Below are 288,358 nucleotides of genomic sequence, written 5' to 3'. Positions count from 1 at the left end.
CATGTGCACGGGGTGTACAGCGCCTGCACGACACTCCACTGAGCAGCTGGAATGTCGTGGGTAGTGGGTACGCATGCATGTGCTGCACGCGTGCACATGGTGGACGCCCGGCCCCGTTGCAGTTTACTGGTTGCAACAGGAGCCGGAACCCACCACTGCACTGGAGTGCTGCAGCAGACTTGCACCAAATCATGAGAATTAAATTTTCTGAAATTTGCAAGCCATTTGACATCAGAGGTGAGCCTTGATGCCTAGCAGACTAATTAGATGTTCTGCAGCTAGCAGCATGTCCCAGCATGGCAATGGAGCCAACAGAATCAGTTCTTAAACAGTTAGTAGCGCACCACTACATGCCACTGACCAGTTAGTAAACAAGCAAAAGGCTCCATGAGTTTTTAGAGCATGAGCTAACTTGGAGATACACTATTTGGGTACATTTGAAGAAGAGTACAAACTAATAAAGTATTTTAATACTGAATAGCTGAGCTGGTCTAAAAGGCAGATTTTCTGACTTTCATTGTAGTGTATTTAAAGTGAAGAATGACGAAGGAGATTGAGGATGACAAAAAGTATGAAGTAGGCAAAACACTAATGGATACTAATGAAGAAGCAGAGTTACTTGGCTTCTATTTTGGCTCCGTGTTCTCGGAGAAACAAATACATGTTTTCCTAGACTACTGTAAAGAGCTGGTTGGAAGTACTGCAGCAGCAGTAGAATTTTTGGGCAGGACTCCACTTCAATCTTGATAGAAACACATATAGGACAAGACATATCAACTGGTCTTGGATGAAGTCCATTCTCCGGATCCAATTAGACTGTACACTCAAAGGGCTAGATAATTGTGGAGTAAATGTTCCCTCTTCGGTAGTACAGAACCCTCTGTAGAATATGTTTATAACTGCATACTGGGATTTTTAGTATATTTGATATTTCATCTATTCAAATACACGGTTGTGTTTTAAAAATAATCTTCAGAATCAAGAGCTATTATGTCTTTTTCCTACACCACCTCATTCCCTGCTTTCAGCTGTCTTCTCCATCTTAAAGGATGGGACTTGACTGTTTTGTTCTGATGGTTGTAATGGCTTTCATTATTCTTCAGCCAGGCCACTACAACCCAGTGTGCAAATTGTGTGCCCCACAACAGCATTGCATGAGATGAGGTGCCAGTTACAAATAAAAATCACAGAGAAGATACAACATACATACTTGGCTGCCAAGTCAGGAGCAGAACCTATACCCATAACCAAACACGCTATATAATTATATTTTTTAAAATTTCAAATATTAAAAAAATACTTTGCAGAGGGATATGCTGTGGAATTCCACACAAGGGCAACTGGTATGCTAACAGAAAACCTGACTTCAAGTATCATTCATTGCATTAATATGTCCATTTGGGGTGTGGAGGGCACAAATATAACTCTAAAGTAAATATGGGTTTACAAACAAAATTGTAACATATGAAGGTAAAATTACACATTTTAGAAACTTAAAGGCTTTTATCAGATGGTAAATTGATTTAATTTTTTAAGTGGTAGGCACTATTGAAGATACCCTTAGGGTTATTCTATCTTTTCTCTCATAACCATGTTATTCCAATTCATGCATCGCCTAACTAGACTTTTTCCTTTTCTCAGCTATGATATCACAGAGCATTCATTCTTGGAAATTGCAAAGCCCAAATGCAAGAGAGGCATTACCTTTGGGTTAGCATTGGGTGAACTCTCCTTAATGGAAATATGGAAATTATGCTGCTCTTGTCTTGCCAATGCTGAAAAGCAACAGCTCCGGGTCTTCAAGTAAGAGGGTTCTCAGTCCTGCTTGAAGACACTAGAGCAGTAATTCTCAGCCTTGGCAACTTGAAAATATGTGGACTTCAACTCCCAGAATTTCCCAGCTAGGCTGCCTGCCAAAGTTGAGAAACACTGCACTAGAGGCTGAATGAGAGATGTTTTGCAAAGATAGCTCGAATGAGCTAGCCCCTCCCATCATATAAAGAATGGATCATTGATATCAGCTTATATTGATATTGGGTCATCAACATAATCTTTGGCTTCAATTGCACTTGGTCCTCACCCTGCTTTCATAGCAAAATCCCCTCCCCTGCCCCCTTTATTTCCATAGCTAGTGATGTTCAAGATTTCTGTCATTTCTTTGGACTGCCAAAGTGAATGGAGACATCTGCCATGATGACAACAAGATTCTCCTCTTGGTTACATCACTAGAAATGATTGACCTTTGAAGGAAAAAGTATATACAAGATCTCAACTTGTGAATAAGAAATGTTGCATTTGTCTGGCTAGCCTAGTTAATTTAATAATGGAATCAAAGACCTGGAATGTAGAAGAACACAAAAGTAGAATGGTGATGCCTGGAGTAGCTATGCAAAGATGAATGTAAAGGAAAGAAGGACAAAATAATTATTAATTATACTAGCTGTACCCAGCCACGTGTTGCTGTGGCCCAGTCTGGTTAAATGGAAAAGAAAGAAAAGAGAAAGTGCAAGTTTCTAATATGTTTAATTTCACAATACTTGTGGGTATACAATTTTTTTTTTGTTCCATTGTCTGTGCAGATATAGAGATTGTCTGGTTTGTCAACTCTAGAACACGCAACATATAATTGTCCATGTGAGAAACAATTTTCAATTGTTGGAAAGAGGTTGGACCGGGCACATTTACCAACAGCATGCGAAGAAAGAAACATTCCCAGGGTGGTTCCCTCCAGGCAGGGTCATGCCGTTGCCAGCAGCGGCAAGGTTTGTGAGGGTCTTGTCCCCTGGGGGGCCCTGCCACTCACTGCACCAGCCACAGCTCTCCTGGTAGAGGCGGCCCCCGCATGGAAGTGAGCCACATGGCCCCTGCAACCTCGGCTCCCCTTGACGGAAATGGCTGAAGCTCGTCGGAGGAGGTGCCCAGTCACACATATAAAGGGACCGTCGGGATGAAGCTGGACAGAGGCCGAACTGTTCTGAATATACTATACTCACGAAATGAACACTATGGTAAATGACACAGCTCAATTCCAATGCAATGTCACATGAAATAATTAAATCAAAATGAAAATAAATTAAAATGTATGAAAATTCAATATAACAATGCAATCGGAAACATTGAAATGGAATTGTGAAATATTTAGTATAGCGTGTGTTGCTTTTACGTCCAACAGATAGCGCTGGTTTTCAAAAAAGCATGTTTTTACCTGTCACAAGTGTGACATCTCTATATTATAGGTATATAAAAACACGTGCGTATTCCAATGCAACATTGTGTCAAAATTTCAAAAAAGAACTTTCAGAGATTTAAGATTTTGAACAAATGAACATTTACATTTTTATTTATATAGATTATATAGAATATCATGGTCCCTCAAGGAGATTATGGGAAGGGGGGGGAGAGATGATAGATTATTGCAATAGAGATAGATAGATGATAGATAGATAGATAGATAGATAGATAGATAGATAGATAGATGGATGGATGGATGGATGGATGGATGGATGGATGGATGGATGGATGGATGGATGGATGGATGGATGGATGGATGGATGGATGGATGGATGGATGGATGGATGGATAGATAGATAGATAGATAGATAGATAGATAGATAGATAGATAGATAGATAGATGAGAGAGAGAGAGAGAATTAAATGCAGTTTTTATATTATTGGTAGTGTGAATGAACAAGCAGAGAACCAGCCATATCTTTTCTTACCAAGAAGAAAGATCCAACATGGTAGGAATTTCCCCACCCCTCATCTATGACATTTTTATTAAGGTTATGTATATGACCATTCATTTTCATTCAGCTGGTGCTAATTGCTGTCTCTTGGTCTTGGCTACTGTGTACAGGGAACATATGCTCTTCCCGACATTGCCATGCCTGTGGGTGCTCTGGGTTGCTCTGCTGTCTAGCGACAAGAACCTGCTGCTGCTGTTATAGAAGGCTAGTCATGCAACAGCTGGGAATATTTGGCTGCTTCCAAAAGCTTATCTCCTTAATAGCAACCACATCTTGGAACAAACGAGCAGCAGAAGGAAAACTTTCCTGTGATCCTTGAATATTTCTGTAATCTTCCAATAGATGGGTGGCATGTTTAGCATAGGTACTTCCTGTTCAGAAGATGTGATTATAGGACAAAAGCAGCAGCAAGCTGAAAAGAAACGCAGGGACCAATCTGAAGTTTCTTACAGTGACTTTTCCCTACTCACATGCAAACGAGTTGCACTGAGATTATAGCTCCCAGTGTGGCCATCGTCAAGAATGCTATGAATTATAGGTTGTCCTTGACGTGCGGCCATAATTGAGCCTGGGTATTGCATTTTTCTGTGGTGATTGTTTAAGTGAACAAACCCGTTGTCCACAATGGGTGTCTTTTTCGCCAGAAACTGGAAATAAATGCTAGTTTCCAGCAAAAAAAATGTTGTAAATCATTGGGACACTGCAAATGGTCATAAATACAGGCTGGTTGCCAAGCCCTCAAATGCAATCACATGACCATGAAGGGGTGGCCCAGGTTGTAAGTATCTTTTTGGGGGTCTGTCATAACTTTGAATGGTTACCAAGCAACTGGTACCAAGTAAAAAGGACAACCTATATAATATCAATCATCCTAAACATAGCAGCCCAAGGATGCTATCATAGTGTCTAGCTGGCTGTTACATGAAACATGCATGCCACATTTGTAGGAATAGCTAAGACGTCTGGTAGTTTTCTAGCTACAGAGCAGTTGTCTACTCTATAGTGATTGATCCACATCAATTAAACTAGGGAAACCAGATAGGGGAAGAAAGTGACACATGAGCACAACTGCTTCTCTTATAGGTAATAATATAGGTCATTCCTTGCTAGCAGGATTCCCCCATTCCTTCATATACTTTTGAAATATATTAAAACAAGAAAAGGCATTCTTTTTTCTTGATTTTAGAATGAGAGGAGATCATCTGTGAAACATTTCAGAGTAACAAAGGTTGCTCAAGGTTGCCATGATTCAACCTTTAGATACCTTTGGGCTGGATAATAGAGTCTTCATTGACATATTGCAGGCCATTTTGGGGAGAACCCCTGAAGTTGGTGTGGCAAGAGTTGCTACATCCCAACAATTTTCTGCCTAACTAATTTTGCTCTGACTGATTAAGTTTCTTGGATGAGCATCGAAACGTCTCAGATGAACAAAGGTGGGCCCAATTGCCATGATTTAACCTTTAGACATCTGTGTCAATGATTTCAAAAGGAATAAAAAACAAACTTGTTTGTGTCTGATATAACCTCAGGCACAAGAGCAAGTACTTCTAATGATTTAATTGCAACAATCCAAATTATGCAGGATAGGTGTATGCCAGGATATGTCAACTAGCATGCTTTTGTTTTAATTTGCGCAGATACATTTTGTGTGCAGCTTTGGCCCAGATTTTGATAGGAGAATATGTATGGAAGGTACAGGGAGAGTCTAAAGCTCTGCCATTCGTTCTATTACCCTACACTCATTCCCTTCAACCTGATACCTCCAGGTGTTTGGGGAAACGAACGATAACTCAGAGCCATTCCAGCCATCTAGTGCCCGCCTGATGTGTTGACAAAGGCTAGTCTCTGCATTCATTGATGCCAAATTTTACCAGATGAAGAAAAGTGGACATGGAAATGTCCCTCCCTCCCTCCCTCCCTGTGTGTGTGTGTAATTCCTAACTTTAAAATGTGTGTTACCATTCTCTCTTAATGTGCTTCTTTCCTTTCTTCTATTGGAAAGGCATTCGGCCAGTGTCCAGTATCTTTTCAACAGTATTCTTGCAGACAGTCATTTATCAGGTGTATGCCACATGGCAGAGTGATGTTTAGAAATTCCATTTGCCATGTGTTATTCATGATCCTTGCACATTTCCTTCATTTGTCAGGGGATTTAGATCTCAGCTGTGTTTAGTTTTGGGGGCTTGAGAACAAGTCAGCCCATAGGCAGACACCTAATGATATAATTTTGAGCCATGCCAAAGATTTGATTGCCCTCTATCAACTTTCATGCAGGCAGCTCCTTTGAATACAGTAATGGATGACAATATCAGGACGATCAATCTCGGACAAGCTTCAAGATTTATTGAAACACACTATTCTTAAGCTTCTTGCTCATAGGTATTTGGCACCATGTCAGAAACGCAGTGGGGAGGGGCTGTTCATTTATCCCACACTAGCAAAAAAATAAACCCAAATCCCTTATGTGCCTGTTGATATGTTATGAAATAGATTCAGAAGGGCAAGGAACATCAAGTATTAGCAGCTGGTAATTGAAAAATGAAACTTCTATTTTTTTTAAAAAAAAATACCACATTCACTCACCTCCACTTTCTTTTCATCTTATTTTATGCCGTGCTAAGCAAGTTGCAATGTATTCTTTTGTAAAGTATTACCTTGGATTTAATAAACAGCATGTGAATGGAAAGCAGATTAGGCTTGAAATTTAGGTCCTTGTTGCTAACTTGCTGGAAAAAAGGGAGTGGTGTCATAGCTCAGAGGAAGAGTATATGTTTTTCATTTGATACTTCAGGCTTGACAAAGTCAGTCCAGTCGTGAGATTCCAAATCTTTTCCTACTGGTTCTGTGAGAGCGCACTTCATGCGCGTGCATGCGCAGCACTCAAAGACCGCCCTCAGTGTCAGCGCTGGTGAGCTGAGCTGTTTTTTAGCTCAGATGAGGTGCGGAAATCCACTCTGCCACACAAATCAGCTGAGTTAAAAAACAAGGGACTATAGGAAAGGGAATGATGGGGATGGGAGAGAGGGTCCAACCAGAGATGGTATTTTCCGGTTCTCCAAACTACTCAAAATTTCCACTACTGGTTCTCTGGAACCAGCCCGAATACCACCTCTGAATCAGTCCTAGGACAGCCAAAGCAACACTCAATACAAGGCAGCTTAATGTATTAACACAGACAGTGTTATTTACTCTGAAAGGAAAAGTAACTCTAGCCCAGCAATGTAGAAAGTTTTTTAAACATGAGGGTGGAGTGTCGGGTGCCTTTCCAATTTTAATTCCTACCATGTCCAGCCAACTTGGTCAATGGTGAGAGACATTGTCCAGTACTATCTGGAAAGCTATGCTTTGGACTTCCTTGCAAAAAGCAATGCAACAACAGGCTCCCTCTGGACATAGTTGAAAATAAGATGACGTCAACATGGAATATTAAAAATAAGAGGGAGTAGGCGGTTGATCCCTTGCAGTTAACCTCAGCTGTTACATGTTGACATTGGGCTTTTGCAAATTCTAGATCAAAAACCAGGCCATATCTATGAAAACATCATTCAGTTCCCAATAATGACTTCATATTTTTTTTAGAAAGTACTCTGGAACTTTCTCGTTTAAACTGTAGACTATAAAGAGATTCATGATTTAAATTATTTTGTATTAAGTAATTAAAGATATCCTTTCTCAGTCAATCCTCATGGTGTTATTGTTATGGGGACAAAAAAGAGGAGCTCTCCATGAAAGCTGCCTTAAGGTGCCAGGGGAAAGATGGGATATAAAGGTAACAGAAACATAACACAACACACGACTAAAATAGCTCCATTAAAAAAATCTATTTAAAAAAGTGACTGATTTTAAAATCCCCTTTGATGCTTCTTAATAATATCATGGAAGTTAATTTGGTGTAATGGTTAAGTGCACAAGGCTAGAAAACCAGGAGTCTGTAAATTGAAGCCCCATCTTAAGCATGAAAGCAGCTGGATTACTTTGGGCCAGTCACTCTCTCTCAGCCCTAGGAAACAAGCAATTCCCAAAAGGTTGCTAACAAAATTTAAGAAATCTGTCCAGTCCAGGCAGTTGCCAGGAGTCATCATTGGCTCCAGTGCAAATGAACACATAATAGTATAGTTAATGATGCAAAAAAAAAGGCTCTGTTTATCCTGTTTGTCATCCTCATATCTACCTCTTCATTCCACTCATGCATTAAGTTTTGTGTTTTCTGCCCTAAGCTGCTAAAATTGATTCCTTCACCTTGCAGAAAACATTTTGTCCTGATTTTCAATCAAAGATCACAGACATAACACATTCTGAATATCCAGGCAGGTGACTACCCAGACAGCCTATGAGGTCAATGCTAAGGGCATACCCAAGCGTTCTTGGATGAGATAGCCAGAAGGACTGGATCAGAGCTTCTAGCCAAATCAGCCGTAAAGCCTTAAGAACACTGTCATGAATAATTTCATATTAAACTTTGTTGTGGTTTTGCTGAAAGTCCTTAGGTGAATGTCAACTATTGGACAAAGCTTCTTGCTGATGGTAGTCCTTCTATGCAATCACTGCCCTCAGATATTCATCCTTCTCCATTTAATAGGCCTTCCAAATGGCGTAAAAATTCTAGTTCTAGTTTTGCATCATGTTGGTGGTTGTTAACAACTCAGAGCCTACAGGAACTGAGCAGCATAGAAATTTCCATGAATGAATGAATAAATAAATAAATAAATAAATAAATAAATACATACATACATACATACATACAACCTATCAGTGGTGGGATTCAATTTTTTTTACTACCGGTTCTATGGGTGGGCTTGGCAGATGTGACATGGCTTGGTGGGCGTGGCTTGGTGGGCATGGCAGGGGAAGGATATTGTAAAATCTCCATTTCCTCCCGATCAGCTGGGACTCGGGAGGCAGAGAATAGATGGGGTGGGGCCAGCCAGAGGTGGTATTTACTGATTCTCTGAACTACTCAAAAATTCTGCTATCAGTTCTTCAGAACTGGTCAGAACCTGCTGAATACCACCTCCAAAACATACATACTTACATACATACTTTCTTCCATTGACATTTTGTATTTAAGATGAGATTTCAGATTTTAAAGGACACTAATTAATGTCATGGCACTCTTTTGGTTTTTTGTGAGAAAGGGTCTGAATTTCAAGATGTTAAGAAGAAATAAAACACACCTTTGGTCTCCCTTTTCTCCAAAGAGAACAAAATGTAGTTATACGTGGTACCACCCACAACTTTGGATCATGAAGCTGAAAGTAGCAGCCCAATGACAGAGCAGAGATTTGACTAGTATTTGTTTACTTAAGTAAAATGCCTTTGTAGACAAGAATTGTTTTTGCAGAGAAACAAATAACACGGACGTAGCTAGAAAACAACCCAGTGTTTTTTCAAGGCTGGAAATCTCAAATGGGAATTTAAGAGGCAGAGTCCTGGACACTTCATCAATCTGAACTTCCCAACATTGTAAAAGTACATATTAGGATGTTTTCTGCCCGTTTCCTTTCATCTACTTTTTTAGGAACAAAGTTAGAAGAATGTAACATAATAGGAAGGTCCAAGGGAAAAAACTAAATCTAAGACCAAGACAAATTTCTGTTTTATTTGGGGGGATGTCAGAAAATCTGATAATACAATACTAAACAACGAGGAAAACCAAAAGAGTGAAATATGTTTGTCTTTTGTAAAATCCCTCGGAGGAAATAAATTTGAGGAAAAGCTGTTTAAGGGGACTATGTCAAGGCTCAGATCAGCTTTAAAAAAAACTTTAAAAGTTAGAAATTGCTGTTGAAGAGTTGGATGCTGGAGATTGTTTTCACAACATTTTGTTTTATTTAATCAACTTGGAGTAGTAAGGTATTGTTTTTGTTTTAAATCAGCTTCTAACTATTTTAAGCTCTTCCTCTAGCTGTTTGAGATACTAACAATTTTAATTTAACTTTAATTAAAATTATAGAAATTAAAAGTATCCTTTTAATCTATAGGCATAAAAATTGCATCAGTAAAAAATAGCTTAGCACTCAAATGTATCTTTTAAAAAAAACAAAGAAGTGTGAAAAATACAAATTGAAATTATCAGGAATGCAGATGAGGTCTACTGAAACCCCTAGGGTTTGTCAGAATTTATGGAGCATATCCAACCAGCACACAAATGAATGAATTTGTCCAGGATTCAATTGCATAAGAAACTTCTTTATATTCAATACCATACAGCAGAAGTCAGCATTCAAAATCAGGAACACAGAAGCAATATTCATACAAGCAAGTCATTACAGAGTAGAGAGATACAGAGGGCATATATTGTACAGATGCTGCAAAATTACAGAGACCAAACCAACTCTTATATACAGTTCAGCAAGTCTAAGCCATGCCCAGACTCCAAACTGTCTCTTAAGGCCCCATACAAACAAATACTACATTTCAGTTTCCAAACAGTCCCCATTGGCTGACCTGTTGCCATGTCTATTCCAGTCTATGAACTGACATGGTTTTACATTTCTTTAGAGTGGGGCAGATAGGACAGGGGTAGGTTTCTACCAGCATTACTACCGGTTTGGTGCGCATGTGCATTTACACCTAAAAAGGTCTGTGCATGCACAGAACATAAGAAAAGGGGGGGGAATTACATTTCTGCGATGAAGATTGTTCTGGGCATGCACAGAAGCAAAAATAAAGATGGCGCCACCGAAAATAGAACCAGTTCAAGTGCGTGGGCGGCCGAGTTACTACCTATTTGGCCAAACCGGGCCAAACCGGTAGGAACCCACCTCTGAGATGGGATCCTTCTCATTTGGGGTTTAAAAGAATGATCTGATCTGCTTCTCAAGGATTTTGGAAACTCCTGCGGGATTAAAAAAAAGAGTTAATAATAAAACTGACTTCAAACCTGACAGAAAGTTAGATACCTGTGCCCAAGGAAGTGATTCTTCCAATCAGCTTCCCACTTAGATACAGATTAACAGAGTTGGTCAGATTAATGTTGTAGGTCATCTAGTCCAACCCTCCGCCCAGCAGACCCTACTTCTTATGGAAGAATAGTAAGAACTCATGGGAATGGGAATAAATTTTTTTTTACTGCTGATTATTTCTTTATAAATTTCGAAAGGCATTTTAAAACACCAGTATTCAATCATTTAAAAAATTAGAAAAAAATGACAAATCCTCCTACACGGAGGAGAGCCTTTTCAGTAGTAGCTCCGACCCTTTGGAACGATCTCCCCGTGGAGATTCGTACCCTCACCACCGTCCAGACCTTCCGCACAGCCCTTAAGACCTGGCTAGCCCGTCAGGCCTGGGGATAAAGATAATTTGTCCCCACCCGAATGATGAATGAATGTTGCTTACTATTTTACTTCTATGTATTGTTTGTGTCTATTGTCTGTACCCTCCCTTCCTTATTTTATGTAAGCCGCCCTGAGTCCCCTTAGGGAAAAGGGCGGCCTATAAATATTAATAAACATAAACATAAACATAAACAAATACCAAAGACAGCTTGGAATGAAGCAGGAGGAAATGCCTCCAAATAACCTTGGCAACTTTAAACATGGCTGACTGGGAAATTCTGTGAAATTCATGAGTCTTAATACACCTTGTAGCCCATGGAGTAGAAAAAAATAGTGCTGCCCCACCCAGAGATCAGAAATTGAGTTCTACTTTTAAAGAGGAAGGAGCCTTATGGAAAACTGATTATAGGACAGATCTAAGCACAAGTTAACTAGAAAGGTAAAGGTTCCCCTCGCACATATGTGCTAGTCATTCCCAATTCTAGGGGGCAGTGTTCATCTCTGTTTCAAAGATGAAGAGCCAGCGCTGTCCAAAGATGTCTCTCTGGTGTGGCCGGCATGACTAAATGCCGAAGACACCTGGAACGCTGTTATCTTCCCACCAAAGGTGGTCCCTATATTTCTACTTGAATTTTACATGCTTTCGAACTGCTAGGTTGACTGCAGCTGGGACAAGTAACGGGAGCTCACTCCATTATGCAGCGCTAGGGATTTGAACTGCCGAACTGCCGACCTTTCTGATCGACAAGCTCAGCATCTTAGCCACTGAATCACCACATCCCTCAACAAGTTAACTACATATTAATTAATGTTTGTAGCTAATATATATACATATATACAACACAACTATTTTCTACTATATGATAATCCAGATTTTCCCAATGTACAGTCTTCCAGAACGTTGGGAGGTTTCTGAGGCCATAGCTACAGAGTTTCTTTCCTTTCCTTACCTGGAAAAGAAACTTTCCAGTCAGCCTGGAAAGTCAGCCTGGCCATATCCCCCTTAGTATAATTTACATCTCTTTTAATCCAAATTCTTTAAAAGAACCTCTGAAAATAGCCAAAAACATGGACTAAGTATTGTTCAGTTAAACTTTACAAGTCAGCCATTTTCTGTAAGGCAACAAAGGAAGATTTCTGGATTGGGGAGGAAGTAATGTTTAACAGTTTCGAAGGAAGAAAAGTTGGAAAGGAAAGTTCTTTGGAAAGTTGAATCTAAAGATCATGAACTATGAATCATGAGCTAATGATACAGCCAAAGTTTGGAAATAAAACAAAGCACTTAATAATTAATTAATTGATGACTTTTATTGCCAATGCTGAAGAGGTGCCAAATATTCTAAAGGCAAAGTCAGATATATAATGACTTTATACTATGTTGCATATAAAACTCATATGCAATTGGGGAACAGACTCTTCTTGAAATATGGGAAATAAATTAGTTGAACAAGATACATGAATGGTCTTTAAAGTCTTTTTTAAAAAGACTTTAATTGGAAAGGATTTGATGTGTCATTTTCATACTTTTTGGAATACAACCTTTCCCACCTCATTGCAGTATACTTCATTTCCACACATTGGATTTAGCTTTATCCTTTGTAAATATTTATACATATTCTGAAATGATACATGGGCAGAGTTGCATTTTTTCCAGATTATTCAATATATGTATTGAATGTATATATTCTCACATTTTGCATTAAAACGGACTCTGGAAAGACAAAACTTGAAAAACTATGATAAATGATCTGCTAATACAGGAATAAAACTTTTTAGAACATAAGACTTAAGCATGTTACAGAAAATTTACCATATATTTTATAGCTGTACTCAACAGTTGTTTTATTATAAAAAGCATGCATTCATTGGAGTTGTGACAGTTCTGTTTGAGTGTTTCATAAGAATGGGGTGAGATATAGGCTGGATTAAGGCCAATTATTTGCTGAAGTTCTGAATTTAGAACTTCTTGAAGTTAGAATTCCCTGACATTTCCTTTTACCCTTTCTCCATATTATTTCCCTGATCAGATCAACTAACACTATAGATATCTATGACATGTCCAATGTGTGAAGCGGCAACTTCAAGGCATTGAATTCATTCATTCAAACCAGGCTTGCTTAGTCCTCAGTTTGCTTGGGTAGATGAGAAGTGATTCAAGGATCCCTTAAGAAAACAGAGATGCGTAATAGTGACAGCTGTAATTGGTCCTTCATTGATGTCCTGAGAGAAGGCAGCAAAGCCAGTTCAGTATGAGCAAGTTCTTGTCCTAAGAAATAGAACCAGAATCAGAGGTGGTATTCAGCAGGTTCTTGCCAGTTCTGGAGAACCGGTAGTGGAAATTTTGAGTAGTTCAGAGAACTGGTAAATATCACCTCTGATTGGCCCCGCCCCCATCTATTCTCTGCCTCCCAAGTCCCAGCTGATCGGGAGGAATTGGAGATTTTACAGTATCCCTCCCCTGCCATGCCTGCCAAGCCATGCCCACCAAGCCATGCCATGCCCACTAAGGCACTCCCACAGAATCGGTAGTAAAAACATTTGAATCCCACCAGTATGCTGAAAACATTGTAAGAAAGAATTGCTGAAGGTAAGGGAGAATTTGCTGTTGATGTTTCTCTCTCCGGAAGGCTCATTATCCAGAAAATGAAGTGAAATATCTTGAAATAAGAAGCAGGGATGCAGGTTATTGTTATGTAATTCTCTTACTAGATTTTTTTTTAAGCTAAAGGGGAATTCTTTGTAATTCTCCCATATTTTCTCATTCTTTTTTCTTATTAAATAAAAGGGAAACAAAGAATGCACCACATATTGTTTTTATTAGAAGCACTAGAACTAGAATCTGTCAACTGGTACCCATTCACTAGGTCTTTCTCTGGAGAATGCTGCCATCTCTCTCTGGGAAGCTGTGGTGCTATTGCCAACTCCTTTTCCAGCTGCACAACCCATCATAATGTCTAAATCTCAAGGACATCTGAGTGGGCTAATGTCTGATAGGGTTAAGAGTATTGTCAGAACAGGACCTAAGAGCAGAGAGCTGTCTTCTCCTTGATGGAAAATTCTTTCAACAGAGAGACAAAATAACAAGACAATAAGATAAACTATAGTGGGACATGGTGGCTCAGTGGCTAAGATGCTGAGCTTGTTGATCAGAAAGGTCAGCAGTTCAAATCCCTAGTCCCACGTAACAGAGTGAGTTCCCGTTACTTGTCCCAGCTTCCGCCAACTTAGCAATTCGAAAGCATGTAAAAATGCAAGTAAAAAATATAGGGACCACTTTGGTGGGAAGCTAACAGTGCTCCATGCGCCTTCAGCGTTTAGTCATGCTGGCTATATGACCATGGAGATGTCTTCAGACAGCCCTGGCTCTTCAGGTTTGAAACAGAGATGAGCACCGCTCCCTAGAGTCGAGAATGACTAGCACATATGTGCGAGGGGAACCTTTACCTTTACCTTAAGGTCTGCTTGTGAAACCTCTGGTTGCAGATTGATTGATTAATTAATTAATTAATTAATTAGATACAGAACAGAGGTATAGGTTAGGTATTGTAGATTAATCTTTAAAATATGTTGCCCCACCTGTACGAATACAATTTACGAAGTGAATCTACTGAATAATTCATTGCTCTACTAATTATCCATTATTTCTAAACTGTTGAAACCTCAATGGCTGCCAGTACAATGTTTGTGAATGCACATGACCTCAGGGACATGTTTTGGTAATGATTTGTAGTTCTATCTAATCTTTCCAAGCTCCCTATCTGTCCAATCTTTCTTAATTCTAAGCCTCATTCTTCTTCCTTCCTCCTACTCAGTTTCCATTTGGAGAGATACTGGATACTTGGGATGAAATATTTTCATCACATGGCCAACCTCCTTTGTCAATATGTATGACATAAGGCCCTGTTTTCTTTTGCCTGGTCCTCCTGTCTCACAGCTTGTGCTTAAGAAAGTTTCCTTCATCACAAAAATCAGATCATTTCCCCTTTCCTTCTTTTATATCAGGGCAGTTGTTTTGCTTCATTTTTTAGGAAAAAAAACACATCCCAGAATAGTTATTTGCATGGGAAAGCCAGATTACTTCTTTCTTTTGGGATTTTGCATTATCTCAGAAGGAAAAGCATATTATTGTGAGAGACAAAAAATATTTCTTCTACTGCTCTTTTTATTATGAATGCAATTGCAACAAGGAATGAGGTTATACAAGTCATTTGTAATATGTAAGAACAATGTATTGTGAGGACATACAATAAGGGATCTAATCTAAATTATGTAATAACTGGTTGCAATGAACTTTGTTTTTTTACATACTAAGGTGCAAATATCAATATAATCCTGCAAGAGCTGTTGATTATACCAATTTTCAGGTGCCAGATGTTGCTACTGTAAAGCAAAGAAGTAATATTATTTCTTTCCTTCCTCCCACCCTCCCTCTCTCCCTCCCTCTCTCCCCTTTCTTCTTTCTCTCCCCCAACCACAAAGTTTTGTAACTCCTTCCTTCCTTCCCTTCCATATCAATCCAATTATATAACTGCAACTACACTCAATGTTTGCAAAGTTTGCTCTGGAATCATTTCAATGCAGGTGCTTGGCAGTACACCAAATATTTTATCAAAAGAGTTGGAGGTCTCATTAATGGAGGGCTCTGCTCATCTAACTCATTTACTCCCTTAAATTCTGAAAAACTTTGCTGACTGATACCTCCTCTACCTTTCAAAAAACCACATTGCATGTTCACAATGTACTATAGATTATTTGTGACTTCTGCCCAGGACTTTGTTTATCCTATAGACTCTCCAGCCTAATCTAAAAATGCCTCTACCTTGTACAGGCAGTCTCCTGATTAGCAAATTCTCTCTCATGCCACTTCATGGGATGCTGCCTTCCCTGGCTTCAGTAGGTTCCCTTGTTGATGGATAACCACGTTCATTGTGTAAAGGACCAAGACAGACTTCCACAATTGTAAAACAAGCAGAGATATGTCACTTACTCATTATCATCTTTTTGTTCAGAATAACATATGTATCAGAGCTTTTGTCACATCACAGCTTCAGCTGGCGTGCCTTGACACACTTTAAACTGTGGAACAATCAATGGATAAGGAGAGTTGAAATAATGCCCCTGAAAATGCAACCATTTTCCTAGAAGCAACCCTTAATACAAGGTTCTTTGTTTTTCTATTTCTTTCTTTCTTTCTTTCTTTCTTTCTTTCTTTCTTTCTTTCTTTCTACCATGGATTGTTTCTTGCTAGCTGTTACAATGCCATCTTTCAAGCTATGCTAATGTCACTGTAACATTGCAATAATTTTTTAAAAATGTAATCAGATCACAGAGGCAATATTAATAAGCAGCAGTGAAATCATAATACTGACTGAGGATCTCAGTTATATTATAGAATTACATTGGTAGAGAAGACCAAGGATGCACTTTCCTGTACACCAGGCAGTTTTGCAAAAATGTGCCTGACTTAATGAAGTTCCCAACCATTTTTCATTTTCATATTCACCCATAATTAGTTCTAACAACCAGTTAATTCTGGTAAGACAGAACACCAACATTTTGGTAACAGAGCTGAGCCAAAAACACAATGACCAGTGCTATTTTCTTGGAATCATTACTGGCTTTGAACTCTTAGAAAACAGCACTTAGAAATCCTTGCCTATGCTGTTGTACTATAAGGGCTGAGGTGGTGCAGTGGTTAGAGTGCAATACTGCAGGCTACTTCTGCTGACTGCTGGCTGCCTGCTATTTGGCAGTTTAAATCTCACCAGGCTCAAGGTTGACTCAGCCTTCCATCCTTCTGAGGTGGGTAAAATGAGGACCCAGATTTTGGGGGGGCAATATGCTGACTCTGTAAACCACTTAGAGAGGGCTGTATTAGCACTATGAAGCGATATATAAGTCTAAGTGCTATTGCTATAACCAATAAAATATCCAGTATACTGAGAGGATGGGAGAGAACTTCATTGGGAAATACCAGCATCTCATCTCAAGGGAGGGGCTGTTTTCCAGAAAGGACAGCATGACAGCCAATAAATAAATAATAAATATATGCCCAACATCCTCATTTACTTCAGAAGCTAAGAACACCACCAAAAAGACTTGCAGAACATAGGCTAAATAAGGATTTATTTATTTCATTTATATGCCGCCCTTTTCCCCGAAGGGGACTCAATAAGAAGAAACTGTTGTGAAGAAAATCAAACATCAATTACTTATACACTTTTAATATCTACATGACAACTGCCCTATTGGAACTTAGAGCTGTGCACCACAGAAAAGGGTGAAAATATCACCAACAAACCAGTTTGGGACTGTACTGGCAATACAACATGTGTAGAAGATAGAAAATGATACAAGGCTAGCAAAATATAGATAGTCTGCAAAGCCTCCATTCATCGGAGAAAGGCCCCTAGTGTAAGTGTGGGTGTGCACCTTGGCAAATTAATGCCACTTGAATATTCGATCTCAGGCAATAAAATAATTTCATTGAGTTCATCCTTTGCATGTGAATGAACAAAGAAAAAAGGTACAGAACAGATAACTGAGTTTGACTCCTTATCTCCTTATCACAGTATCTGCCTTTGATCAGAACAAATTATTTCAGTGGCTCTAGGTATTTCTAGGGATGCGGTGGTTCAGTGGTTAAGACAGAGTTTGTCAATCAGAAAATTGGCAATTCGGTGGTTCGAATCCCTAGTGGCGCTTAATGGAGTGAGCTCCCATTACTTGTCCCAGCCTCTGCCAACCTAGCAGTTCGAAAGCATGTAAAAATGCAAGTAGAAAAATAGGAACCACCTTTGGTGGGAAAGTAACAATGTTCCGTGCACCTTCGGCATTTAGTCATGCCAGCCACATGACAACGGAGACGTCTTTGAACAGTGCTGGCTATTCGGCTTTAAAACGGAGATGAGCACTGCCTTCTAGAGTCAGGAACGACTTGCACATATGTGCGAGGGGAACCTTTACCTTTATCTTTAGGTATTTTTACTTTGAAGAACAACTATTATCTAAGGTAATAACAAGTGGTTCCAGGTAGGATTTTTCTTTCTTTGAGCTTTCTGGCCAGAGGAGCAAGTAATTTGCTTTGCTACAGCACTAATAACTAGTACAATATTGTATTATTTTTTCTAGAATTTCAATGCTATAAATGAACGAATGAACAAATGAACAAATAAATGAATAAAACAAGGGAATGTAATGCAAAATGCTTCCAGATTTCATCTATTTGTCAGGCATTCTAAAGGTCTGGAATACATAAGACTCGCAGATCCCACATTACTTAAAGTATTTAGCAAATTAGACTCCTCATCATGGAAGTTGATCTGAGCCTTTGAGCTTTTAATGTAATTTAAAAGAATTGTCCCAGTGGGGAGGTCTAAACTCTGACTGCTTGCAGTTTTTAATGTTTAAACAGCCTGAGAAAAACTCCTTCTGATTATAAAAATCCAGGAGTAAAACCTCACCACAAAATCATTCCTGGAAATGATAATGGTCTAGAATTCATATTTATTAATACAACTATATTTGGGGCAGACTCCCACAGGAAATGCTGAGGCGTGAATGTCTCTCTCTGGCATGTTTAATCTGAGATAGTTCCGTCCTTGTGGTACTGTGGGCTGATAGCAAGACAGATGAGTCCCTCTAAAAATCTCTGGTCTTTATAGAAGCTGAGGATGACAACAAACAGGGCCTTCAACACTCTGTAAAGTCGATCCATCTACTTTCCCTTGTTATCATTAAAATGTCTTTTAGACATAGGTCATACTGGGAACCTATAAATGATGTCTGAGAGTTGGGCACCTCCCACAAAGCTGGATCCTGCTTTGATTACAATTTATCATAGGATTCTTATGGTTACAAATTCTCTGGAAATGTGTCATGGCTTGAGATTGCTGCTCGGAATAGCTTTTTGACTACAATCCAAACTGCTTTGTGCTCTCGGTTTCCCATACAAGTCACCAAACTTCTTTTAAAAAAGAAAAAAGAAAATGTGTTATTTGCTTGGATACATTTGCATTTGATCTATGTCAGTGATTTCATCCTCTGATTAACCATTTGCTCTCATTTGGTGAAGCATATTATGAGGGGAAGGATTTCATTTCCCACTTGGCTTCCGAAATATGACAAAAATGATTTTTGGTATATAAACATGTATACCAGCATTGTCTTACAAGATTACAGATACTTTAGTTCCTAAAAAGTCCAGGAGAAAATTAGATGTTTGCATATCATCTATAATTATTATGAGTCACAGTGGTGCAGTGGTTAGAGTGCAGTACTGCAGGCTACTTCTGCTAATGGCTGGCTGCCTGCAATTTGGCAGTTCAGATCTCACCAGGCTCCAGGTTGACTCAGCCTTCCATCCTTCCAAGATGGGTAAAATGAGGACTCAGATTGTTGAGGGCAATATGCTGACTCTGTAAACCGCTTAGAGAAGACTGTAAAGCACTGTGAAGCAGTATGTACATCTAAGTGCTATTGCTGCAAGGGAAATAGAATCACAGGAAGTAAACTTGTTCCAATTTTATTTTCCACTTAGCAATGGTTCCAATTATGTAGTTTCAGTCTTCAGGCTGTTGTCTTCAGACAGTGTTGTCTTATACCATCTAGCCTAGTTTTCACTTATTTCTTGATTGAGAGCTCTCTTGATGACACTTTGACAGCCTTCCCCCACCCCTTCTTTTTTAATTTTATTTTTAAAACTGGAGATGCAAGGGGCAGCAACTTAGAATCTCTGGTTTCAAACATTGATTCTTCCACTGAATTATTATTTCCCAATCTATGTATTATTGTTATCCAAATAATATCTTAATTGCTTTACACACTGTTAAATTGTTTTAAAGATAAAGGCTTTTAAATGAAATGGTGACAAAGATACATTCCAATATAGGCCAAGAGTAAAATAGTAGTGTACTATGAGAAGTAAATTCTGTGTAATTACTATTTATAATGTTAAGCATCCAGGTAAGCCAAATTGTATCAAAGTAGTAATGCCACCAGTCATTAGTTAAAAATAAAATCTTCCAGTAGTATCACAATTTTCCCCTCTAAATTTTAAAATGGTACATAGTGGACTAGAGAAAATTGGTAGGGAAGGGTTAAATTCTCCCCGAACACTATAGTGAAATGAAGTTTATTTGGTGTGTGTATGTGTGTGTGGTGTGTGTGTGTGTGTGTGTGTCAGCCTCTGTTTTGCTGCTTGCTTTTCGGCTGCCATTGAAACAGGGAGGGAGGGCATGGTATTTGGGTGAGGGAAATAATCTGTACAGGAGGACTGTTAATTGGGGGTTGTTCACACCATTCGTTTGCGCATGTGGAAGGAGGGGAGTTTCCCGCCAAGGCCAACTGTCCGGCATACCAACCTGATGATGATTTTTGAAGATGTCTCCCACCTGACAGTTGTGGTGATATACGATTGGCCTATGGACTGGGGTACCAAGGGGAGGGGATTGAATCATGTATTGATATCTAATGCTTTCATGCACTTTTGCTCAGATCCAGCTTTGCCTAGCTTCTGTTTACTTATAATCAGTAAAAGTACTCTTAATTCTGCAAAATGGAGTTGAGTGGTTTCTTTCTTGATTATTAAGTGAAGTAGCAATTGACATTAAGCTGGATCTCATCTCGCACACACCTTCCAAGGGGGGTGCACCCAAAACCTGAAAGATGTCCCACCAAGGCAGTGATCAAGAAGAAGATATGGGAGCAGCAGCATGCCCTTCAGAGACGGAGCGGATGGCTGGCCTGCACTTGGAAGAATGATCTGTTCGACCCAGGTGGACTTGGGGAGTGGAACGGAAAGAGGACCCTGAAGAAGCTTTGACTGGGATGACAGAGAAAAGATATATCTTGCCTGACTTGAGAGAAACTCGAGTGGCTGAAGGGGGAGCTGAACAAGATGGTTCCACCACAAATCTGCGGTAGAGTAAAGCGCGCTCAACGAAAGCGCGTACGTGACATCATCACAGCGTGACGAAAACGGCACGCTGTGAGCGGTAAATTTAAAATTAACGCGAAAACCTTACCCTAACCCCCCCAAACCTAACCCTAAACCTAACCCTAACCCTAACCCTTAACCTAACCCTAAACCTAACCCTAAACCTGACCCTTAACCTAACGCTAAACCTAACGCTAACCCTTAACCTAACCCTAACCCTAACGCTTAACATAACCCTAAACCTAACCCTAACCCTTAACCTAACCCTAAACCTAACCCTTACCTTTATGTGAATCGGCTTGCTTTAATTTATTTTTAATTTTAATTTAATTTATTTTTAATTTTATTTGTCGCACTGCTGATGACGTCACGTACGCGCTTTGATCGGGCGTGCTTTAGTGGACCACGGTTTTGATGGGTCACGGAACAAGATGACCCAGCGCCGACCCTGATCACAGCGGTTAGAAACATTCCAAGAAGCGGGGGACCCCCGCAGATGCCGGATGGCTAAGGTTCCTCCCTTAAGTGTAAAATATGGAGGAGAACCGAAAGATCTAGGGTTCTTCCTTGTTCAAGCCTGGAACTATATGCAAATGTATGGCGATGGATTGATTTCTGATGAAGAAAAGGTAAGAGTGATTATGATGGCTTTGGGGAAAAAAGCGGCAGATTGGATGGTGGGTTTGCACAACGCTGATTCCCCACTATTAAGAGACCTTAATGGCTTTATGGCCACTTTGAGAAAACGCTTTGATGATCCCCTCACAGAGCGAAGAGCCAGAATTAAGTTTAAAACTCTTACCCAGGGGAAATGGCCAGTAGCTGATTATGTACAAGAATTTCGGGACCTATCAGCTTTTATGAGGGGTTGGTCTGAAGAAGCATTGTTAGACCATTTCACTGATGGGTTAAACAAAGAGATTTACCAGCAGTGTGTGAACAGGAGACCTCCTCGTAGATTGCCGCCCTGGTATGAAGTGGCCGCTGATGTAGAAATTGACCTGTCCAGGCTGAATTACCAAGGGGAAAGTGAGGGCGAAAAATCCCCCGCTACCAAACCCCCCCCCCCCAGGAGTCCCAAAAGGAGGGAAAGGTGGATCTTCTGCAAGCAAGCCAAAACCCTTCGTGTGTTTCCGCTGTGGGAAGGAGGGGCATCATGCAGTTAATTGTCGAGTCAAGATGACCCAAAAGGCCCCCCCTTGGAGAGAGAAGAGGCTGGAAAAACCTCCCAGCAAGAGGAAAGAACCTGTCCTGAAAGGGGAGGAACCTCCTCAGCATTTCAACTCTGGTGAAGAGAGGGAGGACACTCCCAGCTCTTCTGAAGGAAGTGACTCTGATGATGGACGCTGGGTAAGTTCCTGGTCGGGACCCATGACTATTCCAGTTGAGCTTAGGGTGCCCTCTTCTGGCGCACGAAAGAAAATTCTAGCTCTTTTAGATTCTGGATGCACATGATGCATTATGAGCCCAGAAATAGTAGAAAAATTGGGATTGAAGCTAAAAACTTTGAAAATCCCAATCGCTTTTTGCCAATTGGATGGCTCTATTGCCAGAGGGAGCCCTGCTCATTTTGTTACTGAGCCAATTGAGATGTGGATGGGAACCCACCAAGAGACAATAAGTTTTATTGTAGCCCCAGGAATGGACCGGATCCTTATATTAGGATTGCCCTGGCTGTGTAAGTGGAACCCACACATAAATTGGAGGAAAGGTTGGTTACGCATCCGATCTACCACACCCCCTGAAAAGGAAGAAGGGGTCCCTGAACCGAATAAGTCAGACCCCAATCTAGTGGCCAGAGGACAAGAAAAAATTGAAGGGAAGAAAAAATCCCCAAAGAATACTGGCACCTTTTCAGTGAAAAATCTTCAGATAAGTTACCCTCCCACAGACCCACTGATTGCAGCATAGACATTCTCCCTGGAGTAAAGCTCCCTAAGCCTCAGATTTATTCAATGACCCCTAGGGAAATGGACAAATTGAGGAAATTCATTGACAAAAATTTGGAGAGGGGATTCATTGAACCCGCTAGACCCCGGGTTGCTGCTCCAGTCTTGTTTAGAGAAAAGAAAGATGGTTCCTTCCGTTTATGTGTGAATTTTAAAAACCTGAACGGTGTTTGTGTCCAAAATCTCTATCCTTTGCCATTGATGAAGGACATGCTGGCCCAGCTGGGTAAAGGGAGGAATTTCACCAAGTTAGACCTATGGGAGGCCTACTACCAAGTCAGAATTAAAGAAGGGGATGAATGGAAAACTGCCCACTTGGTTGTTTTCAATTTCGTGTTATGCCATTTGGACTACAGGGGGCGCCAGCAGTTTTCATGCAGTTAATTAATGAAGTTTTACATAACCACCTTTACAAAGGCGTGATGGTCTATCTTGATGATATCCTTATTTACACGGAAACACGTGAGGAACATGTGAAACCTGTTCGCACAGTACTAAAAAAGCTTCGTGCAGCAGAACTGTATGCTAAATTGTCTAAATGCGAATTTCACCAGGAGAAGGTGGATTACCTGGGATATCGCATCTCCCATGAAGGAATAGAAATGGACCCAGTAAAGGTCCAAGCCATCACTGAATGGGAGGCACCCTGCACACGGAAACAGTTGCAGAGTTTCTTAGGTTTTGCTAATTTCTATCGTCAATTTATTCCTTCCTTTGCCAAGATTGCCCTGCCAATCACAAACCTCCTAAAATCAAAGGGGGAGGCAAAACCCAGGCCGGGTAAACCCTTAAACTGGACTATGGAATGTCAAGCAGCATTTGAGAAACTAAAACGGCTTTTTGCAGCTGAACCAGTTTTGAAACACCCGGACATGGATTCACCTTTTGTGGTCCAGGCAGATGCTAGTGATGTGGCAGTAGGGACAGTGCTACTTCAGGCGGATGCAAATGGGAACTTGCAACCCTGCGCTTATACCTCTCGAAAGCTAATAGAGACTGAGAGACATTGGGCTATTTGTGAAAAGGAGGCTTTTGCGGTCAGGTGGGCTTTGATGATCTGGCATCATTTTTTGGAGTGGGCTAAACACCCTTTTGAGGTGTGGACTGATCACAAAAATTTAGAGGCATTGATGACCCCCCAAAATTTAGAGATTTAGAGATTTATTAATATTTGTAGGCCGCCCTTTTCCCTGAGGGGACTCAGGGCGGCTCACATAAAACCAGGGGGGGGGGGGGAAATACAGACATTGACATAGAAACATATAATAAAATAGTAAGCAACATACATTCATCATTCGGGAGGGGCGGCTATCCTTGTCCCCAGGCCTGACGGGCTAGCCAGTTCTTAAGGGCTGTGCGGAAGGCCTGGACGGTGGAGAGGGTACGAATCTCCACGGGGAGCTCGTTCCAAAGGGTCGGGGCTACTGCTGAGAAGGCCCTCCTCCTTGTAGTTGCCAGCCGGCATTGGCTGGCCGATGGAATACGGAGGAGGCCTAATCTATGTGATCTTATTGGTCGCAGGGAGGTAATTGGCAGAAGGCGGTCTCTCAAGTATCCAGATCCACTACCATGGAGGGCTTTATGGGTGACTAATAACACCTTGAAGCGCATCCGGAGCTCGACAGGTAGCCAGCGCAGCTCGCGGAGGATAGGTGTTATGTGGGTGAACCGAGGTGCACCCACAATCACTCGCGCGGCCGCGTTCTGTACTAGCTGAAGTCGCCGGATGCTCTTCAAGGGCAGCCCCATGTAGAGCACATTGCAGTATTCCAGCCTAGAGGTCACAAGGGCCCGGGTGACTGTTGTGAGAGCCTCCCGATTCAGGTAGGGTCGCAACTGGCGCACCAGGCGAACCTGGGCAAATGCCCCCCTGGTCACAGCCGTCAAGTGGTGGTCAAACGATAGCTGTGGATCCAGGAGGACTCCCAAGTTGCGACCCCTCTCTGAGGGGTATAGAATTTGACCCCCCAGCCTGAGAGATGGAATATTGGTGGAATCTTTGGGAGGGAAACACAACAGCCACTCGGTCTTTTCTGGGTTGAGCACAAGCTTGTTAACCCTCATCCAGTCCATAACGGCTTCAAGGCCTCGGTTCATCACGTCTGCCGCTTCATTGAGTTGGCACGGGGCGGACAGATACAGTTGAGTATCGTCCGCATATTGATGGTATCTGATCCCGTGCCTGCGTATGATCTCTCCCAGCGGTTTCATGTAGATGTTGAATAGTAGGGGGGATAGGACCGAGCCCTGAGGCACCCCATAAGTTAGGGGCCTAGGGGACGATCTCTGCCCCCCCACTAACACCGACTGCGACCTGTCCGAGAGGTAGGAGGAGAACCACCGCAACACGGTGCCTCCCACTCCCACCTCCCGCAGTCGTCGCAGAAGGATACCATGGTCTATGGTATCGAAAGCCGCTGAGAGGTCAAGGAGGACCAGGATGGAGGAGTGTCCTCCATCTCTGGCCCTCCAGAGATCATCGGTCAATGCGACCAAAGCGGTTTCTGTGCTGTAACCGGGTCTGAAGCCTGACTGGAAGGGGTCGAGATAGTTTGCTTCCTCCAAGGACCGTTGGAGCTGGAAGGCCACCACCTTCTCAACAACCTTCCCAAGGAAGGGAAAAACTGTCCCCCAAACAAATGAGATGGGCACAACACTTCAATAGATTCAATTTCACTTTGAAGTACATCCCAGGAGGGAAGAATTTTATGGCTGACGCTTTGTCCAGACTTCCTCAATATAATAGTTCAAAGCTTAGTGTGCTCCAACCAGTGATGCCAGCGAGAAGCCTCGCTGCTCCGGTCGTCACCAGGAGCCAAACCACTTCCAACTTGGAGGTTACACAAGATCTCGTTACAAAGCTCAAGGAGGCCTTTGAAGTTGATGAATGGTTTCGCCAACATAGATGAGTGCACTATGAAGGATGGCTGGCTTGGATTGGAGCTAAATTGTATGTTCCCGTGACTATTCAGGCCCTAGTTCTTCAACGTGCTCACGACTAATGCATGGCTGGACATTTTGGGTTTGTAAAAACCCTGCATCTCATTAAAAGACAATTTGAGTGGCCCTCACTGAAAAAAGACATTGAATCTTATGTAGCTAGCTGCCCCACTTGTGCTGCAGCAAAGCAGCCACTGGGTAAACCCCAAGGATTGCTCCAGGTGGTGGCCCGTCCTGAGGCACTATGGAAGGAGATCTCTATGGATTTCATTGTTGAATTGTCGGAAAGTCAAGGCAATACGGTGATTTGGGTAGTTACCGACTTGTTTTCCATGCAGGTTCATTTTATTCCTTGTTTCAAGATCCCATCCGCTAAATCCTTAGCTAAGTTGCTCATTACCCTTGTGTATCGTCTACATGGACTGCATCATCTCGGATAGGGTGGTCCAAATTACCTCCTTGTTTTGGAAAGAGTTTTTGAAGTTAATAGGCTCTGCCCAGGGCTTAAGCTCCGCCCACCACTCTCAGACTAAAGGGGCCTGTGAGAGGACTAATTCTGTGCTGGAACAGTATCTCTGATGTTTCATCAATTACCAGCAGGATAATTGGGTGGAATTATTGCCTCATGCTGAGGTGGCATATAACAACTCGGTACACAGCAGCACAGGATTTACGCCCTTCAAAATAGTGTACAGACATGATTTTGTGCCTAACCCCGAGGTACCTCGAGAAAAACCACAAGTGCTGCCCCTTTCCGAGTGGAGTGACCAACTCCGAGAGACGTGGCCATTGGCTTACTGGGCGCTGGATACGGCGCATCGAGTACATAAGAAGCAAGTGGATAAAAAGAGAACGAAGCCAAAGGACTATAAAGTTGGTGATCGTGTAAATTTATCTACCAAATTTCTCCAGACCACTCAAAAGTCTAAGAAATTGGGTCCCAAGTATGTTGGCCCATTCCCAATTATCAAGGTCATCAACCCTGTGTCCGTATGCCTGGAACTGCCTAAATATCTCAACCGTGTCTACCCGGTATTTCATGTCAATTTCCTAAAGCCTGAACGTACTTCTTCGTTGCGGGGCCCTTTGGTGGCTCCACCTGCCTCGCTCCTGATTGAGGATGAACAGCATTTGAGATTAAAGAAATTTTGGACTCTAGGAAGCATAGGAACCGTGTTCAATATCTTGTGGCGTGGAAGCATTTCCCTCCCTCGCATGCTGAATGGGTTGATAAGACCCATGTGAGGGCTCCTCGACTTCTCTGTAAATTCTACTCTGCCTACCCAGACAAGCCTTGACCTCGATTGATTTCTCTTTTGATTCCCTTTCCCTTTTTCTTCCATGTTATGTTGTTTGTCTGTTTTATTTCGTTTCTTCTTCTTTTTTCTGGAGGAGGGCGGGATGTCAGCATCTGTTTTGCTGCTTGCTTTTCGGCTGCCATTGAAACAGGGAGGGAGGGCATGGTATTTGGGTGGGGGAAATAATATGTACAGGAGGACTATTAATTGGGAGTTGTTCACACCATTCATTTGCGCATGTGGAAGGAGGGAGTTTCCGCCAAGGCCAACTGTCCGGCATACCAACCTGATGATGATTTTTGAAGATGTCTCCCACCTGACAGCTGGGTAGATATACGATTGGCCTATAGAGTGGGCTACCAAGGGGAGGGGATTGAATCATGTATTGATATCTAATGCTTTCATGCGCTTTTGCTCAGATCCAGCTTTGCCTAGCTTCTGTTTACTTATAATCAGTAAAAGTACTCTTAATTCTGCAAAATGGAGTTAAATAGTTTCTTTCTTGATTATTAAGTGAAGTAGCAATTGACATTGTGTGTGTGTGTGAGAGAGAGAAAGAGGGACCTTTAATTAATGATGCACTAAATACCATTTGAAGTTTTATCCTGAGATGCAGTACTAAAATTAACCATCTTTTCCTTGCCAAAGAATATGTGTACAGGATAGTGGTGAGATACTAACATATTACTCAATTCCATTATAAATCAAATGAAACCAAGAAAGCTAATTCATACATAAATTTCAAAGTGAGAAGAAACTGAAATGACACTGATCATTTTAAATCAGCCAATCATATTCATCCATTTATAACACAGCTGGTTTCCCATGTAGGTGTATGTGTATATATAATCACACGTCAAGCCGACACTCACATTCTAAAAGGGGCAACCAATGAGTGGTGCCTTGAATAAAAGGCTTCATTTGCATTGTGATGTTTTTAAGTAAACTATAAAATGATGGCCACAAACTTCAAAGTCGTTTCCAATTTTGAAATTGTCTGATGTAAAAGGTGCTGGTTTTGGGGGGGGGGAGGCTAATGGAAGAGTTACCACTCAAAGAGAGCTCTCAAAGAGCCACCACACAAAGAGGTCAAATGCTGGGCAGCTAGTAGGGCTTTTTTCCTCCCGTTGCAAAGCATTTTATATAAACCAAACATCATGTAAAGATGCAAAAGCTTTCAAAAAATGTTATCTCATAGACATTGGCTTGGATGCAGTCCATAGCTATGAGAAAACATTTACTTTGGGGATCTGAAAACTGAAAATTGTGTGAGTGTTTCTATACATTTGGTCTTCTTGGGAATATTACTACTGAGGCAGGAGTTGTGAGAAGCATTTTGATGGAAATCACAATTGCACAGATAAGTGGATTTTGAGACGGATAGCAATTACTTTTATTTTGCACAAATAGATTTTGAATCAACTTGTTCTACTCCGTCCTCAATTGCACAGCTCTTAAGACATGTGTAAAGAAGAGACTTAGGGGACCTGAACATAGCTGGGCTAAGTCACTACTGTACTACAAATAAGTACTGTATTGAAATGTCCATTTAATTGTGCATTGTATATTGCAAGCTAGGCAGTATATATCCATATTCTTCAACAAATAAATAAATTGGCAGAAGGAAAGATGCTATGATAAAAGACTAGAAAATGAATTTTCCAGGAACTTTTAACAGAGTCTTCATATTCACCCCAATCCTACCTCCATCCAACTTTCTCCATTTGCATGAAACACAATGTGTCAGACCTGGAAGCCATCTTTTACATTGGGCTTTCAGGCCTGCCACATTTTCTGCTATAAGAAAATGGTAGGGGGTTTATATAGCAATAGCAGTAGACTTATATACCGCTTCATAGGCCTTTCAGGCCTCTCTAAGTGGTTTACAGAGAGTCAGCATATTGCCCCCAACAATCTGGGTCCTCATTTTACCCACCTCAGAAGGATGGAAGGCTGAGTCAACCCTGAGCCGGTGAGATTTGAACCGCTGACCTGCTGATCTAGCAGTAGCCTGCAGTGCTGCATTTTAACCACTGCGCCACCTTGGCTCTTGGCTCTATATGAAGATACCGTATTTTTTGGAGTATAAGACGCACCTTTTTCCCTCAAAAAAGAGGCTGAAAATCTGAGTGTGTCTTGTACACTGAATACAGCATTTTTTGCCTCCCGAAACTCACCCCCTTCAACAAAATGGCCGTGCATAGCTTTTAGAAGGCTTTCAGAGAGCTCCTGGGGGCTGGGAAGGGCAGAAATAAGCAAAAAACCCAGGCATTTTTGCCCCCCCAAACCCCCAGCATCACTCTATAAACTTCCTAAAAGCTATCCATGCCCTTTTTTTTGACAAAAAGGACCCATTTTTGTGAAAAAAGGGCTGTTTTTTGCTCATTTCCCCCCCCCCACGACCACTCTACAAGCCTCCTAAGGGCTATTCATGCCTTTTTCTTTTTTTTTTTTGAAAAAAAAGTTCATTTTTGCAAAAAAAAAACCTGGGCCATTTTTGAAAGGTTTGCAGAGTGCAAAAACTTTTGTAAAAAAATTTCCTCTTCAAAACCTTGCTGTCTTATATTCCAAAAAATATGGTATAGAGTCTAAATAGCACTCCTTTCTCAGAGAGTCAATGACAACTTGCCCTGCAGCTGCAATGGTGTGACTGGGAAGCATCTCCATTTGAGACAGTGCTTGATTGGGCCATGTGATGGACATATGGGTGCTGGGCAGGGACTTGAACTTTCACTTGGGTGGGGAAAACCTGGAAGCTTTTAGATTCGGGTTTTCCCAGATGTGCCAATATGACATCGCTAATAAAATGGAACTTTCTCAAGCCTTGGAGTCTTCTTTCATTAGGGGATGTTACTTGGAACCCTGACACAACGATTAGAACACTTAAAGTACTGATTCTCAGTTCTAGTGGAGTTGCAAAAACTAGAAAGAACCTGGGTCCTTGTCACCTAGAGCAGAGGATGCCAGAATGATAGGGGTCGTACCAGAAGTAGCACAAATATTTATGTGTGGTACTAACACAATGGGATCGTGTTTTCTGCATAGGTTTCCATCAGGGTGAGAGAGAATGTTTTTAAAAAGTCAAGAGGAATGGATAAGCATAGCTGATGCAAATCAGCAAATCAAAGATTCAATGGTAAAGCATGCAATTGGTGTGGGGAAAAATCTAAAGTTCAAATTCCAAGTTAAAAATTCAGAATAATACAAAAAAACAAAAACAGAACAAGTGTAGAATAAAGAAGGGTAAACTGGCAAAGGGCTCCTCCTGATATTCTGCACAGCACCTGCTAAGCACTATTTTCTTTCCTGTATTTGTGCCAATAGCTTTGTCTTATCCTTAGCTTAAAGGGGTATCTTAAAGGACTTAAAGGACGACAAAACTGCGGTCCACTAAAGCGCGCCCGATTAAAGCGCGTCGCTGACGTCAGCAGCAGCGCGACAACAACGACCGCGGAGAAAAAAGGGCGCTTTAAAAAGCGCTTTTAAAGCAAGCCGATTCACGTAAAGGTAAGGGTTAGGTTTAGGGTTAGGGTTAGGGTTAGGGTTAGGCTAAGGGTTAGGGTTAGGGTTAGGGTTACGTTAAGTGTTAAGGTTAGGTTTAGGGTTAGGTTAAGGGTTAGCGTCAGGTTTAGCGTTAGGTTAAGGGTTAGGGTTAGGGTTAGGGTTAGGGTTAGGGTTAGGGTTAGGTTAAGGGTTAGGTTTAGGGTTAGGTTTAGGGTTAGGTTTGGGGGGTTAGGTTTAGGTTTATGCGTTAATTTTAGCTTTACCGCTCACAGCGTGCTTTTTCCGTCGCGCTGTGATGACGTCAGGTACGCGGTTTCGTCGAGCGCACTTTAGTCGACCGCGGTTTTGTGGTGGAACCCTTCATAGCGCATCCGATTTTAAAGTTGTGTTTTCCTTCTTCTCCTGACACAAGATGATTTCCTAAATAATTATAGGTTGGGACCTGTCTAGCTCCTATTAACCACTTTGGGTCTCTCCACGTTTCTCTCTTCGACCTGTCACTGGGAAGGTTTAATCTTCAGGAAGGTCTTCTGCAAAAGCCCCTGCCAGCATAAGGCCAGTCCAACGGGTTGGAAAGTGATGGTCAGTTATTACATGATACCATGTAAAAAAGGGATTAATTAACCCATAACCACAGACCTGCAGTCATAGTGACTGCAACAGTTTCCAAAATGTTCAGAACACCCTATTTTTAGAAATGGACTGTTCCAGTTGCGAATAGTTTTTGTTTTCCCACCAATAAGAGTGCAGCACCACGGTTGCATCACTTATTTGGGGTTTTCTGTAGTGGCATTTGAATTTGAGTTTCAGTCATTTTGACCATAGATCTTTGTTAATGTATTTTTTTTATAATGTCGGGGCCAAGTTTTCTGCCAAAAAGTGTGCAATTTGGTGGCCAAACTTCAAAGAAACTGTCTAAAATGGTATGGAGAAGCAGAGAGTGATCTGATTGAAGTGGAATCAGATTGTGATGAAAATTTTGTAATGGATGGTGAGGAACCCGCCACTGCTGCTGAATGAAAATGATGACTAGCTACAATCTATGTTGTGCAATAATTGATATGGCAAGAACAAATTCAAATGGTCTTCTGCACCGTTTGGAAACAATAGATCCAGAACCGCTAGTCACAATCTTGTGCAATTAGCTGGACTATGGCCAGCAGCCAGAAATCTCGGAAATTCACTTGCTCCCCTAGAGATTTGGAAATTATTATTTTCTAAATAAATTATTATCGCCACCTTTCAGTGGACCAATGTAAAAATTAGAGAAGAAAGATTGACGTTCAAAGATGGAGAAACAAAAAGTGACCTGCGCGATGTGGATTTGATAGAGATCAGTACATTTTTTGCTTTACTGCTCTATACATAAATTTTTAGATTCAACCATGAAAACATCTAATGTCCTCGGCTTCCAAACCGAGTCTTCTGGCAGTGGCCGCTCTGGGCATACGTTCTATGGTTGTGGGCCAGCTGCCGGCAGAGCATACTCCCAGAGTGTACAACCATAGAGCGTACGCCCAGAGCGGCCACTGGCAGAAGACTCTGTTTGGAACCTGCCGAAAAAGCCTTGCTGGGATGGCAGTGGTGGCGGCAGCAGCAGCAGAGGTGCTTTGGCTCTGCAATCAGAGCTGGGCCAGGGCATCATGAGGCTGGGAGGTGCACAAGCAGGAGCGGAACAGCCACTCATGCAAACCCCCTCTCCAGCCAATGCCATTCACTGGCATTTCGAAGGCGCCAAGCCGTGAGAGCCGGGTGGTGGCAAACAGGCGCTCACGTGACTTGGCGATACCCCTAGGTCAGTGAATGGCACTGTGCCCGACTGGAAAGGGGGTTTGCTGGGTGGCTGTTTGTGAGTGTGGTCACTTCATGGCTGCTGTGCTGCGTTGCTGTGATAGCCCCTGAGGCTGTGCCTGGCTCTTTGGGAGCCCGCTTGCAAGAGAACAGCCGCCCGGCAACCCCCCTCTTCAGCTGAGCACCAACCTAGGGTATCCTGAAGGTGCCAAGCAACGCGATCACCTTCAATCTCCCCCTCCGGTTCCCGTGGCTTGGCACCTTCGAATACCACTAGGTTGAGTGGTGTTCTGCCAGGCAGGAGGTGGTGGGTTGTCCAGGGGGCTTATTTGCAGGGGAGGGCTTATATTTTTGCCCACCAGAAAAATGTGGCAAGGCCTTAGTTTCAGGACAGGTCATATTTTTGGGGAATCATGGTACTAGCACTGATTTTTGAGAGAGATTTAGTCCTGGAATGCACATAAAGTTGATTGAAATTGGGAAAGAAGAATGGGTTCCATCAACAGTGTTCCTTCTTTCTTTCCAAAAGAAAAGAAAAAATATCCCTGCTTAAAGAGCAGTAATAAAATACCAGCTGTGTATTTCTGGTTCTTTGGGTGTGATATTTCCTGCTGACAAGGAACTTTGCATGGCCACTTTGTAATTATTTTTATTCCTTTCCTGGGGATGGAGGAGTGATACCATTTTGTTCACTCTGTTCCATCTTAATAAACGTCATGGTGAAATTTTTGCTAGGGCAATCATAACTGCATTTTCTTTATGATCATTCACAAGTTATTTCCCAATACTTCCAGCCATCAAGGTCAGAACTGGGCTGTTTATTGTTTACTGGGAGAAGTGTCATTATCTTGAAGAACTAGTTGAAGATGGAGCACATTTATTATTGATCATTTCTTTCCCACTTCAACCTATGCCATTTCTCCGCATCTTTTACCTGGCAGCCAGGTTATCTTTGATCATGGGTTTGGTATTCTTTCAAAAGAGTGCTACACCTGTGATCAGAAATAGCTTGGCTAATAGATTATCTTGCATTGCAATTGAGTCAATGTCTATGGATGCCATCTCAAGTTTCCACTTACAATTGCCCAATCCATTGGAAATGTTTGGTAAAAGTGGAAATGAAACCAAAGGAGCCATGAATCAGATTATTTAACTTATCACCCATTTAATTAGTGAGTAGAATAAGTGGATGTAAGGGCAGTAGAGTTTATTTCAATATGCTTTCCTCCTGGTTCTATGCCTGGAAGACAGCACTCCACTGAAACCATCCTATTATACCCAAAGAGTCTGAAAAGAATAAAGATCTTACTTATGCTTTGGAGGGCTGGGAGGATGGGGGCAACACACTGGTAAGTGGCACAGGACAGAACAATTGGAGATGAAATTAGAGAGGGAATAGAGCCAGATCTGTGATTTCTCAGATGCTTCCATGAGAGAAAGGAAAACAGTTGCAGAGATGTTTGCAGCTTCATGTTCGATGAAATGTGGAGCATCAAACTTCTCTGTCAGTCCCAGTTATGAAGAATGCATGGATCTTTCTGATCCATGTCATTTTTCCATCTATAAGAAGGAAGACGAGATCAGATTTGCAAGATTATATTATTATAGTCCAGTGATGGCTAACGTTTTCATTGTTGCATGCTGAAAGTGCGCACCCGCACCTATAATTCAATGCATGTGAGATGCCCCCTGTGTGTCCTGCCCTCTGTGCATGCGAGAGCAACTCCACACGCTCCAATACCCCCCCCCCATGCATATGCCTGCGATCCCATCCCTTGCACCCTGTTTTGGGCCTAGTAGGCCTCCCTGCAGCCTCCTGGGACCAAAATGGGCTGTGGGGATGCAGTGCACTCCCCTCTCCCCAGATGCACACGTGACACCCCCCTCCCCCATGCATGCACACATGTCTCCCACATGGGCCTCGCTCCCATGCATGCATGGCAGAGACCTAAAATCAGCTGGCCAGCGGGAGGTGTGCACGCATGCAGGGTGGAGCTGAGCTGGGGTGAAGGCTCGCATGCCCGCAGAGAGGGTTCTGTGTGGCATCTGTGGCACCTGTGCCATCATGGTTATAGTCTCTCTTTAAAAAAATAGCTTCAATCTTCATGAAGAATTAGTTTTCTGATCTGGTCTACCTAGAAGGGCTGACATTGAATTTGCCCAATGTAAATTAGGCTGCTCACTTGACATGCAAATTAAATGAATCTGCCCCCCTAACCTGTGTCAAATCACACAAAACATTACAAGTCTCTAAAGGTCTGGCAACACTACTTGGAGGGTGAAAATGGGTCCTAACTACAGTACATCCCAGAATCCTCTGCAATATAGTGAGAATTCTTGGGTCTTCATACTACAGTAGGGATTATTCGTAAATATTAGCTAGTGTATTAATTTGGATGATTAAAGAATCTCCCCCCCCCTTCCAACTCATGCATAATATTAGCTTATGTTCAAATTTGATCTCTTTCATAATTTAACGTGAGAAATGTCCCTTATAAGTGGAAGAGCCTTGTTTGACTTTTCGTATGTTGAACATTACAGTCCCTGTTATCTTTCTGATGTTTTCCTTGGAACTGAGAGCAGCTTTCTAATGGCAGAAGAACCAAAAAGACCAATATTAACTGCAGTTTTGGCTTCAGTTTTTGCTGGCTGCTTTAGAAAAAGAGAGCCTCTGTTCAAGTGAGACCTCTAGCTGTCTCTAAGTGTCATTAAATTTTGAAAACAAGGGGGGGGAAGTCAGAAGTTGAAAACTAAAAAAAAACATTTTGAAATGCTAGTTTGCAAGTAGCAGTATATTATGACTAAAATCTTTGCAATATAGATTAGACATCATAGGAAAGCCTATTTTAGCAAGGCAAAAGAGGGCTGTATTGTGTATGGTGTGTTGTTGTTCCGTTGCTAAGTCGTGTCTGACTCTTCATGACCCATGGACCACAGCAAGCCAGGCCTCCCTGTACTCCACTGTCTCCTGGAGTTTGCCCAAATTCATGTTCATTGTGTCAATGACACCATCAAACTATCTCATTCTCTACTATCCTCTTCTCCTTTTACCTTCAATCTTTCCCAATATCGGGGTCTCTTCCAATGAATCCTCTTTTCTCATTAGGTGGCCAAAATATTGCAGCTTCAGCTTCAGTATCTATCCTCCCAAAGATCAACCAGAGTTGATTTCCTTTAAAGGTAAAGGTTCCCCTCATACATATGTGCTAGTCGTTCCTGACTCTAAGGGGCGATGCTCATCTCCTTTTCAAAGCCGAAGAGCCAGCACTGTCCGAAGACATCTCCGTGAACATGTGGCCGGCATGACTAAACACCAGAGGTACATGGAACGCTGCACCTTCCCACCAGAGGTGGTTCCTATTTTTCTATGTGCATATTTTATGTGCTTTCGAACTGCTAGGTTGTATTCAGGTCTTTTCCCATGTAAGATTGAAATTGTCTTGGCAACATTTTGGCAAGGTCCCACTCACCATCTTCAGGCTGGTGTTTTCGGCTTCGTGCTTCTATGAGTAAAGTGTTGTCGGAGCTGCCATCTCTCTATAAATCTTGGTGAGGGTGTGTGGAGTGCTGGCTTTGTTGCTGTAAGTGGATTGATTGGCATCCTGATTGGTAGATGGAGTTGATGTTTGTAGATTTGTCGGCTGTTTTTTATCATCCTGTGTGGCTGAGGTGCTGGCTGTGTGTCCGTTGTTCTTTTGTGATGAACCACCTGGGTGGTGGGTGGGGCTCATTTGTTGACTAGGACTGGTCTGGTAGGTGGGAGGTGTCATCACGTTTATTCATGTTGTGAGGGTGTTTCTCTATTTCGATGGCTTCCATAATTATTCTCTTGTTGAAGTGTTCAGTTTTGGAGATTAATTTGGTTCGTTCAAAATCAATTTCATGTCCTGTTGTTAAGGTGCTGGAAAAGGGAGGAAGTTTTTTTCTTTTTTTCTGACTGCGTTCTTGTGTACTGTGATGTGTGCATTTATTCTCCTATTAATTTGTCCAATGTATGTGGCAGGGCAGATTTTGCATGGTATTTCGTAGACTCGTTTTCTAGCTGGATTTTGTCTTTGGGGTTTCTTAAGATGTTGGCTATTTTTTGGTCAGTGCTGAAGGTTGTCTTGATATTGTGCTTACGGAGAATTTTGCTGATTTTATCCATGGTGCCTTTGATATAAGGGTGGAGGGCGATGCCATTGTCCTGTTCTGTGTCTTGGTTCTTGGGGGGTGTCTCCTTTTGGATTAGGTTGGTAATTGTTTTTTTTTGGAATCCGTTGGAGATTAATACGTTTGTGAGAGTGTGTAATTCAGTTTTCAGGTGGTCTTTGTCATCTAGGCGTTTGGTTCTAGAGATGAGGGTCTTGGCTACAGAGTTGATCTGTGATGGGATTGTGCGTTTAAGTAGCGGTTGGTGTGTGTTTTTTTTCCGGTAGATGGTTTGTCTTAGGGAGCCATTGGGTTTTTTGTAGATTAGGACATCGAGAAAGGGAAGTTGGTTGTTTGCTTCTATTTCCATACTGAACTGTGTTTTGGGGTGTAGGCTGTTGAGATGTGTGAGGAAGTTGTCCAGTTTTTCTTTCCCGTGTGGCCAAATCATGAAAATGTCATCAACATATCTAAGCCAGAGTTTGGGTTTGTGTTCAGATTTATCTAAGGCGTTAGTTTCAAAATGTTTCATGTATAAGTTTGTGATGACAGGCGATAGGGGTGATCCCATGGGTGCTCCTTCTATCTGTTTGTATCTTTGTCCATTATGGATGAAGTATGTGTTGGTTAGGCAGTGGTTGGTCAGGTCCAGGATGTGTTTAGGAGGGTTGTGTTTGTTCCTCCCACCTACCAGTCATCTGGAACCAGCCCTAGTCAACAAATGAGCCCCACCCACCACCCAGGCCATTACAAAGACCTGAATACAACAAGACCAGCATACATACACACACACACACACACACACACACACACACACAGTATATATGCACATGTAGTGACATGACTACAAATGTGTGTGTGTGTGTGTGTGTGTGTGTGTGTATGTATATATATATATATATATATATATATATATATATATATATATATATATATATATATATATATATATACACACATACATACATACATACATACATACATACATACATATATATATATATATATATATATATATATATACACACATACATACACACACACACACACACACACACACACACACACACATATCTGTGAACAGAGAAAATGAATTTAATATTTAGGCTTCTTTCCACTTCTGATTTTTCTTATCTTAACTTCTTGCTATTTCTGCCTTGGTCTGTAGCAGGTATTTTTTGCTTATGGTTTGTTTTTTTTAGTACTAAGGAGTTAGACAAGGATTAGACTCTCTCCTTATTTATTCAACCTCTATGCTGAGCATATATTGAGGGAGGATGGATTGGAAGAAGGTAAGTGTAGTTTTAAAACTGGAGGAAGAAACATCAATAATCTGTGCTATGCTGATGACATGATTTTGATAGCTGAAATTACAAATTACCTAGGAACTCTAGTAATGAAAGTCAAGCAGCTTAGTGGAAGAAAAGGGCCTCAATTAAACATAAAAATCATCAGCCAAATGGCAATGGTACAGCAACCACCCTTAGAATTTACAATCAAGATAATGAATGTTGAATAGTTTCTATCCACCCTTCAAGGTGGGGCAGGTCAAGAAACTGACCCTACAAGAACAATAATTTTTGTTATAGAGATAATAACAGAATCTTGTCAGAGTTTCTGCCTGTTGTACCTTATACCAAAGAGCATCTTTCCTAGCGCGCAGTTGCCATTTCACCTCTCTTAATGATTCTTACATTCTTTTACAGTTTATATCCTTTGGGATTGTTTGTAGTCTAGAAATAAATAAATAAATGTATTTCAGCATAACTCTGGAACGCCTCGAGCAATCTCAACCAAATTTGATACACAGATGACTTACTCTCTGGAAACAAATACTGTGGAGGTAAAACACCCCTAAAAACCCTCAGGGTGTGTGTTCTGTTAAGATACAGGTTGTTGTGCCTTAAAATGGCTTCTACTGTACTGCTGTAAAATGGCTTCTACTGTGCAGTGCAGTGGAGTTGCCATGGTAACAACTTCACAGTACTCCTCAAGGGGGCTCCCTCTAGTAAGGGGGAAAATCCAACATTAGAAATTACATTTGTTCCGGACATTTTCCCCCTATTAATAAATACCCAGGCAATGCCAGGTTATCGGCTAGTATGTCATAAACTACTACTTGGAGGGGTAGCAATGAAGGCCTTGGAAAAGATATGACTTGTCTATACCTACAAAGGTCAGAATCAGGCAGGCAATAGTTTTGTTTGTGACACTGTATATGAGTGCCTTGGTGTTCTGTCTAAGTAGAGAGGGTGATCTAAGAGTGGTAGGACTCTATGTCATTTCATTGTGATAGGTATATTATTCTATTGTCAGCCTTAGGCTGATTGCTGATCTGAATCTCCATAGGAACTGAGGTCTGGTTAAACTGGCAAGCCAGGTGGCTGATAGATGCAAATGGATTCCTGAGTGCACTTTTGGAGAGGTGCTCTACTTCCTCTGTCTGCTTCTTGTCTCAACACTCTAGCCCAGGGGTGTCAAACTCGTGTCATCACGGCAGCATCACATATCGGGACTTTTTCCCCATTTGCTAAACCGAGCATGGGTGTGGCGCATGACGCATCCGGCCCACAGGCCTCAAGTTTGACAGCCCTGCTCTAACCAATCTGTGAAATATGAAAAAGTATATAGTGTTGCTTCCAAGTGTCTCTGTGATCCACATTGGGGGTGGGGGGGGGACATAACAGTTCTTCCACTTGTTTGACTGCAGGTCGTGGAAATTCCAAGGTGCATTTCATTGAATGTAGAGAAAATCCCATTTGGAGTACTCTACTGTTTGCAGTGGAGGTTTTAAATAATGCCTCTTTCTATACTATTGTGTTTATACACCAGTATTATTTTTTTCACACTGTATGTCACTTAGTTTATTGGGAAGTGGGAGTCAGAGCAATTAGTGGCTTGTTTTGAGAAGTTTGCCACATTCTTTGTAGATATAAATTTGCTCAAACTCATCTCAACTTAAACTCCAATGTTAGAGCAGGCTACACTATTATGTTCTAACCTAAGCAACTGTTTGTCCTGTTCTATTGGATTCTTTTCAGCAAAAAAGTGGCCAAAGTATGGCAAGGAAAAGCATCAAGGGCCTTCATCAAACCATGTACCTCCTAAGGACTGGAGTCATAGTTTAGAGCAGTGTTTTTCAAATGTGGACTTCAAGTCCTAGAATTCTTAAGTTGTTGAGTTCAAAAACCACTGATATAGAGGACAGGATTAATACTTCCTCCATCCCACCCTATCAAAAGGACATGGAGACAAATGAATATAATAACTGAGAAAAGTTTTGGTTAGCATATATATAATACATCAGACTTTTTTTTTTGCTAAATTATTCAAAAGTGAAAAATCATCAGAGTTAATCATCTTGACAGATGGTCTATACTAAGAACTGCATGAGGTTCTCACCCTACTGATCCTATTACTCCTAGCCATGCATCTTTCTGGATCTTCTATTAGGAATGGACTACGAGGAAATTATTTTACTGTAAAGATGAGTCTACAACATGATATTTCATGATTATTACTTGGCAGCTAATCCAGTAGCCTGTAACATTCCACACATTCAAAATGTACTTGTAACTCTTGAAAATGATCCCTGGGAATATATGCATGAGGTACTATCAGGAAACTGATGATATTGACTTGTATCTTATCTCTTTTATTCATTAAACATGAAACTCAGTCAACTGAACATTTAAAAATGTATCACAAATATCATTCACTGGCTGATGGTTGATATGGGTTGCTTCCAGCATCCTAGGTATCAACCAAGTATCTTCTTAAAATACTTTGTTGTTGTTGATATATACATCACAATGTGAAATTAGATCTGCCAGATCTTTAAATGGTGTTGGCCTTCATATCCATTGAGTTCTTCCCAAGAAATTATAATATAATGTATCAGCGTAATATATGTGCAGATCCAAACAGTGTGGCCTTTTGTAATTGACAGACAGAAATTTGACAGATGGAAATTTTGTCATTGCATAGATTTTTTTAAGAGCTTTCCAAGATTTTTTGGGTAGGGCACTCATTGTGCCGATAACCACTGCGACAACCTTAGCCATAATCCTTCAATTTCGATTTTACATCTTAGTACTTTGTGATCTTCTCCATTTTTTTGTCTTCGGTTCCACTATCCTCTGATAGTAGAGATAACTCATGAGTTACATATTTTCTTCTTTTCAACCAGTTAAATCTGGTATGCTATGTGCCAAGACTTTTATTAGTTTGAATTTAGAAATTCCACAATATTTTAACCTGCTCGTTTTCAACTACTATTATTCAGTATTCACAGGCAGATAACTTGCCTTTTCTTAATATATACAATTATTTGGGTTCAATTTCTATTAAGTTTAATTGGTCTTATTTTCAGCGTACAGGAAGTTTTAGATTGTAGTCTTAAATAGTTTTTTTACTTCCAACTGTGCCTCGGTAGTATGGCTTCTGCTGTATTCTCATGCCAGAAATCAGCAATCACAAAAAAAAGACAACCTGGTGAAGCTATTTTTTTCTATTGTGGTTGGTTTGGGGGAAAGTTAACCATAACATGAAAAACAACAATCAGTTATTGAACACAAGAGAACTTCAATGTGATTTTGGATTATATTTGAGTAGGTTCTGGCTTATATGGACAACTGAACTGACATTCAAGCAAAACGGAATGTCTGGAAGTTGGAAAGGGGGAAGATGCAAGACTGCATGTGGAGACCCAGCCTCTTTTCACATTGAGATCACTATGCATTTATGACAATATCTGAACAGATCTAGTGTAGAAAGTTCATTTACATCTCATCTATTTATTATAATGTTTATATTTAAAAGTATAATCTTTTTTTAAAAAAAAATTAAAAAATATTTGTAAAGACTTTGACATGGTTTGATTCCTTAGAGAAAGGTGTTGAAGATTACATTGAATTTAGCTTGACATAAACTTTTCTAAGGAACATGGAAAACATGATCATAAAGTATTCATTTGAAAGATTAGGTCAAAGTGAGATGCTGCATATACTTGAGAGCTTGTTCCATTGACATAGTTGTGGCACGGCTGAAATAAACCAGTAATTCTGGATGAATTGGCTATATCTTAGCTAATATGAAGAAAGAGAATCTTTGATTAGAAAGCTTTATGAATCATTGTAAATGGAGAAAAATGTCAACTAACAAAAAGAAAATGTTGATGCTTTGAAGCTATTTTATGTGAAAGAATGACAAATATGGATGGCGGTTGTTTATAGACTTGCTTTGCCTCTGCTAAAACAGTATGATAAACTTGTTTATTCTGTTGGCCACATTTATATTTCTGAACTTCATCATCTCGCTTATCTCCCTTTCAATAAGTAAGCCTGGCTCAAGAAGAGTACACATACTCAGAAAAGGGGGGTGGGGAAGATGACCTTTTTCTCTTTCAAAACTCTGCTAATATGCTAATCTAGAGCTAAAATTAAAGTGAAATAAATCGTTCAACATATGCAGAATCCTTCTGCAAGTGCCATAAAGCCTCCCTTCCCAACTGCAGCTTGGCTTCTGGGCCTGTTGGGGATACAGCGAGCACTGGCAGAGAGTCTGTATTGGGATTAAAGCAGAGAAAGTGAGTTTATTTTGGTTTTGGATCTGCTACAACTTCCCATTAGCTTTCTGTCCTGTTGCCCGTAGAATACTCCTGGATTATTTTGAGTAGATGGGCATAATGATAGCAACTTACAATGGTGCCAGTCCTTTCTTATGAGCTGATGCCAGAAGGTTCACTTTGGCTATTAAGGTATATGTTCCCCTCGCATATATGTGCTAGTTGTTCCCGAGCAGTGCTCATCTCCATTTCAAAGCCAAAGAGCCAGCACTGTCTGAAGACATCTCCATGGTCATGTGGCCAACATGACTAAACACTGAAGGCACATGGAACACTGTTACCTTCCCACCAAGGTGGTCCCTATTTTTCTACTTGCATTTTACATGCTTTTGAACTGCTATAGATTGGCAGAAGCTAGGACAAGTAAAGGGAGCTCTCTCTGTTACGCGGCACTAGGGATTCGAACCACCGAACTGGTAACCTTTCTGATCAACAAGCTCAGCATCTTAGCCATTGAGCCACCGCGTCCCTCACTTTGGCTATTAGGATGTGTTATATGCTATATGCTATATAAAGTAAAACATTTGTAAATCATTGGACGTATACAATGTACATTTCATAGTGTCCATGTTATTTAATGGTCCATGTGAGGCCATTAAGAGAAATGAGATTAGGAATGCAAGAAGGTGAATCTATTGAGAGAACCTATTCTAGTTCTCTTTTTTCCTTTGACACCTAGGAAGCTCCTGATGCTTTCAATCAGAGCCTGTAGTAATTAGTGTGAGATAAATTCTGGGGAGAGCTACTTTCACATTCAGTCATTAAATGATTTTGACCATGTATTATTTCTTGGTGCAATCTCTCTCATAGTCTTCAGAAAAGGAAAAAGAAGAGGGTGCTATGTGTAGGATGTCTTGAGCTTCTGGAGAAAAAGGGGGATATAAATCTGACATATATATAAATAATAAACTGAAACAGTCGAGAAATGGGAAAATTCTGAAAGAATCAACCAGCTTTAGGTAAGGAAATCTGCAATTGGAGATTTTCCTGGAGAAATTCTCACAGCTAAATAAACAACGGTGACCCAAAATACTCTCCCCCAGTTAATACCCTATTTCCCCAAAAATAAGACCTCCACAGATAATAAGCCCAATTGGGCTTTTGAGTGAATGAGCCCTCTTCCAAAAATAAGCCCTCCCCAAAAATATTGCAACACAGCAGCAGCCATGAGGTGACCACGCTCGCCGCCTCTTGCATTTCAAAAATAATAAGACACAACCCCCCATGAAAATAAGGCCAAGCACTTATTTTGGGGGTCAAAGGAAAATAAGATCCTGCCTTATTTTCAGAAAAACATGGTACTTACTGTATATGTACAGTAGATCAGTAATACAACCTATATGGCTTTACACTAGAATAAATTTGCCTTGGAATCCGATGTTAATTTGTCTCTTCCACTTTGCTTCTTCAGAACCAACATAGGTAGAACTTTTCCTTCCCCAACCTGACCCTTCGTGTCTTTCAACAATTCATCCAAAACCTCTGTGACTGAATCCATCCACATTGTCATTGATTATCCTCTTCTTTTTTCTTTCACCTTTCCCAGCAATATAGACTTCTCAAGAAATCTGGGTCTTTGCATAATGTGCCCAAAATATTATTTTGAGCTTATTCATGTAAAACATGTTTATTGTGTTATTATGGTGGAGTGTATTGAGAATAGGACACAACAATGCTGCTTTCATTAACATTCCTGTGGCCAGAACATTACTTTCTCTGGCTCTGACCAAGAACAGGCTTACTCATTTTCAATTTTAGAGACAGATATAATGTGTCTCACACATACATATACAAAGACAATATCAATATACAAATATCAGTAGTTCATAACTGAGTAATAACATAGGTGATAAGCTTCATATCAACCTTTTTTTAAAAAAATAATTGTGAGACTGTTTCACATGAACTGCTTTTATCAAGAAAGAAGAGATAGCTAGCATGTAAAAATGTGTATTATTCTGTACTAATTTGAAGTCACACCTTGTAGTCTCGCATCCAGAACGGGACAGCATTTTAAGAAAGAGATTAAAGAAGCCATATTTAATGGAGGAACCAACAACAGTGTCTAGAAACAAATATTTGAGATGTACCAAAATACATCTCATGCAAAAAAAAATACTTTATGGTTCTTGAAGGCAGAGCTATGATTAAAGATGTTGAATCTACATGAAAATATATTTTAGTTGAACAGTGGAATCCATGGAGTTCACAGCAAACTGCTACACTGCTGAAATAATGTTGCACAAATTATGCTGACTTCTGACACCAATGCGTAAGTTGCATCATTTGGTCCCCATGCATGTTTTGTGGTTTGTCCCATTGCCTCCACCCCATCCCATGTCCATGGGGTGGAACAAATCTCAATGGATACTATCGGTCTTAAAAGTTTTGAAGCAAAGGTTGAATAAATTTTCATACAATATGCTGTTTCAGCAGCTTTCCTTGCAGTTTCTGCACTGAAGAGGGGTTGGATAAATAACCTCCAAAGAAGCTGATTCTGGGAAACTAAGATCCACCTTAGAATGGACCTTAAAATCTGCAGTCCTATACAAACACACCATTTCATTCTATCCATTTAATTGTGTGTGTCTGTGTGTGTTTATCTGTGTGTATGGCAAGATTTAAAGCTGAAAAAGCCATCATCCCTCTGTTCAAGAGACAAACTGCAAAGAAATGCTAAGGTATGAATGTACCATTGCAGAAACTGGGAAAATCCAAGATACAAGAGGAAAGGTGAGACAAGATGTCCCATCGATTAGATATTAATCAGCTTAAACTTCACAAAGCACCAGTAGTTCTGCTGAAAAGTTGGCTTTCGTTTATTTCCTATTGAACTGCAAGCAAGCCAAAAATAGATTGGCTCACTTGCTCATTTGCTGAACAAAGATAATATCATGGAATCACATAGGTGAGGAGTTTCACCAGGGTTACATTTGGAGTTCTGCTTAAAATGAATCATGACTTAGCAGTTGATTTATGTAACTATAACAACAAATGGTTTACTTTATTTTGCTTTAGCATGGAATAGTTCAACAGCAGAGGAAAATAGAAAAATCCCAGAAAGTTTTTACTGCTTGATGAAACCGGGAAGCCTTATCATGTTTGGGGGGGAAAAGGCTCAGAAACCCAGAAAATGAGAAATTATTTAAAGTGGAAGTGCCAATTTGAAGCATTCATTTGTTGTTGATGTTGTTGTTGTTCAAATCAGCAAAAGATCAGCACTCATTTTCTAAAGTTATCCTGTAAAGCAGCACAGGACAAAAGTCCTTGACAAGATGGATAGCTATAGAGATATTTCTGACAAATATAACATTCCTAGAAAATCCAGGACAAAACAGAACTGCTCTGATATTATGGCTAGCGTGTTTACCCTGGGGTCATTTCTGGCTTTTTTCTCATTTCACCATGTATAATCTTCCAGGAGCAGCGGCAGGAAGTTAGAGAGAAAACATTGAAACAATTTAAATGAGTAAATATATCCTCAGTATGCTGATTGTACACTTCGCCCAATTGCCTTAAATATTTTTTTAAAAACAATTTTTCTCCAAAAACCTCTGAAATGTAATAATAAGCATTCAATAGAAATGCATAACGCAGCAAGATGGCTGCCATAATATGCCCATCAGCAGCATTCTTGAGTTGCAGGGTGGATCTCGTTGTACTGATGAACAATGATGCTCCAGCAATATACACCAAGCTCAAGGCCGAAAATCTGGCTTTGAAGAAAAATAATTCTTTGGTTAATTGAGTATTGTCTCTCAAGGGACAAAATGCTTCTGGTCCATAAATAGTTTTGTACATAAAGCAACCAAAGGCAACTGAGTCCACAGAATTGGTGATTTTGCTCTCCTCACACTTTGCATTTTGGTCTGGATGATCTTGCAGCTTGGTGTAGATATATCTCCTCCATGGTACCAGTGGCAATCCTGGTGGGCATGGAATTTCATTTGAGAAGGAGTGAAAGCATAATTGTAAGAAAATACTCCTGTAGACAACAGCTGCAGTCTGTTTTCACTAATATTTGACATATTCCTTTGGATAGCAGCCAATTCAAGCTTCACCCAATAGTTTCCATGCTTCCTGTAGCTCCAGAATCCTTTGTAGCTGCTACTTGAAATTTAGATTTAGGGCAAACTAAGCCTCTTTCCTCCCCTGAATGTGCAGTCATCCCACCCCAATTAATTAACCCAACAGTGATTTCATCTTCATGTGCTTGCATCTTCCCACACTTTGCCCCTCATTTGGCTCAAGGACATCAGCACATTCCTTACTTCATCACTTGTCAACTCCCTTCTGTGAAAGGCCACTGTTTCCTTCCCGTGACCTAGTGCTTGGCTTGATCTTAATCAAAACTATCTTATTATTGCAAAATGACCAAGCTTTGCATGTGGATCCTCAAAACTTTGCATAGAGGTGCAGTGATTGCTAGGTATTTTGGTGTGCATGGAAAAAGAACCTCTTTTGAGATTCTTGGAATGGCTTTCAAATGCCTTAACTTGGCCAATTAATCCATATGCAGAGCTGACGGGCAACGATCAAATTAGAATTTTGTGAATAAATTCAGTATGTCTGGTATTGAAATTGGGAATTGCAATTCTTAATCCTTATACTGAGTCCCCTTCGGGGGAAAAGGGCAACATATAAATATAATAAAATGAATCCTTCTACTTCCAAACAAGAGTGAACACATCTATTTTATGTTTGCAGTTTGCATTTTTATTTTTATTTACAATTACCTTTAATATACTTTTTCATTTTCCATGATTAATGGACTCATGTACGAAATGTTTACAAATACATACTTTTAAATGGAATTTTCCCTGCTGCATTTCTCATTGGTAATTTGTTTGCAAAATACTGATGCACTGCGAGAGTAAACTAAATTTCAGTCCATAAATTAATCCCCAGAATGTAAACTAATGAATCTTCCTCCCATCTGTACTTTTAAGAATAAATTTAGGAATTTGTCCTCACCCAGGAACCCTTTGAGATCTTAACGTCCTAAGAATTAATCGTTTTGGTTGGGTTCTGAAATGCATCTGCCAACATCCCAGAGGATATTTCCGAAGCAACAGCTGCTTTTTGCACTCCTGTGCAGGGGCTGGCAAGATGAGCTTAACTTCTGTGGTGAGTGGATAAGGAGGAATTAATTGGTGTGTTCTTATCTTGTAGTAGTCAAATTCCCTTGACCACCCTTTCCTTCATTTCATTCTTCATTCTTAGTTTCTAGATCAGATGGTGCAGATCTTCAGCAGAAATAGTAATTGTCTGAAACTGGTTGGGCTAAAGGGAACTCTTATAGGCATAAGAATATGAAATTGGCAGGCAACATTGGATAGCTGAAAATACCATTTTATTTCCTTGATCAAATTATTTACAGTAGATTTTTCCCCACAGCCATTTATTGTGGGGAAATTATTGATAAAACTTAAGCAGGTACAGTATTTGGATTAGGTCTTTTTCTTCCTCTCTCTCTCTCCCCCCCTCTCTCTTTCTCTCTTCTCTTTACTGGGTATCCTTACTGGTATCTGAATAGGCCAATATTTTTTCAGGGATCAGGATCTTCCATTTGTAACTTGTTTCCATCCTATTTTAATCAATCTTTTTTCACTATAGAAGCTCTGTATTGCTACAGGCAAGCTGGAATAACTGTGTTAATGCCTTTTGATCAATTATACAAATAGCAGTTGTAATTAAAGAATAGTCTTTGTTAATACGCACTTTCAGAAAGTGCCCTGGGTTACCAGATGAAAATATATTTAACCATTTATTATCTGGGCTAGTTGACAACTATGTTTATCCAATCAGATATGAAGGATGGATAATCACCAAACGGTAATCCTCCCATGTCTATAAATTATCCTGTAAAAGGATTTAAATCCCATTCATGTAGGCCACTTTATTTAATAATGAGAAGTGCTATGCAAATTAGATCAGTAAGTATTGTACTCCTACCATTCACAACTCATTAAACATAATGGAGAGATTGCAGTATATTTACTTCTCCATCATGGACTCTATATCTATATCTTTAAACAGTTTCGTGCATTAAATTGTTCCACAGGGAATCACAAATCAATGCCTTTGGTTTCCTCAGTGTCTAAAGGATAGCAGAAATGACCCAGTCAATTTGACCCAGGTTGTTTTGGCTTTCCAATAGCTCCATAGAGCAGGCATATATTTGTTAGTGGGAGGGGAAAGGTGGGGGAGATGAAGCCCTGAATAAATAAAGCAACATGCAACTATTGTATTTCACTAGCAAAACTTTAGGATGCTACTGCATTCCTAAGGCTTTTATTAAAGCTGGTTTTAAATGATCCCTGAGACTAAAAAGCAGATTCAGAGTGGAGCATTTATTTTAATGAAGAGCATCAACAAAGGATGTGAAAATAATAATAAAGAATTGTTGCTAAATGTCAGCAAGAGAAACTCATTCATGCCTTAAACAAACAAAAAAAAACTACTAATACTTCTGTTTTCAGTCAAAATAGAATTATGACAGAAATCACAAGGATAAATCCTACTGTATAGTACAAAGCCCAACAGTTACTTTAATAACATAAGAGAAATCAAACTCTGTGGAGTACAAAATTGAAAGACAATTGCGTAGGCAAGGTTCGGCCTTCTGTTAGCAGCATAAACACTGGAAGCAACAATTGTGTTATGCTGTAGACAAGCCGAAGCCTACCCCTTCTTCTAAAATCACCACTGATTATTGGCCTCCACAAATATATCCAAATTGATGGATGAAACAAACAACTTACTTTGTCCTTGCAGCTGGCTTCCTGCAACATTTTTATAATCTCATCTATTATTTTGAGAGTAGTGGCCAGCTTTATAACATCCCACAATTAACAGGAAAAATATTTTGACAAAGAATGAGAGAAATTATTGGTTGGATCCCGTCTGTTTTCTGAGAGAGTGGGAAAGGGTGAACAATGTAATCATTTAGCAATGTGTCTAAGGATGTATTTCAGTAGAAGACATTTCCTTCAGGCCCAAAGAGCTGTTCCAAAGATCAGGAACAACATAATGCTATTTATTCCATTGTTTAAATCACGGGTGTCAAACTTGATCGTGTTGTGTGACATATCCCAACGTATTCTGACATTTTTTGCCTTTGCAAAGCCTGGGTGGGCATGGCCTGTGCATGACGCAATCAGCCTGTGGGTCGCCAGTTTGACACCCCTGGTTTAAATATGTGGTACATAGATAGTCCTCAACTTATGGCCGTAATGGAGCCTGCCCATTATGGTTGTAAGTCATGACAGTTGCAAAGTGTTGGTCTCCATGTACCCAAACCAATTTTGTGACCTTTTTATTAGACATTAAGTGGACATGACAGTCATTAAGTGAACACCATAATCCTTAAGCAAACCTATTGTTTGCTATGGGCCGATTTTGCTGAAAACTGGAAGTAAATGTCGGGTTTTAGTAAAAAAAAATCATAAAATGTGTTTATGTGACAGAGTGACACTGCAAATGGAAGCTGGTTGCCAAGCATCCAAAATGTCGTTACATGACTGGGAAGCAGCTGTTAGAACTTTGGAAATGGGCTGTAAATACACATAGGGAGGTCCATTGTATCTTTGACTGCTCACTAAGAGACCTGTCATAAGTCAAGGACAGCCTGTGTGTTTTATCTGATTCTTTGTGATTCCAATGCTTGATATTCATCTACGTAAGCAAGAGAAGGCAGCCATCTGAAAAATTAGCTGTGGTCAAACCCAAATACAATTGGTCAACTAAGTTACAATATACCAGGGTTAACTAAGTTTCTCTTGGCTGAGATTTCAAGGAAAGAATGCATTCAGATTTTTTTCTTATCACAAACATATATTTGCACTTAATTATACGAACACCTTCCTGAAGCTTAAAAAAATACTATAATCAAGTTATCATGAAATGGAAAGTCTTCTGCTGGAACAGTGCATTTTACTGTGTGGATCCTTCTCATTTCTGGGATTTTGAAGCCTTTTGCTTCTGAAAAAAAGGCAAGATATCTCCTGGAACAATGAGTTGAGAAAAATAGAGTACAACCCTCGATCCCATTATTTGAAAGTTCATAATAAGCTGAAAACAGTATGAAATGGCCCAGCACCTACAGAGCATTATATCATGTCTGTGACCAAATGTGGTGATGATCTGTTTTGTCTTGAGGGAACCTACTTGGCAGCAGTAAAGAAAAATAAACAACTGGAACTCCTGATAACTATAATGCTCGTTTAATGAATCAGAACAAATTATATTGTCCTATCAGAAAGCAAGCTTCTTCTGTACATTAATCAAATCATTCTCGGTTCTCTTTATCTAATTTCAAATGTCTCCCACTGGGGAAAATGCTATTTTATGAAGACTTTAAACTGTACATCAATTGGAGTTGTGGCTTCGATTAAGTATTTCAGTATCTGCATTATTTTTTTATTTGATTTCCATAGGGACCAATCTCAGCAAATGATTCTGGGTGGCATACTTCATAAAACATAAAAACAAATTAATATTCTTTGTGTAGAGGGTCCTTTGTGCCCTCTGGTTTTTTTTTTTGCAGATGTATCATTAGTCCATCACTAGCACTGATGATGTTACCTAGTTTGGTAATGAAATGTTTGCAAGAAAACAGCAAGCTCAGAGAGCACCAAGAACCACTCATTTCAACTCTGAATTACAAATATTCTCCTTTATTGGTATAAATTAACTATCCCATAATTGTGCAAATGTTGAAGCATTGCCTGTTCTCAATTAGCATATGTATGTTTATTCAATAGCCAACTGAACTGTTGCAGGAGAGAAATCCCAGCATGGTAGCTGTCAATCCTTTAAAGTAGATTAGGTCAAGAAATAGGAATGCTACTTTATCCTTGTAACTTTTATTAACCGAATCTTATGTATTTAAACCAGGGGTAGTCAACCTTTTTATACCTACCGCCCACTTTTGTATCTCTGTTAGTAGTAAAATTTTCTGACTGCCCACTGGTTCCACAGTAATGGTGATTTATAAAGTAGGGAAGTAACTTTACTTTATAAAATTTACAAAGCAGAGTTACAGCAACCCCCCACCGCCCACCATGAAAGCTGGAACGCCCACTAGTGGGCGGTAGAGACCAGGTTGACTACCACTGATTTAAACAAAACTTTCACTGCTCTTCTAAGGACAACAAGATCAAGGTAGGGCTACTTTGAATTTCTTCCTCACATATTCTACTTTCTAAGGACTCAGCAACCATTTTGTCTTACTCATTTCCTTTTCAAGGCTAGAACTAAGTTCCTCCACAATAATCTAGGTGCAATGCCACAAGCCTCAGAGCCAGAGGTGGTATTTAGCCAGTTCTGCCAGGTTCTGGGGAACCAGTAGCAGAAATTTTGAGAACTGGCAAATAGTCTGGCTCTGCCCGTTGCCTCCCAGTCTCCCAGCTGATCTTCTTTTGTTGCCCTGAACAGGAGAACAGAGCTGGAAAGCAGGTTAGTGGGGTGGGGAGGGAATGGGGATTTTGCAGTAACCTTCCCCTGCCACGCCCACAAAGCCACACCCACAAAGCCACATCCACAAAGCCATGCCCCCAGAACCGGTAGTAAAAAAAATTGAATCCCACCACTGCTCAGAGCATTGCCAGTGTCTCTTACTCAGCATAGACTATTAGAGGGATAAAATGAGAAGTATCTACCATGTGTTCTCTCTTGAGTTTCCAAGGAAGATGTGACAGATGTGTATTCATTAATTCATGCACAGTGCAATAGAACAGCTGAAGAAAATTGCAAAACAGTTTTTATGTTAGGACAGATTTGTTGTCTATTTTTGTCAGATTCTATAAAGTTCAAAACAAGGACATTAAAATGTTCTTAACTGACAATACTGTATAATGCAAATACATCACTTGTTGCATTTATTACATTTAAAGGTATACACAACAGTCTTAGCTTTAAAATTAACATGACAGAAATGAATCTGGAATAGTCAATTAAAGATTCTTTAATGTAGTTTCTAGTTCTACTACCAAAGTGACTCCTAATAGGTTGCCTGTACTAATATAAATATATTTTTCTATAGTAGTTCTGAATTTGGATATTTAATATTTTGTATTTCTTTTAAAGCTCAAATATATTTTACATTTTTAATGTTATTTCCAAACCATGTATATGCGTTTGTTTCAGAATAACAGTTGTAAGAGACCTTGGAGGTTTTTTTAGTCCAACCAACTGCTCAAGCAGGAGAACCTATACCAGAGATCCTCAAACTTGGCCTTGTGGACTTCAACTCCCAGAATTCAACTCCCAGCTCTGCTGGCTGGAGAATTCTGGGAGTTGAAGTCCACAAGTCTTAAAGGGGCCAAGTTTGAAGACCTCTGCCCTATACCATTTCGGACAAGTGGTTGTTCAATCTCTTCATAAAAATCTCCACTGACGGATCACCCACAACTTCTGGAGGCCAGCTGTTCCACTGGTTAATTGCTATGTCGGGAAATTTTTCTTTAGTTCTGGATTGGTTCAACTTTTCTCCTTGATTATATTTTATCCATCACTTCTTGTCCTGCCTTTAGGTACTTTGGAGAATAGATTTCATTTGTTTTGATCCTGTGATTGGGTTGGCTTGGCTTGAATGGGGGAGTTCTGTTGTTTGTGAGGTTTTTAAATGTTAATTTAAAAATAATGTTTTTAATTTCAATATTTATTTAAACAGTGTAAATTTAAATAAATTTTGTAAAAATGTTTTTGATGAAGGGTTGGGGGGATTTTTTTTTTTTGAAACCTTCAAATCAATTTTAACTCCTTGAAATTACCTAAACAAGTCCCTGCAATTTTCTTAGCAAATTTTGGAAGTGATTTGCTGTTTTCTTCTTCCTGGGGCTGAGAAGGAGTAACTAGCCCAAGATCGGCCATCTGACTTTGTGCAGGACTAGAACTCATGGTCTCCCAGTTTCTAGACTGTTGTCATCATCATTACAGCAAACTGGCTTTTGATACAAAACTATCCCTCACTTTACTGAGGTTATCAAAAGTTTTATTTTAACCTCCCTATTATACAAATGCATTGAAAACATCTAACTTTAAACAGAAAATGTAATTCAAGCATAGGGGGCTCTATGTTTTTTAATACATTTAAGTGAGCCAGGTAATTATTACATAATTTTAGAATTAAAAGTTAGGTGTCCTTTGTAGATTAAGCAGTTATTGAAAGTTGTTAGAGCACAACTGTTTGACTTCAGATATTCTAGGAAAAGCAGAAAAAAAAAAAAAAGAAACTCCCCTCCAATACAACTGTACAATGTTGAAAGGGGGTAAGTGGATTGAATCTCATCCTTGAACCACAATTTGCTGTTACAGATGCTTTTAATGGTTACAAATTAACCCATTATTTTAAAAGAATCTATTGAGACAATTTGTTATCTGTGACAAGCCACTCTCCAGATTACTTATAGTAACCTAACATGGGGGAAGGGTAGATGAGTGTGTGGATTGCTTTTAGGCAGTCTAAACTTCCTTCTCTGTAATTTCCTTAGAAAGCGATACCTCTTTTTGTGCTGTAGATTGTATTACAAGATATATATTCTCTTTATTGAGTCAGCAATACACACACTCACACACATATTCATATTATATATGTATATACACATCTACACATACAGTAAATAAATGTGCTCAGAGATTGCACTTATTGGCGAAAGGAAAAACTAGGGGAAATGTTGACTCTTGTATGTTGGTGGCCCCTTGAGCTGAACTTACTTTATTCCTCCTTCTCACTTTTCAACACTAATCTGTGTTCAATTATTTACCCTTTAAGGCTATCCAAAGTGATTTATTCTCAGGATAAATGTCAAGCCCAACACATTGCTATGCTCTGTCACCCACTAGAACAAGCCAAAGGCTAGAAGGGGGTAACAGAGGGAGAGGGTCCTGCAGATTCAGCCTGCCTTCCCCGTTTCTCATGAACATCTGACAAATGACTAAACCACCATTTCAGTAATCTAAGATGGTTATTATAAACAACTCCCTTCCACTTTTAAATAATAAGGGTATGATAGGACAATTACAACCTTAGTGCCCAGCTCTTATTTCCATAGCTAATTATTCTCTAAGCTTAATTTCAAGTTTTTTATAACACAGGTGTGTGTGTGTGTGTATGTATGTGTGCGCTCAGCAATGTTTTACATTGCTGAAGAAATTAACCCAAGGTTTTTGAATTTTTCTGTCTACAGAGATCAAGGCCTTAATTGTTAGCCTTTTCCAGAAATAACTGAGGACTTTTTTATTTTTGTTTTGAGTGTGCAACTTAACATATTGATAAAGTGTATGGAATAATGTTTGTAACCACAAAGCCCTTGAACGTTTTCCTTATGTTCAATGTGCCTTTGGTAGAATATGGCAGAACCATAGCAATTATGAGTGAGCAATGTTGTTCAATCCAGATATTCATTCAACTAGATTTTCTTTAACTAAATTTATGCAGCACTATATTCAGACCAGAATCATTTGCAGCTTAGGAACTTAAAAAATAAAATATGAGCACTGGAACAATGATTTGTATCAGGTGGTTGTTGTTTTTTTCCAGAATTTTTATTTATTTATTTTTTCTTACGTAGCATTTTAAGTATACATTCACATAATTGTTATTCTTCTTTACATTTATCATTCTTATACATTTGTTATTTCATTTAATAGGTTATAATACACAGTTTGGGTTGCTTTATTTACCATCCCTTCCTCCTGTTGTAACACCACCTTATTTTCCCTTTCTTTTCTCCCTCCCTCCCTTCTCTACTTTCTTCCTTCTTCCTCTCCTTCCCCTTCCTTCTTCCCTTACTTTTCTCCTACTTCTCTTCCCCTTCCTACCCTCTCTCCTTCTCTTCCTCTCCCTTCAATCCTCCTCTCCTCACCTCTTTCTTCTTTCCCTGTGGATGTTTTTTGTGATATCAAGCCACCCAACTTCCAAAGCAATACATTTTGAAGTTGGACTTCAATCTTTGGCATACTCCAGTCGGCTTTTAGTTTTTTCTATGCCTTGTTATCGTATTCATATAGACAATTGGCAATGTAGAAAATATGACCTATTTCTGAGAGTTTAGGCATTGGAATTTACTAGGTTTATGCCAGCGAAGATATAATATTAAATTCTTGACTAATTGTATCAGGTGGGGGCCAATGACTGTTGCTGACACTAGTCATTCTTCTCCATAAGTCACCATTTTAGCAGTTCATTCTGCTGATTGGCTCCTTTCCTATGAACTGATCTATATCTTTAATTGCTGACTTTTCTTGTGGTTGCATGTGCGTTCTGACTTTGGATCACGCTATACTTTGGAAGGAAAAGTTCCCAGAGAAGACAGTAACAGTGAAATCTTGAACAGTGGGGCAGTAACTACATAGATTTCATAGATCTAGAGCAGGTATGTCAAACTCAATTTCATTGAGGGCCGCATTAGGATTGTATTTGACCTTGGGGGGCTAGGGTGGGCATGGCCAGCTCAACATCACTTGTGTCAGGGGCACCTTTTTCAGCCACGATGGCCTCCTGCAACCCTCTGCCAGTGAAAATGGAGCTCCAGTTTCACTGGCAAAGGCACCACGGGCCAGTCCTTCATTGTTTCCAGGGTGCCCCACAGGCTAGATCTAAGCAGCCAGCGGGCCTTGAGTTTGACATCTAGAGGATTAATATATAATGTATTTTGGTGATTGCACATGATTTTGTGAAATGTGAAGCCCTCCATAAAAACTCTTGTAGTACAAAGATTCTGTACTGCAGTTTTAAGAAAGGATTAATTGAGGTGATATATAGAAGTAAGTGTTTTATAATATCTTCTGCGTTTGTTTTAGTGTTTTCTCTCATTCTTGCATACAGGTAGTTCTCCACTTACAACTTCATTTAATGACCACTCGAAGTTACAACAGCACTGAAAAAATGACATGATCAGTTTTCACACTTACGACCATTGCTATGGTTACACGCTCAAAATTTTGACACTTGGCAAATGGCAGGCATTTATCCCAGAGTCGTTTCTCAGCTGGCTTCCAACAACCAAAGTCAGTGTGGGAAGCCCGATTCGCTTAATGATTCACTTAACAACTATGACAAAAATGGTTATCAAATGGGCAAAACTCATTTAACAACTGTCTTGCTCAGCAACAGAAATTCTGGGCTCAATTGTGATTGTAAATCAAGGATTACCTGTATGTGTGGTATGGGATACAATAATCTATACTTGTTTGGCTGGCCTAGAGACAACCTAGATCCTATAGTATCCATCACTTAAATGGAGTGGAATGTGTATTCATTTCTAGGACTACTTATTCAGGGTCTTTCCCTCCTCCTCAGTATTCAATTCAATTTGATGAAAGAGAATCTTACAAAGAAGAAAAATTCAATTTTCCTGTGTGTTACATGTAAATTTACTGTGCAATAGGCTGTGAAATTGCTAAGAATACACATTCCTCTTAATTCATCTTTAAAGAATGCACATCAGATAAAGTTCAAATTCTGTCATAATTGTTTTGGTCTCTCTCTTTTTCTGGAATATATGATATGGAGCAAGGATTACAAGAAATTAATTGAGAAGTTATGTGGTAATCCGTGAGTCAGCCACCATTCAGCTTATTAAACTCTCTCCTTTAGGACTGATAATAACTTCTGATGTTTTGGCTTGGTAAAAAAGCAAGTTGGGGAGACTGAACAAAAAAAGGAAATCACTTTAAAAACAAAATATTGGTTTTACACCATAGGGTATCTATTACAAGAGAATTTCCTGTGGCGCCATTAGGTATTTGAGTCGGCTTCTATATGAATCCCACTGGGGAGAAATCTAAGATAGAATTTAGAGTCTGTAGGGAATCAGGGCATTAAGACTTGGATACACCAGAGCAAAGCATTCATTAAAAGACTAAAAGTAAACGAATCTGCAAAAGCTGGGGGAGGGGAAATATTGGAAACAAACAATGATCCACATCCTGATCTCCCATGTGTCAAACATTCTGACCTATACAATTTTTTTACTATTATCAACTTGGTAAAGTAGCATTGCAAACATTCAAAATGGGTTTGAATTTAGAACGTGGAATTCAAAGATGAAATCTTAATTTTGAGTGAGAAAATTAAATCAAAATGTAACTGCTTTGGAATTGTACCTGCCTTTTTCACTCCTTGGATCATGACACCCATCATCCAATGTCATGGCAGCAGTGATAACCTCTGTCCTTAGCTTTCGGATCAGAAGTTCACTTAATCTAATAGGAGCTATAGCAGAGAATGAAGATTTGATCTACCAATGGTATTTATTATACTGCTACAGCAATATAATCAAGGTTATCACATCTTGATAATTGCTTTTTAAGAGTTAACTGTAATTTTTAAGCACTATTGCACGCCAGTTTTCACACTTTTCCAGATACTCTTAGGTACATCCATCCAAACTTTCATGTACTCAATATTATTTGCATGTCAAATGTACTAGTGAAAACCTGCCAAATGTAAATGAGACATTAAACATCTTTTAATATCAAATGAAATTTCAAACAGTATTTAGTACCTCTTGAGCAAGGAGAATATATAGTGGTCCAAATATACCATATATTTCTACAAGAGAATTCTAGAAGGTTAATTTTTTTTTGTCATTGTATAAAAGAAGATTTGGAAACACTTTTTCGGTCAAAACTGACAGCAATAATTTGTTGAGTGAAAGGAAGCATAATAATTAAAGTAATTATGCAAATGCACATAAATATAAACATAAAGATGAAAATTAGTTAATAACCATGCAACTGCTTTGTGGACAAATTACTTAATCAATTAGGCATTCATTAAATAGGATAGATGTGCTACAGATTAAATTGGTTTCCCTATAAAATGTTTCATTTAGCCAGAATTTACTCCTTACAGGATGGGTGGGAAACAACTTCACTGGAGGTCTGAAGGCCAATACATTAGGCTAGAGCTGTCTGCTGATGTGCTTAGCAAAAATGTGTCTCTGATTTATTTGCGTTTGCCACTATAAAGGCTTCAAATGACGGATATTTATCTGATAGTATTCTTGACAAATTGGTCCAAGTAGGTTGAGTAGAGCATGGAGAGAGTCATCTCACAGAGCACACATAGACGCTTAGAAGAAACTAGGATAGAGAATCCCTCCTACTCAGGAAGAAAAGGAAAGGAAAGGAAAGACCAATTCTGTTTCTTAGAAGTTAGCTACTACAAAGATATTTCCAAATGTTCAATATATATTCATTTGCCAAACAGAATTGCTAAATGTTCTAACTGTTAAATGTTCAGGGGCAATTAATGCTGGCATATAACAAATGTAAACTTTTTCTTTTTCTCATTAGTTATTCATTGGAAGCTTTCTTACTGATGTGGACTTTGAAGAAGCAAGATGGGAAAACTATTGATGCTTTTGAAGTTGGGTGTTGGGGAAGACTCCTGGGAATACCATGGACAACCAAGAAAACAAATGGACCATCAAACAAATCAACTCAGACTTCTCATTCAAGGCACAAATGACCTGTTAGATCGGGTAAAGGAGACACAAAGGCTTCAGTAAACAACAGCTCTTTATTGCAAGTCAAGTAAACATCAGTCTGGAGAATGGTCGGGCAGCATCCCCTTTTAAAGGGATCTGTCAGACCTCTTGACCAATGAGATTCAACCTCTCTTCCCACCAGAACAGAGGACCTTGGTGGAAACCTCTTTCAGTCTGCCAGCAGGGATGGATATCTAACACCCCTCCCCTCTAGGATGGAACAATCTAACTAGTGACGTAGTCACGCAACCTCCTGGAACCTTTCCCAGGCCGCGGCTGGATCTTCTGGTGTTGACTCGCTCGGAGCTCGCTGTGGGCCTGCATCGAAGTCAGATAAGTCTTCCGATATTCTCGGGCTTTGCTCGGGTTTGGAGGAACTATTGTTTTTCATGTTGCTTCTTTCGCTTTGTGCAGGAGTTATATTTGGTTGTCTAAGCACTGAGTTAGACAAGCGGCTACAGAGTTGGTCTATATGCCTTCTCCAATTTCTACCATCCTCAAGTTTTATGATGTACGACCGAGGACCGGTAATTCCAATTATAGTTGCGGGAATCCATAATGTTCCCCCGGTGTAGTTGTGTGCATATACCGAATCTCCTATGGTGAAAGACCTGACTTTGCTCATGGAGTCAGGAGGTGTTGAGGTGGAATAATTTGGGTGTAGCTGATCTAAGTGAGACCTTAGGCAGCGGCCCACGAGGAGTTCAGCGGGGCTTCTTCCAGTGGTAGCACTGGGTGTGATGTGTTGTATGAGTAAGTAGTGATCAATTCATGTTTGCCCATCGCCTGGGCCCATCCTATTGAGGGCTTACTTTGCGGATCTTACCATCCATTCTGCCTGACCATTGGAGGCCGGATGGAACGGCACAACCAGGGCATGTCTGATTCCCTGAGCTGCTAAGAATGTTTCGAATGGCATGGCTGTGAATTGGGGCCCGTTGTCAGAGACTAGTACATCAGGGAGGCCGTGCGTGGAGAATAGTCTCCATAGTACCTTGATGACTGATTCCTCTGTAGTGGAATTCATCAGGACTACTTCTAACCATTTTGAATATGCGTCCACAACTATGAAGAAAGTTTGGCCGTGGACTGGTCCAGCGAAGTCTATGTGTATTCTGGACCATGCTGCTTGTGGGTGCTCCCATTCCTTGATGACCACTTCTGGGGGAGCCGGTCTGGACTCCTGACAGGGCATGCATGTAGTCACCCATTCTTGTAAGTCCCTGTCCATGTTAGGCCACCAAACATAACTCCTTGCTAGCGACTTCATTCTAACAATCCCAGGATGACCTACGTGCAGCGCTTCAAGGACTGCTGTGCGCAATTGTTTGGGAATGACTACCTTGTCCCCCCACAATAAACAACAGTTAATAACCGACAATTCATCCCACTTGGAAAGTACATTTTGAATTCAGCTCCAACAGGCCCCTTGGGCCACCCCCTCCACATCCAGTTCAAAATTTGCTTTATTATGGGGTCCTTTGCAGAGTGGCATGCCACGTCACTGGATGAGACAGGTCCGGTGTCCAGGCAGTCAATGAGGAGGACCAATGTCTCAGGGGTGGGGTCAGTGAGAACTTCGGGCAATGGGCAGTGACTCAAAGCATCCGCGTGCCCTAATGTGGTGCCCAGTCGGTGGACGAGGTGGTAGGAGTAGGCTGCTAGAAAAATTGTCCATCTGATCATTCGGGGAGGTAGTGATACCAGGGTGGGGTGATCCCCAGCCAACAACCCTAACAAAGGCTTGTGGTCTGTGACCAGTTCGAAATCCCGGCCATAGAGATACTCGTGGAATCCATCCTAATGTGGTGCCCAGTCGGTGGACGAGGTGGTAGGAGTAGGCTGCTAGAAAAATTGTCCATCTGATCATTCGGGGAGGTAGTGATACCAGGGTGGGGTGATCCCCAGCCAATAACCCTAACAAAGGCTTGTGGTCTGTGACCAGTTCGAAATCCCGGCCATAGAGATACTCATGGAATCTCTTTACTTCGGCTACTGCAGTGAAAGTCTCATGGTCCAGTTGGCTGTAGTTCCGCTCTGCCGCGGATAATGTCCTGGAGTAAAATGCAATGGGGGCTTCGGTACCACTTGGCATGCAGTGGCTAAGAACTGGCAGAAGTGAGATTGGTGATTCTATCATCTCCCTCTGAACCCCTTCTTCCAAGCCCCTGATTTGGGTCACTGTTTGCGGTTTTGGCCCCCCTTGGGGTGTCCTGCGGTCACAGGAAAATCGCTGCAGCACATCTTGGCAATGTGTCCTTTCCACTCACATCGGTGGCAAATGGCTTCGCAGAAACGGCAGGATGATCGGACATGGTCTCCTCCACAGCTGGTGCAGGGCAGAGTTTGTTAATTGAATTTTTGCGCCAGCTTTGTTTGGCTACTGCGCATGTGGTAGCTGTCTTCCTCCTCGCTCTCAGAGCTCTCGGGCTGTGTGGTCTCGCGGTGGATGCAGGTACTTTTCCGCGCATCCAGAGGTACGCTATGGTGCTGGAGGGTCACCACTGATTGGGTTGTTGATTCAGATGCTCTAACTTCATGTAGTGCAATCTGCAGAAAGAGGTTGGATCTAGCCAGAAGCCTTCTCTGCAGATTGAGATCTCGCATTCCCAAAATTATGTGATCCAGAGTCAGGTTGTCCAGTTCACGGAACTTACAGTGGGCTGTGGCTTTCCAGAGAGCCGCCACGTATTTGTTGATCGATTCTCCCTCCTTCTGGTTCTGTATATTGAACTGGTACCGGTGAACATATTTAGATGGCTTTGGCGCATAGTGGGTCTTCAGCATTTGTTGTAATGCAGACCAGGATACTGCTTGTAGAGGGGTCAGTTCTGAGAGGTTTTTTGCCATCTTGAATACTTCCCAGCTGCAGTACCCTAGGAACAGGTTCTTTTTCCGGGCTTCTGGAACTCCCGTGAGATCATTCACTTCCAGGAAACACTCGAATCGTAGCATGTATGATTCCCAGTGTTCTGTAGCTGGATTGTATGGAGTTGGTGGGGTGTGCTTGGCCATTATGGTTCTCTCTGGTTGTTCAGCCTCACGGGATGCACCGGCATTGAAGATAGCGGTGGTGAGACCCCTCCTGAAGAAGCCATCGCTGGATCCAGCCAGTTTGAACAACTACCGTCCAGTCTCCAACCTCCCCTTCATTGGGAAGGTTGTTGAGAAAGTGGTAGCCTCTCAACTCCAACAGTCCTTGGATGAAGCCGATTATCTAGACTCCTTTCAGTCTGGATTCAGGCCTGGCTACAGCACGGAAACCGCTTTGGTCGCACTGACCGATGATCTCTGGAGAGCCAGGGATGGAGGTCATCCCTCCATCCTAGTGCTTCTCGACCTCTCAGCGGCCTTCGATACCATTGACCATGGTATCCTTCTGCGACAGTTATGAGAGGTGGGGGTGGGAGGCACCATTTTTTGGTGGTTCTCCTCCTACCTCTCGGACAGGTCGCAGTCGGTGTTGGTTGGGGGGGAGAGGTCGACCACTAGGCCCCTGAAATATGGGGTTCCTCAGGGTTCGGTCCTATCCCCCTTCCTGTTTAATATCTACATGAAGCCACTGGGTGAGATCATTCGACGGCACGGGATAAAATACCATCAATACGTGGACGATACACAGTTGTATCTGTCCGCCCCGTGCCAACTCAGTGAAGCGGTTGACATGATGTGCCAGTGCCTGGAGGCTGTCAGGGTCTGGATGGGGGTTAACAAGCTTGTGCTCAATCCAGACAAGACCGAGTGGCTGTTGTGTTTCCCTCCCAAGAATTTGGTTAATATTCCATCACTCAGGCTGGGGGGTGAAAATTTACGCCCCTCAGACAGGGCTCGCAACTTGGGAGTCCTCCTGGACCCACAGCTGACCTTAGAACATCATTTGTCGGCTGTGACCAGGGGGGCATTTGCCCAGGTTCGCCTGGTGCACCAGTTGCGTCCCTACCTGAACCGGGAGGCACTCGCAACAGTCACTCATGCTCTTGTGACCTCAAGACTGGACTACTGCAATGCGCTCTACATGGGGCAGCCCTTGAAGAGTACTCGGAGACTTCAACTCGTCCAGAACACAGCCGCGCGAGCGATTGTGGGTGAACCTCGGTACACCCACGTTACACCTATCCTCCGCGAGCTGCACTGGCTACCGATCAGTCTCCGGATATGCTTCAAAGTGCTAGTCGTAACTTATAAAGCCCTTCATGGTATTGGACCTGGGTACTTGAGAGACCGCCTGCTGCCAATTACCTCCCAAAGACCCATTAGATCACACAGGGTCGGCCTCCTCCGAGTTCCGTCTACCAGCCAATGCCACCTGGCTACTATCCGGGGGAGGGCCTTCTCTGTGGCAGCTCCGGCCATCTGGAATGAACTCCCCGCAGAGATTCGGACCCTCACCTCTCTCCAGGCCTTCCGAAAAGCCGTCAAAACCTGGCTTTGCCGGCAGGCCTGGGGTTGATGAGTTCCCCTCCCCTCTCGACCTGTGTGGTTGTTGATTCTTGGCTATTTTAACTACTTGTATTGTGTTCTATGTTTCCCGTTTCCCCCTTGAGTTGTTCACCGCCCTGAGTCCCTCCCGGAGAAGGGCGGCATACAAATAAAATAAATCTAAATCTAATCTAAATCTAGATGTACTTGCAAGGCTTCGCTCTTTTTGTTTGCCTAGTTGCCTTCCTATCCCACTTCGTCGCCAGTGTTAGATTGGGTAAAGGAGGCACAAAGGCTTCAGTAAACAACAGCTCTTTATTGCAAGTCAAGTAAACATCCAGCTGGAGAATGTGTGGGCAGCATCCCCTTTTAAAGGGATCTGTCAGACCTCTTGACCAATGAGATTGACCAATGAGACTTTGGTGGAAACCTCTTTCAGTCTGTCAGCGGGGGGGGGGGGGGATATCTAACATGACCAGTTTCAAATTATTCTGCTTTGAACACTTATGTGAAGACCTAGCCTTCTGGAAAAGGCTATAATGCTGGGAAAGATGGAAAGGAAAGAGAGCAGTCAGCAAGAAGATGGATGGATTCAATTACAGTGGAAATAAATATACCATTGGAAGATCTGAAAGACTAGATTGAGGACAGATAATCATGAGAAAATTGAAGAATTAATAGCAACCTGATGGCATGTAATCAAGTCACTCCTTACTGATGCAAAATTGCAGTATTGGGAATCTAACAATAAGTAATAAAAGATTAGAATCACCTCTACTGGCACTGTCTAGATATCTGCTAAGATTAGACTGCCCATTCCTACTTTTACAAAAGAGGGTGGTGATAATCATGTTGATCAGAGATGGGTTCCTAACAGTTCACACCTATTCGGTAAAACCAGTTCGTCAAATCTACCAAACCGGTTAGAAGAGGTTCCACCAATGAACCCGGAAAGCAGGCCACACCTACAGAAGAGGTTCCAAACAATTTTGAAACCCACCACTGCCACACGCACACACACACACACAGAGACAGACTGACACAGAGAGAGAGAGAAAGAGAAAGAAAGGAAGAAATAAATAAATAAAGAAAGAAAAAAGAAAGAAAAGAGTGAGAGAGAGATGTAAGAAAAAAAGAAAAAAGGGACAGAGAGACAAAAGGAAGGAAGGAAAGAGAGAGGGAGAGGGGGGGAGAAAAAACACATGGTCGGTAAGCCACTCCCACCAGGTCACATGGCTGGCAAGCCACTCCCACAAAGGAGGCCACACCCACAGAGTAGGTTCCAAAAATTTTTGAAACCCACCACTGATGTTGATGCAATTGTTAAATGAAAATGTTACATTTAGATAGCCCTTAAATTAAAGTACATGGCTTAAAAATTATGGAAATTATCTTTCTTTCTTTCTTTCTATCTTTCTTTCTTTCTCTTTCTTTCTTTGACTTGGAAAAGGAAAACTGGTTACTCTCCCGAGCCATCTTAGGAAATAGCATATAACCTAGCTGAGAATTCGGATGAAATTGTCTCTATATATGAGGTCTGTATTTTATATATATTTTCAGTATTTGCTCACTTTTTATACTACATCGTGATTTCATTTGATTGCTGCCTTATCTTGCTTCTTCCATTTCTTCAGGCAATTCATTGAATAAAGACCGTTCTTTTTAGGAATGGAGTGGTAGCTCAATCTGTCTAGGTGAATTTCCAAAAAACTCCCCAAAGGCAGGATTTTAATGAATGCATGACATATGAAGTAGTCGAGTCCAACTTCATACCCCTTTTGAGCTTGGACTTACTTTTATGGTTATCCTTTCAGGCACATCATTTTATATTCATTTTATATTCATGTTCATGCATTCATTCATTTCTTTTTGCTAAATGCATACAGTGACATTTGATGATGTTCAAAGGACAGACACAAATGCACATGTCAAGTCCTACCACTTTTCAACCGGTGTTATATTCATTGCGCACATATCAAAGGGGGAAGGTGCAACCATACACATGCATTTTGATATTGTTGATCCCACCCCTTCAGTGCTTCTACCATGCTCTTACATAGGCATATATTCAATCATTCTTAATTTTCTTTCATCTATACTACTTGCTGCAATCCATGTTAAAAAAAAACAAACCAGATGATTATAACCCTCTGGAATTAGGGAAATTGCAATTTAAAGATAGGCTGATGATTAGGTACTGTTTCAGGAAATGATTAATTAAGCAGCCAATCTCAACATTAGGAAACGCAAGCCATTTATTGACTAAAGACTGAAAATGAAAGATCATTCCCAGTGAGCAGAACAGAATTTTCTTGTGAATAAAGATGCCTGCTAGGTAATTACAGCCTACTAATTAATTCATTCCCTAGAATACATCCCACTTATTCTACAGTAATTTATTTCCCTACTTAGTACTACATCGAGAGATAGCTGGGAGTGGGAAAATGCCAAATAAAATATAGCACAAAGACATTGTTGCAGTTTTATTTGGGTATCGGTTGTCAGAAATAATGCTAACGGCTCTGCTGTGGGTACAATTTTGGTTAGTCTGACCCACATTTGTGTGGCACACCAAGACCATACTCCGGTTCTCTGTCCCCCGAATATAGAATTATAGCCTTTAACTGCTGATTTCCAGAGCTGCATAAACCTTTACAAAGTAATATTCTAACAACATTCCTTGGGAGATGTTTAAAAGTGAGCTCTTATTTATTGTACTGAAGGATGTCAGTGCTGCACTTAAGAAAAAAATGTTAAATTGACATTAAGAAGAATAGGTGAAGTTATTTATAGTCTAAGCAGAGGAATATGTAGGGCTGTTTTAAAGAAAGCATTCACTTTTATATGCTGTAGCCTGTTTTACAGATGCCAGAATAAAGTTTTTATTCATTCACTTTCTGCAATACTCACAAAATGCCTAGCTATTACCAAAATTGTCAAGAATATGTATTATTTGTTATATTAATGTTATATTAAATTAGCAAAATAATCTTCACATTAATGATTATTTGCATACATTATTTATCTCACTGATAATTAAATACCGTCATCTTCTTTAGTTACTAAGCCAGCTTTATGAAGTAAACAAACGGACGCTGTTCATATGACATGATTAGGCAGACCACAGGGTAAATAGGATGTCATGAAACTATAATAACCAATCCCCCCCCCCCCCCAAAAAAGCATTGTAAGGTAACTTCTACAGGCAACTTATAATGTTCAAAACAAGGTTGAGAGAGTTAATGGAACATTAATATTCACTCCCTTGTTTCTGGAACAGAGAAAGTCTGAGAGAAAGAACCACAAAACAGAAATGTTCTAGTATCTCCTCTCTCTCTTCTCTCCTCTCCTCCCCCCACCTCTATCTCTCCTACCCTCAAGGTATGTAAAAAATGGCCAAGAAAGAGAGGAGATGAGAAGCCATGATAGAAAAATGTTAGAATGCTTGTACCTTTAATTGTTGCGCAAGGGTGTGTGTCTGTTTCAGTATTCTGCTCTGATACCATTATAAAAGATGAAAAAGTTTTACATCTTTTGCATGAAGTCATCTTAATTTGCAGCACAGAAATACCATCTTCCATCCCACTGCTATCCTATCCCACTGCCCCAGTTTTAATATGTTCATTTTTTTATTTCCTAAAAGATAAAGGCCATAAAACAGGGGTCCCCAATCCCTGGTTGTGGACCAGCACCAGGCCATGGCATACCAAAAACTGGACTGTGCAAACAAGAGAAGGGCCATCCATGGGATGAAGGCAGCAGGCCAAACCACACCCCCTCCCGTCTGTGGAAAAACCTCTCTCCATGGAACAGGTCCCTGATTTGAAAGGTTAAAGAGTGTCAATCCTTGTTAGTATTTCTATGCTAGATAAGCAAGAAATGCAAAAAAAAAAAAGACAAACTGAGAAAACATCCCTAAGGGCATTCCAGAAGACATCAATAGCAAATTAATCTATAATTTCTAACGGCTAATGGTGCACCATTTCAGTTTCTAGTTTAGGGTAAATCACAGATGACCAGTAAATGGTGAAACAGGACACCCTTGGACTCGGAAAAAAAGCACAGGAAAAAGTAGCGTGCATAGACTAATAATTTTCTATTTGGAAGGCAGGAATTATAACCATTGTCATTATAAGAGGCATTTTTCAAAAGTATTACTAAGGACTGACTCCATCAATGGGTGTTTTTCAATATGGAAATGAATTATTGGGGTTAACTTGCAACAAATTGAAACAGGTTATTCAAAACAGACAGAAGCACTAGAGATGACACTACATGGAAAAATGTACATTGGAAGTGGAGAATGAACATATACATGCTGAGGTCATTTTGACAATGTGCCCAGAATTAATACAGGGTCCCATTATTTTGAACAAGATTTCAATGAAAATCCATGCTTAGCTATGGAAACTTTGGGACAGGATTATTGTTGCTAGGAGTAACAGGAGGGAAGACTGGAAGAAAAAGTTTTGTGCATGCCCTCTTGACCTCGGAGGAAAAACAAGATATAGATCTAATGACTAAATCAATCAATAATTTTATAATTTGTGAGCCTTTGGTGGCAAGACAGATTCAAAATTCTAATAAACCAATACAATAAGAAGGTGATCTACAAACAAGCCCCTCAAGTATCTGAAGTACTTTACTCTTCATAGTTCGATTGTAAAGATCTACTTTTCGTTCATCTCCTTATTTTCTGATATTAAACAAAATGCTTTATTTTCTATACAACTTCATTGTATTAATTCTATAATCTTTATCGAGATAACGCAGCCAAGATAAACATGTCCACATAATGGATTTCCAGCAGAATTCTGGAAATTGCTAACTGGCTTCAAAGCCATTACATTATTTGGCACCAACTGAATATCTATTTTATTTCTTTACAAAATAAAGATAGAAACAATTTCAATATGAGGGGAGGGAAGGTTGGAATTGTGAGAAGCAGTCATGAAACTGTGGTGAAATTTTGTAACTGTGTAGGATCTGAGTGAGAAGGATAGCTGTGTTGCATAATTATATGTGCTGATGGGCATAAGTCTTAAACTATCATTTTTAAGGTAACTGATCATTTTCTGGTGCATCCAGCCCTTGTGGTGTGTGTCAGCTGTCTAACTGCTTCTTTGATACTGTGAAAAAATGTGCTGCTCTGCTTCCCAACACCTATAGTACATCTCCAGAGGATATCATAAAAGTCAGGATTTTATGTGCCAGTTACAAACATGTAGTTGATATGAATATGAAATTCCCAATTTGCAATTTGTGTAATTGATTTGTGAAGAATTAAACAGATTTCCTATCATTAAAGGCAATGTGTCAAATAACAGAGGAACTTAGAGGATGTTCTGCTTGGTTAATTATTAATTATTTGATCAATGCCTAGAGATTTCTTATCAGCCACATTTGTTAAGTGAATGACTGCAGTTGCTAAATTAATAACATGGTTGTTAAGTGAATCTGGCTTCCGTGTTGACTCTGTTTGTCAGAAGGTCATCATAAATGTGAGTCAGTTGTCAAGCATCCAAATGTAAATCATGTGACCATGGAGATGCTGCAATGGTCATAAGTGTGAAAAAATGGTCATAAGTCACTTTTTTCAGTGCTGTTGTAACTTCAAACAATCACTAAGTGAACTGTTGTAAGTTGAGGTCTACCTGTAATAAGTTAACTTAACTAGGGTATACAAATCAGCCAGGGGTGGGATTCACTTAACTTCCTTACCGGTTCACAAATGCGAGTGCACGCGCCTTCCATGCATGCACTATTGGTGAAAAAAGGGCTTAAAAGGGATGCCTCAGAGCTGGGGCGAGTGGTTAGGGCCACCCATGATTTCTGCTACCAATCAGGCGACCCAGTCTGAACCAGTAGATTATAGCCACTGAAGTCAGCCCTTAGTATTGTGATAGTAAATCTGTAGTCCAGAAAAGATTGAAAGATACAGAGAGAGAGAAATGGGTTCTGAGTAGCCTCACAGAAATTTTGATTTAGTAACATTTTCCAAAAAATAAATTTTTGGAAATTTTATGTTGAAGTTTTCACTGATACATTTATCTCTTGGGAGATACAGTTTTACCTTTACTGGATTAGTGCTTAGAGGTAAACTTACATTTACTTAAAGATAAATCTAGAAGTTAACAATTGTGTACATAAATCCTGAATTACACTAGCTGAGGCATAGGACAGCATTTGATTAGTAGTTTTATAAAGGAGACATGACCATCCCAAAGTGTAAGAAAACACTCTAGGCTGTGACAGATCTCCTCTGAGATTCCAGTGTTACCCTACTGTAAGCATTACAGGAAACTTTTAAGTAGCACTTTATTTTCCTTCCTTGAGAGGCCAAGGGATTTCTAAGTAATTTAAGATAAGGTCATTTTGCAGAATTTAATCTGGGTTGGTCTTTGGGACCAGGGGTTTTATTTTATGAGTTTTCGGACTTGTGCTGGAGCCCATCTTCAGGGAACTTCTTTCTAGCTGAGTGTGTGCTGTTCTGTGTGTGGCATTTATAGTGCCTGTTGTAAGTGGCTTTTTAGATGTTGATTGGGGTGTGTTGATGGCTGGCTTTTAAGTCATTAGCTATCATTTGTTCTGGTCCTGATGACTGACCCTGATTGGATCCTGCAACATTATCCTGAAATACCTATATAAGCATCTTTATTCGTAAGGTCATTTTATACATATATTATGTTACAACTCTGACGTCATCTCCATGAAATACCATCCAGTTTAAATTTAACATTCTAACTAACTTGGTTTATGGAGAATTCTTTATTTCCTGCTGAGAATATTTAGAATGTTTTGGAATGTTTAATCTTTGCCAAACTGAGGTTGGCTTATTATCCAGATGTGGAATGAATTATTTGTAAGGTAAAATAGACCAGGCATGGGAGCCTTCCTGTTGTTTGGACTTCAACTCCAAGAATTCAGAACAATGGCTGAGCAGACTGGAAATTCTGAGAGTTGACTTCCACACATTTGGAAGGATGTAGGTTAAAGAAGGTTGAAATAATTTGTACTTGCCCAGGTAGAAATGGTTTCAGAAATCCTCAAGCAGATGGATTATTAATCTCTAAGATGATTCATTACTCCATTTTATCTTTATAACAATGGTATCAAAAGTGACCCATTTAACTTTATAACTGAGTGTGAATTAGAATCTGTTTTTATGTTTTAGATTTAGTTCAATATTCAAATTGCTATATCGGGCTGGTTTGTTGAGATCCATATAGACAAGAGTTGAATTCCATATAGACAGGAATTGTCTTGAGTTTCCTAGAGAGAAAAATTTAGGATGCCCATTAGAAATCTTGTTGGGGGTGGCATTTGCCTAAGGGAAAGTATAAATATATATAAGTTCTGTCCACCAATGTATGCAGAATCATATATTACTTCAATTCTAAATTTGATCAGAACTGCATATATGCAGAGTTTGCATCTCATATATTAACAATAAGCATACATACTATAGTACTTCACTGCAACAGGAGTCCAATCTACTGTAAAGAGCAATCATTTACAGCTTATTTGTGGTGGCCCAGAGATATCTGGCACATTACTGTGGAAAATAAGTTGCACAGCTGTGCCCCAAGAAGTCCTCAACTGATTTAATACTTAACCCATGTTCACATTAAGCTAGAGGTTTGTCATTCCACATTTATGAAAAGCTGGAATTGTTTTTCAGACTTACATTCTAATTACTGGAAAGTAAATTCAACAAATTATTCCTTATCAACCAGTTTCATCATGTTCTGAAACCACAAAAATGTGAAGGATTAGCCAACATAGAAACAGCATAAAAAGATATCTCAGAACCAAAACAATTTAATCTTTTGGTTATAAGATGTCATAAAACACTGGGAAGGGAACTTTCCCCCTTAATTGTTCTTCAGAATATTTGGAAGAAAGAATTGCAACATTCAGTGTCTATTGTTAGAACCTTCAATAAATATTTGATGCATTACTTGTCATTAATGCCATATTGGGTTAAATATCCTTCAGAGTAGAACAACTAACATCAGTACAATTGAGTTGGTTCAGAAGTACTTCACGAGAAAAGTCTTGCACTCTTCTGTACAAAGTAGAATTCCTTATGTTACTAGACTTGAAATTCTTGGTTTGGATAACTTACAACGGTTCCACCACAAAACCGCGTTCGACTAAAGCGCGCTCGACGAAACCGCGTAGCTGACGTTATCACAGCGCGATGAAAAAAGCACGCTGCAAACGCTAAAGCTAAAATTAACCCCTAAACCTAAACCTAACCCCCCTAAACCTAATCCTAAACCTAACCCTAAACCTAACCCTTAACCTAACCCTAAACCTAACCCTAACCCTAACCCTTAACCTAACGCTAAACCTAACGCTAACCCTTAACCTAACCCTAAACCTAACCCTAACGCTTAACCTAACCCTAACCCTTAACTTAACCCTAAACCTAACCATTACCTTAACGTGAATCGGCTTGCTTTCAAAGCGCTATTTAAAGCGCCTTTTTTTCTCTGCGGTCGCTGTTGTCGCCCTGCTGATGACGTCAGCGACGTGGTTTAATCGGGCGCGCTTTAGTGAAGCGTGGTTTTGTCGTGCCACGCTTACAACTGCATTGCTTGTGGTCAGACCTAGATATTGCATACAAAATTATACGTAATGTTTTACCTGTAAATGACTTTTTCTGTTTTAATCGCAATAATACATACACAAACAACTGCTTTAAACTCAATGTAAATCATTCTAAACTTGACTGTAAAAAATATGATTTCTGTAATAGAGTTGTCAAAGTCTGGAATGCCCTACCTGATTCAGTTGTCTCAGCTACACATTTTCACAGTTTCAGTCACAAATTGACTTCCGTGGACCTTAAGTGGTCAGTAGAGGGGGCATGCATAAGTGCACTAAAGTGCCTATCATCTCTGTCATTGCATTTTTATTCTCTTATTCTTATTATTATTTTTGTTTGACAAATTCAAATATTTCCCTTGTACAAGACATTTAGCAAAGATTATCATCTTTTTTAGGTATGGTGAAACTGAACTTATAGCCTGGTCAGCTGTAAAACCAATGATATTGCACAGTATGTTTCATGCCCAATTTCATTTTGATTTTAGCTGGTCAGAAAAAGACAATCTAAATCTTTTTATATCAGGGAAACTTCATAATTATAAAAGTGGAATATTTTATGATTCCTGAACTTCCCTTGCATTCTCATACAAAAAAGGATTCTTCAGAATGGAAGCTATTGCTATTATGCAGAATGTTGATATATTTTACCTATTCTGGGAATGAAAAAGTAGGTGATAGAATCCATGTCCAATAAACATAACTATTCACAAAGTATATAAATGGATTTAGCTATGCATTTAAAAGGACTGCAGTTGTTTTCTGGTTCAAGGAATCATTCCACACATAAAATCTACTTACAATATGCTATTTTTTTAAAAAAAATCTCTACTTGATTCAACATTTCCTGCCCTGCTCCCTGTCTTATAGCAGCAAACACTATTCTGTTCCTTAGAAAAATAAAACTTTTATTTTCTAAGATTAAACTCGTTTTACGCATACCTCTAAAACTGGGGTCTCCAACCTTGGCAACTTTAAGCCTGGAGGACTTCAAGTCCCAGAATGATTCCCCAGCCAGCTTTGCTAAAGCAACCTTATCTTCAGTGTCACTCTAAGTGGGATCTCTAATCTCCCCAGTAGGGGCAGTCACTGGTTACAGCTTGCAGATGTTCTGCTCCATTCTATACTACACAGAAGTAGCAGGAAAGCATAAAGAGAGGAAGTTTGGAGCAGTGACACCTCTGTGATACAAGATTCTATCCAGAGAACTTCTTGGGGGGATGTTGGGTGCTTTAGGACAGCTTAAGATTCTTCTAATGCTGTTAGCCACTGATCTTTAATGCTTTTTTCATTTTTATTGATTTTGCTGTTAATATTTAATTCCTGCTGATTTATATTATAATATATAGTGCTATTTTAGTGGTTCTCTTCTATTATAACTGCTGCTAATGTTGAGCTTTTAACCATGGGTGGCCACTATTATATGCAATACAACCCAACACCCCATTTATTGTCCCCAGCGCCTCCCCAGACTATGTGGGGCCAAATATTTTGATATTTTTTTCCTGCGGCCAAGGAGGTTTAAAAGATTAAAGAGTGAAATAAGTATCTTAAGCCTCACAGAGGCTTAAGGTATCCATACCAACTTTTTTGAAAAAAACGTCCACATTGCTCTGATTCAGATTGATCTGAAGGGATGTCACACTGCAAAGTTTAATGTACCATGTTTTCTCCTTGAATCTACTCCCCAAAGTTTTAAAATAGCAAAAGGATCCAAAATTTTCAATTGCATCATTTGGGTGAAATCCTAATGCTGTAAAAATATGATTTTTTTAAATAAAAAAAGAACAATTCCTCCCAAAGAACCCAAACAAAAAAAAAAACACAAACCCACTACAGACTAAGAAAGGTTGACAACCCTGTTCTAAAAGAACTGTATATATTTAAATAATTAGAGTTTAAACATCTGGTGCATACATACATGCATGCATGCATGCATACATACATACATACCAGGGACATGCAGTCACTAGAGGCAGGGGAGGCATGGCCTCACCAGTCATGAGGAAAAGGAAAGCATTTTAAAGAATTTTTTAAAAATAATTAAAGACAAGGTAGTTGCTGCCAGATTCCAAGTCACAGTGACTTGGAACAGTGCTTAGTGTTAACTATAGGAGGAGGCGAGAGAACTAGGGGCCTCCTATGCATAAGCAATTTTTTTGCCTTTTAAGAGTTAAGCAAGGGTTAAAAAGCGAAAAATTTTGTATGCAAAGGAGGCACGTGTTCTCTCGCCTCCTGTAGAGGGCATTTTTAGAGGCTTTTTAGAGTTCTCTGGGAGCAACTAGCTCAGTCTGACTCAGAGCTCTGGCAGAACCACGTTGCCTTTTCAAACACACACACACATACACACACAAACACACACACACACAGCTGGATTAAAGTATATAAGCCCAGCTTCACTGATTACAAGTTTGAAAAGGCAACGTGATTCACAATCAAAGGCTCCAATCAGAAGCAGGGGAAGGGGGGGTATGGCAGAGGAGCTGCTTTCAAGTCTTTGGAAAATATATCCAATCCAACTTCTGTGTTTGTGTTTGTTTGAGAGTGAGTGAGTGAGAGAGGGATCCAACTTCTCTGTGTGCGTGTGTGTGTTTAAGAGAGGGGAGAGGGAGGAAGAAGGGGGAGGGAGAAGAAAAAGAATGGGAAAACTTATTTTGCAAGGGGGGAAAATGCTGTCGCTTTAAATCGGAACTGAGCCTGCCTGGCTGTGGAATTCTGGGAGTTGAAGTCCACAAGTCTAAAAAGCTGCCTCACCAGCCATAAAGCTCACCGCACGTCACTGATACATGTATGTATGTATGTATGTATGTATGTAGGTAGGTAGGTAGGTAGGTAGGTAGGTAGGTAGGTAGGTAGGTAGCAGAATTGAAGATAGTTGAATTTCTTTAAAATTCTGCATGTTCACAGAACTTGAAAAACATCTATTTACAAGAGGGTCTGAACTAAATTACAAACTTTCTACATACTTATTATTACATTCAAAATTCTAAGTGTTGGGTTTGTTAAGTTTGGTTTAAGAAACAAATGGTATAATCAATCTAAGCCAGAGGTCCCCAATCCCCGGTCCACAGACTAGTACCAATCCGCAGTCCATTGGGTACCGGTCCGCGCAAAGAGGGGCGAGTGGGCACAAAGCTTTATTTGTGCATGTGTGGGATTAGGTTGCATATGTGCAACTATCCCTTCCCCCAACCACTGCCACTGCCGCCACCACTGCTGGTCCATGGACCACAAAGGTTGGGGACCACTGATCTAACCAATACTTAAAGCACATTTACAGTAAGATTGGGATAGCCATTCATTACATCAGTTTATTTCTTTATATTTGACTGTTGCCTACTTTAGCTGCTATAGGAACTGTTCTCAGTAGAAAAAGTTGGGTCTCTACCACCCAAAAGTTTGGCTTCTTCAATTGTCTCCCCCTTCTTTTGCTTGAGCATCTCAAAAATACAGGAAGTAGAAAATCTTTTGCCTATTTTTGTGTCTAATCAGGATTCTAATGTATCTGCCCGAGCCTCAGTGAGTCCATTTTCTCTTAATCCTGTACTATATAACTAATTTTGTGCACAATTTCAGTTGTCTGGATTTTCTTTTCATATGAGCAACTTCAATTTGATATTTCTCTTATCTTAAAGCTGGAAGAGACTCCTTGCAGAAGTTTATAGTATCAATCACTTATGCAATAAATCATGGCTGGGGAAACCAACCATGTAGGGGATCCACCTGCACAAACAATGATCAGGAACATAAAACAAAAAAGACCATAAATCTCAGACCTGCTGATGAGTAATTTTTGAAATCAGTAAGAATGCATGTCTAAAACAACTAGCTACAATAATCAATTAAGCTGACAGTGTGTTTAGTTAATAGTTCATTAAAAACAATACTCACCCAGTGTTAGCTTACATGAAAGTAAGGGTACGGAATTCCCAGATGAAGCAGAGTGTTTAAACTGATATGCTATTATTATGATTGTATGGTTGTATCTATTAGTTTGCATATAAATAGCAATAGGTAGTTCTATTTAATTCTTGCATTTTCATATCTGATACAAAAATGTATACACACAGAGAGAGAGAGAGAGAGAGAGAGTATATGATTATGATTAAGATGGTTTTTGTTTTTTATTAGTTGTGAAGCAGGATCATTATGCAGTGATCCTTTTCCAGGATTAAATTAAGGTTGAACCACCCTATTACCCTGTTTCCCTGAAAATAAGACCTCCCCAGATAATAAGTCCAATCGGGCCATCCCCCCAAAATATGCCCTCCCCAAAAAATAAGCCCTCCCCAAAAATATTGCAATACAGCAGCAGCCATGAGGCCACCACACTTGCTGTCTCCTGCACCTCAAAAATAATAAGACTGCCCCCAAAATAAGGCCAAGTGCTTATTTCGGGGGTCAAAAGAAAATAATACCATGTCTTATTTTCAGGGGAAAATTGTATAAGTTAAATGGAACTGAATGTTGGCACCATCCAAACTCAATTGGCAAGGTGTGTCTTTTCCCCCTAAGGACTGGTTACGAGGCCTAAGTTTAAACCCAAATGAGCATGACAGATCCATACAATAAGCAATAACTTTATTCAATGGCAGCCACATGTGACAACTCCCAATAGTAGTGTTAGCCCTTCTAATAAGGCTCCTTCACTTTATAACCAGCCTTGGAGCAAAAGACAAATATAAGTCTACTTTTATATGTAAATATATATAAGTTTAAACCTGGCATGACCATTCTCTTAAGAGGATCATCTCCCTACTTCTCTGTGTGGAAATTAGTTGCTCTTAATTTGGCTTCTTCCAATTAATATCACTTGAAGAAATATCTCTGCAGTGGATATGATTTAATCATTTGGTCATTCATAAAGTGCTGTTGATTTTAAGTTCTGCACAATTTTAAGATTCTTCATAGGACTTTCTGCAGGAATCACTCAGAGAATGATTTTTTTCTTTTCCAACATGAATGTTGTAAAACAATGAGCTTATCCAAGTGTAACCTTTGAGCTGAAAATGGTGGAAATTTGCTGCCTTCCAGTTGGGTTGGAAATGTAGCTCTCATAATTCTCACTTATAACTTGGGTTCATGGAGAAAGTTACTCAAAACATCCTTAATAAAACAGAAAGTCCATTTTGGAATGTAGAAAGGCAAAGATGCCATTCCAAGATTCTTAGGAGCTGTTGAGGTAGAATTCAATTGCAGCCCTCCCAAAGGTCACATCAGCTGAGCTGACTTCAGCATATTTGATGGATATTGGATTGGGGGAGCAGTCTGTAAAGTAGCTAATTTCAAGATAAATGAAAACAATGAGTCCATGTAAAGATCTAGTCATTAGATAATCTAGTCTTGCCTAGTCCCAGCATAAAATCCATCTGGGAGACTTTGGGCCAGTCACTCGCTCTCTCTCAGCCCAGCCCATAGGAGAGTAGTATGTAAGTTTGCCACCTTGGATTACTTATAAAAATAATAAAGGCTGGATTTTTAAAATGTAAAAATAAGCCCACAGGGCATATTGGACACCAACTGATAGTTTGCTGAGCCAGAGTCAAGATGCTGGCGTTGCAGAACCTTGGAGAGCTCCAAACAGGCCATTTTCTCCAATGAAGTTTGGCTTCAACTTGGATCATTCCTTTGGGATTAGTCCATTCTCTTCCTGGAAAAAAGAAAGACATTTTAGGATGGTCCTTTGGTTCAGAGTCTGGCATTGTATCGCTTCCTAAGCACCTCCCAACTTGTGCATTGCCTCCACTGAAGAATAGGCAGAAGATAAAGTGAAAACCTAGGGGTAAATCAATATTTATCTGGGACAGTCCAAATTACTCTTGACTCAAGAGTCTGAATTCCAGCTCAGCGTTGAAGCCCGGATTTATCATCCCTGCAAACAATCAGAAGTCAGGTCCCCTGCTATAAGGATAGGAGCCCAGCCAGTCCTTGCTCAATTTCCTGAGTTGCACAGAAGACCACCATGTTTCTGAAGATGCTAGCCAGAGTTGCTGGTGAAACATCAGGAAATCTGTTGTTTAGACCATGGTCATTAAACCTTGAAACTCATCAACTGTCAAAGCCTATACAAGTATAGTTGTTTTAAAAGTTGTCTAAAGCATGGGTGTTCCACATGTCTTTTGGTTGGTGTGTCACAGAATAGATTCTAATCCAGGTTTTTATGTTTTATGTTCCTCTTGGTTTCTAGCTGCTTGCTAAGAAAGGATTTTTCAAAATGATCATCATCAGTAATTAACACGCTTTGTTGCTAAGAAGTTCTACTCCCCCTCCCCACCTGAAAAGAACTCTTTTCCAAATGCCAGTTGTCTCACATTCCTCACAGACATACCACTTCATCACTCAGAGGTAGTATGGGGCTCCTTACACTAAACATTGGGACCTCACCAAAATGTCTACGCCTTCCACCCATGGGACTGCTTCCAGACTTAAGGCAATGGGAGCAATATTCGCATATGTGTTTCAATCACCAACCACCACTGAGCCAACAGATTGAACCAGAGTGTACCGGATTTCTCCTGCATTGCCCAATCACATAGTTTCATCATGGGTATACAGCTAGTAATTATATATATTTACTTAAAATGTTCCTACAGAATTATTGCAATATTTCACAGTTCATAAAAAATACTGCACTGGTTTCTTATAATAAATCATGTTAATTCACTTGTACATGCTATTCATTAACAGAGTTGGCTATTCAGAAAAACTGCCAATTATGAACCTTTTACCAAGAGGTGGAAATCTTGATCAATATTTCTAAATATGTACTTTGCACTCTTTAAATCATTTTAGAGGATGTACAACTGAAGTTTATATTGAGATTGAAAAGGCTTTGAATTCATGTTGTGGAATATTGGGGCACCATCTTGCCATTTGATCTCCTCATCGAGTGAATCAAGATTATCATTGGGAAATAAATAGTTCTACAGCTTCAGCTGATCCATTGATGAAATTCAGGCTAGATCCTCTAAGATCCAGTTTACGATATCTACCAAGAACATATATAGGAATAAAGAGTGGTTGAACAAAATAGAAATAAAACATAAGACAGAACAAGTCTGAACCTGGTAGCACTTTATTTGGTATCTTGTTCAGGTCAATAAGGAACCATTGATGAGTGTGTCCCGAAGATGCTTTTTGAAAAGGCAATTGGACTTTGTGTTTTTCTCTTGAAGATGTTTCATCATGACAACCATAATCCTGGATGACTGAGAATTCCAAAGACATTTAACCATTGATGAACACTCTGAATACAATGTTTCAGCTCCTTTGATATCCATTTAATCATCATGCCATTCAACCCCTACTCAACTGTAATGCTAAATTGAATGTCATGGGTTTGTTGGAATCAATATATGTTACATCTACAGCATTCCCACAAGAAGCAGGAAATGGCAAACCACTTCCGAATCCTTTCCAAGAAAACTGCAGAGATTTGGCCAGACAGTCACCAGGTGTTAAAACTGACCCAAAGGTATCAGAAGCAAAAATAAATAAATACTATATCCTAAAACAAATTATTCTGACATATAGCAGAAAATCCCATAAGCACCTCTTCCCAACCTTGGCAGCAAAGACACAATAAACAACAAATAAAATAGCAGCTTGTTGCCTTTTCATAACCGCCAGAATCAGCTGCTGAGATGGCTGCCCTTCTCTGCCTAACAGGAAAGATGGTCCAGCCTGGTGAGATGAAGTCTATGCAAACTCTGACAGGCTTAAGATAGTCAGCTCTGTCAAGAACTTAGAGGTCTCAGACACAGACGTCATTGACCAGCCTATTCAAATTCCAGGAATTCAGGAGTAAATGCCTAGTGTTCTGCAATTTGGAGGGGGGGGGGGTGAGGCAGCATTTAAGACTTCACAGGAAAAATATCATCAGTAATAGCAATCGGAAGGAAGGAAGGAAGGAAGGAAGGAAGGAAGGAAGGAAGGAAGGAAGGAAGGAAGGAAGGAAGGAAGATAGAAAGACAAGGCCTAGTTCTGAACAACTAGGAAAAGCAAATCCCATTCGATCATCTGAGCAGGGATGTCCCAGAGGTTCCTAAACCCAGGCAATCTTTGGGGCGAACCCAGGGAAGGAGACCCATCTCTGGAGACATCCTACTCTAAAAGGCTCAGCAGCAAGAAGGGAAGCAGATACATCAGGACGGAGGAGAAAAAAAGAAAACGAAGAAGGCAGATCTCCCCGTTTCAAGGAAAGCCCAGATCCTCGACTGATCCTCTCCCCCGACTGTCCCGGGGTGAGCGCGGCAGTCCACGCAGTGCGGCTACCCTTCGAAGAAAAGCCCCTCCCACGGGCTGCCCCGGACCGCCTATTCATTCCTCCCCCCCCCCCGATAAATGCCTCCCGGGCGCTCCGCACAACTTGCGCTTCTCCTTCCCTCTCGCCGAGTCGGGCGAAGAAGACTGAGCGGGGGTCCCCAGGCGGCGGGCTCCCTTTCCCTGCCCCCCGGCCCGAGGCCATGTCCACGGGCTCACTGAGCGATGCCGAAGACCTTCCCGAGGCGGAGATACTGGACTGCTCCGGCAGCCTGAAAATGGACCACTGCGGTTCGCCGTCCGCTCCCCGCCAGAGTCCCGCCGAAGGCTCGGCCTGCGAGCGGCGCTCCCCTGGCAAAGGCCGGGGCGCGGCGGCGGCGGGCAAGGCGCGTAAGAAAACGCCGGGCAAGAAGAGCCCTCCGGCGGGCCAGGAGGGCAAGCAGGTCCAGCGGAACGCGGCCAACGCCCGCGAGCGGGCTCGCATGAGAGTACTGAGCAAAGCCTTCTCCCGCCTCAAGACCACCCTGCCCTGGGTGCCGCCGGACACCAAGCTCTCCAAGCTCGACACGCTCCGCCTGGCCTCCAGCTACATCGCCCACCTGAGGCAGATCCTGGCCAGCGACAAGTACGAGAACGGCTACCTTCACCCCGTCAATTTGGTGAGTGAGCCGTTCGGGAGGCGGGAAACGCGCGGCCGGGGGTGTGTGTGCGACGGCTGAAAGGACACGCGCGCCGCGACGTTCACACCTGGCTCCGCGCCTTCCTGGCGCCTTCAGCTCCCCTTCGCTTCCCCCCACCCCTAAATTCCCTGGCCAGCAAAGTCGTCGTACTTAGCCGGGTGGGTGGCGTCTCCCGGGCTGGCGATGAAGTCGGTTTTCGAAGTGGTGCGAGGCAACTGTGTGAGCTGTGGAAAAGTCTTCGCCCGCCTGGCGCGCTCGGCGCTTCCCCGCGCGCTCAGACCACTCGGCGCTCGGTTTGTCCCGAAAAGGCGCAGGGAGCGACGGGCAGAATAATAAATATAATAATAACGCCAAAACGATAATCACTTATCGTTTAAAGGAAGCCCCCCCCCTTCTGTGGATTGCGCCACAGAACTTTTTTTCAGGCGTCCCGGCCGCTTCGTACTAATAACTGAGGGGAGCCGTCCGATCCTTCGCTCACTAAGTCCACTAATTGATTAAGGGTGGTGGTGGGAATAGTCCGATTTGTCACTTGGCGAGATCTGGTTTCGGCGTGTTTTATCTGGAGGGTTGGAGATTATTACGAGTAGTACTATCGCAACCACTAACGACTGCGACTGTTAACGTTATTTAAATCGCCATCCAAAACCGCTTTTCCGAAACGCCGAATAACAACAACGGAGTTTAAACGAAAAGAGGTGCCTTCCCCCTTGCCTCCTTTCTCACGCCCGTCGTCAGGATCCTTCCACCACCACCCCTCTTTAAATTATGGGCTTTTCGGGAGTCGAAGGGTTATGTGTGGACCGTACACCTTCAGATTTACAACCAACTTCTCGACTTCCGTCACGAAAGGAGCCACAATCCGTTTGTAGGTCACGAAGGAGGAAGAAAGAAGACGGGGTGGGCCTGATAGGAAGTGGCTTCGAATACTTACTTATAAGCTTCTCCATTTATATATATGTCGATTCCGATATTTGGAGATTCCCGTTATTTATAGCAACAGAATTGATCATAAAGAGGGAAACTTTTAGCCCCAGTTTATGGCTGAAACGAAGGCAAGAGTTTCTAAAGGGAGGAACTCGCTTTAAAAAAAAAACTTCCATTCTGGATTTTATCGATTGAACCTTCCTTATTGGAAGGGAATGTGGCAGGGGGGCATTACATTCCTTCTCTGTGTTTTTTTTAATTTATCTGATTGATAGTTTACTTTTATTGTGGTCCTATATGTAAAACAATTATTTTCATACTCGTATTAATGGTTAATTAGTTCGTAATAAAGGGATGAGGCTTTATTTATTACTCTGGTTAGCAACAGTAAACATATAAAAAAGTTACTCAAAGCGAAACAAACCCAGAACCTCAAACTATTTTGACTGATGGATTTGGGAGAAGGGATGAGACATGGTTGACCTTGTTAGTTTTGCTGATATCATTATTGCATGCATACGTTTACTTCATTTTTAAAAGACATTTAGATTAGTTACTACAATAGCATGACAATGATGAATAATTTCCCACCACCACAATACAGATAATCTACACAGATTTTATTTTGCTAGCAATTTTGCATTCATGACATTTAAAAAACAAGGTGATTTGTGGCTATTGTCTTTGCCCATAAGAAACAGATAGGACTGTAATTTTACAGTTCTAGCATTATATTTTCCTTATGAGGTTTCTGACCTCAACAGAACTTTGGCAGCTGCAAACCAAAGGATACAGTCAAGAAGAAACCCCCATCTCCAACTTTAAAATGCTTTTAGAGGAGATAGTACTCTTATCTTTTTCAAAACAAAGCAAAAGTGAAGTGGGAGCCGTGCCTTGACATTACCCAGTCAAGAATAGACAGGGGCTTAAAAAAAAGATGCCTGCCCCAATATGCTTTTTTGGGTTGCATTCATTATATATCTATTTGAGAGAAATATCATTTCTATCAAATATAACAAATGTTGGTATTTAGGATCAATAAAGCACGACCTTTCGCTCTAAACAAGATTTCAGAGAGTTATGAGAAACTTAAAGAGTAAAAAAAACATATTTATGGTGCAAAACATGACTGCAGCTGCATGGGGCAATACGGTGGAGCCATCTTAAGAACCTAGTTACACTCAGTAGCTTGTGTAGCTACTTCTTCCTATTGTTTGGAAAGAACACCTGGGTTATCTATGTAAGACTTTGTTTATTACAGTTCAAGAACTGCACCATTTAAAATACACTGATCTCTCTTTCTCTCTCTTCCTTTCTTCTTCCTTTCTTTTTCTTTCTCGCCTTTGCCCCCACCCCTTTTTGCTCCTTGGCTGCAGACATGGCCTTTTATGATTGCTGGCAAACCAGAGAATGAGCTGAAAGAAGCAGTAAACACAACTCGGTTGTGTGGCCCTACTGCCTCCTGACCCAGGATTTTTGAGCATAAGAAAAGCACTCTTCTCTGTGGATGAATGCAATTGTGCATTGTGTATACGAACGGGTGGAGGAAGCATTTCAAGGAGACAACAAACTGTTTTCTCATGGAACAAACAAATCCTAAAACTGAAAAGAAGACCAAATGTACTATGCCAAAGGAAAGTGAAACAATCACAAAGAACATATATTTAACTTTATTAACTTGTATATATATATATATATATAAACATATATATATTTTGAATATCCTGCAGCAACACCTTGCTGGTCCAAGTGCTGTTCTCTGGATCCAACTAAAATTTGCAACTTTCTATCTTTGTGTACTCCACTTTGTGAAAGACGGCGATTCCTAGAATCAATTATTCTGAACTCACATCTCTAAAAAGAATACACATTAAAGATATTCTATGAATATATTTTCTTCAAACAAATTTTGCTATAATTTGTTTAATTTTTTTAAAAAAATATCCTCAACGGGAAAACGAAAATAGCGCACTGTGGTATGTGGGGTTTTTCTTCCATTTGTTTCCAAAGAAAAGAGAAAGAGAGAGGATTACTATTTATTTTATTTTGGCTGAGGAGATTTTACAAATCTTAAAGTGACACAATCCAAAAACCATTTGACCTCAGATTATGAAATGTTTACTTTCCTAATTAAGAAGAGGTAGACCGTATCCTTTGGGGGGAGGTTTAGATGGCTAGAAAAACAGCATGTAATGGCTGTCTCACTCAAGAAGGAAGGAACCTGTTTGTCACATTTCCAATAATTTAACTTAAGAATTAGGGAGATTGTGAAATTAGCAACAAAGTTTAATGCAAAATTTGTAGCTCAAACCATACATTTGTATTATCATTACTATTCATGTCTTAATTTAGAATGGGTTGTTTGCAAAGCTGATAAGGATGGAAAACAGACAGTTATTATCTTTGCATACCAAGCCATCTAAGTTTTATAGAATTTTTTACAAGTCATGCAAATGAAGTGTTACCATGGAATGTGTCTTTTCTAAACATTTCTAATGTAAGGCTGAAAACAGAAAAATGCTCATTGAAGGTAGGTACAATTTCTTTGAATAGAATAAATCTGAAGCAGGGTGCTTGAAGGATTAAAGTGATTTGATTTATACTTGGAAATAAATCCCAGGTAAGTTCAGAAGGTTTTCCTGTTAACCTCATTTTTTCCAAGGGATTTATATGATGACCCTAAATAACTTTTTGGAAATTAGCATCAGCTCTAAATTATACATTCCTAAATAACAGACACAACATGAGAAAAAATACTTCCAGATTACATCCCAGCATATTTGTTTTTAGTTAAGCGACTTGAAGATCTGCTGTATATAGTTTGGGTTTTTTCGTTAAAAATGGTAGAAAGGAATTATTTGAAAAGTATCAAGCAGGTCAAACATTTTTTTTCTGAATGTCACAAGGATGCAGTTAATAATTTAAATTATATATGAATTAGAGTAAATGTAAAAAGCATTTTTACCATAAAATATTTGAACTTTTGCTTTGTTCTGCCATTCAGACTGTGTCATCCATAACCTTTCAAATAAACCAAACAAAGCAAAAGCTGAAATATTTTGCTTTAAGATTTTTTCATTCTTGTTTGCATATCTCTAATACAGTGATAGAGGGATAGGCAGACCCAAGCTACCAACAGCAATGTTGGGGGCAATTACTTGTTTGAGTCGGACAGCTATAGAAATCGAATAAATATATAAAGTTAATTAATGCTTTCATAAAGAAAGGCAACACATTATCTTCAATATCCTATGCTTATTAAGAAACTTGGTAACTCAAAATACTCTTTAAATGATATCACCTTTATCTTCAATATCAAGTAAACCTTTATATATCCAGAAATGAATCAGAATCGAGCTGGAAGGGATCTTGGAGGTCTTCTAGTCCAGGCCCCTGCTCAAGCAGGAGATCCTATACTATTTCAGACAAGTAACTGTCCAATCTCTGCTTAAAAACCTCCAATGATGAAGAAGCACCCACAATGTCTGAAGGCAAGCTTTTTCCACTGGTTAATGTCCTCACTGTTAGGAAATTTCTCCTTAATTCCAGGTTGCTTCTCTCCTTGATTAATTTTCATCCATTGTTTCTTGTCCTGCCCACTGGTGTTTTGGAAAATAAATTGATCCGCTCCTCTTTGTGGAAGCCTCTCAAATACTGGAATACTGCTATCATGCCACCCCCTCATCCTTCTTTTCTTTAGATTAGCCATACCCAGTTCCTACAACCATTCTTTATATGTTTTAGTTTCTGGATCTTTAAAGTACTAATACTTCACATGATTTTGATTCTATGCCTTTGTTTATACAACCAAGGATTGTATTAACTTTTTGGGGTGCTGCCACACACTGCTGACTCATGTTTAAGTGGTCATCCACTAGGACTGCAAGGTCCTTCTCACAGTTACTGTTTTGGGGTCAGGTTTCCCCGTAATCTGTACTTGTACCTTTGTTTTTTTCTGACCAGGTGTAAAACCTTACTTTTCTCCACATTAAATTTCATTTTGTTGGCTAGGGCTCATTGTTCAAGTCTGTCAAGATCCTTTTGGATCCTGAGCTTGTCTTCTGTGGTATTAACTATTCTTGCCAGCTTAGTGTCATTGCAAATTTGATGAGTTCTTCTATTCCCTCATCTAAGTCATTTATGATCACATGGAAGTGTTCTGGGCCTAAGACAGAATCTTGTGGTACCCCACTGTAGCTGTAGTACCATTAGGGACTATTTGTTGAGTACAGTTTGTCAGCCAGTTACAAATCCATCTGGGGATGATGGATTCCACATTTTTCTATCTTACCAAGAAGTAGGTTGTGGTCTACTTTGTCAAATCCCTTACTGAAGTCTAAATATACCATGTACTCAGCATTTTGTTAGTTACTTGTCAAACAATGAAATAAGATTGGTTTGGCATGATCTGTTTTTAACAAACCCATGTTGGCTACTAGTTATAACTTTTATTTGTTTCTAGATGTTCACAGATTATTTTTTTGATTATTTTTTCCAGTATCTTTCTAGGTATTGATGTTAGGCTGATTAGCCTGTAGTTTCCGGGGTCTATCTCCCCCCCCTTTTTTTTTGAAGATGGGAACCATATCAGCTCTTTTCCAGTTCTCTGGTAGTTCCCTGGTGGTCCAAGATTTTTTAAAGATATATCATACAATGATTACAATGAGATAACACCTACCAGCTCCTTCAGAACTCTGAGATGTAATCCATCAGATCCCAGTGATTTATATCCATCAAGGTCAGACAGGTGTTGTCTTACCATTTTCTTGCTTATTTTAATTTTTATTTCTAGCCTGTATCTTGCAAATATGATTTCTTGGTAAATCAGAATACTCTTTAGATGAAACTACCTTTATATTTAACTGGTTTAACCAAGCAGTCAAGACAAGATGATTTCTTTGTAGGACACACATTCAACTTTTACCTCAGGTCTACTCTACATCTTTTAAACTGAAGGACAGGGAAGTCCACACTTCTGTTTTACTAAAAAGAACGTATTGTCTTTGTTAACCATCTGATTTGGGCTGGCTGGGCTATGTTGACAATCTTTACAGCCACATGTGCATGCATCCGTACAAACCATGGGACATTACAAACTCATGGTAACCCACTACCAACCCTTCTCTCTCCAATTTCTGGATTGCTGAAGTCTATAAGGAGAACATCTGGTGCCTTTGCATTCTGTCTTAGTGGTTTCTCAACTTGTCATCTGCTAGAATGCTGAATAAAATTATAAGGTATGCCATATTTCCAAATATTTTTTATCAACGGATGGTGCAAGGCTGTATGTATGTATGTATGTATGTATGTATGTATGTATGTATGTATGTATGTATGTATTTATTTATTTATTTATTTATTTATTTATTTATGAGATTTATATTGCTGCCTATTCACACATGGTGACTCAAGGCAGCTTACAAAAATATAAAAACATTATATAAAAAACAAACTAATAAAAGAATCATAAATAATAAAATATGCCCCCCCGCCCTGGTGATAACATATCATATGAGCCATTTAATGGGTCCATCCTGCTCCCCATTCCCCAGGCCCTCTGTATACATTTTATATTGCTATTGCTATTGCTATTATATAGTATTATGGAAGCACTTGTTATGCATGTACATTATACTTTTGCATAGGATAGGATAATCTTTAACGGCTCATCCCTTTTGGATAACAACTTGCCTGGAATTTATTATTAATCATCAAACAATAATTTATATTACTGGAAGATAAAAGAATATTTTCAAAGAAGTTCCTTTCTTTAGTGTGGGGTACCTAACTTTAAAAACAGCCTTGTTGCAAAGATAATTACCCTTTTCATCAAACTCCCAGAGCCTCCCAATAGGTAAGACCCAGGGGAGTATGTTAAGGAACATTAAAAAATACTGATAGAATAATTTGGATGGGACGATCCTCTTGCCTTGTACAGTCTCATGGTGCCCTGGCTTTAATTTAAACATCATTCTTTCTATTGATCTGATCTGTTACTCTCTGAGAGATTACGCGAAGAGATAAACAGAAGTGCTGGGCTCTTTCCTCTGAGGCAGCTCAGTCCAGAGGCAGCTGATGCGCCAGATCCCAGAGAACTGTTTAACGTTTCAAGGTTATGACCGCACTGTTTACAAAATGTCTTCAGTTATTTATACTGTTATTCCCAGCAGAGGAGCTTTAAATTTCCACAGTTTCGTTCATATATGTGTAATATTGTTTAATTTGATACCTAGATTCCTTTTGGGAACAGTAACATTCCCATGGGGGAAAGTTTCACTAAACTCAAACCTAACCTTTTGCAAAATTTGCAAAAAAAAACACCACAAAAACCTCTAACTAAAAGGTATATAAAGAAGTAGAAGGAACACGGCATCGGGAAGATGTGATTAAGACCCCTTATCCAAGATGTAACTGTCTTGCATAAGCTTAAAAATCATGTTTATTGTAGAAGTTTTAATGGACCATCTTATCACATGCATGAAATAGTTTTATTAATGGCATGATATAAAGATAGCTTAAGACAGGCGACAGTTGACAAATTTTCCAGATTTTTGTTTACAAAACTCCAGGCAACACACAATACATCTATTGGGATATTGTGCAAATCTCACATATATATCAGACACAAGAAAATAAATATTTTTCCTATTAGCATGAGTGTGTGATCCACAAGAGTACTAATTTCTGAATAGCAGGCTGAATTAAAAAAAAGTATACATATAAAGGCAGATAATGAATGCTCTTTTGCAATAAGCTAGAAATCCCCAGGATTTTTCTGCAACCAAATTTCACAGACACAGATTTGATTGTTAATTTATCTGTGACATCATCCCATCAGAATTAATTAGGTTCCAATATCCATGCTTCATAATTATAAGGGGTATTGTGGCTTGGTATATTAAGATAATTATCTAAATTATTCTTACATAGATTATGACTGTAAAATGTATATAAGAAACATACATCTTAAAACAACATTAATATACACTTGGTTTTAATTAACCAAAAATAATTTCAGAATCCTCTTATAATATTAAAATAATTAAGCATACTCACTTCACCTCAATGAGTAAGTAGTTTTTTCAGGAGAGAGCTGCCATTAGGTTTTTATGGCAAACGGCTAGCACCAGATTCCAAAATATGGCTAGAATCAGGTCAAGAATGTGGGCAGATTCAACATAATCGAATGTGCACCAAATAATTAAATGCAGTATCAATAACTCTCCGTGTATTTTGTATTTTTTTGTCTGTCACATTATTAATATTCAGCAGCATTTTAACTGAATTTAACTAGATTATATTAACTAGAATATATCTCCCTCTTTATGTATTTAATGATTCTCCTTCCAGCTTGTTAAAAATAATTCAGCATCATCCCAATTAAACTGAATTTAAACCAAAATAATTAAAACTCTTCCTATATTTACTTCTCCAATTTTGTTAACACTACAGCTCAGCAGCTACTTTTGGAGAATCCCTGAGGCCCATTTGGTTCTGGGTGAGCCATATGGGACCTAACCTAAGGCTTCAGTCGTCATCCCCTATATTTTATACGTATAAAGAGGCAGAATAAGACAGCATTAAAGACTGCCAAGAGGTAATTAGTTTATCTGAAGTATGTGCAAGATGTATGTTAAAGACGCAGTGTCATTCTTTCCCCATCTTCAATTAAATTTAAACAAAGAATTGCATAGGCCCCACATTCATTTATATAAGGTACATGACATTTCATCTGTATAAAATCTGCAACATGAAGATATTTAGTCTTAAATTTTAAAAAAATGTACTGAGGCATCTCTCTGCAGTCTTAGGGCCTAATTACTCGGTTAATGCCATTTTAATCTATTATGTTGTAAATAATAACAACCCTGGACCTTACTAGAATTGGGACCAAGGCATATTGGAAGAGAATTAACCTAAAGTATCTTTACTGTTACCCAAACCTTTTGTGTCAGGAAGGAGGCTCTTGTAAATAACATATGTAATTTGATTCTTAGAATTCTGGCCTGAGAAATGTTTGTCTCTCGCTTATGTTTATATGATGTTCTCTAAATATGCTAAATATGCTCTAAATAAGGTAAGACAAGAGACAACAAATTTATAGCAAAGGACAGTTGTACACATTTCTGATTTTTTTCCTTTAATACTAATTGGCTGCTGCCTGCAATATAATATAATACAATATAATAAATCTAGCCCTCTCTCTAGTTTTGCCACTATAAAAAATGTTTTTTTTTAAAAAAAATTAGGCAATGAATTAAGAAATATACATTGAATAAACAAATGTGTAGAAAGCCTATTCAAATTTTGGGGAAGACAAGAACTATGATTGAATTAATCATTGGAATGGACTATCTTTTTTATATCAAATAAAGCAAAAGGCTGGTCTTCTTATTGGTTAGGTTTGAACCCATCTAACATTGTGCTGAGTTGCTCTAAAGCAGTGTTTTTCATATGTGGCAAGTTTAAGATATGTAGAAATCAACTTTAAGAATTCCCTGAAACAGTTGGGGAATTCTTGTAGTAGAAATCCCCAAATCTTAAAGTTACCAAGTTTGAAAAAACCCTGACCAAAATGAAATAATATTCAGAGCTTAATCGTTGAGTGATATATGAATACCTCTTCAACAAAGTTGATACCCAGTTCAGATGTGTGGGTATGTATGATTTTATTGACCTAAAAGACATCTACAGGGTTGGTTCAAGGCATTTCATTCCTATGGCTAAGAAGCAAACAGTACACAGTATTAGAATTTCATATTTTAAGGGCACTGATGCCTCTCCTATAACCTGACAATACAAGAGCATAACAATGAATGAATAATTATCCCTTTGCTGTCTTTTTGTGATGTCTAAACTTCTGATGCTTGTTATCCTTAAAAAAAGGACTGTCCCTCGAGAACTATAATTCTTAGCAAAGTTAGCAAAGTGCTCATATGTTTCCTCTTCAGGATTACTTACTCTGAATCATACATACATACGTATATGTATGTGTATATAAATTGGAATATTTTATGTTCTAGATTCTGAGAATAACATACATTTATCCATGGCTAGTATTTCACCTGAAGTAAATCAAACAAACCTAAATAAAAAAGTTCCCGAGTCTACAGAATTGTCCATTTTCTATACCATACCTATGGAATTCTGCTGAATCCAAGAATTTCTTTTAATTTCTTTCCTGTTAGTGTCTTATCTATTCTATTCTCATCTCTTCTGAAAGTATCATGACTCTGCCCATGTTTAAAGTACCTGAAGCTTAAGGTACATGAATATATGGCCATTCTTTGTAATACAGTCTCAGGAGATGCACCCAGCATGTTATCAGCTTGTGGCTCTATCAACTCCCTGTGGGAGAGCTTCATTGATTGTTACTAAAAGGGCTAATACAACATGAACATACCTTAAAGATGTTTCACTGAGTGACTAATGAACTTCACAGAATTTTCTGTGTTAAGTAGAACAAAATTGGAAATTAGAATTCTGGGAGTTGAAGTCTACACATCTTAAAGTTGCCAAATTAGAACAACCTGACTTGTCAGGGAGAGTAGAAAAATAGGAGTTTGGTTTGAGCTCCAGTGTGAATATTTAAGAACCAGTTCTCGTGAATTGGGTCAAATCAGTGGAATAATATATCTGACTGAATGGCCACCTGGCCGTGGACTCCCTCCAAGTGTCTTTTAGGAAAGCCCTCCTTAACAGGCTTGCTTAGCACCTAGTTTATTATCTTTTTAGTGCCAATTAAGCAGAGATATTTTTATTCCCTGGAAATCATTACTCTTTATATGGTATGTATTTTAAAATACTATATTTTAAGAGATACTGGCTCAAAAACTTTAAAAAAAAATCTCTGAACCTGATGAAATGGAATGGTGTGCATCCTATTACTTGAAAATTCATTAATAAAAGACTAATAAGAATGTCACCTTCTGTATTAGTACATTAGCCCTAATTTTCTTTGTACCCAATAAGCCCTGCAACAGCTGGCAGAATGGCTCTAACAGCCATGATGAGAAGAATATTGCTTGGATGCTACCATAATCAGAGGCACAGGCCTTCAAATAAAAAAACATCAACCCATGGCTTGCATTTGTCACCAACTGATCTCTCCCTTCTTTCATTGCATCTCATTATGGTTGAGATAATTTAAGAGTTCATTTTGTGAACAGAGTATTAGAGATCAATACCTATCCCCCAATACATCAAAAAGTGCCTATAGCATTCTATTACTCTTTGCGCCTCCTTTTATCTGCTTTATAACTGATCCCAAAAGACTCCCCATCTATCTGCACACAAATACATAAACACCACACTCATACATGGCACTAAATCATGAGCTTTCCTTGGTTCTAGCTTAACACACTGCAGGAACCTAGCCTCTGATATGATAAGCCACAATATTTAATTCAATAGTTTAGTTTAATACCATAATAGTAGCCAGTGTTGCTTTATAGAAATTTACGTTGATTAAGCAAATTGTGTTTGTCTTGATGTAGGTGTCTTCATACAAAAAAATGAACGCTATAAAAATGGCTCTCAAACACATTTTAAACATTAGAAATTGTTGAGAATATTCATAGTTTGGGTTGTAGGTTTGAGCAGAGGTCTGTTCTCTGAGCTTCCTGTTTAGCTCCCAGACTTTTCATTACCAAACTTCAGCAGGGTTTTGGGTGAAGTATCTTATTTGTTTATATAGAGACACTTCACCCCAAAATCCCGCTGAAGATGTTACCTGGTTTGATAATGAAATGCCCGGGAGCTAAACAGTAAAGTTGGAGAATAGACCTCTGCCAAAACATTTTAAACTTCCTTTCAACATTGCTATCTTGTAGAAAGCATGCCTTTTCCTTGGCAGCCCCTACTCCATGGAACATCCTTCTAACACCACCACCCCCCCCATAAAAAAAATTGTCAGGCCTCTACCATCCTCAACATCCATAAAGTGTTGAAGATCTGACTTCACCAGGCGCTCTGATAAGATGAAGTGATTGCACAAAGGAAGCTTAATTTACACCAGATTTTTGTTTTTATGTAGTTGATTTTAACACTTTTAATATGGTTCTTGTGTTATTTTAATTTTTAATTTAGAGCTGCCCAGAATTTGTTGTAAGATGGGTGGCTATATAAATGTTTTAAATTAATAAACTTTGAGTACACAGCAAGATCTTTATGTTAGAATTTTCCTCCAAGTCCCAATCAGTCCTATCTAACAGTTAGTGATAAGGGCTAGCTACTAAGAGTTGCAATCTAATAATTCCAGAAGCGTGTGCATTGTCTCTCCATGTTCACTGGCTAGGATTTTGATAGTCGAAATTCAATAAGATAGAAGTAGAAGTCACAGTATTACAATCTTTATAGCTATAGCTGAAATGGAGTAGGAAACTGGACTTTCAATTTATTGGGGGTTGGCCGGTGAGATGGAAGCAGAGGAGGGGGGAATTAAAAGGCAGGCAGAATGATGGATGGGTTGGGAAAATTGTCTGGTAGTGTTTGTTTCAAACTTTTGGCAAGAGTATACTTTCCCCCAAAGTCTCTTGCATAGAAGAAAAAGTAGAAAAAAAGAAAGAGGGGAAAGACAACTTATCTAATTTTGGGATAGGCTTTACCATCCTCTCCCAAGAGTATACAACTTCAACAGAAAAATAATTTTCCCTCTCTGCTTTAGGGTCAGGCTACAGTAGGGCACAAGAAAGAAAACATGCAAGTTCTAAAGGGCATCAGAAGCATTTCAAATCACGTGGCTGACCTGCAGAAATCCTTGTAAATTTCACAGCTGAAACAGGAAGCCAGTCTTCACCCTTTAAAGGCTTGTTTGTCTAACAACTGCCGAGTTAGAAATGAAGCAACATGCAAACATTACTACTAATTATACTTTTTCCACAGAGACATTTAAGAGACACAATTTTATCTGCAGAAACTCCACCGACAAATGCAACAAAGCTTTTTTCATATGAATTGTATATAGTTTTCTTTTTATACTCACTGCTATAATTGAATATTTACCAGAATATCTAAAAGGAATTTTCTTTTATGAAAAAGATGTGGTTGTATTGCTAATATCTCTGTCTTAAAAGGAAGCCAGAGGTCACCTTTGTTAAATTTGTTTTATATATGTGTGTGTGTGTGTATAAAATCACTTTTAATATGTTTTGCCATTCCTTTTCCTTTTATGTTAGTATTTCAATATATGATATCAAAACCTAATAGAGGTATTATAAATAAAAATGCAAAAAAATATTCTAACTTGTTTGGGGAAAAATTCAAAAGTAAATTGTACCAACTTTAGGATCTATAGTATGTGGTGTCTTATATCCAAGAATTTAAAAAGATAAACATTTAAACATTTCCTCAATTTTTTTCTTTTTATATGCCACAGGGTGGCACTCATGCTTTGTATATTTTTCTACCACATAAACAAACAAACAAACCTATGGAGGGAAATTAAAATTGGTTTTCTCAAATATTGTATTTTATAAATTTATACACACACGTTTTCAATCAGATCTCCAATCATATTAGGTAGAAAATGCTTGCTTTTTTAGAATGAAAAACTAGTCTCCAGATACTCTATTTAGTACAATGCAATCCACAATACACTTTAATAAATGCATCAGTTTTACGTTCTCGTCATAATTAAAATCCATGAGGGACAACTAAACTCTCATCTAGCATTAGGTTACTGGTTTTTTCTTGGTTTAGCTGGTGCTATGTTCTGAAACAAAATTATTATGAACAGATGTAAAAAAAATAAATCACTTTTTGAAAACTTTTAAGTACCCATATCCATGTTCTTAGAAAGTAATGTTTCTAGATGAGGCAGTTACAGTTCTCCATACAGAGAACATTTGGAGGAAAGTAAATATTCAAATGACAATATCTGCTGCTTGCAAATCATGTTTCATGGATAACTCCTAATGCTGACACTGTCCAGTTTCTTTAAGATATCGATATTATTATCATAATTATTAATGAAATGAGGAAGGAAGGAAAAAGAAAAGAGAAATATTACTCCCTATTTCCAGAAGGGGAATAGTATATTAAATACTTGGATAAGTGCTAGACGACAGACAGCATACCTAAAACTCTGAATTCTGCTGTCATCTAGCGACAGCCAGTTGTTACATTACTATTAGCCTTTAGCCTTCTGAAGAAATCAGCCGGAAAGCCCCGAGGGCGAGAGGGGGGGAGAGAACGCGATTGCTCTTCTCTGGCCACGCCCTCCCCGTCCCGATTTGCATTGGAAGCTTTCGGACACTCGAAGAAAGTAAGCCGGATCGAACAAACTATAGAAGCGACCTTAAACCGGAAGGACCGTGCACGCGGAGAACATCCGGTTGCCGCTCTAGGCAGCGGAGATGGGGGCGCCGTCTATGGTGTTCGCGCGCTTTGTGATGTTTTATTGTGTCGCGGAGATTCGGCGGCCTGGAAACCCGGAACCGTCAGGAGACGCGGCGGCGGCAGCGGCAGCGATTGCCGAACGTCTGTGGGTCGCCTAGCGGCCGCTTTTCTCATCGAAAGCCATTGAGGCCAGAGGAGAGGCGGAAAGGCCATCGGGGCTGTACGTCAGTAACGGTCTTCGTGCCGCGCGAACCGTTGCACGCGAGCCTACGGGGAAGCGGGGTCAGAAGTGCCGGGGTGGGTCCCCCCCTCCCTTTCCGTCTGGTATTTTGAGATGGAGGAAGAGCTGAAGGGTGGGGGGAGGGAGGAAGGTTTCTGCGCCCAGGAAGGGCCGAAGAGTTGGTTTGAGTGCAAAACCGGAGGTTGCTACGTTTCTTCTTCTCCCTCCTCCCCCTCCTCCCTCCGCATCTGCTCCAGAGCTTTCTCCCATCTTCCTTCCCGTTTCGGCTGCGGGGGGAAACGCCATAAGCCAGCCTTCCCTCAACGCCGGGTGTCCTTTTGTGGGGGGGGGGGGGAAGAAAAGAACAGCCATGCTGGCAAGGGCGATGAGGAGAGAGAGCTCTCTAGCCCAAGAAATCTGGACGCTTAACGGGGTTGGGAATGGCTGCCTTATTCGTCCTCTCTGGGAAACAGCCAGCAGGAGGAGGAGGAAACAGCGTCCTCCGCAGGCACTTCTCCGTTCCCTGGCAACCTCAGTGACTCACGTTCATAAAAAGTAAATAAGCTGAAGAAGGAAGGCCCTCCTCTTTCTCAGGGCTCCGCTCTGTGACCTCTCCTGGAGGCAGAAAGTGAAATGGATCCGCGCAGAGATCCACTTCGGTTCTTCATAGTGTTGCCTGTACAGAAGCCCAGATTTATATCTTGTTACTTGTGGGGTGGGGGGAGGTGTTCCATAATGCTATGCATCCTATTTCTACCGGAAGCTTTTTAAAAATAACGCCCTTAAATAGAGCCTGGGTATAGCTATCCTCGTTGCAGTAACTTCTCTAGACGGCTGTCTGTTGTAATGTGACATGCAGGAGTTCTTCTAAAGAAACTCCAGTTTATAGAAAGTGCAGCTGTTAGGTAACCAGGCTTGATAGAAACCATCTTATCGTTTAAGCGGCTACATTTATTCTATACCAACAAAATCTTCAATAGTTAGTATTTCTTGCTTTCATAATTTTCCTCCCTTTTGAGTCCTTTTGCCATTTGAAGATACATGAATGGTAATCTGAGACAGCCTTTTTGGCTGAGAAACCAGATATTTGTTGCATTTTGAATTTTTTTCCTGTTTGCTGCACCATTTCAGAAGTTTGAATAGTGAATTTAAATTCCTGTTTTGTACTTTAGCCATGTTTAGTAGGTCACTGTAGCTATCTCCCTGCCCAGTTTTATTGTTTACTTGTTTTCAACTCCTTTGTTTCTGAGAAAGTATATTGAAAAGTAGATTATTAATTGCATTATAAATAATACTCAAATAATCTCTCAGAAAAGTATAATTGAAATTAAGTGCTGAAGAGCATCCCCCCCCCCATCTCAGAAAACCCACTAACAATTGAATCTGGAGTCCATAGAACAGGATGGCAAAAATAGAATGAATTAAAATGAGTTTCAGGTTGAAAAATGTTGTCATAGTCTAGAAGACACAGACCTATTTACTCCCTTTCACAAATCTAGGATTCCCTTTTTAGGAGCTCTATTTTCTTCATTATTGGGATCTCTCTTAGAATGCAAGAAACCTTTTCTCCAATCAATGTCAGTCACCTTCCCTTATATACTTTCTATTGTAAAAGAGCAAAGCTTGAGATATTCTGGAATTGAGATTTGTGCATTCAAGTTTATATCTTTCATTTAAATAACTTCTCCCTCAAATAACATTGTAAACTTAAAATAAATGCCTCTCATTAGGTGACTTGCATTTTATTCACCTTGTCTTGAACTCTTGTTATCATCTCTGTACAGCAATTAAACTGTAATGCTATATTAAAATTTAGAGCTAGATGGGGTGAATAAACAACCACATTTTGCTAGCCTTGAGCTATTGTACTATGTGGAGGAGAGTTTGCACAATTGCTTCTCTCCTGTACTTGAGTATTGGCCCTTGCAGCGATGACTATAGGACAAAACAAGTGAATTCTATTTTGCCACTATCAACCCATTTGAAACACTCCAATGGAGTGAAACAGAGTCAGTTCTTAAGCTGAAATGCATGCCACACATCAAAAGAAGGAATTGGTTCCTTTATAATATAGAAGTAATACACAAGCCTTGAAAATTATTAAAGAGTAACTCTGATGAATATTCTTAATTGGAAGATGGGGGTAATATTGTAGATGAACTTTGAGTGTATTCCAGAGCATTTAGCCCTTTGAATATTACTGGATATTATTACGTGCTTTTTCCATCCACAGTTCTGAAAGTTATAATAGCATCCTAGAGAAAAAAATCTAGAAGTATTTTTATGAATCAGTGAATGTATAATTAAGAAGAAAATTGTGTATATGTTCACACATCTGAGCTCAGGAATAAATCACTGTATTTGGTGGGAAATGAAATATTTTTAGTGGACAGCTGCTAGCTAACTTGTAGAAAGCACTTTCAGGAAATGGTATCCAGAACTTGTGTAAGTTTCCTGTATTATCCTTTCTTCCAATAAAAGATTTATATATTTTTTTCTCAGTTCCCCAGCTGCTATCTTGAACTACCAGATGTCTGTTTCTTAGTTTTGAATTTTGAAATATTTTTTTTGAGCCAAAAGACAGGTGTGAAGTGTGAGAACCATCAGTTGTTACTGAATTACCTGTTCTTAATATTGGCTAAGGGTGATACGTATTGGATTTCAAAAATTCATATAACCATTTTTCACTTCATTCTTGTTTGTAATTTAAGGTCAGCTAGTTAAGGAATAGTTAAAGATTTCCCTAATTCAGATACTTCAGACTTCATTTAGACAGATCTTAATGGCTGAAAAATAATTATCAGAAATTCAATTGAAGTAGGATAACTTTAAAGAATGCAGATTACAATGTTAATTTGTGTTCATTTTGGAATGCTTTTAGATTTTTTGATGATAATTACAGATAACTTCTTGATCAGTAAATCTCACCCATTTCTGGAAGAAGAAGATAATGCAATTCCAATTTCCATTCTTTACATGTGTATTGTTGCTATGCTGTAAATTTGGGCATGATGCTGTCCAGTATGAACAAGCTACAATTAAGTCCAAATGCAGTGGTATAATTTATGCTGTATAAAATAACAAAAATATACATTTTACACTTTCATATAATATATTTCATAATCTAAAAGATCATATTGCATAGAAAAACTGATCTTCAGAATATTTCTCTCTGCCATCATGTTCACAGGAGGCAGAAAACATTAACAATTCAGTTAGGTTTCTGTCTCTCAGATTCTTATGATATGAAAACAGTATAAATTCAGGATTGTAATTATGCTGGGAAAGTTTTTTAAGACTGGTCATGATACACCCTGAAAAAAATTGTATGAATATAAGTGTATGAAAGTGAATCTGAAGCAAACAAAACTTTTCCCCCAGAATGTTGAAAATAGATTTACGGCTAACTAATACAGAAAATGATTTATTCTGAACATTTATGTTTAGCAATGTCTGACTAAGTATAAATTGGTTTAAATTAGTTTAATACATTGTTTTCAAAAATGTATTAAAGTAATTAATGAAAGGAAAAGTACTAGTGAAGCAATAATAATTTCAAACAATTATAATAACAAAAAGATTGAAAAAGAAAAAGCTCTGGAAAATTCAATCAATCAATAATAAATAAATAAAACAATTCCAGGGCTAACCTTGTTGTTTGAAAGTATTCTGCATACTGTATTCTGCAGATGATGGTATGCTTAACGGTTTTGGTTGGCTAAAAAATCAATCACATTAATATCTTTACATTAAATGGATATTGGTGTCCTTAGATCAAACTGTTGTAAAAAAAATTCTAATCAAATCATGTAACTTAAACGTTCACACACATACACACACACGCACCATTTGTCTATTGGGAAGATGCTGTTTTTCAAATTAGGACTTCATTTTGGGAGTTAAAACATACTGTTATACGTTTTGATATCTGTTTAATGTATCTTACCCTCAGGATGTGATCTTTCATGGTATGGTGCTGGCAATCTGTGTTTTAAATCACCCCAATGGATGCAGAGAGTGATGTTGCATTGGATATTTTAATTACAAATGTGGTCTGTGTCTTCCGAACAAGATGTCATTTAAATTTGCGAAAGATTGCTTTGGAGGGAGCAAATGTGATATACAAGCGTGACGTTGGGGTAAGTAACATTTTAATTTTAGAATATTGGAAACTCTAAACAGTTCTATATAACAAAACATTTTAGATAATTTATTTGGTAATATGGATGAATGTTTTTTACAGTGTGCCAGTAGTAAAGACATGAATTGTAAAAGGGTTTCCTAAAGACATGCTAAGTGTCCAAAATTCAATGGTCAGGCACTCGGGTCTTTCATTTAGATTGAGTTAGTTTATCGTGATATGGGTTCTCAGATTTTAATTGTTGCATTGCATGCATAGTAAGCGTACAAAAATGATTATGTAACATTTCAAGCTCAAAAGCCAGTCTTACCAAAAGTGTTCCAACAGCCATAATCAGAAGAGTATTAGAATACTTTTATAAGCTGGGATGGTGGTTTTTAATTCAATCAGCAGTATATTAAACTTGAGCAAACTTGTTTCAGATTTGAGCTGTTTTGTACACTTTTGTATATATAGTAAAAACAGCACCATTAGTGGGAGCTTTCTGAAAAGCTAATAGATGCATTTATTCAAACCTTGAAATGGTCTTGCTGCTTTTCTAGTTGAAACAGATGTTGATTTTAATATTATGAAATGTGTTTTTTAACTTTTTAATTGTGTTGCTGTTTTAAAGTGAGCAGCTGAAAAACGAATTGTCAGCATGGGGAAAAGAACAGGGATTTGAACCATGATTTGTTTATATTGGCCTCAGAATTGAATTTCTGAAATATAGTCATTTCTGCAGTTTAAAAAATTCAGGTTGATGAATATTAGACATTTATATATCTGATACTTTGTTCACATGAGTTGCTTATATAATTAGAATTCTGTCCACAAGTAACCCATAATGTGTAACTTGTTTGCAAATAAATATTGTTTTGTTGGTAAAACATCATGCCTGAACAACTATAGTAATAAGAATTAATTGCAGGAGATTCCAGGGCTGAAACAATTTTAATTAAAATACTTAGAGAAAGGAAGAAAATGTTTTATTATGTTCATGTTCAGACTTTTCTTGGTTTTTACTGTGGTATAGTACTGCCTATCCAAAGTTGAAAATAAAGATAACACTTTATCATAGACTTCCTTAGCCTAGTATCCTTTTGATGCATTAGATTTCAGCAGTTATCTTCTTGTCAGCTGTAATGTAAAATAAATACTTAAAATCTTGCTTTTTTATTGGAGTTAATTGCTTCAAAAACAACAAAATTATGTGCTAGGTAGAAACATTTTAGTTTCTCCCCCAGTATAGAGTACCGTATTTTTCAGACTATAAGATGCACCGGTATATAAGACACACCAAGATTTCGAAGAGGTAAGTAAGAAAAAAAGGTTTTTGTCCTCCCTGGCCCTCGGGAGCACTCTGCAGGCTTCAGCAGGACTGTGGGAAGGCAGAAATGCCCTGTTTTTTTGAGAAAAATGGGTGGAAAAATGGGCTGTTTTTCGCAAAAATTGAGGCGTTTCTGCAAACAGCTTCAGGAGCCCAAAAATGGCTGTATGTGGTGTATAAGACGCACCAACATTTTCACACTTTTTTTGGGGGGGGGAGGTGTGTCTTATACTCCAAAAAATACGGTACTTCAGAAGTGAAGAAACCTCTAATTGAATATTTCTAAATGATAGCGTTTAGATCTTTTTTTAGGTTTTTCAACTTATTTTTCCCTGATTGATTTCAGAAAGTATTAATGAAGCTTAGGAAACCCAGGATTACAGCAACAATTTGGTCCTCAGGGAAAGTAATTTGCACAGGAGCTACAAGGTATACTTAATTTATATTTTATTGCTTTTTAATGAAATCATTTATGAATTAGTAATGCTTAATTGCATAATCCCTTAACTGGTTGTTTGTTTGTTTTGAACTTTAGTGAAGAAGAAGCAAAATTTGGTGCCAGACGACTAGCCCGTAGTCTGCAGAAACTAGGTTTTCAGGTAATTTTCTAGTGAAATAAATATATTTTGATTTATTAGTCAATTGTAATACCTCTCTTCTTGTTCTCATTCAGAGATTTTTGTTATTGGTTCAGTTTCTAGAAAGTTAGCTGACTATACTCAATGACTGAACAGATTTCATTAATCTGCTCACTAGCAATTAAAACCCTTTTCCTCTCTGATGAATCCTTTGTGTTGCAGGCAAAACACCACAAAACAAAATGGGTCAAAAAACAGTTTTTTCCTTCTTTTCATCAATTTCTTTGAAAAGAAAAGTTTCTCTCATTAGCTGAGTCATTGCAAAAATGCTTAGATCCTTTACTATAAAAAGAAACCAGGTTCTTTTGTAAGGAACAATGCAAAAAGAATTGAAGGAACATCACGGCTCTACACGCATTCCCTGCAAAAACTCAGTGCTAACAGCAAGTCTTCTCCCACCTCTATGTTCCCTGTCTGTGTTCATTTTGTCTCTGTTGGTTTGTATGTTATTACTTGACTAAATGTCTATAGAGCCTGCATCCTGAGCACACTCTTGTACTGCAGTGAGTCTTGGACCCTTTATGCATGGCAGGAGAGAAAGTTGAACACCTTTCATGTGTGCTGTCTCCGACATATTCTTGGCATCACCTGGCATGACAAAGTTCCAAATAGCGCAGTCCTGGAATGTGCTGGAATCTCTAGCATGTATACACTATTGAAACAGCAATGTCTACGCTGGCTTGGGCATGTCATGAGAATGGCTGATGGTCGGATTCCGAAATATCTCCTGTATGGAGAATTAGTGCAGGGAAAGCGCCCCAGAGAGAGACCACAGCTGCAATATAAGGATATCTCCAAGAGGGATCTAAAGGCTGTGGGAATGGACATTAACAGTTGGGAAACCTTGACCTCTGATCGTTCAGCTTGGAGGCTAAAGGTGCAGCATGGCCTGCCCTCAGTGTGGAAGGGATTGCCACTCCCGAATTGGACTTTTTAGCCACACCAGATGCTGCCACTCCTCTTTCCAGAGCACAATACCAAAGTCTTTTGAGATTGAAGGATGCCAATGGATATGTCAATAATAAAATGTTTTCTCAGCTACCAATTCTGACTTTACCAATTATAAATCCAAATATATATAAGTAGTTTATTAAAAGGAAAGAGGGGGTGTATACTTTATTTGCAGTAAAATAACAATATGTTCAATTTGACATTATATATAATTCAAAGGTGAAGGCCTGGCTAGTAAATAGAATTTAATCATAGTATTCAGACATCAGTTGCACTGTATGTGTAGATGCAGGAGTATGTGTGTGTGTATATATGTTTTAAGAAGCAAAATGCATTATTTCACAAAGTGCAGTAGGGTGGCACTTCTGACAATATAACTTGTCTTAAAAATAATCTAAATCAGTGTTTCTCAATCTCATCAACTTTTAAGATGTGTGGATTTCAACTCCCAGGCTAGTTGAGAGTAGAATCCCACACAGTTTAAGGTTACTGAGATTGAGAAACATTGATATAAATGATACTCTTTGCAGATGTAGTATCTCATACATGTGATGTTGCCCCACCCTATCCCAATAATTGGTTAGTGGTGGTTTATATATTGTCATGTTCTTATATATAGGAATAAACAAATAGGCGTTATATTTTGTGTTAATTATTAGAAGAACTAATACATGTGGATTTTAGGGATTTGTTTAATGTCACTTTACTCCATATGGCTGCTGCCAAAAATCGCTTCCAAGTGATGCAGCTACCTTTTAAAAAGCTTGGTTTCTTAATTCTTTTAGCCAAGGTAAATTAAATCCTGTTAAAAGCAAAATGGGAAAATAGAATCACTCTTTTTTAAAAGATAGCTGCAAGTTCAGTACTATCTAATGAATATTTGTTTACTGTGAAACAGGAATATGATTATCACAGAATATTTCTCAGTTTTCAGGAACATTAGTAATTCTTGATTGCCATTGCAGCAACTTAATCGAATTATACGAAGTTGATTACTGAAATAATTTTCTGTTGACTAAAATATGTTAAATTCTTTTCTCAAAAAGGTCTTATGCTAAAAAATACATTCTAGCCATAGTTACAGGAAACAACTGGTGGTTTCTTTAAAATGAGACAAAAATGTATATAGCCCCTTTATTTAAGTTTTAAAAGTGTTCTAACACGTGTATCTCCACATGTTCTTTCTCCTTCAAAAAGGTGATTTTTACAGATTTTAAAGTTGTCAATGTTTTAGCAGTATGCAACATGCCGTTTGAAGTCAGATTGCCAGAATTTACAAAAAACAACCGACCCCATGCCAGGTATAGTCCAATTTAACAGTATTATTATATAATACAAATTGAAATTGTTTTAATTTGAATAGAATAAATTAAAATTATTTTATATTTTTATATTGGGATTTATTTTTGAAATATGTTTCATTTATTTATTTCCTAGTTATGAACCAGAGCTTCATCCTGCTGTGTGCTACAGAATAAAAACACTTAGAGCTACTTTACAGATTTTTTCCACAGGAAGTATCACAGTTACAGGTACTCATTCATTTTTGTGAATAAATACCTTCCTTAGCAATGGGACCTCAGGTAATTAAAGATAGATGTATAAACATGAAAACAATAACAAAAAATTACCTTTATTAAGACAAAACAATGTGTTACAAAAGAGTTTTTCAAAAATCTGAATTTAATAGAATTCTTTGCTTGGCAAAATGTTAAACATAGCTGTGTTGGAATGGAGATGTGGGAATGACAGCTAAAAACAGGCCCAACATTTTTATGAATGCTACCTGTAATTCCCAGGCAGTAGTTTGTAGATTGGATTAATCCCCATTACTTATTTCTTACCTTCTCTGACAATAAAGCTAAAATTAAGATATCTTGCATTGAGTAAAACATAGTTTATACTTAGGTAGAGATAATGATGATATACTAGATTCCTCAATACCTCATATAGCATTAATAGATGCAGAAATAGCTGTTCTAATCTGCAAGACTATATGAAAATCCATAGAAGGCAATATTTCTTTTGGGATTGGCCCCAGTACTAAATAAGAGTGCCATATTTTTGTTTTTAAACAAATTATCTTTGTGTAGATCCTGTATGATCATTTTTGTAGATCACATAACACCTTGTTTTTTCCATTAAAATGGTGCCATCAATCTTGTGTGACAAGTGACATTTGAATGAAATTAGTCAAATTAAATTTTAGGTTGAAAGTCTAATAAATTGAAATTTGAAAATCTAACAGATAAAAACAGGAACATAATTGAGTGGGATCAGTTAATGTGTTACGATTAGATGTTCCAGGTATTAAATTCAGTAGTCCAACCATAAGTCAATATAACTGACAGGAACTGGTTTCTTATATCATAAGAAGTAGTTTAGTTACACGTCCAATTTAATTATGAGCACATGGAAAAATATTGTTTTTTAATCAGGAATATAGCATACGATGGAAGAAGGCTTACATCTCCCTTTCTGCTTGTGACTTATACACTTTAAGAATAAATATCCCATTGTACCAATGGGAACATTCTTTTTTTTATACTTTAGCAACTCTGGGGAAGTAACAATTTTGTTCAGTCTTGCTGAAGAGAGAAGAAATAAGACTTTGATTCCTACATGTTGGGATCCCAATGAAGATTTTCTGGACTTATAATTGAAGAAAAACAAGATAAATAGTTATATTAAGGTCTAATTTGAGTTGGAATGTTGGGTGGCCGTTGATAACAGGTAATTTATAACAGTATAAAGTGCAAGTAGCAAATATGGTGAAATCAGTTGCTGAATTTGCACTTTTTTCTTTTGAGTTTATGGTACAGCTAGTCTTCAATGTGAGAAGAGAGGAGATCCATCTAGGAGGTATATGGATGTGTGTGATGTATAATTTAATTAATGTTTTCAGGCTAGTTTTATTTTCTGCTTCAGTAATGTTGGAATTGTTCACTTTTAGAATATTGGAGAAAACACCAGTTGTAAGTATTAAGTTCCACTAATAAAGTTCTGATCCTTTTTTTTTCTCATTTATTCTTAGGGCCAAATGTAAAAGCTGTTGCCACTGCAGTGGAACAGATCTACCCGTATGTGTTTGAGAGCAGGAAAGAAATTTTATAATTTGCCACTTCACGGTTAGGTGAACTAACCAAGCACCTTTTATAAGACTGCTGCATATTGGACTTAAAGCAAAAAAAAAAGGGTAAAGAAAAAAGGATTAACTGGACCAAGACAGCTGAGAAGGTACAAACTCTTGGCCACAGTGATAAACTCCAGTCCTTTTGGGATTTTATTTTGAACAGTGCTGTATTGTAAAAACAAAAGTTTACAAAAAGATGAAATTGCTGCTTTTTACAAGACATTCTATTTATTTCTGCAGTGATTTCTGTGTTCATAAGCAGAATTGTCATGATATGCACTAACCTTGGAAATATTTCTTTAGGTTGAGCTTGTGTTTTTATTTGTTAATAGTCTTTTACATTTTTGTATGCTGACTGTTGGGCACCAAAGAAGCTGTAGACATTACCTTTTTCACCTGACAAACATGCACAAATAAAAGTCTGCAAAACCTTCCTTCATACCTGTTCTGTTACATTCCTTTTCCCTTTTCAATTAACAATTGTATATTGGCAAAGTAACTAGAGCATTATTAGTGTAATCTTTTGTTCATTTTTTTTCTTCCAGTTTTAGTGTGCGTATGTAAAGTGGTCAATAGCAGACTAGGTTCAAGTGAATGACAGATACTTATGTATACAAAGGACAGACTCTGTTTTTTCTGCAATGTATTTGTAAGTAAATGCAGAGGTTGGCTGATCTTTTTCTGCTTTGCTCAGTAAGAGCACATTCTGGATCATAACAGATTTTAATGAACATTGTATTCAGTAAAGATAGAAGTACCATGATAGCACTTGATGTTAGTAAAATCAGCTTACTGTGTCCATAATTCAGATACAGTTTTGGTTGGTTTTTTAAAAACTGCTGTGAATTCCTTCCATTGACTAGTGTTATTTTTCAGGAAAAAAGTTTAATTGATGTAGACCTTTAGCTACTTCTAAAAAATTGTCCACATTTGCCAAATACTGCTATAGTACTTCATTTTTGTTTTTGTTTTTTATTCTAACATGTAAGAAAGCTTGGTTTTGACATGTAATCTTGGGACTTCAAAAGCCACTATTGAGTCTCTCAGTACATGTGCATTGGTACAGATGAGTGGTATTACTAAATTTTAATTGGAATGGAGATGCTACTCTCATCATATACAATAAATATGTAAAAATGCAGATGTCTCTTTTTCATATCTAAGCCTCAAAAATGAATAAATGTTGATATGAATATTGCAAATACCATGTATTCAGTTCTCAGCTTCCACTTCAAACTGAAATAAATTCAGCAGAGTTCTGCAGATAAACATCCCATTGGCATATTTTTTCAAACTATTTTTAAAATACTGTTCAAATGTCATGAGAGAACTTTGGAGGTCTGCTGGAAAAATGATATATAAATTGTGCTTTGCGAGAGGATACAAATGGACTAGATATAAATAGACATTGTGTTATTCCAACCAGAAAGTATGCTAAATATATCTTCCTAAAGCATTTTCATCAAAGAAGCAGGCTCACCTTTTGAGAGGCATCTACTCACATAGATTACAACATTGAAGCAATGATTATGCTAATAATAATTACAGTGGCTCTAGGAAGAGCACCTCCATAACTACAAGCTAATGTTGATTATCATCTTTTTGTTATGCGTGTGCCATCAAATCATGTGTGACTCATGGTGACTGCCTGGACAAGTTTCCTTGGCAAGATTTTGGAAATGGTTTGCCATTGCTTGCTTCCTAGGGGCGAAAGGGTAGGACTCACCCCAAATTAGCCAGCTGCTTTTGTGTCTAAAGCAGAAGTAGAAGTCATGGTCTCCTAACCGCTCACCAAGCTCTCATCCCAAATCATCTAGTGTTCAGAATTTGTTAATTGCTTCTTTGGAAACTTATGTAAGATAATTGCATAGTGTGTAGGGAAAAGTATGGAGATAAATAAGAATGATAGGGAGAATGATTGCACCCTCTACATTAACTTTTAATTAGTCATCATTTACATTTCAAAAAGGTATCGCTTATAAAAGTGACATTTCCTAGACTGATGAGTTGGAGTGCAATTGTGCCAAATTTCAAGTTGATCTGATAGAAGTTGCAATGAGTCCAGAAAGTTAAAATGCACTAAATATTAACAAATTTATCCTTTGTATTCAGACATACTGTATATAAGGTGTAAACTATTGGTGCACTTTATTAATCAATGAACTCATTTCTATGTGGTGGTCAAACTTTTCTGAGGTTTTTCTGCCCCATTAAAGGAGAGCAGCAACTGTTGAAATAGGTGTATTGTATAAACTAGATGTTTTGCAATGTTTTTTCCCTTCACGGAGCTGGGGTAGGCGTGGCCTGCACATGATGCATCCAGCCTGCAGGGGCTGCCAGTTTGACATCCCTGGAAGTATGCAATCTGGAGAATTCTGGAAGTTGAAGTTCACACATTTTAAAATTGTCAAGATTGAGAACTGGCCTAGAGGAAACAGGAATAAAGTGCAGGAAAGAGATGTACCCAAATATTTTCATACTAATCTAGCAACACCACTTAATCTACTATCTCAAAATGTTAGCTTTCTAAATTTTTACTCTACCTTTAATGTTTGTATTCCAATTAAGAAACATTGTTTTACATGCATATAGTAAATTGCATAAAATGATTAGTATTCTGTTTCATATGAAAAGTGACTCATATAGTAGTGAGACAGTGGGACTCTGCTGTTCAAAATTGTCAATGATGTATTTTGCTAAGTTGTTACATGTGAGCAACATAATTATATGGAAAGAAACTCAGAAAAGTAGAGAAAACATTCCCATACAAATAAAGTCCAGATCAATATAGCTGGTATTTAGCAATCAGGAGTTTGAAGAGAACACTTAAAGGCTTTTAAAATGAGGTGGAAATTGTTTTGGGCCAATAATTACAGAAGACCAGGAAAGTTTCTCTGTTGATTGGACTTCCACATTATACTGAGCAATGATTTGTTTTAATCTTTTTTTAAAAATCAGCCTGGTTTACACAACTCTAAGCCATAAACTATGGCTTACAGACCACAGTTGTTCAATACCAAGCAAAAATTAAGATAGACTACATTATAATTTTATAGTGAAATATGTGATTGCAGTGATTTGAAAAGGCTTATTAGTTTAGTAGGGGACAAAGATGATGAGCAGCAGTAATAGTCTACGAGGTGCTTTATGTTACAAGTAGCTGATTCATAGTTCCTACATACTAATGTTAAAATATCAGTCTTTTCCAGTCCAAAATTAAAAGAAACCAGGTGTTTTAAGCCTAGTATAGCCATAATTTCATTTCTCAATCTGAAATCTAATAGGAAAAAAAAAGATTCAGCCTTCATGGACTCAACACAAAAGTGGGAAACTCACCAGCCTTGTAGGTACTTTTAGGTAGTCTAATGTAAGTCTTGAAACCCCGTCCTCCCATCATATTGCCACTTGCCATATCTAGAAATGCTTCCACCTTAACCCTAACCCATTGAACAGTAAGGATTGCCATTTATAAACAATTAAGGGTAACCTAAACCAAGATATGGAAAAATGGAGAGGGAACATGAAATATATTTACAATGGGAAACTATTGAGATTTAAAGACCCGTAAGGATGCCTAATTATATAAATACAATGATGAAAATAGCTGGGAATTGTAAACAGGTCTATATCTCGGCCAAAATGAGGCTGGGGGGGAGGGGCTTGGATTTAAAAGCACAATGACTATGTATACTTTTTTCTCTCTTAAAAAAAAGAAGATATGTTAAAATTAAATATGTATATTGAAAAGGAATTATAAACATCAACATAAAATGGAGCTCGCTCAGAAGCTGAAATACACCAAGTAAATGAGATGAAGGAGAGAGGTAAGGGAAGAAGAGAGGGATAGGAGAGAGGGAAGAGGGGAGAGAAGGAGTGGAAAGAGGAGAGGGAGAGAGGAAGGGGAAGTAGAGAAAGGAAGGATGACAGAGGGAAGAAAGGAGATAGGGAAGAGGGGAGAGGGAGAAGAAAGTGATGGATAAGGTACAAATATGGTGTATGGAGAGCAGAAGAGCCAATAATTGTTTTTGGGAGTTGATGGCAAGACGAAATGATGTAAACATTTAATAATACAATAAGATGTTGGCTATGTTATAGTATACATGTGGTTATGTTATGAAAATGAAAAAAAATAAAAACTTTATTTATTAAAAAAAGTGGGAAACACCAGCCCTGCAGGTACTTTTATGTAGTCTAATGTAAATCTTGAAATACCGTCTTCCCATCATTTAGAAATGTTTCCACCCAGAGAATTGCTGGACCATTCAGGAAGAGGATCATTTCCAAAGGAGGAGGAGATACTGTAAATAATAGAGGCTTTCAGATTTTCCTCCTTGGTGGCTACAATGCAGCTGGCAAAAACATGATGTTTCTTTCACATGTGAGGATACATATCACTTGATAAAGCCTCCGATTGCTTTATGTCACATCTGGGCTTCGAGCCTGCTAAGATTACCCACCCCACATTCAAGCATCCATTAAAACAAGACACTATTCCTTTTCTTTAAATTTTTTAATCTTCAAATTGTGAGACGGATAATTGTGAGATGTTTTGGTAATTATTTAAGGCAGATGTAACCTCTAGTCCAGTGATGGTGAACCATTGTGCGGAAATGTCACGCAGGCGCGTGTTGGGGCCACACTCCGGAAAAGCCAAGCTTCTGGGTTCTAGCGTGCATGTGTGCCCGATTATCAGCTGGCCGGCACACATACGCAGGCAGGTTCTCGGCATTGCTGGGCATGCAAAGGGACCGTGCTCTGAAAAAGCTGAACTTCCGGGTTCCGGCAGGCACGTGCACCTGACAATCAGCTGTCCAGCGCGCGTGCACGGGCTGATTTTCTGCACTGCTATGTACACGACGGACAGCTGATCGTCATGCACACATGCGCAGCAGAAACCCAGAAGACAAAGGCAAAGCCGCATGGACCGGGCGTGCCACTTTGGGCTTCGTGCCGTAGGTTCTCCAGCACAGCTCTAGTTTGTACAATCTAAAACAGAAAAGTTGTTTTCAAGCATAACAGCAAACCTTACTTCAACAGTACCAGGATATGTGTTGAAAAGTCTCACATTCTTATCAGTTCTGTCATTCTGTGGTGTGAACATAAATAGGAAACTGGAAGTGCTTATTTCTAGCCTTAAACTAGCCCAGCATATTACTAAGTCACAACACTGAAGAGCTGCATTGACTCAGATCAATGGCATTGCAAGGCCAGTATTCCTGTGCAATGGCCAACAAACGCCTGTAGAAAGGCCACCCACAGCAGCAAGAGCAAAGCTTCCCACCATTCAGCTCTATTGGATGGCCTTGATTTCTAATACTACAGTTCAGGCAAACATGTTCCCAACATCCATCATGATTTCTATCCTTACTTGTCTTTATATTAAGACACAGTAAAAAGTTTCCACTTTCTCTAAGGGGAATCACTCAGGAGCCTTTCTCATTTTGGTTGCCCTGTGCTGTAATTTGTTTTTTAGTTCTACAACAGACAAATCACAACAAAACATGATTTAAACCATCTGGCTTTGAATACTGGTATGCTTTAAAATATATATAACTCTTTGCTTTAAAAAAGAAGTCATAACTTAAGGTCAGTACCACTTGAAAAAAAAAAGAAAAATGTTTAATTTGCACCACAGATCATATTTTTCCCCATCTCCAGGGAGAAAGGGAAGTTTTCAGATAAACCCGTGCAAGTAACTCTAAACCACAATTGAATACTATATTCAAATTTAACCACAGCTTCCTATATCCAGATCTTACCATTTGCCCAGATTTAATGACCTTAGGGTAGATTTTCTTAGGCAGCCATTATAGATTGCCAAGCAGGTAGTCCTCAGGTTATGATAACTCAATGGGACTGGAATTTCTGTCACTAGTAATGTCAAAGTGTGAAGTCATGTGGCTGCATTGCTAGGTAATGGCAATCCCTGCAGTCCCAACTTCTGTCTTAACCCCAGAATGACACAGGTTATTAAACAAGGATCTCACATGATTACAACAGAAGAGGCAAGCAGGTGAGAGCTACAGATGGATATGTACCATGGGCAGACAGTACTGAGCATTGGCAGGTGGGTGTCCCAGGCAGGCACAGGAGGGTAGGAAGGTGCCACGGGCAGGTGCTGCAGAGTATGGCTGTGGGAGCAATTTGTGGTTTTCCCTGCCAGTTTCCCCACTGATTTTCCTTGTAATTAGCAGACAGAAAAAGTTACAAATGGCAATCATGTGACTGCAAGATGCTGCAACTAATTTAACTGCAAGCTGGTTGCCAAGGACCCAAATCATGATTACGTGACTACAAAAATGCTGCAACAGCCACAACTTCATCCCAGTCACCAGTTCGGGTGAAATTCAGCAGGTTCTGGAGAACCGATAGCGGAAATTTTGAGTACCAGCAAATACCATCTCTAGCTGGCCCCAGAGTGGGGTTGGAATGGAGATTTTGCAGTATCCTTCCCCTGCCATGTCCACCAAGCCACACCCATAGAACTGGTAGAAAAAAAAATGAATTTCATGACTGCATCATAACTTTGATTGCTGAACAGGCAGACATAACCGGAGTATTATCTGTGATGCAGTTTGTGTATTTGTGACTTAGCATGAAGCAAGTCAGTGGCCTTCCTTTTAAAGAGCTTGGCTAAAAGGCCTAGAAAGGATGACTACAGTTGCACAGATCTGCTGAGCATGTCTAAAATGTTTTACTCTCTTAAAGAGAAGTTTGCACAAATTTCTCATGTTTGTATAATTGGCTATATCACGTTCATGGCTTTTTATTTATTTATTTCCATAGAAATATCCTTACAGTTTGACAGTTCTGTGTTGAAAATGTGCAAATTCATTATTTTGTAATGTTCACTGACCAAAAAAGTCCTCTACAATAAAAATCAGAGAAAGCTAATTTAGAGTAAGGCGCTAAATCATTCAGATGTAGCAGCAGGATTTCCATAAATTCTACCATCTTGTACTCTTCTGGTCTTAGTGATTCAAGCCCCTGCCTCTGCTTCTGTCTAGAAGAACTGTTCATTGGCGTCTTTATTGGAAAGTTCTATAGCTGAGCCAATCAGTTGGTTTTGCCGCTGGCCCATCCAACAAAAAGGATTCTTGGCGTGCTTTCTGAAAAAAAGGAAACATTTTCAGCACAATCTTTAACATAAGGTTCAGCATTCACTCCTAAACACACAGATCCTCAAACTATGGGGTATTATGACCCTCTAAAATTCTTAATGAATATGTATGATGCTCCTTTACAGTCTTACCTTCTCTCTGTTCCAAAGCAGCTTTTTCCTAGGGCAGTGATGGTGAACCTTTTTGTAAACACGTGCCAAAATTATCCGTGTGCGTGTGATAGCGCGCGGACGTGTGCCCATACCCACAATGCAATGTGCCCTGCCCCCCTGTGCATGTGGTGCGTCCCCTGCATATGTGCGGGTGGATCTCCCCACCCACGCATGCATGCCCTTTCCTGAAGCCTGGGGAGGGCGAGAATTCCCCCGGCCCTCCAGAAGGCCAAAAATCAGCTGGCTGGTGCACGCATGCATGCTGGAGCTGATGGCTCGCCTGCCGGCAGATATGACTCCATATGCCACCTGTGGCACATGTGCCATAGGTTCGCCATCACAGTCCTAGGGGATGTCAAACTGGCTCCCCATTGCAAAACTGTTTTCTGCCAGAGGTTCAATGCCCAGGCTGCCTGGAGTAAATACGCACATTCACTACCAAGATCCAGCATCAAATCCAGGAAAAGATATCCCTGAAGGGTCTATGACAAACTCACCGCGGCTAACTTGCCATGGCCCACTTGCCACGGCCAACTCATTGCAGTACATCTTGCCATGGCCAACTCGCTGCAGGACAACTCACTAAAGGACAAGAGTCAAATAAATGGTGGAATAGAATCATTAAAGAAAGGGTGCAAAAGGAGGGACAGAATGAAATGGGAATGACAAAATTAAATTTTTATTTATTTAATTAAAATAATAAAATACAATTGTTAATTTGTCCCACGTCGAGTTGTCCCATGGAGAGTTGGCCATGGCAAGTTAGACATGGTGGGTTGCCCGCAGCAAGTTGGCTATGGCAAGTTGTCCCATTCTGTTCCTGAAAGAGGAGAGAGATGAAGACTCTGGTATGTTGCCTTGAGCAGTGGTCAACAGCAGGTTCAGATCTTGCAAAAGCTGCTGGTATGAATTCAAAGAAGAGGAACCCAGCAGAGGTCCCATACATAGTCTGGTCCAGCCAGAGTGCGAGCGTCTCACTCACTCACACACACACACACACACACACACACACACACACACACCACTCGCAGCTTCCAGTTTGGGAAGCTTTGCCTTGAGATCCTGAGTTCCAACTTGGATGGAAAAATGTACCTTTACATATTACCAAACGCTCTGTCCTATCTGATTTTATTTAAGACTCTTCTATATTAAAAAAAAAATCAATAGGAACTAGAATGGACCAACCCATCAGGAATCTATTTCCAGCAATACTTTATTTCCATTAAGGTTTCTGAACTGCCCGTATATCTCAGAAGAATTCCTAGAAAATAAAACAATGTGTGGCTACAGTTTTGCTTGCTTTTTGGCATATGGGCCATGGTGGGTGTGACCAACTATTTTGTAGAAGTGCAAATAGGCTTTCAAAATCCCAGAGGTGCACTGATCCAAAAATGTTGGGTAGCAGTTGGGATTAGCTTTGCTTTTTGTCCTTTCCCATGCTATGTCAGCAGGTCAGAAGTTATTAAATGGGCTATTTCTGTCATGATAAGCATAGCACACAATTCCTTTTCAAAAGAATACTGATATACTGTATACCTAACAGTTTTCCTCAAGCTGGTACACTCTAAATATTGGGTATTTCAATTTCCCAAACATCTAGTCAGCACCATCTTTGTACAGAATACTTAAGATTTTAAATAGAAGATCTAAAAAGTCATTTTTATCTATGCAAGTAAATTCCAAAATAGCTAGTATAGGTATTCACGTATGCTCTGCTTGACTAACATAAAACCGTTTGCTCTCTACTCCTTTTAAACACTTGAAGACTTTGTATTTAAGTTTTTGCAAGGGACACACTGCCATTACACAGCACACATAGGCTGATGAAGGGCATCAAATTCTTGAAGTTCAGTGCTTACATTTCTTGCTTGAAGCAGGACTATTCACACCACTGCAGCTGTTATTTCTCTAGCTTCCCAGTTTAAATTAAAGCTATCATACTGATATTAGCAACAGTGTCTTTTCTGACACTTCCAATTGAAGCTTCTGTACACATAATTTTCAAACACTGAAGATTGTGTCTACAGCAGTTTTCTGAAAGTATTGAAATAGGCTTCCTGCAAACAAAATGACCTATGCCGGCGATGGTGAACCTTTTTTTGGCTCGCGTGTCATAAACAGGGGGAGCGCAGGGGGGTCGTGCATGGGCGTGTCATACCCATAATGCAATGCGTGACCCCACCCCAGCGTGCATGTGTGCATGACAGATGCTCCCCCCCCCATTTTTGCATGCTTTTTTTCACCCTCCTCAGGCTCCAGTGGCTTTCAAAGAGCCTGAGGAGGGTGAAAAGAGCCTCCCCCGCCCGCCCCCCAGAGGCTTCAGGAGCTTCCCCCGGAGTGTAAAAAACCGGACCTACGGGCAAACCGGAAATTCAGGAACGGACTTCCCAGTTTGCTCATAGGGCCGTTTTTAGTCCTCTGGAGCCTTCAGGGATCTTCAGGAGACTTCCTGGGGAGGACCAATTTTTTGCGCTCCGAAGGCTTCAGGACAAGCTCCTGAAACCTCTGGAGGGCCACCGGGGCGGGGCAGACTGTTTTCACCCTCCCCAGGCTCCTATAAAGCCACTGGAGCCTGAGGAGGACGAAAAATGGCTTTAAAAAAGGCTGAACACAGTTGGCCAATGCGCGCCTTGCGTGCCCTGACAAATGGCTCTGCGTGCCACCTGTGGCACGTGTGCCATAGGTTTGCCATCCCGGACGCATGCTATCTGATATGCTGTCTCCACAATATAACATGCCCTGTTGAAAGAAATTAAGAGTGTCTCACACAATCCTACTTTCTATAAATGTTAAAACTATAAATCTAAAAACAATCAATCAAAAATAGCAGCAGAAACAACAACAACAACAACAACACCTTTGCATCAATGCTGCTATTAAGACATATGTCCAGTTTCAAAAGAGGTTTTCAAAGAGGCCTACTTGAATGTCACAGCCTCTCATATTGTTTTAAAAGGCCAAATGTGGACAGAAAAGTTATAGCCACAATGGAGAACTCCCAGGTTTGGAAATCGGGGCAGTGATGGCATGCTTGCATAACTTGTGGTGGTAGCTGGCAATTCTATTCACTCATAGTCTGACATTATTTTCTATTACTGCATAATATGTCACCACTTGTCCACTAGATCAGGGCTCCCCAATCCCCGAACCGTATATTGGCATCAGGCTGCAGCATACCAGAAACTGGGTAGCTCAAACAAGCGCAGCCCTATTTGTGGGATGCAGGCAGCACATGAAACCACGTCCCCTCTGTGGAAAAATCTCTCTTCATAGAACCGGTCCCTGGTGCCCAAAAGGTTGGGGGCCGCTGCACTAAACATCAGCTGTTCTCCATTTCAGAGAATCATCAAAGCATAAAATTATGGTGTTCAAGCCTACATCCATCACTATCTGTAACTTTAAGTGTTATAAATCCAGAGGGATGTGTAGTGACTTTTTTCCCCTGGAGTCAAATAAATCTTTAATTATAGTACAGGCAGTCTTCGGCTTACAAGAGTTTATTTAGTGACTGTTCAAAATTACAACAGCACTGAAAAAAGTGACTTACCACCAGTTTTCACAATTACGACCCTTGTAGCATCCCTATTTATGATGGTTGCAATAACCTGGGGCCACGTGATCTCCTTTTGTGACCTTCTGACAAGCAAAGTCAATGGGGAAGCTAGATTCACTTAGCAACAGTTTGACTAATTTAACAACTATGGTGATTCACTTAACAACTGTGGGCAAGAAAGGTCGTAAAATGGGCAAACTCACTTAACAAATGAAATTTTGGGGTCAGTTGTGATTGTAAGTCGAGGACTACCTGTAATACACTTGTATATAAACAACTACAATATATGTGCACATTGCTTTGTACTTACTGTTTTGCCAGTTCCATGGATATTTGTTCTAAAGAATATCCTTTTGTCTCTGGTATACAGATAATGACGAAAGCTAATGATGCTAGGCTCATCAGGGCATAAATGTAACATATCCAGGGTAAGCCAAGTAGGTCTAAAAAGAATAAAAATTGTTTGACTCAGATACTTTAAGGACCCATATTCTTGGACGAACAATCTCAGGTTACCCAAGATTTGCTATAACATACAAATCTTAATACACAGAGTAACAGCAACTACAAAACCAGTTCAACATTGAAAAATGACAAATATGTTTTATTTTCAACAAATAGAAATTACTAGCTTACAAAACAAAACCTTATAGCAGATACTAGAAAGGATATTGTGAAATATACTACTCAGTTGTCATTTCCTTGGACATAACAAGTAATGACTATTTTCTCTTTTACTTTACTTTCATTCTAAGAGTGATTTTTGTCATATAATACTAAAAATATCCTTCTGTCTACAGAAGTCCTCTAGTCCAACTCCCTGCCTAGAGCAGGAATCCTCATACTATCTCAGACAAATGGTTGTCCACACTTTGTTGAAACCTCTAGTAATGAAGCATCAACAAATGTTTGGACTTTCCCAGATTTCTGGAATTCTGCTCAAATATGCATCAATTCAACTTATTTTTAAAGGACTACATCAGGGGTAGTCAACCTTTTTATACCTACCACACACTTTTATATCTCTATTAGTAGTAAAATTTTCTAACCGTCCACTGGTTCCACAGTAATGGTGATTTATAAAGTAGGGAAATAACTTTACTTTATAAAATTTATAAAGCAGAGTTACAGCTACGGCCCACCATGAAAGCTGGAATGCCCACTAGTGGGCGGTAGGGACCAGGTTGACTACCATTGGACTACACCAAGAGGAGAAAAAGGCAGCAAACTTACTTGTTACAGTCAAAAACGTTGATGAGATAAGGAGATTAACCCCCCAGTTGATGCTTGATGTGAAAGCAATTGCTCTTCCTCTGATCCCTCCAGGAAATATTTCACTTAATACCAACCACGACACTGAAATCAAAAAACAAAATCAATTAACTAGTCAAGTTTCACACTCTTCTACCCTGATTTATACTTCATAGGTAAAGGTAAAGGTTCCCCTCGCACATATGTGCTAGTCATTCCCGAATCTAGGGGGCGGTGCCCATCTCCGTTTCAAAGCTGAAGAGCCAGCGCTGTCTGAAGACATCTCCATGGTCATGTGGCTGGCATGACTAAACGCCAGATGTGCACAGAACACTGTTACCTTCCCACCAAAGGTGGTTCCTATTTTTCTACTTGCATTTTTACATACTTTCGAACTGCTAGGTTGGCAGAAGCTGGGACAAGTAATGGGAGCTTACTCCATTACGCGGTGCTAGGGACTCGAACCGCCGACCTTTCTGATTGAAAAGCTCAGTGTCTTAGCCACTGAGCTACCATGTCCTCTTATAAAAATTAAATGACTACCCTCCTCCCCATTTCCACTGTTTTTATCTGCTTTGAGTCACCCAGAGTCACTCGGATGAGATGGACATAACAAATTGAATAAATTATGGTTGGTCACATAGCCAGCCAGATATTTAGACTGGATTTGGTATTTTATTCTGCCTAGCAAGTCCTTCCCAAGGACCAGGATAGGTAGATATTGCTGTTTATTAATATTTAAATTAGGATACAAGCTGTTCCAAGTAAAGCTGCCTTCTGCAAATGATGGTGATTTTGTCAATGCCAATGGTATTCAAGTAGTCCTCCAGATGTTGTTGAAATCATCATTATCTAATTTTCCTTAACTGAGGAACAGTAATATCACAAAATTATCTACCTTTAAGTTAAGCTCCTAAATGGCATCGTGTTAACTTCGAACAAACCTAGTCACAGCCATCTTTCATGTTCCGCCGTTGTCACACAGAGGGGGGAAGTGGGGAAGATGGTTGGAAAGCTTTACTAGACACAACAAAGAGCTTTCTTATGAGAACCAAGGTTAAACTTTACTGGCAACCGATAAGGTTGGGAAGGAGTGCCTAGAGAGCCCACCAATTGACCAAATTGGCCAACATGACCTGTGATATCTGGGGATGGGGTTATTTCCTAGTTTAATTATACTGAAACTGTGGGAAAGATTTAGAATTGGTTTTCCATTGAAGTTGTGCTGATATGATGTATTCAATAAACAGGAAATGTGAGAAGAAATCAAGTTTTAGAGTTCTGATTTGCTTGGGTTCATTGGTCGGGCCTTAAGAACATAGGATAAAGATCTCAATCTTCAGAAGGCAGCAAGATCAGTTCACTTACTCCCATCCTGTTCCTTGCTCTGCTCTGGGGAAAAGTTCCCTTGCACAAAGAGGGAACATGAAAAACAAGAGGATCCATGCGGTAGCCTCAAGCATAGTCCAGGTTTCTAGAAATTCAAGTACGTCTTTAGTTTGGAATGAGGCAATATTATGAAAAGAAACTAGAATATAACAATGCTCCATCCTGGTCACTGAGCATTTGAAGCGAGTAATCCTACCAAAATAACATACTAAAGCAGCAAAGTTTATGTTAACACACTTTTTCACATCTATTATTCAGAACAGGGCAAGCCTGTTCTTGTTTGGTTTTCAGCAGCCTTCCTTGGAGACAGAGACTGTTTCTTTCTCATTAATAGCTTTATTAATAATTGTGATTCAGGCATTTCTCAAAGTAGAATTTATTTTAAAAGTGAAAGGAAGGGTTTAATCAATGTTGGATATTCAAGCTATCCTATTCATTACATCTAATCAGCTGAAGGCTCTGAAGAAAGAACAGACAGACATTTTAAGTTTTCATTCCACCTGATGCGCTGAAATACTACAATGGAATCCAAAGATAATGAAGCAAAAGGTTTCTTGAGATCTTAGGAAATCTCAGCCACAAAGGCCAAAATTGTATTGTATTATATTTGTATTTAATGGATTTATAGGCTGCCCAATCCCGGAGGAACAAAGGGAATTGTTCATTTTTGAGAGTATTGATGTATGCATTCGTTAGCTGCTAATACTGTATTTTTTCAGAGTATAAGACCCACCGGAGTATAAGATGCACCAAGGTTTTGAAGAGGCTTTTTTTTTAAAGTAGGTAGGTAGATAGAGGGATAGAGGGAGGGAAAGAAAGATAGAGAAATACAGAAGGTAGGTAGGGAGAGAGAGAGAGAGTAGTTAGGTAGGTAGGTAGGTAGGTAGGTAGGTAGGTAGGTAGGTAGATAAAGGAAGAGAGAGAGAGAGAGAGAGGGAGAGAGAGAAATATATATAGAGAAATACAGTAGGTAGGTAGGGAAAGAGAGAGAGAGTATAGGTAGGTAGGTAGAAGGATAGAGAGAAAAATAGAAAGAGAGAAATAGAGAAAATGGGTAGGGAGAGTGAGAGAGTAGGTGGGCAGGTAGGTACTTTACTTTACTTTACTAAGATTTGTATGCCCCCCACTCCCTTGGGACTCTGGGTGGCTAGAGGGAGAGAGAGAGAGAGAAATACAGGAGGGAGGTAGGGGGAGAGAGAGTGTGTGTGTAGGTAGGTAGATAGGTAGAGGGATAGAGCGAGACAAATAGAAAGAGAAATACAGTAGATAGGGAGAGAGAGAGAGCAGAGAGGTAGATAGCTAGATAGAGGGATAGAGAGAGAAATACAGTAGATAGGTAGGGAGAGAGAGAGTAGGTAGATAGATAGATGTTTCCAGGTGTATTTATCCATGTGCTGGAGAAAGAAAATTGCTGACCATCTGCAGCACCTAAGACTTTGTTTCTGCTGGCACAGCACTTGATCAATGTAATTCTCATCAATAAGTTAAAGAGCTTTCCAAAAGGAAAAAAAAAGTTTTTCCACTCTGCAAACCTCCCCCAAACAGTCCATTTTTCACAAAAACGGGCCCGTTTCCTTTTTTTAAAAAAGGCATGAATAGCCTTGGGGGGGAGCTTTCAGAGTGGTCCTGGAGAGTGGGGGGCAAAAATGAGCAAAAAACAGCTCATTTTTTGTTAAAACGGACCTATTTTTTGTCAAAAAAATTGCATGCATAGACTTATGGAGGCTTATAAAGTGCTGCTGGGGGCTGGGGGGGAGCAAAAACGGCCCGTTTTTTGCTCATTTCTGCCCTCTCCAGCCCCCAGGAGCTCTCTAAAGCCTCCATAAGGGTATGCACAGCCATTTTGGTGAAGGGGCAGGGATTCGTGAGGCAAAAAATGTGGTATTCAGTGTATAAGATGCACCCAGATTTTCAGCCTCTTTTTTGAGGAAAAAAGGTGCATCTTATAGTCTGAAAAATACGGTAATTTAGAATAACCTAGCCTAAAATAGAAAGCAGCAAGGAGCTGCTGGATTTAATTTAATCACTTTTAAGAATGCAAAACCAATTTTAAAAACCCTCTTATACCTTTTACTTTCTGTGTAACACAAAAAAGAACAAAACTGGTGAGCCACCCGTTTGTTTATCATGGTTTTTACAAGGCAAAAATAGCTTTCTATTACAAACCATTTGATGTCTTTTTAAAAGCCTAGTTGGCTTCACACATAACCCTGAATCATAAACTCTAAACTACAAACCACAATATCTTAGTGTCACATTATTTTCAAGTAGATCACATAATGGCTAACTATGATGTGTGCACCAGCCACCAGTATCATTTCACCTTGTTTCCACAGTGATGCAAAGGTAGGAAGTGTAGATTTGATTAGGAGATAGTGACATGCCCTGGAGTATTAATATTCTTGAGGAGATCTTCCTTGAAGTCAGCCAAGTTCCCTGCCCTATCTAAATCCTATTTATTTTGGTTAAGATGTTTTAAATAAAAAATATAATAATGCTATATAAAGCACAGCATTTAATGCTTTTTTTTCCACCCAAGCCTTTGGCACAACATAGCCTGCCCGAAACCAATAAAAGGTAAATGGCTGCAACCCAATCTCTGATTAGAAGTTTATCCCCTTAATCTGAGTAAAAGCAATGGTACATTGAGGTTAAGCACATCCTCCAGGAGTTAGAGGAAATAATGGGATATGATCTCACCAGCCTGTTTTCAAATAAATGGATGGCTATGTTCATAACGGCAACCATTCTTTAAATTGATCTATGGTTACCAGCCAAACCATATTCTTAAACTATAAAATGTATCCTCCAACCTAAAAGTATTGTTTACTAATGAGACAGACACTAGCAGAAGCTTCTGAGGGCCAAACAAGATGTGACACAGACAGCAATTATATTATCTTTTGTCTGGGTCAGAAGAGCCAAGGTGGCGCAGTGGTTAAATGCAGCACTGCAGGCTACTGCTAGATCAGCAGGTCAGCGGTTCAAATCTCACCGGCTCAGGGTTGACTCAGCCTTCCATCCTTCCGAGGTGGGTAAAATGAGGACCCAGATTGTTGGGGGCAATATGCTGATTCTCTGTAAACCGCTTAGAGAGGCCTGAAAGGCCTATGAAGCGGTATATAAGTCTACTGCTATTGCTATTGTTTCCCAACCTTGGCAACTGTAAGAGGTGTGACTTCATCTCCCAGAATTCCCCAGCCAGTAAGGCTGAGAAACATTGATCTGGGGAATCCAACTGCTTGCAAGCAAATCTATTTCCTGCAACAGTGGTTCTCAATCTTTTGTTCACCACTGACCTCCTTTAAATACCTTTTGTGGCCACAAACCACCAAGATTTAACTCAAGACTTAAATCATTAAATTTCTTCAAACCTTTGCAGACCCCCTGTGATATTGCCCCCCCAGTGTGTATGTGTATGTGCATCACAAGTTGAGAACCACTGTCTTAGACATATCATACATACTCTTGGCACATCAGCAAAGATTTTGCTTTACAATTTTTATTGTAAAACGTTCCTGATCAGTGACTTCAATCCAAGCATCTTAACACTACACCAAAATATGAGAGAAAGCAATATATGTAATACTTACTTGGTCCAAGTCCTATGGAGAAAGCCGCAACATAAACCAGCAAGCTAGCCAAAGAGATCCATTTCAAAAAGGGTTGCACCTTGGCCGGTTCAACTGCAACCTGGGATTCTGCTTGCATTCTGATAAATGTTTGGTCTCCCACCAATGTTGTCCCGTTCTGATACTCGGGGTCAGCAATTTCATCCTTCCACTGTGAGGAACTTTTAATAGGTAAAGTCGTGCCAGCAAAACGTTCCTTAAAAGTTTCATTAGTGAAGGTCCCAGTTCCTGCTCCTTGAGACAGAATCTCTTCCAAAGATTGGTTTAAACAGACAGTGGTGACATTCACATGTATATTTTGCATCACTAATCCTAAGGTGATCAATGACACTGACATGAGGGATGAGCCAATACAGAGAAATGTCTTGCTTCCTAAGTGGTCCACAAAAAAAATAGCTGGTATCGTACTGATCACTTTAACTACTCCAACCCCGGTTGAGGCCAAAGTAGCTGCTGCATTGCTCTGGAATCCAACTGATTTCAAAACAGTGGATGTGTAAAACAAGATGTTGGGCTGTCCAGTTATTTGTACAAAAAAAACGAGACCAACCCCTATCAGCAGCCGTGTTCTCATGTTGTCTTTGGAATGGAACAAATCCAGAAAATGATATTGGTGTTCATCTTTCAAGGAAGATTTGATCATGGTCAGTTCTTCGGTAGTGTCCGAAGTTGCCCTGAGTTTTCCAAGTACTTTACTAGCAGCTTCATCAAAACCTTTCATAACCAGAAAACGAGGACTGGGCAGAAGAAAATATAAAGCAGCTATTTGTAAAACCCCCAGTGGAATAACAAGGCCGAACATGTACTTCCAGCCATGAGAAACATTAGCAAAAGCATAATTAGAAATGTAGGCAAAAAGAATGCCCGTAACAATCATAAGTTCATTTAAAGACACAAGCAGACCTCTTCTGTGCTGCGGGGCAATCTCTGCGATATACACACATGTTGCAGTTGAAGAAAGAGAAACAGAAACCCCTATCACAATCCGTCCTACTATAAGTAGTCCATAGGAGGCAAAAATGATCAGAATCACACTGCCCACAACTAGGAAAGCAGATGACAACATAATGGTAAATCGCCTCCCATATTTGTCTATCAGGATTCCACCAGTTATTGAAGCTAACAAGGCACCAATAAGAATTGTGCTTACAATTATTTCTTGTTGTCGGCACGAAAGGCTTAGGATGCTAGTTAGCTGAAGAAGAGCTCCAGAGATAACTGCAAGCTCATAACCCATCAAAAACCCACTGATGGCCGCAATGACAGATGACAGGAGAGTGAGCATTCCACAACCTGGAATTAAAGGATATGAGAAAAATCATTTAGTTTTGTTACATCAGTAAATATAGCTTAGAAACCATACTTTTCTACGATGCTCCAGCAGTTAAAATGGAGAATTGTATAAAAGGAGTTTTGAATAGATTAACTGCTTTTATTTCAAAAACCAGATACTATATGAGCCCAGAGAATTAAGAATTAAGCTAAAGCAATAGCAATAGCAATAGCAGTAGACTTATATACCGCTTCATAGAGAAATGGTTAATCATGGTCAAACTGTTGCAGAGTTTTCTGGATCCCGAATGGAACCAGGGTCTGCTGATGAATGGAGTCCTATCCAGTATTACTTGTCATCAACAAAAATTCCATGACAGAATGTGCTGGTTATGAGTTGAAATGGTGTATCTAGAGGGAGTATTCACAACAAAACATCTTTGATCTCCATAATCATTTTTTTTTTGTGCCAAAACATGGGGATGTTTGAGAGGTCAGAATAACGGACAACTGGAAACCTGAGAAATGGAGCTAATATCAAAGTACCATTTTATTAGAAAAGTAATTGTTTTATTTTATTTTTCTTCCTTTTAAAAAGTTTTTCAACAAGCTTTTTTCATCCTTTGGATTTTAAGATTTAGGAAAGGACCTAGATTAATTATACTAGAACTACTAAACGGTTACATGAATTCACATGAAGTTCCAATTGAGGTATGCAATGTTAAACTGTTCAGATAATATCTCCCATACTATTTATTTCAGGCTGGTGCCTTCGGCTTCATGCTTGTGTGAGCAAAGCGTGATTGAAACTGCCGTCTTTCTATAAATATTGGTTGGTGTATGTGTGGAGTGCTGGCTTTGTTGCTGTAGGTGGATTGGTTGGCTGTGTGGTAATTAGTTGATGGAGTTGATGTTTGCAGATTAGTCAGCTGTTTCGTAACATCCTGCCAAAGGCTGTCTTGATATTATGTTTGTGGAGAATTTTGCTGATTTTATCTGTGGTGCCTATGATGTAAGGGAGGAGGGCGACTCCAACTTCCCTTTCTCGGCGTCCTAATCTACAAAAAACCCAATGGCTCCCTAGGACACACCATCTACCAGAAAAAACCACACACCAACCGCAGATAAAATCAGCAAAATTCTCCACAAACACAATATCAAGACAGCCTTCGGCACTGACCAAAAAATAGCCAACATCTTAAAAGATCCCAAAGACACGATCCAGCTAGAAAACCAAGGAGTCTATGAAATACCATGCAAAATCTGCCCAGCCACATACATTGGACAAACTAATAGGAGAATAAATGCACACATTGCAGAACACAAGAACGCAGTCAGAAAAGAAGAAAACACTTCCTCCCTCTTCTAGCACCTTGAAGAAACAGGACATGAAATTGATTTTGAAAGAACCAAATTAATCTCCAGAACTGAACACTTCAACAAGAGAATAATTATGGAAGCCATCGAAATAGAGAAACATCCCCACAACATGAATAAATGTGATGATACCTCCTGCCTACCAGACATCTGGAAACTAGCCTTAGTCAACAAACGAGTCCCAGCCACGAAAACCGACACCAGACCCAGAACAACACAGGACGCAACCACCAATCATCCTCACCAGACTCAAACCCAAACCCATCCCATAGACCAAATGCAACCACCATCCAGAAGCCAAACCACGGCGGCATCACCAACTGCTGTACCCCCTCCAACCCCCCCACAAAACAAACTGACACTCACCATGAGCACATGGCAAGACCGCAAACTCGGAGCCAAGCCAAAGTCCAGGATGTTACACTTCAGCCATTTGCTCAGGACATTACATCACAGAACTCAGGAGGTTACAATGCAAAGGCTCAGGATGTTACAATGCAGCCAACCCCCCAGGAGGTTGCAGCACAGGACTCAGGATATCACTACAATAGAGCGCAGGATGTCATCACACAGCCCATTACCCAGGTCGTTACAACACAAAAGAACAATAGGCACACAGCGAAGTACCTCAGCCACACAGGATGTTATGAAACAGCCGATTAATCTGCAAACATCAACTCCATCAACTAATCAAGATGTTACAACACAGCCAACCAATTTGCCTACAGCAACAAAGCCAGCACTCCACACCCCCTCACGAATACTTATAGAAAGATGGCAGCTCCGATCACGCTTTGCTCATATAAGCACTAAGCCGAAGGCACCAACCTGAAGATGACGAATGGGACCTCGTCGAAATGTCGCCAAGATACTCTCAATCTTACACAGGAAAAGATCCGAATACGCCAAGACCTGCATACCTGTACCCATGAAAATCTACACACACACACACACACACACACACACACACACACACACACACACACACACAAATATATATGCTGGTCTTGTATTTATATCTATAGTATGACTATATCTATCTGTCTGTCTGTCGATCTATCTACAGTATCTATCTATCTAGTATGTGTGTGTGTAAAGTTTAGCTCAAGCAGACTGCCTTGTAAGTCTTATGAACCTGCTTAACCATGTGGCCTGAGGTTTGTACTGTTTATGATTTACCTTTTTTTCCTCCTAGGTTTGCTGACAGTCCACTTATCTTGTATATTAGACATTACTTTAGTTTCTGATTTTAAAGAAGAAACTCTGAATAAAATAAAATAAAATTCTATTTAACCATGCTAGCTGGGCATAGGTTGAAAGACACATTTTAATATCCACCTTAGGTTGGTCTTTCCAAGGACTAGAATGCATGTTCCATTAATTGCATTGTTTAACTTTTGTTAAACAATGGGCCCAGAAACAGTTACACGTCATTATATTCATCATTAAGGAGGAGAGAGAGAACGACCGTTGACTTACCTGAACGGTCCTTCTATGTGTGCTGCGAGGGGAATCCAATCATGGGTTAACTTTGTCCATTAGCCTAGAGACTGAGTATGCAAATCTTGACCACGCCTCCTCAGACTGGATCGGATCAGTTTTGCACGAAGTCAGTCGTTGAAAGATGCATGTCAATGTCACTCATGGCCACAGCCACGCAGGTATTAAGTCACGTCCAGAGAAAGTCCAGTCAGGCAAAAGTCAAGGTTAGTCATAAGTCATATTCAAGGAGAAGCCCTGGCCAGCCAAAACTGCGGGCGGGTTTGGATTCCCCTCGCAGCACACATAGAAGGACCGTTCAGGTAAGTCAACGGTCGTTCTCCTGTGTGCTGCTTGGGGAATCCAATCATGGGACATGCCAAAGCAATTAAGTCCCATGGCGGGAGCTAGGCTGGTCAGGATCCTCCGCAGACGAAAGAACCCTTTGCAACACTCTCCACCCAAAGGAGGCCTCAGCCGAGGCATATACGTCAACTTTGTAGTGTCTAATAAATGGCGAGGGTGACGCCCAAGTAGCTGCCCTGCAGATCTCCTCCACCTAGGCTTGCATAGCCCAGGCCGCTGTGGTAGCCGCACTTTTGGTAGAATGAGGCGTAATACATCTGGGAACCAGTCGGGATTGACTGTCGTACGCCAAAGCGATGCACACCTTCAACCATCGGCCGATGGTGTGGGAGGACACCTTCTGTCCCATGGACGACGGCTGGAAGGAAACAAAGAGCGCCTCCGATCTTCTGAACAAGGCCGTGCGCTTTACATAACGTCGGAGGGTCCTACGAACATCCAAATGATGCCACTGGCGCTCTTGGGGATGGGAAGGGTGCGGGCAAAAGTCCGGAAGGACGAGCTCCTGAGCCCTGTGGAACAACATATTGACCTTCGGAAGGAAGGAAGGGTCCAAACGGAGGACTACTCTGTTAGGATGGAATATGCAGAGATCCGCACGCACAGACAGCGCTGCCAACTCCAAAACCCTCTTGGCCGATGTAATGGCCACCAGAAACACAGTCTTAAACATCAGCAGCCGAAGGATCAGATAGACTCGAACGGGGCAGACGTGAGAGCCCTGAGCACCAAGGTCAAGTCCCAGGTAGGATAACGGTGGACTGTCGGAGGTCTCAAGTTCGTCACACCCTTCAGGAAAGCCTTGACCCATGAATGCTGGGACAAGGAACGGCCCTGGCCGCCTCCCACCACCGTGGATAATGCTGTGACTTGCCGATGGAGTGTGTTAGGCGCGAGGCCCTTATTAAGTCCTGATTGTAAGAAGTCCAAGACCTGTGGCACCGAAGCCATGATAGGGTCAGCCCCGGTACAACGGCACCACCTACAGAAGGCCTGCCAGGTGGCCTCATAAATATGAGTAGTGGATGGACGTCGGGCCGCCTGGATAGTATCAATCACCTGACTCGAATAGTGAAGGCCAGTCAGAATAGTCCACTCACGTGCCACACGGCTAACTGCAGGAGCTGGGGGTTCGGATGGATGAGAGCCCCCTGGTTGAGCTGGATCTGGTCGTCTGGAATCCTCCACGGCCGCGAGACCGACAGGTGCATGAGGTCTGCGTACCAGGGACGTCTGGACCACATCGGCGCAACCAACAGCACCTCCGCCTGTTCTGTCAGAATCTTCTGGATGACCGACGGAAGAATCGGGAGGGGGAAAGGCATAAAGGAGGCCGGCTGGCCAAGGACTGCATAGAGCATCCACCCTCTCTGCTCCGGGGACCTGGTACCTGGCGTAAAACCTCGGAAGTTGTGTGTTGTGTGGTTGCGCAAACAGATCTACCTCGGGACGGCCGAACCGGCGAGAGAGTTCCCGGAAGAGGTCGGGGTGAAGTTGCCACTCCGCTCTGCTCAGCCAGTCTGCCTGTGTGTTGGCCACACCTGAAATGTGCTCCGCCCGGATGGACAAGAGCTTGGTCTCCGCCCAGCGATGTAACTTCTCCGCCTCCAGCATCAGGGCCTTGGAGTGGGTGCCCCCTTGGCGGTTGACATGGGCCTTGGAGGCAACGTTGTCGGTTAAGACCAACACGTGGTTGTGTGAGACAATGTCCCGAAACTCGAGGAGGGCTAGGCGGATGGCATGTAGTTCTAGCCAATTTATGCTGTTCGACAGTTCCTGATTCGACCAGCGCCCCTGAGCTACACGGTCCAGGGCGTGCCCCCCCCCATCCAAACAGGCTGGCTTCCATTGTAATCTGGATGCGGTCCAGTTCCTTGAAGGGGCACCTGTCAGCCTCTGCTTTGCTGTTGCTTCGGCTGCCATGAAACGGGGAGGGAGGGCATGGTATTTGGGAGGGGTTACTCATTGTGCTGGAGGAAGGTTCTGGAGTTCACCGGCTGATCGGACTACGCATGCGTGGGAGTTTCCCGCCAGGACTAACGGCACCGACATTCCATCTTCGTGATGCCTTTTGAAGTTATCTCGCACCTGACACTTGGGAGAATTATGATTGGACTGTAACTGTGATGCCAAGGGGAGGGGAATGGGCTATTCTATATATCAATCGCTTTCGCGCCTAAATATTCAGATTTCGCTTCGCTATGCCTTTAATCATTTATAATTAGTAAAAGTACACTTGATTTCCACGCATGGAGTCTTGTGGTCTTTCTTTCCTAATTATCTAAATGGAGAGGAGCTGACAGCACCCCTGCAGGAGTTTGGAGGACGTCCACCAGCGAAGGGACATGAAAGGCTTGTGTGGGAGCCGAACCTTGGATTGGGAGTGGCTGGTGTGTGCCCTCTGGAAGGGGAGCAGGAACCATTGCAGTGAGCGTGCATGGAATCTGGCCCAGGGAACCACGCATCAACCACGTTGATGCAAGATATCATTTTCCCCAGCAATTTGGACAGCGTCACCAATGGCAAGAGTCTTTGGGACATAACCTGAGTGGTCAGGTGCTGGATGCTTTGCCGCCTCTCTGGAGAGAGAGAGACCTTGCAAGACACTGAGTCTATGATGGTTCCCTGGTGGAGCAGCGAGGTGGTCAGCTGCAGGTGGCTCTTGGGAAGGTTGAGAACCCACCCGTGACTGTGCAGCGAGTCCATCGTGATTTGCAGATCTCGTAGGGCCTGGTTCGAGGACGAGGACAGGACCAAGATGTCGTCCAAATAACAATTCACTCGTATTGGAACCAAGCGAAGTGATGCCGCTACGACTGCTAGGAGTTTCGTGATCATGTGCGGGGCCGATGAGAGGCCAAAGGGTAAGGCCCGGTATTGAAAGTGACGGCCATTGAACTGGAAGCGTAGGAAATGCCGATGTGCCGGATGTATGGGCACGTGGAGGTACGCCTCCTTGATATCGACTGATGTCATCATGTCACCCTGGCGGATGGAGGCCAGTATGCTTTTGAGAGATTGCATTTTGAATTTTTGGTATTTGATGTACCGATTGAGCCTTTTCAAATCTAGGATGGCCCGCCATCCCCCCTATGGCTTCCTCCCCCTGCGAGTCACCGGTACCTCCGAATGGACCGGTTTCCAGCTCTATGAAACTGCCTCCTAGTCTGGGGCTGCGCCTGATTCTGCTGGCGACCCCTATCCCTGGCGGCCGCACGATCCTGGCCGCGATCCTGTGACTGGGAGAAACCCCTGTTGTAGTGGGGAACATAGGGAGCAGGGGCAAATCCAGAGTCCCCAGCCCGAAAGGGCTGTCGCCTATTGTAAGGCTGTTGTCTTCTATGGGCCTGGCCCCCGGTGGAAGGAAGAACCTTACGCTTATCCCTAGTCTCAATGAAGATGGGATCCAGCACAGACCCAAACAAGGCACCGCCCTTGAAGGGCGTGGATGCAAGGTGCCACTTGGACTTGACATCAACCTGCCAATGGTGGAGCCACAGCAAGCGCCGGAATGCCACATTAGAGACTACGGCTCGAGAGGCGAACTTCGTTGCACTAAGGGTGGCATCTGCAGAAAACTCTAAGGCTGCCATTAATTTGGTAATATCCTGGTGAAGGCGTGCTTCCTCCGGCGCAAGCCTACTCTGCAATTGTTTAAGCCAGACCAAGGAAGTCCTATTAAAAAAGGACGCTGCTGTAGCCGAGCGGAAGGCCCAGGCTGCAGCCTGATGAGTCTTGCGAATAACTGTCTCGGCCTTACGGTCCTCTGCCTTCAGGCCCTCCGAAATTTTGGATGGAATTAATGCTGGAGAGGCGAGGGCAGCAATAGGAGCATCAACTGTGGGAAACTGGAGAAGAGCTTCCAACTCAGGAGTAGAGGTGTAGACTTTCCTATCCCCATTGCTAGGTGGGTTAACCGCAGTGGGTTGATCCCACTGCTTTTGAATCAGATCAAGAAATAACTTGGGCGAGGGAATAACATCCTGCAAAGCCACTTGCTCAGCGAAGAGTCGCTCAGTAGCATCTAATCCTACAGCCGTGCTGTCCTTAGAGGCTGCCTCCCCCATGTGGGTGGTGGTTTTAGCCTTATACAGTAATGATTTAAAGAGAGAATGTCGAAATAAACCAGGGGCAGTAGGCTGGTCCAGGGGCAAGCCCTCATCATCAGAAAATTCCCTGTCAATAACCTTGCCTTCCTCCACTAATGCTGACTCCTCGCTATAAACAGAGAGTAGAGGCGAGGGTGGGTCAGTCTGGAGAACAAAGGAATCTCCCTGCACTGGCTGGGGATCAGGCCCAGCGTGGGCCACAGTGGCTCTAGGAGGCTGGGCTCTACGAAGCAGCTCCGCATCTACCCCCCTAGAAATAGCTGCAGATATCATTTGGTGTAAATCAGGATGAAGGCCCAAATCCTGGCCTTCCATAGGCCTGAGGCCTGCAGCAGTAGGGGTAAATGTAGCAGAAGGCCCTGCACGTGGAGGCAAATGGGCCGAAGCTCCACCTAGCTCCGAGAGAGACAGAGGGAATTGGGGCCCCAAACCCCCTTCTGCAGAAATGGGAGCCTGAGGTAATTGAATATCAGGCGACCAACCCTGCTATGTAGGGCGTGCTGGAGAGGCCCGTTGCGGGATTAATACCGGGGGTGAGTCATGAGATGCTTCAGAGGCCTTATCCCTGCGCTTATGGGATTTGTCCTTAATGGGGGATGAGGCCTGAGGCCTATGGCTGGAGGCCCGAGTAGCGGCCCTACTGGGCCTAGGGCTAGCCCCCCCCCCCTCGCCAAGGGAACAGGGCTCACAAACTGGCTCCCCAATACCTTTGGACCCAGACTGGTCTGCCATTGTACGAGAGGGAAGAGATTTGGAAAGGCTCAACCTCGTAAAATGAATAAAGGCTCCACTGCACAAAGCACCACGTGCAACAGTAACTGGCTGAGACGACCTCCTCACTGACTCAGCAAGTCGCAAGTGAGAAAGAGGAGGTCCGTTGGAATGGCGCCGACGGCAGGGCGCAAAATCACATGCCCTGCCTTCTCCGGCCGATTCCTGCGCATGCGCAGAGACCCAAACCAAAATGGCGGCCATCTCCGAGAGCGCGGAGATTCAAATCGGCACAGCCATGAACGGCCACTGGAAAGCCTCGCAGCCACAAGCCCGTGGCGAAAAAGCCGCAGATCTCACCAAAGCAGCACAGCGCAACAAGTAAAAGGCGCCTGGGCTGAACCGCGCCTCAGCGGCGGGTTGCTCCTGGCGTAATATAGCGCAGGGTGGCGCACCGGCCCAGGACGCGCACAGAACTCAAGCGGGGGGGCTCCAACTCCACCCTGCAAGCGTTGCTGCTATGTCCTGGCTGAAGAGCCTATGGACCTCACAGCCCCCGATCTCAGGCAAGTAACCCGCTGGTAGGGAGGATCTGGGCTTGCAGCGAACTCCACCTCTGAAGAAATATTTGAGATTAAATCACAATGTGTGACTGCAGAATCCAAATAAAGATGAAATGTGTCGATTAGTCTAGAGAGAAAATAAACATAGATAAAGTCTCTGGCAAAAAGTTACACAGCAAATGCAAAAACAAAACTCTTACAGCAAACCAGGTTTACAGAAAGCAAATCACTTATCCAAGTACCTCTTTGAATCAGGTTTACAGAAAGCAAATCACTTATCCAAGTGCCTCTTTGAATCACGGAACTGAACTCACGAACAAACGAACAACGAAGAACGTTGACTTCTGCAACTAAGGCGTGGCACCATCCGTCTTTTATCTGCAGAAGCCCCTAACGAGCTCATTATCCTGCATCCCGAGAGCATCCTGAAACCACTCACTGATAGCAGCTCCAAAGGCTCCTACCGAGCCACAACAGCTTTCCATGCACTATTGCAATTTATTTTTAAGTAGTTGGTTATTCAAGAAAGAACCTGTACTCTTTGCAAGAGTACATACACGTTGGCTCCCAAGTCTATTTTAATGATTAATTCCCTTAGATTTCCTTTCACTTGGTCTTTTTATATTATCTCTTGCTACATTTCACTTTGTTTACTTTTGTTAGTCATAAGCAAGTCAAGACATGAACCTGAACAGTAATTTCAAAACATATTTTATTGACTTAATATTTCAAACCATTTTGAACTTTGTATTACACTAAAAACTAATTACTTTCTTATTTCTTATACTACCTGTTATTATAATTGTATATTTTATTATTCACCATTGACGTTATTTGGAAATGGCTTATTAATTAAATAAGTTATATGCTATTAACGTCACAAAAGTGATTCGAAGTGATTAAAAAATCGTTTCCAAAATAACACCCTGATAATATAATACATGCCCAATACCTAAAAACCATTCCACTTTTCAGTCAAATAAAGACAAGAACTAGGTAGAACAAAGAAAGATGGAGACTGATTGTTGTGCAAATAACATGACCCTGTGCCATGTAGGGCTATGTAAGTGATGATGACAGCTTTTAATTATACTTGGAAATCCCCTGGAAGCCAGCACAGTTCTTGGGGTTTTAATGAGCTTATTTGGAAACATCCAAACCTGCCATATCCCTGGATGAAAACTTTTTCATAGACGGTCCTTAGTGGAACTATGACATTAGAAAAATTGCTGGTGTAGCAATGCTCTGTGCCCGTGATGGCAAACTTATGGCACATGTACCAGAGGTGGCACATAGAGCCCTCTCTGTGGGCACGCATGTTGTCAGCAACTGCTCTTCAAGGGTGTTGGAGCACCAGAAAATGGCCTGAAAACAGCCTCTAAACAGCCCCAAAACCAGCCTCAAAATGGTCCGAAAGCCAGCCTGAAAACAACCCAAAAAGCGGGCTTCCAAAACAGCCAGAAAATGTGTGCACCAGCCAGCTGGTCTTTGGGTTTCTTGTGCTCCGGCGCATGCCCATGCATTTCGGTTTGGGCACTCGGTGCCAAAAAGGTTTGCCATCACTGCTCTATGGCATTAGAAATTTTTTGAGGAAGAGACCTTTAGTTTGGTGTGGAACTTAAAGCACCAGGCTAGAAACCAAGTAAGTTCCTTCGTAGGCAAGGTGACTTTGGGCCAATCTCTCTCTCTCAACCCATGACATCGGGCTCGGGTGACAATCTGGTTAATCAATTCTTGTTGTACCCAATGGATCAACACTCCATTGGAAAAAAAAAACCACACCCTGCACTTGCTGGAAAATGCCGGAAAGAAAAAAAAATAGACGTTCTATTATAAGTTCTAAAAAGTACTATGGCATTAGAAAAACTTGCTAGTGTAGCAATGTATTGTCTGGATTCTCTTTCTCACCTCTCTGCTTGCTGCTGCCAACTATTTCATCATAGATGGGAAAGCATATGATTTGGCTAGGTGAATCATGCTCTGGGATGAGAAAGGCAACAGGATGGAAAATTGTAGTTGCCTACTCAGTCTAATGACACTGTAAATAACTAATGGAGAAAATGGAGATCACCAGACACTTTGTTTGGTTGGGGGTGGGGGGAATCAGGTAAATGAAAAATTAAGAATGGATATAACTGGCACATATTTCAGTCAAGGTAATCAGGAACAGAAAATAATATACATATTGCAACATAGCATAAAAAAAGAATCAATATATAGCATCCAGATTAGGACATAGTGATTCTAACATTATAGCCAGATGACAAACATTTGGAAACTTGCGGGAGAAGAAAGTGAAAGGAATGTTTTCTAAAACACTACTATGCAAGTAAGAAAACATATTCTGGTATAGTTCCAGTTTCTCATATATGTTACTTTATTAAAACCCACACATTATGCAATTTATTTCATTAAATGCTTTATAGCTGCCAATTCCAGCAGATTACTCATCGATTGATAATGATAAATTCTTACGTCAGGTACTATAGAATTAAGCACTTAGAAATTAATAAAATGCAAAAAAATTGTTTATTTATAATTTAAATTTCTGCCCAAATTCAACAATGACTCTAAGTGGCATACATATTAACATTACTTGAACTGTTTGTCACCCTTTTTTAGGACAGCTGAGTTACAAAGGACCCATGCTGTCCCCTTTCCTTTCCAAGCAGATTCTTGATGGGAAACAACATCATCTTCTTACAATTATAAGAAGCCTTGTGATTTATCACAAGATTAATGCCTGCTTCTATTATTATTATTATTATTATTATTATTATTATTATTATTATTATTATTATTATTATTATTATTATTATTATAGGTTTACTAACATCAAAGCAATAAATTTAAAATGAAGACACTTGCATTAGTTCTTGTATAAGCATGTTTAGTTGCACAGGCCGACTTGCATTAGCTTGGATTTTACATTTAGATTTACATTTTATATTTAGAACTCAACTTTCCCCAACACATACATATTTACTGCATAGCTTTCTGAAAATATACACTTTAGAGGCTGAAGTGTGAAAATGTTCTCCTGGACATTATCTACCGGTAAATCTAAATTTCTTAAATTCACAGCAATTGTGTTGCTTACACTGTTAACACTATTCCTCCCCTATTTCCTCTCTCCTTCTCCAGGACACAGGTAATTTCAACAGCATTTGTGGTTTGAATGCCTAGAAAGAGAATTCTGGTTCTTCCAACTTTTGTACAAGCTGAAGCTTTTCTGAATCCCTTTATGTCTACTCTGATTTCTAATCTTTCCTTCAGCTGTTCCTGGGACTCATCCTTTCCTGAACCTCTTTGCACTTAATTCAGTTGCTGGAGCCCTTAACTCTGCCTGATTTTGAAATGTGCTGCGCACATCTGCAGGCATTCCTAAGAGGGTGAATATTACCTGAACAATCATTCAGTGAAGCAAGTGTTATAATTGTAACACAAAGCTGGTTTATTTACAGCAAATACAACATTCAAGGATGCAAAACCTGCTTGGGTAGTTTGCTATTTCTCCCTCGGGGTGAAAAGCAATGATCACAGAACACTCAATCCCCCCCGCCGCCAACCCTGTGAGGTTGGTTGGGCTAAGAAAGATGGAGTGGAGTAGAGTGGAGTGGAATGGAAGAGACCAGACAGAACCGAACAGAATTAAATAAAAGAGTTGGAAAGGACCTTGGAAATCTAATCTAGTCCAACCCCCTATTCAGGCAGGAAATCCTTTACCATTTCAACAAATGGTTATCCAATATCTACTTAAAAACTTCTAGTGTTGGAGCACTCACAACTTCTGGAGGCAAGTTGTTCCACTGATTAATTGTTCTAACTGTCAGAAAATTTCTTCTTAGTTCTAGGTTGCTTCTCTCCTTGATTAGTTTCCATCCTTTGCTTCTTGTTCCGCCTTCAGGTGCTTTGGTGCTTTACTCTCTCTTCTTTGTGTCACCCACTGAGATACCGCAATACTGCTATCATGTCAACCCTATTCCAGGGGTGAAATTCAGCAGGTTCTGACAGGTTCTGGAGAACTGGTAGCAGAAATTTTGAGTATTTCAGAGAACCAGCAAATACCACCTCTGGCTGGCCCCAGAGTGGAGATTTTGCAGTCTCTGTCAGGGCTCCTTCACTTAATAACCAAGAAAGAAACCACTCAACTCCATTTTGCAGAATTAAGAGTACTTTTACTGATTATAAGTAATGATAAGTTAAGCAAAGCTGGATCTGAGCAAAAGCGCGCGAAAGCATTAGATATCACTACATTATTCATTCCCCTCCCCTTGGTACCCCTGTCCATAGTCCAATCGTATATCTCCACAGCTGTCAGATGGGAGACATTTTCAAAAATCATCATCAGACTGGTATGCCGGACAGTTGGCCTTGGCGGTAAACTCCCCTCCTTCCACATGCGCAAACGAATGGTGTGAACTACTCCCAATGAACAGTCCTCCAGTACAGATTATTTCCCTCACCCAAATACCATGCCCTCCCTCCTCGTTTCAATGGCAGCCGAAAAGCAAGCAGCAAAACAGAGGCTGACATCCAGCCCTCCTCCAGAAAAAAGAACAATCATCCCTGCAGAAATGAAAGAACAGACAAACAGACAAACAACATAACATAGAAGAAAAAGGGAAGGGGAAATAAAAGAGAAATCAATCAAGGTCAAGGCTTGTCTGGGTAGGCAGAGCAGAATTTACGGAGAAGTCGAGGAGCCCTCACATGGGTCTTATCGACCCATTCAGCATGAGAGAGAGGGAAATGCTTCCATGCCACAAGATATTGAACACGGTTCCTATGTTTCCTAGAGTCAAAAATTTCTTTAATCTCAAAATGCTGTTCACCCTCAATCAGGAGCGGGGCAGGTGGAGCCGCCAAAGGGCCCCGCAACGGAGAAGTACATTCAGGCTTTAGGAGATTGACATGAAATACCGGGTAGACATGGTTGAGATATTTAGGCAGTTCCAGACGTACGGACACAGGGTTGATCACCTTGATAATTGGGAACGGGCCAACATACTTGGGACCCAATTTCTTAGACTTTTGAGAGGTCTGGAGAAATTTGGTAGATAAATATACACAATCACCAACTTTATACTCCTCGGCTTCATTCTCTTTTTATCCGCTTGCCTCTTATGTGCTCGATGCACCGCATCCAGCGCCCGGTAAGCCAAAGGCCACATCTTTCGGAGTTGGTCACTCCACTTGGAAAGGGACAGCACTTGTGGTTTTCTCGAGGTACCTCAGGGATAGGCACAAAATCATGTCCGTACACTATTTTGAAAGGTGTAAATCCTGTGCTGCTGTGTACCGAGTTGTTATACGCCACCTCAGCATGAGGCAATAATTCCACCCAATTATCCTGCTGGTAATTGATGAAACATCAGAGATACTGCTCCAGCACAGAATTAGTCCTCTCGCAGGGCCCATTAGTTTGAGGGTAGTGGGTGGAGCTTAAGCCCTGGGCGGAGTCTATTAAGTTCAAAAACTCTTTCCAAAACAAGGAGGTAAATTGGACCCCCCTATCCGAGATGATGCGGTCCGGTACTTCATGTAAATGATATACATGTGTAATGAACAACTTAGCTAAGGATTTAGCGGACGGGATCTTGGAAAAAGAAATAAAAAGAATCTGCTTGGAGAACAAGTCAGTAATCACCCAAATCACCGTATTTCCTTGACTTTCCAGCAATTCAACAATGAAATCCATAGAGATCTCCTTCCATGGTGCCTCAGGATGGGCCACCACCTGGAGCAATCCTTGGGGTTTACCTGGTGGCCACTTTGCTGTAGCACAAGTGGGGCAGCTAGCTACATAAGATTCAATGTCTTTTTCAGAGAGGGCCACCAAAATTGTCTTTTAATGAGATGCAGGGTTTTTACAAACCCAAAATGTCCAGCCATGCGTGAATCGTGAGCACGTTGAAGAACTAGGCCCATAATAGTCACGGGAACATACAATTTAGCTCCAATCCAAGCCAGGCCATCCTTCATGGTGCACTCATCAACTTCAAGAGCCTCCTTGAGCTTTGTAACGAGATCTTGTGTAACCTCCAAGTTGGAAGTGGTTTGGCTCCTGGTGACGACCGGAGCAGCGAGGCTTCTCGCTGGCATCACTGGTTGGAGCACACTAAGCTTTGAACTGTTATATTGAGGAAGTCTGGACAAAGCGTCAGCCATAAAATTCTTCCCTCTCGGGATGTACTTCAAAGTGAAATTGAATCTATTGAAGTGTTGTGCCCATCTCATTTGTTTGGGGGGATAGTTTTTGGGGGGTCATCAATGCCTCTAAGTTTTTGTGATCAGTCCATACCTCAAAAGGGTGTTTAGCCCACTCCAAAAAATGATGCCAGGTCATCAAAGCCCACCTGACCGCAAAAGCCTCCTTTTCCCAAATAGCCCAACGTCTCTCAGTCTCTGTTAGCTTTCGAGAGGTATAAGCGCAGGGTTGCAACTTCCCATTTGCATTCACTTGAAGTAGCACCACCCTACTGCCACATCACTAGCATCTGCCTGGACCACAAAAGGTGAATCTATGTCCGGGTGTTTCAAAACTGGTTCAGCTGCAAAAAGTCATTTTAGTTTCTCAAATGCTGCTTGACATTCCATAGTCCAGTTTAAGGGTTTACCCGGCCTGGGTTTTGCCTCCCCCTTTGATTTTAGGAGGTTCGTAATTGGCAGGGCAATCTTGGCAAAGGAAGGAATAAATTGATGATAGAAATTAGCAAAACCTAAGAAACTCTGCAACTGTTTGCGTGTGCGGGGGGGCGCCCATTCAGTGACGGTTGGACCTTTGCTGGGTCCATTTCTATTCCTTTGTGGGAGATGCGATATCCCAGGTAATCCACCTTCTCCTGATGAAATTCGCATTTAGACAATTTAGCATACAGTTCTGCTGCACGAAGCTTTTTTAGTACTGTGCGAACAAGTTTCATGTGTTCCTCACGTGTTTCCGTGTAAATAAGGATATCATCAAGATAGACCATCACGCCTTTGTAAAGGTGGTCATGTAAAACTTCATTAATTAGCTGCATGAAAACAGCTGGCGTGAAACTTGTTCGCATTAATGAAGGACACGCTGGCCCAGTTGGGTAACGTTATGCCATTTGGACTACAGGGGCGCCAGCTGTTTTCATGCAGCTAATTAATGAAGTTTTACATGACCACCTTTACAAAGGCATGATGATCTATCACATGGCATAACACGAAATTGAAAAGAACCAAGTAGGCAGTTAAACACAGTTTTCCATTCATCCCCTTCTTTAATTCTGACTCGGTAGTACGCCTCCTGTAGATCTAACTTGGTGAAAATCCTCCCTTTACCCAGCTGGGCCAGCATGTCCTTCATTAATGGCAAAGGCTAGAGATTTTGGACACAAAACACATACACCGTTCAGGTATTTAAAATTCACACACAAACGAAAGGAACCATCCTTCTTTTCTCTAAACAATACTGGAGCAGCAACTCGGGGTCTAGCGGGTTTAATGAATCCCCTCTCCACATTTTTGTCAATGAATTTTCTCAATTCGTCCCTTTCCCTAGGAATCATTGAATAAATCTGAGGCTTAGGGAGTTTTACTCCAGGGAGAATGTCTATGCTGCAATTGGTGGGTCTGTGGGAGGGTAACTTATCTGAAGATTTTTCACTGAAAACATCCCCAGTATTCTTTTGGGATTTTTTCTTCCCCTTCAATTTTTTCTTGCCTTCTGGTTGTTAGATTGGGGTCTGACTTATTCGGTTCTAGAACCCCTTCTTCCTTTTCAGGGGGCGTAGCAGATCGGATGTGTAACCAACCCTTCCAATTTATGTGTGGATTCCACTTATGCAGCCAAGGCAATCCCAATATAAGAGGCCGGTCCATTCCTGGGGCTACAATAAAACTTCCCATCCACATCTCAATAGACTCAGTAACAAAATGAGAAGGGCTCCCTCCCGCAATAGAGCCATCCAATTGGCAAAAAGCGATTGGGATTTTCAAAGTTTTTAGCTTCAATCCCAATTTTTCTACTATTTCCGGGCTCATAATGCATCATGTGCATCCGGAATCTAAAAGAGCTAGAATTTTCTCCCGTGCGCCAGAAGAGGGCACTCTAAGCTCAACTGGAATAGTCATGGGTCCCGACAGGGAACTTACCCAGCAGCCATCATCAGAGTCACTTCCTTTCGAAGAGCTGGGGGTGTCCTCCCCCACCCTTCACCAGGGCTGAAATGCTGAGGAGGTTCCTCCCCTTTCAGGGCAGGTTCTTTCTTCTTGCTGGGAGGTTTTTCCAGCCTCTTCTCTCTCCGAGGGGGGGGTGTCTTTTGGATCATCTTGACTCAGCAATTAACTGCACGATGCCCCTCCTTCCCACAGCGGAAACACATGAAGGGTTTTGGCTTGCTAGCAGATCCACCTTTCCCTCATTTCGGGACTCCTGGGGAGGGTTTTTTCGCCCTCACTTTCCCCTTGGTAATTCAGCCTTGCCAAATCAATTTCCACATTGGCAGCCGCTTCATACCAGGGCTGCAGTCTACAGGGAGGTCTCCGATTCACACAATGCTGGTAAACCTCTTTGTTTAAACCATCAGTGAAATGGTCTAACAATGCTTCTTCAGACCAACCCCTCATAAAAGCTGATAGCTCACGAAATTCTGGTACATAATCAGTTACTGGCCATTTCCCCTGGGTAAAAGTTTTAAATTTAATTCTGGCTCTTCGCTCTGTGAGGGGATCATCAAAGCATTTTCTCAAAGTGGCCATAAAGCCATTAAAGTCTCTTAATAGTAGGGAATCAGCATTGTGCAAGCCTACCATCCAATCTGCCGCTTTTTTCCCCAAAGCCATCATAATAACTCTTACGTTCGCTTCATCAGAAATCAGTTCATCGCCATACATTTGCATGTAGTCCCATGCTTGAACAAGGAATAGATCTTTCGGTTCTCCTCCATATTTTACACTTAAGGGAGGAAACTTAGCCATCCAGCGTCTGCGGGGTGGGTGGGGGCTCTTGGAATGTTTCTAGCTGCAGTGATCAGGGTCGGTGCTGGGTCATCTTTTTCAGCTCCCCATTCGGTCCCTCCAGTTTCTCTCGTGTCAGCCAAGGTATATCTTTCCTCTGTCCCTGTTCTCAGTTTCTCTCTCCATTTCACTCTCACGGGCTCGGCACCTCTCCCATGCCCTTTCAAAAAGTTTCATCGCTTGGGACATTATAAGGTTCTCCTCCTCAGGATCCCGCCAGTCAGCCACTGGTTTTCTGGGTCTCCTCATAGTAATCCCAGTCAAAGGTTCTTCAGGGTCCTCTTTCCGTCCCACTCCCCAGGTCCACCTGGGTCGAACAGATCGTTCTTCCAAGTGCAGGCCAGCCATCTGCTCCGTCTCTGAAGGGCATGCTGCTTCCATATCTTCTTCTTGATCACTGCCTTGGTGGGACATCCTTCAGGAAGGTGTCAGCTCCAGGATGGGTGCGAGATGAGATCCAGCTTAATGCCAGGGCTCCTTCACTTACTAACCAAGAAAGAATCCACTCAACTCCATTTTGCAGAATTAAGAGTACTTTTATTGATTATAAGTAATGAGAAGCTAAGCAAAGCTGGATCTGAGCAAAAGCACACGAAAGCATTAGATATCAATACATGATTCATTCCCCTCCCCTTGGTACCCCCGTCCATAGTCCAATCGTATATCTCCACAGCTGTCAGGTGGGAGACATCTTCAAAAATCATCATCAGGCTGGTATGCCGGACAGTTGGCCTTGGCGGGAAACTCCCCTCCTTCCACATGCGCAAACGAATGGTGTGAACAACTCCCAATTAACAGTCCTCATGTACATATTATTTCCCTCACCCAAATACCTTGCCCTCCCTCCCCATTTCAATGGCAGCCGAAAAGCAAGCGAGAAAACAGAGGCTGACAGTATCCTTCCTCTGGAGTGGGGAGGGAATGGAGTTTTGCAGTATCCTTCCCCTGCCATGCCCACCAGGCCATGTCCACAGAACCAGTAGTAAAAAAAAAAAAAGAATTTCACCACTGCCCTATTCTTTCTTTTCATTAAACTAGGCATATCCAGTTCCTGACTGGCCAATGTTACTCAATGAGCTTCAATGGCTGACAGAAGACTGGACCTCTTTAGTACCTGTCCCGCATGTTCACTGCTGCAGGAATGAAACTGAGTAGAAACATTTCTTGCATACTTCACAGTGAAGAAATGCATATATGAAGAAAGAGGGGGCTGTAGAGACGTCATCCTTAAATTACCCAGCTGCATTATTGCCAATGAATTCAGGTTGATGAACAACATTCTCCTAAGATAACATCCTGAACAACATTCTCCTAAGATAACATCTTGTCTCCGCTTCCCAATGAGGCTAGAACGCCTCTCCTCCACCTAAACCCCATTGCTGTTCCAACATTCCAATGAAGAGGGAGAACTCAATAAACCCCGGCAGCTATTGTTTGTTTTCTCTCCTACCTATTCCACTACGTTACACAAATGGCTTTCAGAAGAAGAAGGAAAACTACATGGGGCTACCATGAAAAGAATCCAGAAGCTTCAACTGGTAAAAAATGAGATTGCAGACAATCTTGGGCACCCAAAGAATAGTGTATATAACCCCTTTGCTACATGAGATCTGAGCCTGAAAAAAGTCTGTTTTCAGGTCCAATTCAAGATGTTAGTTATGACCCTTAAAACCTGTATATGGTATGGAATAGGGTTACTTATGGAAGCATCTTCATCTGGTTACATCAGCCTATGTCACCCACTCAGGTAGGAAAAGTATTCTGCGGACTTTGTCAACCAAGGTATTCGGACTGGTGGGGTCCAGGAAGAGAGCGTTCTCTGCTGTGCACCCAGCCTGTGGAACACTCTCCCCTCAGAGGTGACACAGGCCCCCATTCTCTTGACCTTCCACAAAGGGGTAAAAACATGGCTCTGTGCCCTTGCTTCAGATGTGCAGAGGAACCTGCAGCCATAGGGCTGACTAGTTCCATGAAAGTGCCCCCTAACTTTTAACTTTCCTTGCCTCTTTAAATTTTATATACTATGTTATGTTTTTTATATTTTACTATATACCACCCAGAGTCCCTCTGCAAGAGAGCTGGGCAGTTCTTAAATATGGTAAATAGATAAAGGAAATTTACAGAACTTTAATGCTGGATTAACTTTTAAGTAGCACCCATATATCAACAATATACTGTGTACATTAGTCATATCCATCTAATATTAGCAGTCTCAGGCAAGCAGTACAGACAGATACAATTGGACTCAGCGATTTGAATTAATGGCAAAGTGAAAGAGAAGGAAGAAGTAGAAAACAGCACAAAAAGAAGTACTACCAGTAGGAAGTTGTATGTATATAATGCAATGCAATCCAAACTTCCATTTTAAAGATCTACAACCCTTGACATTATTTTAATAAAAATATAGGGCATTAATGACAAGTCTAAAAATGTGATCTAATTACACTGTAAACCCTTTCTATGCATTCTTTCCTATTATAAATTAGGAATAACCTAAATATAAATTATGAACAACAACATAAGTGTTTTTTTTATAGTAGAGGCAGCAAATTTAAAAGATAAAGGCTTTTTACATACTTACATTTGTGTGTGCCTGCATATGTGTGTATGTATTATATGTACGTGTATGTATCTGTGTATGTGTGTGTATATGTGTGTGTGCGTGCGTGTGTGTGTGCAACTATTTGCAAAATTAAAAGTGCTTTTTTGTAAAGCCATATATGATCACTGGGGACAATGGGCCTTTAAAATAATCCAAAATGTAATCACTTAATTTACGTTGCAGATATATGAAACAAGCCATTATCAGAACATCATTTTATTACATCATCAATGACTTTTTTGGGGGGATCTAGTTATTTTACATATAACTGGATATAAGGTACTGAATAATCTAAATCTAAGCCACATTCAGACCCTTATCAACAAACATAATTTTGACCTCTACCCAAACCTACCATCTGAGAATGCCATTCTTGGACCGATGCCGAGGCCCTCAAATTTAAAAGGGTCAATATCCATTCCATTGACCGTACGGTGTCTCTTTAAGTGATAGCAACGGATATCTGCCAGTTGTCTAATACAGTGTTTCTCAACCTTAGCAACAACATGCTGGCTGTGGAATTCTGGGAGTTGAAGTCCACACAGCTTAGGTTCGCCAAGGTTTGCTTTACTTATTTCTCACCTTTATTATTTTTACAAATAGCTCAAGGCAGATAACATACCCGTTATTCCTCCCTCCACCTATTTTCCCCACAAAAACCACCTTGCAGCGGTGAACTTCGTTGAGAGTATGTGACTGGCCAAAAGACTGTTAATTTATGCTTAAGGCAGGACTAGAACTTAGTTTCCTTAATCACTAGACCAAACTGGCTTTCAGGCTGGTTGAGAAACACTGGCCTAATGAAAGAATACCATAAGCCACAACAAACCAAACCATTCAATATATGGGTCCCCATTCCCTCCCATTACCAGAATGCTGTTATGAAACAAAGCAAAGGACTGGCATGGCTCCCATCAAAAACGCTGCTGCTTCCTAGGAAAGTGAGCTTGGCAGCTTGAAGGCTTGAGGTGAGATGGAAAGTCAGGAGCCGCAGCATAGGTTAAGAGATGTTAAGAGATGCAGGCAATGGAGACATGAGACCTTTCCAGGTACGGATGCCTGAACTCTGGAGATGGTCACTAACACCAGAGGAAGATTGTTTTTTCTGTTGCTAATTAAAACAAAGCCAATGCGGGAACCAGATTCACTTAATAAGAGTGTTGCTAACTTAACAACGGTAGTGATTCACTTAACAACTGTGGCAAGAAAAGTCATACAATGGGGCAAAACTCACTTAACAACTCTTGCTTAATAGTAGAAATGTTGGGCTCAATTGTCAAGGACTACCTGTGTACTTCTGTGTGCTTCTATTAATCTCCTATGCCAGTGATGGCTAACCTTTTTTGGATCGCATGCCAAAAGCGGGAGGAGCACAGAGGGTGCGCAGGCGTGCCACACCCATCATGCTATGTGTGCCACCCCAGCGTGCAGGCATGCACAACACCCACCCCTCTGCTTTTGGCGTGCTTTTTTCACTCTCCTCAGGCTCAGAGGCTTTCTAGGAGCCTAGGGAGGGCGAAAACAGCCTCTCCCCCAGGGGAACCTGGAAATGATTTCCGGTTTGTCCGTAGGGCCGTTTTTCGTGCTCCAGAGCCTTCCGAGCCTTCCCTGAAGCCTCTGGAGCTCGCAAAACGGCCCAGCGCACAAACCAGAAGTTCATTCCCGAACCTTCGGTTTGTGCGTTGGCTGTTTTTTTGCCCTCCGGAGGCTTCAGGGAAAGCTCCGGAGGGTGAAAAATGGCCAAAAAAAGAAGGCCAAAGTTAGGTGGCCAGCATGCACATCCGCATGGGAGTTGATAAGGCAACACCTGGCGTGCCCTAACAAATGGCTCTGCGTGCCACCTAACATGCCATAGGTATACCATCACAGTCCTATGCCATTTCCCCTGAAATTCTAAGCTCTTTGCTTACTTAAAGGAGCAAGCTGATCCTGTCCATGTTCTTTACTTAATTAACTAATCCAGCAAGTGTTCAAGGTTAATCAATCATGCCCATTAGTCCTTAGTGTACTAACACAAGTTCTCTTCCAACCTCCCACATTCCTTACTGCAGGCTTTTAAGAGAGAGCATTTTATGAACTCACTGGCTAGAATAGAAGTGCTTCATAAAAGGATTTGTATATGTATTGCAAACAATCATTTGCATAAGCCAGTCTAAGTATCTCAGCTGTCATGTAAAAGTTAAATCCTTAGCATCAGCACATTGTGAATCCACCCCATGTAGCTCTTTTGTGTTACTTTTGGAAATCTGCAGAAGACCAAGTAGGCATAAAAAAAATGGAACAATAATGACATTGCAATCTTATGGGTTTTTGAAAACATAGATAATACCAGTCTTGCTGTGTTCTGAAATCAGAGCCAAAATCATCCTCAAACATTTGGAAAGACAACCATAGTCAGATGAAGAATTGAAGCTTCAAGACAGACAGATGTTGTTTTCATAGTGTACTTACTGCAAAGGGCACAACAGGTTATAATATATCTTGCAATAAGTTTGGACACCTTGTTAGTCCAATTAAATCAGGAAATAAAATAACTGCAAGATAAGCAACCCTCACCTCACATGCAAAATGATGCAAGGATAAGATCAAAGTGCTGTAGCAGATGGAAACTTACCTGGACAAGGAAAAACTGTATCAAAACCTACTTACTATTGCTTAAATGAGAGCAAGTTGATATATTAGATTACGATAGTGATTAAGGCTTCAGGCTAGAAACTGGGGGACCTGAGTTCTAGTGCTGCCTCAGGCACAAAGCCAGCTGGTGATCATCAGCCAAGTACTCTTATTCAACAGGAGAGTAGGCAGGAGGCAATGGCAAACCATTTCTGAAATCTTGCCAAGAAAACCCGCAGGGATTTTCAGGAATCAAGACTGATTCCAAGGCACACAACCTGCCTCTCATTGCTTAGCTTTATACACACCACACCGAAATGCTACCAAGCTAAAATAGAACAAGCAGAATTCTTCTCCTTCGCCTCCTCTGGCTTCTCGAAATGCCCAAAGGATCTATATTGTACACATATATACTGATAGTGTTGCTTCCAGCACCTCCCTAAAGGAAAAACAGGAATGAGAAAGTTGAGTTGACAAAACGATTGCAAAGTTTCCGGGCTATTTTGTTTCTTACCAAGCATTTTGCCCCTTCGTTATTGTTCTGTTTCTTGAAACTGGAAAGTTACAGACGAACATTATCTGCATCTGTCAAGTCTGCAAAGCATGTCCACAATCCGGATTCGGTTGCTTTACCTGTTTGAGCTGGGGGTTCGTGAAGGCTCCTGCGTGCGGAACCCTCTTCTGTCTCGCTCTGGCTTTTCGGACTGAGGTCCTCTTTCTTCTGCCCGAGTAACATGGCTGGAGCCTGAGAAAGACCAGGGGGCCTTCGAGACTCAAACGCCTTTACAGCAGGGCCGCCTTCCCCAGGCGCTCCAGACCGGTGATGAATCTCGTCGCCCTGCTCATAGCAGCGGGGAGAAATCTGAAAGTTACCAAAGCGATCCGCGAGTAACTTTTCTTTCCGCTACCGCAGGCTTTGCCCTTTTCGGTGACCCGGCCTGTTGCTATTCTGGCGGAGCCTATCAGCGGCGCGAAAGGGAGGGAATTTTTTTTTGTTTTGTTCTGTTCAGACGTATTGTTTTCGCTTTGAACAAATAGCTGAGAAAACCAAAGTGGAGGAACGCGGAGCTCAGCCGAAGCTCTGGAGGTCCTCGTTCTAATCGAAGCTGTTTTGAGTATTTTACCCCCTGTTTACTCCGCCCGCCCCCAGCCCGCCCCGTGCGCGTGTGTGTGTGTGTGTTTTGATAGCTGAAGTACTGCAGGGCCTACATAAACGAGCACACAGGGTACCATCCGTGCGCAGGACCATCATTTTATATCTTTTTTAAACCGTTCTGAGCAATGAAATAAATGTGGGAAAGAGTCACCTAAAGCAAATCCAATGTTTATCGGTGTGTCTCTCCCCCCCCCCCCCCAAATAAAGGATGCTATGCTGGCAAGAAAAAGGAAGCAGAACACTGGACATGTAAGTGAAGAAAAACGGGGTGCTTGTAGCCAGGTCAAAAGTGGATTATTTCTGTAAAAATTTAAAGAGATTTTGCACAGGCAATAGTAGGATGTGGGTGTGTATAATGATTTTTGATTCAGCTGTCTTGCAGAAATTACATGAGAAATGTAACATTGCCTACAATAAATTTAATAACTATATTAATCTCACGATGTTCTATTTAAGTAGCATCATTTCCTGAACAACCCCCAATTGTTAGAGTTCACACATAACCACAAAATTATAAACTAATTGGAGGATTACAGGATTACAAACCCCAGGGGTTGATTATGTTGCACAAAGCAAAACAAGACTGCCTCAGGACAATGCGTCATCCCGCCAGTAATATTTAAATACTACATTTCTGAGGAGGGTAATGCTGTGAATGTTGACCATGGCTTTTTTAAACTTTTAAATTTGAGTACATGTGCTCTGCTAGCTTTGAATATAGTGGAAATCACAAGGTGGGGTCTGTAAATGTGAAAAAAGTCAAGAGGGCCACAATTGTGTGATTGAAGCTCTGTAGCTTTTTGCAATCGTGCACAGTACATGATGTGAAAAAGAGATGGGGATTTAATCACACCACTCCTGTCACTACCTTGACTTTTTGATGCAAATACCCCTCTAGTGCTCCTGTCAAGAATGTATCAGGCTTCGTTTACTAACTTTAACATTTAAGCAGGAGAGACTATGATTCCAGATCCATTCAGTATCCTCGGCAGTGGGATTTTATAGTAACAATTTTCTAGTGAATAGCAGAAGTACTAAAATCAACACAAATGAGGAAAATCCAAAGCAAATAAGAAACTTCAAAGATGCTTTTATTTTAAAGGCAGCTGGGCTTTCTAGTTTCTCTTTAAGATGTTTTACTTCTCATCCACGAAGTTTCTTCAGTTCTAATTAACTTGTGGGGCATGGAAGGGATTTATACATTCCGCAAACAGCCAGTCAATGAGGATTGATGCTAATAATCTGTGTCCTCTCACATAGTAAGAACTGAGGAAGCTTCTTGAATGAGAAGTGAAACCTCTTAAAGAAAAAAATCAGAAACTCCTGGTGCCTTCAAATAAAAGTACCTTTGGGACAATTGTGACCTTGATGAATGAGAATCTCTATAGACAAATGAGAAGCTGTTCATCAAGAAGAATTTTAATTCTACTTCCGATGTGGTCTCATTATTTTCAAAGAATAATCCAAAGAGAAGACTCATCTATAACTTCTATCCTCAGTAAACATTTTCCACAAGTCTCTAGATAAAATATTTGTCCCAACACAATAATGAGACGTGTAATATTTTGTTTTCTTAAAATCAATATTTGTACTCAGATGCAATTTGTTTTCTTCCCTACTTTTTGTACTGCAGGGTAAAACAGAAAAAATAAATCACTATTGAAGAGCTAATACTGCACTGTATGAAAAAATACGAAGCTATCATTACAGGTAGCTCTCGATTTATATCTACAATTTGGACCAGAATTTCCATTGCTAAGCAAAGCAATTGTTAAATGAATTGTGTCCAATTTTACGACCTTTCTTGACTCAGTTGTTAAGTGAATCACTGCAGTTGTTAAGTGAATCACTGCAGTTGTTAATAATGTAGTCATTAAGTGAATGACCAGCTTCCCCCATTGAGTTTGTTTTTCAGAAGTTGGCTGGGAAGTTGCAAAGTTACATAACCCTGAGACACTGCAATTGTCATAGATACATGGCAGTTGCTAACACATGTTCACATGATCACATGTCCATGGGGATACTACAGTAGTCATAAGTGTGTTTTGCATAGGCACCTGGTCATACAGTAAGTCATTTTTTCAGTGCTGTTGTAACTTTGAACAGTCATTAAACAAATTGATATGGCAAGGATAATCTGTATTATTCCTTCGTTATTAAGGCTTTAAGATATTCAAGGTATTCAAGCTGCAATAAATAAATGACAATAAAGAGAGGACACACATGCAACTTTGAATGTTTCAACTGAGAAATTCTTAGAATATGTCATTAAACCCAAAACATTCACTGAGTACTTACAGTTAACCAAATGGTGGATGTGGGAAGATGTGACTATACCTCTTCAGGATAAACAAGCATATAACTCAATGAGCAATATATTTCCAATGCTAAACAAACCTTTACATACATATTGTACTCTCCAAACCAATAGCATGGGGTTTTTGTGTACTTTTGACTCATTGTTGACTCTTGGTGGCTGCCTGGACTAGTCCCTGCAGTTTTCTTGCCAAGATTTCAGAAACGACTTGCCCTTGTCTTCTTCCTAGTATTGAGAAGGACTGACTGTACAAATTCACTCAGCTTTCTTTGTATATAATGTAGGACTAGAAGTTTTGGTCTCCTGGTTTCTAGTCTGGTTATATTGATTTTCTCTACAGCAAATATTGACAAAAGTATATTATTTTCAAAATATTCAGGGTAATTAGGTGTAGCCCCAACAGGTGCAAGTATATATGTAGAATTTGTTGGAGTGTAATATCTATGTGTGCAGATAGCTAAACAGCAGATAGCTAAACAGTATAGATCTGTCTTTTGCAAATGCATCCAGCACAATCTATTTAGCAACAAACTACTGTAAGAATAACAAGAACAGTGCAGTACAACCAAAACCAGTAAAGATAGCTGTACGTGAAATATATTGCAAGGATCAAACCCAGGCCACAAAGAATATAACTCTGGTTTGTTGCATGGTCAGACAGATGTTTAAATTGGATTTGGCATTTTATCCACCTACCAAGTCATAGCCATGGACGTCAGATAAGCAGACGTTATTGTTTGATGGTGTGTTAAAGGTATCATAGGATATAAGCAGTTCCAAGTAATTGTTGCCTTTTGCAATTGACTGATAATAATTTTTGTCAATGTTGATGGTGTTTAAGTGGTACTCCAATTATTTTGGGATTGCACCAGAACAAATTCTCCCTTTTCATGTGTTTCCTTTCACGTGGTGTAAGATCTAAGCTTGTTAAAAAATAAAGTTAAACTTAATTATCACTTGAGATTGATCCTCTATGATTAGATTCCATATAATGAAGTGTAAATTCAAGTAGATTTTCATACACTTCAGGTAGCTTTCTGTTGTCACCGTTGTTCTACTTCTATTTGCAGGTCTTTTTATTTTGTGATTTTTCTCCCATTCTTTCTCTTATGTTCTGCTGTGTCTAGGTCAGGGGTCAGCAACCTACGGCTCTGGAACCACATGTGGCTCTTTCATCCCTCTGCTGCGGCTCCCTGTCACTCAAAATATGTGTCACAACCGCCAATGTGCAACATCTGCCGGCATGCAATTTATTGAGCTTTTCGACCCCTGGAAAGCGAACCATGGATAAATCCAAGAAAAGTTTCAGAATGTTTAATTCAACTACATATGCTAGTTTTGTGGCCACTCAGGAAATAGTCAGTCACTGGGAGGATTTTGTAACTCCCGTGTCAGCGTTCCAAGTATCTTGCAGAATTAAATCAATAGCTGTCCAGATTACTCTGTTCCCACTGCTATCTGGGAGTTCCATGATGAAGTCCGTTGCGACTTCTTCCCATGGTTGGTTAGGGCTGGCCACTCGTAGTAATCCAGGGGACTTCTCCAGCAGTGGTTTCATCGTTGCGCAAGTAGCACAGCTTTTTACGTAATCTTCCACCTCTGATTCCATCTTTGGCCACCAAAGTTGATGCCTGGCGAGGTGGAGCGTTTTTAGGAATCCAAAGTGGACTCCTAGTTCCGCCTCATGGCTTCGCTGTAGAACTTCCAGCCTCAACCCTGCAGGGACGTACAGTTTGGACCCCTTCCAGGTTAAACCACTGCTCATCGTTAGGATGTCCTTGCTGTTGTTGAACCACGGGTCTGCCGGGAGTGCGGCTTTGAACTCTGTCATCAGCTTATCGTGGTGTCGGGTGGTGACCTGGGCCTGGTGACCTTGGTGGGAGGAAGAAATGATGGGTTGAACAACTTTTTCCTTCTTACTGTCGTACTGCGGTTTTCTCGACAAAGCATCCGCCAACAAGTTCTTCCCTGCAGAGATGTGTTTAATGTTGAATTTGAACTTTTGGAAGTATTGTGCCCAGCAAACTTGTTTGGGAGATAATCTTCGATGGCCGTGGATAGCTTCAAGGTTTTCATGATCAGTCCAGACTTCGAATGGCATATCCCCCCTCTTAAGAGCCGAGGTGGCGCAATGGTTAGGGTGCAGATGCGATAACCCAAGTAATCTAGTGAGGTCTTGTGAAACTCACACTTTGACAACTTTGCGTATAGCTTGGCGGCCAAAAGTTTTTCAGGACTTGCCATACCAGCTTCACGTATTCTTCTAGGGTTTCAGAGAAGATCAAGATGTCATCTAGATAAACAAGCACTCCGTGGTACAGGTGGTCATGTAGCATCTCATTTATGTATTGCATGAAGACTGCAGGTGCTCCTTGTAGCCCAAATGGCATGACTTTGTACTGAAAACTACCAAGGGGAGTGTTAAAAGCAGTCTTCCATTCATCTCCCTCTCTGATCTGTATGCGGAAATACGCCTCTCTCAAGTCCAGCTTAGTAAAGATTTTGCCTTTTGCCAAGTGGCTTAGAAAATCTTTCATGAGGGGAAGGGGATAAGAGTTCTTTTCACATACAGCTTTCAAGGCTTGCAGATCAACACAGAGATGAACCCCACCATCTTTCTTTTCTCTGAAGAGCACGGGGGCTGCTACTTTTTGACTTCGCTAGTTCAATAAAGCCCCATTTCAAATTGATGTCTGTAATTCCTCAATCCCTTTCAGTCTGGTTTTCAGGCCTGGTTACTGCACCGAAACCGCTTTGGTCGCACTGACCGATGATCTCTGGCGAGCCAGGGATAGAGGGCATTCCTCTATCCTGGTGCTGCTTGACCTCTCAGCGGCCTTCGATACCATCGACCATGGTATCCTCCTGTGGCGGCTGGAAGAGGTGGGAGTGGGAGGCACCGTTCTGCAGTGGTTCTCCTCTTATCTCTCTGGCAGGTCGCAGTCAGTGTTGATCGGAGGACAGAGGTCGACCCCTAGGCCCCTTGAATATGGGGTGTCGCAGGGCTCGGTCTTGTCCCCCCTCCTATTTAACATCTACATGAAGCCGCTGAGTGAGATCATTCGTGGGCACGGGATCAAATACCACCAGTATGCGGACGATACCCAGTTGTAGCTGTCCGCCCCGTGCCAGCTCAGTGAAGCGATGGAAGTAATGTGCCAGTGCCTGGAAGCTGTCAGGGTCTGGATGGGAATGAACAAGCTTGCGCTCAAGCCTGACAAGACTGAGTGGCTTTGGATGTTGCCTCCCCAAAATAGTCCAGATATTCCACCTCTAATTCTGGGGAGTGAAATCTTACACCCCTCAGAGAAGGCTCGCAACTTGGGTGTTCTCCTGGATCCACAACTGACATTAGAACATCACTTGTCGGCTGTGACCAGGGGAGCTTTTGCCCAGGTTCACCTGATGCACCAGTTGCGACCCTACCTGGACCGGAAGGCACTCCAAATGATCACTCATGCCCTCGTCACCTCAAGGCTCGACTACTGTAACGCGCTCTACATGGGGCTGTCCCTGAAGAGTGTTCGGAGACTACAGTTGGTCGAGAATGCAGCGGCGCGAGCGATACTGGGTGTATCTAAGTACACCAATGTTACACCTATCCTCCGTGAGCTGCACTGGCTTCCCATCGGTCTCCGGACACGCTTCAAGGTGCTGGTTATTACCTATAAAGCCCTATATGGCCTAGGACCTGGATATCTCCGTGACCGCCTCCTGCAACATACCTCCCAGCGTCCAATAAGATTGCACAGGGAAGGCCTTCTCTGGGTGCCGTCGGCCACACAACGCCTTCTGGCGGCTCCCCGGGGGAGAGCCTTCTCCGTTGCTGCCCCGGCCCTTTGGAACGATCTACCCCCTGAGATCCGGACCCTCCCCACTCTCCTGGCCTTCCGTAAGTCTGTTAAGACCTGGCTGTTCTGGCAGGCCTGGGGCTGTTGATCTTGACTGAGCTTCAGCCCCATTACAGCTGAGTGTATGTTGTGCTTTTGTTTTTAAGTCGTTTTGTCTCGTGTTTTTAATCTAATCTTTTTAAATATTTTGTATTGCTTTTATGTAAGCCGCTCGGAGTCCTTCGGAATTGGGCGGCATACAAATCTATTAAAATTACAAATTACAAATTACAAAAATTCAACCATCTCTTTGGGGGTCATGGAGTACATTTTCAACTTCGGTAAGTTAGCCCCCGGTTTGAAGTCTATTGCACAATCTTCGGGCTGGTGGTGGGGGGAGATAGTTGCAATCTTCCTCACTGAACACCCCTGCTAAGTCCCAGTAGTCTCAGGTAAAATTGGCCCAGAATTTAATTCATTTCATGTACCCAAGCTTTCCCTCCTTCTGTAGTGATGATAAAAGGGGAAACACAATCTGAGGTGAAAAAAATCTTAGACTCGAGGCTATATAGGGGTCGCTTACAGTATTTCGTGCAATAGAAGGATTACGCTTTGTCTGAAGCCACTTGGGTTTAAAAGCAGGAACTTAAAAGTGGAGAAGTTAGGATTCCAGGGGGGCGTGGCCTGTTGCCGAGGAGGGCTCCACCGAGCTCCTCAGAGATCTGGTCTGTATATCTAAATAAGATCATAGATAGCACCCCTTTTTGGCTAAGAAAGGGGCAGGGAGGATAGCCCCGTAGGTTAGGATCTAATCGTAAGCCACAGCCTTTTTTCTTTTATGGCTGTGGAAAGAGATTAGATCTGGCCGAAGCGGAGCTTTTATCTCCAGCCATTTCTTCTCAGCTGCCTTTTTTTTTTTTTTGGCAGCCCCAGACAGGCCAGCCCCCCCCCAGGACAAGACAAAGTTTTTTCAAGCTAGAATTGATACGGGCGGGTCCCACCCCTGTGAGATTTATGTTTTTATTACTATCGTAAATACCAGCACCATTCGTCTTAGAGACTTCTTTGTCTAAATAGACCTCAAAATGGCGATTTCTCTCCGTGGATGATTGATGTACTTAGCCGGTGTTATCTCCCTGCAGACTGCTCCTTAACAAAATAAATTTTTCTTTTTTGGAAATAGAGGGGAGCGAAGCTCTGCTTACTTGCTTATTTATTATGCCACCCAAGTCAAGGAAGCGTCTTGCTACAAAAGAATTTAAAGAAACACAGCCTTTGTCTCCTGTGCCTTCTGCTGGGGAACTTTTAACACAGGAATATCTCCTTAAAATGCTTAACGCTTTTAAGACAGAAATCAGGGAATTTGTATTGGAATTATATGATGATTTAAAATCTAAAGTTAATCAAATGAAGGCGAATACGTTTGCAGCTGTGTCTGCCCTGTCAGATTATTCTGCTGAAATAGAGAACAAATTGGAAAGTCTGGAGAAGGCTAACTTAAATTTGACTACCAATATTGAAATTTTACAACAGAAAATTAGAGACAATGAGAAACAGCTTATGGTGATAAATTTTAATAGGAAGGCATCTGCGATAAGGGTCAGGGGATTCCGTGAAAAGGAGCAAGAGAATTTGAAACAGACCTTTGCTGAAGCCTTCAGCCATGCGCTGGGAAGCCCGGGACTTAACTTTGATTGGCAGATTCGGAAAATCTATCGCCAGAACTCATTGATAGCGGAACAGCGACAGCTCCCGAGGGACATAATTATACATTTCTCTACAAAAGAATCTAGAAATGCGATCGTGCAAAAATTTCATAATAACAGGCTCCGAGTTGAAGGCCAAGACCTGATTGTCTTCAAAGATATACCTTTCCAGATGTTGAGAGAAAGAAGGGACTACACTTTTTTAACCAAAGAGCTTAGGAGTCAACAGATTCGATACAGATGGGAGGCCCCTGCCGGTATCACAGTTACATTTGAGAATCAAAGATTTCGTCTTAACTCTGTTTCGGAGGCTCAAGATTTCTATTGTAGGATTCTGAAGGCGGGACTTCCTGACGCGTTTGGAAGAGTGGAGAGACAAGCGGAAGGAGAAGCCGAGCGGTTGACCATGTGGTTGCAAGATGGAGGGGGTAGCCCCTCCTCCCTCGGAGAAGTAGAAAAACGGAGATCGAGAATTTAGACATTTCAAAATGCTTGAGGACTGAATGGGGGCTTGAGACCTCTCCCCGGTAGAAAAAGCGGACTAATTTTTATCAGAAGGGAAAGCTGGGTGAAACTACTTTGAGCTAGATTTTAAATTAACGTTAGCATAAATTTGATAGTGGTAAACATCAGATAAGCAAGGGATGAGGGTAAAATTGACGTTGTTTAAAGCTTATCAGAACAGAAAGCCGGTTGGGATCATCTTAAGATAAGTGTAAAAAGAATGCAAAATGATTTAGGGTGTTTAAATTTTGTTAGAAGGGACTACTTTAAAATAGAAGGATAACTGATTTTTGCTGAAAGTATTATTTTATAAATTGCTCTGAATTACATTTTAAACAAATGCTAGTATAAATTTGATAGTGGTAAATATCAGACAAGTAAGGGATGAGGGTAAAATGCATGTGGAATGAACTACGTTATTTGTGGTAAACATCAGACAAGCAAGGGATGAGGGTAAAACTTATGTTGTTTAAAGCTTATTAGAACAGAAAGTCGGTTGGGATTATTTTAAGATAATGTGTAAAAAGAATGCTGAATGATTTATGTTGTTTAAACCTTGTTAGAAGGGACTATTTTAAAATAGAAGGTTAACTGACTTTTGCTGAAAGTATTATTCGAATATGTGGAATGACCCATGCTATTTAACTTACTTGAAGGGAAAAATATCAGACAAGTAAGGGAAAAGGGTAAAATGCATGTGGAATGAATTACGTTATTTAAATCCTATTTGAAGAGGAAGTTGGTTGGAATTATCTTAAGATAGAAATTGATTTCTGTGTAAAGTAATATTTGATTTACGCTGCTTTAAAGAAAGATGATTCATGCTGTGTAAATTTTACTAGAAGGGAAAGTTTGATTACTTGTCTGTAAAGTTATATTTGAATATATGGTATGAACCACGCTGCTTAAATTTTATCGGAAGGGATCATGAGGTTAAGGAAGAGGAACGGGAGAACCTACAGAAGGTTGGGGTAAATAGCAAAGAAGTAAGAGACGAGAATAAAATATAGATAGAAGGATTTATACTATTTAAACATAGATAAAGATGGGGGGCTGAGATCAACACAAAGAGTGGTTTCCTTTTTTTTTTCCTTTTCTTTTTTCTTTCCCCCCCCCCTTTTTTTTTTCTTTCTCTGTTTTTTCTCTGTTTTTTTTTTCTTTTGATATATTACTTTTATTTTTTAATCCATATGTACACAAGATATTTTAGACAGAAGGTAGCGCCAGGTGTGGGCCCTGGGAAGCCGGGAGGATTAGGGATGGGGATTTGTGGGGGGTGGGGTGGGGGGGTGTTAACATAGTCTTAAAAAGAACAAGAATGTATTTATATACGGTGGTTTTTTTTTGTTTTTGTTTTTTTTGTTTTTTTTATCTCTTTTTTTTTCCTTGGTTCATTTTACTTTTATCAGATCAAACAACACTCGAATAAAGGCATACACCAAGGAGGGAGGTAGAGGGAAGGAAGAGGGAGGAGTAAGGAAGGAGTAGGGGGAATGTAAGGAGTAAGGGGAATGTAAGGAGGGTGTCTGGGGAGTAAGGGGAGAAGGAAGGTTTGAGGGGAAAGGGAAGTAGGAGGGGAGTGTTAGAGGGAGAAAGGAAAGTTGGAGGGGGTAGATGGGGTGTATGGAGGATGGAAGGGTTAGGTGGGGTTGTGAATGATGAGTTGTGTTTCCTTTTTATCTGTTTGTTTTATTCCCTTTTTCTTTTCTTTTTCTCTTTTCTTATAGTGAATACCCTGTATATAAATGATTGCAAATGGAATGTGAAAATTGAATAAAATATATTTAAAAAAAAAAAAAAAAAGTGGAGAAGTTAGTAGAACAATTCCACGAGAAGTTTCCCGATAAGCCAAAGGGTCCCGGGGGGGGGGGGGGGGGGAGGTGGTTAATTGTGTTATGCTAACTTTTATATTATTCTCTTTTCAGGAAACGTTTTTCTTCTGAGGAGAGGCCACCTGTCAGGCCTGCAGTTATGTTCCTTTTAGGATCTTTGGCCTGCCACACTTTCTAATATTTCATTATGCTGTTTCATTAGTGTAGTAGTTGGGAGGGGGGAATAGAAAGGAGTAGAATCATGGAATGTGTTGTTGTCATTCTTTTCTAGAAGCCCAAGGTCATCTTTTGTCTTCGCACCTCTGCATCTGACCGGAACCAGCTGGGTGGAGATGCCAGCATGACCGAAGAAGATTGGACCATGTGATGGATTTATGGGTGTGGGGATAAGATCATGAACTTTCAACTGGGTGGAATCCCAGGAAGTTTTCAGAATTGGGATTTTCAAAGATGTGCCAACATGTCTGTCTTATTAAATTGGAACTTTAAGGATAGATCTGCCTTGGACTCTGATTTAATTCTGCCTGATATTTGGAACGCTAACGCCTTGTTTTGGAACGCTGACATTATCCCAATTCTGAAAACTTCCTGGGATTCCACCCAGTTGAAACCCATGGTCCAATCTTCTTTGGTCACGTTGGCATCTCCACCCAGCTGGTTCTGGTCAGGTGTAGAGGTGCTTATTTATTACAATTATATGCAGCCCATATTACTATCATGTGATTTTGTGTAGCTGAGTGCCCGCAACAACGTTTAGGATTTGATCATGCCTTTATAAATTAAACTGAATGATTTATATGTATTCCAGGATATCAGTTTTCCCCCTTTTTCTAATTTATTTCACAAACTAAAAAACACAAAATCTAGAAACTTTTTTGTTGATGAAAGATCTATTCGCCAATGAGAACCCTTTCATGTAGGAGAACATTTGAGACTTTGAAGTAAGGCTGGGTTTTTGTTGTTTACTGTGTGAGCCCTTCATAGCACTTTGTAATGGAAATCACCATTATTGTCTATATTGTGTATACTGTCAGATTGAAAAACAGTTGAACTGAAGGTTTAGTAAATTGCAACCTGGCTTCAATAGTTACTTCTAAATAGAAGATAAAGAACAATAGCTATAACTAAATAACTAAATTATAATTTACCATAGTCCATTAAAACAAATTCTTCCTCTTTTCATGTGTTTCCTTTCATATGGTGTGAGATCTAAGCTTGTTCAAAATAAAGGAAATATCAAATTAGTTATCACTTGAGATTGATCCTCCTTATAAATAACTGTTCATGTGTGCTGAGCAATTAGATTCCATATGGTGAAGTGTACATTCGAGTGGATTTTCATACTCACTTTCATACTCACTGATTTTCTACTTGCATGGCTGAGTTACATAATTAAATTTGATGGAGGGTGGATTAATTTGGAAATATGTAGACCTGTAGCCTTTATTTTCTGAAGCTATCCTCTCCTTGCATATATTTCAAGTGACCATATAGGCTGCACATCCTGTGAGTGTGTACCAGTGGTTGGTTACAGGCGGTGGAGCACCAGGTACCATTCTGGTACGGTGCTCCAGAGGGCCCAACCGCCCACCCGTTGTCCTTATCTGTATTTGAACTCTTCGGCGTTTCTGTGCATGCGCAGGGCGCATACGGCTTATGCACGACACTCCGCCGAGCAGCTGGAGCATTGAGGAGGCATCGCTGGTTCATGTGGACTCCAGGCCCCATTGCATCATACCAGTTGCAACGAGATCCAGAACCCACTACTGCTGTGTACATATATTTGTGTGTGTGCGTGTGTGTGTGTGTATTCAATTGGAATTTTGAGTTTATATAAATAATGTCTAAATGCATAAGATTTATTTTCAACACTTTTGTAAGGAGACATTATAGTTGTCACTAGTTAGACCCAATCTGCTGGTAAATAACCATCACAAGCAAACAATTTTTGCAGAAAAAGTAGTGGTTTTCATTAGGGATGAACAGAAACAATATAAAATATATTCATGTTTCTTCCACTAGAGGTCATCAAAACAATAATTTTGTCTGTTGGCTCTTCCAGTAGGCAATATATTTCAACCAAGTCTCAGGTGAAACCATTTGCTGCAATTTTATCATTTTTAATATTTCAAACATTCAAAACACATTACGAATTTAATTATATACTATTTATAATATTTCCATGTTGGAAAGAAAGAGCTGAGGCTCAGTTATTTGCCCATTGGCAGGCTGGTCACACTATAATAAGCCCAAAATTTTATTATGATGTTAAAAAAAATACCAGTATATTTTGCCAAATTTGGTCCTTTCTGGCGACCTGATTATCACAGGAAATTTGTTAGCTCCATGCATATCTTGCTTAGCGTTATGTCAAAACAAGATCCTTGTGTCAGGCCTGCAATTATATCCCTTTTAGGATCTTTGGTCTGCCACATATTCTATTATTTTACTGTGCTGTTTCATTAGTGTAGTAGTTGGGAGGGGGGAATAGAAAGGAATAGAATGGTGTTGTCATTCTTTTCTAGAAGCCAAGGTCATCTTTTGTCTCCGCACCTCTGCACCTGACCGGAACTAGGTGGGTGGAGATGCCAGCGTGGAAGAAAAAGATTGGACCATGTGATGGATTTGTGGGTGTGGGGACAAGATCATGATCTTTCAAATGGGTGGGAATCCTAGGTAACTTCCAGAATTGGGATTCCACAGATGTACCAAGATATCTGATTTATTAAATTGGAACTTTAAGAATCATTTTGCCTTGGACTCTACATGATACTTGGAATGCTGGCATTATCCCAATTTTCCTTTTAAAACCCCGGCAATGAGGGCTGGTGAGGGATTGCTGATTCCCAACACTGACCTGACCGGATCAGCATAAAATATCAGTGAACAATTATGAGAAAGCCTTTTGAGATAAGAAGCTAAGATGAGATGCTTCTCTTCAAATCTTCAAAGGCGAAGGAATTTCTGTTTCAAGATATATTGCATCTAGCAAGAGGCACAGCCTGAGGGGGATGGAATGGAGGGGAATGGAGAGGCTTATTCTCCACACGACTAGAGGATGGCCAGAAGATCTGATGAATGGAGATCCCAGCCACCATCACACAGTCATCTCTGATGGGCTTCCCGGACCATTTTGGACAACTAAACGTGAGTGCATGCTCCTCCTCCTTCCCCCCCAGCCAAGGCTTGGGGGAAAAAACTGGAGTGGACATTCTGACTCCTTCCAAACAGTGATAAATGAAATGAACCAATATCCTGCAACTGAGTTGAAGACAGATTCCCTATCAAAATGGGAAATCAGGCAACCCCGGGATGAGTTTTAACCCCAGATCATGGATGGAAGGGATGCCAATGGGTACCTGCCCTCCCTCAGCAGATTGCACCATGGCAGATAACTGGGCAGTGGCCAACCAAGGGATTGACCTCCCCACTGGTTACAGACTTCCCTGCAATGCCCCAACAAGTTCTTACCCCACCTTCCTACAGAGAAAGGTTCTCAACAATGGAAGAAGGGATTACCAAGGGGGAAGCTACAGAATGGATAGTGGAACAATGTGATGAGGTGGTCCCTAAGTTTAGAGATGTAACTAGGTTCCTTTCCTCGTGGGGGCCAATAAAATGCCACCATTGCTGTCAACCTGGCCACAAAGCATCAGAGTGCTTGGCTCCAGACTCAATGCCACAAACGTGTGCACCAACCGCCATGGCGGTAAAGAGAAGGCCCCAGATGCCACCAGAAAAGTGTTATCTGGGCCAACAACCTCTGGAAGAGGATCCCCAACTTAAGGTGATGAAGAGTCTTACCAAGGGGGAGACCTCGGAGGAAAAGGGCAATAAACCTCTGGAAGAGGATCTCCAACCTAAGGTAACAAAGAGTACTGCCAATGGGGAGGCCTCAGAGGAGGAAAATGTCAAAGAACAAATGTGTGTACCAATCACCATGGTGGTAAAGAGAAGGCCCCAGGTGCCACCACAGAAGAGTCATCTGGGCCAACAACCTCTGGAAGAGGATTCCCAACCTAAGGTGAAGAAGAGTCCTACCAATGGGGAGGCTTCGGAGGAGGAAAATGCTGAAGATGACCCAATGGTGAATGCACCCATCCACCCCTTTGCCTTCCAAGTCAACCTCTAAGTACCTGAGACGGGGGTGGAAGGGGAAGTTGAAGCAGTTGTGGACACCGGTTGCACTCGATGCTTAATCAGCATGGCGATTGCAACTAGGCATAAGCACAAGACCTCTAGCCTGTCCCATTCGGGTTGAGTAGCTAGATGGAAGGCTAATTGGAGGGGCCCAAGCCATGCTAGTAACTGAACTGGTGAAGTTACAAGTGGGCCGCCATTATAAACTTCTCAGATTCATTGTGGCTCCAGAGATGCCGGAAAAAATAACTTTGGGGCTTGCATGGCTTGACAAGTGGAAGCCTACGATAAAGTGGGAAGACTGTGGTAGGAAATTGATGATTGTGTTTGAGCCGCTACCACCGGTGGAGGAAAAGGGCCAGCCAGGGATGATTGAATCAAAGAGCCCAGAACCTGCAGCACCTGCAGCAGAGACAAAAACCCCAGGGGTCCAACAAGTACCAAAAAACTTATTGGGGGATGTTTTGTCGAGAAAACTGCAGTATGACAGTAATGGAAGCCAGGATAAGCTGATGACAGCTATGAAATTGGCGCTCCCAACAGACCAGCGGCCCAACAATAACCAGGAAATCCTAATGATGGAAAATGGATTAGCCTGGAAGGGGTCCAAACTGTACATCCATGCGGGGTTGATGCTGGAAGTTCTACAGCGAAGCCATGAGGAGGCCACTTTGGATTCCTAAAAAACGCTCCACCTTGCCAGGCATCAACTTTGGTGGCCAAAGATGGAATCAGAGGTGGAAGATTACGTAAAAAGCTGTGCTACTTGCGCAATGATAAAACCACTGCCAGAGAAGTCCCCTGGACTACTACAAGTGGCCAGCCCTAACTGACCATGGGAAGAGGTCACAATGGACTTCATCATGGAACTCCCAGACAGTATTGGGAACAGTGTAATCTGGACAGTTATTGATTTGGTTTCCAAGCAGGTGCACTTCATCACTTGCTCAGGGTTGCCGTCCGCAAAGAAATTAGAGAAAATGTTTGTGAAACACATTTATCGCCTGCACAAATTGTCCAAGAGGATCATTTCAGATCGTGGAGTCCAGTTCATAGCCAAGTTCTGGAGAGAGATCCTGAGATCCATTGGGTCCACACAAGAACTGAGCTCAGAGGTTCATCCCAGCATGAACTGCGCAGCAGAGAGAGCCAATACAGTGATGGAACAATACATCCAGTGTTACATGGACTATCTGTAAGACAACTGATCAGACTTGTTACCCTTCGCCGAAGTGGCGTACAACAATGCGGTTCACAGCAGCACTGGATTTACTCCTTTCCAGATTACCAGTAACATGGAATTTGTTGCCATGCCTGAGCTGCCTAGAGAACCTCCCTCCTCCATGTCTTGTAATGAATGGATGGGCACGCTAAAGAAAGGATGGGAAAATACGAAGAAGGCTCTAGCAGATGCAGCAGAAGCCTACAAGAAGCAAGCTGAAAATCACCGCTCGCTCCAAACCCCCTTCCGTGTGTGGGACAAAGTTATTGTGTCTACCAAATACATAAGATTAAGAATGCCTAGCAAGGAATTTGGTCCAAAATTTCTAGTTCCATTCCCAATTGTGAAGATAGTAAACCCAGTTACAGTTCAACTCAGTCTACCCAGAAGTCTAGGGAAAACTGGCCCAGAATTTCATTGTAGCTTGTTGAAACCAGTAATTGGGTCTAGCATAAGAGCACCCACCCAAGCTTTCTCTCCTCCTGTAGTGATAGAAGAGGAACCACAATCTGAGGTGGCAAAAATCGTAGACTCCAGGCTGAATAGGGGTCGCTTACAGTATTTAGTGCATTGGAAGGGTTACCCTTTGTCTGAAGCCACTTGGGTGAACAGTTGGAACGTAAAAGTGGAGAAGTTAGTGGAACAATTCCATGAGAATTTTCCCGATAAGCCAAAGGGTCCCCCTGGGGCGGGAGGGGGGAAGAGGTGGTTAATTTTGTTATGTTAACTTTTATGTTATTCTCTTTTCAGGAAATGTTTTTCTTCTGAGGAGAGGCCACCTGTCAGGCCTGCAGTTATATCCCTTTTAGGATCTTTGACCTGCCACACTTTCTATTATTTCACTGTGCTGTTTCATTAGTGTAGTAGTTGGCAGGGCGAAATAGAAAGGAGTAGAATGGTGGAATGTGTTGTTGTCATTCTTTTCTAGAAGCCAAGGTCATCTTTTGTCTCCGCACCTCTGCACCTGACCGGAACCAGCTGGGTGGAGATGCCAGCGTGGAAGAAGAAGATTGGACCATGTGATGGATTTGTGGGTGTGGGGACAAGATCATGAACTTTCAACTGGATGGGAATCCTAGGTAACTTCCAGAATTGGGATTCCATAGATGTACCAAGATGTCTTGATTTATTAAATTGGAACTTTAAGGATAGTTTTGCCTTGGACTCTGATTTAATTCTACATGATACTTGGAACTCTAACACCTTGTTTTGTTGTTTTCTGAACAAGCTTGGATTAGAAATTTGAGATTTATTGTATTCTCAGTTCAAGATTATATTTTATTAGAACAGCAGTTATTCCATTCAGTTGTAAGGCTTAAACAAGCCATGGTTAAAAAATTCTTGCTTTGATTAGCTACTCCTAACACCAAAAGACAATCAGACTGTTAGACTTTAATGGACCAGCTTATTTGCTCAATCCCAACAAGTCTGGACTCACAACTACCAACCTGATTTCATAACAACACTTGTTGAATCCATATCTAACCAAGTCGAAACAAAACAGTCCCAGCCATCCAGATCTAATCAAGTTTCTTCATGTCAATCTGTCATTTCAGGTCATACTTATAGCTCATCCAACTTTAATGTTCATTCTTCATTGAGAAAATTCAGTTTGCAAATCTGTCCTTTATTCAATCTTTATATTAATATATGTTGCTGCCATTTTAGAAAGCATAGTCATATGGTTGGAAGGGACCTTGGAAGCAGTGAGGGGATTCAGCCAGTTTGCACCACTTCAGGAGAACCAGTTATTAACTTTCTGAGCAGTTTGGTGAACTAGTTGTTGGAAGAAATCATTAGGACTGAGAACCGGTTGTTACATTATTTGAACCCCACCACTGCTCAAGGCAGGAATCCTTAAACCGCCCTGGACAAATGGTTGTCCAATCTTTTCTTGAAAACCTCTAGTTGGAGAACCCACAACTCTGGAAGGCAAGCTGTTCCTTTGATTAATTGTTCTCATTGTCAAAAAACGATTCCTTCTTCCAGGTTGAATCTCCTTCCAATGAGCAATGGCCCATTGCTTCTTCTCCTGCCCTTAGGTACTATGGAGAATAAATCAACCTCCTTGTCTCTTGACTAGACCTTCAAGTATCGGAAGACAATTATGTCACCCCTAAGTCTTCTCTTTGTTAGGCTAAACATATCTGGTTCCCTTAGCTGTTCATCATATGATTTAGCCTGCAGAACCCTTATTATCTTTGCTGCTCTTCTCTGCGTTTCTTTTAGGACCTCAGCATTTTTTTGTATTGGAGTGTCCAGACTAGGTAAAGTAATTGAGATTTCCTTATCTGGAGAACAAAGAAATATATAATTCAAAAATGGGTTGAAGAACATTTGCTAGACAAATACCCATATACTGAATTAGACCATTTTGATGGGGCTATATTATAGGCTATTTGTAATCCCATCCACATTATTGTGTGAACAAATAAAAGCTTCCACGAAAAATTGAAATGTTAAAGAGAAGGTTGATATGGAATGAATGCCTATCAGGAAAAATAAAAATAGTGTGTTAGCACTTGATATGGTTTAGATAGATGTAATTGAAGTTTAATTAAAATTTTGTGATAATATTAGCATTTAACCATTTGAAATAACTGACAGACTAAGAGAATTCTATGAATAGGTAATTCTAAGTTTGTTGTATATTCTGGATTGTTTTTACTTTTGTGCAGCATCAAAAAGGAAGAGAAGCCCTGAATGTCTGTATGTAATTAGTTATGGGTTTCCTCAAAAACTTTGTTTACATCTATCTAAAAGCTGAACTCCTATCCTGGACATATTGATTTTTCAAACTATCTGCCAAGACCTTCTGCAATAATTAATTGGTTAAAATAAAATATGAGTTTGTGTGAGTTTTAAGTACTCAGGCACAGAGGAGAGGGTTCTTCAAAACAGGCTTCATTTAAGCAACAGCTAACACTATGGAACAAGAACAGAACGATGCCCGCCTGACAGCTATTTATATTTGACAGCTGTCAGGCGGGGAACCAATTGGAAAGCGGCAATTCTCCCACCGGCTGGCTGCCGCACCAGAGCCAATCAGATCTTCTTCTGGGTCTGGCTTCAGCTGCCGGCTGCGTCGGGGAGGACGCAACACTCCTTTCCCCCAGATTGTGCATGCGTAATCGTCTAGATATTGTGGTCTTCTACGCATGCGCTGGGAACACCTTGGAAAGGGAATGTCCGTCATTGGAGGAGGAGGTCTGCAGTCGTGACGCAGTGGAGCTGAAGGCCCGGCCCCTGGACCAACAGGAATGTTCAAAGGTAAGTTCCTGACCGCGATGTCAGCAGGCAGTACGCGGTGTGGAGAGGCGGGAAGTAATGTTTGTGCCGTGTTTGACTGCGATTGCGGCTTTGGAGCGGCTGGCTGATGTGCAGCATCCGATTGCGGTCGGGGTGTTGGTAAGGCCGGCTGGGATTGTAATGGAGAGGCCTCACGGCAGCACAGTTGATTTATATGGCGCCGCCAAAGTCATCCGTCGCTGAGCTGGACCCTGTAAGAACAGAGCCCAGTTAGTTCTGCTATGACACCTGGAAGCCATTGGGATCTCCAGTGTAGTTTTGTGTGAAGACCCCCTCCCCCACCAGAAAGGACCGATGGGGCCTTTGGAGTGGAAGGCCGGATGGGGCATAGGAGAGGTAGAAGCGGTCCAGAGTGGTCCGGAGTCATCAGCCCATAAGAATCTTGGCAGGACACTTGCTGGAGGCCTGGCAGAAGGTAGTATGCTGGGCCTGGAGATATGTCTGGAGCCTGGCCGCTTCATTGTATTGAATGAGCACGGGGGCAGCTGTCAGGAGGCGTTTGACAGCTGTGAGCACATGTGCCTCGCGGCTCGTCCAGACCCAAGGGGTGGAGGCATCCAACAAACGGTGAAGAAGTTCTGCAATGGAAGCCTTATGAGGAATAAAAGCGGAGTAAAAATTAAGAAGGCCCAGGAAGGCTTGGAGCTCCACCTTGTTGGAAGGGGTGAGGGTGGAGACAATGGCTTCGATTTTGGCGGGAGTGGGGTGGATACCTCGAGAATCTATGAGGTAACCCAAAAATTCAACCAAAGGAATGCCCAGCTGACATTTAGAGCGCTTCAAATGGAGACCAGAAGCTCTAAATCTTGTCAGCACCGCCCAAAGTGTTTTGACAAGTCCTGATTGATCGGCAGCAGCAATCAGGACATTGTCAAAATACGGCATAACTCCAGGGATGCCATGGATCAGGTGCTCCATCAATCCCTGGAAAAGGCCAGGGGCGACACTGATGCCGAACTGAAGTCAGCGGCACTTAAAGGCACCACGGTGTGTCACGATGGTTTGTGCCACAGTGGTGGTGTCATCTACGGGCCGTTGCTGATACGCTTGGGCCAGGTCCAATTTGGCAAAGATTTTGCCCTGACCCAAGGAGTGCAACACAAGTTGCACGACTGGCACAGGATAGGGATGAGCCTGCAACGCCTTGTTGACGGTTGTCTTATAGTCCGCACAGATCCTCAGAGATCCATTGGACTTAATAGGTTTCCCAAGGGGAGTGATCCACAGGTTCCAAGATGCCTTGTGCGATCAGCTTGTCTAACTCCACGTCAACCCACGCCCGAAGCACAAATGGCACCCGCCTGGCCTTAAGGCGGATGGGCGCCACCATGGGATCCAAATTGAGGGAGATAGGGTTGCCCTGATAACAACCCAGGGCATTATTGAAGCCATTGGAAAATTCAGCCAGAAGGGAATCGAGGTTGGAAGCCAGGCATAGGGAATTGATGCCCATTATGGAGAGGCCGAAAGCTCGGAACCAGTCGAGCCCCAAAAGGGAAGCTAGGGGGTTGCGGACAACAACCGGGGCAGAGGGCCCTTAAACTGTTCATATTGGACGAGAAAGGTGCCGCATCCCGCAATGAGAATGGGATTGCCTTGGTAGTCCTGGAGATGACAAATAGTGGGAGATAGATGGCTCTGACAGAGGTGAGGCAGCAAGGCTTTAAGCATGTCCCAGGAAATAATGGAGCGGGCCGAGCCAGTGTCCAGCTCCATGGTGCAGGGGCGGTCATCGAGGAAGACACGGAGATGCATTTTACCCTGGCCCCCCAAAGCAGAGGAAGCAGAGTCAATCATCCAGTCAGGGAGCGGGTCCTCTGGTTCCGAAACAGCGTAGCACCCTAGGCAACCGGAGGATGGTCGGCGGCCGGTAGGAACGGGCGCCTTGGCAGGTCGCGGTTTGACAGGAGTAGAATGCAGATGGCCACAATGTGGCCCTTCTTTCCACACTTGCGGCAAAGGGCTGAGCGGAAACGGCAAGAGGAATGAAAGTGGCAGCCACCGCAGCTGAGGCAGGAACTGCCATCCCGGAGGCAAACAGTTTTTAGGCGGTCAATGGCGAGATCGACCTCCGATCGGGAGTTGTCGGGGCCAAGCCCGACAGTGGACGGAGGAGTGAGGCAGCGAAGCCAGGGCCGACAGAGGGAACCGGCGGAGGTCTGGGGTAGACTTCCTGGCCATTTCATAGGCACGCGCCTCATCCACTGCGATCTTCAGGGTCAGTTCAGCCCGGGAGAGAATGCGGCGGTAGAGGTAGATGTCCTGGAGGCCATAAATGAATTGTTCAAGGAGGGCGTCGTCTAAATCCACAAACTCACAGTGGATTGCGGCGGCCCTCGGAGCAGCCACGTACTGGCTGATGTATTGGCCTTCAGTTTGGATGCACCACTTAAAGAACTGATGGCGGGCGAAGTGAGAAGGCATAGACTCATAGTGTATCTTGAGCTTGGCCAAGAGCCGGTCCAAAGGCATGGTGTGCACAGGCGTAGGAGCAGACAGAATCCGCGCAGTGGCGAACATCTCAGGGCTGCAGTAGTGGAGGAAAACGCCTCTCTTCCTCCCCTCAGACAGGTCTGTGAGATCATGAGCCTGTAAGAAGATCTCAAAGCGTTCAAGGAACCCATCCCATGATTCCACCTCAGGACGGAACGCGGCGAAGACAGAGGCGGCAGCAATGGTGGAGACGTGGATGGGGTCTGTGTCACTCATCCTTGTCGCCAGTTTTAAGTACTCAGGCATAGAGGAGAGAGTTCTTCAAAACAGGCTTTATTTAAGCAACAGCTAACACTACGGAACAAGAACAGAACGATGTCTGCCTGACAGCTATTTATACTTGACAGCTGTCAGGCAGGGAACCAATCGGAAAGCGGCAATTCTCCCACCGGCTGGCTGCCGCGCCAGAGCCAATCAGATTTTCTTCTGGCTCTGGCTTCGGCTGCCGGCTGCGTCGGGGTGGATGCAACAGTGAGTGTGCATGTTTCTATCCCACCTAAACTCAGAAAGGAAAAATAATCATAGTCGTGACATAATATATACAATTTAGTTTCTTTTTTAAATCAATCCCATCCTAAATTAGAAAACCAAAAAGAAAAAAAATCTGAATTAGGAATAGGAAATGTAGTCCCCATATTTATTGTATCTAAGTCATGCCCTTGGTTCTTATCAGACTCTTGATTTTTAAATAATATGCTTTTATTGGTAACTTCTAATTTTTAAGTGGGAACCGTGTATTTGGCAAAATAAAGTGTCAGGCATCATCCACTTGGTTTTTACAGGACTTCCCCTGGGTCTCCAGTAGTCATCACAGGCACTCTTATAAAATAAAAAATGGATATAGTCTGTATTTGATGTGAGAGCCTATGCATCTTCCCTGCTCCCCTTCAAAATAGAAAGAGATTGAGGGAGGGGGAGAGAAATCGAGATAAGATCTACTGAGAGAAACCCACATGGATAGAGAAGCTGTAAGAGTTAACAAGGTAACAGCCTCATCAATTTGCTCTGATTCCTTCCTTCCTTTCTTTCTTCCCTCTCTCCCTCCCTTCCTTCTTCCTTCCACAATGGCAGCCATTTTGTATCTAGGTACAGCAGCATTCTATTTTTTTTCAATGTTCTGATCTTGTATTCTCAACGCCTTTAAGATATCCATTTTAATGCTTATCTGTTGTTGTCTAGGAGCAATTGGACTGAAATTCTTCCTCAAAATTCCATCTCCAACATTTTGGCATATTTCTTCCTTTTTAGGTAAGATGTTTGCAAGCCGCCCAGAGTCACCTCTAGACAAGATGAGTGGCACACAAATTTAATAGATAAATAAAATTATTGCTCGTTATTATACTTTTTAAATCTGCACACAATTTGCAATACAGACCTCCAGAATTCCCTGCACACACATACCCCTCCACAAAAAACCAATAGGATAATATCAGTACCTTATTTTTCCTGGTGTTGTAGTAGCCATTTGAAGCTTAAAGGATTAAAAAGTGATTTTTTCCATTTTGTGGAACACGGATCTGCACATCTTTAGCAAACCACATGGTGTCACTTTTTATCTACATTTCACTGTGCTGCAAATTACTCCAAGGGAAAATTGCAATGTAAACTTGAAAGCTCCTGCTGACTTCATGATTGATTCTAAACAAGGCTTCATTGTGAAATGACCCATTTACAGAGATTTATTGCCGATACAAGCGCAATCACTTTTCATTTTAACCTTCCAGTGTTTTCCCCAATTTTTTTCCTATTGCAGAAAAGCCACTGACTGGGAAACAAAATAGGAACCTGCAGCACTCCTAATGTTGCTGAACTATAACATCCAATAGCCCTATTCAGCATAACCAGTGACATATTTGGAGTTTTAATTCAACAGCATCTGGGGAATCATTTCTGGGTCATGTAACAGGCCAAACAAATGTTACGTTTTATGAACAGTGTGTTTGCTGGTAATGAAAACACATAACATAAGCAAAGTTACATACATTCTATGTTGCCACATAAACCATTTGTCCAAAGCAGAAGAGTTTCTTTAACTCATAATTATGAAATAAGTTTCAAAAAGGAGGAATGATAATCTGAAATAAATTTTCAGAGGCCATGAGGAAGTATTTGAGTATGGTTTGTGTATATAATGTATTCTTCTGCCCATTCCCCTTTCGTTCTGATTCCTTCGTAAACCATCTAGCAAATTACCTCCTGGTATGTGTACATACATGTAAGGGCGTGGCTCATTGTGTTTGTGCCTGCACTTTCCCTCAAACCCAGCTGGCTAATGTTTTGAGAGGGAGGATGAAAGTACTTGTGCAGACTTTGCCCCCATGGTAGGTGTGATGACTCAGATGTTTGAATCATCAAATGCCATCTGAAAATATCTCTTCTGCTAAGCCTGCTAAGCTTAGCTTTGGACATGTTTGGGGCTGTGTTAGAAGGGTATGTGGAAAACAAGAAGTGTTGGACCAGATGGCCAGTGAGGTACATGATACTGAAGATTCATCCATATTAAATTTCTATATGTTTGATCTTCTGTTGTAACTGTGGCATAGCACAAAACATGTCTAAACCCCTGTTTTGCCCAATTCAGGCACAAGCAGGTACATACTATTTGCACAACACAATTATTTGAGTCATTGGTAGTGGTATCTCGTGGGAATAGAAGGAGCCAATTCTCTCATGCAATTAATTCAGATTTACTCAAAAAACATCTAATTCTTACACTGCACTTAAAACTAAACCACCCAGCTTGTTATGTTGTGGGAACAGGGGGGAATAAAAAACCCTAGTGAGAAAAAGAGCAAATAAAAAAGCAGACTCACTACCGAAGCATGATAACATTATAGCCTCTCTAAATTAGTTGATATAATAAAGTTTGCCGGTCCTTTCACAATAAAGACATGTTTGTTGTAGTGGTGAAAGCTTCTGGCCTAGAAACCAGGAGAGTGGCCTCTGGGCCTCCCTTCCGCATGAAAGGATGGCAGGTGACTTCAAGCCATTTATTCTCTCTCAGACCAACCCTTCTCACAGGACTATTGTGGGAAAAATAGAAAGGAGCATTAGGTATGTTCACTGCCTTGTGTTACATACATACAAAGTTATCATTTGGGTAAAAATTTAGCAATAACGATAATGAAGTGTTCATGAAATACCACCATGCATTTCTTGGGAAAAGTGAGTGGGGATTTTTTATTCCAAAACTCATGATTTTTGAACCATGTTAGTGTGATGCTATGCTCCCAGAGCTACTAGTTAGGGCCTTTGGCTGGCTAATGAGTTATGCTTCTCAAGAATTCCTTTCCTTTGTAGCATTTTATTTAGCAATAGTAATAGCACTTAGACTAATATACTGCTTCACAGTGCTTTACAGCCTTCTCTAAGCAGTTTACAGAGAGTCAGCATATTGTCCCCAACAATCTGGGTTTTCATTTTACTGATCTCGGGAAGAATGGAAAGCTGAGTCAACCTTGAGCCAGTGAGAATCAAACTGCTGGCAATCAGAATTAGCCAGCAGAACTGCATTCTGACCCCACAGCTTTAGCACCTGGTTAGATCCCTGGTTCTTTTCATGTTCTTCACTTGACAAGGTTGACACTGGGCTACCATGTTGAGTTATGGCCAGTTTCTAAAAACACTGACAAATTGTAATATGTATAGGAAAGAAGGGGCAGGATCATTATGGTTTTGAAAATAAGCTGACCAAAAAATCTTGGTTGCTAAGGCCTGGAGGAAATATGCTAATGGTGGTTATGGAGAGGCTAGACTTATTTTATTGCTCTGCATACTATAACATTTATACACATTTCAATTCAACATTGAAGAAGTGCCTAACTAAGAGATTTATTGGTTAAAATTGTTAAAAAGAACATTCTTGCCATTGTTGAAGATAGTCAGGTATGCCAAAAATGTTGCTTTATAATATTGCATTTCTTTCATTTAACAAGAAGCATTCACAACCAGGACACAATTGAGGAGGAAGATTTTATATAATGAAATAAACTTGATGAGAGGTCATTGACCAGATCAATCTCACCTCTTCCAACTTTTCTATTTTGTATTGCATTGAGATAGGACATTTGGAGGCTAAACATCATTATGTCTGTCAGGAAGGGAGAAGTAATGGCAGAGATAACTTTCAGTTCTATGATTCGTCCATGCCCTATAGGTAGCCACATAATAATACCCCATTACTATAATTTTTCTGATGTTCTAGTGGTAGATCCTGTTAAGCCACTGGAAATTGTAAATCAAAAACATCTTTAGAATGTGCATTTTTTTCCTACCCCAAAATCACTGCTGTATATCTTTAGTATTGTTGTTCAATACTGCAAACAATATTCTGAATAAATATTGGGCAGTTTTTGACTCTAAAGGACATTCTGAATAAAGATGGAAAAATAACCTGAATTTATAAAGACACTGAAACCATTAATAGAAATATTGTCCAAGATTTTACTGCAAACCAATGGGTTTGGTCACAAAAATGGTACATATTATAACAATGTTAAGTACATTACAATGGTGGTATACATTATGAGCCTTTAAAGTTTTTTTTCTTTTAAATATTTATTTAGCATTGCAATCAACTGTACAAATCTTTTTACAAATACATACAACAAGGAATGCAAGCAAACAATACCCATAAATAATGCCCAAATTTACAGATTCTGAACAAAAAAATGAACTAAACCAACAGATTAGCAGACAACAGCTGGGGCATTTTGGTCCATAGAAACCATTTCTAAAAATAGAAATATTTATATACATATATATCTGTATATATATATTTCCATAGCAGCAATGCTTTCTTCAAGCATTTGGGATACAAGTAGTTGAAGCCCATTTGAACTATATATTTTTTACATATTTTTCTTTTAAAAAAATCACTATCTACATTTATTAATTTATTGTCTTCCAAATATGGAAGGAACAAACGATGCCCCACACTGTCCTCCAAGTGTCACACAGACACCTCTGAGCTAAGTCCGTCTGTGGGAATATACAAATTGCACTCCTGCCATTTGTCCACGTTACACTCTCTCACACATGAATCCAAAAGCACTCTTGTGATAAAAACTTCAGAGTTCACAAAGATCTCAACGTCCGGAGGGGGGAAAAAGGCACGTCTTCATAAAGTTCTCTTCACATCCAGAAAGATCCCCAAGTTGGGGGCGCTATGCTCGCCAATCAAGGACACCAATCAAAGAGTTTTGTTCCGGGGCTTATACTCTAGAGCAGTCTATGGCAGCAGCTGCATTTTTTCCCTTCTCCTTTTAGTACTTGCAACTGTGATGTAGCACCACTTGGGAAGAACCAGTAGTGAAATGTCATGAGTTCACTCAAAAGGAGTTAAATGTGCTCTTCCAGTTGGACAAGAACACACACACCCTCCCCCCAAAAAAAGCTTTCAGCAAACGATAACAGTTGAAATTAAGGCTGCAAAGTGGGAAGATGTGCAATTTTTTTTTATCTTTCAAGATGACCAGGCAACTGGCAGCTTGATCAGAATGCCAAAAGAACAATTATTATTATTATTATTTTAAAAAAAGAAATAACAAAATTCAAAGGAAAGAATCCATGGGGGGAGCATAGGAAAAGCCCAGAAATGCTTCAGCAGCCTCTTTGACGCTTGCAGTGATGAGGATGCTGTCTGAAGACTGGCCAATGGAATTTGGGACAGGCTCCTCTGTAAACTCGGGGTCAAAGTGTCGCAGATCATTGGGCCCACTCTGCAAGAAAAAAAAGGGAGGTATTTGGTTGTTAAATGGTAGGATGCAAGGACACTTAATACTACACTGTCTTCCAATTCAAAAGTGAACACTCAAAGATCTGATGAAGTCACATTTTCCTAAGAGTAATTGGAAACCAATTCTCAGGTTTCTTCTCTGTTCACCACTCCTGAGGTCATATAAGGTCCAAGCCAACTTTCTGCATTCGGGAGCAGTAAAGGTGCTGAAACTGCAGCTGCCAGAATGCCCAGCTAATGTAGCCAAATAATTCTGGAAGTTGTAGTTCCAGGTTATCTGAAGGCTACCAAGGTTTTAGGCATTTTAAGCACTCTTAAAATGGGGGAGGGGAGAGGCAATATGCCAATATTAATTAGTTCTGGTGGCTCTCAAAACTAACATCCAAAAGGCATGCTCATTCAGTAGCTTAGGCAGACAAAAGATTGGAGCCACAAGTTTTGCTATAGAAACCAGAACAGGATAGCTTCCCATTTCTCTCCTCTTACTCTTGAACAAGTCCAAGAAACACTTAGGCAAGACTTACAAGTAATTTTTCCCGCAACCTATCTAGATGCAACCTGCCTAGCTTGTCCAGGACAGTCTCAGTATCAAAGAATATTTCCTTTTACTGCAGGGCAAATTCAAAACTAAATTACTATGGAATGTAGGCCCACTGAAGCCAGTGAATTTGCTTTCATGTGACTATATGTATGATAATGAGACTTATCACCAGTGTCCAACAGACCTCTGAAAATCATTTGACAACTGAAACATCCCTTTAAAGCCACTACTGTGGTCTGGGGTTTAAAAAGCAAACCTTTTAAAGTATTAGTTAACTCAGAGTGGTGGGGAAAAATACTCTGGTGTATGTTTGTGTGTGTATAAAAAGGCTCAATAATTTTTTTGCCTTGCATTGGGAAAATCAATAGATGTATTATAACTGTATTTTGTAGGCTATAAAGCTTCTAATCTAGCAGTGACATGTTTAAATCTTCTGTTAAGTCAAATGCAGGGTTTTTTCCCCGGTGATGGGTATTAAGTGTCTGGAGAACTGAGACGTCTTGTGGAATCCTAGTGTGAACTCAGACACTCACTCTTGATTTATGGACATATACACTTCCGGCATCCCCAATAAAATAAATCTTCCCTGGCCATTATGCAATTAGAAGAGCTCTTACCACATTTGGGTTAAAAGGTGGTGTAATCTTCTTATTTATAAGATCATCCCAGTTAATTGGAGAGAAGAAAATGTGATTTTTAATCTCCATCTGTTGAAATAATGAAAATTACATTAGCTTAAATGCAAAGAACTGAAACCATTTAGACAAATTCTCAAATGCCTTTCACCTCTTTTCAAAGTTATACTTACAAAGTCTTCCTTTGCTCCTAGCCTCTTAGTTCTGTCCTTCTGCAAAAGTCCTTCCAAAAGGTGTCTAGCAGAGTTGGTGATATTTGGCTTCAGTTGTAGAGGTTTGTTCAAGATGTTGTCATACATTTCTGCTGTGTTTCTGCTGTAGAAAGGGGGCTGCAAGAGAAGGGATATTTACTATCCATTGTCTAACCTTACTGTTATTATTTATTGAATTGCAAAGTTTTGCATCTTGTTTTTCCTCTAGGAGTTCAAGGTATCATGCATGCAACTCCTTTCTCCAATTTTGTCCATAACCACTTGTGATGTAAGCTAGACTGAAATCCTACTCAAATATTTTCACCACCCCACCATACAGTCTCTGAGCTTTGATGCAAGACTTGCTTAATGCAATATCCAATGCAATATAATAAATTGCCAGATTGGTCTAATGGTTACTGCACCAGGCTAGAAACCAGGAAAATGAGCTTCTAGTCTGATTTTAGGTATGAAAGCTGGCTGGATGATTTTGGGATATTCTCTCTCAGTCCAACTTATGTTACAAATACTGGAGTGGCAAGCATTACCAGCAAGCAGATTAAATATGTTGTTTCTGTTCTTACTTACCAATCCATAAAGCATCTCGTACAAAACTGCTCCAAGGCACCACCAGTCCACAGTCCGGTCATAAGGTTGCTTGTGAAGGACTTCAGGGGCAAGGTACTATTGGACACAAATGAAAGAATGGCAACATTTGATTAGAAAAAGACCTGAAGGCTAATGGCAAATCTAAGATAAACCTCTACCCTTCTTTAGGCATTTTGCTCAAGGCAGACATGGGGAACCTGCAGCCCTACAGATAACTCCAATTCTCTTGACCACTATCTTGTCAACTAAGATGGATTGGATAGAGGACCACAGGTTCCTTACCGAAACAGGAAAATGCCTGGGGCTTACTAGGGGCCAGGTCAATCTGGACAGTCAAACCAGTTTCTGCACCTTGGGAGTTTCTACAGGAACTCCAATAGAATTTTCTGGGTTTTTTTTTTAACCCTCTAGTGGCACATCCATCAAACACCACCTACTTTCACAAGGCTGGCACATAATGTCCTATTGTCTCATCAGGGAAACTCCTGCCCTAGTCATGCAGTTGCACATTTACAACAACACCGGTCATGGGAGAAAGCAGAACTCAAGACTTACTTCAGGAGTGCCACAAAATGTGGAAGTTGTGCCATTGTGTTCAATGTTCTCTTTGCAGAGTCCAAAGTCAGTCAAGACAATGTGGCCCTGAGAATCGAGCAAAATGTTCTCTGGCTTCAAGTCCCTGTGGCAAAGAATATGAAAGATGGGTCAGCTTCAAAATCTTACCTGTCTGAAACTCTTGTGATTCACATTTGTCCGATTTGCAAGCTTTTCCCCAAATAAGCCAGTATCACGTATAGTTTTCTAGTCTTTTTTACCCACATCCAGTCCATATCAAGAAACAGCAACCGCTAACCTCAATTATTTAGGAGTGTAAAATTACTGATCCCAAAGCCCATAGCTAGCATTTTGGCAAAACAGCTTATATGCATACATTAAGTAGGGTGCTTACCGGTATACAATGTTCAAAGAATGCAGGTAACCCAGTGCACTAGCTATTTCAGCAGCATAAAAACGAGCTCTTGGCTCCAGGAAGCAACGCTCCCTCTGGAGATGGTAGAACAACTGCAAGATAAGAAAGGGGGGGGGGGGGAGAGAAATCTATTAGTGATCCCCAAACCTTTTAACAATAAATTTAATTAAGCACAGCACACTAAGTTAGAGAGGATAATTGTCGGAAATAGCCTAGTAATCCTCTGGCTATTTCCTGCTATTAGAGGTTGGCAAGCAGGAGGCTGAATCTAGCACCTCTACCTCTATAGAGTCCCCATTTTTAAATAACAAACAACGGCACTTAAGTGTACGTTACTGTGGATTGACTTCTACTTTCCAGCAAGAACCCAACTCCATTCAACCACCCTTCCCTTTGGAGGGCCCAGGTGTCCCTTTTTTCTCACCTCTCCACCATTGATGTAGTCTAGGACAAAATACAACTTGTCAGCTGTTTGGAAGGAAAAGTGAAGTCCCACCAGGAAAGGATGCTTCACATTCTTAAGGAGGACATTGCGTTCAGACATAATATGTTTCTCCTGGAAAATAAGGTATGGAATCAGTAGTTAGTATTCACCAGAACAACAACACAACTGAATTGTTATAAAGCAAGCCACCAGAAAAATCCTAAATTTATAGCAACTCGAGAGCATAAAACAGCAACTAAGCATCTTTGGATTAATTTTCCACATCACTTCAAACTGATGACCTTAAAAGTGGACATTCTGTAAGCTTCAAGGTCTTTTCTGCTTCTTGTCTACTTTTTGTTTATATTTTCCTTTAGGAGGAGTTCTGGGAAGATGAAAGCTTGCTCATTCTATTGTAATTTATGAAGTGCCCTAAGGCAGAATTATTTTCTTGCTTGGAATTTCTCTGGAACAAGATTAAGTCAATATTTACCTCCTTCTTTTTCAGGATTGCTTTTTTCTGGAGTACTTTTACTGCATAGAATTGTTCTTCTGCCTTGTGCCTTGCAAGAAGAACCTGAAAGAAACCAAAGTTCTTGTAAGTTTAAGGGTGATTCCAAAAACCCAAGTTAAAACTACAATTTCCCTTTTGATAGTTGCAAAAATACAGTTCAGTATAATTATAGGCTTAAAGTTTTGTATCTGAAGGGCAATACTTTAGAGACAGAGTTAGGCAATGAAGCTATGAAACCCTCTTGAATATAATCCAAATTATCTCAGTCTTTAAGATAAATTGTTCTTTCTCAAGAATAGCAATTTAACTGCACTTATTCAATTTATTTTCTCAACTTCATACTAAGACAAATGTCTTGGATGAAACTGACTTTCTCAAGGCCATGGGAGAGCATTTTAAAATAAGTCTTCAGAACAGAGGATCCATCTGGTTATAAAAGTAATGAATATTTATCCTTAAAAAGCAATAAGCAAAAATCAAGACATAGCTTACCTTTCCAAAGCTACCTTTCCCAATAACTTTCAGGAAATGGAAATCTGATGGTTTAGCATGAGGGTTAGATGATGGGCCAAGGTTGATTTGCTGAGATGGGCTAGGCTGCAATTAAAAAAAATCAAAAGTGTTAGATTTTTGTACTGAAATAGTTGAATACATACTTTAAAATCAACAAATACAATTATAAGCTATTTTGTGATGGGGCTTCAGAAAACACACATTTGGCTTCAGAGAAATAAAATGCTTATTTAAAAATGTTGCCAAATGTCCTGTTTTAAATGAGACAAGAGAAGTAACTTTAATAAAATCTTCCCTTTTAAATAAGCATGGATCTTTATTTTAAAACATCTCTTTCCAAGTTAAATAAACATTGAACCTAGGCCACTTACTGGAGGAGAAGGATTGGCATTCATAAGTTCTGGTTCTTGAGGCTGGGAAATCTTCAGAATTGATTGTACTTCAGGACTGCAAGGATGAGACATAATGGAATTAGTCCAATTACAACATGCCTGGAACATGGAAATTATCTCACCACAAGGCGGCAGGCTAACTCTAGTTGAGCAAAATTCAGACTGGCAAATTTAGGAAAGGGATTGAAATAGCTTATTGGGTTTCAAAGATAGGATGGAAAAAGACACAACATAAACCTGAGCAAACAGACTCAGGTTTCTTCTGTAATTATAAGTCAGAGAGAAAAGAAATGGCAGAGAGATCAAAAAAATTCAGACAAGATGCCATTTCTCTGGACAGTTATAGCCCCTATTGGGGCAACAAATCACATACTATTTTCTAAAGCCAGTACATATCTGGCCCTTCTCAAAAACAACTCCCACTGAGTTCAATGAGGTTTGTTTGCAGGTAGAGGATTGCAGTCACTATAACACATACTTTTATAGTGAAACTCCACAAATTATTAAAGCACCCACACTCACATTCTTAAGTCTACTTCCTAAATATGCTGAACTCAGTGGAACCTGACTCTGTGTAACTAGTTATCCTTAGACTAGAAGTTCAAGTTACAAACATCTCTTTCAACTCCTCTCCTCCCTGGGGAAGAAGTTAGGTAACATGGCACAAGGCTATAATTAAATCGTTAACTTCCGTACTATCTACCATGCAGAAAAGCAAAACATACTTACTGTTTGCATGCATAGGAGTTGGTGGCTATTTTTTGTATGAAGTCATTCAGTCCCATTCTTCTCTGTTTCATGAAAGCTGCAAATAACAAAACACAGAAAAATGAATCCTGGTCAATCGACAACTTTCCTGGTGTCTTTTTTTAAAAAATATTTATTTAGATGCCCTCTAAATGTATTTAAATAAAAAAATTAAAATTAGATGCTCCTTGTAAATGTATGTATTTAGGCGCTCTTAAATCCGGCACTCCGAAAATAATCTCAAAGGAAATCTTTTTGTGAACGGCTGAGGAGGCGACGCTGCACGGGGGTCCTCGCTCGACCCCACTACTCACCGATCAAAATCGCCACCATTCCCCTCATCTTTGAATAAGTTAGGGTGGATGATCCAGAAGCTTCAGTTTTCACTGTCATCGCAGAGCGAGTAAAAAAAAAAGACGATAGCAATAATCCAAGCCGAAGGGTGGAAAAAAACCAGATCGATCTACGACCGAGTTAAGCGAATGAGTGAGTCAGGCAGCCAGCGAGCCCGCCAGCCCAGGAGGGGAAAAGCGCAAAGGATGCTTAGCAAGCTTAGCCGTTCTGGAGCTGCGAAGTAAACTCCCGTCTCCGGCTCTCGCCAAAGGCTTTATATAAACGAGGGCCCGGCGCTAGGAGTGGGAGGAGGAGTGGAAAAAAGGGAGGAGCCCGCGGGAACAATGAGGAAGAGACTGAGCCGCCGTTCCGGGCGCCCGGGAGCCGCCAGAAGATACGCAAAGCCTGGCGCCCAGCCGCAGGCAGCGCGCAGGCCGCCCTTCCCTTCCTTCCTCCTTTCGCTTTGACGTTTCCAAGAGTCGGGTCAGGCGGGCCCGCAGGAGTGGAGGCGAAGGGATGGAGGGATTTTGTTCAAGAGGGTAGGAAAAAGCAGTGCGGCGTTGGGGGTCGGAATCTAGGAAGGTTAGAGGGTATTTTTGTTAGTCCTGGGAGCGGGGGGGGGGGAGGGAGCGAAAGCAATAAAGTGTTCCTCCCCCCCCCCTCCACTTTTGAGAACTAGGGTGACCATGGATGCGTTCGTCCTCGAGGATAACGAAGCGGGGAGGGGGGCCAGGCGCGGTTTAGACTTGGGCAAATTGGCCACTGGGACAGATTGCTCCGTGCCAAACGCAGCGCGATTCTAAGACGGGCACAGCCCGGTGCGAGGTGGGGTGGGTGGGTTCGGGTCCCTTTTAAGTATTTTGTAGCTTTTCTTTTAAGACTTTCACTAGTGGAATAAATGAATGCCTGGGGCACACCCTGCCATCTCTGTAGCCATAGTGTGCCCCCCATTCCTGAATCGGATGCGTGGTATCGCTTAAAAACTCTCTAAGAAAGTTTTAGATCAAAGGAATGTGTCTTTGCGTTTGTTTGTTTGTTTCTCCCGTGCATCCGTCTTTTTTTCTCTCCCCCCGCTTCCTTTGGCCACAGTCCCAAGGAAAACCTATTTCTTATCTACTTGGAGCACGGTGGCATTTTTCTTCTGTCAGAAATGCCCCGAGGGAGGCCTTATTGCAGGATCAGCTTGTACTACAGATAAGAAGGGTCCTTGCGACATTCCGAGTAGTTCGCAATTTTTGGCCCTGAGGAAACTCGCAAACGGAGCGTGACGCTGCCAGCTCGCTTTTGCTACTCACTCCCCCCCCCCCCGCATATGCTCAGCTCGGCCCCCGAACAATATTCTCCGTTACTAGTCATGGGGAACAGAACATTACGCCGCGCGTTTTTGTTTTAGTCAGACTTCTGCAATCTGGTGCGCCCCCTCCCCCCGCAAGTGGTGGCCTTGCAATGTCAGAATTCCCAGCCAGCCGTTGCAGGCAGGTTCCCGGAGGGCGCCTGGTTGGGAAACTAGCCTGCCCGTTGCTTAATCCTGTAAACTGTTTAAGTGACAGTTTAGTTATAGAACATACGAAACATGAAATTCCAAAGTGCCAGTACACCGCATTCAAAGTGCGAATAATTCCACTCTTCCTATCTGCGCTCGCATACCCATTGAACGTTTCCTAAGGGTTTGGTTTCCTAAGGGTTTGGCTTCCTAATTCAAGTTACTCCGTGCAACACACTTATATAGGAATACATCTCATTAAAAGTCCGTATGAATTATACAGTAAACAGTCGGTGTGGACATTCTCGCTTCTATTCCAAAGCATCGCAATCCGCAAAGCATTTTGGCAACCTGTAGTTCCAAACTGTCTTTTCGCGTTCCCTCTCCAGTAATTGACTAGTATTTAAAACTGGCAGCCTCTTTGCAAACCAGACCAGACTCCCCCTCCCATTTCTCTTTAAAAAAAAAAAAAAACACCTCAGAGCAAATTCCGGCAATGAAACAATAACCGCTGGAGCTTAAGCAAAGCTTGGGCTTATCAGATGGTATTTATTAATGACCCCAAAGCGTACCAAGCAGAGCAGCAGACAAGAGGGGTTGCCCATTGGCTACAATAGCTGGTACCACCTCAAGGCCGCAAACGACCAGCTTTAAAAGGAATCCTTAAGCAAAGGAGGCATCCGGGGCCGGGCAGGGGAATTAAGTTTGCTGTAACTCAAATTCATCAAAATCGGAATGGAGGGGGTGGGAGGAAAGCTCGTGGTTTTACAGAAGGCAAGGCAGTCAGGTAGCCCTCAAGAAAAGAGAAAGCCTAACAACCATCTATCCATTCATTTCTTACCAAAATCCTCACCAGAAACAACTGCACTTCTTTTTCTTCTTTGAGCCTCAATAATCCTTTCTTCCGTATCAGGTCTTTTAATGCCCGTTAAGTTTTTCACCTCCGTTACGAAGAAAAGGGGGAGCGGAGAAGCCCGGCTCGCGCGGTTCAAACTTTGTCCCGCAGCGAAAGCGGCCGCAGCAGGGAGAGCCGGAGGTTGGTCAGAATTGGCCTTTTCAGTCAAGGAACCGCAGGGAGGGACTCAGGGAAACTGCGATTTCCTGCCCGGCTTTCTCAGTTCAACAAACAAGAGCCCCTTGGAAGCAAGATCTTGGAGTTCACGCCGCTGCCTTGGGCTGTTCCCGAGAATACTTGGGGCCAAAACGTTCCAATACAAGTCGATAGTTAAATAAATAAAATAATAAGAGGAGAGGGGAAATGAGGAGGAAAAAAACCCGGCACGATCTTCCCTAGCCGAAGGAGGCAATGGAAATTTCCATACAGTATTTGCAAAAGTCATGGAAGAAAAGGGGAAAACAGTTGATTGCTTTACCCTATTATTATCATCATCACCGTAATCCCAGAAGAACAATGCGTCTCTCTGAAAAGACTATTTATGCATTTATACAGCCGCTGCAATACAGGGCAACCCAAGAGATTTGTTTATGAATGAATTAGGCCCAGATATCACCAGCCAGTGGCCCGTGATTCAAAGCTCAGGTGGCAAGCAAGGCCCAGACTTGCAGAACAGATAATTGGGGGGAGGGCTGCAGCACCCAGGGTGCCAGCAGAATCCCTAGCCCCCAAGACGCTTTTTTTTCTCTCAAGGGAGACCTATAGACCTTTTGATGGAACCAGAAGATATGTCCCTCCTGGTAGAGGCCTTGGCCACGTATTGATAAGATTGCATTAATATATAATGGATTACATAAAAGGGGGAGGAGATAGCAGTCTTCTCCACAGAATAGAGCTTTCTCTACTTGATTGTAACTGCCACCAGGTACTGCCTCTGTGGTAACCACCCCCACCAATTTTTTGGGGGGGAGGGGAGAGGTGTCTCCAAGCACACTTAATAAGGATGGGTAAGGTATATGGGAACTTTGGAGGAGCCTGATTTGGAGGAGGGTGGTTTAGCTTTATATTTCATCCCTTTGCATCTTTAATCGTTCTTGCAACTTCTACGCTTGGGATCAGTTATGAGACAAGTTCTCAGAAGGAATGAAGGGGTGCTTTTCGCGTGCTTCTTTCTCAGGCTACCCACGACTCCTAGACGAGATTTGGGAGGAAAGACAGCTAATTGGATTTCTTTCCTTTCTTCTCCTTTTTTTTTAAACAAACTCTGCCCCTCCCCTCTTCCAACGTAACATCTGCGTGCGCGCGCGCGCGCCCGAAAACATTTTCGCAACCGGGAAGCGGAGCGGATGCTTTGAAGTGCAGGTTACGCCGCAGAAGAAGAACTCGGCTTAAAGGGAAGAGCGCGCGTTGGAGGCTGAGCCGAACCGTCCCATCCGATTGCTAATTCTCTCTCGCTTTGGCAAATGCAAGTTTACAAAACGCAGCGAGGTTTACTGTTTGGTTAATTCGGCATCTAGAAGCCCACGCAGCCGAACGATGAGGGAAATCGAGACTCAAAAGGCATCAAGATCGGCTGCATTTCAGCGATAATTCCACAGCAGTCACAGCGCACAAAGCCAGTTCATAGGAAGTTCGCCCCCCCCCCCCCCAGTCAATTTTCCAGCAGTGGTTGCTTTAGCGAAGAAAGGCAGAGCGCCCCCTCTAGCCAACTGCAACGTCCCCTTATAAACCATGCATTCCATTGCTGACAATGCGCATGCTCTGTCTCAGTTTTTCCTTTTCAGCCACACAAGGAATTTTCACCAAGGCACAGAATCCGGGAAAATATACTGTTGGTACTCCATTAGTTCCCAAATCGGAGGCAGGAAACATTGGGCCCTCCAAGTAATGCTGAGTTACAACTCCTGGCAGCATCACCAGCGAAGATCAGAAGTTAGGAATGCTGGGATCTGTAGTTCTGTAAGGTGCACAGCAAGGCCATTCATTTCTAATTTTGAGTTCCTTTCTTTCTTGGTCTGTTTGTCAGCATTCTTTTCAAGGTTGTGGAACTATGGAATTAGCTATTCCAAGTCTCAATGACACTCAATGGGTGCCAGCTCAGAGTAAATTCTCTTGGAGCAATTTAGATGTTCTAGCACCCCTATATTAAAAAAAAAAAGCCCAGGATCATGGCAATTGGTTGATACTATCTGCCTTAACATTGTGCAAAGGATAATGGAAAGCACCCATAAAATCGTGGAGGAAGCCAATGCTTACAGCATGTGGACACAATGGGGGTGGGGAGGGAAGCCTTAAAAGATGTGCAAGCCCACATCTCTATCTGAGGCTTGTCTAAAGCCTGAAGAAGCTACTTGCAGCTGTATTCAGAGTGCTAGCCAGTCTGCCTCAATATGGGACAGGTTTCACACACATTACAGTCTGAGTGAACAAATCTAGTCCAAAGATTCTGTCTACTTGCTCAAGCCAAAGAGAGTTCTCTAACTGAATTTACAGACCCATTCATGGTCCCAGTGCTACTTTTCTAGAGTCTTTTCTCTTTAAAAGCCCTGAGAGGAAACTACAATCGGCATTAAACTGAGTTCAAAACAACTGTAGCGTGCCCCCCCCCCATTCTCTGAAGACATTCAGTTCTACTACAACTTCCTTAGTCTCATTCCTTCAGTTTGCTTTCAAAGAGGGTTTTTCCATCATTTCTACAGCACCAAAAAAAAGAAGAAAAAAAGAATCCAATCCTTGTATGGCTTGCTTACTTGATAAAAGTAGTTATAATTTGTTAGTATCCCTTCCAAAGTTTCAATCACTGTTCCTCCAGAGAAGTTGTTGAAAAAGTTTTCCCCCCTCTTATATTCCTCTTTATCAATAATCAAACAAAAGAACTGTTAGGAAAACAATACTTCACCAACCTTTTAGTGAAGACTTTTCTTCTTTCCCTCTCATGGTTGTCTCTTCCCCTTTCTTTTCCTCAAGATCCCACAACAGCAGTGCCGGTCTGTACTTTTAAATCCTTTAGTTTGTTATAATTCCCAACAGTACGTCTCCTTTGGACTCCCAATCAGCTTGACAGGAGGCGGGCAATGAAGGAAAGAAACTAGCTGATCTAGCTGCCCACTTTATGAACCTTGCATTAAAGTTGATTTACACAGAGAGAACTAAAGTTCAACGTTAGCTTAGCCACGTTGTTGCAACATAACCCTGAAATTTACTGAAATCATCCCTTGCTTATTATGTACACAACATGCCCACACGCACACCCGGTGTGCAACTAGAAATGCAAGTCACCTCTAATTAATGCATTTGTAACTGCAGCCCAGCAAGACTTGAATGAAAACATTACTGAAAAACAGAAGCGTGTTAAATGCTTTTTGAGCATGCTTTTCATGCGACTATTTCAGTGGATGTGATTTGTGGATTGGGATCGCTAGGCTAGAGTTTTGGGGCACGATTTTGTAGCAATGATTGTTTAATAATCGCACGATTCCCAAATCGGTTAATTTGGAGTATTTGCAAGTAGGGACAAGACAGATGTATAGGGCTCCGGTTTAATGCCTTTGAGGATCGCCGCCGAAAGACAGCGGGGACAGATGTTCTCCTGCTGTTGCTTGCGGGGTAGGAGGGGGTGTGTGACATACTGTTTCTGCGTCAAAATTGCGCGAGAGGACGGCTGCCGCCGGTGTCATCCCGTTTCTCTCTCTCCACCCAGCCAGCCTCCCACGCCACTTCCCCTTTCTCTTTTTAGCAGCGGCGGGAGACATCTGGGCTCCCAAACATGTGTCGTTTCAAAGGAAAGAGAAGTTGTTGAGACTGGGCTTTCCTGCCGGCCCAGGGGTGGAGGCTGGAGCAGGCGTCCCTTTTCCAGTCCTGGCACCAAGCACTTCCGAACAGGAAAGCGAGAGACACACGGCGGGGGCTTTCCCGCCTCCAGAGTCCGAAACCCAGCTTGCGGCCGCTGAGCGCCTCTATTTCTCTCGCTCTCCTCGCAGAGGGAAGGAGGACAGACGGCGAAGTCCCGAGACTTCGGCTGCAACCTTCAAAGGGGGCGCTGGGGGCGCTGGAGTTCACGTTCCGAAGGCGGGGGGAGGGGATTCCTGCGTGGCCGTCTAGGCCAGCCTGGCGAACTCATGGAGACTCCCTCCCCTTTGAGGATCACCCGCCGCCGTGTGACAATCGCGGTTTACTCTGAATAGGAACTAGGGCTGGTAGATGAGAGGAGACCCGCTGAAACTCAGACAACTGTTCTAGGAAGCGATGGGCACGCTAGGCTTTGAAAAAGGAGGATCAGTTTGGCAGGGTGCTCTGAGGTGGAGGATGAAGTCTGCAACACAACTCGCTAAGCTGAGGCGGGTGACTTCCAGCCGCAAATCTCCATCCCCACCCCCACCCCCTCACACTATAAGACACGAGGAATTCCCTGTGTGGATTTTAGGCCTTGATGATTAAGTAAAATCTCCTGAATCTGTCACTTTGATTAGCATTGCACTCTCTACTTTGGACAAATCCTTTCCCATACATTTGCTATTTTCTATTAAGCAGCACTTTGGACTTGATTTCCAAAAGATACTTTATAGTGTATAGGGCTATGAATGGTGATGTATCATTCTGGGAAGAGCAGCGTCTGTATATACCTAAAGACAGGTGCTACTACCTTTGCACTTCTGTGCATCTAAAGCACTTTTTTGGAATCAAATCTGCTCAACTCTAATTTTCCCTTCCTTCCTTTTCTTCCTCCATCCCTTCTCTGATACTTTCCAGAGAAAGCAAAAAACAACAACCCCAAACTAGCTGAGTTATTGATAAGAAACATGGACAATAGTTACATTAGGCTAAACCAAAATCACCAAACATCTTTCAGATTTTCCAGAATATAAATTAGATAAAATACTGAACAAAGGAAGGAAAGTGAAAGTATAACAATTTTGGATTATTCAAGTAATGGAGTCTATTTCTTATTATAGACTTCAGGTGGAAATAGTGAGAAAACATTCCACATATTCAAACTGGAAATAAATGCATTACAGCTAAGTAGTAGCCAGCTCTCCCCATTCTCTTTGCTTTATTAATCATTCTGCATGATGAGAGATTCTAAAGAATGTGAAAACTTGCACAAATAAATCTAAACTGTTAATAATCTAACAGATTTTACTAAGAAAAAAAGTTATGTTGAGCATATTCATCTCTATTCTGGAATAAACATGGATAAGTAGTCAACTTACAACCATTCATTTAGCAATCATTCAAAAATTACAACAATACTGAAAAAAGTTACTTGCAACCAGTCCTCATGCTTAAGACCATCATTTGATCCCTATGGCCACATCAGTGGTAGGATTCAATTTTTTTACTATCGGTTCTGTGGGTGTGACTTGGTGGGCGTGGTGTGGCTTGATGGGCGTGGCTTGGTGTGCATAGCGGGGGAAGGTTACTGCAAAATCCCCATTCCCTCCCAAACAGCTGAGAGTCAGGAGGCAGAGAATAAATGGGGTGGGGCCAGTCAGAGGTGGTATTTACCGGTTCTCTGAACTACTCAAAATATCTGCTACTGGTTCTCCAGAACTGGTCAGAACCTGTTGAATATCACCTCTGGCCCACATGATCAAAATCTGGGCACTTGGCAACCAGCATGTATTTAGGACGGTTGCATCTTGGGCAGTGGTGAAATTCAATTTTTTTACTACCGGTTCTGTGGGCGTGGCTTGGTGGGCGTGTCAGGGGAAGAATATTGCAAAATTCCCTCCCCACTCTGGGACCAGCCAGAGGTGGTATTTGCTGGTTCTCTGGACTACTCAAAATTTCTGCTACCGGTTCTCCAGAACCTGTCAGAACCTGCTGAATTTCACCCCTGATCTCGGGGTCATATCACCATTCCCAGCTGGCTTCTGACAAGCCAAGTTAATGGGAGGAAGCCAGGTTTGCTTAACAATTATATGATTCACTTAACAACTGTAGTAATTCAATTAATTCAATTAAGCAGGACTGTAACTTTGTTGCTTGTATCCTTACGATTTATATTGATTTTGGTTGTTTCTTGATAGTAGGTTATTTGTACCCTATGACTATTATTAAGTGTTGTATCTTATGATTCTTGACGAATGTATCTTGTCTTTTTATGTACACTGAGAGCATATGCACCAAAGACAATTCTTTGTGTGTCCAATCACACTTGGCCAATAAAGAATTCTATTAACAACCATAGCAAAAAAGATTATTAAATCATGTACGACTCACTAAACAACTGCCTTGCTTTACAACATAAATTCTGGTTCCAATTATGGCCGTACTTTATCCAGTATATTGATAACTGTCATCATAAGTATACACCAGTGTAGCTTTGCCTTACCCCTACTTGCTATCACTGAAATAGAAATATCCTTTCCTCCTCTCCTAAAGTCCTGTTTCAAATGGAGAATTTGTTGATGGTGGACACATATATATACACACACACAGCCTTGAAGGCTCTCCACTAAAGTGAAAAAAATAAAATGCACAGTATTACTGGTATTGCGTTGGGAAAGGGTGATGGGGGATTTTTGTGGCTATTATGGAGCTGAGATTGAAGCTGGGTGGTTTTTGACTTGCAACAACTTATTTTCATTACTTCCATATTGTTAATATATTGCCTGGCAAAAAAGAAAAACTCAACACACAATCCTGTACTGTTCTTGTATGTAAACGTAGGGACATTACTTACAAATTATTGTGATGGAAGGGTGGATGGGTGATACTAAGAGGCAGTAGGTTACAACAGTATAAAACACCCTACAGTACTGAAACTAGAGTCTTATGTGCCAGGCTACCAGAACATGGTGTACATGGTCTCTGGGCCATGAACCCTCTACTCCAGCAATGAAGTAGATCTGCATTAAAGTGATTTGCAACCATCTCTCGGGTAGCTGTATGATAGCATTTTGTTATGTGTTACTCTAATACAGTTTAATGGAAATTCCAAGTAATATAGGAAACTCTGCTAGTATTTTTCTAACTTATCTTACCTGCAAAGTACTCCCCACTTCCCCCGCCCCATGCTACATTTGTTAGATTCTAACTGTTTAAATGTTCCTTTAACTGTACCTGAGGCCAATTCTTTTCTTTCCCCCAATTAGGAAATAAATGCTTAGGCTGCAGTGTACTGGATGTACTGATTGCTGCATTAATGCGATAGCCTTTTTAAAAAAAATAATAATGCAAAAGTAGTTATTACTACTGCAAAGATATTGCATCAGCATTGAAAGCAACAAGCTAGTACAAATAACTGGGAATTACATAAAATTATACCCTCTATCTACAAAAAAAATCATAGAGTTGGAAGGGGCCACTTAGGTCCAACCCATTCTTAGTGCCATATCCAAATTAAAGCTTATCAAATGACTATCCATACTCTGTTGGAAATAAACACGCACATGATTTAAAAAACCACCACTTCTGTCTCTCAGATTTGTGAGACTCTGCATTTCTTACTGTGTAGGGACTTTAGTCATTTAGTAATCTTATCTAAGAGACATATGTATAGCATCTTTCAACAGACACATCTGCAATTCGTGTGTCAGGACTTTTGGCAATTCCCATCACCAGCAGCCAATGGTTGAAGGTGATGAGAGTTGTAGTCCAGTATATCTTGAGAACATTGGATTGGAGATTGCTGTCCACCATATTTTCTAGTTGAAAAGTACCCACTTAGCAGCATTCATGCCAACAAGAAAAGATGGTAAAGACAAAGAAATGGGTTTATTAGTTTGCAAAGTATAAGAAAGTATTCATTAAACATTTAATCCACCATTATATAATAAAATATTTTAGTCTTATTTAAGACTCTGCTTTTCCTAGATTTGAATAAAAGGAAAAAATGCCAATCCAGGGGCTTCCATTTATTAATATCTAAATATTATACTGGTAGTCCTTGACTTAAAACTGGTTAGTCAGTACTATTCAAAGTTACAATGTGCCTCCCAGAGCTATATATGACCCATTTTCAAAGTTGCAACAGCCACACATACAACCCATAGTTACATGATAAGTTTTTATGAATAAGAATAAATATGAATAAGAACACAGGAAATGGGTACAAATAAATGAGGACATTAGGACTGGGACATTAGGCACACTGGTGCACTTATGCATGCCCCTACTGACCTCTTAGAAATGGGGTGAGGTCAACAGTAGACAGTTTAAGACTAAAGTTATGGGGGTTTGAGGACGTAACAACAGAGTCAGGTAATGCATTCCAGGCATTGACCACTATTGCTGAAATCGTATTTTGGTGTGGACAGGTTTACCATGAGTTTATCTATTGTGTGCTTGTGTATTATTGTGATTGAAGCTGAAGTAGTCCTTGACAGGTAGTAAAATTTTCTTCATGACTGTACCATCTCCTGAATTTTTGGAACATCTTCTACTTGAAATATTCCAGGATGTGATGATAAGTTTGCCCAGATAAGGGTTATTGTCGTAGGATAGTCATTTTGTTTTCTGGGATTGTTAATTCAATTTGCATTGCCAACAGGATTACAAGTCAACAATAGACCAATGGATAAGGAATAAGGAATGTACAGAACAGTTTTTACTGATCTTGTCAAAAGATTGCCAGAAACCTCAAACAGAATTGGCTGAAAGAATTCCGCTAAGCTGCTTTGAGGGCCACCATCCAGATAAACAACACTACCCAGACAAACACAAATCCATTATCTGTTTGATTTTACCTGATGCTAATCGTATGGCATGGTCAATGAAAAACTTTAATGTGGGATTATAGAGGCAGGATGAGGAGGGTTATTGGACAGAGTAATTCCTCTACATGGAAAATCATGTTTTTTCTCTGTTCTATGCTTAAAAGGGCTCTGAAAAATAACGATTTCCTATTTAGATACTTCCATTTTTTGGTTGTTCATTGAAAAGACCCTTGTAGAGTGAATTATCAAAGTCTACTGTGTCTATGTCACAAGTATTTGACATGGGATCCATGTAGTATCAATGTAGAATTATATAATTAATTAATTTATATAGTTGCTCATATCCCCCAAAGGAGACGCTGGGCAGTGTATAATAATAAAATTCAGCCCTGAAGCTTATAAATAAATTTAGACCATATGTATTCTTAATATGGATAGTAAATAGATATCTTTTCTTTCATTTATTTATTTATTTTTTCTTCTGTTTTATTATGTTTATTTTAATCAATATGTAGTCTGTAGATTCCTTTTTTCCATTATTTTTCCTATTTGTGCTGTAGTTATTTATATTCCACTCTTTAAAACGTTTTGTTTTAACAAAAGGGCTTGCGTATAATGCTACTGAATTCACAAAGATACACATGTTGAGTATAAGATAGTTTCAAATATATACTAAACATTAAACTTCTGTTATTTATAACAGACATAATAAGCAAAATCTTGATTAGCATCCATAGATCTGCTTGGAAATCATTTGTAATGTGATTAAGTGCATTCAGGTTGGTGTCAGTTCTTAGCAACCATACAGGTAGATTTTCTCCAGGAAGTTCTGTTTTCAAGTTGGTCCTTTAGCTCTTCCAACAGTGCATCTACTATCATTGTTATTGAACCTGTCCAACTTATTGCTGGCCATTCTCTTTCCTTCCATCTTTCCCAGCCCTATTGACCTCCAAAGAACTAGAACTTCATATAATGTGTTTGAAGTATAATTTGAGTCTGATTATCTGTGCTGTGAGTTGATTTGTTCTAGAATCCATATCCATTTTTCAAACCTTTCATAAGATTTAAGCCTCTGGCTGCTGGTTCCTCTATCTTCTGATAGGTGGAAGCTGTCCACCACTTCATTATCTTCTTAGCCCATTCTAAGGCTGGTTGCTGTGGCTATTTTTAATAATTCAATCTTTTTATATTTAATATTAATTCCATTTTTTAAAAAAGTGGGCTCCTTGACTTCCATTACTAGAGCTTGTAGAATAATTGAATTTTCAGCAATTAGAATAGCACATGTTACTGTTGTTTCATTTTGTCATTGTTTTAACACTCTTGCTTATAGTCTATTCTTGAATTCATTACATTTTTAAACTGTGTGCCCAGGTTTAAAAGGTAAAAAATGTTTTCATAGTTATTCTTAAGTGTCCTAGTTGAAATCAGACTTGTCTGTCTGATGTAAATAACAAAAGAAATGTTTTCAGCTTTATCTAAAACAAGATTACCTTAAAGTTGTTTTTAAATAACTCAGATCCTCTGTGTAACTCCCCCAGATAAGCATTCACAAAAACCCTTTGTAGCTATTCTGATAATCCTTGTTTTGTTATAAAAGCATAAAATATATTAAATTTTTGCTTTTGAGATATATACTTAGGCCCCCTGGGCTTTGACCTTTCTAAGGTCACACTGACAGAAGATCTGCAGTCACATCATATCAATGAGTGTTGACCCACTTATTTTTGGAATGTTTGCCTTTACATGTTGCAATCACAACTTGACAAGGCAATTCATAGTTCTCTACGGCAATTGCCTTGAATGCACCGAAAATTATGTTTTTTTAAAAAACCTCATATTCATAACTCTATGTTTATTAAAAATATGATCACATAAGTATCACAATTGGGTATGCATCGGTTAACACTGCTCTATTACTGGCAAGCTGTGTCAAAATGTGATGATGGCAGTACTACAGTCATGTCATAAAAATAGGATTAGGAACAATATTTAGACATCACTAATGCATTCATAGATCAAATTTCAGCCAAAAAAAAGAGGGAGGTGTGTCTATTTGCTAGGATAACTGGAGGAAATCACCATACCCAGAAGTAAAGAAAAATAATTTAAAGAGAATCTTAGTTCAGTAGTTCCGTTAGTAAACCGACAATTTATCAACAACAGGGTTATTTTAACATCTTGCTTCCAAAGATGATTTATCTTGTCTTTTTGAAATTCTTCCTGGATTCTCTACAGATTTAGAAGATGTTTTACTGTCAAGCTTCAGCCAGACAAGAGATCAATACCTTAAATAAGTTCACTTCAAGAGATTGCATGTTAAATATGAGTGTCTTAGAAAAATTATGTTTGTAGGATCTAATCTGAGTCAATTACCGGGACCAGAGATTTAATCTTGCCAGAGTCCGTTCTCAGGGTACTTCTCTCTCACATTCCAATAGAGAGAATTTCCCTGAGGATGGGCTCCAGCACGAGTCCGAAAGTTCAAAAGACTAAAGTTCTCTTCCTGGTGATTGACCCAGATTGGTGCAACATGATCCTGGGACACATATATTTGCCTTCATTCATAAATGTGTTTCTGTGTGCGGGCATATTCAGTAACTACTGTAAAAAATATGGATCTTATGCTTTAGCAGTCACTGAAGTTCTTGCAATTTTAGCTTCCTTAAGAGGTAAAGCATTTGAACAACATTGGATGATGATGATGATGATGATGATGATGATGATGATGATGATGATGATGATATCCTGCTCCTTCATAAATGTTCTTCACATTTAACTAGGAAAACATGAGCACCTTAAAATTGAATAATTCCATATTTCTTTATTAGTAGCTGTCACATTGATTCCTTTCTCTTCTTTTTATTTTGGATATACAGGTACTGTATTTTTTGGACTATAAGACACACTGGTGTATAAGATGCACCAAGATTTCAAAGAGGTAAGTCGTGGGGAAAAAAGGTTTCCTCATCAGCCCCTAGGAGCACTCTGCAGGCTTCGGCAGGGCTCAGGGAAGGCAAAAAGTTAGCCAAAACTGGGGCATTTTTCCCTTCCCCCAGTCCTGCTGAAGCTGCAGAGTGCTTTTGGTGGGTAGGGGATGGTAAAAGGCCCTTTTTTCGCCAAAACTGGGGCATTCTTCCCTTCCCCCAGTCCTGCTGAAGCTGCAGAGTGCTTCTGGGGGGGTAGGGGAAGGCAAAAATGGTCCTTTTTTCACCAAAACCGGGGCATTTTTCCCTTCCCCCAGGCCTGCTGAAGCTTGCAGAGTGCTTCTGACGGATAGGGGTAGGCAAAAATGGCCCAGTTTTTTCAAAAAACAGCCCGTTTTTCACAAAAAATGGGATGCGGAGGCAGGGCTTCGGGAGGCCAAAAATAGCTGTATTCGGTGTATAAGATGCACCCACATTTCCACACTCTTTTAGGGGGGAAAGATGTGTCTTATACTCCAAAAAATACGGTAGTATATTAATTCGACTTACAACCACAATTGAGCCAAGATTTATATTATTAAGCAAGATATTTGTTAAGTGAGTTTTGTCCCGTTTTACAATCTTTCTTGCTTCAGTTGTTAAGTGGATCCCTGAAGTTGATAAATTGGTAACATGGTTGTTAAGTGAATCTGACTTTGCTTGTCAGAAGATCGCAGAAGGTGATCACATGAGACCCTGGAACACTGCCACCATCATAAATATAAATCAGTTACCTTGCATCTAAATTTTGATGACATGATCATGGGGATGCTGCAAAGGTCGTAACTATGAAAAACTGTCATAAGTCACCTTTTTTCAGTGCCATTGTAGCTTTGAATGGTCACTAGATGGACTGTTGTAAGTTGAGAACAACCTTTCCTGGAACCCTTTTTATTATCATTCAGTATTCTCAGTTTTAAATGTTTACCTAATAATACCTTTCAATTCCAATCTACCTATGTGAACCCTCCCTTGATGACCATTAGTTTTGTTAGTCTGCATTGGCCTGTTGAAATCTTCACCAAGTAATTTATACACACACATAAACACACACACACACACACACACACAGAGAGAGAGAGAGAGAGAGAGAAAGCCTCTATAGCCCTCTCTTTTTTACATAAATCAATTTTTCTATTTCCGATATAACTTTTAGTATTGCTTTTTTAGGAACCCAACCCATCTTGATTTCCTTTTCACTTCAGCTTATTCTGTTAAAGAATCCAATTTACAGTTGTTTATTAAAATACAATTGTTTCACGTCCAGGATATTTAACTTTACCATCTTCAGTCTTTTTAAAATCTAAAACTCTAGCATTATAAGATCACTATCACCAGTGCTTCGGCTACTTCTCCTTCCTCAACTAAATCTTGCCTGCTTTTCAAGGATAATTGATCTTTTGGTTCCTCTTTATTGAAGGAGAAAGTTATCAACAAGACAAATCCAGAATTTTAGGAGGATTGCACTTTGCAGAATTTGTCTTCCAACTAGTATCTGAGTAATTCATGTACCGTATGTATCATATTTTTAAATGAATATAAAACGCCAAGTAATATTGTTCAGTAGAGGAAAAGTTAATCTTTTTTTCCAATCCTAGGGTCCAAAGCTATTGAGGCTTCCTTATTGAGGTTTCCTGATTGCTTATTTGTACCCTATAACTATCATTAAGTGCTATGCCTTAAGATTCTGGATGAATATATCTTGTCTTTTTATGTATACTGAGAGCATATGCACCAAAGACAAATTTCTGGTGTATCCAATCACACTTGGCCAATAAAGAATTCTGTTCTGTTCTGTTCTGTTCTGTTCTACTCTACTCTACTCTACTCTACTCTACTCTACTCTACTCTACTCTACTCTACTCTACTCTACTCTATTCTATTCTTACACTGGCTGTTTACATAACTAAAGAGCATATAGATTACCAACTCAACAAGTTTGGTTCTAAATCTCTAGTAAAAAGAGAGAGCTAAATACACCAAAATCAAGGCCAGAAAAAATATTTTCCATCTTTGTCTTAAAAATGTTATTCTTGAGCCATGTGAGTCCAATAAATTATTTAAAAAAAGGTTAACCTGGAGTAAAGAATTGCTTGAATATTGGGAAAGCCAAAGAAAATATGAAGAGTATTGGATGGCCTCCTGTAATAGTTCAATTTGGACATGGATTTATTAAAGAGATGAATGTCCAGAAACACCTCTAATATGTCTTTTTTTTTTAAAGGAAGTCTGTTTTATTAGATCTTTGTCCACTAAGGTGAATTCTTTGATGAAGAAAACAAAAATGTAGGAACAAGAAGCGCATCTTATTTTATGCAGATAAAAGGACAATAGATACTGTATTTCTTTTTGCATTTCAGGAGCCAAAAATACTTGCTGATCATTTCTGTTTAGATACTAGTTTAAATGATCCTTTCTCCACTGATCTACCACAGCATAATTTATACAATAATTAGCCATCATTTTCCGACATAGTTGTCTTCATATCTTACCTGGTGATGTCATGGATTAATCCTGGAGGAGGATTTTATAACTCAGCTAGTATCCTTCCAAATGTTATGATTTCCCAATTGAAAGATGTGGTTGGCGAAAAGTTAAAATGGCCAATGAGAAAAAAACTTTCATTCCTGCTAGACTTCAGTAGGACAGTTGATCTGCACTCGAAACTCAATCAATTCACATGATAGATGCATATAAAACATAGCCTACAATTGTGATGGCAAACCTATGGCATGTGTGCCAGAAGTGGCACACAGACCCATCTCTCTGGATGCGTGAGCTGTCGCCCATTGCTCTTCCGGGTTCTGGCATGCTGGCCAGCTGGTCTTGACGCATGCAGGAACATCAGAAACAAGAAGAACAGCCACCCAGTGCATATGTGCACACCAGGCAGCTACTCTTCCGATTTCCGGTGTGCATCTTCCAGTTTTTGTCAAGCATGAGCGCACGAAGACCAGCTACCTGGTGCATATCAGAAACTGGAAGATCATCTTCCTTGTACACGCATGTGCACTGGGCAGCTGCTCTTCCGGTTTCCAGCGTGTGCATGCGCAGAAACCAGAAGACCAGGTGGCCACCCACATTTGCATGCTGGAAACCGGAAGAGCAGCTGCCCAGCGCGCGCACGTGCGCCGGGCAGCTGCTCTTCCAGTTTCTGGTGCACACGCACGAACATGCACATAGGCTCCAGTTTTGGCACTTGGTGCCGAAAAGGTTCACCTACACTGGCCTATAACTATGGAAAACTAGATACCAGTAATATAAAGATTCTCTCTCCTTGTCCCAGTCTCCAATTATTTGCTGTGCTTCAACTAATCTAAGCATTCATAACATAAAAAGAACATTCCAGCCATGCCAGTGGGGATAAAAATACAATTTGGAGTGAAATTGTTGATCAATAGCTCAAGAACAAGAGGATCAATCCACTGATGGATTCAGGCAGTGTTTCTTTTCAATGTTGGAGTGGAAGAATTATAATCAACATTTTATCAAGGAGTCTAAGAAAGCATGTTCTTCTGGAGCCCAGAAAAACAGAAGCTGAATCTGTAATCTGTTGATTTATACACGGTAGAGTTTCTTTCAAGTTGAGCATAACTCTTGGTGAATACATGGAAAGGTTTAAGTTGTCTTCTTTTTAACAATATGGAATGTTTTTATGGGATTTTGTTTTTAAATTTTCCAGCTGATTTGTAACTCCAGGATTTCTTGATGATATCGCATCAAAGTTCTATTCAGATCTTACTCTGGTTTTTGAGATCAGCCAAGGATAGTGAAGAACTGTGTGGATATATCTTACTTCAGTTATACATGACATTAAAAGAATTCAGATGTGCAATTCAAAGATTTTTTTACTTGTAGAAATTTATACAGAAAAATGCACAAATATTGCTAAAATATGTGATGGGGTCATTTTCTTAAGATATTAGAATTATATGGATCATGACAATCAATTTCCATATTGAAAGTTGATTTCTGAACCCTAGACTCCCTAAATCCTCATTTTCATCTGGACATAAGAACTGCTTTCGAAGAACAAAAATGAAGACATTGAAATGAGAAAATCTAAAGCTTTGTATCAACATTGCATTTGATAAAAAATAGTATTACAAATTACTGTATCTGTTTTGCATCTGGCATTTAAGTATTACCATTGCACCAAAAAAATGCTTGTTCCCTATGGTAAGATGGGCGGCCAATAAATTTTATAAACAACAAACAAACAAATAATGTTTTCATGCATCAGGGGATTAGAAAATTGACATCATACTTAGTTTCAATTAATTAATCAATAGTGGAGTTCTTGGTGCTCTGTGAGCTTGGTTCTTTGCTTGAAGAAGTTTCATTACCCAACTGAGTAACATCATCTGCAAGCAAACAACCAAGATCAGAGAGCACCAGAAACTGTACAGTTGAACCCTGAGCTATATATGTATGTATGTACGTACGTATGTATGTATATGTATATATGTATGTGTGTGTGTATACATACATACAAATTATGTACAAATTATCAAGCTGCTAAAACTAATAACGTGCAAAAATAAAGATACCCTAATTTAGTTTAAATAACATGCAGAAGTATCAGTCATCATACTAAAAAAAATCCTACTAGCCTAGATGTATGGATCACTTCAGATCCAGTTACTGTTTTGCCTGCAATTTAATTCATTTTTAAAGGGAATTATCTGCCCTGTGAAAGACAGTCTCCCTGGGGACAATTTTTTTTAAAAAAACCAATTGCATCAAATACCTAAGGGTTTCTTATGAACAAAGCCTCAAGAATGTAAGGTTAACTTTTTTATTTAGATACAAATCACAGGAACCCATCCCCTTCAGCTCCTATCATCAAACACTCCAGTCCTTGAGACAATTGTTACACTTTTGAAAGAAAGAAAAAAACACCACAATGGAATTAGAAGCACCCAATAAACTAAATGGGCAATAACATATATTCTCAGATTGCCTAAAATTATTTTTAGTAGTATTGTGCTTTTGTAGCCTAAGAAGGTTTATCCAGTTTTCTCCATCTCTTTCCATGGCTGTTTTTGTTTTCAGATCTCCCCAAAGCAAACTATTGCAAACATTCCTAAGAACTCAATATTCCTTGCCAATTAGACATATGATTCCCTCTGCCATCAGGTTTGCCAAAATTCTCTGTATCCAAGTTGCATAAGCCAAAGTGTATAATAATTCTTCAAGCTACATTGTGATAGAAATACTGCATCGTTTTGCTTTTCTGCCATAAAATACACCAGATGACTAACAATATAAAATTCATAAAATAAAAACCCAGTGGAAAGAAAAGAGGCATGCATTTTAAAGGCAAATCTATTTGCTTTTACATAAACATCTGAGATCACAATCCAATTTAAACCTTTGAGAGGATTACTGTTGGAGGAGGTGAAGAAAAGGAACAAAAGAATCAGGGAATAAAGACAGAAAAAGTGAGAGACAGAATTGCTTTGAGGAGTGAGCAAACCTTAAGTGGCATTTAAGAATGACATGGATAATCCTGTTTTGAATAGTTGTTAACATATATAGTGTGGTGGGGGGAGGTATCTGTTTAAGCAGTGATATTAAGCATTCTGAGAAATTCTGAGTCACAATTCCAGTGGAATGTAACTTTTGTCATTCGGATTCTCAAGTATCATTTTGAGGTTATAGGCCTGAGGAACTAAAAATTCCTCCCACCAGTTGGGCAACCCTTTGATTTCCAAGGTCAAATTTTGCCTATTTATACTTTTGCATAGATAGGTAACCTGCTTGTCCAGTGTAAAAAAGGAAATGGGCCATTGCCACCTAATCCTGTTGCAAAAGATTTAACAGGGCTACATTTCTGAAAGTGGTATGAAAGGTCAGATTCCCTGGTCATATTAAACTTGAATCATGCTGGCTTCATAGACGCATTGTGCACTTCCTTCTTAACAGAGTATTTTTATGACAGACATCTACGTCTAGCCCTTATGTGGTATTCTTGGGAAATCTCCCTTCTAAGTATGGAGCAGCCCCATCACTTCTTAGGTTCAAAACCTAAGGTCTGGTCAGCAAGTGAGGCCAACTGTTGAGGATGGGAATGGGAATGGAAAATAATTTCCAAAATCAGAACTTATCATGGTTTCTACAGTGCAAGCAACATGCGATGAGTTGATCACCAACTCATTGAATATGAAGACAGGTTAGACAAATAAATGAATACTAGATATTGGTTATACATTGCCACCCATCACTGGGGAAGAAGAAACCTAGGAAAGCAAGAAGAGTAGACTTCTAATAAGTTAAATCTCCATTCATCCCAATATGGCCCTTCTTCTGTTCTTTTTCAGGCAGGGTAACCCTGTCAATCGGTGGTTAAGATGTTAAGATAGAGTTGGAGGACTCCAGACTAAACTCTCTCCTCAGTCATGGCAGTTCTCTGGCTAACTTTGGATCAGTCACTCTCTTTCAGCATAGCATAAGTTGTGGTTGTGGCAAAGGAAAGGAATCAATCGTGCTGTGCTTAAAAAAAACCTTAAAACCAAAAATGCTAAGCCATCATTCATAGGTTTGCCTTTTAATTTTGCTTGGGGTGGGGAGTCTATACATTTTTGGACTATAGGAAGGAGATAGTGTTCTGAAACTTATGTTTTTGCTTTCTTATTAAAGGCAATAATTTTTCTCTACTTACCAGAGTCATCACTATTCCAGAAAGTTCTCTGATCAGGTTGAGTCAGCAAATCTTCTTTGCCATAGAGTTCTTTTATCTATAAACCAGAAAGAAGAAAATGGAACTTATTGTAGAGTATTGTGGCATGAAAACATTAGAACCCCTTTCTATGAAAAACAAGGAAGTCTTTTACAGAAAAAAAAACCCAGGAAGAAGTAAGACCTGCGTGAAATATAAACCTAATCAACCAGCATGGAAGAATTTTCCCCTACATTTCCTTCTTTGATTGATCTAATGTTTACAGTATTAGAAAAGAATCTTATTTAAATCTTACCAGTCAGGCTGTTTGCACATGCCTAACTGGTATCCCTTTGGCAAATTAAAATTCTCTGTGTGGATTAAGAGAGAAATTAGATTATCTCCATCCTCTTTCCTTCCATACAGCGTGGACTGCTGGTTAAAATAAACACTGTAATAGTGTTAACAGAGATAGTGGAGATTTTTATTCAATTTCTTCTAGGATTCAGTCTGATCACCAGAGTTGGAAGGTTGAATCCTGGTATCCCAAAGGGGAAATCCACGTTATTAACTAATGATCATGTGGAAAACTCCAATTATAGATTATGTAGGAATTCCTCTAATACAGCATTTCCCAGCTTTCTAGATGGGGATGATGCACCTCCCAGAGGGCAGCAGATTTGAAAAGGCTATTTTAGTATATATGATGTTTATAAATGCTAATGTAACGTATGCATCCTGAACAATGTCACATCCTGCTAGTGGATGCTAGTGCTAACCACAATCTTATGAGTGAATCCATAATCAAGTTATGCCTGCCAGCAACTTTTCGGTTCAAAACATTCTTATGTGATGCTGCAGATAATTGACTAAGCTGAAAGAAGGAGGAAGGTTTTGTTCATTGCCACAACATACTTCCTGCATATACTGAGAATGGATTTTTGAATCTTGTGTATTTCAGTGAACTATATTCAGCATTCTTGTGTGAGTAAGGATAGGATTACCTTATGAATGGTGAGATGTATCCAGCATTTTATTTTGCTTTGATGATAGTGGTATTTTTAGACACAAAACTTAGTTCCTAGTAATTACTTGATTCATCCCCTCCCCTCCCCTCCCATCTTATCTTATCTCACTGAAGTTTATATGACCACCTACTTAAACAAATAACTCTTGACAACTAAAAAAAAGCAATACACATGAAAAACAACACAGTAAAATAAATATATTTCCCTTAACACCTGGGGAAAGCCAGGTATGCATGGCCTTCCAGAGAGCTAAGTGTGTTTGGGCCATCTGGATCTTAGGAGAAAGTTTGTCTTATAGCTTAGGCACAGAGAAGGCTCATCTCCTGGGTCCCACCAAATGACATTGTTTTATAGAAGAGACTTGGAGCTCACATGCTCAGAAACCACTGAAGACAGATGGTTCCACAAGTACACCATGCAGGACTCTAAAGATGATAGCCAGCCTTTTAAATTACACGTGGAAACATATTGGGAGCCAGTGCAGATCATGCAACTCTAACATCATATGGGCACCCAACAGTTACATATGCAGCTGTAATCTGGACCTGCTAAAGCCCTCCAATGTTTTTCAAGGTTGCATCATGTAGAACTTATTGAAATACAGTAATCCATTCAGGAAGTGACTAATGCATTAGGGATTGTAAATAGGGCCTCTCAATCCAGAAACCATATCCAATCCAGGAGCCCAGATCATATATCAACTGTTTAGTGGAGCAGAAATGTATTTAATGATGGATGGGATATCTTCAATTTCAGGAAGTCCCAAATCCCACAATGATTCAATCTTGCTAGAATTGAGATATTGTTCATTCTTCATTATCCAGATCTTCACCAGTCCCAAGTACTGAGAAAGAACCTTGATGGCTTACTTATGCAGCCCAGGCCAAAGATGATACCTCATCCTGTGCCAGTTAATGATCTCACCCAACAGCTTCATGTAGATGTTAGATAGGAGTGGGGAGAATGTTGAGCTCTGGGATATTGTACACTTCAGGGCTCTAGGGCTAGATGTCTCTCACTTCTTCCAGGGACCTTTGAAAAGGTTAACCTATCTACCCAAATAGATTTGAAACTGGAGAAAAATTATCCAGGATTGTTGGATCCAAAAATGGCTTCTTGAAGAGCAGTTGGACTACCACCTCCTTCAAAACAGAGGAAATGTATCTTTTCTCTTCAGCTTTGTCATTTAAAACACATTTGGTCCAGCAAATAGAATTCCTGTATGTGTTTTTTGATGCCTCCCTAAGATATGTTCTATTTTTTCTTATGTGGACTTAAAAAATAGAGATAGAGATACAAGGTTTAGATTAGATTAAATTAGTCTGGATAACCAGATGATTGAGGGTTTTCTCCTATGTGATTGTCTGGTACACTTAAGCTTTGACAGATTATAGCTAAAGCTGGTCAGATACTTTAAAGTGCTAGCAAGACTGGTTGATCAGAATTCCAAAACTCTGCGCAGTCTATTATGTTATGATACATTGCAAACATAACCTCCAATTTTCTAAGTTCATTCTCCTTTGACCAACAGAAATACAATAGAAATATAAAGCTGGACATGATCTACCCACATGATTCTTATTTATGGAATAAGACTCCAGTGGAATGCATTCTTTAGTGGAATTTTTTAATGAATTCATTACTATGATTGGTACATTATAATACTGTACAAGAAAGTACAGAATAGTAGAGTCTTTTAACTTATAAGTGGCTTTTGTTTTGGAAATTTCCTTAAAGCAATTTCCAAAAAGTTGCCAAGTGTTTTATTTCACAAAACCAGATAACAATAGTCATAAAAACAGCTAATCACAAGCTTCACAATTAAAGACTACATCAGCAAACCCCATAAAGGATTACTGTATGTAAAATCCTCCCTCCTCATACCCAAAGAAAAACCTATTAAGAAAAGGAATAGATGTATCTTTTCGATGGAAAGTCAGAATGAAAATGTAATTTAAAAAAAACAGAGCATCATAGCAGCAGCCCAGTCATGCAAAAGCCAGCTGCTTTGAACAAAAAGCAGTTGGAATAATACAGCTATTGTCAAGCAATGGAATGCCATTGGAAGCCTTGGGCCTGGCCCTTAACTGACTCTTGATTATGATCACCAAGAATGGTTTCCTGACAAAAAAAAAGAAAAACAGAAAATGCAATTGCTTCATACTTATTGTTTGTCAGAATTTCTGTTTATGGGCATTCTACTTTAGTCAAAGGAATATGTAAAATCTGATGCTTTCCATTCTCTCTGCATAAGCATGTTGATCAAAGCAACTTAAAAGAGGAACTGCAAATTATGCCCAAGAACTTTGGACCTCTATGCTTCAGTTTGCAGCTGGTACCATACTGGTTGGACAATTACAAAGACAGTGGGGAACTGTCAGGGGTGGGTTCCTGCCAGTTCTAACCTCTTCTATAGAAGAGGTTCCATAAATCTACAGTGCCATTTAGAACTGATTCCAGCTCCCTCCCCCCGCCCGTCCGCACATCATCAAGATGAAGAGCGAGAGAAGGAATTCTGGGAGTTGAAGTCCACAAGTCTTAAAGCTGTCAAGTTTGAACACCCCTGAGGTTTTTTTTTTCTAGGGGTGCAAGGGTCTTGTAACTTGACAGCTTTAAGACTTGCATGCTTCAAATGCCAGAGTTTCTGAGCCAATATTTTGGTTGCTAAGCAAGAGCGTTGTTAATTGAGTTTCAGCACATTTTACAAGTTGGCCATGCCCACCCAGTCATATGGCTGACAAGCCACTCCCACCCAGTCACATGGCCGACAAGCCACTCCCACCCAGTCACATGGCCAGCAAGCCACTCCCACAAAGCAGGCCACACCTACAGAAGAGGTTCTAAAAAAAATTGAAACCACCACTGGGAACTGGTCAGAGGTTTTTAAAAATGCCTTATACTAGACCTAGCAGATAGCAGAAATATTAATTTGAGATACGGCAAGTAGGTTTAACAGATTTAACAGAGTTGGAAGGGACCTTATAGGTCATCTAGTTCAACCCTCACCCCCCACCCCCACTCAAGCAGGGGACCCTACACCACTTCTGACAAAAGGCACTCCAATATCTTCTTGAAAGTCTCAAGTGATGAAGCCCCTACAACTTCCAAAGGCAAGCTGTTCCATTGGTTGATTGTTCTTACTTCTCATGCTATACTTCTCATCCCAAATTAGACTAATATTTTTCATTGCATATATACCAAGATCTATTTCAGCTACACAGGTAACATGCATGATGGTAATAGTGCTTTTCCAGGTCATGAAGAATAATAACAATTGAAGAATAACAAGACTAATAATATATACCCTGAATGCTGTTCTCATTGGGGGCAAGCAATGTTATATCAAGTGCAGAAAAGGAATAAGGGACAACAGTATCTTTATCTTCTAGGTCTCCATTCAGATGCAATGGACAACATTTAATTTAAGATTTCTCCCCTCCCCCAAACCACAAAATCCATTGTCCAGTCTGGATAATCAATGTAACTGATAGCATTTTTAATTTTTATTGATTTATGCATTTATTTATGCATTTACTTTATTTAACTTATATTCCACCCATCTCGCTATACAAAGCTACCCTGGGTGGCTTCCAACAACTATTATGCATTTAGGTAATAATGCTAATTATATTTTACATTTGCACCAACTTACATAGCTTGCACAAATGACATAAAAATTACATTATTATAGAAACAAAATCAAATGACATAAATCTGTGTGTAGGAAAATTTGCATTTAATGGACACCCATTCCCAGAAGTAATCTGTTATGTCGAAGTTTTACTGTAGACAGTAAAAGAAATGAAGGAGATGAAATTTAAAAAATGAAATTTCTACACTTTAAAGAAATATTAACTATTTTGGCTAACAAAGAGGTGTCATCATCTCTATATTCAAACTGTTACTGTTTTGATCCAATTTTAATTCCAGCTACTGCCTTTTCCAATATCTTCATTTATATATTTTAATCATTTTTACATACAGGAAATCAATATTCACCCATTGTAAATCAATCTTTGTTTTTAATTTAGCAACTTATTTCTTATGTCATATCCCCCTTGATGCTATTTTTCATCCAGACACAAAGTATTTTCACCTCCATAAAGTTGCTTAATTACCAGTTGAACTTGCAACAAAAAAGTTCATCATCCTTCTGAGAATTTAAACAATGCACTATGGAATTTTGAACAATATTCTTTCAACAATTCATGCATCTTTCATTCAAAATCAATCATTGCTTGCTTTCTCTTTTCATCTATAATTATCCTTTTCTCTTTTTTTACAGCATTGTTTCTTCTATCACAGGAAAAAAATGACACTAATTTATTTGGTTTTGCTTACAAAAGTTGAAATGAAGTACGGGCAATATTTTGAATTCACTTGTTTTCTATAAACACTGCACACCAATTCTGGCCAACTCTTGGGTAAAACTGTTTTCCATTTCAATCTTGCTATAGTCCTGGAATTTGCCTCAATGATCTTGGGAATCACACTCCTTAAGAGTAGAGCAATGGACATTTAAGCAAACAGACCACTCACTTTTTTTTTCATGATACCATTCAAAGTATTCATTTGGAAAGTCTGAATTACAATTTAGGATTTTGCTTGTCCATCTCTGCTTTGTTCTGGATGGCCAATCTTTGAAAATATTGCTTTCATAGTTCAGTGAGGCCTAGGACAACTAGCTGTGGCCAACTCACTGTGGGATAATTCCATGGGAGATAACAACTCAATAAATGTTATCTGCCACTATTTCTTTGACATTATTTTCATTTTTGTTCATTTCTTCAGAATAACTTTAGCTTTTATACGATTGGCCAAGGCGAGTTGTCCAGCAATGAGCTGGCCACAGTGAATGGTCATGCGTCCATGGCGAGATGCTAGCAATAGTTGGCTGTGGTGAATTGTCCCATTCTGGCTCAGTGACAGTTTTGTTACAGAATTCTGCAGAATCTGATCCTTTCTTTGTGCTGTATATTTAACATACAACTGCAAAGAGTAATAATCTAAACATTTCATTTTAAAATATTAGCAAATGTGCCTAGTTTTTATCTCTCTCTCTTTTATTACAATCCCAGTAAACAAATGCCTGAAAAAAAGTAATGGACTGGATGGGGATTTATAAATTGAAGTTCAATCCAAATCAAATGGAAGTAGGGTTAGCCATACATTCCATTTGGAAAAGTCTTTTGTAACTGTAATTGGAAATGTGTTTCTTGATACATTTGAAACAGTAAGTGTGCATTATAGACTAAAAATAGGGTAATAAATACATTCTTAAAAAGCCCGAAAATGTCCTTACTATCATACAGATATATAAAGTTATATCTGCAATATTTCTAGACATCTTTTGGGATAGTGGTATGTTTGGTCGGGCTATCTAAAGTCAGCCTCATTACCAGCAATCAATGACCTGTTTATGCTTACATTTGCTTATCCAGATTAGTGTTCCATACTTTTCCACTTGGAAAGAAGTAATAACCACATTTATACCAGTAAAATTTGATGCAGGATGATTCTGTGCAATTTATCCAGTTCAAAACTGGCTTATAAATGGTTGGACTGAAGTCGCTGTTCATTTATATAATAAACAACTGACCTACCATGTCTCCAGTTTGAGTCATGCAACAGATTTATAACTCCCCTTAGTGTATCATTTGTTCTGCTATTTACTACTTGCAGAGAAGAGGAGGAGCAGCTGTGTACTGTAAGGTTTTATGTTGTTAATCAGACTCTCACATAATTTTATCCTACCAGTTTGCAGGCTGCTCCCCCTTTGCCATTCCCTGTGGGATAACTCTTTTGTGCTCTACAGTTCGGACAGATAAATATTATCCTCAATAACGTGTCAGTCCACTATAAAGCCATGAAGGCATATACTTATAATTTAAAATTAAACCTCAGAATGCACACCTTGCTCCCCCAGCTGATTCTTCTGCTCTCAATTGTTCCAACTATGCAAATAAAAAAAAAATAAAAGGTCATTTCCCCCCTTTTCAATTTGGGTCATCCCCCCCCCTTTTTTTTCTCTCTCTTTAAATTCAACAGTTATTTAAATGGTGTTACATCCAGGATTGCTTGCTACAATGACTTGTATAGTACAATGACTCAATAATAATCAAAAACTGATGTTGAATCCTGGAGCTAGACAGTCTCACAGCCTGGTATCAAGGACTCCTCCTTATTTGGGTCTAGTATCAAGGTTTTAATTCAGACACTATTGTTTTCATATAAATTATGAATGGCAAAAAGACATGCTTTCTCTGTTTTTACAAAATCCCCCCAAACGATAAGCCCATCTTTACATGCCTCTGTAGAGTCCATTTCCTTCTGGAGGGTCTAGCAAGCATGGGCATGAGACAGTTTCAGTTGTGGGTTTAATCTGAATATTTTAAGGATTCATTTTAAAAGTATTTTAATTTTATCTGCAATAGTAATGTTTAAAATAAGGGGGGGCATTTCTTAACTACAGGTAGGACTCACTGAACCATAGTAATAGTGACTGTAATTTCCACTGCTTAGCAATGTGATTGCAAAGTGCAATAACCAGGGGTGGGCTGGTCCAGGTTCACCCAGGTTCGGGAGATCCTCTAGCGAACATTCTGCATGGTTTGTGAAGCCCCAAATCCCACTCCTGGTTGGTCCCGCCCATCCCTCCCCTCCCCACCCAGGAATCTCTATGTGGTTCGTTTTGGATGCCGGGTAAATGCAGAGCCCGCATGGACGCTCGGGAAAGGCACAAAATGGGCCTCCCGGAGGCTCTGGAAGACCAGAAATGGGTCCATTTACAATCTCTGGGAAGCTTCTGTGATTAGTGCAGCTATGGGATGCAAACACAAAATGTATGAAGATTTTCGCCAACAAGTAAGCAAAATCTCTTGATCTTTCTAGCAATTATTCTGTCTTTCAGGCTGTTTTCAGCCTATTTTGCAATGTGGTTGGATCAGAGACTAAGATGAATGCAAGCCGAGAGGACAGAACAGTGAATTCTGCTTTTAAGACTTAACTTGAGAGCAGAAATCATCCATTAGGGAAGGCTGTCGTAGAGGAAGCAATACTAGATTACATTCTACGTCCAAACAAAACACTATATACATATATTTCTCCCCCATTATACCTCCCCAGAGGCAAAGACTTGATTGCTCTTGATTCTGTTGAAATCACATTAGCACAATGTTTATATCAACTGTCAGCCTAGTTGTTGAAAAGGGACCATTTAGGAAATAACTTGAAACTGTGACTGCAAAAACTGTGTTTTCCATTTCAGAGTGTTGACTTGCCAAGTTAAACGATGACTTAGAGGCTTTTGCCAAGTCAGATAAACATAACACTTTGGACGTCAGCTGCTATTGGACTTAACAGAGAAGAACACTGAAAATGGCAAATTCTAATTTTTTCTCCAATAGCATGTTAACTTTTCAGATGAAATAGTTAAACTCTGCAGCTGAGCAAATGAGCTAAAATGTAACCTATTTTCTAGGGCGGACAGGAAAAGGAAGAAAGAAAATCAGGAATTTGTAAACTTAAAAGACCTGCCAGACTTTTTAGTGGTTGGAGGGTATCTGTATCTTAAGTCACAATGTCAGTTTCACAAATTTGCCAAGGCAAATTATTCTCCTGCTTTTGTCAAGAAAAACTCAGGTGCCAAGTTTCATAGATTTATTTATTTACTTATTTTTCCCTGTCTATCCAGCTACTCTTTTAGGACAAGAAGACAGTGGAACCTGTGTCAATTCTGAATCCCATTTGTTCATCCCCCTGGAATATCCTCAGATCAGAAATTCCAAAAATGTGGAGCATCAAATGGTGATGGCATAATTTGCCATCATTTTTTGGAGAGGGGGGGGGACCTTTGAAATAATATTTTTAAAACACCCTAACCTAACAACAGCCTACAAAAGCGACTTCTGCCAACTAATATGATGTTATGTCATTTTTTAAAAAACTGCAGCTTTTTTTTTAAAAAAAGTGTTCCCTCAACTTTTCCATAGCGTCCAGTAATGAAAACTCAAAGTAGTGCACAGAAGAGCCATGTCCTTATTTTTATTTCCCACAACACCAGCTGGATTAGGTAGATTGGACTGTGAGATACAGATTAACCTAGTTAATCTGGGTCTATGTTTGTAATGGCATGTGGGAATGACCTTGGGAGACGGGAGGAAGAGCTCAATCTAGACAATGGTCCAATAAAATTTGAGTCCAAAAGAGCGGGATGTGGAAAGAGTCTCAGAAGGAATCCTTGGTTTATTTAGTGACCATTCAAAGTTGCAACAACACTAAAAAAAAGTGACTTAGGACTGTTTTTTCACACTTATAACTGTTGCAGCATCCCCACAGTAATATGATCAAAATTCAGACGCTTGGCAACTGACATGTACTTAGAATGGTTGCAGTGTCCTGAGTCATGTGATCCCCTTTGCAACCTTCTGTCAATCCAAGTCAGATAAGGAAGCCAGATTCCCTTAATAACCATGTTCCCAACTTAACAAATGATTCACTTCCCAACTGTAGCAAGAGAGGTCATAAAACAGGGCAAAATTCACTTAACAATTGTCACATTTAGCAAAATAAATTTTAGGTTCAACAGTTGCTGCAAGTTGAGGACTACCTGGAATGAAAGTGAGGAGTGAGAGGAGTACCTTCAAACTTTCAAGATTCTGTTAATAAAGGTAGAGTGTGCTGGGGTTCCCTGTCGTCCTTCTTGTCTAGGTGTCCTCTCAAAGCTAACATCAGTCTTGCTAGTATGTGGCTCTTCCTCCAGTCTCCTAAGGTTTTTCCCATACATCATTACAGTGTTGGAATGAGCTCTTTTGAAATTTTCCCCACGCTGCCAGCAAGGAGAAAAGAGACACTATTTTTTTTTAAAAAAAACAATCTATAGCCTTTTTAAGTACTTTCTTTTCTAATGCATTTTTACAATGGAACTACCCAAATTGTTGCCACCACCTGGAAAAAGAGCTCTGGCTGTCAGAAGCAGTGGTGGGGAAGCAGGGTAGGAAGGACAGATACTAGGTAGGACAAGGAAACAGGGAGGTCTAAGGCTTCATGCTTGCTAGATGTCAACTCTGAAGCGGACCTGGCTGAGGCCATCTTTGAGCGTCAGGGTTGCCACACAATAGGGGAAAGGACAGGGAGGAGGGAAATAGCTAGATGCAGGTTGGTAGCCAAAACAAAAAGTTTTCCTGTGGGAATCAAGGACATTCCAACATGGGCTGGATAGAGGAGGAGTGAAGTAACCAAGCAACTGGCCAGCATCTCGATAGCACAACATGACTAGTGACTTGGGGAAAGGGGGAAGTTTTATTTTTTAATTAGCTGAAAAGCATGGGAACTTTCAGAGTCAGCTTTCACCACTTGTGCCAATATGATGCATCCAATAAATTATCCTTTGAAGAATCTACCTGCCTCAGAGTTTTGCTTCTATGGGTGCATTACTTGGAACGTTGACACTAGAGAGGAGATAACCCAAGCAGTAGAGATTACTGACAGGAACAGAAACCTTGTGTGACACCTGTCAGGATATAGTCCTCAACTTATGACCACAATTGAGCCGATAATTTATGTTGTTAAGTGATTAATTTGTTAAGTGAGCTTTGCCCCATTTTATGACTTTTCTGGCCACATTGTTTAAGTGAATCACTGCAGTTCTTAATTTAGTAACTTGGTTGTTAAGCGAATCTGGCTTCCCCATTGATCACATGACCCCAGGGTGCTGTAATCATCATAAATATGAGTTGGTTGTCAAACATCTGAATGCAAATCACGTGACCATGGAAATGCTACAATACTCCTAAATGTGAAAAATGGTCATAGGTCACTTTTTTCAGTGCCTTTCAGTAACTTTGAATGGTCACTAAATGAACTGTTGTCAGTCAAGGACTACCTGTACTTATACTTGAGCTAAGAAAGAAAGAAAAAAGTTTCATCCCAGGCTTAGTTTTCTTTGGCGGCCAAAGTAGAACTTAGTTCTGGAGGCACAGATGCCGTACCTAAGTGGGAAGGGCAGATTGGTAGCATCCAATTGGGAACTATGCAGGTGTCCCACTTGCTTCAGAATATTCACAAGGAGTTGGATAGGTTGTCCTTGATTTACAATCACAATTGGAGCTGGAATTTTGGTCCTAAATCAAGGCAGTTGATAAACTAGTCATTATGTGACCTGATTCGATTTTGCCATTGTTTTTACAACAGTTGGAAAGTGAGACATCACAGCCATGAAGCAAATCTTGTGGTCATTAAATGAATCCAGTATATCCAATGGCTGTTTTCTACACAGAAAATGTAAAAAAACTCAAAACACACTAGTTGTGATTTGCGATTAAAGGATGCTACAATCACTTGTCAATGTGAACTGGTTGCCAAGCGACTACATGTGGTAATGTGACTGGAGGGGTGGTGGTCATATCATATTTTATGATAGTCAGAAGTGCTTTTAGGGACTATATGTCAAGCATTTTTTCTGTAACTTCTGATAAAAAATGAAGATGACACAGATTAAATTTGCAGCCCTCTGCATACCATGTATATGCTCTACCCCAGATAGTTTTTTGGATTTTCTGCTTGTTTAGTGGACAGTGACGTGCAGTCAGGGGAGGCAGGGCCTCACCACTGTCATGATGAAAAGAAAAACAAAATTAAAAGGAAAAAGGCAGAGGTAGTTGCTGCCACAGTAGTAGAGTCACAGTGGATGACTCTGGCTAGTGCTTAACTGCAGGGGGAAGCGAGAGAATCACGGGCCTCCTTTACTCTAGCTTTATGATTACTTGAGCAGAGTTAAGCAAGGGTTAAAAGGCGAAAAATTCCTTATGCAAATGAGGCACATGATTCTCTTGCCTCCTCCTGCAGAGGGCACTTTTTTAGAGGCTTTTTTAAAACAGTTAAGCAGAGTCATTCACGTGGTGACTCTAGCAGCAACTATCCTAGCCTGGCTAGACCAGCTCTTGCCTTTTTCTTTTTGCATTTTCATCGTGGCGGACAAGAGGAGAGTTGAAATCCTCTCATTGACACAGTTGGAAAAGGTATGTGGGTCGGAGGGAGGGGGCAGAGGGGAGGAATTCAAAATTATTTGTAAATAATTGTAATTTGTTTTATTATAAGTAATTTGTGTGTATGTGTGTGTGTGTGTGTGTGTGTTTTACCCACTCTGCTGGCACACGGGCTGGCACTTTTTTATTTTTTATACTAATAGTGGATATCTCTATCTCTATCTCTCTATCTATCATCTATCTATCTATCTATCTATCTATCTATCTATCTATCTATCTATCTATCTATCTATCTATCTATCTATCTATCTATCTATCTATCTATCTCTTAACAGATTAACAGAGTTGGAAGGGACCTTGTAGGTCATCTAATCCAACTCCCCACCCAAGATGATTCTAAGTAAAGGATTAGTTTAGATTACTTGGAACCTACTTTCTTGTAACTGTGTACATGAATCAGGTATTAAAAACATTTTTTTGCAGCAGTTAATAAAATAACTTGTGAATCTATGGAGAAAATATTTGGAGCTGATTATTGGTTTAAAAAAAAAAAAACCTCTGAAACAATAAAATCAGGAGTTTGTCTTTTTCTCTCTTTTTGATATATAACCATATCACACTGGTATAATTTTGCTAATCACACTCCTAGGGTAAACAAACAAACAAACAAACACCAACAAGACAGTTAATTTTGACTGAGAAAATCTTGAAGGGTTTAGGAATTCCCATGCTAATCTAATAGTTGCATAACCTGTTGTTAGAGAAGGAAAACATCACCCATATTAAGTTAAATGAAAACTGGTCTTCAAACTTGTTTTGTTAGATCTTTCAAAGCTAGGTTACTCACAGTAGGCTCTATTAGATAATAATGCATAATTTCCTTTGTTTTGAAATATGCCAAAACAAAGTGCAGAATTAAGTATAACCTTCGTTGATGAAGTTTACAAAGTCAAATGGATAAAGGAAATCATTTAATATTTCTTAGCTTGGTCAAAAACTCTTGATAGAATATGAATCAGTATTTCCCTACTCACTTACAACTCACTTCCCAGCTCACAACTGGCTGGTTTGCCTTCCAAAATTTTGTGCAACATGTCTGTCGGTCTGTCTGTCCATCTATTTCTCCAAATCAACCTCATGCTCCCATGTCAGAATGTTAAGACTAAACTAATAAAAATTAAGATGATATAGCAGATGTCTAGAAGACTAAGATGGCTTAGGAATTGATAGGACCTATGCAACACCAACCCAACATTTTCTCTTATGTCTTCAATTCAAATGTACATCCTGTTTTAGAACACATCCTAAGAGTAAATGATATAAATTTAGTGTACCAACCTTACTAAGATTCAGTTGTAGCCGTGAAGATTCAGATATTTGACCAAAAAAAGAGCATTCCTACTACACCTTGGTTAATGATCAGAGACCCCTGAAAAGTGCATAGGCCCAAGGCTATCTACGGGAGGTCACAAGCCTTTGTGGCTTATATTCAAATAATCCCAAGGACTACCTTTTCCAATCAACCTGCTGGACCTGTGTATCCTGGGAGAAGTTTCCAGTGATCGCTCACTTCCCCAAAGTTGGCTCGTAAGTACTGCTTTTCACAAACAATGTATGTGTTATGGAATATCCTCTCTTTGGAAATCATGTTGCTATTTACTCTTATGGTCCATCACACAGATAGCCAGATGTTCAGACTTGATGTGGCACTTTTATCCACCTATCAAGTCATTTCCAAAGACCTGGGATAGGCACTTGTTGATGTTTGATAGTGTTATGGGTATTGTTACAGGATGTAAGCTGTTCCAAGTAAAGCTGCTTTCTGCAATTGACTGATTGACTGACTGATGATCAATCGAACCTGTGCTCCATTGCCTCCCAGGCAGGGAGTTAACCTTTTTGAGCTACAGAGAACGACTCCTTTATCAGCCAGCCAGGGTGGGAGGTATATACTTAAAGTCACAAGGTTAACTCCCTGCCTGGGAGGCAATGGAGCACAGGTTCGATTCCCAAAAACTTGGGTATGGCTAGCTGATGAGAGCTAAATAGCTTGAAATAGATCTATACTAGTCTCCCTTTATTTATTTATCAGCATAAATATAACAAATGTAACAAAAAAGGCAACAGTAAAAAATATTGGGTTTCTGTCTGGATGGTCTCTTGTGACGAGCCTAATGACAGAGAGTGGAAGTGTGACCTTCCTCCCATACTTGGGCATACCAGGGGTTGTGACTTTAAGTATATACCTCCCACCCTGGCTGGCTGATAAAGGAGTCGTTCTCTGTAGCTCAAAAAGGTTAACTCCCTGCCTGGGAGGCAATGGAGCACAGGTTCGATTCCCAAAAACTTGGGTATGGCTAGCTGATGAGAGCTAAATAGCTTGAAATAGATCTATACTAGTCTCCCTTTATTTATTTATCAGCATAAATATAACAAATGTAACAAAAAAGGCAACAGTAAAAAATATTGGGTTTCTGTCTGGATGGTCTCTTGTGACGAGCCTAATGACAGAGAGTGGAAGTGTGACCTTCCTCCCATACTTGGGCATACCAGGGGTTGTGACTTTAAGTATATACCTCCCACCCTGGCTGGCTGATAAAGGAGTCGTTCTCTGTAGCTCAAAAAGGTTAACTCCCTGCCTGGGAGGCAATGGAGCACAGGTTCGATTCCCAAAAACTTGGGTATGGCTAGCTGATGAGAGCTAAATAGCTTGAAATAGATCTATACTAGTCTCCCTTTATTTATTTATCAGCATAAATATAACAAATGTAACAAAAAAGGCAACAGTAAAAAATATTGGGTTTCTGTCTGGATGGTCTCTATATATATATGTTGACACTATATTTAGATTCACAACCCCTGGTAAGCCCCAATTATGGGAGGAAGCTAACTGCTTCCATCATCTGTCAATCGGCTCGTCACAAGAGTCCATCACGACAGAAACCCAATATTTTTACTGTTGCCTTTGTTATATTTGTGTTTTTTATTTGTGCTGATAAATAAATAAAGGGAGACTAGTATAGATCTATTTCAAGCTATTTAGCTCTCATCAGCTAGCCATACCCTTACTGGGATTCGAACCTGTGCTGTATTGCATCTTAGGCAAACGTCTTAGCCATTAAGCCACAGGTCTCCTCCTTATCAGCTGAAGCCAGGGAAGAAGGTATATATTTAGAGTCACAACCCCTGGTAAGCCCCAGTTATGAGAGGAAGCTAACTGCTTCCATCATCTGTCAATCGGCTCGTCACAAGAGTCCATCACGACAGAAACCCAATATTTTTACTGTTGCCTTTGTTATATTTGTGTTTTTTATTTGTGCTGATAAATAAATAAAGGGAGACTAGTATAGATCTATTTCAAGCTATTTAGCTCTCATCAGCTGATGAGAGCTAAATAGCTTGAAATAGATCTATACTAGTCTCCCTTTATTTATTTATCAGCACAAATAAAACACACACACACACACACACACACACACACACACACATATCAGTCCTTGCATGTGAAGAGTCGGTCTTCATCCTTGCCTATTGATCTTCCATAAACAAATTTTACCTGCTTTAAAAATGGGTAATTTTTATTGTCTTAAATGGCCTTTTCAAACTGTGGCAAGATTATGAAGTTTTATTTCTACTTTATACATCCTTCTGCTAAATCAATCCCTCTTTGCCATCTACTGTACAGGGAAAGAAATTTGAGGAGCAAATCACATTCTGCTAAAACTTTTCCATGAGCGTACAAACATAATAATAAAAACCAATTATTGCAGTGCCTTTGTCTAACTTGCACAAGAATGCCTGCATTTGCTGTCGGCATAATGTTACACAAATGACTTTTTTATTTCTCTATTTAATTTTGTAAAATTCCATATTAGAAAGAAAAGTTATTGTTAGAGCTCAGCTTTTGAAGAATAATTAGATGATATGACTGCACATTTTTATTATCTCCTGTACTTTCTTCTCCTTCCATGACTTTAATTTGTTGTCAGACTACCCACCCAAGCCCAAACAGCTCAGCTGTTTTGAGATTTGTCCATTCAGCACTTTACTTAATGACTTCTTCACAGTGTGAACTTCCGCTGTCTGGGAAACCTGAATTTAGACTCCAGAATACACACATAGAAAAAAAGTGCTTTTGGATATTAATTATGACAAGTAAATGTTCATTTACTCATTGGATTCTATTCTTATAATAAGATTGCTGTAACAATAGAACAGTCCTGTGCACATCTACTCAGAAATAGGTTTGTCAAGCAGAAAAGGACATATTACCAGTGAAGTCTGCGTAGAGATGCAGCTTTAATTCATGAAGGGGCTTTTTGGCCATCTTGTTCAACCTACTGCTTAACACAGGATCCTCTAGATCATGGGTGTCAAACTTGGCGCATCACATTGCCATCATGTGACGTCTCACGATGTTTTTCCCCTTTGTGGAGCTGGGGAGGGTTTGGCCTGCACATGATGCATCTGGCCCACGGGCTGCCCGTTTGACACCCCTGCTCTAGATTTTAAAAGATCACTGACAAATGACCATCAACTTCTGATGAGGTAAAAGGTAAGGGTTTTCTTTGTCCAATCATGTCCGACTCTAAAGGATGATGTTCATCTCTGTTTCTTAGCCAAGGGAGCCAGCATTGTCCAAAGACACTTCCACAGTCATGTGACCAGCACGACTAAATGTCAAAGCACACATAATGCTGTTACCTTCCCACCAAAGTGGTACCTGTTTATCAACTTGCATTTGCATGCATTCGAACTGCTTGGCGGGCAGGAGCTGAGGAAAGTAACTGAATAAAGTCACAGGGCACTCAGGTCTCAAACCCTACCTGACAAGCTCAATGTCTTTAGCCACTGAGCCATCACACCCCTATATAAGGAAAGGAAGTCTCATTACTGTATGTTATGAGGCAGCCTGCTCCACTGACTGACACCTCATACAGTCAAAATGTTCCTTCTGAAGTCTAGCATAAATCACTTCTTAGTAGTTTGAATATATTGTTTTTGGTTTTTCCCTTTGGGGCTACAGCCTCTCTCCCATGTGACAATTTTTCAGATGTTTGAATTTGCTTTCATGTTGTGTCTTCTGTCGAATAACTAGATCCTTTGATTGTTCCTCAAAAGGTTTGATTTCCAGATCTCTCACCATCTGGACAGCCATACTATGAACTTGCTCCCATTTCTCATTCCATGTTTAAAACTGTGGGGCCCAGAACTGGAATCAGTATTGTAAGTGAGAACTGACCAGGACAAATAAATGATGTATTATTATAATTTGTTCACTGGATTCTATGTTCCTGTTAGTACAGCCAAAAATAGCATTTGCTTTTTCAGCAGCTGTATTGTGCTGTTGGCTCATGTACAAAAATTGGACAGTAAGGGACAGAGCCCTATGTCTCTGAACTGGGGCCATTAGTGAGCATTCTTTGGGTGTACCCTGGCCTTGGATACTTGAATTTAGCTAAGCTTATTTGTATATGTTTGCTTTCGAGTCAATCTTGGCTACTGCAGACTGCCTGGACATGACCTGGGAATTATCTTGGAAACATTTTCAGATGCAGTTTTTCCTTGTCTTTTTCCTCAGGCTGAGAGAGAGAGCAAGAGAGCTGATATCATCCAGCTGACCTTCTGCCTAAGGCAGGATGATTAGAACTCATTGCTTTCCAGTTTTCAATATATAGGTCTGATTCTTTTCAATTCCTCCCTCTGGATATTTCTGCCTCCTGAGTCCCAGCTGATCAGGAGGGAATGGGGATTTTGTAGTAGCCTTCCCCTGGAGAGTGGAGGGAATGGAGATTTTACAGTATCCTTCCCCTGTCACCCCCACCAAGCCTCACCCATCAAGACATGCCACACCCACCAAGTCACTCCCACAGAACCGGTAGTAAAAAACTTTGAATCCTACCACTGCTTTCCCCCCAAGGTGTACCCATTCACCCTCCTTTCTTAAACAAATTCCTTCCATTTGGTAAGGATTTAATCCAGGATAAGTAGAATCTCTTTTCTTTCTTTTACTTTCTGATAGACAAAGTTATCAGCAAGAAAGGGCAAACGTTTGCCAGATTTCTGACTATTGGGCAGAATTATATTCCCAAAGATGTCAAATTAATTTGGATTCCCATTATCCCTGTTTTGTGAAAGGCTTATCATCTGATGCAGAAAGGATTTGTCCATTTCTTCTGCAGTGCATAATAAGCTCCCACAATGGCATCATGTAGCTTCCCTCTCCTTTTATTTTTATTCAAACACATTCAAAAAACCACCATGCTCCAGTTCCTGAAATTCTGTGCAAAGATATTTTTTCTTTAATAAAATGAAATATTCTCACACTTTCTGTTGACTCTATTCATTCTGAATAGATTGGAGTTTTCCAGGGCTATTTGCTAGCCATGTCTATCACCCCACCCTGTTTGAATGACTTATCTTGGGCATCTCTGAAAGATCCAAAAATTTACCTCAGAATTACCAATGGATTCTAGCTAGACCAACATTAGGCTTACACATTTTTTCTTTCAGCTTTTGTGACACCGACAGTGGGGCAATCAGATAATTTCAAGTTCTGGATTTTTATATATATATATATATATATATATATATATATATATATATATATATATATATATATATATATATATATATATATATATATATATATATATATATATATATCTGTGTGTGTGTGTGTGTGTGTGTGTGTGTGTGTGTGTGTGTGTGTGTTGTACTTGTGCTGATAAATAAATAAAGGGAGACTAGTATAGATCTATTTCAAGCTATTTAGCTCTCATCAGCTAGCACAAGTACAACAAATGTAACAAAGGCAGCAGTAAAAATATTGGGTTTCTGTCGTGATGGACTCTTGTGACGAGCCGATAGACAGATGGTGGAGGCAGTTAGCTTCCTCCCATAATTGGGGCATACCAGGGATTGTGACACTAAATATATACCTACCTCCCTGGCTTCAGCTGATAAGGAGGAGGACCTGTGGCTCAATGGTTAAGATATCTGCCTAAGATGCAATACAGCACAGGTTTGAATCCCAGTAAGGGTATGGTTAGCTGATGAGAGCTAAATAGCTTGAAATAGATCTATATTAGTCTCCCTTTATTTATTTATCAGCACAAGTACAACAAATGTAACAAAGGCAACAGTAAAAATATTGGGTTTCTGTCGTGATTGACTCTTGTGACGAGCCGATAGACAGATGGTGGAGGCAGTTAGCTTCCTCCCATAATTGGGGCATACCAGGGGTTGTGACACTACACACACACACACACACACACACACACACACACACACACACACACACACTTGTTGGTTTTCATGGGTGTAAATATGCTGGTCTTGTTGTATTCAGGTCTTTTCCCATGTAAGATTGAGATTGTCTTGGCAATGTTTCAGTGAGGTCTCACTCGCCATCTTCAGGCTGGTGTTTTTGGCTCCGACCACACTTTAAGCCGATTTCCATTTTCAATGGAAATGTGTATTATTCCATTCCATTCAAATAGTCTTAGGCCAGTCAGCTAAACTTTGGAGTCTTTCTTTTATTTTGCTCAGGGTGACCTGGACTTCTGTTGCAAAGCTCTTCCTTGAGGCCCCAGAAATATATAATCATTTGTTTTCTGGCAAATTCACTATACCAGTTTCACCATTAATAATGTTATAATGGCTATACTCCCTATTTTATGAATGCACAGACCAGCATGAGCTCAAGAACAAACTGTGAATGGTTCCATTTTCATCCTGAACATCCTGAATATCAGAATAATGCTGCTGGATCAGACCAAGGTTTACTTATTTCAATAATTTGTTTCTCACAGTGGCCAACCATGTTCCTTTGGGGAGTTGTAAACATAATTAAAATAGTATCCCTCTCTCCTTGGAACTGATCTTTGGCAGGTTGGGGCCTCATGAGTCTATAACCCCCTTGAATTTCCCCAATCAATTTTGAAGTTATCAAAGCTGGAAGGCAAAATGTCTACAACTTCTTGGAACGGAGTAATACTACTAGGCCCTGTGACATATGATTACAATTGCTTGGAGAATGAATCTCAGATGCCACAAAATTTGGATGTAAATTATTCTTCTGACAATACATTGCACCAAATAATAGCTTAATTAATCATGCTTGGATGAATAACTGAACAGTTGGTCTAATTTTTAATATAAAGTTCAGTTGGTTACCCTGGTCTATTGATTACAACTTCTGTCTTAAATGCAAACATATTTAGCCAAAACAACTACCCACATTACTGCAAATTATGAGTGAGTGTGTGTGTGTGTGTGTGTGTGTGTGTGTGTGTGTAGAAGGGGTAGAAGGAATTCATTTGCTTTAAATTTCTATGTTCCCATTAAGACCACAGGCAATGCTTTAAACCGTATCACAGTGTTTACTGTTTCATTTTTATTAAACAATACTGTTGTCTCCCCTGCCTCTTAACATTTCTCTAGAATCTCCTGCAGAATCTTTCACATGATCTGCAAGGAGCCCTTTCACACAATACAAACAGAAAGGTGCTACATTGATTGGGTCAAGAGATGGTTAAGATATGGGGAAGCTGAAAGAACATGTTCTTCCACCTGGCATTGTCTTTCAATGCAGAGTCAACACAGACAATAAAGACTGGACTGAGGATTTCGTGAGAAGCTCAACTGCTTTTGAAAGAACTACCTCACTCTTGCATCAGGGAGCTGCAGCTCCATTCCCATCCCCGTAAGTTTACTATGTTCCTTTATGACCACGTTCTGACTCTAAAATGTAGAAGTCAAGCCATTTGGAAGAAATATCTATTTCATAGGTCTTTGGGGGATTTTTCAGCAAGGGCCCTTTCCTGCCTTGTTTCTAAATTATGAAACGCACAAGGTACATTAGGCCTTTTCCTCATTCACACTGCCTTTCAAAAAGGAGTAAAAGCTGTGTCTCTTTTGCCAGCCTTTAATTGCTACTTATTTTAGCACTGGTTTTTATTGTGCATTTAGAAGTCCTTAGTTGTACTGTACTAAGTTACCACACGTGTCTGGCTGAATAGAAAGGTAGGGTATAAGCCAAATAATTAAAACAGACAAGTATGTGAGATTTCTTAGGGTGAAATCAATTGCTAATATGCAAGAAAGAGGCCTGCTTACATTGCAGCTTTGGGGGCCTTCCCAGGAGCAGGATTCAGAGTCCTGTGGGATTATCCCTTTTGGAAAGGTGTGATCATTGAAGCACATCTGGCAAAACGGGATTTCGATGTCAGGCTCCCCCTGAGGTATGTGCATCACAGTGGTGCCCGGATATTTGAGGCTGCTTGTCTGATGTTTTTCCATGCTAACCATTGGGCTCTTGATCCATCTTCGTACCTGTAAATATAAAACAAGACCTGTAAATATAAAGTCTGTAAAGATAATACCTTTCTTGGATATTTTCTATTATTGCCTTTTTTCCTCATGGAAATGTAACAGTCACGGCGAACAAATTTGGGATGTAACCTTCAAAGAAAATAATAACAGCTTTATAGATTCAGTGGTGATACCTTTTGGAAGTACCTGTTCATTTTTTGGCTCAGTGGATTTTATTTTATTCTGCTCATAGCTGGACTGTCATGCTGATTTACCTTCTCATTACTTTCTGTTATATGGAATGGAGCATAATGGAGATATGTTGGCGGGATTTGAAAGAGTCAATTCTGAGCTTCCAGTGAAGCATCCCCATCCATAACTGCAAGGCTTTAAGTCTCATAAGTCCCAGTCAGCATGATCACTGGCTAAGGTGGTTGGGAATAGTAGAAACTGTGTTAGCCACAGATATGAGCATATTGTAGAAAATTGTCTTCAGCTCTCTATCTTTTCCCCTTCTATCTCCAACCGTCTCTGGCTTGAAGATATTCTGGAATGTTATTCTTTAATTTTTTAAACAATACCATATCAGAAAGATGTCCTCTCTTTTATCTCTGTGTATTTCTTTGTGTGTGTGTGTGTGTGTGTGTGTGTGTGTATCTTTCTTTGTGTCCTACTTTTCCCTTAATCAATGTTTATCCCATGACCTGTTTTCAGTTTAAGTTTTTTATTTTTCCATAGAAAAGACAGCCAATGATTCATTCTCAAGACACTGAAGTGATGTGTATAGCCAAGCTGAACTGTTTATTAAATGCGCATTAGTATTTGTGCAGGTTTTTAAAATTGCAGCCATTGGTGGGGGATGAAGGAAGAAGAGAGCAAAACCATGCTATGGAGAGCAGGGGTTAAACCCTTCTCTTGTTGCAGGGAAGATAAATATTTATTGCTCTTCTCCCAGAAGACAAGCCTGCAGTTGCATGTATCTGTACATGGGGATGGATCTTAAACTGTATTACTAGGTTGCTAAGCTGAGGAGGAAAGCACTTGATGACTAATTAATTACAGTAACACAAGATGGTTTGACCAATTCCCCATGCAACTTCCTGTACCACACACGGTGTCACTCAGCAAAGCAATTGGGATGGCTTTTGTTTATGTGTGCTGGAGTACAGCCAGGCTTGTACTCTGAATGAAGCAATTAACCATTTCATGAATCATCCCTTGTATTGTACTAACCCTGAGAGTAAACCTGGCATTTGGTTGCCAAGGAAGCATGGTAAACAGCTACTATAAAATACAGACTCAAATGGTGACTGATGAGTTACTCAAATCACATTTGTAGGGCTATGGTTTTTTTTTTAATCACATAAACAAATCTCTCTATGGCCACAAAACAAATAAAAAGCATGCCTGCCATTTTTCCATGCTTTCTATGTTTGTATTTCCCACTCCAGAGTCCCTAGTGTCTGCTGATTTGTTTAAAACTGGGTACCTTTGATGTTTCTTTGAGACCTCTCAAATCCTTCAGAATCTCAGAGCATTTGCAAATGGGTACATGATTCAGATCTTGTCTATGTTTCCCAACAGAGCACAGAAAGTACTTTCTTTTTTCCTTTCTTCTTTCTTTCTTTTTCTCTCTTTCCTTCCTTCCTTCTTCCCTCCCTCCCTCCCATGGATTGTTTGTTGCTACTTGTTACAGAGGCATCTTCCAGGATATGCTAATGTCAATGTAATTGTTCCTTTTTCACACTCACATATATCCAGGACGGAACAGCACCCAAATTAGTTTTCTAAGATGCAAAATGCAAATATTCTTTTGATCTAACTTTTAATATATTTACAATTCCTTCATTCCTTAACAAGGCACGAGAATTTTATTACTCTTATTTCTTTAAAAACGTGTCTATGCTATTTGTCTTCTTTGTTTCAAGCACAAAAACTTGATTAAAGAAAAATTGGCAGGTTTGTGTGTCATTCCTTTTGCCAAAGAAAAATGAGTCTATGATTGCTAAGTACATTCTTAAGAGTGAAATCATAACTTTGTGCTGTGACCTATTTACCAAGGCTTGGTAGCATGACATATAAATAAAACAACCCTTGGAAGAACATACATTCAAACTGGAACATAAAGTGTATTGTTGGGTTATGCAGATCGGAGCCTATTTGGTGTTACAGTGAACAATAAATCTGACTAATTTATATCACACCCTGATAGGACCTGAAGGATTTTATAAGCTGATTTGGAAAAGTATGTTTTCCAGCTGCCTGGTTCTTGGTTGGAAAGAGAATGGAGCCTGGAATAGTTTGGGTGCTGGATTATATCAACCCCAATCTCCTAGGAACTGGTCTCCACAAGAGAATTCAAGGGACATTGCCAGGTTCAGATCTTGGACAGGGGTGCTAGATTTCTGGGCTGTTCAAAGGCTGAGACCTGGGCTTCAGATTTCCCAATTTTGTGAGGGCTTTCCTGTCCAGCAAAGCAGGAATGGATGAGAAGAACAGAGATGTAACATAGACAGCAGCTTGAGGGCCTAATTCAGGGCAATTCTGCATTGCAGCCTAACCTTCTTGTCCCTCTTGTTGCTCCAAGCTATTTCTTAAGCTAATTTTAAAAATTCAGTCCAGGTTATGGTAGGTTGGCAACAGGGCTGGTGGTTTGACTGAATCATGTATGCTTTGCATGACTTGAAATGGCCATTCTCCTGTTTCTTGCCATTCTCATTCTCTCTCTCTCTCTCTCTCTCTCTCTGTCTCTCTCCCTCCCTCCCTCCCTCCCTCTCCCCCCTTTCTTTCTCATACTTCTTATTCGCCCATCACCTTCAGAGAAAAGCTCCTGTTGATGCAAGGTGCATTTGCAATGAGCTGGGAGTGCGTGGAGGGTGACATCATCTCTTTCTGCATTGGGGAAATTGAAAGTGGCCAGTATTCATGATGGATAAAGTGCAAAGGCCAGATCTGCCCTGAGCATTGTTCAGCATGATCTGTGCTAGATATCTGAGGAATTCCTTGGCCAGAGGGAAGTGCTGGCCAGTAAGAGCAGAGGGTTGTAGAGGAATGGGGTTTTGGTGACAGGCAAGAGGCCCTGAGAATGAATTTATCCATGGAAGGTAGGCTTCGTACATTTCACTCATTGCTTTTTCTTGTTTTCAGTTCTCATGTCAGCAGCCCGAGATCTACATCCTTCAACCCCAGGGATTTTGACTGATGCTATTAAATGCCAGGTCGGTCTGTCTGATCCACACTCATCCACAATAAATGAAACTGGCTGAGAGAGGAATGTTACATTCTGTTATATTGGTTATAAAAGTCCTTTCCAGGACTCCTTGTTTACCAGCTTCTCAGGGCTTGACATTAGCCTGAAAAAACTTCCCAAAGTAATTTTTTTTTAACAACTTATACCTAGTGTACTTGAGGCAGAGTTACTCTGGGCCTCCTGCTTTCCCTCCCTGGACACCTCTGTAAATGGTCCCATTTCCCATATTCACTATCTTGTTCCTCCTCTGAATTCCCAAAATCTGTTATGCATTTTACCACACTTAAGGAGTGCCATCCGATGGGCTTTGAAAATGGTGTTTGTAGTAGCTGCCCTAACTCTCTTGAACCAACAGGGATATGTCAGCTTTGTTCCTCTTCACTGTCCTTCCTCTTCTGCCTGGCACAGGAAGAGGGTTTGCTATGAATGAAGGTGGCATTTCAAACATTACATTTGAATGTTTCAATTTTTAAATCCTTTTTTAAAAATGTTTGTCATTTTATGAGTACCTGGGGGGTTGGGCTGTTATTTTGTTTTATGTTGACGGTGTTAACTGCCCCTTGAGCCCTTTTCAGGAATGTGTGGCATACAAGCAACGAAAATGATATAATATGAAATATTTACTAGCTCTGTTCCTTTGCTGTTGGATTCTAAAGATATGCTTTATTTGGAATTAAAACTTCTCAGATGTAGCCTAAGAGGCCATGTCAAGCCAAAAACAATATAGGCATGAGGATGCTTTTTGCTCCAGGACAATTATTTCCAGTTAAGTCTTAACTCTGTTCCTGGTTTATTATAAAACTTCCCAGAAACTTAATTTAAATGAACTTGAAAAACAAACCAAAAAGTTCCCATTATAAGCATAAGAAAACTGGAATATGATTACTAATCTAGTAAGTAAAAGCATCAACCATGGCAAGCAAATTAGCGGTTGAAAGAGAAAGCTTTTGTAAAGGTAAATGTTCCCCTTGCACTTTGTGCTAGTCGTTCCCAACTCTGGGGGGTGGTGCTCATCTCCATTTCAAAGCCGAAGAGCCAGCGTTGTCCCAAGATATCTCTGTGGTCATGTGGCCAACATGACTAAACACCGAAGGCGCATGGAACACTGTTACCTTCCCACCAAGGTGGTCCCTATTTTTCTACTTGCATTTTTACAGGCTTTCAAACTGGTAGGATGGCAGAACCTGGGACAAATAACGGGAGCTCTCTCTGTTATGCGGCGCTAGGGATTCGAACCACTGAACTGCTAACCTTTCTGATCAACAAGCTCAGTGTCTTAACCAGTGAGCCACCGTGTCCTGCAAAGGTTTTGTAAGTTAGTAAAAAACATAAATTTTATTTCTTGCTATCAGCTTTTAACGTAGTTGGGCAACTATTAGGACCAACACTTACCCTTATGTAACTATCTTGAAGTATTACCACTAGTCAACTTGCAGTCCTAACTCTTGATGTGCTAAAATATCATCTTCTCATTGCACCAGGTGACAAACAACAATTCCTTCTTTCATTACAACGGACTAGAAAGCCTACATGAATGGAAAAGTTGATAATTTTTTTAAAGAAATGAGTGCAAAAGCTTTCCTGTTGGTTCCAAATTCTGAAGAAATATTTCTGTCCTCCAGCTGATATAGATTTGTCTATTCTACTGTTGGAATCAAGGAAACCTGACTTGATAGTGTTTGGTTAGGCATAGTTTAAGTTCAGTGTTCAGCCAAGACTTGTGTGGTTTGTTAGTTTAGCAGAAGTAGTTTAAGTTTCAGTTCTGAGAGCTGCTCCAAATGAACCCCACAACCCAGAGAAAGTTTTTAAGGTCATTTAAGCCAAGGCTGGATTTTGCCAAAAGCTCCTGGAAACTGAGCAGACATTCAAAGCTCTTGCATTTATGATCATCTGCACTCAGTAAACTTCTTAGCAGTTCTGTCAATTGGCAGACATGAAATCTATCTTGTACTAAGGCTATGTTAAACAATTTAACGAAACACATGCCTATTATCATTGGAACATGCAATGGAAAAAAAGGGATAACATATCACTGACAGTTATCCAAAAACATTTGCAATGTAGACATAGAGCTGCAAAGAAAGGGGTTCTGATTGGCCTTTTCTCTTTCTGCATCGGTGCTATGAGCAGGCTATCAGTATAGTATTGTATACTTTATTGATTAGTCAGTTGAACGTATCAAAGGAGCAGACTGCCACAGCCACATTTGACAGCATGCTTCTGCTACCTAATGCATTACCTTTCTCAGGGGAAAATGTACGGTATATGTTGAGTTTGCTTAAACATATTATATATTCTGCGAAGAAATCTTTATCTGACACAGAAAAAAAATAAGTAGAAGATATCAAGCTGTAATTCTATCTCATGGAGATTTAAAATGGCAAAGGTTGCATGGCACCATTGCCCTGCTAGCTCCTCCCCTTGGCATTTGAGTAACATCACAATGCAGATATAAAAAAATGGGTCTCCACTGCTAATCTATCAACAGCACAATGCTGCTTCCATCAAATTGATTTGTTTCTTCCTGCCTAAAGATTGGTGGTACTATCAGAAAAACTCCACGTTAGATGCTGCTGCCGCCGCCAGCTACAAAGTTGTGTCTGACCCATCATGACCCCATGGATAACATTCCTCCAGGCCTTCCTATCCTCTACCATCTTCTAGAGTCCATTTAAGCCCATGCCTACTGCTTTAGTGACTCCATCCAGCCACCGTATTCTCTGTCGTCCCACTTTTGTTTTGCCCTCAATCATTCCCAGCATTAGGCTCTTCTCCAGTGAGTCCTTCCTTCTCATTCGGTGGCCAAAGTATTTGAGTTTCCTCTTCAGGGTCTGGCCTTCTAAAGAGCAGTCAGAGTTGATCTCTCTAGGATTGACCAGTTTGATTGCCTTGCAGTCCAAGGGACTCACAGGAGTCTTCTCCAGCACCATAGTTCAAAGGCCTCAACTCTTTGGCACTGAGCCTTTCTTATGGTCCAACTTTCACAGCCATACATTGTAACTGGGAAAACCATAGCCTTGACTATACGGACTTTTGTTAGGAGGGTGATGTCTCTGCTTTTTAGTATGCAGTCTAGATTTGCCATAGCTTTCCTCCCCAGGAGCAAGTGACTTTTAATTTCTTGGCTGCAGTCCCCATCTGCGGTGATCTTGGAGCCCAGGAAAATAAAATCTTGTGAACCACTGTAGTCGTCAAGCTAGGTGGTTAAATGAAACTGGCTTCCCCACATTGACTCTGCTGATTAGAAGGTTGCAAAAAGTGATCACATGACTCTGAGACACTGCAACCGTCATAAATATGAGTTAGTTGCCAAGCATCAGAATTTTGATCACATGACCATGAGGACATTGTAACGGTCGTAAGTGTGAAAAATGTTCATAAGTCACTTGTTTCAGTGCAATTGTAACTTTGAACAGTCACTAAACAAACTTGTAAATTGAGGACTACCTGTAATCACTGCATACCAATTTATTTCACTTTTGGATTGACTTTCTCTGTTATCCCCAATGGAATAGTTCAGGAACCAAGTTAGGGTTTTTTTTCACTTTTCCAGTAGGGCATAACAAAAATAAAAAGGAAAACAACAAGCTACGATTTCATTCTAAACTGTAAAACTTACCATTTTCCTAATAGTTACATACCTGTGTTTCCCCCCAAATAAAACTGGATCTTATTTTCCTTTGGGTCCCAAAATAAGCACTAGGGCTTTTTTGGGGGGGGTCTTATTTTTTCCCCATCTACACGAGGCCCACTTCTTCTGCTTGCTTATGGAGGAGTAGGAGACCGTGTGGAGCGCCAGTGCTACTGCTGTAAGGTGGAGGGAGCTGCCCCATTCACCCCACACTAGCTTACCTCAGGGCCCCTGCAGTCTGCCCACCCATGCCCCAACACCTCCCTCACCTCACAATGGCAGCTACAGCAGCCCAATCCAGCAGGACCCTGCATTGGCTGCTGGCCCACTTCTGCTTGCATGTGGCCACAACAGAGCAGGAAGTTGAGCAATGCACTGGTGCCATGGCCACTATGTGAGGTGGGATGGATGGAGCTGCCCCATGCACCCCGCATCAGCTTACCTCAGGGCCCATGCAGCCAGGCAATCCATGCCTTGACACCTGCCTCATGGCCGTAGCCCCAACACACTATTTAGCTTCCTGCTCTGTTGCAGCTGCGAGCAAGCAGAAGAATTGGGCCGGTGGCCACGTGGGCTGCTGCATATGACTGCTGCTGCTGCGAGGCAGATGTTAAGATGTGCATGGCCTGACTGCAGGGGCCCTGAAGTAAGCCAGTGCGGGTGCATGGGACAGTTCCACCCCCCACCTCGTGGCTGCGACACCACAAGCACCAGACAGAATGGGCAGGCAGCCAGTTGCACAGGTTCTTAAGTAGGGCTTATTTTGCAGGTAGGGCTTATAGTAGATGCAGATGTAAAAACATGCCCGGACTTATTTTTGGGATAGGTCTTATTTTCGAGGAAACGGTATTAATTTGAAGTGAAAATTAACAAACAAAGGAGTTTTTCATTTAGAACTAACCTAGGGATGAGCAATCTCAGGTTATCTAAGACTAAATGAGTCACTGTTTAGGCAGTGAAAGAGAATTAATGCAATGTTTCTCAGCATGTTTTGTCTGCCTCTCTCTCTCTTCTTCCAAGCCAGTATTAGCTAACTGCTCTACAGGTGTCAGAGCAGAAAAGCTTGTTTGCAAGTGTGCAGTTTTACAATACAATACAATACAGTACAGTACAGTACAGTACAGTACAGTACAATACAATACAATACAATACAATATAATAGCAGAGTTGGAAGGGACCCTGTGGGTCTTCTAGTCCAACCCCCTGCCTAGACAGGAAACCCTATACTGTTTCAGACAAATGGCTATCCAACATCTATCATTTTTTATAGATGATCTTCTTGCTGCAGGGAAAGTGATAGAAATACAGGTAGCCTTTGATTTACAACAGTTCATTTAGTGACTGTTCTAAGTTACAAGGGACTGAAGAATATGGCTTATGACCATTTTTCACACTTACAACCTTTGTAAGTCCCATGTTCACCTGATCAACAGTCAGATGCTTGGCAACTGGTTCATATTTATGACCCCAGGTTCATGTAATCCTCTTTGACAAGCAAAGTCAATGGGAAAGCCACATTCACTTAACATTTATGTCACTAACTTATCAACTGCAATGATTCACTTAACAAATGTCTCACTTAACAACAGAAACTTTGGGGTCAATTATGGTTGTAAGTCGAGGACTACCTGAAGCTAGATTCAGTTCTAAATCCCAATTTCTGTTATGAATTTCAAAGAATGATTTTGTGCCAGTCTCTTAAGGTTGCTAAATAAATAAAAAGATACGGCATCCTGAGCAGCTTCCAGAAAAAATGGGACATAAATATTATGAATGAATCTCTGGTAAGTCACTTGAATACAAAACAGTCATTTTACCATAGCATCCTTCTTTTAAACTCAGTTTTAAACCATAAAAACCTGAAAAAAGAATCATTATTCATCTATAGAAGAACAATGATCCTCTATCAATCCTAACATAAATACCCACATACACCGTGGTAGGGCCATGGTGGCACAATGGTTAGAATGCAGTACTGCAAGCTAATTCTGCCGACCACCGAGTGCCAGCAATTCGAGTCTCATTGGTTCAAGGTTGACTCATCCTTCCATCCTTCCGAGGTAAAACCCAGATTGTTGGGTACATATGTTGACTCCATAAAACTGCTTAAAGAGAGCTGAAAAGCACTGTGAAGCGTATATAACTCAAAGTGCTATTGCTATTGCTACATGATGAAGTTTCATCACAGATGTTGCTGTATGATTCAATTACCAGACTAATCAAATACTGTACAGAGGCTACAGTCTCATCCTTCAATTTGCTATGACTCAAACCGTGCAAATTGAAATGGTCCTATATCTTGGTTTCATATGTGGAGGCACCTGATCAACCAATACTAGTAGCAATACACAGGTGAAATATGGGGATGCAGATTCTGAATTTCTTTCATACACTCTTTTTAAATACAACTAATTCATTGAATACTGTTCTATGTAAAAGTGCACCAACAATATTGTTCATAATCTCACTAATGAGAGTTGGGAGGTCTACTTCTCCAAATAGCTGCTGTGGTATACTATTTAGATGGTATAAACTAAGGTTTAAGGGGGGCCCTGTGGAAACCTTTATTGTGTTATGAAGCCCTCTGGTTAATCATGGGCTAAACTGTCATTTTTTTCAGCCTATACTAACTTACATGGTCTCTTATATATATGTTGGACAGCTATATATTGTAAATCTATTTAATAGACAAACATTTGTCCTAGATAAAATGAAGGCAAAATAAGCACATCCTATGCAGTGGTGGGATTCAAATTTTTTTACTACCGGTTCTGTGGGCGTGGCTTTATGGACATGGCGTGGCTCTATGGGCATGGCAGGGGAAAGATACTGCAAAATCCCCATTCCCTCCCCACTCCTGGAGGAAGGTTACTGGAAAAAACCCATTCCCTCCCCACCTCACTAATCTGATTTCCAGCTCCATTCTCCTGTTCAGGGCAACAAAAGAAGATCGGTTGGGAGGCTGGGAGGCAGTGGGGGCAAGGCCAGCCTATTTGCTGGTTCTCTGAACTACTCAAAATTTCTACTACCGGTTCTCCAGAACCTGTCAGAATTGGTTGAATGCCACCTCTGATCTTATGTTGTTCTCAATGTTCATTATGGACTGCAGGTTACTATGTCCACCTTCAGTCTTAGCTCTGGTGAAGCCTGTATCTAAGGTAGCTTTTTAAAAATTGCCCTGCTATACACATAACTTGTGTTGTTTTTCCTGCTATGAATGTGTGTTATTAGTTTGTAAAGTTTCTTTTGGTGAATAAACTCCACAGCATAATGACAAGCTGTACAGTATGCATGAGACTGGAATGGTACATTATATCATAGAGAGCAAATAGGAAGTTATTTAAGATTTCATTTTGGCCCTGATACATCCTCAGGTTATTCTTCTGGGTCAATGTTTGAAAATAAAATGGCTCAAGTTTCCTTCACATTTAAATTATCCCATCCAAGGAAGAGATAATAAGTATATGATAGTAGGTTCATGGGGACACCAAGTCTGTTGTGATTATCTAATGAAATGGGGATGTCCTTTCTAAAATAACTTCCTGAATTTTTAAAGGTGTATTTGCATATTCAAAGGATGTAATCAGTTATGGGAAGTGTGGAAGGCCTAGACAGGAATAACATGTACTATGAGCAATCTTCATTTAATTATAGGAATTGTATATGTCTCCTGTTATTTCAATATTGACTGCAGGCAATTCTGTTGGCATATTATCTGAACATATAGAAATAATTGTCAATAGCTATAACTTGAAAGAAATATATTACTTTCAGGCTGGTAATATTATTAGGATATTAATTTTATTATACACACATATATGCATAGATAGACAATCTAGATGTGGTGGCCTTAGGCAGCTATAATTTAAAGTGGAATATTTTATAGGCCAATATATCTTGTCTTTTCTCCAGGAGCAAAAGGTAGCATATATAGCACGGCTTATTGAAGTGCACCAGCTCAGCCATGGTTGATGATCATTAATAACTCTCTTTTGGATGAGGGACTAAGTGAGTGAATAAAGTGGGACCTGCATGTTGGTACTGCTAGCATAGCTGGGCAGTTGACTCCATAGTGATTACAACAGTTGTGTGTAGACTCCCTGGTGCAGCAGCAATGGGCCTTCCTGAGGTATGGAGTCATTCTCAGTTATGATGGCTCACTGTCTTAATAAAGAAAGGTGCTAGCAGACTAGACCTAGATTCTCTGTCCAAAGCATTTGCAATTGTTCTTGCTTTGCATGTTAGTTTCCCATTTGCGGATCTCCGTGCATCCATGCAAAACTATTTGCAGAGCCAGTGGGCTCTTTCTCATAGATGCATTAATAGACATTCCTCCAGTCCTTGAATCAGCAAAACAACATGATAGCATAAATCCTGCATTCCTAATCACCAACCTCTGTTCTGCTTTAGATGAGGCCAGAAACTGGTGTCATTCATTCAGATTCAATATAAGAAGTAATTGGTACATTCCCTTAATTTTGTTTTCTCGCTTAACAGTAGATGTTGGTGGCAAAAACAGGCAGCCCTTAATATGTGGAGTGCTCTTAGCAAGAATATGTGGGTGCCTAGAATGGAGGATTTAGTAATTTTGCAAGTTGTCTGTGAAGTTGGGAAGCATTGGAAGTATTCATACTCATGACTGACAAACAGGGTAGTGGAGTTGTTAGAAGCATTGTGTGTAGAACAGAGGTGTCAAACTGGTGGCCTTTGGGCTGGATGCATCACACACAGGCCACACCCACCCCAGCTCCATGAATGGGCAAACCATCACAAGATGTCATGTGATGGCAATGTGACATGGTGAGTTTGACCCCCATGATATAGCAGATGACCAGGTTGAACCTGAGAGAGGGGTCAAATGCATCATCAGTCTTCAGTTCCTTTGCGCCCACAAGAGATCTAAGTCCAGCCCACCTTGAATTCCATTGACTCTTATCTACCATATATTGACTTTGACTGTTAGTAGTTCAGATTCTTGTAGAGAGCACAAGCTTGCAATAAGTTTATATATATATATATATATATATATATATATATATATATATATATATATATATATATATATATATATATATATATATATATATATATATATATATATATATATATATATATATATATATATATATACGGTATATTGAACTGCCTGGACTTCCTGATTTTCCCATGCTTGACACTAAGTACTTCCTGTTACTTGCCTCCAAGATCTGTCAATCAGCTAAACTAGCCCTGCTAAACTCATGCAAAAAACAGCCTGACACAGCCATAGAGAATGAATTGCATGAAACACTGGTTTAGGTTTTAGGTTTAGGTTTTATTGGGATTTATATGCCGCCCTTTTCCCTGAGGGGACTCAGGGCGGCTTACAACCACAGGGGAGGGGGGTGCAAGGTCAAAAACAAAACAATATGTGCACAAAGAAAAAATAATAAAACACAACTTTCATTCAGCGATCAAACACTCGGGCGGGTAATTGGAAACCTATCCCCAGGCCTGCTGGGAGAGCCAGATCTTGAGGGCTGCGCGGAAGGTCTGGATAGTGGTGAGGGTACGGATCTCCATGGGGAGCTCGTTCCACAGGGTCGGGGCGGCAACAGAAAAGGCTCTCCTCCGTGTGGTCGCCAGTCGACATTGACTGGCAGATGGAATTCGGAGGAGGCCCAGTCTGTGCGATCTAATTGGTCGATTTAGGGAGGTAATCGGCAGAAGGCGGTCTCTCAAGTACCCAGACCCGCTACCATGGAGTGCTTTAAAGATGGTCATCAGTATCCTGAAGCGCACCCGGAGACCAACAGGCAGCCAATGCAGCTCGCGGAGGACAGGTGTAACGTGGGCGAACCGCGGTGCGCCCACTATCACTCGCGCGGCTGCATTTTGGACTAGCTGCAGTCGCCGGATGCACTTCAGGGGCAACCCCATGTAGAGCCCATTGCAGTATTCCAGTCTAGAGATCACAAGGGCTCGAGTGACTGTTGTGAGAGCCCCCCGGTCTAGGTAGGGCCGCAACTGGCGGACCAGGCGAACCTGGGCAAATGCCCCCCTGGTCACAGCTGACAGCTGGTGATCGAAAGTCAGCTGTGGGTCCAGGAGGACTCCTAAGTTGCGGACCCTATCTGAGGGGTATAAAATTTGACCCCCCAGCCTAAGCGTTGGTATATTAGCCAAATTATTGGGGGGGAAACACAACAGCCACTCGGTCTTATCCGGGTTGAGTACCAGTTTGTTAGCACTCATCCAGTTCCTAACGGCCTCCAAACCCTGGTTCATCACGTCCACCGCTTCATTGAGTTGGCACGGGGCGGACAGATACAATTGCGTATCGTCCGCATATTGATGGTATTTTATCCCGTGCCTCCGAATGATCTCGCCCAGCGGTTTCATGTATATGTTAAATAGTAGGGGGGATAGGACCGAACCCTGAGGTACCCCACATGTTAGGGGCCTCAGGGACGATCTCTGCCCCCCGACCAACACCGACTGCGACCTGTCCGAGAGGTAGGAGGAGAACCACCGCAGAACAGTGCCTCCCACTCCCACCTCCCGCAGTCGTCGCAGAAGGATACCATGGTCGATGGTATCGAAAGCCGCTGAGAGGTCAAGGAGAACCAGGATGGACGCATAGCCTCCATCTCTGGCCCTCCAGAGATCATCGGTCAATGCGACCAAAGCGGTTTCTGTGCTGTAACCAGGTCTGAAGCCGGACTGGAAGGGGTCAAGATAGCTAGCTTCCTCCAAGGCCCGTTGAAGCTGAAAGGCCACCACCTTCTCAACAACCTTCCCGATAAAGGGAAGGTTGGAGACAGGACGAAAGTTGTTTAAGATGGCTGGATCTAACGATGGTTTCTTCAGGAGGGGTCTCACCACCGCCGTTTTAAGTACGGCGGGGAAGTGCCCCTCCCGAAGGGAGGCGGTGACAACCGCCTGGATCCAGCCATGTGTCACCTCCCTGCTGTTAGCCACCAGCCAGGAGGGACACGGGTCCAAAATACAAGTGGAGGCACTTACAGCTCGAATGGCCTTGTCCACATCCCCAGAGGCAACTTCCTGGAACTCAACCCAGAGCTGATGTAACAAGTAATCCTCCTGTGACTCAGCTGGACCTACTGCGGTGGAGTCCAAGTCCGATCGAAACCGAGCTACTTTGTCCGCCAAGAATTGAGCATAATCCTCAGCCCTACCCTGCAAGGGGTCTCCCGCATCCCTCCTATTAAGGAGGGAGCGGGTTATCCTAAACAGGGCGGCTGGGCGCGACTCGGCGGACGCAACCAAGGCAGAAATATAAGATCTTTTTGCGGTTCTTAATGCTCGGACATAGTCCTTGGTGCAGGTAGTTAAAAGTGCTCGGTTCGCCTCGGACCTATCGGACCTCCACTGGTGCTCTAGGCATCTCCTCCGGCGTTTCTTCTCCCGGAGTTCCTCGGTGAACCAGGGAACTCTCCGGGATCCACTGACCCGGAGGGGCCGTAGCGGCGCAATCCGGTCGAGAGACTCCGACGCCGCCGAGTACCAGGCGGCAGCCAGAGTCTCCGCCGAACTGTGGGCGAGAGTATCAGGAATAACCCCAAGCTCCGTCTGGAACCTCAAAGGGTCCATAAGTCGCCTGGGGCGGAACCACCTGGTCGGTTCCTCCTCCCTACGGTGGGGGTATGGCCTCCGGAAGTCAAGCCTCAGTAGGCAATGGTCCGACCACGACAGGGGTATGATCTCATTACCCTTCAGACCAAGATCACACATCCACTGCTCCGAGAGGAATACGAGGTCGAGCATGTGACCCGCTGCGTGGGTTGGGCCCCGAATTACTTGGGTCAAGCCCATGGCTGTCATGGAAGCCATGAACTCCTGCGCCCCGTCAGAGCGTTCACCGAGCGATGGCAAGTTGAAATCCCCCAGAACTATAAGCCTGGGGAACTCAACCGCCAGCTCGGCTACTGACTCGAGGAGCGAGGGGAGGGATGCTGCAACGCAGTTGGGAGGCAGGTACGTTAGCAGCAAACCCACTTGACCCTTGAGGTCCAACTTTATCAGCAGAGACTCACACCCGACAAGCTCCGGAGCAGGGACCCTACGAGGTAACAGAGACTCCCGGATTACAATAGCCACACCGCCACCCCTTCCCTGGGCTCTCGGCTGATGAAGCACCTGAAATCCCTCTGGGCACATCTCTACAAGGGGGACTCCTCCTTCTGTGCCCAGCCAGGTTTCAGTAATACATGCCAGGTCTGCCCTCTCGTCAGTAATTAAGTCCCGGACGAGGGGAGCTTTATGAACAACAGACCTGGCATTTAGCGACAACAGCCTGAGACCAGGGTCCTGACTACTCGCGCCATCTGGTCTTGGAGTGGGACTCCTAGGGCCGGAAGGAGGGATCTCTGTAATGTAGCGAACCCTCCTTCCCCGGTAATGGCCAGCCCTAAGGTCCCCGCCATATCTGCCTCTCCCTGTCACGACCGCTATGCTCCGACCCACTCCCATGTCCATGGTCCCCCCAACCACCCCAGTACCCCCCGCCTTCCCCAGCAGGTCCTCCGAGTCAAACATTCTCATTTATCCACACTAACAATTCCCACGTAGAAATTTAAAACATATAAAATACAAGGGTAACAATTACTAAAAGTGGGCCATTCATTCAAATCCAGCCAACTCCCATACACTCAGCATACTATTTAAAATTGCGCAGCTATAATATATAATAATATGGAAACAGTGGAGGAAGCGATGGTCTGCTCCTCTCCCTTCTTCTTATGTCCTGGGAAAATGTCCTTAGCCACCAAGTTAGAAGTACGTAGTGTATAAGGTGGCTATATATGAACAAGATTAAATGTAAAGTTCCAAAGTTCGTGAACGGTAACCATGTAGTCCTACCCCACTGGTGGAGGTTAGCGGGCTGTATATTCCAAAGTCTCTTTCCCAACGATGTATAAAGGCCCCAATGTAGGAGACCAGAGATCAAGACTGACTTGCACCGCTCTTGCAAATGGAAGGAAAAATGCTGATATTTTCGGGGCTCAGTCCTTGTCCCTGCAGCCGCCATCCTCTATCGCTCCCTGCCAGTTGGCCACAGTCTTACTCCTCCTAATGATTAAGTGAGCAGGGAGCAAGGTCCGGAGGGGCTACAATGATGGTAAATAGTAAAACAGCAGATGATAGATAATAAGGCAGGTAACTGATAATAAAGTGAGCAGAGATAGATCCGAGGGGGGGGGGCGTCTAGGACAGCAGCAAGCACAGCTAATCAATATAGCCTCCGACAGCCCCCTACTTTAAAGTAAACTGAGTTAGAAATTTAGCCCCTCTCAGCTCACTAGCCACCAAGACTCACAGACACAGGCACAATCACTCAGCTCCAGCAAAGTCCGGAAAGGAGGATGTAAAAATGTAACGCTGTGAGTCAGCTGTTTGGCGCCGCCATTTCCTCCATGCTTTCCTCCACGCTTCCCTTCCAACTTCAGCAGCTGCTGTTCCGCTGCTCTGGGACGACTCTGGGACGACTAATAGGACCAGGGGCCAGCAGGTAATTGGCCAGGGGGCTCACTAGCAGCACCAGGGGCTTCCAGAAAACCACAGATGGTAAAGTGGTAGGGGAGGCTCCGAACGCCCGCGCGCCGCTCTCACCGCCGCGCGCCGCCGTCGCCGCCGTCCTCGCACAGCTAGATAACCCGGGCTGCCGGTATAACGAAAATGCGAGCCTCTGGATTTCAGCAGGTCCTGTAGGTTCCGCAGCTCTTGGGCTCTCCCAGGAGCTGTTTCCAATAGTTTTTGCGGTCCGTTTGGAGGCTCCCCGGTGCTTTTTCGCTAGGTTAATGTGGAGCGAAAAAGCCCGGTCGCCATTCCAAACCCGCACATGCGCAACTCTCACTGGAGTTGCTTCCTTTTTTGTATAGTGTCCCGTTAATGAGGCTGTAGTACAGACATAAATTCATTCTTCATAGGATTGCCTAAGTACATCTGAATTGAATTGTGTAACTGAATTATTCTTTTGTTTGCTATAAGTGACTAATCCAGGTTCTGGTTTCATGGCCAGCAGCACCTGATAATAGTCAATGGAGTATGCAGAATGATAAAGAAATAGGCAAAACAATATCCCTTGCCACAAATATAGAAATGGCAAATGCAGATGCCATGTAATGCTTCTGGTTTCTAATAGTGGAAAACAAAAAAAGTATTCTTTTGGACAGAACCACCAATACCACAGCTGGCAAATCCTGGCTTGAATGTAGATATTTTTAAAATACAGGTCTAGCACTCTGTCAAAAGACAACTAAACCCATTTATATAAGAAACCCATTTAATATCTGAGCATTCCTTCACAAAGGGCTGATGTTTAATGGCATGCTGCCTGCTAGTAATAGCTACACAATCATTTAAATACAGTTCAATCTTGTTTTTATTAAACTACCGTATAAACAAGCTCAGACGTTATTTGTTTCTTGAAAATGACAAAGTAATCTACACTCCGGACATGGCTGTCATTACATATTTTGTTGGTAAGCCTTATGCATGCTGGCTTCCAACCACCTCAGGCAAGTTGCCCAAATGGAGGGCCAAGCCACAAGATAATAACACTTTACAATCCACAGACGGTTCTGAAGTTAATAAGTCAATGGCATTCTCAAAGTGATTTTTGCTTATGTGGTAACCTGGTTAGGGAACAATTCAAAACAACAGCTGCCAGTTAGAAAGCCAAAATGAAAAATATTTCCTCCTTGAAGGAAGGATAGAGAGTATAAATGAAAGACTCAAAGAGGAATCAGCACTAAAAGTATAAAAGTAAAAGAAATATTCGGCAACACAATAAAATCAAAGTTGCAAACCTAGTTATTAAAAGTGTAACCATATTCCACAAAACCCAAGAGGAAGATAATCTCATGTTGCTCATCAATGAGCCACTCTCAGAGTGAAATTTACAATCTGCAAGATAAACAGCAGGTTCAACAGAGGGAGTGAGATTCCTATAGTCATCCTGAAGACTCCAATAGTTCCCTTCTATTTATATACTACTAAAACTCTTGTTGGGTGAAACACTGCAGGGTAACAGTTTTTGAACTAAGGTATCTTTAATGTGCTAACCTACAAAATGCTTACAAATTTCAGGACCCATGACTCCCAAGAGAATGAAATTTGGGTAGGCTGTGCCTGCTTCAGTACTGTGGGCTGCTGGTGTGGTCAACTAATCTTTATTTTCAATGTTGTGTGACAGTTTCTCAGCCAGTCTTGCAATCCCTCACTCCTGCTCCCACTCAGCCTGACCTGCCTTTTGGAAAGGGAAGGGGAGAAGATTTTTGATGCTCAAAGCCAGATTCCCACAAGGAAACTCAATGGGGAAGCCTGCAGGAAATCGGAAGTCACTTCTCCCACTGCTCCCCCACCCAACCCTTGGACATTCTGTTTTCCTGATCAGCTAAGGAAATATTTCTGAAATGATGACTCAATGGGACACAGGTTGTCTAGTAATATTTAAACAGTGGCTTTCCAAAGGCAGCAACTCTGTTCTTGCTGGAATCACTTATTGGCTACAAAAAGTATTGCTTTGCAAACACTCCCATAGGGGTAAGAAGATTCTTCCTGCATGCTTAATCTCTAATATATGTCAATTCTAACCCAAGCACACTGTAGAAATAACTTCAAAATCACACCAGATGTGTATTGTCTTCAATGAACTCTGCACCCTAGCTAGCTATCTCTGATCAGGTTGAAGAACTGGCAACTTCTATTGGGTAGCCTTTTCAATCTTCTCAATTTCAATGCCCTATTATTCCAAGGGAAATTAGCAAGGTCTCCAAGTGTTCGATTTGGGCTAGATTTGTTAGACAGAGTTTGGAGGAGACAGATTGCTCTTATCTTTATTGGAAATGCGCATCAAAATACATATTATGTTATTATTTGCTTGCCTTTCATGCTGAAAGAGCTCAAAAGAAATTCAAAAAGATCATCTCATGAATGACAATTAGTGCCTGGAGGGGGAGAATGGTGAGGAAGAACAGGAGCCAACCCTGCTAGAAGGCAAGGATTTTCTAATGAATCTTTTCAGGAAGTGATGGGCAACTTTGATTCTAGATGCAGGAATTCTGATGGCTCTTTATCTTTTTGTAAACATCTAAAAAGCATGCCATTCCCCTCTCCCCCATACACAATTTCTACTGAAAAAGTTATGGATATGTAGAACATTCCTAGTTTTTTCTTCCTATGATTATATCCCCTTTATGATTATTATTCTGAACGAATTTGCACAGGTGCCCTTTTTAATCTGACCATGCACACTTAAGCCTAGCATAAAAGGAAAGGAAAAACAGCGTATAAATGTCCTTGCTTTACTTCTCCCAGGTTATGTAATCCTGACAAAATATACAGCCTTCAAATTCGCTTTCAAGATTGCCATGCACTTTACTTTCTTAAGTGTCAATTTTCTCTCCAGGTGTGTATGTGTTTTTTAAATGATGTATGCTTTTACTAGAGAAGGCTACTGATCAGGAAGTTTGTGTGCTTGTTCAGCAACCTTATTCCCGCAGGAGATGAAACCAATAGCAATAGCACTTAGACATATACTGCTTCACAGTACTTTATAACTCTCTCTAAGCGGTTTTACAGAGTCAGCATATTGCCTCCAACAATCTGGGTCCTCATTTTACCCACCTTGGAAGGATGGAAGACTGAGTCAACCTTGAGCCTGGTGAGATTCAAACTGCCAAACCGCAGGCAGCCGGTAATCAGCAGAAGTAGCCTGCAGTACTGCACTCTAACCACTGCGCTATAACGAATTTCCCTTTTGGGCCTGGGTAATAACAACAGTTTTTTCCTTTGCAACTTGTCCCTAGGCAAGAACACAGATCTAGAGCTATAAGCATATCCCATTTCATGATAATGAGATAGGACATTAGTGTTTATGTTCTTTCCCAAAATGTGTGACATCTAGCAAAAAATATGTAGCTTCCTTAATTACTTAAAAGTAAAGAGCATTTACCCAGCAGTACAATATGGGATATACCAGTGCAGCTGTGGTTGGTATATACTTTTTAAAGGGCTTTTTTTGGCCTTCAAGTCAGTATTTGACTCCTGACAACTAACTGTCTGGACTACTTCCTGCAATTTTCTTGGCAAGGTTTTTGGGAAGTGATTTGGCCCTGTCCTTTCCTTGGCACTGAGCGAGAGTGACTGGCTCAAAATCGCCCAGCTGGCTTTGTGCCTAAGGCTGAGATTAGAGCTCATGGTCTCCTGGCTTCTAGCGAGTGCCTTAACCACTATACCAAACTGGCTCTGATGGTATACCTAGGACCTGGCTTAGATGGAACCAAACTCCACAGCTGCCTATTCTCAACCCAGACGTGGAGTGGAATCCTATGCATGTAAAGGATCTTGCGCATGTAAAATTTGTATTGGACAACTGTGTTGGGATTAACTCTTTTAGTATCTGTTTTAGAGGCTGATGGAAGTTGAAGTGGGACTGGCAATTTGGCATTAGGGACATACTTCTTTTTTTCAAGGCTGCAAAATCTATCACAGACTTGGGAAAAGGCAGTTTTCCTTTCTGGGGAACAATTCAGGTTTTTTTTTTTTTTAATTTTGGGTATACAGGTAGTCTTGGTTTACCAACTCCCTCAGGAAGTGACTGTTCGCAATGAAGACCAGACAGAATAACAAAGTTGGAAGGAACCTTGGAGGTCTCCTAGTCCAGGAGTCCCCAATCTTTTGGACCTCAAGAACCACTAAATTCATAATTTTAAATCCCATGGACCACTAATATGATCTGCCTAATGATTGGCTGGGTAGGCGTGGCTAAGTGGTCATGTGACTGGGTGGGCATGGCCAACTCAATGTCATTCATGTCAAGGGGCACTTCGCCAGCCTCTACTCGCCCTTCCTCTCCCAGCCACCACTCCCCGCCTGGGTTCCTTAGAGCCCCAACAAGAAGCAGTTAAGCTAAGCAGCCATCATGAGAAAGAGTTGGCAAAACAGCTGGCTCAGTTGAAACTGGATCTGACTGAGAAGGAGATTCAGTAGAAGCACCTCACTGAGGACTATGAGTCTAGGCTTTCCAAACAGATGGAAGACCTGCGGGAGTGCAAGGCCAGGTACCAGTGCCTGGAGGCTCAGCGGGCTGAGATGGTCAGCTAGTGCCAGGCCATGTTGCAGTCCCACTGGAACAAGGTTCTCCAGCTCTTCACCACCAGTGGCAGTTTCCTCCATCCTTTGCCCAAAGCCCCGCACCAGGAGGCTGAAGCAGATCCCAAGTCAGAATTTCTTCCCCCCTCCTTACTACACAAAAAGACCCTGTAGGAGGAGATTCTCTGCAGGAACACAAATGTTCATTGCACGTATCCATCCCAGGGGCTGTAGTTTGAGGACCCCTGATTTAGTTCAATGTAAAAAGTGCAAATAAATTTTCTGCAGACCACCAGTGGTCTACGGTTGGTGACCGCTATTCTAGTCCAACCCCCTGCTTAGGCAGGGAATCCTACAGCACAATGATGAAAAACTAATTTTGTAATCAATCCTTGCCTTTATGACCATCTCGGGTGTGTAAAGCCAAGAAAAAACTGAAAAATTGTGACTTAGTGACGGTTTTGATTAATGATAGAATTGCTGGACCCAATTCTTATTGCTAAAGACTGCCTGTACTACATTTTTTTAAAAGCTTCCATCAGAAATCTGTGACAACTCAGTACTGCTAATTTTTTAAAGAAACTGCCAAGTTTCAACTGCATGAAGCCAGGAGTCAACTAAGGCTGAAGGAAGGACTGATAGATAATTGAAACTTCTTACACTATTTTGTACTTACTGCCTTACTAGCACTATATTCTAGGAATAAAATACAATGACATTTAGTGGGGAAGTAAAAGATGAACTTCTTTGACAGTCTGGGACTTAATAATATTGGCAGAGCTAATGATGATGAATTACCGTTTGCTTTGCCTGAGATTCAAAGAGGTGGTTGGTCTCATAACAAGATGGTGGTTTATGCTTATGGAATTTTGGACAGAATAATGGAAAAACAACCTCACCAATGAGTGACGTGATGTTTATAAAGCTGTGTTAACATTTTTCATGCCGAAAAACTGGCCACATTTCAGCCTCCAGTGTGATTAACTGCAGCAATACACACGGCACGTTTCCAAACATAGTGGTAACACTCTATGCAGAAATTCTTAAGGTGAGCACATTCAACAGAAGTGTTGAGTAAACATTCCTTATTCCTGGCCAAACTTAAAACACTTTGTGGTCTGGCTGATTTATGATAAGCTTGTACTGAAATCATTTTACTGAAAATGGCAGAACTAAAAAAAAAAATTGACAGTGGAGGTTTCCCTACTAATTGATTGGTGTAAAGACAATAAATATTGATCTGATCTGGTCAAAAAGATGCACTTAAGATGCATCTTAAGTTTTGGTTAAGGAGTCTATATAAAGCTGAACAACTCTTTAGCTGAAGGAGAAGCTGGAATGGTTAAATCTAGGATGTCATGTCTCTTTCAAACTAGTGGTGGGATTCAAACTTTTTTACTACCGGTTCTTATGGGGGTGGGGTGGGTTTGTGAGCATGGCAAGGGAAGGTTACTGCAAAATCCCCATTCCCTCCCCACCCCACTAACCTGCTGTCCAGCCCTGTTCTCCTGTTCAGGGCAACAAAAGAAGATCAGCTGGGAGGAAGCAGGGGCGGGGCCAGTCTATTTGACAGTTCTTTGAACTACCGTATTTTTTGGAGTATAAGACGCACCTTTTTTCTTCAAAAAGATGCTGAAAATCTGGGTGCATCTTATACATCGAATACAGCATTTTTTGCCTCTGGAAGCCCCACCCCCTTCAGCAAAATGGCTGTGTGTAGCCTTATGGAGGCTTTCAAAGAGCTCCTGGGGGCTGGGGAGGGCAGAAATGAGCAAAAGGGGCCTTTTTTGCCCCCCAGCCCCCAGCAGCACTCTATAAGCCTCCATAAGGCTATGCATGCAATTTTTTTGACAAAAAAATGAGCCAATTTTTGGAAAAAATGGGCCATTTTTGGAAAAAATGGGCCATTTTTGGCTCGTTTTTGCCCCCCGCCCAGGAGCACCCTGCAAGCCCCCCCCCAAGGCTATTCATGCCCCTTTTCGCAAAAAATGGGCCATTTCTGGGAGGTTTGCAGTGCAAAATCTTTTATTTTCCTTTTGGAAAGCTCTTTAGTTAAAGTGATTGATGAGAATTAGATTGATCAAGTGCTGTGCCAGCAGAAACAAAGTCTTAGGTGCTGCAGATTGTCAGTGATTTCTTTGTTCAGCACATGGATAAATACACATCTACTTACCTACCTACTCTCTCGCTCTCTCCCTACCTACTTACTGTATTTCTCTCTCTATCTCTATCCCTCTACCTACCTACCTACCTACCTACCCTCTCTCTCTCTCTCTCTCCCTACCTATCTACTGTATTTCTCTATCTCTTTCTATTTCTCTCTCTATCCCTCTACCTATCTACTGTATTTCTCTATTTCTCTCTATTTTTCTCTCTCTATCCCTTTATCTATCTATCTACCTACCTACCTAACTACTCTCCCTCTCTCTCTCCCTACCTACCTACTGTATTTATCTCTCTTTCCCTCTCTATCCATCTACCTACCTACCTACTTTTTTTTTTTAAAGGCTCTTCAAAATCTGAGTGCGTCTTATACTCTGGTGTGTCTTATACTCCGAAAAATATGGTACTCAAAATTTCCGCTACCGTTTCTCCAGAACCTGTCAGAACTGGCTGAATACCACCTCTCTTTCAAGCTATATACTACAGGTAGCCCTCGACTACCAACAGTTCACGACCGTTTTTCACATTTATGACCATTGCAGCATCCCCGTGGTCATATAATCAAAATTTGGATGCTTGGCAATGGACACATTTATGACAGTGATAGTGTCCCAGGGTTGTGTAATCAAGTTTTGCAACCTTCAGACAAGCAAAGTCAGTAGGGAAACCAGATTCACTTAATAATCGTATCTTTAATTCAGCAGCTGCAGTGATTCAGTTAACCAATGTGGCAAAAAAAGTCGTAAAGTGAGGAAAACACACTTAATAAATTTCTCACTTAGCAACATAAATTTTGGGCTCAATTGTGGCCATGAGTTGAGGAGTACCTGTACTTGAAGAATGTGAAATAAGTGCTCAAAGTTTCACTTGTATTGGTAAAAACAGTAACTTCTTAGCAGCTTTCAAGAAAATTACAGAAAAGCCAAAACTCTGCTTTATCAGATATTTGCAGTCATACCTTTGTTGCATAAGAGAGGAATATTTGCAAATCAGTCGCATATTTAGAACTTCTGTCTTTTGATTAAATTTGGCAGGAATGGAAAACCACACTCACAGACTTCTTTCTTTGGCACAAATATCAGATCGTTAGGGATGCTGTCTGGGAAATGCAGTTCTTGAAATGTTGAACAACATTCAGCAGTGACAAGAAGAAAATATCTATTCTCCAGCTTTCATAGCCAATCTGACATACAAGTATTTTGGGAAAAGGTAATTCCTTCCTGGCCGCAGTCTTGCTAGCTACTGTAGGTGGATTACAAGGAAGAATACCGAGATTGTTGAGATGATTTATGAGGACAAAGCTGCAATCATGATCATCAGACAAGCGACTCTAGGATAACTAGTCCTATTTCTCCTTCTGGAGGCAGCTATAGCTGATATACAGTAAAAAATGTCAAAATGAGACTTTCACAATTCTTCTTAGTCTATTTGATACATGCGGTGGAGCCTGCAAATCCATTCAGCTTTTATATGAAAAAATAAGAACCAAGTACTATTTTTTCCTGAAGTGAAAGAAAGGCCTCTTTAATTTTCTTTCTTTCTTTTTCTTTCTTTCTTTATCTCCCCCTTCCTCTCTTTCCTTCTTTCTTTATCTCCCCTTCCTTCATTCTTTTTTCTTTCTTTCTTTTTTCTTTCTTTCTTTATCCCTCTTTCCTTTCCTTCTCCCTCCTTCCTTCTTTTTTATCTCTCCTTCCTTCCTGCCTTTCTTTCTTTCTCCTTCCTTCCTTCCTCTCTCTCTCTTTCCTTCTTTCTTTATCTCTCCTTCTTTCCTTCCTTTCTTCTCTTTCTTTCCTTCTTATTTATCTCTCCTTCCTTCTCTTTCTTTCTTTCTTTCTTTTTTTCTTTATCTCTCCTTCCTTCCTTTTCATAGATTTTCTGCTTTTCTTCTCCTGGTCCCACATCACCTTTGTGCAATTACTAACCCAAAGAAACAAAGGTTTAGGAAAAATAAAAGAAATAAAAACAGAACATGACTGCCTCAGATGAGAACTAAGAGCAGAAGAATGGATATTTCCTTTGTCCTAGTTCCCCCTTTTTAGCCTTCTGTCAAGTTTCCCCTACTCCTTTTATGTTTATATAATCATTGCTCAGGAGTTTCAAAGCAATCTTCCTTGTGATTTTAGTCTTGCCCTTAAGCTAGAGATCAAAGGGAGGCCCCACAATTTTTGCTGCCTGAGGGGCAGAAGCAAATGATGATGCCTCCTACTTACCTAAACCAAGCTAGTGTTTAGTAATATTTTTAATCTGTCATGTGCTTATAACTAAGATGCATAGTGTTCAAGGCCAAAGAAAATGGTTATACTTTGGAGCCAGAGTATTCAACCTTTCATGATCTTTTGACCCAATCCATAGTACAAAGAAAAACAAGCTCTCCACTAGTCCTCATTATTTATCCCCTTTATTTTTGTTACATTTAGGAATTGGAAGAGCACTACTCAGGTCATTCAGTGTTTCATATGCCTAAACTGGATTTACGGTAGGTTAAACAATTGTCTGGCCTTAGTATCAGCTTGTTTATACAATTCAAACTAAATCTGTACACAAGTATCAACTTCACGGAAGCGTGTCTTCTTCTCCAACTGCATGGCACAGGCAGTGCCAAGAGAAATCTGCCTTCCCTGATAATAAAAGCACACTAAGACTCAGCCAAAAAGATGCTAAGCATTTGCATTATTTTTACTAAACATAATTGAATTTTAGTGATTTAGTTGATTTGGCTTAGGAGTAAAGCATAATGGGAACAACATTTGCATCACCTATTTTTTTTAAAAAAAATCTTCAAAATGCTATTTACTATAACCAAATTGAGAGTAGGGGAAATGAGAGAGAGAAATTGCTTCCACTTATTTTTATAGCTGTAGGGCTCTGTTAAAAAATAGGAAGCTAGCCCAGATTTAGCTGGCATTTTTGATATTCCCCATAGGAAAAATCATTATCATCCTAAAGAGTCTAGTTTGCAGCCCTTTCTTGGAACTTTTCCTGGTTTTCAAATGGCAGATTGCAAGAAAACAAAGCATAAGGAATCTTTCAGATGAATTAAACTGGAAATGCAATTTTCTAGAGCCAGGCAACTCCAGATGACCTTAAATATAGTTACAGGCAAATAATTCTTCAACCTGCCATTTCCCAGGGGCAAGCCCACAGGCTCAACACACTGCTCCATGCAGTCTGCACCTATTTGCAATTTATCTCCTCCTCTTTGCCTGCAAACTATAATTAGAGAAAACAGTCAATCCTAGAGAAAAAAAATGTTCAGTGCAAGAACAAGAAATCAATTTTGAAAGATGTTACCTAAAAGAATAGACTGAATTCTATCTGTTCTGTTCATCGCACTAAGAAGAATTTGGACAAATATTTGGAATACCTTCAGGGAAGAATAAGATAACAAGAAGATTGAATAGTTAGTCATACAAGGGGAGGGAGGAGCCAGGAAGGACAGAAGGAAGGTGATGCATGAAGTTCTAGGAAGAGAAGATGAATGATGAGAACTACCTTCAAATATCTGAAGGGGTCTCGTAAGGAAGAAGGGCATGTTTTTCTAGTTATCCAAGAGTTCAGGTTTCAAAGAGAAGGTCTTACATAACAAGAAAGCAGATTACCTTTGAAGGACATTTTCAACAGTAACTGCACTTTTACCACAGAACCAATTATGTAGGAAGATGGAAAGCTCCTCTTTGCTGGATGAGCTCAGAGATTGGCAGATGCTATTGGAGATGCTGTAATATCTGTTCTTGCAAGCAGTGGTGGGGAAAAGGGCTAAAAATAATGGCCTGACTCCTTCGTGATATATCCTAGTCTATCCCAGGAGGCAAGACTAATGAGAGAAACTTCTCATTTGTGGCACTCTGAATGAAAAATGTTTTGATGTTTTGTCTGCAGGGATTCTCAGGCATCCAGGTTATAGTTGCCTCAAACGTGCTTTTTCAAAAGGCAACTGGACTGTTGTTGTTTTTCCTTGAGGAAGAAATACAACGTTTCATTTCTCATCCAAGAAACTCCCTCAGTTGTGATGGGGGTGGGGGTGGGGGTAGAAGGACAGGTGCTGAGAGTTAAGACTGGATGGTGGGGGGATGGAAGGATAGGTTCTGACAGGATTGGCATGGTGGTGGTGGGAGGATTGTATTTCTTTGCAGTCATCTGATCATTAGCACTTTTCCTGAGAGCTCTTAAGACCACTTGGGGGACTACTTTCCCCCCACCTCAGAGTCACCCAGAGGTGGGTTCTGGCTTCTTCTACTGCTGGTTCACTCAGGGATGCGCTTCAGGCGTGCACACATTTGATGCTCACTATGTGTGCATGAACAATAATAAAAAAGATGGTGGCACCATAGGTGGCCACCTATGAACCGGTTTGGAGTCATGGCAGGCCGAGTTACTACCTACTCAGCCGAATGGGCCAAACCGGTAGGAACCCACCTCTGGGTTCCCCAGAGTGCAAATGGGTGTGGAAACTGCTGAAAAGGACTGCATTGTAGACAGGGGATAGGTGCTGTCTCATCCCTCCCCCTCTGTTGAGAGATGGCTGCTCAATGTTAACATAAATGGTCTCTTTTATCCCTCTTGTTGTTATTTTTCAAATTAAATCTCAGGGGTTTTTGATCCAGTCAAGCTACTTATTTCATAGAGACACTCAACTGGCAAATAAATTGTCATTGACTTTTTCCAGATATTATTTTAATGTTTGATCCAGCCTCCAGTTCTGTAATCTCCTGGAGATGTTTCAACTTAGTACTACTGAAATCTGTTTAGCTGCTGATCACAGCCTTTGGAAGTGGGTTGTAGAACATATTCAAACATATCCCGAAATTGTTGCTAAACTTGCTTGGCTTTAACCTTCTGAATGCATTTTTAGCTCTATTACATTGGAAGGACACCCACCAGGCCTCATAAATGCATGGCACAGACCCTTTGACACCAGAGAAAAAAGTTGGAACGTATAAGATACTTTTCAAATGAAGAACTCTAGGAAGAAAATGGCTGCTGAAAGATATTTCCTTTTCTTTGTTGCTTGGTTAAAGTTCTTTGAATTATCCAATATAAGCTTTTTTATCTTAATTATCAGGGTAGTGAGATTTGGATTGTTTGCAAGTAATGACTTCATAGTGCTGCAAGTGTGCTTGTATTTTAATATCTATTGTTGTACTTCTTGTATCTCACATAAGATTTATGACACAGGGTGAGATATAAATGATTTTGAAAGTACAAACATTGATGATAAATAAACTGTTAGCTTGATAAGTTCAATGGAATTGTTTTCTTCAGTATCAGAGTAGCTTCACATTCTAGATTATAGGAATAAACAGCAGTAAAAGGCCATCACAGGTATATCATCTTTGTAAACAGTTGGAAGCATCTGGTTGGTTGATGTTAGAAATAAAAATACTACCAGATTCAGTATCACAAAGAAGAAAATCCAAATTTGGACAGAGAGATTGTACTGTGACAACAAATTTAGGTTAGGATGAAAATTATGCCTAGTTATGTATAATGCGCTCAGAAATACCTTTAAAACTTCAAAACTGGACCATGCCAGGAGGAAGGCAGAGTTAAAACTGGGACTGGGGAAGACATACAAGTTGGTGGCAAAACCAGTGAAGAAGCTTGCAAGAATGGATCATACATGTAAGAGTCACAGAAAGATATTTTGTTACCTGAACAGAAGGATTTCTGTCAATCAGAAGCATAATATTCCATTTTTGTTGTACCTTATGATTCTTGATGAATGTATCTTGTCTTTTTATGTACACTGACAGCATTTGCCCCAAAGACAAATTCCTTATGTGTCCAATCACACCTGGCCAATAAAGAATTCTATTATATTTTATTCTTCTATGAAGCTATGTTATTTTTTCAAAATCTATCTTGGAAGAAATTTGGCCTGACAATAAACTTTACACTTATTTGAAATTATAATGAAAGGAAAAAAGAATTTTCTCTTTTATCTTCCGTGTCTTCTTTCCACTGCCTTATGAAAGTTGATAGAAAAATCACGATCTATTTTTAAAAAGTGAACCAGATCCATTATCGGCATTGTGATTCATAAATCCTAGCTTCAGATTTTCAAAAGCAAAGAAAATTAATTCCCCTGTCTTCTGGAGAAGGCTACATTCTTGTTCTTATTCATCATCTATTTGTCTTTTTAGCCTTTATCCAGCAGATAAATAAGCTTTCTTTTAGCAAGATTGGAGATAGTTGAGTTTACTGCTTTTATCTGTCACAAGGCTTAAGCAGAGCATCATTTCAGAAGTTGAGAAACCGCAACCCATTTTCCCTTTCTTCTCTCTTTCTCCCACACTGCACAATTTGATGTTGCACCACATGATTTCATGAAATTTGGAGCGGATCTATCATAACAGGCTGAGCAATTAGCCTTTCTTTACAGAATGAAAAGCCAAGATAAATGAAAGAATAAAAACTTGTACTTCAAAAGAGCTCTTATTAAAACCATCTGGAGACAATTTAGACCTACAAAAAAGGTGTCAACTGTTTAGGTTAGGTAACATAGCAAACGTATTTCAAATATATTCTCCCCAGGATCAGAACTTACTTGAATTAAAAAAAGAAATGAATAAGTTTATTGCCAGAACTTCATTTTGCAGAATATTGTGTTAGTTAAAAAAAAGACATTCTACCACTTTTAAGGAAAATTAAAATTTAAGAATATAGAAAAACCTATCTAATCTATATAATAATGATAATTCACAAAAAACCCATGGAGTTGTCATGAAAATGCTGACTGAAATTCCTTCCATAAATCCCCTTATATCTGAATGTACATGTAAAATATTTGTGCAAATATACAGGGGTTAGGATGATAGGACCAGTAGAAATTAAGAACCCAGAGATAGCCTGGCTTATAAGAAATAATAAATGAATGAAGGGAGATTTGTTTATATAGCCTGCCTCAATAGTAGCAAAAAATTGAATGGAGTATTTCTGAAATCACCTAACTTTAGTATTTAGCCAGTAGAAATGCAGTGGTTAAACAGAGCAAGGGAGATGATGCAGTTTAGAAATAAAATAAATCAATAAGTACAGAAAGTAAGTAAGTAAGAAGAAAGAAAGAAAGAAAGAAAGAAAGAAAGAAAGAAAGAAAGAAAGAAAGAAAAAAAAAGAAGGAAGGGAAATAAATAAATAAATTTCAGTTCAAATGGTAAGGTATAAGGTTTTTGAAAGGAAAACATTTGTTTTAGCTTGACAAACGTAAGATAAAGTATAGGTGGTATCTCATCTTTAATTGGTTCCAGGAGGCACGATGAGTACCAAATGAATTTTCCCCATATGGAATAATGTAGTGGGTTACAAGGCAGCTGACACCAACAAGCTCTAGTTTGTGTATTGAGTACCAAATAAATGATAAGTACTGGAACAAAATTTTCATATCAAAATGAATTGAATACTAAATTTGATGAGTTTCAAAGCAGTTGAGTACCAAAGTACCTCTCTAATTATATGGTCTGGAGCTATGTGGTTTTTTTTTAATTGAGTTTGTTCACGGAACTGAATTGATGGATGTGTTGCCCTCTAATTAATGTTGATGTCACTTTTCAGTGAGATATGGGCAGGATATAAATGTAATAAATAAATAAATAAAATATTCTATTTCAAATAAGCCAGTGTCTCTCCTTTTGAGGTGGGGGGGGAAGGGAAATATATCTGACAGCACCTGAAAAAGTAAATGATTTGGTCTTTAATTTTGCTCTTTTTGAAGGTTATTTTCTGAATCGAATTAACGTTTCCCACATATTTCTTGATGGAGAAGTAAAAACAGAAAAACTATCAAACATCCCAGAAGAAAATAAAGGCAGACCATTTCCATACCATGCCAAGAAAACTACTAAGATCTGTTAATGGATGTAACTGAACTCAAAGTGATTTTTCCCGTTTTTTAAAAAAGCTTACATACTTATGTAAAATGGGTTCGCGTGAATGAAATAATCTATATTGTCTGCATTTTATTTCTTTTTGACCTTCTGCTTTCAGTTAGCAGCCCTAAGAGTGTGTGGGTGGCTATGTGTATAACTTATTTGTGTGTTGGTACTGGTAAATCATGTAATACAGAGACTCTGCTTGTACCATATTTTAAGCTGATGACATGAACTTCAGGGAAAAGAAACAAGCTCAGACTGCAGGAATGCATACAGAATGCATTTCAGGATATTGCTTCAGGGTGCATATCAATTATGAATTGTACATTATTGCTTTCATGCACTTATGACTATAGGGTTGCAGAGACAAGGAGAAGAATGCATTTATTTCCTGTTTACTGAAAGGTCGGTTTCATTGCTCATAGAGTGAATACTTTGTTCATTTCCACTATAACTGAAAACTTTTTATAAATCACAAGGACAAAATGAAAAGGGATTCTTTAGATGCCTGTTATATTGGATATAACTAATATCATATTTGAATCAGCTTTCTTGCCCCTATATATATTGTGTGTGTGTGTGTGTGTATGTATGTATGTGTGTATATATGTGTGTGTGTGTGTGTGTGTGTGTGTGTATATATATATATATATACACACACACACACACATACACACATACATACACAATTTTAGTATATTAGGGATCTAGCTGGATATTGCTGGACTAGTGTAGCTTGCAAACCAATCTCTGCAAAGTAATAGGTCTTGAATTCTAGCCTGGGCATGGGCTGTATGAATACAGACTGATGTGAGAATAATTTGAACCAAAGATCTTCATGGAAGTAAGTAATACAACAGATCTTTCGTCAAGAAAATTGATTCTATTCAAACTTCTTACATTTATTCTGGGTTACAATAAAAGCCATTCACATTACTCAGTAATAATTTCTCAGTAGCAGAATATTTGGGATTCCAGCTCAATACAAATTTGAATTTGCGTGTTAGGGATGCCAAGAATGACGTACACAGGAAAAATAGAAATAGGAAATATGCAGGTTTGTGTTAAGCAAAGAATGATTGTGCGGAATTGCATCCAAATTATTTTTTTATTTACCTTGTCAATGGTTTTTATTGTTCACTCTCAACTCATAATCAGCACCAGAAAAAGCAAGAATTTATATAGAATATGTAACCTTATTCCACAGTGAATGATATGGCTTTATATTAACAATTGGTCTCGTAACATTAATCTGAATATGATTTTCAATGGGATGTACATGTTAGGACGATGCAAGCAACTCCCTGGTCCTCCTACCTCCTCAATCAAAAGCCTTTTGCCTTGAGCGTGACTTGATCAGGATCTTTAAAAATGTGTTTCAGTGTTCTGAAACAACTTGACATTATCTGAGGGACTAAGGGCAAAAGAATTAAAGTTCACTCCAGGGCAGCCCAGTTTTTATCACTACAGCTTTGCCTCTTGATTCTGGGACTTTGTTTAAATCCATGGCCTAAAAAAGTCTGAAAACCCCTGACTTAGCCAAACTCAATAGCATAGGCAATCTGCAGACAACTTTTATCAAAAATCTGGCAGTTACACCAATAGTCAGCATCATAAGATCTGTGGGCTTCCACTCTTTGGTAGAAATACATGTTGAGTTTAAGCAAAACATGTTCCTAGTTTCACTGGAAGGTGAAGCAACTGGGATGGGATTTCCATCCCTGTTCAAAAGGTTGTAGGTCTTTGATTGGAGTATCACACCTATGTTTTTGAAGATTTTGACACTCTCCCGCCCACAATGCCCCTGTGAAATAATAGTCTTGCAGACACGTGGCTCTACAGGGTTTCATGGGACATTTGCAGAATTGTAATGGAGTGCATTTTTCAAGGTCAAGCACACTATCACGGCAGAAACTGTGCCAAAGGACACTACTGGAATTCATCATTTTGTGTAGCTGCAGCATCAGCTTGGCTCAAAAGTTCCCTTTTCATCAGCATAGCTTGCTAGTAGGGCTTACCAAAACTTTTGCACAAAATTACAATGGTCTAGCTTCATGTTTGTTGAACAACACATTCTTTGTATGATACCCCTTCCAACCTGTCATTGTATTGATTTCTACCATGTTTGTTTCCCTATTTTGAAATATACAGTATGTTTATGAAATTATTCTGATATTGACTTGAAAATGAATTTATACACAGCACACACACACACAAATGAAAATGCATTTTAAGTTTGCATGCAAACCATTTTACTTTTAATGCCAGTGGCAATGGAAGCAATAGCAAGTATTTTGCCCTTAGATACACTACTGTTTGTTATTTTAGTTACATTTGCAATACCTAGCAATAGCAATAGCAATAGCAGTAGACTTATATACCGCTTCATAGGGCTTTCAGCCCTCTCTAAGCGGTTTACAGAGAGTCAGCATATTGCCCCCAACAATCTGGGTCCTCATTTTACCCACCTCGGAAGGATGGAAGGCTGAGTCAACCCTGAGCCGGTGAGATTTGAACCGCTGAACTGCTGATCTAGCAGTAGCCTGCAGTGCTGCATTTAACCAGAAGAACTCAGCAGATATTTTATTACAATATCACATGTATCTTTTAGTCATTGAGTACTACTACCAGACTAGGTAAACATGTGGAAGAAATCAGGATAAGTGAAATTTAGAATATTTGGTTGAACTTAAAACCAGTATTAAACTCTTGTGCATTCCCATGTAATTTCCAATTTCCCATAACTTTGAATATAGTTTTCTTCAGGTATCTACAGAATACCCTAAGCCACTCTATAGTAGTGAGGTTTGAGCTTATATGTAACCCAAATATTATTCCAGTGATGAACTAGCTATCAATGGGACTCACATCAAGCAATGTAGTCTCTACTGAGAAAGTTGGTTTATCTATTGGCAGGGCAATAGATGGGTCAAGATGAGCAGAAACATTTTTCTAAAGAAATAAATAGGTTCCATGACCTCTAATGTCTCTGATTTTGACTATGCAGATGGAGAAATGAGAATTTGCTTTGGCCTGGAGCACTGTGTGATTAGAAGCCACAAGTCTCTTCAAATGGAATTTCATCTCAAGTGAACCTAGCACAAGGCATGGGTGTTCATACAAACCAGCAATTATTATGGCGCACATTTCTCACATTCCACAGTTCAGTACAGATTGATGAGCATGGAAGAGAAAATGAAAAGGCGCCAGTTGAAGTAATGTTGACATTTTTTATATGAGACGTGTCCACCAGGGATGCCATTCTGAATAGCACTGGGAGAGGGAAGAGGTTTTACCCCTGACAAAGCTTCAAAGGCCTATTCTTATATACAATTACAATTCAATTTCAGGTAGTCCTCAACTTACAACCCCAATTGAGCCAATTTCCATTGCTAAGCAAGACAGTTGGTGAGTTTTGTCCTATTTTTTCGACCTTTCTTGCCAAAGTGGTTATGAGAATCACTACAGCTGTATAAGTGTTCTGACCTCGGCTTCCCCAAACCATGAAGCAACTCCTTGTCTTGACAAAAAAACCTTTTTATTAATTTACTGTGAATTCTGCTCATTCACATCCAGCAAAGTCTTTCAAGGGAGGATGTACAGTCACAGACCTTATCTAGCTTGGAGAGCTGACAGGCCGATATCTGCAAAGCTTGGCAAGGAGTCTCACGAACTAATTGTCTCCTTCAAACTCCACTCCCTTTTTCACTCCTCTTTTATTTCCTCTGGGAGGGGCCATTCATCGTCCACCTGTGGCCTTACTCCCAAGTCGACCCCTGTTCTTTAGCTGTTCCCTTCATCTGGCAACTGTGCGCATGCGCATACTGGGAATAGGCTCCAGTTATTCATCTGTCTCATCTGATGTCTGACTCTGAAGGCAGCTGATAACTGGCATGCGGCTCTGGCCCCCTCTCTGCCTCTGACACAGAGCCCTCATCAGAGCCTTCCCCAGACTCCAGGACTTGCCCATGTTCCTCCCCAACTTCCTCACTATCCAAATCTGCTGCCAGCTCTGCTGGCCGCTGGCGGGCTACAACAATAAGTTAATAACACAGTTGTTACGTGAATCTGGCTTCCCCATTGACTTTGCTTGTCAGAAGGTCTCAAAAGCTGATCACATGACTCTGAGACAGTAGGACATCATAAATACATGCCAATTGCTGAGCTTCTGAATTTTGACCATGTGTGACTATTTGAGGGGGGATGCAATGGTCATAAGTGTGAAAAATAGACATATGTCACTTTTTCCAGTGCCATCATAACTGTCACTAAAAAAATATGGTTGCAAGTTGAAGTCTACCTGTACAGAAAACAAACTAAACACATGTGAATTTGAATAGAATGTCCTATAACAGTGATGGCGAACCTTTTTGGCCCGAGTGCCCAAAAGTGCACCGGAGCACCAGAAATGTGAAGCCCAGCTGGTGGACACATGCATGCCTGTTTTTTGGCTGTTTTCAGGTCATTTTTGGATAGCGTTTTCAGGCTGTTTGGGGCCAAAAAGCCTGCCTAAAAACAGCCTGAAAAACAGCTTGTTTGGGGGCTGTTTTCCAGTGCTCCGGTGCCCGCAAAGACCAGTTGGCCAGCATGTGCATGTGCACACCGGAAACCAGAAGAGCAGCTGTTGATAGTGTGTGTGCCCACCGAGAGGGCTCTGCTGTCACCTCTGGCACACCTGCCATAGGTTTGCCATCACAGCCCTATAATGAATCTTTCTTCACAATAATGCCAATGCCTTTGTGGAAAGCCCATCTGTCAAAGACTAATTGTGGTCAGGGCTGTGACCCTCACTTATAACTAGGAGTAAACATTATTAAACGCAATGGTTTTATCCTTCTGTATGTAAGATTGCAAGGTAAGGAGACTCTGGGGAAAGCATCCTGACCCTATGGCCGTTCAGAGAGAGGGGAAGACTATGTACTGTTACACCAAATCCACAGCTGTGGGAATTGTTTCCAATTTTCCACTTCATGCATCGAAACTAGTTCCTTGTGGTGCGTGACGGGGTCATGCTTTCTGCTGTGGTGAGTTAAGAGAAATGGAGCTTCTGGTTGGTAATCTCTTTTCTGCATTTAACCATTGGGCTAAATGGAAGTGACAGTCTCCTCCATATAAGGCAGAGGGAGGGTGAATGGAAATTGGTGAATGAAGGAACAGCACAATCTGCCTATTCTTACTATTGTACTTCACATGAAATATATGGTTCTAATATAATCGTGCGCGCGCACACACACACACACACACAAACACCCATGTAGAAAGGATTTAGGTAGAAAGAGGGCTGGAAACCTCTTCGCTCCTGTTTCTTAATCATCTGCTCTCGATCTCCGTATTGCCATTCTAAGAGAGAAAATGTTGCCTAGTTGATTAGCTAAATCTCATGGAACCCAGAACTGCTGAATGAGAGCGGATGCAGTTAACAGGACTAACAAGGAAGACTTTGTAGGCAACTGTGAGCTTGTACCCAGACAAGGTGGCATCATCAGCCAAGCATTACATCATGGGCACAATTTCTCCCACCTCAAAAGCAAACTGGATCTTATCTGTTATATCACATCGTGCAACAAGCTAAGAAGGACCCAGAGAATTTAAGTGAAATAAGTCTGTATTAGTCTTCCAATGCAAACAATTGTCACCAGTTCTTCTTCCATGCCTTAGCATCTAGGATCGCGATTGCACAGAACAACCTTCGTTACTGGGTAGATTATAGGCTGTGGCATAATTCTGCTGAACCTGCAAATAGCTCAGCATCCAGAGATGAATGGAGGCGAAAGAATGCAGCACTTTGGGATATTATGAATGAAAGGGTCACAAACTGCTTGAATGAAAAAATGGAGAAAGCTAGAAGAGCCACACAATGGGAGAGGCTATAACAGGGCTGGACAACCATCCTTTTGCTCTTCCTCAATAATCTGCCTTCTATTTTCATGCCCAGTTCTTTGCCAACGTTTGTTTGTTCCATCTGTCCAATAACCAAATCCCCATTTTAGAGGGGGAGCAAAGTAGGTCAGGGTGCATTCCGGTTTTAAGATGAGGAATTCTGAGGAAGGAGAGAAAAAAATGAACAAACCTCCTCTCTCCAAGAGAGCATACAGCCAAATGCAGACGATCCAGCCATAAACAAAGTTGTGATGGATTGAATCAAAGATCTATTGAATTTAGCTAACTCTTCACAACACAAGCCGACCAGATGCCTCTGGAGAAATCACAACAGATCACCACAAGAGGCAAAGGCAACAAACCTCTCCATCCTCTGTCTTTGATATTCAAAGACACACTGCCTCTGAGCATAGAAGCTTAATATAGCCACTATTGCCCATTTCTGTAAAAAAAAGAATGTAACCTCCTGAGTTCAGTTTATACAGAACCATTCTTGTACAAAGCTTTTATTCGGGTATCATCCTACCATCCAGCCTCATCCCGACTGCAAATTTAAAACTGATGCTTATGTAGTGCCTTGCACTCCTGCCTTGTCCACTTTCTGTTTAAAACAAATAAGTGTCCTGATGTCACTCCATTGCACTTGTAAAATGACCCTTCTTAACGAGGGGGGGGGAGAGGGAGAAAAAGAGAGAGAGAGAGAGAGAGAAAGTGGCAGAGGAGGGAAAGAGGGAGGGAGGGAGAGGGAGGGAGGGAGGGAGAGGGAGAGGGAGAGGGAGAGGGAGAGGGAGAGGGAGAGGGAGAGGGAGAGGGAGAGGGAGAGGGAGAGAGAGAGAGGAGAGAGAGAGAGAGAGAGAGAGAGAGAGAGAGAGAGAGAGAGAGAGAGAGAGAGAGAGAGAGAGAGAGAGAGAGAGAGAGAGAGAGAGAGAGACGCTCCTCGATCAAATAAGCTTTAGCATCACCAGCAAACCCTGGGTTGAAAAATTCTTCTTACCCTCTTCTTGAAAAACTGGAAAGCGGAGCACTTCTTGACAGGAAAGCCATTCATGTCTCTATTGACCATTTTCCTCGAGAGAGAGGCGTCCACGGCGATAGATCCAAAGCAGGGCTTGCTTAGCGAGTCGGACATCCGTTTCCCTCCATACCCCTCCTGGAGACGGCGACTGAAGATCGACGGAGAGGAGGAGGAGGAAGAAGAGGAGGAGGGAGGAGGACCAGAGAGGCAGCGCAGCCTCTGCTCAGCCGGCTTCGCCCTCACACCTTCATTGTGCTGCGCCTGCTTCTGCACCAGCAGCCTCTCTCGCCTTGCCTTGCCTTCTTGTGCTCCCCCACCCCCGCTTTTCGCTTAAAACCTCCCCGGCATCTTCTATCCGCATCTGCCGGGCTGCTGAGCAATCCCAGCGAGAGCCTGATAGCCAACCTCGACTGAGGAAATGGGAACGGGGCTCACTTGGTGATTCGGCGGGGCCGAAGAGGCGGGGGGAGAGAGAGAAAAAAAAAAGAGAAAGAGGGAGAGAGAGCGCTTGACTGGGCGACTTCCAGAGGGAGGATCGAAGCCCCAGAGAGCCGGAGCGTTCGAGCAGAAAGCAGGGCAAGGGATGGGAGGAAAGAAAAGAGCCTGAAGCGCCCCAAGCGATGGGCTTCCGGAAGGCGGAAAGCGGGGTGGGGGGGGAGATACCGGCAGGTCGTGGGGTCCAGGAGAGTCATCTCGGTGGCGCCGAGGGGGGGGGGGAAACGCCGGGTGCTGGGCTGCCTCTGACTCGCCCTCTCCATGGCTCCCCAGGGCTGCAGCAAACCAAGCAACAAAGCGAGCTAGAAGGATCGCCGTTTTTGTTTTAATATCTCTCCCATCCTTCCCCCACCTCCAGCCAAAAAAAAAGAAAGAAAGAAAGAAAGAAAGAAAGAAAGAAAGCTGGATTGGAAGATGTGAGGGACGTGGTACAGACGAAGGGAGCAGAACTATTGATACAACCATTACAGTTGCTGCAGGGATGACAGGCGGGGAAGCCTTCGAGGACTTGAGGCATCGCTGTTGCGGAGCTTCTACTCGGACCAGGTTCTTCTTGAAGCCTCGGGACTCTCGGCTCTTGAATGACACTTGTTAATTCCTTTCTTAGTCAAATTTATCGCTCGCTGTACTCATAGAGGGATTCCAGAGAGAATAATAAAAGGAGGAGGAGGAGGGAGAGAGAAGCTTCTGTTAAGGCTAGAAAGGGTGGAAGGAAAAAGAAGAGAAGGACCAGCAATAAGGTGGATAGTCTCAGTTACAATAGCAATGAATGCACCCTTGGGAAACTTGAAAGAACAGGTTAGGGATAGATTGTCATTGATAATATTACCTATGTAGTAACTAGAAGTTGAAAATGACTTGGCGGCACACAATCAATCAATCAATCAATCAACCAATCAATCAATATAATAGGTCAGAATACACCACACTTGATCTTAAGCAAAACAACATCCTAGGAAGTTCAATGTGCAATGTGCAAAGGTCCTTTCCCTTCTCTCAGAAATTATAGTCTCAATATATTCAGGACAAGAAATAACAGATGGAAACTGACTAAGGAAAGATTAAACCTAGAAATAAGGAGGAACTTTCTGACAGTGAGAACAATCAACCAATGGAACAGCTTGCCTTCGGAAGTTGTGGGGGACTTCATCACTTGAGACTTTCAAGAAGAGGTTGGACTGCCATTTGTCAGAAATGGTGTAAGGTCTCCTGCTTGAGCGAGAGGGGGCGTTGGACTAGATGACTTATAAGGTCCCTTCCAACTCTGTTAATCTGTTAAATAGTTTCATTAGCCAAATGAGATCAAGATCAAAGTCAGTTCACTCCATTTCTCCTGCTTAAGAATTCTCAAGCTACCAAAGGATGGTATATTTGTCTAGTGATATTCCTGGGATAGCAGCCACAATACGGGCAAGAGTGAGCAGCAGGGCAACTCCTTGGACTTCCCTGTCTTCAAATTCTATCAGCTTCACAAACATTTCTCCAGAACTCTGGTTGTGCCTTGCCTTCCCCCTTCTCACTCGGCCTTCCCCAAGTTGACACTGCACATTAGAGCTACAGCTGCTACCATACTCTGCAAGGTCTGGAATGAATCTAGTGCTGGGAAAGGCCACTTCAAGTTGAAGCGCAATGGATGGAGGTTCTGCCTGGAAAATAATACACATCCATTTCTGCACTGTGGAGTCTTCTTTGTTTGTAATAGAACACTGAGATCCATTCACTCAAAGTCTGAGCAGCAATGTACTAGGAAAGAATTCCAAGTGTTTTGAATTTTAAAAAAACAATCACAACCACATATATGCCACACAAAAATACTCTGCATTGTTGTCTCAAGCTTTCTTCATTTTAGTTTTTAACTTAAAAGGGGGAAATCATTTTATTACTGTTATTGTTATAGGACGCTGATGGTTGACCCTTTTCAGTACCAAGTGCCCGAACCGGAACGTGTATACATGTGCATATGCCAGAGTGCCGGAAACTCGAAGACCAGCTGGCTGGCATGCACCTGTCTGTTATTTGGCTGTTTCCAGGCCATATTTCAAGCTGTATTTCAGGACATTTTCAGGGCCCAAAACAGCCTGAAAATGGCCTGAAAAATGGCCTGTTTCTTTGGTCATTTTGGCCATTTTTTGGGCCATTTTCAAGACATTTTCCAGTGCTCTGGTGCTCATGAAGACCAGCTGGTGGCAGCATGGGTGCCCACAGAGAGGGCTCTGCGTGCCACCACTGGCATGTGTGTCATAGGTTCACCATCAGAGTTATAGGATGATGATGATAATATCCATTCAGTCATGTCCGACCCTTGGTGATTCTATGGGCCAGGTCTCTCCACATCTTTGGATCTTGCACTATTTCTTTGAGATTTTCTATGCTCTGGCTGGTGTCAACTTAGATGATGTCCAGTCATTGTGTTCTTTGGGGGCCTGGTTTCCTAACTATTCCCCACATAATTGCTTTCTCCAGTGAATTTCCCCACATGACATGGCCAAAGTAAATGAAACACAGTTATGTTACAGAATAAGAAATCTCATATCTTTGTTGATCTCTGTCCAAATCCCATTCACTATTCTGTAATACCCCAAATTAAAGACCATTTTTAGAATACTCTGTAAAATCCTTTTGTGCACTTTCCAGTTCTCTATTGGCACAGAGATAAAGCTCTGGAACTGGAAGCATATAGCAGAGCCCCAAAAACTTTCTCCTTATTCATTTGGGGGAGGGGATGGATGCCCTGGAGCAAATACTTTTATCCTTCATGCGGAGAGGTTTGGCTTTTCAGATAAAAGAATACAATAAATTGGGATGCTTGTTGGTCCATGGAAGGCTGCAAATATATTTTGCTCAGAATAAAATAGAACATCTTTCCACAAGAATTGATTGGCATTACCGTTTTTTCTCTACAACTAACCAGAAAGATTAAATTGAACTTTTGTTCATAGGCCTGAGGTAGATGCCACCAAAAATCTTTGTCCCCCTACATTTTTTAAACTTGTTTAAAAAACTCTTCTACTTGTTTGTAAAAGACCAACAGATAGACAAAGGGTGCAAATCTTTACAGATAACCTCATACATTGGTGTTTCCAGTGTAAAATAAATCAATTCATTGTCTGATTCAGCTCCACCACTCTCTTGCACACTTTTGTGGAACCATGTTTCATTGTACTCAGTTGGACTTCTCTTCCTATACTTCTGCATAGAATTAGCTGCATCCAATGTATATTACCAAAAATCAGCTATTTCTTGTAATAACCACGGGTACAACCAAGTATACTTTAAAATCCCCTGACACATCAGAAAAGAGTACAAGAGAATAAGGGCTTCCCTTGAGATATCAGACATTAGAAATATTGGGTTTGAACATTTAAAAAGAGACATAAAATGAATGGAAAATGAGTTCCTAGATGTTTTCCCTTAAAATTTTATTTAAGAAATCTAATCTACCCCTTTCAGCCTTTTCCCACCCACTGCAGCTTAATCTGATTGTGCATCTCTTTTTGTAAAAATGTTTCATACCTTTTGCTATTTTATAAATTGCTTAAATGTGGTTTTTCTTTTGGCTTATGAACATTAAGCCACAAATTTTTGATGCCTTTTTCTGACAAGAGTAATGGTTTCCTCTTAGCTGGATTAACTGTACCTACAGAAATTCTCACAGGGCCACCATCTGCCCACAAATGTTTGGAAACTTGTTTTCCTTTTTATTTGCTTCCAAAAGTTTGGGATATCACTAACCGTATCCTAACACAATATTCATCTTTCTGTTTTTGCTGCTGTTGTTCTGAAATTATTTAGCAGTATTAAGATTAAGCTGATTTCAATGACCTCATTAGGGTAAGTTCTGATTTTTACAGTGAGTTATGCAAAATGAATCGTAATCATAACTTTATTAAATAAAGTGTCTGAAAAACTGATCCTGAAAATAAACCTACTGTGTTTGGAAATCTATAAAAACTTTTGCTCGTCCTTCTGCCAGATATCAATTACATATGGCAAAAGGCTGTGTTGGGGAATGAGGAAAACCCAGCTTTTTTCCTCTTTGCACTATTTTTATTTTGTCATCATGAAGAGCTTGTGGATTTTCACAGGAAATAACAATAAATCTTTCACTTTCCTGTTAGTGAGAAAATGAACACTTCATTAAACAGCTAATAACATTCTGTTGATAATATCCTTGCTTGAATTCATACAAGTGTTCCTCATCAAAGCCATTGCTTTACTTCCTAAAAAATATTGAGGGTTTTTTATTTTCTTAGTAGAATCTATTTTTTATTGTTCACCTTCTTACTATATTCAATCATGTATCTGTTCATCTGTGCCCCAGAGAGTGGAAAATGTGTTGGTTCCCCGTTTATTTTCACACATTCCAATGTGGTTAGGAGAAGCAATCTGTATCCTGTACACATATTTTATTTGAATAAAATAAACCATAGAATTATATGCTATCATTTAGATAGTATGCCTAGCAGATTGTTGCCTAGACTCTGCTTAAATACAGCCATTATTTTTCTAGGTAATTGCTTTTATTTTCAAACTGCTCTTACAATTAGAAATGGTTTTTTTAAACAATCAAGAAAAATCTCTTTCCATTCCTTAAATTCCATACCCTGCACACTTAGATGGCAGAGGATCTGTTTTTGATTTGACATTCTTCCAGATATTTGAAGACTGGTATCAGGTCTTTCCTCATCTTTGCAAGAATAAATGGCAATAGCAATAGCACTTAGACTTATGTACCACTTTACACAATCCTCTCTAAGCAGTTTACAGTGTCAGCATATTGCCCCCAACAATCTGGGTCCTCATTTTACCGACTTCAGAAGGATGGAAGGCTGAGTCAACCTTGAACCTGGTGAGATTTGAACTGCCGAATTGCAGGCAGCGGTCAGGCAACAGAATTAGTCTGCAATACTGTATTTTAACTACTGTGCCACCATGCCTCTTAAAGATTCCCAATCCCTTCAATTCTGTTTTCTATAAAGAATAATTTATAGCTTCCGTGATTTTTCATTTCAGCCTCCTCTGGAACAGTTTAATGAAAATCTTCATAAGTACTTTCCTTATTTTAAATTATTAGCTATTCTGCCCATTGCAGTGCTATCTGCAACCTGATTACAGATCTTGATTTATGTCTTAAGACCATAATGGAGCCCAGAACTTATGACTGTCGTAAATGTTGTAGCCCTAAGTTCATTTTTTTCACACTTTAGAAATTTAAAGTAATTCAGAATAAATATGTATTTGTGCCCATTCTTTATTTGTATCAGTTTCAAACTTTAGCCTTACCTCTAGATTCTGTTATGCACAATTGAATGGTAAATCACACTAACTCAGTGATGGTGAATCTTTTAGGCACAGAGTGCCCAAACCAGAAGGTGCGAGCATCTGCCCGTGTGCCAGAGCACCAGAAACCTGACGATCAGCTGGCTGAACTGGCATGCATGCACATCTTGGAAACCTGATCATCAGCTGGCTGAACTCGGGCAATGGCGCGCATACCCACAGAGAGGGCTCTGCATGCCACCTTTCGCACATGTGCTGTAAGTTAACCATCATGGACTTAACTACTTGCTGAAAAATATCAAGCTAAATTTGGAGCAGTAATTATGTTGAATTCTATTGTATAGTGCAATACTAATGCAGTATCAGGGGTTTTCAATTCAATTGTGTAGAATGTGAAGGATGTGTGTTTTTGTAATAATAATAATAATAATAATAATAATAATAACAACAACAACAACAACAACAACAACAACTCCGCCATTTCCAGTCTCAATCCCGGATGAGAAAGGAGGAGGGTTGGGGTCAGGTTGGCAACCTGGTCCCATAAAAAAAAACCCGCCAACCCATACAATATGGTGAAAGAAATGAATAAAAATTCTATACCTCATTGGTCATTGCGCGGGTTAACAAGGGCCACGGCGGATGTTGGGGTCCCTAGACATCCGTCGACAAGTGGACTAAAAGTGGATCAGCCAACAAAATGACAAAAATATAGTGCAGATGAAAACTGTGCCATAATGGCCTGTTACTACAACTCAGAGCAAGAAAAAAGAGGTTATTTAAAGCGAATATATGAATTATGGAAACAACAATATCCAGATTCTATTGAAGGTCCAACAGACGAAACAAGAATACAGAAAAGATGTGATAAAATCAAGAATGGAGAGTTGGCAGAACAAAGCATTGCATGGCCAATTTCTGGAAAAAATAAAAGATAAAGTGGACAGTGAAAAAACTTGGTTATGGTTAACAGGGGGTACATTAAAGAAAGAAGCAGAGTCACTAACCCTTGCTGCACAAGAACAAGCTATCCGCACAAATGCCATTAAGGCCAAAATCGAAAAATCCTCTGATGATGCCAAATGCAGACTTTGCAAAGAAGCTGATGAAACTGTTGATCACATACTCAGCTGCTGTAAAAAAAAATCATGCAGACTGATTATAAATTGCAGCACAATTCAGTAGCACACATGATCCATTGGAATTTGTGCAAAAATTATAATATTAAAACAGCAACAAACTGGTGGGAACATAAGCCTGAAAAAATCACCGAAAATCAGATGGTCAAGATCTTGTGGGATTTTCACATACAAACGGACAAAATACTGGCCCATAATACACCAGACATCACACTGGTTGAGAAAAATAAGGTTACAATCATAGACATCGCAATACCAGGTGATAGCAGGGTCGATGAGAAGGAATATGAAAAAATCGCGAAATACCAGGACTTAAAAATAGAAATTCAATGATTATGGCACACAACCAGAATTACTATCATTCTAGAGGAGGGGGAGACGATCTGGACGCCCGTAGAGACTGGCTACTTTGTGTGGCTGATTGCAACTGCCACCACCATAGCCCTTCCAGACGCCCTCCTCCTCCCTCCTCCCCCTGTGACTCGGCCTTCGTATTAACATTATCATTGCCTTCTACAGAGCCATTTGCTGAGAGCCATTTGGCTCTGCCTGAACTCGCACTCTAACAGCTGCGCAATCTATCCTTTCTTTCTTTCTTCTCTCCTTCCTTTTCTCTCTTTGTATGGGATATGCATGCGATATGTATGTAATTGAGTGAATGATCCCACTTTTTATTGCCATTATTGTTGTACTTCTGTGTTTTTAATTATTACGTGGGGACTGCCTGGGTGAGTGAATGAGTATGTTTGATTCGGAGGGCCTGCCGAGGAATGCGGGGGTCATTGGGGTGGTTGGGGGGACTATGGACACGGGAGTGGGCCGGAGCATCACGGTCGTAACAGGGAGGGGCAGATATGGCGGGGACTTTAGGGCTGGCCATTACTGGGGAAGGAGGGCTTGCTAAGTTGCAGAGATCCCTCCTTCCGGCCCTATGAGTCCCACTCCAAGGCCAGATGGCACGAGTAATCAGGACCCTGGTCTCCGGCTGTTGTCACTAAATGCCAGGTCTGTAGTTCATAAGGCTCCCCTCGTCCGGGACTTAATTTTAGACGAGAGGGCAGACCTGGCATGTATTACTGAAACCTGGCTGGGCACGGAGGGAGGAGTCCCCCTCGTAGAGATGTGCCCAGAAGGCTTTCAGGTGCTCCATCAGCTGAGAGCTCAGAGAAGGGGTGGGGGTGTGGCTATTGTTATCCGAGAGTCTTTAGTACCTCGTAGGATCCCTGCTCCGGAGCTTGTCGGGTGTGAGTCCCTGCTGGTGAAGTTGGACCTCAAGGGTCAAGTGGGTTTGCTGTTAACGTACCTGCCTCCCAACAGCGTTGCAGCAGCCCTCCCCTCGCTCCTCGAGTCAGTAGCCGAGCTGGCAATTGAGTTCCCCAGGCTTATGGTCCTGGGGGATTTCAATCTGCCTTCGCTCGGTGAACACTCTGATGGAGCGCAGGAGTTCATGGCTTCCATGACAGCCATGGGCTTGACCCAAGTAATTCGGGGCCCAACCCACTCAGCGGGTCACATGCTCGACCTCGTATTCCTCTCGGAGCAGTGGACTTGTGATCTTGGTCTGAGGGGTAGCGAGATCATACCCCTGTCGTGGTCAGACCACTGCCTACTGAGGCTTGACTTTCGGAGACCAAACCCCCACTGTAGGGAGGGGGAACCGACCAGGTGGTTCCGCCCCAGGCGACTTATGGACCCTTTGAGGTTCCAGACGGAGCTTGGGGTTATTCCTGATACCCTCGCCCACAGTCCGGCGGAGACTCTGGTTGCTGCCTGGAACTCGGCAGCGACAGAGTCTCTTAACCAGATTGCGCCACTACGGCTGCTCCGAGGCAGTGGATCCAGGAGGCCCCCATGGTTTACTGAGGAACTCCGGGAGAGGAAGCGCCGGAAGAGACGCCTAGAGCACTTATGGAGATCCAATAAATCCAAATCGAACTGAGCACTTTTAACATCTTGCATCAAGGAATACATCAGGGCAATCAGGACGTTGAAAGAAACCTATATTGCCACCTTGATTGCCTCCGCTGAGTCACGCCCAGCCGCCCTGTTTAGGATAACCCGTTCCCTCCTAAATAGGAGGGATACGGGGGAGCCTTTGCAGGGTAGGGCTGAGGATTATGTCCAGTTCCTAGCGGACAAAGTTGCTCGGTTTCGGTCGGACTTGGACTCCAATTTCGCAGATCCAGCCGAGGCACAGGGGGATAATCTGGTAGGCCATCGCTGGGTTGAGTTTCAAGCAGTTGCCCCTGAGGACGTGGACAAGGCCATGAGAGCTGTGAGTGCCTCCACATGTGTACTGGACCCGTGCCCCTCCTGGCTGGTTGCTAACAGCAGGGAGGTGACACAGGGCTGGATCCAGGCAGTTGTTACCGCCTCCCTTCGGGAGGGGTTCTTTCCCCCCACTCTTAAGGCGACGGTGGTGAGACCCCTCCTGAAGAAACCATCCTTGGATCCAACCGTTCTTAACAACTACCGTCCAGTCTCCAACCTCCCCTTTGTGGGGAAGGTTGTTGAGAAGGTGGTGGCCTTTCAGCTCCAGCGGTCCTTGGAGGAAGCTAGTTACCTGGACCCATTCCAGTCTGGCTTCAGGCCTGGCTACAGCCCAGAAACCGCTTTGGTCGCATTGACCGATGACCTCTGGAGAGCCAGGGACGGAGGCCATGCCTCCATCCTGGTTCTCCTTGACCTCTCAGCGGCTTTCGATACCATCGACCATGGTATCCTTCTGCGACGACTGTGGGAGGTGGGGGTGGGAGGCACTGTTTTGCAGTGGTTCTCCTCTTACCTCTCGGACAGGTCGCAGTCGGTGTTAGTTGGAGGGCAGATCGACCCCTAAGCCCCTAACATATGGGGTGCCACAGGGTTCGGTCTTGTCCCCCCTACTTTTTAACATCTACATGAAACTGCTGGGGGAGATCATTCGGCGGCACGGGATAAAATACCACCAGTATGCGGACGATACTCAGTTGTATCTGTCCGCCCCGTGCCAACTCAATGAAGCAGTAGATGTGATGAACCAGGACCTTGAAGCTGTTAGGGACTGGATGAGGGCTAACAAGCTTGTGCTCAACCTAGATAAAACCGAGTGGCTGTTGTGTTTCCCTCCCGCTAATTCGGCAAGTATTCCATCTCTCAGGCTGGGGGGTCAAATATTACGCCCCTCAGACAGGGTCCGCAACTTGGGAGTCCTCCTGGACCCACAGCTGACTTTTGAACACCATTTGTCAGCTGTGACCAGGGGGGCATTTGCCCAGGTTCGCCTGGTGCACCAGTTGCGCCCCTACCTGAACCGGGAGGCTCTCACAACAGTCACTCGTGCCCTTGTGACCTCTAGGCTGGAGTACTGCAATGTGCTCTACATGGGGCTGCCCTTGAAGAGTATCCAGCGACTTCAGCTAGTCCAGAATGCGGCCGCGCGAGCGATTGTGGGTGCACCTCGCTTCACCCACATAACACCTATCCTCTGCGAGCTGCACTGGCTTCCGGTCGATCTCCGGGTACGCTTCAAGGTGCTACTTACCACCTTCAAAGCCCTTCATGGTAGTGGATCTGGGTACTTGAGAGACCGCCTACTGCCAATTACCTCCACCCGACCAATTAGATCCCATAGATTAGGCCTCCTCCGAATCCCATCTGCCGGTCAATGTCAACTGGCAACTATGCGGAGGAGAGCCTTCTCGGTGGCGGCTCCGACCCTATGGAATGATCTCCCCGTGGAGATTCGTACCCTCACCACCCTCCAGACCTTCCGCACAGCCCTTAAAAACTGGCTATCCCATCAGGCCTGGGATTAAAGACTGTAACCCACCCGAATAGTATGAATGTCGTGCTTTTAATGATGTATTGTCTTATGTGTCAATTGTTTGTTTCCCTCCCTTTTCGAGTTGTAAGCCGCCCTGAGTCCCCCCAGGGAAAAGGACAGCATATAAATAAATTACTCTAAACTCTAAACTCTAAACCAGCAGTGGTAATTCCAGTGGTAATTGGCACACTGGGTGCTATTCCAAAAGCACTGGAATTACATTTAAAACAGTTAAAAATTGACAAAATCACCATCAGTCAAATGCAAAAAGCTGCACTGCTTGGATCTGCACGCATATTACGAAAATACGTTACGACGTCCTAGGCCCCTGGGTGGGGCCCGACTAGTAACCAATGCCAAATCCGGTGAAACAACTGGCCGCTGTGATACGATATAATAATAATACTATTCAACCAAAGCAGGCAAGGTCATAGAAGATGATGGAATAGTGATGTTGACTGATTATATCTACCAAGAGCAGAGGGTGGTCGAGGACTCCTACAAGTAAAACAGACTGTGGAAAAAGAAAAACACAGCTTGAATGATTACATCCAGAAAAATGAAGAACCAATGATTAAGGAAGTAAATAAAGGAGGTCTTTTAAAGACAACTAAGTCAAAAGCTGAATATAAGAAAGAAGTAATTGAGAAGCGAGCTGAAAATTGGAAAAACAAAGCTATGCATAGTCAATACTTGGGGATTTTTATACGGATTTTTATATGCATGAACGAACTACACCTGTTCAATTAGTGCCACCTCTTTCTGCTCCAGTGCCACTACTGCAGCCACTCAGACTCTGCCTTTTACTAAACGTTTGGCAGTCCGGACTTAACATCTTTGGCAGGCCCCTAAACCATCTAGACTCCTGGGACTTTTCAATCCTACTAGAGGGAGAGAAGCACCATCCTCCCCCCTCTATGTATTTTCAGCGGACTGGAACTGGACCTTTAACCATCCTGCCAATTAATTGCCAGAGGAAGGGAGAGGAGTGGAGTACCTCTCCCCCCCCTCCCCCCCTAGGGGAGGGTGGAGGACGCCTTGGACTATCACAAGCTTAGTGCGGACTTGCCAACTTGCGCAACTTTAAATTTTTAAATTTTAATTTTTTAAATTAGTATGTTGAGTGCATGAGATTGTCTGGGATGGTGTGAATGACCTCACTTTTATTATTATTATTGTTGTAATCTGTGTTTTTTAACTATTTGTGAGGACTGCTTGTGTGAGAGCTTGGGTATGATTGACTCGGAGGACCTGCCGGGATTTGCGGGGGTCACCGGGGTGGTCGGGGGGACTACGGCCACGGGAGAGGGTCGGAGCATTGCGGTCATAACAGGGAGGGGCAGATATGGCGGGGACTTTAGGGCAAGCCATTACCGGGGAAGGAGGGTTCGCTACATCACAGAGATCCCTCCTTCCGGCCCTATGAGTCCCACTCCAAGACCAGATGGCGCGAGCAGTCAGGACCCTGGTCTCAGGCTGTTGTTGCTAAATGCCAGGTCTGTTGTTCACAAAGCTCCCCTCGTCCGGGACTTAATTGTTGACGAGAGGGCAGACCTGGCATGTATTACTGAAACCTGGCTGGGCACAGAAGGAGGAGTCCCCCTTGTAGAGATGTGCCCAGAGGGATTTCAGGTGCTTCATCAGCCGAGAGCCCAGGGAAGGGGTGGCGGTGTGGCTATTGTTATCCGGGAGTCTTTGTTACCTCGTAGGGTCCCTGCTCCGGAGCTTGTCGGGTGTGAGTCCCTGCTGATAAAGTTGGACCTCAAGGGTCAAGTGGGTTTGCTGCTAACGTACCTGCCTCCCAACTGCGTTGCAGCATCCCTCCCCTCGCTCCTCGAGTCAGTAGCCGAGCTGGCAGTTGAGTTCCCCAGGCTTATAGTTCTGGGGGACTTCAATTTGCCGTCGCTCGGTGAATGCTCTGATGGGGCGCAGGAGTTCATGGCTTCCATGACAGCCATGGGCTTGACCCAGGTAATTCGGGGCCCAACCCATGCAGCGGGTCACATGCTCGACCTCGTATTCCTCTCGGAGCAGTGGATGTGTGATCTTGGTCTGAGGGGTAATGAGATCATACCCCTGTCGTGGTCAGACCACTGCCTACTGAGGCTTGACTTCCGGAGGCCAAACCCCCACCGTAGGGAGGAGGAACCGACCAGGTGGTTCCGCCCCAGGCGACTTATGGACCCGTTGAGGTTCCAGACGGAGCTTGGGGTTATTCCTGATACTCTCGCCCACAGTTCGGCGGAGACTCTGGTTGCCGCCTGGCATTCGGCAGCGTCGGAGTCTCTTGATCGGATTGCGCCACTACGGCCCCTCCGGGTCAGTGGATCCCGGAGGCCTCCTTGGTTTACCGAGGAGCTCCGGGAGAAGAAACGCCGGAGGAGATGCCTAGAGCACCTGTGGAGGTCCGATAAGTCCGAGGCGAACCGAGCACTTCTGACCACCTGCACCAAGGACTACGTTAGGGCATTAAGAACTGCCAAAAGATCATACATCTCTGCCTTGGTTGCGTCCGCCGAGTCACGCCCAGCCGCCCTGTTTAGGATAACCCGCTCCCTCCTTAATAGGAGGGATGCGGGAGACCCCTTGCAGGGTAGGGCTGAGGACTATGCTCAATTCTTGACGGACAAAATAGCTCGGTTTCGGTCGGACTTGGACTCCACCGCAGTAGATCCAGCCGAGACACAGGAGGACCACTTGGCAAACCATCTCTGGGTTGAGTTCCAGGATGTTGCCTCTGGGGATGTGGACAAGGCCATTCGAGCTGTAAGTGCCTCCACCTGCATTCTGGACCCGTGTCCCTCCTGGCTGGTTGCCAACAGCAGGGAGGTGACACATGGCTGGATCCAGGCGGTCGTGACCGCCTCCCTTCGGGAGGGGCACTTCCCCGCCGTACTTAAAACGGCGGTGGTGAGACCCCTCCTGAAGAAACCATCCTTGGATCCAGCCATTTTAAACAACTTTCGTCCTGTCTCCAACCTCCCCTTTATCGGGAAGGTTGTTGAGAAGGTGGTGGCCTTCCAGCTTCAACGGGCCTTGGAGGAAGCTAGCTATCTTGACCCCTTCCAGTCCGGCTTCAGACCTGGTTACAGCACAGAAACCGCTTTGGTCGCATTGACCGATGATCTCTGGAGGGCCAGAGATGGAGGCTATGCATCCATCCTGGTTCTCCTTGACCTCTCAGCGGCTTTCGATACCATCGACCATGGTATCCTTCTGCGACGACTGCGGGAGGTGGGAGTGGGAGGCACTGTTCTGCAGTGGTTCTCCTCCTACCTCTCGGACAGGTCGCAGTCGGTGTTGGTCGGGGGGCAGAGATCGTCCCTGAGGCCCCTAACATGTGGGGTGCCCCAGGGTTCGGTCTTATCCCCCCTACTATTTAACATATACATGAAACCGCTGGGCGAGATCATTCGGAGGCACGGGATAAAATACCACCAATATGCGGACGATACGCAGCTGTATCTGTCCGCCCCGTGCCAACTCAATGAAGCGGTGGACGTGATGAACCAGGGTCTAGAGGCCGTTAAGAACTGGATGAGCGCTAACAAACTGGTACTCAACCCGGACAAGACCGAGTGGCTGTTGTGCTTCCCTCCCAATAATTTGGCTAATGTACCAACGCTTAGGCTGGGGGGTCAAATTTTATACCCCTCAGATAGGGTCCGCAACTTAGGAGTCCTCCTGGACCCACAGCTGACTTTTGACCACCAGCTGTCAGCTGTGACCAGGGGGGCATTTGCCCAGGTTCGCCTGGTCCGCCAGTTGCGGCCCTACCTAGATCGGGAGGCTCTCACAACAGTCACTCGAGCCCTTGTGATCTCTAGGCTGGAATACTGCAATGGGCTCTACATGGGGTTGCCCTTGAAGTACATCCGGCGACTACAGCTAGCCCAGAATGCAGCCGCGCGAGTGATAGTGGGCGCACCGCGGTTCGCCCACGTTACACCCGTCCTCCGCGAGCTGCACTGGCTACCTGTTGGTCTCCAGGTGCGCTTCAGGGTACTGATGACCACCTTTAAAGCACTCCATGGTAGTGGATCTGGGTACTTGAGAGACCGCCTTCTGCCGATCACCTCCCTACGACCAATTAGATCGCACAGACTGGGCCTCCTCCGAATCCCATCTGCCAGTCAATGCCGACTGGCGACCACACGGAGGAGAGCCTTTTCTGTTGCAGCTCCGACCCTGTGGAACGATCTCCCCATTGAGATCCGTACCCTCACCACCATCCAGACCTTCCGCGCAGCCCTCAAGATCTGGCTCTCCCAGCAGGCCTGGGGATAGGTTTCCAATTCACCCGCCCGAGTGTTTGATTGCTGAACGAAAGTTGTGTTTTTACTATTTTTCTTTGTTCACATTTTGTTTTGTTTTTTTGACACTGCACCCCCCTCCCTTGTGGTTGTAAGCCGCCCTGAGTCCCCTCAGGGAAAAGGGCGGCCTATAAATCCCAATAAACTCAAACTCAAACTCAAACTCAATACTTGAAAAGTATTGAAGGCAAAGCTGACCAAAAACTAACTTGGAACTGGTTAAGATCAGGAGCACTGAAAAAGAAACAGAAGGCTTTATTTTGGCAGCTCAAGAACAAGCCTTAGCCACAAACTGCATGAAGGCAAAAATTCAACATGTTATCACCAACAGCAAATGTCGCCTCTGTAATGAGAAAGACAAGACAGTCGACCACTTTATCAGTGGGTGCAGCAAAATTTCACAAACTGGCTACCTACAACACCATGACCGCATTGCTAATAACATTCACTAGAAATTGTGCCAAAAGTTTGGATTTGAGTACAGCAAAAACCACTGGGAACATCAGGTTCAGAAGGTTTTAGAGAATGAGAAAATCAAGATTTTGTGGGACTTCAGAATTCAGACTGACAGGTATTTGGCCCACAACACATCTGACATAACAATAGTTGAAAAGAAAAAAGTATGGTTCATTGATATTGCAATACCTGGAGATGCACGAATTGAAGATAAACAGCAAGACAAAATCACAAAGTACCGGGACTTGCAAATTGAAGTTGAGCGACTATGGAAAAAGTAATCGTGTGTTGTCCCGATTGTAATTGGAGCCCTTGGAGCAATACCCAAAGGGCTACCTCGCTATTTGGAAATTTTAAATTTATCAGACTTGAACATTCTGATTCTACAAAAAAATGCCCTACTTGGAACAGCTTATATCTTCCAACGTTACCTTAACAATTCCTAGGTCCTTGGTTAGGACTCGAGCTGTTGAGCTACCAACCAGCCCCAAAGGCTGTGAATCTCACCAAAGATTAACCACACAACAACAACAGCAGCAACAACAATAACAATAACAACAATAATACTAATACTAATAATTTATTCATTAAACATGAATCTCATCCAACTGAACATTCAAAAATATATTACAAATACCAGTGGCTGGTGCTAATGGTTGATACGGTTTGCTGCCAGCGTCCTAGGTATCGACCAAGTACCATCTTAAAATATAAGATGTTCTGAGTAGCGCAGTTTCTTGCAGTTCTGCTGGTGTTATTGCAGGAAGCTGCAATTTGTTGATGTATCTTGTAAAATTCTTGGACATGATGCCAAGTGTCCCGATGACAATGGGTATCACTGTTACATGCTTCATCCATAGCCGTGTAGTTTTGATGGCCAGGTCACAATATTTCATTATTTTTTCTAGTTCTTTTTCTTTGACTCTGGCATCACCTGGAACAGCGATATCAATAAACTGTACACTTCGGCCCTCTACAACCATTATATCTGGTGTGTTGTGCTCCAAATGACTATCTGTTTATATTCGAAAGTCCCATAAGATCTTCACCTCATTTTTGATAACTTTTTCCACTTTATGTTCTCATGACTTTCTGGATACAGGTAAATCATATTTTTTGCATAATGACCAGTGGAGGATGATTTATTTATTTATTTATTTATTTATTTATTTATTTATTTATTTATTTAGTAGATTTATAGGCCGCCCAATCCCGGAGTACTCCAGGTGGCATGATGATGATGATGATGATGATGATGATGATGATGATGATGATGATGATGATGATGATGATGATTTCTTATGTATGAAAGAAGGCATTTAATTTCATTGTATGAGGTGCAATGACAATAAACAACTTGAATAGCTCTGTTCTTCTTTGTTATCTATTAACATTTCATCATCTTCATTAAGCAGCTAATATACCAGCTGTTGTTTTTAATCTTCCTTCAACCTTCTCACCTTTGGTTTTCCTGACACTTGCTTACAATTTGTAGGCTATCTATATGCAGTCTTTGGTGTTTCCAGTCTCTTTATATATCTTATATGTAATATTTTGTGTTTTCACTAAGATCTTTGTGCAGCAAAATTGGTTTCTTCGGCTGTCTTCTATTCTCCTCCCCTCCACTATATTGGAATTGTTTGCAATTGTTCTTTCAATATCTCCTTTTTAAGAACTTCCATCCATCCTTTCATTAGCTGCTGCTGCTGCTATGAAACCTCAGAATTGTTGCTCTGAGTTTATTTTAAACCATTTTCTTGCAGTTCAAAAATTCATTCTGCTCATTTCCCTTTAGAATTGTAGCAACACGTGATCACTTTCCTTCGAAGATAGTTTTACTTCCTCTGCTAAGTTATCCCTATTGTTCCATATCAAATCAAGGATAAATAGCTGCTTCTCTGGTTGTTTCCTCCATCCTCAGAAGGAGAAAGTTGTCAGCAGAATAAATCAGGAACTTCCCTAAAGGAACATATTTGGCAAAGTTTGTCTCAAAAAGAGAAGTCAAAAGTCATGACTCTCTCCAATCCCTACCATTGTATGTCTTGGTGAAATTTGCAATGTCATGTACAATTTACATTTGTACTTCTACTCATTTAGTCTTGATGCTCTATACATTATCACCAAGTTCGTGTACTTGAATTTCATGTGTGAATATAGTGTATTCAATATTTAGTGTAACATCAGCATAAGCTTCCATAGCACTCAACTCACTCCATCAGATCCATAGAATGGCTTGATTGATACCACATTGGGACAGGAGTGGGACAGAAGGGGGAACAGACTGGTTATGAAGGTGCAGATTACATGTGAAAGAGATTACCACACCAATTAAGAACTATAATATGTTGACAACTCTTGTTTTGTTGAAATAGCCTAAGATCTTTTGTGTGTGATTTCAATTCATGAAATGTGTGCAATGTATGAAATTCTATATCAGTTAACCCCTTCTATACATCTAATGAAGTGAGTAAGGAAAGGTGTTGCCAGATTCTTGATGGCGGCCTTCCCAAGTAGATTAGGCAGAAAATAGACCAGATGAGCTAATTCTATCTTATTATAAGACTACATTAACAGAATCTTGCAAGTCTAAAAGTAGAAATCTCCCATCATCTCTTTTTACAGCCTGATAAGTTAGGGAGGATACTTTCTGAGTTTCTTCCTCTGCTTGTTATGCAATTGGGGCATTCCCAGCTGATCATCCCTCCATCTCTTCCCTCCATCTCCCAAGGTCATGCCTGGACACCATTACATCAATCACAAGTCTTTGATATACGTATTAAATCATTTAATATGCCTACTCAACTCCTGTACTATGAGTCAAAGTATTTTGTTAATCTTCATACATTCTGATATCAATGATCCCTAATGCAGCAACATTTCTACTTCCTTTTATAAATTACAACTTTTTATCCAAGGTTCTGATTTCAGTGTTTTTTGTCTGTTACCACCACACAACTCAGTTTAAAACCTCTTAATCTAGTTTATCAGGTTTTGGCCAATTTTTTTTAACCATCCTTATAAAATGCTACTCACCCTGTTCTGGTAGAATTACCATTCAAAACTTAGGATGATCTGAAATTAAATCTTTCTTCCCATCATCATTTGTGTAGCTACTTATTTTTTTTCCTGTTCCAGTTTTCATCTGTGGGGAGAAGAATATATGAGAAGACTCCTGATCCTCCAGGCTCTTAAGGTTCTTCTTTAGATTTTCAGAGTCTATAGCAAAAACATTCATTGCAGCATTGTTTATTGCCACATTGCTTAGCCAGAACAAATTACTTCTGGTGAATTTGCTAAATTGTGAGGGATCCCCCCCCCCCAGTCCCTAATCCATGCCACTGGAAGACAACACATTTGACAAGTGGATGGGTCCAATTGGCACATATTTATTTTTATTTATCTTAGTAAGGTAAAGGTTCCCCTTGCACATATGTGCTAGCCATTCCTGACTCTAGGAGGTGGTGCTCATCTGTTTCAAAGCTGAAGAGCCAGCGCTGTCTGAAGATGTCTCCGTGGTCATGTGGCCGGCATGACTAAACGGCGAAGGCACACAGAACACTGTTACCTTCCCACCAAAGGTGGTTCCTATTTTTCTGCTTGCATTTTTTACATGCTTTCAAACTGGCAGAAACTGGGACAAATAATGGGAGCTCACTCCGTTATGCGGCGCTAGGGATTTGAACCACCAAACTGCTGACCTTTCTGATTGACAAGCTCAGTATCTTAGCCACTGAGCCACCATGTCCCTTTCTCTTAGTAGACAGCCACAAATTATCATAATTTTTTTCTGTCCTCTTGAAAGACACAACCACAGCTCTTCTATCCTTTGGAGATCATCATCCTGTCCTTTGATCCACAATGTTTTTCTTTACTTTCCCTAATAGCTGGGGCCTTTTGTATTCTTGAAAGATTGTAAAAGCCGTCTCTGACTTCTCTTGGTGCAGATTATCCTGTCCATATCTCTTTCTTCTGGTTGTCGCATTTATAAATCACTATAATTTGTTTTACTAACCTTTTTGGGAGAGTTATTTTCTCTAATAGCACCTTTTGGAAGCCGTGTTTGCTTGATAAATCTTTATATTGTCTCATCAGTTGAAGTCTGATTATTTGCTTTTACAATCCTCTCATTATTATTATTATTATTTTGCCAAGCCCTACAACAAGTTGGCACTTGCTGTAAATATATGCCAGGTTGTACCAAGCCATCTGCTACAAGCACTGTAAGTTACAGCTGTAGAATTCTGCACATGAGATCTTCAGTCTGGTTTCTTAACACACTGCCATAGAAAGTGTTTATTTGTTCTCTGCATGGGTTACCTGAGTGCATATTGCTGACTTAAAAAGAAAATTGCTTGGGAACAAAAATTGTCTTCCTGCTCCCCACTTCTTTGCGTCAGCAATGGTTGGATCTCTCTCTTTACTTGCTCAGTAAGCTTGCTGCCACATGCATCCTACAAAGCTTCCTCAGCAGGAAGCAGTTGCTCAATTGGCCTCTCTCTGGACTTACACCTTGCAATCAGCAACGATTAAGGAGATGACCTTTTCACCTGTCACAGCTGAACACATAATTGTGAGAGAAAAATCAAGAGCCAGAGGTTCTCAAGGACATAGATGTCATTCCTGCCAACAATGAACAACTATTCAACTTCAGGCTATGAAACAAAAAGCAGAGTCTTACTGAAACCTGGGAAAGATGAGAAGAAACAGCAATGGGTCTAAACCCTTGATGGCGGACCTATGGCATCCGTGCCAGAGTTGACATGCAGTACCCTCTCTGATGGCACGCGAGCGATTGCCCCAGTTGAGCTCTGCCATGCATGCATGTGCACCTCCTGCCAGCCAGCTGGTCTTTGGGTCTCTGCTGCATAAGTGCGGTGGTGGGGTGCATGCAGGAGGTGTCATGAATGCATGTGGGGGGGTCACATGTGCATATGCAGGGGGGCATGTGAGGGGTTGCACACATGCATGGGATGGGGCATGTGCACAGGGATAACACATGCGTGCACAGGGGTGAATTTTTGGGAGTTCAGGCTCTGGTCACTCCGACCGAAAAAGGCTAGCTATCACTGGTGCAAGCTGTAAGAGGGAATTGCTGAGAGATGGTAATCAACCAATGTAGCTTCAGTCTTGTTTTCAGGAAAGATCCCGGTCCAGCTGCCAGTTTCGAACTTCTGAGAAATTTCTGCTGAGCAATCAAGTGAAATTGTACAAAATGGAGGGCTGGAGATTTACAGCCAAATTCCACTCTGGGAACCTGACAACAACTTGGAAAAAACGTACCATTCCTCCTGTATTTCCTTTTTGGTTCATCTGTTGAGACTTTTAGTCAAATCTCTGTTAGTTTTCTGTATTTGTTCCAGGGGTGGGTTCCTGCCAGTTCTAACCTCTTCTATAGAAGAGGTTCCATAAATCTACCGTGCCATTTAGAACCGGTTCTGAAAAGTGGAGGCAATAACAAGGGTTAAAATAGAAAGGGAACCTGAAGTTTTTTTATTAGGAATTATGTCAGTAAAATACAAAAAAGAAATCCAATATTTAATACTACATATACTTACAGCGGCAAGGATCGCCTTAACCCAGAAATGGAAAAACAAACTAACCCCAAATGAAGATGAAATAATAAGAAAGATTATGGACTGTGCTGAAATGGATAAATTAACGAAAGAAATACAGGGAAAGGAAGAATCAGAATTCTACCAGATATGGGATAAATGGTATAGGTCGATGGAGGAAAGAAACAAAAATCAATGAAAGAATATAACAACACTCAAAAATAATAGTTATGAGTAAAATAAGAGGGTTAAGAATGGTGAAATCTAAATGAAATACGATAGAAGGGGAAATAATATAATGTGAGCGATATCGATTGATGATTGCTAAGATAAAAAACAGGAAGTTCCTGTTCGCACTGTATTGTATAAATGTGGTGTACGTCTAATTTTTGTGTGTGTATATTTTACATGTTTGTTAATAAAAATCTTAAAAACAAAATAGAACCAGTTCCACCTCCCTCCCCCCGCCCGTCCGCACCATGCTTGTTCCACCTGTTGCTCACTGATTAGCTGGCTCACCAATTGCCCTGTCCGCCTCTAAGAGTCCTATCTAAACCTTAAAGTCTTAAAGCTGTCAAGTTTGAATATCCCTGGAATTCTTTTTCTAAAGGGTTAGAGGTGCAAGGGTCTTGTAACTTGACAGCTTTAAGACTTGCACACTTCAATGCCAGAGTTTCTGAGCCAACATGACTGGAGGAGGAATTCTGGGAGTTGAAGTCCACAAATCTTAAAGCTGTCAAGTTTGAACACCCTGGGGGGTGGTGTCTAAAGGGTTAGGGGTACAAGGGTCTTGTAACTTGACAGCTTTAAGACTTGCGTGCTTCAAATGCCAGAGTTTCTGAGCCAACATTTTGGTTGCTAAGCAAGAGTGTTGTTAAGTGAGTTTCACCACATTTTACAAGATGGCCATGCCCACCCAGTCACATGACTGCCAAGCTACTCCCACTCAGTCACATGGCTGGCAAACCACTCCCACCCGGTCACATGGCCAGCAAGTCACTCCCACAAAGCAGGCCACACCTACATAAGAGGTTCTAAAAAAAATTGAAACCCACCACTGATTTGTTCACACAGTAACTACACTCCCTGGAAATTGTCTTGTACGGTATTCCTTATATATGCAATAACTACAGAATAAATACAGAGTTTTCTCCAATGGTATTTTTGCTTTGGTGGAAACCCTTTTTATTCAGGCTAATTGAAATTACCACTTTTCACTTTCCTCCTTGCCTTCCAAAAAAGTGTGTGTGCGCGCGCATGCAATATTTAAGCTTTTCCAGCTACCTGTTTCTGCAGTCCTGTTTTTAGCACACTACTTAAGCAAAAACTTTTTAAAAAGAACTGTTCTTATCACAGACCTTCCACGTTTTCAAATATTGGACAGAAAAGAGAAGTTTAGCTAGGGCCATTTTTCATATGCCTAAAGCAACACTGTACCTTTGACTAGTGCCAGTGTAAACTAGTGATATGCCCAGAGAACTTGAAAGATAGAAGCATTTGTATGTGGGTTTCAATGGGGCATTTGGTCCAGTTTCTGGGATGCTGTGCCTGCTGAAAGACAAGTATCGATATTGCTGACAGATGCATTTTTTCCCCGTATTTCTACACCTGTAAATAGACTGGGATCATCTCTTTCACTTTGTAAACACTCATTAGATCTTCGCCTTCTTTAAAAAGGTGGCCCAAAGCATATTCAAAAGCAGAAATGCAACATTCTTGGCACGTGGCTTGAATTTGGCAGAATAAGGAAGTTCGGAACGGTTCAATCGCTTTTAACAAAAGTAATTACCCGCACTGCAGTGATGTTACGTTGAATCAATGTATGTGACATTTATCAGAGGTGTGTAATTTGTACTCTCCATAACACATATCCTTTACATAAATCACCTCAAATGTTGAGGAAACCCAGGAAAATTAATCCTGGCTTTTATTTAAGAGATCAGGCAAAACAGAGAGAAGCTAAGGGCCGTGCTGTACTGATAGACCAATTTTTCCCGTGCTCACCAAAAGAGAAAGACACAGAGGGGGAATTTCCAGGATCATAAGATTTGCATAAATAAGTAAATCAAAAATTCTGGGGGACTGAAAGACTAATAAAGGCTGGTGTTTGTTGCCTTGTGTGTGAAATACGGGTGACCTGCTGATTCTTCCTGCTTTTGCAATGATGGTGAAACATATCCATTCACAAGAGGAACTGTACTGCTTCCTAAAAGTATCTGTCAAAGCTCAGTTATGTTTCCCCACTCTATAGTAAATCCGTATGTAATTTTGTGTCCAGTATTGGTTTGAAAAAGTATATATTTGCCCTGAATAGAGAACAGTTTAAGTACATTTAACCATCTTCTAGAAAAATACTAGGATTTCTCTTTTTTTGTTAGTTTGTCATTAAAATATATACTCTGTTTTTCTGCTTATGTAAGATTCAAGGCAATTTATGACTAAAACTAAAGTACAAATTACAAAGTATGAAATTAACATCAATAAAGTTAAGATCAATTAAAAGTTCTGTGAAAAAGATACATTTTGACCATTTTCCTTAGTCCTGGAGAATGGGAGCCAGAAAAAAAACTTTTGGAGAGTATCTTCCATATCCTGGGAGCTGTGCAGAAGAAGGTATCTTCAAACAGGAACAGGAGATCTTCAGATGTGCCTCACTTGATGATTTCAAAAATTAGGCAACACCAACACTTTCAACTGTGCCCACTAGACAGCTGGCAACTAGTGCAAGTTTTCCAAGCAGATATCACGTGATGACCACACCTTGTACCAATTAGCAGCCTGGTTGCTATATGTTGCAACAATATGTTACAGTTCCTGGATACTTTTGAGGGTAAATTCGCATGAAGAGCATTGCAATTCTGTAGTTAAAATAGACTGTGGCAAAGACATGCTTAAATTGTTGGCAAATCTGACCAAGTCACGAAGGATCATAGCTGGCATTCTACCCATTATTATGCAAACAAAGTCCTCACTGGGAATCAAGAAGCATTCCCAAACTGTGGATCTATTATTTATTTGCGTGCTATGATGAAGTATTGAGATTAGACATTTTAAGGAGTCTAATCTCAGTACTTGTCTTACCATCAACATCTCCCTTGATTTCTATCTTTCAGTCCATTATTAAAATTAGGCAACACTCAAGATTACTGAATGCTTTGGAGTTGAATGGTAGAGATCAATAGAATGTATATTATCTACACACTGATGGCATCCCACTTTTTTAAGCTTCCAAATTGTCCCCCTCATTGTTTTCATGTAGGGGACAAAATGGAACTTTTTGAAACATAACAAGTCAATGACTCTGATTCTTTAGGATATTCCTCTGGACACATTTGACAAGAAGGCATAGAGCCACTGGAAAATAGTGCACTGAATTTTCAATTAGTCCAGATAGCTACTATGGCTAAGGTGACCAGATTTTAACATTGGTAAAGAAGGATACCATTGACCGGGGGGGGGGGGGTTGTTGATTAAAAAAAATTCACTTAACAAATGTGGCAAGAAAAATTGTAAAATGGGGCAAAACTCAATAAATTTCTCACTTAACAACATAAATTTTGGGCTCAATTGTGATCGTGCATTGAGGACTATCTGCACTTACCTTCAGTGTTCATTCTGCTGTAGCATTAAATTTCATATAGAACAAGCTTGTTCTTTCAGAATTGTGGAATTGTTATATAACAAATATTATATAACAATTATAATATTGTTATATAATGGGAGAGGAGTGAAATAATACTACGCTTTGGAAACGCGGATCTCCAACGCCAGGTCCCCACCAGGAGGTTCGGGGCTTCCCTCCAGGCCACCTGCACAGCCAGCAGCCACGTCCACAGGCTCCGTGGGGAAAGGTGGGCCATGGGAAAGGGGAGCAAGTGCACTCCCCACCTGCCCGCTCCAATCTCGCCCACCCAGTTCCCAAACCCTCTCTTCGGAAAGAGTTCTCCAGCAGCCTCTGGGCCGAAAGCAAATAAAGCAAATAAAATATAAAATGCTGGTTTACCTTTCTCTGCTGCTTCTCTCCCAGGCTGGATCTGAGAGGAGATCCCTGTCCTACTCTTCCCGCTGCCCTTGTGGCACGGGGAAAACGGATGGTACTTTGTCCCTTCTGTCTCCCCGTTGCTCAGAAAAGCAACTCCAGGAAGGTCCTTTGGTGGCGGCAGGCATCCTAGAACCTGCCTGCTAGCAAAGGACCTTCCTGAAGTTGCTTTTCTGAGCAACGGGGAGACAGAAGGGACAAAATACCAAATTACCTCCACTAGACCAATTAGATCCCACATATTAGGCCTCCTCTGAATTCCATCCGCCGGCCAGTGTCGACTGGCGACTACCCGGAGGAGAGCCTTCTCTGTGGCTGCTCCGACCCTCTGGAACGAACTCCCCGTGGAGATTTGAACCCTCACCACCCTCCAGGCCTTCCGCAAAGCCCTTAAAACCTGGCTGTTCCGACAGGCCTGGGGCTAAAGAACTGTTGCCCCCGTCTTGAATGGTATGACTGTTGTGTGTTTTAAATTATGTATTGTTTTGTGTCATTTTTAATTTTTGTTTGGTATCCCCCTTCCCTGGTTGAGTTGTGAGCCGCCCTGAGTCCCCCTCAGGGAAAAGGGCGGCATATAAATAAAATTAACATTCAACATTCAAACATTCAAAATACCATCCGGCCGTTTGTGAGCCAATCAAGAGTGTGGCTTTGAAAACCTGCGGCGTGATCGTGCTGTGCGGGAGCAAGTGTCTCTCCCTGAATATGGAGGACATAGTGGGCAACTTGTATGTATCCTAGAAAATCAGTAAGACCCGCTGGCGGCCTGTATCTGCCACGGCCTTGCAGCCTCTTTACATTGGTAAAGATAATTTTTTTAAAAAAATCAGGACTTTTTAAGAATGCTGCGGGACACGGGATGAATTGTGCAAAATCGTGACTGTCCCACCAAAAGCAGGACGTCTGGTCACCTTAACTATGGTTGGTACTGAAACCATTAAGAGATCTGGAAGAATTTAGAGATTCTTAGTTCTCTTATATAGTTTATGATACACTTTATCAATCAATTTCAAATGCATTTGGAACCACTTTCTTGGTCCTCTTATCAAAGAATGGAATATTTGAGATCAGCCTAGAATTATAGGGAACTTTTTAATTGAAGGAGGGCTCAGCTGATAACGGATCAGAGCCTGTGGCTTAGTGGTTAATACATCTGCCTAATATGCAATACAGCCCAGGTTCGAATCCCAGTAAGGGTATGGCTAGCTGATGAGAGCTAAATAGCTTGAAATAGATCTATACTAGTCTCCCTTTATTTATTTATCAGCACAAATACAACACAAATGTAACAAAGGCGACAGTAAAAATATTGGGTTTCTGTCTGGATGGTCTCTTATGATGAGCCGATGGACAGAGAATGGAAGCAGTGAACTTCCTCCCATATTTGGGCATACCAGGGGTTGTGACTTTATATATATATATATATATATATATATATATATATATATATATACATACATACATACATACATACATACATACATACATACATACATACATATATATATATATATATATATATATATATATATATAGCTGATGAGAGCTAAATAGCTTGAAATAGATCTATACTAGTCTCCCTTTATTTATTTATCAGCATAAATATAACAAATATATATATATATATATATATATATATATATATATATATATATATATATATATATATATATATATATATATATATATATATATATATATATATATATATATATATATATATATATATATATATATGATTTTTACAACCCCTGGTAAGCCCCAATTATGGGAGGAAGCTAACTGCTTCCATCATCTGTCAATCGGCTCGTCACAATAGTCCATCACGACAGAAACCCAATATTTTTACTGTTGCCTTTGTTATATTTGTGTTTGTTTTTTTAATTTGTGCTGATAAAGTCTCCCTTTATTTATTTATCAGCACAAATAAACACACACACACACACACACACACACACATTCTTTTTTCTATTTTCTTGTACTTTACTTCTAAGTCAAACTCGTGGTGTCACAGCTGCATCACATGACATATCGGGACTTTCTCCCCCCTTCACTAAACTGGGCGTGGGCATGACCAGCATGTAACACTTCTGGCCCGCAGGCTACAAGTTTGAGAGCCCTGTTCTAAGTCTACTCTTTCTGCACTTTTAGCTCTTTTTCTTTTTCTTTCTTCCTTTTAACTGTACTTTAGTTTTTAATAGTCTAATTATTGTTAAAACTTTCAATACAATTATATGTATATGTATAGTATGTATTATGTATGTATATGTATACTTAGATGTGTGTATTTAATTTGTTTCTGCCATTGTGATACATTATTATTGCTATATTCTACTCAAAAAAGTTATATATTAAATATAAATAAGATTTTACATATTCCAGTCATCCAGTCTAGCATAATGGGCATCAGGAAATTAGTGCAGGATTTGATTTTCAGACTTTCAAACAGATCACCGGAAGAACAGGTTCAATCTCATCTTAACCCAGGGAGTTATTTCATTTAAGGTGGGGGGGGGACCTCATCTTCTCTGTATTTGTCTGATATGGTCTTACCTAGAGAGACAAATGATGCAAGGTGAAAATTATATCAGCCTATTAATTACATTTATTTGCTGGATTTCGAGTAGGATCAGTGGGGGGGGGGGTTCTTTTTTTAATACTTTTTTTTTAAATGCTGCGTGTGCGCAGAAGCATCTGGGTGGGTGGGCGGAGCCTCCCGCCACGGCCACTACCGGTTCGCCCGATCTGGGCCAA

General features: G+C 41.0%; 4 protein-coding genes across 12 annotated transcripts; 2 read left to right on the top strand and 2 right to left on the bottom strand.

The window, feature by feature from the left end:
• Positions 1-80,113: 80,113 nt before the first annotated feature.
• LOC106540701 (transcription factor 21) lies at positions 80,114-83,436 on the top strand. Its single transcript, XM_014055909.2, has 2 exons — positions 80,114-80,657; positions 82,982-83,436. The coding sequence occupies exons 1-2, from the start codon at positions 80,202-80,204 to the stop codon at positions 83,069-83,071; spliced, it is 546 nt and encodes a 181-aa protein (XP_013911384.1). The 5' UTR covers positions 80,114-80,201; the 3' UTR covers positions 83,072-83,436.
• An 11,520-nt stretch (positions 83,437-94,956) lies between these two features.
• On the top strand, positions 94,957-106,476 carry LOC148045090 (TATA box-binding protein-like 1). Of its 4 annotated transcripts, XR_015697049.1 has the most exons (8): positions 94,957-95,163; positions 99,116-99,302; positions 100,960-101,042; positions 101,149-101,212; positions 103,400-103,503; positions 103,640-103,734; positions 104,756-104,935; positions 105,237-106,476. XR_015697049.1 is itself a non-coding variant. In XM_087718458.1 (7 exons), exons 2-7 carry the CDS (start codon positions 99,168-99,170, stop codon positions 105,314-105,316), a joined length of 561 nt encoding a protein of 186 aa, XP_087574584.1. In that variant the 5' UTR covers positions 94,958-95,240; positions 99,116-99,167; the 3' UTR covers positions 105,317-106,476. The 4 variants fall into 4 exon arrangements, 3 of the variants coding, with proteins under 3 accessions (XP_087574584.1, XP_087574583.1, XP_087574585.1); XM_087718458.1 differs by lacking the exon at positions 104,756-104,935 and having other exon boundaries at positions 94,958-95,240; XM_087718457.1 differs by lacking the exon at positions 104,756-104,935 and having other exon boundaries at positions 94,959-95,163.
• A 5,609-nt stretch (positions 106,477-112,085) lies between these two features.
• LOC106556430 (solute carrier family 2, facilitated glucose transporter member 12) lies at positions 112,086-150,088 on the bottom strand. Of its 4 annotated transcripts, XM_087718452.1 has the most exons (6): positions 149,971-149,988; positions 147,150-147,378; positions 122,395-123,726; positions 117,395-117,517; positions 116,472-116,604; positions 112,086-112,444 (listed from the first exon to the last, which is right to left on the bottom strand). In XM_087718452.1, exons 2-6 carry the CDS (start codon positions 147,250-147,252, stop codon positions 112,339-112,341), a joined length of 1,797 nt encoding a protein of 598 aa, XP_087574578.1. In that variant the 5' UTR covers positions 147,253-147,378; positions 149,971-149,988; the 3' UTR covers positions 112,086-112,338. The 4 variants fall into 4 exon arrangements, with proteins under 4 accessions (XP_087574578.1, XP_087574581.1, XP_087574579.1 ...); XM_087718455.1 differs by lacking the exon at positions 147,150-147,378 and having other exon boundaries at positions 149,971-150,088; XM_087718453.1 differs by lacking the exon at positions 149,971-149,988 and having other exon boundaries at positions 147,031-147,169.
• Positions 150,089-173,448: 23,360 nt separating this feature from the next.
• LOC148045089 (serine/threonine-protein kinase Sgk1-like) lies at positions 173,449-260,923 on the bottom strand. 3 transcript variants are annotated; one of them, XM_087718449.1, is made up of 14 exons: positions 260,508-260,923; positions 222,430-222,645; positions 201,300-201,375; positions 180,281-180,356; positions 179,531-179,606; positions 179,139-179,243; positions 178,626-178,709; positions 178,133-178,264; positions 177,688-177,800; positions 177,294-177,417; positions 176,718-176,813; positions 176,112-176,267; positions 175,921-176,010; positions 173,449-174,745 (listed from the first exon to the last, which is right to left on the bottom strand). In XM_087718449.1, exons 1-14 carry the CDS (start codon positions 260,640-260,642, stop codon positions 174,578-174,580), a joined length of 1,647 nt encoding a protein of 548 aa, XP_087574575.1. In that variant the 5' UTR covers positions 260,643-260,923; the 3' UTR covers positions 173,449-174,577. The 3 variants fall into 3 exon arrangements, with proteins under 3 accessions (XP_087574575.1, XP_087574577.1, XP_087574576.1); XM_087718451.1 differs by lacking the exons at positions 201,300-201,375; positions 222,430-222,645; positions 260,508-260,923 and adding an exon at positions 185,913-186,057; XM_087718450.1 differs by lacking the exons at positions 201,300-201,375; positions 222,430-222,645; positions 260,508-260,923 and adding an exon at positions 180,613-180,813.
• Positions 260,924-288,358: the final 27,435 nt, after the last annotated feature.

The sequence above is a fragment of the Thamnophis sirtalis genome, unplaced genomic scaffold, assembly GCF_051295495.1.
Source record: "Thamnophis sirtalis isolate CommonGarterSnake01/CBP01778 unplaced genomic scaffold, rThaSir2_p1.2 scaffold_6, whole genome shotgun sequence".
Classification (NCBI taxonomy): Eukaryota; Metazoa; Chordata; class Lepidosauria; order Squamata; family Natricidae; genus Thamnophis; species Thamnophis sirtalis.
The sequence above is the reverse complement of the archived record's forward strand: the minus strand, read 5'-3'. Positions and strand labels throughout refer to the sequence as shown.

Bases quoted from the DNA above. Each gene is read 5' to 3' on its own strand.
- LOC106540701 (XM_014055909.2), top strand. From the start codon at position 80,202: ATGTCCACGGGCTCACTGAGCGATGCCGAAGACCTTCCCGAGGCGGAG. The intron at 80,658-82,981 runs GTGAGTGAGCCG...CCTTGGCTGCAG, and splicing joins ACCTTCACCCCGTCAATTTG to ACATGGCCTTTTATGATTGC.
- LOC148045089 (XM_087718449.1), bottom strand. From the start codon at position 260,642: ATGTCCGACTCGCTAAGCAAGCCCTGCTTTGGATCTATCGCCGTGGAC. The intron at 179,607-180,280 runs GTAAGTATGTTT...TCATCCTTGCAG, and splicing joins AACTCCTATGCATGCAAACA to TCCTGAAGTACAATCAATTC. The intron at 174,746-175,920 runs GTAAGAGCTCTT...TTTTTCTTGCAG, and splicing joins CACCTTTTAACCCAAATGTG to AGTGGGCCCAATGATCTGCG.
- LOC106556430 (XM_087718452.1), bottom strand. From the start codon at position 147,252: ATGTTACTCGGGCAGAAGAAAGAGGACCTCAGTCCGAAAAGCCAGAGC. The intron at 123,727-147,149 runs GTAAAGCAACCG...CTTTAATTCCAG, and splicing joins CGAACCCCCAGCTCAAACAG to GTTGTGGAATGCTCACTCTC. The intron at 117,518-122,394 runs GTAAGTATTACA...TTTTGATTTCAG, and splicing joins CTCCATAGGACTTGGACCAA to TGTCGTGGTTGGTATTAAGT.
- LOC148045090 (XM_087718458.1), top strand. From the start codon at position 99,168: ATGGATGCAGAGAGTGATGTTGCATTGGATATTTTAATTACAAATGTG. The intron at 103,504-103,639 runs GTATAGTCCAAT...TTTATTTCCTAG, and splicing joins AACAACCGACCCCATGCCAG to TTATGAACCAGAGCTTCATC. The intron at 103,735-105,236 runs GTACTCATTCAT...ATTTATTCTTAG, and splicing joins AGGAAGTATCACAGTTACAG to GGCCAAATGTAAAAGCTGTT.